The sequence below is a fragment of the Hippopotamus amphibius genome, chromosome 4, assembly GCF_030028045.1.
Source record: "Hippopotamus amphibius kiboko isolate mHipAmp2 chromosome 4, mHipAmp2.hap2, whole genome shotgun sequence".
Lineage (NCBI taxonomy): Eukaryota > Metazoa > Chordata > Mammalia > Artiodactyla > Hippopotamidae > Hippopotamus > Hippopotamus amphibius.
The window spans coordinates 14,123,651-14,330,953 of NC_080189.1; the positions used below are offsets into that span (position 1 = coordinate 14,123,651).

At 38.4% G+C, this 207,303-nt stretch overlaps 3 protein-coding genes and 1 pseudogene across 7 annotated transcripts; 2 read left to right on the forward strand and 2 right to left on the reverse strand.

Moving 5' to 3' along the window:
* Positions 1-3,218: 3,218 nt before the first annotated feature.
* BRAF (B-Raf proto-oncogene, serine/threonine kinase) lies at positions 3,219-161,669 on the forward strand. Of its 5 annotated transcripts, XM_057730849.1 has the most exons (19): positions 3,219-3,532; positions 66,800-66,901; positions 77,256-77,519; positions 94,141-94,244; positions 95,091-95,193; positions 99,727-99,875; positions 100,840-100,959; positions 103,439-103,598; positions 110,837-110,873; positions 114,564-114,700; positions 115,681-115,798; positions 117,935-118,019; positions 119,033-119,209; positions 134,144-134,190; positions 134,993-135,111; positions 138,774-138,905; positions 144,897-145,031; positions 148,948-149,101; positions 154,765-161,669. In XM_057730849.1, the coding sequence occupies exons 1-19, from the start codon at positions 3,407-3,409 to the stop codon at positions 154,785-154,787; spliced, it is 2,292 nt and encodes a 763-aa protein (XP_057586832.1). In that variant the 5' UTR covers positions 3,219-3,406; the 3' UTR covers positions 154,788-161,669. The 5 variants fall into 5 exon arrangements, with proteins under 5 accessions (XP_057586832.1, XP_057586831.1, XP_057586834.1 ...); XM_057730848.1 differs by having other exon boundaries at positions 148,948-161,669; XM_057730852.1 differs by lacking the exon at positions 3,219-3,532 and adding an exon at positions 66,471-66,495 and having other exon boundaries at positions 148,948-161,669.
* LOC130851056 (oligosaccharyltransferase complex subunit OSTC-like) lies at positions 79,829-80,278 on the forward strand (annotated as a pseudogene).
* Positions 161,670-166,541: 4,872 nt separating the features above from the next.
* Positions 166,542-175,904, reverse strand: NDUFB2 (NADH:ubiquinone oxidoreductase subunit B2). Its single transcript, XM_057733530.1, has 4 exons — positions 175,747-175,904; positions 170,510-170,654; positions 169,152-169,254; positions 166,542-166,618 (listed from the first exon to the last, which is right to left on the reverse strand). The coding sequence occupies exons 1-3, from the start codon at positions 175,842-175,844 to the stop codon at positions 169,180-169,182; spliced, it is 318 nt and encodes a 105-aa protein (XP_057589513.1). The 5' UTR covers positions 175,845-175,904; the 3' UTR covers positions 166,542-166,618; positions 169,152-169,179.
* A 3,024-nt stretch (positions 175,905-178,928) lies between these two features.
* ADCK2 (aarF domain containing kinase 2) lies at positions 178,929-197,065 on the reverse strand. The gene is made up of 8 exons (XM_057733143.1): positions 196,125-197,065; positions 194,433-194,579; positions 191,719-191,847; positions 190,505-190,600; positions 187,572-187,823; positions 186,102-186,230; positions 185,187-185,240; positions 178,929-180,992 (listed from the first exon to the last, which is right to left on the reverse strand). Exons 1-8 carry the CDS (start codon positions 197,055-197,057, stop codon positions 180,873-180,875), a joined length of 1,860 nt encoding a protein of 619 aa, XP_057589126.1. The 5' UTR covers positions 197,058-197,065; the 3' UTR covers positions 178,929-180,872.
* Between the last annotated feature and the right edge of the window lie 10,238 nt (positions 197,066-207,303).

The following is a 207,303-nucleotide window of genomic DNA, read 5'->3' on the forward strand; positions in this document are numbered from 1 at the left end:
AATGGGGGATGGTGAGCAAAAGCTAAAAGAACTGTGTTGACTAAAATGTCTGTAAGACTAAAACACAAGATAAGACTGCTTTGATGCCCATATGGCATGCTATAACACAAAAGGGAGGTGTTATTTCTGTTTCTGCTCAACACAAACTGGCTTGGCTCATTACAGCCTCCAAGAACACAGTGCCACTGTTTTACGTAGAGGGTTTCAGCACATCACTGCCAAATCCCATCAGCATTGGGATTTGGGGGGAAATGGCCAAGAGGAGAGAGTTCAGCTGTGTCCAACAATCAAGGACCTGCATTGAGTTTTGCAGGCAGTGGGGGCCTCAGAATCTCAAGAAAGAAGGTAAGGGCTTCTTCATTACCATACTGAGATATGTTTTGGTGATTCTCAGTAATAAAAGGGGGAGAGTTAAAGTGTAGAATCCCCTTGGGAGGAGGCGAGGGTAAGTAGCCATTTCTACAGAGTAGCTAGTTCATTATTTTAACATGATCTGTCTGTACACTAAATATGTCTGTAAATTCTTTGACACATCTTTCATTGAGAGTTGGGTTCTATAGTCTCCATGAATTTGGGCTGGACTTTGTGACTTCCCTGTATCCAATAACATGCAGCAGAAGTGATGCTGTGTGACTCTGGAAGCTTGCTTACAGGAACCCTAGTTTATGGAGCCCTCGGCCACCTTGTTAGAACTCTGACCTCCCTGAGGCAGCTATGCCAAGAAGCAGCTCCGGCCACGTGAAGAGAAGATGTTAGGTCTCAGCTTCAATCAACAGACAAATGAGCAAATCAGCCTCCAGATGATTCTAGGCTCCCATGACTGAGACACCTCCAGGCATTCAATCTTCTCAGCTGAGGTCACACACATCAGGAGCAGGAATAAGCCACGTCTTCTATGCCTTGTCTGAATTCTGACTGAGAGAGTAACTTTATGTTTTATAAAGGACAAACCTATCATGTTTGATCCTCACAATGATACAGATGGATAGGCTGGCATTATTTTGCACTACCCTCATTTTGCAGATTGAAACAACAATGAACAGGGTTTTGTGCTTACCAGCCTGGAGATTACATAGCCACGATGTGGCATGGTGACACTAAAATCCTGATCTTTGGACTCCAACGTTTATGCTTTCTCTGTATTTTCCCATGTGGATCCTGTGGGTCTTTAGAATGGCCTAGGGAAATCAATAAGATATATCACAAATTTGAAGATGAAGTCAGAAAATGTTGAATACATGAAAGCTAACAAGAATCATTATTAAATTGATGAGATCAGCCATCCTGTGGAGGAAAAAATCATGTAAGATATGATCTACAGATTGTGGCTGATGAAGAAGACCATACTTGCGTATACTGAAGAATCCTTGCATCCCTGGGATAAATCCTTTTAAATAGATAATAAGAACCTGCTGTATAACACAAGGAACTCTACTCAATACTCTGTAATGGCCTATATGAGAAAAGAATCTTAAAAAAAAGAAGAGTGGATATATGTATAACTGATTCACTTTTCTGTACACCTGAGGCTAACACAACATTGTAAATCAATTATACTCCAATAAAAAAAAAAAGGCTATACTTTAAAATGCAACCAATGGAATAAAAATCTTAGGAGTTTTAAATGTTATGAAGAAGTGTTATAATAATATAATATTTCTAGGGACTGATTTTTTGAAAATGAAATAGGACTGTTAGAGAATAAAAAAACTCTGCTAATTGTGTCTCTGATGGTATCAAGGGTAAAAGGTGCCATGACTGGCTGCTGGTTCTGTTTGTCTGCTTAGATTTTCCTATAGTAAAAAAGGGCGCTTCAGCCTAGTACAGCTTGATGACATTATCCCTTAGGATCATCTTCATTTACACTACTTTTGTCGAGCCACCTTTTGATTTAAATTTAGCACCTCAAGGAGACTTCTCTACTTGGAAGGGAAAGTACAAAGAAGCTAACAGCTTATTCGATAGGTGGTGGTTTGTATTTTTCAATGTAGGGGAACATGAATATTCTGATTAAACAAGCAGTCTCACACACAACTCCTTACCTTGGGGTGAGGATCAGCTCCTGGGTTCATGTTGACTCTATCCACACACATACATTCTGCTTCAGAAGTCAGTAGGACGGCCTTCTCTCTCTTGAATCATGGTGAGTACAAGAAGGTCAGTGATGGGTTTCCTCTCATGGGTAGGACACTTTTAAAGCTTCTCGTGACTTGATGTTTAGGTTACTTTGTGATTAACTGCATACCATTGGGAGCTCACAGTAACTTCCACTGTTTTTTTTCTCACTCCCATTTCTCCCTTCCTTAAAAATTTGTCCCCTGCATAGTCCCCTTTCCTTTCACATACATGTGTTTTTAATAATAAGCTGGGTTTCTTTAATTCCATTCTGTAATGGGGCCTCTCAAAGGTAATCTACCTCTCCTCTGTTGTTTTCATGTGTATTGTGCATAAAGAATTCCTTGGAATATTCTGTTTATGAGCAGCGCAAACTTATTTAAAATATTTTGAATGATTTTCTTAAAAATGATTCAAGTTTGGATGCTTCAAATGTCTAGAATGCTCCGTGGCTTGCGCAGGCCCTAGCACATGGAAAGTGATCCACTGACATTTGTTAAATGAATGAATCTGGAAAACGAAAAACAGACTAAACATCTTATTCCTAAACGATGAAGAAAAAGGGCTTTTAGACTTCCATTTAGACCCACTTAGGCCAAATCCTTTAATGAAAAGGATCCGAGCATCATTCTCGTAACTTGGCTTTTCCTAAATATATTTCTGCCAAATACTGCTTGACTGTTGCAACCTTGGGGTTTCAAGTCTTATTTTTATGACACGGAGACGTTCGTTGCAATGGAAATAACACAAGTAGTAATGGGCTTCCCGTCATTCTCCCTCTAGGTTTCCAACTTCTTCTCGAACACCATCCTCCTCTTCTAGTAAAGCCTACATTACAGAACAGGCTCAGGACGGAGGAGAGAGAATTAACCGGAGCCCATGGAAACGACCGAGCGGAGGAAACGGGCGAGCCGGAGGATGGGCAGGAGGGGAAGACACCCTCCCCTGACGACGGCGCGAGGGCGCTCCGAGGATCACGTCACGCACCTCGGGTGACGTCACGACCGTGACACGCGGGTGACGCCGTTGCCGCGGCGACTTCCAGTCGTCTCCGCCCCCTGCCCCCGCCCCCCGCCTAGCGTCCTTCCCCCAATCCCCTCAGACTCAGCCGCGCCGGGGGCTGCAGGCCGGTTCCCGAGGTGGCCCAGGCGCCCTCCCGCCGCCGCCGGCGCCGCCCCGGCCGTCCCTCCCCGCCGCCCCCCGCCCTCCGCCTCCGCCTCCCCCCGCCCTCCGCCTCCCTTCCCCCTCCCCGCCCAGCAGCGGTCGCTCGGGCCCGGCTCTCGGTTATAAGATGGCGGCGCTGAGCGGCGGCGGCGGCGGCGGCACGGAGCAGGGCCAGGCTCTGTTCAACGGGGACATGGAGCCCGAGGCCGGCGCCGCGGCCTCTTCGGCTGCGGACCCGGCCATTCCCGAGGAGGTGAGTGCCGGCGCCCCCTGCACCCCTCCCGTCTCGGGGCTCGCTCGGCTGGCTGGTGTTTATTCTGGGGAGAGAGGTGGCGGTGGGGGCTCCGGTGCCCTCAGCCGCCTTCTGCTCTGGGCTCTGCGGGCTGGGAGACGGGCATTCCCCTCCGGTCCCTCTCCGTCATGCAGCTCCTCGCTACGTAAACACACACAATGGCCCAGGGGGGTTTCCCTGGCCCGCACTTGGGGCTTGAGGGATTCGGGCAGCGGTGGTGGAGCAGGAGGCTATCAATAGGGGGCGAGACCTAGGGTTGGTCCGAGAAGGTCACGGCTGGCTGAAGGTAGCCAGCCTCGCATCTCCTGGATGTTTTCTTTATTTGGGGTGGGGGGCGGGGGAGGCGGGCCGCGGCATCCGGGTGGAAGATGTAGGTTAGTAGCCGGGGCCGGCACCCCAGCCCGAGTTAATGTTGTGTGTAATTATCACACGGTCACGGTGATGATGGGGCGCATCATTCCCTCTCTACTCTCCCCCTTTTCCGGCCGCTGCCCTCCCTTCCACTTCTCTACTTGTTAGGGGGGATTTCTCTTCACCTGTTTTAACCAGCGGATGGCCTTTACTTTTTCAGCCCTAAATGTCACTGTTTCCGTTCTTTCCTCCATCCCCGTCTCAGGCCCCCGGTTCCGACTGGTAACCCCCATCCCAGTCCCATCTGCCGCCCCGCTCCTTTGCGAGTGGTCGGACCTGCCAGCCTTCTAACCTCAGCGTTACTTACGACCATTTTTGCACCTCTCTTATCTTAGTCCTGTTGAGGCCCTCTGCTTGATTCCACCGCTCCCTAACACTGTTTTCGTCACAAATCCTTCTGGACGCTTTGGAACTACTTACTTTCTGGATCCTGACGCTGTCAAGATTCCGTCAGGTTTCACTTGCACTACTGGCACTTTTTAGTCAGCCTTCCGTTGTGCATCTACACCTCTTTGTTTATTCCTACCCATTTTTTTCTTGATAGGTGTGATTTATTTCTTTCTGTTGTCCTCCTTTTTTGCCCCAATTTTTTTCTTTGACTTTTTCCTCCTTAGTCCTCGCTGCTCTCAGCCATTATTTAGCCTCTTATCACCTTGTCAAATTACTTTGTTTACATTTTGGTTTTTATTACGTAAAATTTATTACATTTAGTGTTTGGTATTTTATTACATAAAATAATACACTTTATTGTCCTTTACAAATAATGAGATAATGTATGGTATAATAACTGTGCTTTACAATTATTGATTAGATAACGTGACTTAGTTGACTTTGCTCAAAGTTTCCTTCCTACTACAGTACTTACATTTTGTTTCCCAGTTCTCATAACGTCTCATTCTTTATTCTGTAAGTGCAATTCTCTTTTTCCTGCTTCATCATCTTTACTTTGGAAATTCATTCAGTTTGCTTGCTCTATTCAGTATGTTTGTTCGCAATAATATTTGTTTTTCATTCTCTTAAACCACTTTCATCTATGCCCAAGATGTGTTCTGTACCATCATTTGATCTCATCTAAATTTCTCATGTATGTATATATATACGTATATATCTTTTATGTATATATACATTATACTTTTCTGTTTGCATTTCTGCTCAGATCAGTTTCCTCTAATATCTGTTCATTTCTTCCAACTTCTTAGATTTTAAGGATAGAGCTCTTCCCTTCTTACATTTCCTGGTTTATTCCGTTTTCCTGGTCCTCAGTTGCCATTCATTCTGCCTTGTTTCCTGGCTTTTGGTACTTAACTTGCTGAAGCTTCCTCTTGTCTTCCCCACACCTCCACAGTCCTTCTTATTTATAAACAGCTTTGTTCCGTTGACATGGAAATTTATTTTTAGGATACATTGTTTTTAATGGATAAGTACTAGGGGGTCACATCTGCTTTCTATTTTTTCCGTGAATCGGATATGCCTCTTTGTCTTACTCCGCACAGGTGCCTCTAGGCTTGCTTTACTCTGTAGTGCTTGTGTGGTTTTGTTGAATTGTATCTAGAAGAATGGGTAAATTAATAGGCATGGGTTATGAAATTGTAATTCTCTGATTGTAACATTGTTTTCATTGAGAACTTTGTTTCAGAGCTATTAGAAGAGTTTGCAATGATAATAGAGAAGACTTATTAAGTACAGTGTCGGCTATCTTATTTGAAAGGGCCAGATTGAGCTCTGCTTTCTGAAGATTCAGATTCAGTAGGTGAGGGATAGGGCCTTGCGTTTCTGTATTGAGCACACTTCCTGGGCGGTTCTCATGTATCAATTATTTGAGAACCTCTAGGCTAGATGAATTTAAACCTCAAGTTTAAATTGGCGATAATTGGAAAACACATTAGTATCTCTTGAAACCATAAGGATACTCAACTAATTTTAGTTAGAAGTGTTTCTCACTGCCTCCTCCAGCCAGGTTTTAATGGTTAATGATGAATAGTAGTTTTTCCTCTCTGTTTTCTTATAGGAACTTATAATAAATGTATTTGACTGGGGGAGGGGGAAGTAAAGGGTTAAAATGAATCTCGTTTGAATATAGATAGCAGTGTTATGGATGGTAGAATAAATTCCTCCAAGAAATAATTTTAAATTTGAAGTTGGTATTTGTTAATTCAGTGGAAACTGAAATGTACTGTGGTCTTTTAATTGAACTGTCTTCCTTATGTGCACTTAAAGAAATATAATTGTCAAGTGCATGGAAAGAAATGAAAAAAAAGGTATCTAAAGAATTACCTTACTTGACAGTGAAATACAGGTTTTAAAAATGTTTCTCAGAGGAAAAGCACATTTATTATTGAAAAATTAGAAAAATTAGTACAAGAAGTTTTAGAAAATTATCTGTAATCTTGCCACTAAGATTATAATTACTATAAACATTTTAGTATATATCTGTATACTTCTTTTTATGCTAGTATAGTGTATGTGGTTTTGTCATTTTTTAAACTTAGCAATATAGTTAAAACATTTTACATATCAAATATACTGTGATTTTAACAATTTTTTATATTAGGTTATTTCTAATTTTTTTAATTCTTGGTATCAAATATCTTGACCATAGGATGTAGATTTAGTTTTTAAAATTATGTTGGGAAGTAAACAGATTTCATGTCCTATATTTGTATTACTTTGTAGACACTCAAAATAGAATATTCTGGTAAATGACAGGAGCTTATTAAATATTTATCAAGTAAATGTGCTTATACTTTTGGCATTAAACATTTACTTCTGACCATTTATATTTCCCTGATGTTACTTTCTTTCTATGGCCATATGGTATACTATGGGACAATGTAACCATATGGTATAAAAATACTTCTATTTTAAAAAAAGTGTTGTGCCAGGGTGTGATATTTGTTAATTGTTCTCCTTGTACTGTATTTTTGTAGAAGGGAGCCTGTTACAATTGCATTATAATTAAAATTTTATTTTTTTCAAGATCTCTTATCACCAATCTTAGTTAAGCTGTATGATGATAATAATGCATTGACTAAGTAGTATTCTGGGATGGAATATCCTTTATAATGAGGTCCACTGTATTAAAACACATCTTTATGAATTATGCCAAACCAGGCTGGATTACATCATACTTCTGCAGAGCTGTAGGCCTACTAAACTTTGTGTTTCTGTAGTTCTGGCTATTGCTTTTAATATTTGTTAAGGTACATTCACAGGTGGACCAAACATGCCTATTACGTAAAACTATATAATAACTGTGTGAATTTGGTATTTCTAGTGTTCCCTTTCTGTAGTCTTTCTTATCATTTAATGAACTCCCTACTTTAGGCATCCACTCACCTCTTCTTTCATTTAGAAAATTTTTCTGATATCAGTCACTTATATATGCTGACTATTAAAGGAATTGATTGTCCGTAAACAGTTAAGAAAGGAAAGTTGGAAGTGGGTACTTGAATCCTTGAATGTAGTAAAACCTGAAAGCAAACTTGATTTAATTGTATTTAGATAATAGGCCAGAAAAATTATATTAAGATAACAAGCTAGAGAAGTCTGATTTTTCTTGATTCCCTGTCGCTGGCTTTCCTGTTTAGGAAGCTGATCAGGTCGTAACAACTGGACACCTACGTTCTATGAGTGGTAGTGAAGAAAGGGAGGGAGCAGGCTACCTTCCTTTGTTAGCATTTTCTAAGACCTGATGCTTACCTTGTTGAAGAATGAGGCAGCTATTTAGTGTTCTTCCTTTTTCAACAACCATAAAAGCTGTTTTTCTCCTTTAGACATGCATGCAAAAGTGCATTTTTTTCCTTTGACATCTTGATATTAATTTAGTTGAGTATTAGTGAACATTTTGTGTCATAATCCTCTCCTTTTATAAAATTCAGTATGTTCCTGTGCTTCCTACATTTCTGCCTCAAGTTGTCATTGAAATAAGCCTTTATAGTCAGTGGCTCTTACTGGATTTTGTCTTCCTCAGAAGTTGAATTGTTTTAAGTCCTTTACTCATTCTCTTTTTCTAGTTCATCTACATTCATTATTCTGTAAAGTCAGGATCAGCAATAGTTATACAACTTCTGAATTCAAAATAGATGAGCCTGTTTAGGAGCTTTTCTGTTTTGTAAGCAGTGCTTTCATAGTCATAATGTTGTAGATACTTAATATAAGAACCAAAAATCTAGCCTCATTTGTTCCATTCCTTCCTTAAATATTTGGTGGAGACATTGACATGTTCTGGGAGGTAGTTTTCATTTTTCAATTTTCTTTTGTCTACCAACCTAATTTACGATCATTCATAATTAGCACGATAGTCAGAAGAAACTCTTTAATACAGCCTCCACCCTAACATTAAGCAATTATTTTTTTCTCCCCTCTACCCTCTGAGATTATTTTGGTATTCATGTTTTCTCTTGGGCTTAAAAAACTATTATTTTTGTTCCTTCCCATATCAGGACTGTGCTTATAGAGGGAAAGTGATGCTAAATAACATTACATTTCTTTCTGGGTCCTGGGAATACTCTTGATAAAGAATATAAAAATTGCTCTGAACCCAGTTTGTATCTTCTAGAAGCTCTGTAACATCAAATGAAACATCATTTTCATTCTTATAATGTAGCTGCAGTTATTGAGAGCACATTGGGGACAAATGTACCATAGGGTGGTGGTTTTCCAATTACTGTAGAGCTCTAGCACTGTTTTTAAAAAACACATTAGCACTGTTAGAAATACAGATTTTGAGTTGCCCTAATACCTATATACATGAAGCAGTTTTTGTCTGTTTTGTACATATTTTTATCCTCATCTGGCACATATGTACTCAGATATTTAGTGAAAGAGTTAATGTGCACAAAACAGGGAATATAGCTAATATTTTATAGTAACTTTATTATTTTTTTCTTTTTCTTTTTTTTTTAATTTATTTATTATTTTTGGGGGGGTACACCAAGTTCAATCATCTGTTTTTATACACATATCCCCATATTCCCTCCCTCCCTCAACTCCGCCCCCACCCTCCCTCGAGTCCCCCCACCCTCCCTGTCCCAGTCCTCTAAGGCATCTTCCATCTTCGAGTTGGACTCCCTTTGTTATACAACAAAGGGCTATCTATTTAACAGTTGGTACTATATATATGTCTGTGCTATAGTAACTTTAAATGGAGTGTAATGCATCACTATGTTGTACACCTGAAACTAAAGTAATATTGTAAATCAACCAAACCTCAGTTAAAAAATTTTTTTTCAAATAATTAGTGAAGGAAACCCTATTAGATATGGGGCACTCTGATTTTCTGTACCATTCAGTTCTCTTGTTTTAATGCTACTCATAAAATCAATTTATTAGATTGACAACCACCTGGTTGCAACAGACAGTTTGAAAAATACTGTTTTGAGGATATCTAGGACCTTCTTCAGAGGTTACCTCAAGTTCCATTTAGTCCCACTACACCTTAACTATTGAAGTTCTTCATTTATCTGCATTACATGTGGGTTCCTTGAAAAAAAGGAGGGGAGGGAGGGCTTAATGGCTGTATAAATTTTAGAGCTACTGTGTATGGAAGAGAGATTTGTGTTGATGTGAATCTTCCTAAGTGTAATCATCTGCATAGAAAATTTCAACAACTTCTGTTTAAGGCAGCAGTCAGCAGACTTATGTAAACGGTCAAATGGTAAATATTTTTAGGCATTGTGGATCTAACTGCTCTGTCTTTGTCATAAGGACTGAACAGATTCAACGATGGTATTGTAGCATAAAAGCAGCTAATAGACAATATGTAAATGAATGAGTGTGACTGTGTTCCAATAAAGTTTATGGACACTGAAATTTGAATGTCATGAAATATCCCTTTTTTTTTTTTCCATTTAAAAATGTAAAAACCATTCTTAGCTCGTGAGCTGTACAAAAAACAGGTGGTGGGCCAGATTTAGTTCATGGGCCAAAGTTTTCAGACTCCTGGTCTAGGGGAGACTAAGTATATCATACTTGAGGTTCTGAAATTAAGGTGTGGGTTAGAGTTCTATAGAAAATTTATAATTGGTTTTTAAAAATCAGGTTTATTGGAATATAATTTACACATACTATAATGTACCATTTTAAACACAGTTTGATGAGTTTTGACTAATGTAACTACTGCCACAATCAAGACATAGAACATTTCCATCAAAAGTTCCCCAGTTCCTCTTTGCATTCCTTTTCCTCCCCACCCCGCCTCTAGTCCCTGGCAAACACTGGTCTGATCTCTAGCTTTGCCTTTTCCGGAAAGTCATGTACAATGAAATCATACAGTATGTGGTCTTAATGTATTTGGCTTCTTTCATTTAGTTTGATATTTTTGAGATTCACCCATGTTGTTGCATATATCAGTAATTAGTTTCTGTTTATTGCTTAGTAGTATTGTATGGATGTAGCACGATTTATTTCTACATTTACCAGTTGATGGGTAATAGGATTCTTTCTAGTTTTCAGCAGCTATTAAGGTTGCTATAAACGTCTGTGTTCAGATTTTTGTGTGGACAGTGGCTTTTATTTCTCTTGAGTAAGGACCTAAAGCTTGGAATAATGGGTCATATTGTGAGTATATATTGATATTTAACTTTATTAGAAACTGCCAAACTTTTTTAAAGCAATAGTACCATTTTGCATTGCCATCCACAATGAATGAGAGTTCCATACTCTATCCTTGGCAACACTTGGATTGTCAGTCTTGTTAGTTTTAGCCATTCTAGTGTGTATGCAGTAGTAGTTCATCATGGTTTTAATTTGTATTTTCCTAATGACTAATGATGTTGGACATCTGTTTATATGCTTATTTACTACCCGTATATTTTCTTCAGTGAAGTATCCATTCACATCTTATTCTGTATTTACCTTCTTATTATGGTGTTGTAAGAGTGCTGTGTACAAATTCTGGATACAAGTTCTTTGTGTCATAATGTGTTTTGCACATGCCTCCCGCTCTGTGGCTTGTCTTCTCATTTTCCTAAGTGTCCTTTGAAGAGTAGAAGTTTTATTTTTGATGAAATTCAATTTAGTCAATTTTTTCTTTTATGTTTTATGCTTTTTGTGTCCTGTCCAGTTTATCTTTGTCTAACTTAAGGTCATAAAATTTTCTCCCATGTTTTCTTCTAGAAGTTTTACAATTTTAGCTTTTAGATTTAGGTCTGTAATCCATGTGGAATTATTTTTTGTATGTATTGTGAGGTAAGGGTTAAGATTTGTTCATTCTTTTTCATATGGACTGCCAGTTTTTTCACTTTTTTTGAAGAGACTAACCTTTTTCTGTTGTAGTTACTTTGGCACCTTTATTGAAATTGATTGGTTATGTTTGTGAGTTTTATACTCTGTCTTATTGACCTATATGTCTCTTCTTTGGCTGGTACAACACTATCTTGATTGCTTTATAGTTCAGTCTCAAAATTAGGTAGATCAGTTCATAGTGTTTTTAGAACTTTAAAATTTGATTTTTTAAATTTTTTTGTGCTATTGTATTTTTGAAACAACAGGATTCATAATTTTCTTCCAGTTCTCAAAGGTGTCTTCTACCCCAAAAAAAGCTTAAGACTCACTATCGTATATAGTTAACACACCCTTATCTTGAATTATTTGGTGGAGAGATTATGAAAAGTGGCAGGTAAAGAAAACATATTTCATCCAAAATTAATTTCTTTATAAGAAATGAAGATGATATCCTAACAGGTGGCACTAAAAAGTTAATAATGTTTTTTTAAATCATATTTCAAAAATATTAACTGTAATCAAGATATGTTTGAGTGAAAGTGAATATGTTAAGATGTATAGTCACCAAAAAAGTCATGGAAAATGCCAGTCAGATGGTGGGGGATACTAGTTTGTAATACTAGCTATGTCATTCTCTATCTTCATTGTAATTTTTTCCATTTGAAACTTATGTTCTGTGATATTGCAGAATTAGCACCTTTATTACTCTTAGAGGCATCATTAAACTGTTCTTACTAAGGATAAGCATATGATGGTTTTTGGTCATGTTTCTGCCTTTTTCATTGGGACCCATAGGACCCTTTACCTTGTTTTAAATTACAATGGTGGTAGCTTTTCACTGCTTAGCCTGGAGGGCTTCGCTACAATATAAAATGATATTTCTAGTCATGATTTTCACTTAAGAATTATGAACACGTTTCCTGATTTTTTTTTTTGCTTTTGACATTTCCTTATGAAGGAAGGAAGACTTAAGTCTTAATGAGCATGTCTTGAATACCTGACCAGTACAGGATCATGTGACAATTGGGAAGGTAGATACCATTCAGACTTTCATTCATGTTCTAAGTAGTATTATTCTAATTATATTTGGCTACCTTGCACATTTTGAAATGGCACTTACAGGGAGAGAAAACCATAACATTTTTGGAGACTGTTTTCAACAGTTGTTCCAAAATTAGTGTGTTTAAAAAAAAGTATGCATCTCCTTATTGTAAAAGATGCCTTGTGTTTAAATTGAGAAATACTCTACTCTTGCTTTATATTTTTTCTTTCACTAAATATATATAACCTTTAAATTAATAACATCAGAAAAAATTGAGTTTTTATTTCCAGAACAGCTTAAATTAAATAAAATTTTAGGATGCTTTGAATTAGTCACTTACTTACCTTTGAATATTTTGGAACAGTTTAAAATACTGCTTGGGTTGCTCCTCCATTGGCCTAGAATTTTTAAACTGTATTTGCTACTACATTACAGCACTTATTTTGCAAAGTAAATTTCTGTTTGAGCTTATAGATACACTTTAGTAAAGGGGATGCTAGATCCAGAAGTAACATTGTAAATAGTTAGCACCTCTGTTTTTTTTGGTTTGTTTTGTTTTGTCACCTTGAATCTGATCCCGTTTAGTCTGCTTTAAAGTTTATACTCTCTACTTAGAAATCTCTCTGTAGCATAGAGGAAAAAACTCAAACAGTTACTAACTTGAGAGTTTTATTTTTAAAGAGTTCTTATTAGTAAATTTCTGGTAATGTTGTATGAAGGTCATGTAATTCCCATTTATTATTAAAAAAAATCCTTTTCTATGAATCCCAAACAATTATTGCCTTTCTAACTTTTTTTTTACTATAAAAAGGTGAAGAACTATTGTTAATTATTCTTAAATAACTCAGAATTCATTTTTTACACATTATATTACTGCATTTCCATGGGAATGGTGTCAGAGAATTTCAGGTAGGAAAGACATGATTCATTATAGTCCTTACGTTCCTGTTCTGCAACCACTGAAAAGTGTTCATTTCATCTTAGTTTTTACATGCTTGCATCTAAGATTTGAAATATTCTACCCATATATTCTTCCTGCATGTCTTCTCATATTAACAGTAAGTTACACAATTTTAAGTTGTTTCATTATACATAAGAATTTAGTTTCGTGTAACTTTTTGGTAACTCTATTGCAGATGATTTTTCTACTACTGAGTTGGCACTTAATTTAAGTTTCTATATGTATTTTGTTATTTTTTAAAATATTTATTTTTTGTCTGCGTTGGGTCTTAGTTGCAGCACATGAAATCTTTCATTGTGATACGCAGGCTTCTTTCTAGTTGTGGTGTGTGGGCTTCAGAGCACACTGGCTCAGTAGCTGCGGTGCGAGGGCTCTATAGATGCAGTACACAGGCTCTCTAGTTGTGGTGCGTGGTCTCAGTAGTTGCCCCACAGCATGTGGGATCCTAGTTCCCTGACCAAGGATTGAACTGGCATCCCCTGTATTGCAAGACAGATTCTTAACCACTGGACCTCCAGGGAAGTCCCTCTATATGTATTTATGAATCAAACTTCTGGTTATTGGTTATCATGGATGGCTATTTGAGAGAAAAGGTTAGTCATGAAGTCATAACTATTCTGTGTCATAGCAATTCATATGCTGCCTGCTTTTTATTGGCAACTTTTTTTTTTAAATTTATTGGTTGTGTTGGGTCTTCATTGCTGCATGTGGGCTTTCTGTAGTTGCAGTGAGCGGAGGCTATTCTTCATTGTGGTGCACAGGCTCCTCATTGCCGTGGCTTCTCTTGTTGTGGAGCACGGGCTCTAGGCACATGGGCTTCAGTAGTTGCAGCACATGGGCTCAATAGTTGTGGCTCTCAGGCTCTAAAGCGCAAGCTCAGTAGTTGTGGCACATGGGCTTAGTTGCTCCGTGGCATGTGGAATCTTCCTGGAGCAGGGATTGAACCCATGTCCTCTGCATTGGCAGGCGGATTCTTAACCACTGCGCCACCTAGGAAGCCCTTACTGGCAACTCTTGATCCTCTCCTCCTGCCCTTCCTCATGCTTTGCACTGAAAAATAGGGGTGGCGTGAGAATATGTAAAAGCCCTCACAAAATTATAGTAGTGTTATTTTTCTGCCAATTTTCAAGACAAAGGTAAATATATTCAAAAATTTCCTTTCAGAAATCTTTATGGCATTTTTAAAGACTGTCCAATGACATACTTAGCACAGGGCTCTAGCTGTCAAAAACTTCGAATGGTTCTTAATGCAAGAGTGATGATTGACCTAGCAGAACTGTTTGAATGTTGCTGACATTCCATTAAGGTTACCTTTAAATCACTATTGAATTAAAGAAACTTAAAGTGGCAACATATTGATATTTTGGGTAAACATTTCATAGGAAAGAGGTACAACTTCTCCATATGATAGTAGAAAGACTGTGTCTGTATAGGAAAAATGGTAAGCATTAGGACTTGTGTTTTGGCATTTTTAAAGCTGTGGCCCACCATTTGCCTTGTCATCCTTCCAAAACACATTAATGAATTTGGTATTGAGTCATTTCATAGGACAATAGGTATTTATGTATTCAATAAATATTTGAGTGTCTGTTATGCCAGGTAGTAATCTAGCTGCTTAGGAGTACGTTTGAAAACAAAACAATACAAAGAGCTCTTTCCTTATCTAGCTTACATTCTGGTGGAGGGGTGTGTGTTTGTGTTTGTGTGTGTGTCTGTGTGAGAAATACAGAGACAGAAACAGAGAGACAGAGGGAGAGACAGAGAGCCACATAAAAAGAAAATTGTATAGTGTGATTGAAGAGAGTAAGTAGTATGGAAAAATGAAAGGAGAACAGGTAAGGTTTGGGGTTAGGTTGCAATTTAAGATAGGGAGATCAGGGTAGGGCCTTAGCTGAGAAGGGTGACAATTTGAGCAAAGATTTTAGGAGGTTAGAGAAATGCATTTTAGGCAGAAGAACCAAGATCAAAGGTTCTGAGTAAAGAATGTACCTTGCCTATTCAAAAAACAGCAAGGACGCCAAAGTTGCTGAGGTGTCTTGAAGAAGGGAGGTGAGTAGTAGGAGGTGAAATCTCAGAGGTGTTGGGGTAGGAATTGGGAGCGTGACCGAAGGTCATGTAAGGACTTTGACTTTAAGTGAAATGGGTAGCAGTACAGAGTTTGAGTAGCCAGAGCTGAGTGACATGATCCGAGTTACATTTTAATGGGAATGTCCTGGTTGTTATATAGAGAGTAGAGTGTAAAGGTGCAAGGGTAGAAGCAGGGGAGCCAGGGAGGAGCCTCTTTGCAGTCCTCTAAGGCAGTGGCTTAGACCAGATTGGTAGCAGTAAGGGTATTGAGAAGTGGTCAGATTTTCGATGTTTTGAAAATAGAGCCAACAGGATTTGTTGTTAGATTGAATGTGAGGTATGCAAGAAAGAGAGGTGTCAATGGGGAAGGGCCAGGCACAGATTAAGAGTTCAGTTTTGGGCATGTTAAGCTTGAAACATCTGTTAGATGTCCAAAATGTTAAGTAACCAGTTGGATATATGAGTCTGGACTTTGGGAGTGAGGTTCAGTGGCAGAGACCATTCACCATATCTATGCCTTATTTTCTTTGAGTATACAGCTAGACATTTCTCCCTTGTAGTTAGGTCTAGCCACGTGATTAAGTTCTGGCTAATGTAATATGAGCACAAGCAATGTGCACCAGTTCTAGGTCTAGTCCATACCATCATCTTCCATCCTGTTTTTCCTTTCTGGCCAGCTGTAACAGAGATGATCTTTAAGGTAAGTTGGATACCATGTGTTGTAAATGGTAGATTGTTCATCAGCCTGGTTTCCTAAGTATTGCATGGATAAAGACCACCTTGCCAACCCGTTTAGCCACTGTTTAGTCTAGGAGTGGAATTGCTGGGTCATGTGGTAGCTCTTTTTTTAGTTTTTTAAGGAGCCTCCATACTGTTCTTCATGCTGGCTGTACCAATTTACATTCCCATCGGTAGTTTAGGAGGGTTCCCTTTTCTCCACACCTTTTCCAGCATTTATTGTTTGCAGATTTTTTGATGATGGCCATTCTGACCGGTGTGAGGTGATACCTCATTTTAGTTTTGATTTGCATTTCCCTAATAATCAGTGATGTTGAGCATCTTTTCATGTGTTTGTTGGTCATCTGCATGTTGTCTTTGGAGAAATGTCTGTTTAGGTCTTCTGCCCATTTTTTAATTGGGTTGTTTGGTTTTTTTTTGATATTGAGCTCCGTGAGCTATTTGTACATTAGGTGGTTTTTAAAGCTGTGAGACTGATGTGAGCATCACGGGAATGAGTACAGATAGGAAAAAGAAGCAAGTCAAGGTTGGAAAAACGAGGAGGAACCTGAGAAGGAGCAACCAGTGAAGTAGGAAATCAAATGAAGAAAACTTATTAACAGAAAGAATGGTCATTTGTGTATGCTGCTAGGTTAAGTAAGATAAAGACTAAGAATTTATCATTGGGTTAAGGTATTGGTGGTATTGATGATTTACACAATAAGATGCCGAGGGAGATAATTCTGATTGAGTGATATTAAGGGAGAAGAGGAGGGAAAGTGAAGATAGTGAAGACTTTTCCTAAAAAGCAAAGTGAGAAATGGGGCCATAGCTAGTGAGGGAGATGCGGTCAAGGAATTTTTTTAATGATGCAAAAAAAAAAAGGGCATATAATGTAAGAATGAACCATTATGGAATAAAACATCTGTGATTTCAGAAGAGAGAGAGAATTACTGAAGGAATGTCTGAAGAGGAAAAAGGGAAAGGGATTTGCTGTACAAAGTGGAAGGATTGGCTCTCAGTAGGAGCATAAACACTTTATCTTTGATAATAGGTGGTAAGACAGAGTATTGGAATAGTGATGCTGATAGGTAGATAGATGTGATACTGGGAATCTGTACATATTCTTTTCCAGTTGCATCATTTTTTTTTTTTTTTCGGTGAAGTGAGACTCAAGATTATCAGTGAAGAGTAAGTCTTGGGGATGTGGTGTTTTAAGGAGAAAGGTAAAGGTGTTAAAAGTTGTTAGGGAGCATGTGAAAGTGAATGGACTAGGAACAAATAGTGAAATTCTTAGGCAGTATTAGGTTATTTTACTTAATATTTTACTTGCAGCTGTCCAAACGGCACTGTGGGCCTCCTAACTTGTCCTCAGATCAAAGTTCATTATAACTTCCCAAGGCAATTTAATAATTGATATGAGTCATTCTCATTTTGACTCACAAACACAGAAGCATTGGGAAATAGAACATGAATTTTTACTTCTTCATGAAGTATTGGCCATTATCCTGCTATGAATGTAAGCTAAATGTGGAGATGTCTGGTTGCTAATTTTCTTTTTAAAAATAATTCTTTCTTTATTGAAATATTTTCGAATATTTATTGTTTCATCTATGTAGCATAGCATCCCCACCATTGCAGTCTAATTTTTATACTGTATAGTGAAGCAATTGCTATCCTATTATTTTCTTTTAAAAACTCTCCAAATTTGACCTGTGTTTTTGCTCATGCTTTTCCTGCTGCTTGAAATATAGATTCCCTCCCCTGTACCCATCCCCCAAACGTTTCAAACTTAGTTCAGTAGGAAGCCTTCCTTAACCTCTTTCCAAGGCCTAGTTAGGTGCTTCCACTTTGTGCTTTTATAGCATCCTGAAGTATACCAATATCATTTTACTTACTAAATTGTATTTTGGGTTTTTTTGTTGGTATCTGTCTACTCCCTCTCTAGACTGTACTGCATTGTTCAGTCAAAATATCTGTCATGATGGAAATGTTCCCTGCTGCCCAATATGTCCACACGTGGCTACTATGTACTCAAAATGTGTATAGTGGGACTGAGGAACTAACTTTTAAATTTAATTTAATTTAAATTTAAATAGTCACACTTGGCTAGTGGCTACCTTGATCAGTACAGTTCTATGCCTTTAAAAAAAAAGTCAAGGCTCACTTATTTACAAAACAGAAATAGACTCACAGACACAGAAAACAAACTTATGGTTACCAAAGGGGAAAAGAGAGGGGGAGGGAGGGATAAAATAGGAGTTTGGGATTAACAGATACACACTACTGTATATAAAATAGATAAACAACAAGGACCAACTGTATAGCACAGGGAACTATATTCAATGTCTTGTGATAACCTATAGTGGAAAAGAATCTGGAAAAGAATACATATGTATATATACATAACTGTCACTTTGCTCTACACTTGAAACTAACACAACGTTGCAAATCAACTATACTTCAGTAAAATAAAGTCAAGGCTCTTGTGGGACTCACATTTATTTTCTCATTGCTTACCAATAGTACTTACTCCTGCTTAAATGACTGCGTTCTTTTTCAGTGCTCTTAGTCCAGATAGTTCTCACTCACCTGGAATATGGCAGTTTTCTTCTCTAGACTTTCATTCTTAATCACAGTGTACACAGAATTTGTTTGTTTTCAGAATTATATTGAAGCACTGAGTTCTTTGGTCCTGTAAAACTAGGGTTTGTTTTTGTTTTTGTTTTCCTCTTTAGAAATGGAAAACTGAGTGCTGTAAGGTAAACTCAGAGACTTTCTGAGGGGTGGGGAGTGGCAAGGAAGAAACAGTGGGTTTGTGGGGGGGTTAGGGAGGCAATTTCTGCTTCAGCCAAAGAAATTCCACTTTGTAAGTTAATGTGTTGAAATTGTGCTTAAGATTTCATTTGGAGGGAAAAAAAGATTTCTAAAAGATAATAACACTTTTAACTGAGGAGACAGGGCATGCACATGGCAGTATGTGATTAAGTGTCAGAGTGGATGATGGAGAATAAGAAATGCTGGCGGAGTTCAGGCATGGAAGGTTGTTACAGGCTAATAAGATCTTGATGGAAGTTAGTGTTTAACCTAGGCAGGTAGAAGGAAAGAAAAAGGATGTAATAGGCAGTGGGAATAGAATTTGAAAAGAATCAGAGTTGGAAGTACATAAGGTAATTTTGTTTAAGGAACAGAACAATCTGAGTGTAGCTGAGTAAATTGTACAAAATAAAATTTGGCTAAATTAGATGGCACTGGGTTGTGGAAAATAGTGATAGACTGAAAAAAAATTTAACTTTATGTTGTATGCAGTGTGATGAACGTGGAGATTTAAAATAAAAATGATGAAAGCAGTGTTTCAGGATGATTGAATTGGTGTTTGTAGGGTAGATTCAAGATGGGAAGAGGTCAACAACAAAAAAATGTTTAGAGAAAGACTTGATAGATGTTATACTAGGCCACTGTTGGAGTTGGAACAGTGAAAGTAGATACTGAGACATTTTTTGCAGTGCAAGATGTTTATTAGGAATCAATACCTTCGAGGAAGAGGCACGGTGCAGGACTGAGCAGAGAACAAATTTATATTGTGACACAGGCCTCACAAAACCTTTGCCTATCAGCGTGGCACTCTGGAGTGAGAGATTGCCTATCAGAGAGTCCCACATTGAGCCCAAATGGCTGGACGTCTATACTTCTCCTTGTTTGGTCACTGGATGTGGGCTGCAGTTGAGGTAGACCTTAAAGGAGGTGACATTTGGAGGCTGTCTGCTGACTGTACTCACAGCTGTGCAGCAGTTCTTCCATGAATGGGGAGCTTGGTGGTACATCTCTCTGTCTTCTATAGCCAGAGGGTCTGCGTGTGGGCAGTTCTTCCCCAGAAGAAAGGTTTTAAATACTTGGAGGTGTTTTGGTTTTTACAAAGGTGGGGGACCAGGGGAGTCAGCCATCCCACAGTGTTCTGGACAGTCTGCACATTTAAAAATTGTTCAAATAAGCACATGACTTAGAATGAGTTGCTGGACTTTGATGCAGGGAAAAAAAAGGGATCGTAATGATCTGAGCTTAGAAACTAACTTTTTTTTATGTATGAGGCATTCTTTTCATAGAGTACAGTAGAAGCTTTAGGAATTCAGGTATCACATAGATTGGAGGAATATTAAAGTTTTCAATCAGAACTTTATCAGGAATTCTTTACCACTTCAGAAAATCACACAGTTGATCACACTGCCACTCGTACAGTATTGATGACTCAAATACTCAGTTGTAACCACCACAGTCACAGTGGTTCTGTGTATAGATGCAAGCACCTGACTCCCTCATTATGTTGTTTATTATAGTAATTGCTTTCACATTTTGAAATAAATATTTATTATAAATTAATTTCTTTCATATCGAAAGTACAGTTAGGGTATTATATTGACTTTTTAAAGTTGTGCTTATTTAGATTATCACTGAATTTCAAGAAGTATTACAAAATAGTTGTCATAAAAGGGGGAAATTGATTTGCTTTCAGTAATGGTGGATTGGGTTATTCAGACAAACTCTTTTGATGAAAACAACTAAAAATCTTGGAAACATTATTTTTAAAAATCTTAAAGAATGAAGAACTGAAAAGATAGTGGAGAGTTGCCAGGCCAAATTATAGGAAAAATCAGAAACCCAAAGAAATAGGTAGATGATGAAGTAACTTTTGCCATAGGGGCAGTTGCCAGTCTGTTTGAATTTGACCTTTGGTTTTGGTGCACTTCATGGGGGTGAAGAGGAAAGAAGTCAAGGCCTAGAGTTCATCCAAACTGAGAGTCAGAAAGGGAAATCAATTTGGAGATAGTACCCCAAGAACTTCATCATTAGGTTAAGGGTTAAAGAGAACTGCCTACAAATTCCAATATCTAGGGGGTTGTAGGGTTGATTGGAGCAGGGCAAGAAAAAGGAAATTAATTAAAATAAACTCTTCAGGGACTTCCCTGGTGGTGCAGTGGTTAAGAATCCACCTACCAATGCAAGGGACACAGGTTCGAGCCCTGGTCCGGGAAGATCCCACATGCCGCGAAGCAGCTAAGCCTGTGCGCCACAACTATTGAGCCTGTGCTCTAGAGCCCTTGAGATGCAACTACTGAAGCTTGCGTACCTAGAGCCTGTGCTCCACAACAAGAGAAGCCACCACAATAAGAAGCCTGCACACAGCAACAAAGACTCAATACAGCCAATAAATAAGTAAATATATTAAAAAACAAACAAACAAAAAAACCTCTTCAAGTTGTGACCATAGTTTTAGCCCTCTAACTGATTAGCAGTTAGATTTGTCCTGCCTGGGTGATCCAGGGACCATTTTATCATGGTTCCTGTTTCTGGTTGGTAGTACTCTCAAGATCTGGTAGAAAGAAAGGCAAATTATCTGTAGAGAAAGTCTCCTTCATTCTGAGGGAATTGCCACCAGTAATTTTTCAAGGATAAAGAATAGTACATTTTCACAAGTAACCAAGCATAGTTAAAGAAAGAAAGAAATCAAGCAAAATTACATGATATATGTATGTAGAATTCAAGTAATACAGTTTTGTGTAGTTTTAAAAATTGAGATATAATTGACATATAACTATGGTTTTTCTTTATGTACACATACCTCGAAGTAAGTTCTTTTAAAAAATATAATAACATGCATGGAAATGGCACTGTAAATAAGAAATAGCGCAGAGCATAAATGGATCCACAAAATTCTCAGATATTGCAAATATCAGATGGAATTAAAACAGTTGCTTTTCGTTATGTTTAAAGAATTAAAGACATATTTGAAGACAAGCAGGAAACAAGAGATTATAAAAAGTGACTTAATATATTTGAAAAAACCAAATAGAAATTTCAGAAACAAAACTTTGCCAAGTATACCTAAGGGGGAAGTTTAACAAATTATACCTAGCTGAAGAAAGAGTTACCTGGAAGGTAAGGCAGAAGAAACTTTCCAGAATGCACCACCGAGAGTCAAAGATATGGAAAATATTGAAGAGAGGTTAAGTGACATGACAGACAGAGTGAGATGTAACATAATTAATCAGAGATCCAGAAAGTGAAGAAGGAGAGAGTGATACCGAGGTAGTATTTGAAAAGGTATTTCTGGCTGAACAATTTCTGGTTTTGGTGAGAAATCAGTTAATAGATTTAAGATGCTCAGTGAAGTTCTAACAGTATAAATAAAAAGCAATCTGTATCCAGACAAATCACATAGTGAAACAGCATAAACCCAAATACAAAGAGAAAACTCTTAAAAGCAGCCAGAGGAAGAATTTCTTTCAAAGGAGCAACCGTGGACTGGCAGCTGACTTCTCAACAGAGAATCATATATATTCTCAAAAAAACTGCCAACTGATACTTATAAATTCTATACCAAAAAAAAAAAAAAAATACCCCTCAAGATGAGGGTAAAATAAACATCTAGTTGAACAAAGTCCATCAGCCCTTTCTAAAGAAAACTGAAGGGTGAAATTTAGGCAGAAAGATTCCATATAAAGGTCTGAGGTGCAAGATGGAATGAAGAGTACAGAGAGTGACAGATATGTGAATGCGTTGAATTAAACATTGACTGTATAAAATATTAGTAAGACCTTAATTAAAATAGATGACAAATGAAGGCTGTTTTCTGAGATCTTGTATTTTCTGGGAGAAAGATAAAGTGTATTAATTGACTTGACTTTAATAGTTAAATTGCATGTTTTAATTTCTAGGCTAAATATGAGTCTAGAAACTAGATTTGTTACTTCTAGGAGAGGAGAAACATGGAATTAAAAAAAAAATTTATCCTAAAGAAAACAAGAAAGGAAAAAAAGTAACAAAGAACAGGTAGGACAAACAGCGCAAAGATAGGTGGATTTAAATATAAACGTAGCACCAATTACATTAAGTACTAAATGAATTAAATGCTTCACTTAAAAGCCGAAGATTGTTAGACCAAATTAAAAAAAAATTAGTTATGTGGGGTTTATCTGGGACCTAAGTAAAAGCTGTTGTAAGATAAATCATGCATATTTTAACAGTGAATATGGTATAGTTATATTAATGTCAGACAAAGTAGACGTTAAGGCAGAAAGCATTATTGGCAATCAAGAGAGTCCCTTCAAAATGTAAAGTGAGCAATTCACTAGGAAGATTTAATAACCTTAATCATATAGGATAGCCTGAAATATAGCTTCAGAATATATATAGGAAAAATTAACAAAACTATAAGAAGTAGACAGATTTACAGTCTTAATAGGATATTTTTAAACACTCTGTCATAAATTGGTATAAGAAGACAGGTTAGGTAAGATATAAAATATTTGAACAAACTTAACCTAGCTGATGTATAGACCCTCTTGCACCTAGTGCAAGGCACATATAGATATTTTGGGGTTAGGGTTAGGGTGTACAAGGTTATAAACAAATTTCAGAAGGTTGAAATTAAAAGAGCATCTTTTCTTTCCATAATGCATGTTTATTTAAAAAATCAGTTGGGTAATTTTTAAAGCTTCAAGTGTTTATAAGCTGTGCAACTACTTTGAATTAATCTATGCATGAAAGAAGAAATCACAATGGAAATTAAAAAGTACCTTGAACTGAATGAGTACAAAATTTTGATGTCAAGTTGTGGAAGTTTATCAATCTCAGATCATTAAAAGTAGGGTAATCAGATGTTATATCTCTCACATGTAAAGAATCTTGACCAAAAAAAAAAAAAAGTAGGAAATACCCACCACCAGGCTATGAAAGATTCTCGATTGGGGGGGGGGGGGATAAAAAGATTTGAGTCTCATCAGATCTCTAGATCAGAACTCTAGGTCTCACTGACTTATGGGAAATATAGGAACAAGGGAAGTGACCCATGAGAAAGCAATCAACCAAATCCAGAAAGTGGGACTTTCTACAGGATGCATGACTTTTGTTCCTGCCAAATCAGTGTCACAGTGAAGGAAAGAAGGACAGGGAAAAGGAAAGGACAGATAGGTGTACATTAGAGTAAAAGCTTTGATAAATATAACAGTCACTCCCCCAATGGAAACAAAATTAAAAAGTTATAGAATGCGGCTAAATAGTGCATGGAGAACAACTCAGCATCTTAAATGTGTGCACTACAAAACAAGAAATCTCATTAGTTGTCAACTTCAGTATCCATTTATCACAGCAATTTAATTTTGACAAACACCTGGAAAATAAAGAAGGAAATAATAAAGAGGAGAGTCATACAGTAGAGAACATTATCAAAGCCAAAGTTGATTTTTTTAAAAAGAAGAATGGATAAATCCTGAAGATAGTGATCAAGAAAACAATGTCACAAAAAAACCAAGAGCAAAAGGAGCAAAACAAAAGGTGGGGGCGGGGGGCATCATCATATACCCTGAAGGCATTTTAAAAGATCATAAAACAGGATTATGAGTGGCTTTAAGCCAATTAATTAGAAAACTTAACAGAAATGGACAAATTCCTAGAAAAATAACACCAAAGCTGACTCTAGAATATTCAGAAAACTTGAAAGTAGTATCACAGCTTAAAACCAGTAGTCGAGGGACTTCCCTGGTGGTCCAGTGGCTGGTACTTTGCCTTCCAATGCAGGGGGGTGCAGGTTCGATCTTTGGTGGGGGAGCTAAGATCCCACATGCCTTGCAATATTGTAACAAATTCAATGAAGACTTTAAAAATAGTTCACATTAAAAAAAAATCTTAAAAAAAACAAAACCCAGTAGTCAAAGCTTTCCCACAAAGTAAACTAGTAATTCTACCGTTCATTCAAGGAAGAAAATTTCTGTTTTGCATATGTTCTTCCAGAGAACGATGAGAGAGAAAATGTTCTGAAATTCTTCAGAGGTAGCTTAACTTTGATTCCAAAGCAAGACAAGAAGAAATGTTAAAAGAAAATTAACAGGTTACTTTCATTCAGGGACACAGATGTAAAATTTCACAGAATATTAGGATATCTATCTAAATAAAGTGAGAGTGCATTATGACCAAGTTGGAGTTATCCTAGGAAAGTAAGATTTAATACCAGAAAAATAAATTTTTGTTTGTACTACCATCTTAACAGGTTAGAGAAGAAACACATGGTCTGATGAATAGTTGCAAACAGTGCTTGATAAAATTGAGCACTCATTCATCATAAAACCTGAATATAAAGGGTATCAACTTTTTAAAAAGCCAAGTTTCATAATTAATGTTGAAATATTGAAAGCTTTCCCTCTGAGACTGGGAAAGATACAAGATTATCCATTATAACTACTTCTAGTCAAAGTTATACTAAAAGTTGTGACCTCAGGACTTCTCTGGTGGTGCAGTGGTTAAGAATCCGCTTGCCAGTGCAGGGGACACGGGTTCAATCCCTGGTCCAGGAATATCCCACATGCCATGGAGCAGCTAAGCCTGTGAGCCACAACTACTGAAGCCTGAGTGCCTAGAGCCCGTGCTCCACAACAAGAGACACCACTGTAATGAGAAGCCACACACCACAATGAAGAGTAGCCCCGCTCACTTAGAGAAAGCCCACATGCAGCAATGAAGATCCAGTGCAGTCAAGAAAAAAAAAAAAAAGTGACCTTCACTAAAGCAAGAAAAAGAAATTTTAAAAACCTGAGAACTGGAAAGGAAGAAATAAAACTATCATTATTCATAGATTTTCATGAGTATGTATTTAGAAAATCCAAAAATATCTACAAATTGTTAAAAACAATAAGAGTTTAACAAGATTGCTGATTAGGAAGATGAAAGATCACTTTTATTACTGTATTCTAGCAAATAGGAAAGGAAAATCTAAAATAGTATAATTTCACAATAGAATAAAAAATATGATGTACCCAGAAATGTCTAAAAAACAGTCTAAGACTTCTAGGAGCCTTGTTGAAATAAATTACAGAAGACCAAATAATTGGAGCAAAATACCATGTATTTACATGGATTGATAGACTTGATAGTGCCTAGATCTTATTCTCCCCACATGGATTTATATATTTAATACAGTTCCAATCAAAACAGTAGGGTTTTTGTTTATTTCGGTGGAACTTAAAAAACTGGTTTTAAGATTATATGGAAAATCCAAAAAGGGCCAGAATAGCCAAGACACTCTCAAAGAAGGCAATATGGGAGGACTAACTTTACCAGTTTTTGAGACTTATTACAGAGTATAGTAATTAAGACATTGTCATCAGTAGTCTAGTGATAGATGGAGGGCCAGTGGAACAAAACAGAAGAAAACCTATACTTATGGGTTACTTGATATATGACAGATAGTTGCTGGAAACTAATGAGAAAAAAATGCCTTTTTCAATAAATGGTGCTGGAAAAATTAACTGGGACTTTTACTTCACAGTGTTCACAAATTCTGGGTAGATTAAATGCGTGAATGTGAAATGCAAAAATATAAAGCTTTTAGAAGATAATATGAGAACGTGTTTTTATTTGGAGAGCTTTTAGAGCTTTTTTTTAAATTCGGAAGCTGAAATTATATTTTTCATTAAAGTTAAAATGTAATTGATTCTAAGGTTCACCATTATTTTTGTATTTCAGAAATAAAATGTTGCTAGTTAACCATGACATGCTATTGATTGTAAAATGTATCCCAATTTTCACTTTTTAAAAATACTTTAATATCAGGACTTCCCTGGTGGCGCAGTGGTTGAGAATTTGCCTTCCAGTGCAGGGGACACGGGTTCGATCCATGGTCCCAGAAGATCGCACATGCCTTGGAGCAACTAAGCCCATGTGCCACAACTACTGAGGCTGCACACCACAACTACTGAGCCCACGCACCACAACTACTGGAGCCTGAACGCCATGACTACTGAGCCCACAGCATGCTGCAACTACTGAAGCCCAGAGCCTGTGCTTCACAACAAGAGAAGCCATTGCAACGAGAAACCAGTGCACCACAACGAAGAGTAGCCCCTGCTTACCACAGCTAGAGAGAAGTCTGCACGCAGCAATCAAGACCCAATGCAGCCAAAAAATGAAATAAAATAAAATATCAAAAAAAAAATACTTTAACATCTTACAAATGATGAAATACAGTGCATTTCCCGAACTCCCATCAAATGTGGATTCAGTTCAGGTTCTTTCAGTTATATGAATTCCCACAATTTGGAAGCCAGATTGGACAGGGAAGCTTTCTTTTTGCTGCTGTCTTGCTGGTTAGCAAAGTTGTGAAATCTGAGTAAATAGAAACAGTTGAGGTGCCTGGGCTGAGCGTTCCAGTGTTTACAAGCTTCATGCATATGTAGAGGCAGTAGTAGCAAACAGTTTTTGGACCTCTGACTTGCAGTGTACCCTTTAACTCTTTAGTCCAGTGGCTGATTCTTATTCCCAGTCCTTCCATAGTTTGAATGATAGGCATCTTAGTCCTTGTATTTAATGCTTTACTGGTTGAAATATCTAAGTGATACGTAATCTTTTCTTTCCTGTATTGGGTCCTGATTAATGAATTTTTATTGGCTCAAGGAATCATTTAATGTTTAATTTTTTAAAAATTTGTGTTAGCATGTACATAACGTAGTATGTCATTTTAACCATTTGTAATTATATGATTCAGGGGCACTCAGAATACTGTATCACCATCATCATTATCTGTACCCTCAATTTTTCATCATCCCCAACAAAAACTACCCATTTAAAAAGTAGTTTCTTCTTTCTCTCTTTCCCAGTCCCTGGTAACCTCTATTCTACTTTATGTCTTTATAGATTTGCCTGTTCTAGGTACCTCATATAAGTGAAATCGTATATTATCATTCTGTGTCTGTCTTATTTCACTAAGCTTAATATTTTCGAGGTCCATCCTTGTGGTGACATATATATATATAAAAAAAAAGCAACCAAAAAACACCAGACTGTTTTCCCACCAACATTCCATTTAATTCTCACCAACAATGAGGATTCCAATTTCTCCACCTCCTGTAAGCATTGGTGGTTCAGTGGTAGAATTCTCGCCTGCCAATTTCTCCACATCCTTACCAACGTTTGCTGTTTTTCTTTTTTTAATTTTAGCTGTCTTAATGGACATTAATTGGTATCTCATTGTGAGGTTTGTTTTGTTTTTGTTTTGGTTGCTCTGCATGGCGTGTGGGATCTTAGTACCCTCGACCAGGGATCGAACCCGTGTGCCTTGCAGTGGAAGGAAGATTCTTAACCACTGCATCCAAAGGATGATTTACTTTTAGAATTAGATAATAGTGCATCTAAAGACTCAGCATATTATTGTGCCCAGTATATAGAAGGTACTCCGTAAATGTGGTTTTTTTCCTTATAAGACAGTTTATACTTTACATTCATTCTTTTGTTTAAAGTTTAAACATGTTGGGCTCCCTTGTGCTGGTTGCTAGGTGCTGTGATACAGAAATGAATGACAGTCTCTATCCTTAAGAGGCTTATAGTTTAGTGGTAGAAGCAAATAGATCAAGACTTAAGGACAGTATACTATGTTTAAAGTGTGCCCCAGGTGCAGAGGAATCACAGCAGAGGAGCATATAATCCAAAATGGATGTGGGGGATGGAGGACAGAAAGATTTCCTAGAAAAGGAGATACTTAAAATGAATTTTAACTATTTAAGATGTATAAGACCTTTATAAAGAAGAGTAATTAAACTTCATTTAGAGACATAAAGGAAGACCTAAATAAATGGAGTTACATACCATATACTGAGGATGGACTGGAATACTGAATGGTAAAAATGTCAGTTTTTCTCATATTGATCAGTAACTTTATTGAAATCAACACTTCTGTAGGTTTTTCTGTGGAACTTGACAACTTGATTAACAGTTTCTATTGAAGTAAAAAGAGGCAAGAATTGCCAAGATATTCTTAAAGAATAGTAAGATGAGATGACTTCTTTAATCCAGTTTTTCAGTCAACAAATTTGAATCCTTGCTGTATGTGAGGCACCTGCTGGGGCCCTGGTTATTACCTTGGTAAATATGACATGTGGCTCCCACCAAAGGTCACATTCAGATTCACTTCTGGTGATATCTGGGGATTTTAACAGACCACTTCCTAAAATATCAGATGAGTGCCAGGACTGCCAACAAACTTATCACTCTAATTTTGTCTGATTTTTATATTTAAAAATTTTCCTTGTTGTATATGTTTTTGCTTATATTTTCCTCTTTATTAATTTCTTTTAATGGTACGAAGCCTAGAAGTAGACAGGTTTTTCTTTAAATAGATCTTTAAGAATGTCAGCTGGATTACAGCCTTGTTAGAAAGGCAGGAGATGGTGAGGATCTGCTGCTGAGTGATGTCCAGAGCAGTTACCTGACCTTGGGGAGCGCAAGAGAGTGACTTTGAGGGTTCCACAGGCATGGGTTTGAGGCCCAGCCTGTGCGGTGTCTTAGGAACCTATAAGAAGAAAAAGGAAGATGAATAACAAAATGACAGGTGGTACTGTGTAAGTAGAGGTTGCTAATGAATTTTATATGCTTCTGTGGGAGTAGGTGGGTGGCTACATGCTTAGTGGCAAATTAGTTGCTTATTGTATTAAATGAAGCTGTACCCCCATCTCTTTCTTACTATGCATGAAAATTAATTACTAGTGGATTGAAGATTAAATACAAAAAGACAGACTCAGAAAGCCTTTGAAAAGAGGGGGCATACTTTTATGAGCTTAAGGCAGGGAAAGATTTCTTAAGACTGAAAAACACCATAAAAATTGATGACTTTTTGACTGTATTAAAAACAGAAACTTGCGACTTCCCTGGTGGCACAGTGGTTAAGAATCAGCCTGCCAGTGCAGGGGACATGGGTTCGAGCCCTGGTCTGGGAAGATTCCACATGCTGTGGAGCAACTAAGCCCATGAGCCACAACTGCTGAGTCCATACGCTGCAACCACTAAAGCCTGTGCGCTGAGAGCCCATGCTCTGTAACAAGAGAAGCCACCACAATAAGAAGCCCATGCACTGCAATGAGTAGGGGGCGAATAGCCCCTGCTCACCGCAACTAGAGAAAGCCCACGTGCAGCAACAAAGACACAAGGCAACCAAAAATAAATAAGAAAATAAATTTCTTTTTTTAAAAAGGAAAAAAAGAGGAGAAATTGAGATTTAAGAATTTCTAAAAAATAAAATAAAAAAATAAGCTCTGTTAAGATCTCCTTAAGAGGCTAAGAGACAAGGCATAGATAGATTTGCAACAGGTGCAATAGCCACCTATTGCTGTGTAATAAACAATCCCTAAACCTAGCAGCTGAAAACAATAAACATTTATCTCTCTGTTTCTGTGGGTCAGAATCTCAGATCAGCTTAGCTTGGCGGTTCTGGCTCCAGGTCTCTCGTGAGGCTGCAGTTAGTGTCTCAGCCGAACCTGCTATTATCTCAAGGCTGAACTGAGGGATGACCTAATTCTGTGATCCCTCATGTGCATGTGGCAAACCTCAGAAGATCTACTTCCAAATTCACTCACATGGGCCTCTTTATAGGGCCACCTCACAACATGACAGCTAGCTTTTCCCAGAATGAAAAGATCCAGAAGAGAGTGAAAGAGACTTTCTAAGGTGGAGGCCACAGATTTTTCTCTTTTTTTTTGGTCTTTTTTTTTTTTAAGCTGTATTCCCTTGGCTGATCAATATATCCTTGTAGCTTATTTATTTTATACGTAGTAGTTTGTACTTCTTAATCCCCTACCTCTATTTTGCCCCTCCCTCCTTCCCTCTCCCCACTGGTAATGGAGTCTGTTCTCCATTTTTTGTGACTCTGTATCTGTTTTGTTATATTTACTTGTTTTATTTTTTAGATCCCACATATAAGTGATAACATTGAGTATTTGTCTTTCTCTGTCTAACTTATTTCACTAGGCATGATACCCTCCAAGTACATCCGTGTTGTTGCAAATGGCAAAATTTCATTCTTTTTTATGGCTGAGCAGTATTCCATTGTATATCTATATCTGTAGATGTCTATAGATATAGATAAAGATATATACCACATCTTCTTTACCATTCATCTGTTGATGGACACTTAGGTTGACGGTCTTTTTCAAACTTAATCTTAAAAGCCATATCCCATCACTTGTGCCATATTCTATTCAATAGCAGGTCAGTAAACCCAGCCCACACTCAAGAAAAGGAGGTTGTACAAGGGCATGCATACCAAGAGGTGAGAAGCACTGGGGCCATTTTAGAAGTTACATACTGCAATGTATAGTGAATGGACAACTGTTATAAAAAGTATACATAAGGAACCATGAATCACTAAGACAAAGAACACCAAGTAGAAAAAGGGCAAAAAAAGTCTGAGAAGGCATTTGATGATAAAAGAAATTTAAATGACCAGTTAACATGTGAAAAGATCGTTATCCTCATTAGCAGTTAAGGGAATAGAAATTAAAACCACAAAAGACCATTTTATACAGGCTAAATTGACAGAAATAAAGATCTGACAGCATCAAGCATTGGTGAGGATATGGAGCTCTTCCAGTGCTGGTAGCAATGTGAATTGGAAGAACCACTTTGGAAAATAGTACTTTTCTACAACCTGCAATACTACTCCTAGGCAGTTACCCTAGACCAGTGGTTGTGAGACTTGAGTGTGTGTCAGGTTCACCTGGAGGGCTTGTGAAGCCAGATGGCTGGGCCTACCTCCAGAATTTCTGATTCAGTAGGAATGGGGTGGAGCCTGGTAATTTGTATTACTAGCAAGTTCCCAGGTGATGCTGGTACTGCTGGCCCAGGAATCATACTTTGAGAACCAACCATTGTCCTAGAGAAATGTGTCAATATGTGCACTTGGAAGCTTATGTATAGAGAAATGTTCATAGTAGAATTATTTCTATTAACTCCAAAATACACAGACACAGAATTCACATGTCCATCAGTAGTGGATTGGATAGATAAATCATGGTATATTCACTTATGGAATAAAAATATTATTCAAATAGATTAGGAAAAAACCACAGACAGCTCCTGCATCCGTCGGTATGAATCTTCCAAACATAATGTAGTTAAACATTAGAAAATCACAAAAGACTACATGCAACATGATTCTGTTCATAAAAAGTTCAAAAACAAACGGAATTAACTATATTGTTGAGGAATGCAAATTATATGTACTAGAATTATAAGGAAAATCAAGGGAATAATTATCACAAAAGTGAAGAGTGATAGTGATTATTTCAGGAATGACAAAGCGGAGTGATTGAGGAGGCTTCTAAGATACTAGCAATGCTCTGTTTCTTGGGTTGTGGTTATGTAAGGTTTGCTTTAATTTACAGTTGTCCTTTAAACTATAAATATGTTTTATAAGCTCTTCTCTACATAATTTTATAATAAAAGAAAAAATTTAATTTTAATTTCTATCTCTGATTGTTACTGAAGTTGAGTATGTTTTTTATACTTATTTGCCTTTGGGTTTTTTTCTTTTTGAATTATTTGTGGACATCTTATGCCCATGTATGTATTGTGCTTATTTTGTTTTTAAAATTTAAGTGTTTTGTATTGTGGATATTATTTTTAATCTATTACGTGTCAAAAATATTTTCTTCCAGTGTTTTGTTATAAAGAAGTTTGTTATTGTTTATGTGGTCAGTATTATCTCATTTTGTCTTCTGATAAATTGAAAGTTTTGTAAAGTTTTTAAATGTTTGCAGGTATTTAAGTGATCTGGTATTTATTATGTGACGATATGAAGATATTTGCAGGGATATAATTATCCCAGGACCATTTGCGTACATGCGCATGGTCTTTTTTCCTCTTTCTGTTTTGTGACACCATCTCTAATATATATCAGCTTTCCATGGGTCTGCTTCTGAGCTATCTCTTGATTTGCTTGCCTATAATAGCACTAGGTCTACCCTGCTGCTTTATACTGTATCTTTTTTTTTCTTTTTAAGAACTTTTATTGAGATACAGTTAACAGACAGTAAACAGCATATATTTAGAGTATACAATTTGGTATCCCAGTCTCCCAGTTCATTCCCCCCCAACCTTCCCCGCTTTCCCCACTTAGTGCCCATATGATTTTTCTCTACATCTGTCTCTATTTTTGCCTTGCAAAGCAGTTGATTTGTACCATTTTTCTATAGTCCACATATATGTGTTAATATACGATATTTGCTTTTCTCTTTCTGACTCATTTCACTCTGTATAACAGTCTCTAGGTCCATCCATGTCTCTACAAATGTCCCAGTTTGTCTACTAACTTTGGGTTTTGTTTGCTCTTCTTTCTCTAGTTTCTGTAGGTGTAAGGTTGGATTGTTTGGGATTTTTCTTGTTTCTTGAGGTAGGATTGTATTGCTATAAACTTCCCTCTTAGAACTGCCTTTGCTGCATCCCATAGGTTTTGGATTGTTGTGTTTTCATTGTCATTTGTCTCTAGGTATTTTTTGGTTTCTTCTTTGATTTCTTCAGTGATCTGTTGGTTATTTAGTAGCGTATTGTTTAGCCTCCATGTGTTTGTGTTTTTTACAGTTTTTTGCCTGTAATTGATTTCTAATCTCATAGCATTGTGGTCGGAAAAGATGCTTGATACAATTTCATTTTTCTTGAATTTACCAGTGCTTGATTTATGACCCAAACTGTGATCTATCCTGGAGAATGTTCCATGTGCACTTGAGAAGAATGTGTAATCTGCTGTTTTTGGATGTAATGTCCTGTAGATATCTATTAACTCAAGCTGATTTATTGTGTCATTTAAAGCTTGTGTTTCCTTATTAATTTTCTGTCTGGATGATCTGTTCATTGGTGTAAGTGGGGTGTTAAAGTCCCCTACTATTATTGTTACTGTTGATTTCCTCTTTCATAGTTGTTAGCATTTGCTGTATGTATTGAGGTGCTCGTATATTGGGTGCATATATGTTTATAATTGTTATCTCCTCTTCTTGGTTGGATCCCTTAATCTTTATGTAATGTCCTTTCTTGTCTCTTGTAACATTTTTTATTTTAAAGTCTTTTATCTGATATGAGTATTGCTACTCCAGCTTTCTTTTGATTTTCATTTTCATGGAATATCTTTTTCCATCCCCTCACTTTCAGTCTGTATGTGTCCCTAGGTCTGAAGTGGTTCTCTTGTAGACAGCATATATATGGGTCTTGCTTTTGTATCCATTCAGCCAGTCTGTGTCTTCTGGTTGGTGCATTTAGTCCGTTTACATTCAAGGTAATTGTCGATATGTATGTTCCTATTACCATTTTCTTAATTGTTTTTGTTTTTGTAGGTCCTTTTCTTTTTTTTTTTTTTTTTTTATTGCTATTTTATTTTATTTTTTGGGGGGGTACACCAGGTTCAATCAACTGTTTTTATACACATATCCCCATATTCCCTCCCTTCCTTGACGACCCCCCTCGATTCCCCCCCACCCTCCCTGCCCCAGTCCTCTAAGGCATCTTCCATCCTCGAGTTGGACTCCCTTTGTTATACAACAACTTCCCACTGACTATTTTACAGTTGGTAGTATATATATGTCTGTACTACTCTCCCGCTTCTTCTCAGTTTCCGCTTCACCCCCCGCCCCCTCCCATACCTCGAGTTCTCCAGTCCATTCCCTGTATCTGCTTCCCTGTTCTTGTCACTGAGTTCATCAGTACCATTTTTAGATTCCGTATATGTGAGTTAGCATACAATATTTGTCTTTCTCTTTCTGACTTACTTCACTCTGTATGACAGATTGTAGTTCTATCCACCTCATTACATATAGCTCCATCTCATGTAGGTCCTTTTCTTATGTTTCCTGCTTAGAGAAGTTCCTTTAGCATTTGTTGTAGGGCTGGTTTGGTGGTGCTGAATTCTCTTAGCTGTTGCTTGTCTATAAAGTTTTTGATTTCTCTGTCAAATCTGAATGAGATCCTTGCTGGGTAGAGTATTCTTGGTTGTAGGTTCTTCCCTTTCATCACTTTAAATATATCATGTCACTCCCTTCTGGCTTGCAGAGTTTCTGCTGAGAAATCAGCTGTTAACCTGATGGGAGTTCCCTTGTATGTTATTTGTCGTTTTTCCCTTGTTGCTTTTAATAACATTTCTCTGTCTTTAATTTTTGTCAATTTGACTACTATATGTCTTGGTGTGTTTCTCCTTGGGTTTTTCCTGCCTGGAACTCTCTGCACTTCCTGGACTTGGGTAGCTATTTCCTTTCCCATGTTAGGGAAGTTTTCAACTGTAATCTCTTCCAGTATTTTCTCTGGTCCTTTCTGGGACCCGAGCTCTCTTCTCCTTCTGGGACCCCTGTAATGTGAATGTTGGTGCGTTTCACGTTGTCCCAGAGGTCTCTTAGGCTGTCTTCAGTTCTTGTCATTCTTTTTTCCTTGTTCTTTTCCACATCAGTGATTTTCACCATTCTGTCTTCCAGGTCACTTATTCGCCCTTCCGCCTCAGTCAATCTGCTATTGGTTCCTTCTAGTGTATTTTTCATTTCCATTATTGTGTTGCATATCTCTGTTTGTTTGCTCTTTAATTCTTCTAGGTCTTTGGTAAACTTTTCAATCTTTGCATCCAGTCTTTTATTCAAAGTCCTGGATCATCTTCACCATCATTATTCTGAATTCTTTTTCTGGAAGCATGTCTGTCTCCTCTTCATTTAGTTGATTTTCTGGGGTTTTATCCTGTCCCTTCATCTGGTATAAAGTCCTCTGCTTTTTCATTTTCTCTATCTTTCTGTGGCTGTGGTTTTCAGTTCCACAAGATGAAATGCTGCTGATACTGCTTGATACTGCTGTCTGCCCTCTTGTGGAAGAAGCTATCTAGGAGGCTCTGTGGGTGCTTCCTGGTGGGAGGGACTGATGATGGGTAGGGCTGGGTGGGCGGAGCTCAGTAAGACAATGCGATTTGCTGGGCGGAGCTCAGTAAGACTTTAATCTGCTTGTCTGCTAATGGGTGGGGCTGTGTTCCCACCCTTTTGGTCGTTTGGCCTGAGGCCACCTAGCACTGGAGCCCACAGGCTCTTTGATGGGGCTTATGGGGGACTCTGGGAGGGCTCACACCAATGAGCACTTCCCAGAACCCCTGCCACCAGTGCCCCCATCTCCTCGGTGAGCCAAAGCCACCCCCCACCTCCGCAGGCAACCGCCCAACACCAGCAGGTAGGTCTGGTTCAGTCTCCTGTGGGGTCACTGCTCCTTCCCCCTGGGTCGTGGTGAGCACACTTTTTGTGTGCTCTCCAAGAGTGGAGTGTCTGTTTCCCCCAGTCCTGTGGAGGTCGTGCAATCAAATCCCGCGGGCTTTCAAAGTCTGATTCTCTGGGGATTCCTCCTCCCATTGCTGGACTCCCAGGTTGGGAAGCCTGACGTGGGGCTCAGAACCCTCACTTTAGTGGGTGGACTTCTGCAGTATAACTGTTCTCCAGCTTGTGAGTCACCCACCCAGCTTTTATGGGATTTGATTTTAACGCAGTTGTGCCCCTCCTGCCGTCTCATTGCGGCTTCTCCTTTGTCTCTGGATGTGGGGTGTCTTTTTTGGTGAGTTCCAGTGTCTTTCTGTTGATGATTGTTCAGCAGTTAGTTGTAATTCCAGTGCTCTTGCAAGAGGGAGTGAGCGCATGTCCTACTCCACCATCTTGATCCTTGCATTTTGGTAATGCCAGTCTCTTTGTTCTTTTTGTGCAAGCATGTGCTTGGTTTACTCTTCCATGTGACTTAGAAGCAGTTTGGCAAGTTCTATAAAAAGTCTTACTGGGATTTTGATAGTGATTGTATCAAATTTATATACTAATACAGGAACATAGATATTTACAAATTGAGTTTTCCAGTTCATGAACATGGTCTTTATCTTCACTTATTTAGGTCCGTTATTTCCTTAAATAAATGTTTATAGTTTTCTACATAATGTTCTCTCATACTTTGGGGAGTGGGATGTTGGTTTTATTCCTGAGAGTCTTTTATGCTTTTGCAAATGGGATTAAAAAAAAACTTATTGTTTGGTATGTAGGGAATCTATTGTTTCTTTTGTATGTTGATTTTTTTTGTATCTGGTTCTTATAGAACTCTGTTACTTCTCAAGTTCATTAGTGAATTGTCCTGGATTTTTAAGTAACACTCATATGTACAAATAATCTTTTTTTTTTTCCCTTTCCCATCCTTATGTTTTGTTTTGTTTTGTTTTTTCTTCTAACACTGCCTAGGGCTTTCCATACAGTATTTGATAGCTGTAGTGATCTGTAGCACTATATCCTTATTTTTCCTGTCTTTAATGGGATTACAGTTTCTCTCAGCACTCTACTTTTCTGGTCATCTAAACTCATAGCTGAATTATTAGACAAAAAGTTTTCAAGCTTCCTCTTTTGAAATGGCCATTTACTCTCTCAAAACCTTAACTTCTTCCTTGCTATTGTGCAGGACTGTGGTAGGCTATTAAATTGAACAACAGCAATTCAGACTCTCATTACTTCTTGCTGATAATTGTAGCATGCTTTTAATGGGACTCTGCCTCTAGTACCTCTCTGACTTGTTAGTTAACCTAAACCTTGTTGCCAAAGTAAACATCCTAAAATATGTGTCTAATCAGATCAAAAGCCACTTGTAACAATAAAAACTACATTTAAAAATATTATTCTATCTACTGGCTTAGATGTAGTCTCTGTGATCAGCTGTCTGTTAAAAAATTATTTAAAAAATACATATATACACAAATTCTGAATTGTGATTATCTGCTAGGAGAGTTTAATAAGTATCCATTATAGTTTGGGAGGAGGGTAATGAGGAAAGGCCTCTCAGAGGACATGAAATCTGAAGATCTCTTCTACCTGAATAAGCTGTGCTAGTTTGCAAAAGTGCTAAGCAAGGAATTTTCCAGGAAGAAGGAGTAGCATGTGAAAAGGTTTGCTGCTGGAACACCATTGTGGTTGAGTTTATTGAATAAGGGATGGAGAGAATAGTGCCTGATGAGGCAGGAGCAAAATCATTTAGGATTTTGTATTCTTTGCTAAGAACTTTAGGTTTTATTCTGAGTCATTTGGGAACCATTAAAGCTTTAAGCAAGGAGAATGATCAGATTTGTATTTGAGGGATTTCACTTTGACTGTGGAGAATGGATGTAAGAGGAATGGAAGTAGGGCAAAAAGAAGTGGGAGAACCAGTTAGGATGCCTTTGTAAGTAGTAGTTCAGGGAGAAGGGTTAATAGTTTAGAGTAATGATAGTAAACAGGGTAACATGAAATGATTGTCTCATAAAACCATGAAAATAACCTATGAAGTATGAGCAGCATTAGGTTTGGAAGAAATTTATCCAAGTCCATCTAGTAAATGATGGTATAGAATTGAAACCATGGGTGTTGACCATTTGGCCATGTCTTTAAAATAAAAACCAAACTGCATTGAAGATTTTTCAGCCTACCTTTATTACCTTTATCTCCTCCTAAACTCTTATTCACCTATGCTGTAGCCAAACCAAACTATCGCAGTAGTTATCATGAACATACCTTGTACCTTGATGCCACTGATGATTGTTTACTATGACTGGAATACTCTTACCCATATACTTAATAAAATTCTAACTGCCTTTTAGGATCCAGGTCTAATATGAAGGCTTCCAAAATGTGCCTCCTGACACATGTTGTCCTTTTACCTGCTTTTAACCAGAGTAGTTTCTTTGTATTGTAGTGTGTTAATTCAGTAGATATTTATGTGATGACTGTGTGCTGGGCACTGTGTGTATACATCGTGGGCATATTCATATACAGAAATAGATACAGTCACTGTCACTGTGGAACCTATAGTCTAGAGATAATACAGACTTTGAACAAAATCAACACACACATATATGTAATTACAAATTTTGAAAAGTGATATGAAGGAATAGTAAAGAGTGCCTTAGAGGGTCCTTAAGGTCAAAACTTTTCGTAATACGAAGCCATTATTTGCCTTTTCACTGTCATTCTCTTGTGAGTGTACAGTGATGTGATACATGATAATGCAGCAGATTGAATGCAGAAGATATGAGAATTCAGATGTCTTTTGTTAAGGTAGCTATTAATTAGTATTGTAAATATGCCACTTTCCGTTTTCACTGTTTTTTGTTGTTTTGGAAAATGTAGTTATTTTTTCACAAAAAGTAGATGTTTTGTGTTCATGGGTTTGTTGTAATTTTAAAATAAATTAAGTATAAAAAATTCTTGGATATAATTTTTAGTATGGTAAATATTGATAGCTATAACCTACATGAATAAAGGCTCTATGGGATCCTTAATAGTTTTTTTTAAGACTATAAAGGGATCCTGAAACTAGGAAGTTTAAGAATCTCTGTAATGGGGACATGACTTAAATTGGAAGCTTGTGGAGAAGTAAAAGATATGTCTCCTGCTAAATTCTTAGTTTTTCTATAAGTAGGATCTGGTTATCTCCATATCTCCAAAGCCTATAATTGGTTAGATTTCATCGTCAGGGTCTCCTGTAGATGGTCGATAGTCATTCTTTCTTGGATTTGTGACTTGTTTGAAGCCTTTATTGAAATAGTCATTTCTGATTACTAAAGGGGATGGATCTGGGTTCAGATCCCTCTTTTTATGAATATGGGCAAGTTACTTAGCCTTGCTGAACCTTACCACTCATCTGTAAAATTGAATACATATTTTCTTACTCTGTGGTAATGATTTAATGAGTTAATGTATGTAACCTGATTAGTAAGTGATAATTACCATTTTATTGTGTGCCTCTGTACCTATTTTTGTTGTATGTACACAGCACATACGTACAGGGCTTAGTTATGTTGGTCGGCAGAGAGGTCTGTGAATAACTCAGTATATAATTTTAAAAATCACTATTCAAGTACATATAACAGTTTATTAGGAAGGGGGAAAGCCAAAATAATCTGTTGTGTGGTTATTCATCTTTAGAAAAGGGAACTGAAACAAAATGTGGGCTTGGAATAGTTTGAGTAACTCCTTTACACTGTAAGGATAGGGACAGTGTCTCACATTTACTGAGTATTTGAACAGTATTAAATAGCTAGAGATACTTGAAAACACGTTGTAGAAGCCTTGAAGAATATGTGCTACAGATTAAAGGTTAAGCCCTGAAATATCTCACGTGGCTAACTGGAAAAGTAAATAAAGGCACCATGGAAGAAAAACAGAAGTGTCCTGTGGGAATAATATGAGATGTTACAGGGTGGATTAAATATGATCTAGTAAGATAAGAGAACATAGGACATCCTGTCTGTGGTGGATTCCAAATTCAGTGATTAAAATCCTAACTATATTAGAGGTAGACTCCTTAAGATAACAGTGCAGAATGTTTGTCAAGAGATGACCAGGAAATAGTTAGGAAGATCAAGTGACTGCTTTGCTTTGCTTTTCATAGCAGAAAACTATAGGAAAATTATCCTTTATAGTCTGTTTTGAAGCAGATAATTCAGTTGTGCTTAAAAATTAAAAAAAAAGAAATAATATTGTTATTTCTTATATGGGATAAACATTAAAGTTGGCTAAAGTTCTAGGTTTGGACCTAGAACTTGTTTACATTTTAAATAGAAAAGGTTGTAGACATTCTGTTCTTTGTACAACTGTGAAGCTTTCTAGGATGTGTGTGTGTGCATGTGTCTGTGTGTATCCTAGATATACACACACACAAATATATTCATAGTATTTCTTTCTTGTTTGAAGATTTTGTCAGTTTAAGGTTTACTTGATTTTTCATTGATATTACTGTGTATTATCTCCATAGCTGTGAACTTTGAACTTATAGTCCATTAGGTTGTGATGTCATTTGTATTAAAAGCAACTGAAAAGCTATCTTGTTACTTTTGCCATCTAAGTTGATCATGCAGTCAGTGCCAGTTAATTGAAAAAGTTTCTTAATGGAAAATGGTTAAAATGGAAAATTATTTAAGGAAAGAAGGAAATACATATTTCATTCTAATTTAAAGCATATAAATATATTCTCATATGACTATATTTTGATATAGGGCTTAAGTTTTTTGTTTGATTAATGGTGCTCTGAGTGGGGTTACATGTTGTTTTTAATGCCACAACCATACCCATAATGCATTATCCACAATTTCCTGTTTTCTTTTTATTTTAAGAATCCGTGAGTTCAGTGAACAAATTGGTGGAGATTCTGGGGGAGAGATGATGGTAGCTTGGACTAGAGTGAGAGCAGGGGAAGTGGTAAGAAGTCATCTGATATAGGATATATTTCAAACATGCTGTCGAGATAATTTTCTCTTGGACTACTTTCCAAATGTATAACTTCTGGAGACAAACTTAAAAAGAGAAACCACTGTTCAGAACCGAATTTGTGTTCTGGAAGATCAAGTAAGATCTTTTTTTTTTTTCTTCACATCTGAAATCCACTCTTCCAGTGAATGCCATTGGCTCTACCTTTGAAATACCTTTTGAACCAGATCAGTTCTCACTATTTTCTTTGCTACCATCTTAGTCCTAGCTACTGTCATGTCCCCAGTTATCGCAATAACTTTCTGACTGGTTTTGCTCCCTTATATTTTGTTCTCTACATACCAGTGGGAGTGATTATTTACAATGTAATTTATATCGTGTTACTCCTTTGCTTAGAAAAATACACTTAGAATAAAAGCTAAACTTTAAACTATGGTTTCAAGGTTCAATATGATCTGGCCCTTGCCAGCCTCTGTAATTTCACATTCTAAAACCAGTGATCCTCAAAATGTGGTCCAGGGGCAGCTGGAGGTCCTTAGGCCCCTTTCAGAAGATCCATAAGGCCAAAACTGTTTTTATAATAATACTGGGATGATGTTTACCTTTTTCTCTCTCATTTTTCTGAGTATACAATGGAGTTTCCAGATGCTACATGATGTATATTATTGCTATAGGTTAATGTAGAAACATGTGAGAATTCAGCTACCTTCTGTTAAACTAGTCATTAAAGAGAATTGCAAAAATGTAAAACAGTGCCATTCTTCTAAGTTCTTTCTGTGTTTTGGACAGTAGACTTATTTTTTCATTAAAAAAGTTATTTTTGTTGAACATAATAGATTTATTAAATTAATATTTTAACAATTTCTCAGTCATATTTATTAATATGGTAAATATCATTAGATACAGCCCATGTAAACAACCGTTTTTGGGATCCTCAGTAATTTTTAAGAGTGTAAAGGAACAAGCAAAAAGTTTGAGAGCTGTTGTCTTGCACTATCTACATTTTCTTACTTTACATCAGCTACGCTGGCTTTCTTATTCTTAGAATACTCCAAGCATACTTGTAACCTAGGGCTTTTTCATTCGTTGCTATTTTTTCTCTGCCTGAAGAATATTTTCCCCAGCTTTCTCACTTCATTCTCATATCTGTTTAAATGCTAGCTCTTCTTTGACAAGACCTTTCCTAACCACAAACTATTCTTTCTAAAAGAGCCTTCTTGGGACTTCCCTGGCAGTCCAGTAGTTAAGACTCCGTGCTTCTACTGCAGGGGGCACGGGTTCTATCCCTGGTCGGGGAACTAAGATCCTAAATGCTGCATGGTGTAGTGTGGCCTGAATAAATAAATAAATATATATAAAAATAAATAAAAGAGGCTTCTCCTTACTGTCTGTCTCTTACCTTGATTGAATTTTCTTCAAAGCATTGATCACTGCTGGAAATTATACATTTGTTTTCTTGTTTGTTCCTCAGTAGAATGTATACTCCATGAAGGCAAGGACTTTGTTACATGCCTAAAGCCTAGAATAGCGTTTGGTACATAAGCCATTAATCAGTAAAAAAAAGAGAAATACACAGAAATGGAATTCATTAGTAAAAATGTAAGTGACTTAGAAGATAGACTCAGGAAATCTAACATGAATTAACAGGTTTCTAGAAGGAAAAAGAAGTAATAATCAAATAATAGAAGACTGTATATATTCCTGAGCTGAAGAAAGACTTGAATCTGTATATTGAAAAGCAGAATAACAAGCAAAAGTTACATTTCCTGGTGAAATTAACTGAATATTAGGGATAAAGATGATCATAAGCTTCTATATAGAACAGAAAGGAAAGATAATCACGTCAACAGTGGCAACACTGAGAGAAAAATAAAGCTGTGATTAAGAGTCCCATACCTGGCCAAGGTATTTTTAGACACAAAAGGAACCAAAGTATATATATCACCCCTATACGCTATTTGTACTTTCAAGAGATATGGTTAATAAAACTGGAAATCAACAACATCTATGGAAAACTGATCCCATATCCTTTAACATAGCTTTTTAGAAATTGAGAAACATTCTTTTAAACAACTCATTCTCAGAGTATGGTGTCCGTACCAGCAGCAGCAGCATTACCTGGGAATCTGTCTAAAAATGCAGATTCTACTGCAGACCTACTGAATCAGAAATTCTGAGTATGAGGCTCTGCAGTCTGTATTTTAACAAGCTCTCTGGGTGATTCTGATGCGTATTTAAAGACACTGTGTATTTAGATACTTTTTCATCCCTTCTGACAATGTTTGTCTTTTAATTTGTATGTGTAGACCATTTACATTTAATATAATTATTGATATGTTTGGATTTAGGTTAACCAGTTTAGTAATTTGTTTTCTGTTAGTTTTCTGTTTTTCATCACTTTATTTCTCCTTTCTTGCCTTCTCTTAGGTTATTTGAGCATTTTTTAGTATTCCATTTTAACTTTACCTAGTGTGGTTATTTTCTTTAATTAGGTCTCTCTATAGTTTCTTTAGTGATTGCTCTGGAGATTACAATATACATACTAAAGTTTTCACTGTCTGCTTAGAATAAATTCTCTACTCCCTTAAGTGGATTATGGAAATGTTACCACTATATAGGTCTCTTTATCCTCCCCACCCCACCCCTGTCTGTTATTCTTGTCTTGCATGTTACGTTTCCCTTTATGGAAAGCCTCATTAGGAAATGTTATAAGTTTTACTTTCAACTATTAAACATATTTAAAGAATGTAAGAGGAGAGAATTAATGTATTATATTTACCCAGATATTCACCATTTCTGTTGCTCTTCATTCCTGCTCTTTCAGTTTTCCTTCTGATATCATTTCTCTTTGGTGTGAAGAATTTCTTTTAGTAATTCTTTTAGAGCAGATCTGTTGGCAGCAAATTTTCTTAGTTTTTATTTATCTGAAGATATCTTTTTTAATTTATTTAATTTTATTTATTTATTTATTATTTTGGGGGGGGGTACACCAAGTTCAATCATCTGTTCTTATGCACATATCCCAGTATTCCCTCCCTCCCTTGACTCCCCCCACCCTCCCTCGAGTCCCCCCCACCCTCCCCGTCCCAGTCCTCCAAGGCATCTTCCATCCTCGAGTTGAACTCCCTTTGTTATACAACTTCCCACTGGCTATTTTACAGTTGGTGTAGATATCTTTATTTTAATTCATTGCTGAGAGATATTTCACTAGATAAAATACTAGGTTGACAGTTCTTTCAGCACTTTAAAATGTTGTGCTACTTTCTGCCTTCATGGTTTCTTTTGAGAAGTCTGTAGTCGTCTGAAATGTTCCCTTATAGTTTATGGGTCATTTTTCTCTGTCTGCTTTCAAGGTAATGGCTTTGTTTGTAGTTTTCAACACTTAATGATATGTGTGGGTGTGTATTTATCCATTTTGGGATTTACTGACCTTTCTGAATCTGTAGTTTTATGTGTTTGGTCAAATTTGGGGAGATTTCAACCAGTATTTCTTAAGATATTTTTTATTGCTTTACTCTCCTCTCCTTGTGGAAGTTCAGTGACACAGATGTTAGACTATTGTTGTTGTCCCATACAGCCCTAGTTTTTTTATAACTTCAATCCTTTTTTTTTCTGCTGTTAAGATTGGATAATTTCTGTTGATCTGCCTTCATGTTCACTGATTTCTGTATCTTCATTCTGCTGTTGAACCCATCCATTGAGTTTTTAAATTTCTGTTATTGTAATTTTCTGTATTGTCTTCTGTTGCTTTGCTGAGACTCTAGTTTTCCATTGGCTTCAAGAGTGTTTTTGATTGCTTGTTGAAGCAATTTTATTAAAGTTGCTTTAAAGTTTTTGTCAGATAACTCCAACATCTGGGTCATCTTGGGGTTTGTAACTTTTGCTTGTCTTTTCCATGTGAGTTGGGAGTTTTCCTAGTTCTTTGTATTCTGACTAATTTTGAATTGTTTGCTGGACATTTTGAATGTTATGTTAAGAGAATTAATCTGATTAGGGAATGACAGTCATATAAGTTCACGAGGCATAGAAATGCTCTCTGTGGTTCTCTCTTCTCTCTCTCTATTTATTTATTTAATTTTTTTGCTTTAACTGTGTTCAGGAGAGCAAAAACTTACAGCAGCCTAGTGTGAAGATAGACTGAAGCCCTTTTCTCTAGTTACCTGAGTCAGGATGATCTCATTACAGACTTGGAAGTAAAGAGAGCTACCTGTAAGGACTTCTCATGCTAAGATTACTCGAACCTGGCAGTTGTGTATATTCTTCAGGTAGGGCCTTTTACTATTAGTTAAGAAAAGTTAAGAACTCTCATAAATAGACTTAAACTAATACCATTAATGAGAAAGTATTCAATTGGCTTTTTTTTCCCTTTAAAGTTTTAGCATATCCTTTTAAAATGTAGTTTTGCATCTGTGTGAAATCTGTTTCTATTTTAAATTTTCTTAAAAGTTAATATAAAGTAAGCATGTATATTTTCATATTGTAGCTCATAGAAAAGGGTATATTGTTACTTGATTATCACAGTGGATTCCTTAGGTATATAAAGGAAAGAATTAACTTCATTCCTTTGATCAAAGAAAGTCATCTTAAAAGGTTACTCTAAGTAAAATAAGACTTTTTTTTCAACAGATGTCAGAATACTTTAATTTAATTTAATTTAATTTTAAGCTCTTTATTGGAATTGTTTTACACTCTTGTACCAGTTTTTAAGGTACACCAAAGTCAATCAGCTGTATTTATACATATATCCCCATATCCCCTCCCTCCCGCGACTCCCTCCCACCCTCCCTGTCCTGGCCCTCTAAGGCATCACCTATCAGCAAGTTGATTTCCCTTTGTTATACAGCAGCTTCCCACTAGCTATCTGCAGTTGGTAGTGTATATATGTCTATGCTACTCTCTCACTTCGTCCCAGCTTCCCCTTCACCCCCTGCCCCCCCAACCCCGTGTCCTCCAGTCCATTCTCTGCATCTGCATCTTTATTCTTGCCCTGTCACTGGGTTCATTAGTAACATTTTTTTAGATTCCATATATATGAGTTAGCATACGGTATTTGTTTTTCTTTCTGGCTTGCTTTGCTCTGTACGACAGTCTTTAGGTCTGTCCACCTCATTACATATAGTTCAATTTCATTCTTTTTATGGCTGAGTAATTTTCCATTGTATATATGTGCCACATCTTCTTTATCCATTCATCTGTTGATGGGCAATTTAGGTTGCTTCCATGTCCTGGCTATTGTAAACAGTGCTGCAAATGAACCAACAAAGCAGCTGACAAAGGATTCATCTCCAAATATATAAGTAGCTCATGCAGCTTAATACCAAGAAAACAAATAACCCAATCCACAAATGGACAGAAGACCTAAATAGACATTTCTCCAAAGAAGACATGCAGATGGCTAACAAACACATGAAAAGATGCTCAACATCACTAATCATTAGAGAAATGCAAGTCAAAGCCACAGTGAGGTATCACTTCACACCCGTCAGAATGGCCATCATCAAAAAATCTAGAAACAATAAATGTTGGAGAGGGTGTGGAGAAAAGGGAACCCTCCTTCATTGTTGGTGGGAATGTAAGTTGGTACAGCCATTATGGAAAACAGTATGGAGGTTCCTTAAAAAACTACAAATAGAACTACCATATGATCCAGTAATCCCACTACTGGGCATATACCCAGAGAAAACCATAATCCAAAAAGAAACATGTACTGTAATGTCAGAATAGTTTTAAGTTCACTGTCACTATCCTAGCTTTGCTTTGTGGCAGGTTTGTAATGCATGTTAGGGAATGTTTTCCAAATGCTCTGCATCTGATATTTTCTCCTGCACCCTCATGACAAGAAAATGCCTTCAATTACCTGTCTTTTAATCTCTGTGCAGGTACTCATCACTGCCTTTCCATGCTCAGATATGAAGATTCACATACAATGGTGATTAGTCTTCTCTTCCCTTTACTCTTCACCTCTCTCTTCCTCTTCCTCTTTCTTCTTTATGGTTGAATCTATGCAAAGGAGATCTATTGAATATATCAAGTTTCAGTGAAAGTTACCTTCTTGTGTTAAAAGTTTTGTCTTTTTTTAATTTATATTTGGTAACTTGATTATGGCTACTTAAATTTATAAGGATTATTGCTTGTCAGATTTTTAAAAATCATTAGCACAGGTAATTTCTGTTCATAACATGTTGCATAGAACTAGTTATATAACCTTTCACATGATCAGAAAGGAAAATTGGATACCTCTAGCATATGGATATTTCTTTCATGTGTTTATGTTTCAGTGTTACTCAGTTTGAGTCTTTTATCTGGGCTATCCAGCCAATACCGGAATTCATTATGAAGCTTGGATTAGATGGGCATGTTTGTAGCCAGATACATTTCTTTGTAGTTTTCATGCCATCTACAGGGAACTTGTTCTTCTGGTGTTCTTCAGCCAGTGGATGCTGAAACCAAATAATTCTTTTAAATGTATTATTTGGCAAAAACAGTGTTGATCAAAACAGAAACTTAACTCAATCCAGCTTAATCAAAAAAAGGGAAATTTATGGGAAGTATACTAGAGTAACTAGTTGAGCTGCAGGAATCAGTCAAGGCAGGACCTTAGGTTGTCAAACACCAGTGGTATTTTATTTCCCATCTTTCTCTACTTGTTTCTAAATATTTGCTCCTTTTCTTCTGTCAGAGATAGGCTTTCGCCCATGGTGGGGAGCATGGCTGTAAGTAGCCCTAGATTGATCTGCTTCCATTTACATGACGATAATCAAATGTATATAGCTAAGAACACATAGTCACACATACATAGTTAGGACAGCTGCATTTCAGGAAAATTCCTGGGAAAGAATTTGTTTATGACTGGAATCATGTGCCTACAATACCCAATTGCCCAGTCTAGGGGGATGAAGTATGTGATTGGCTCATCTTGTATAACATGTCCTTCCTATGGCCAGGTGGCAGTGTCTATTATCAGAAGTCAGGTGTTATAGAATTATGATGGATCAAGGGACACCCTAATGTATATTTATAACTTCTTCTTTACAGATAGCTGTTTTACTTCCTAATTTTTCCTCTTTTATCATTGGGAGAGGAGAACAACATTAAATTTCAAGTCCTTCAGTTTCCTGGCCAAATACTGGAATTTAAAACTATATCCCCGCTTTCTTATGATTGTGTTGCTCATTTCTATATGAATCAGCTTAAGTATGTGTGTTTGGGGCTTACAGTTTTTTGTTCACATTAAAGACTTTAGGGGAAAAAACCCTAGTTCCCTATTTGGCTGTGTTGTGGGATGGTGTGGGTAATGGAAGAAAAGAATGGGGATTCTTAACAGAGTATATTGTAGCCTTCCTGGCTGGCACACCTTCCCTGGAAAACAGCCCGTTGATGGAACTTTTGTCATAAGCTTTTTTAAACATTTGATGATAACGTTATTAACTAATCATTGTATTTTCAATTATGTCTTAAATGATCTGCTCAGCGCTTTATAAAATATCTCACTAAATTCTTGCAATTTTCCTATGAGGAAAGAACTATGATTAGGTAGGAACTTGCCCTATCTCTTCTTTTCTCTACTTTTACTTCCCTGGTGATCTAATTCATTTTCGTGGTTTTAAATATCATCCAACATTTTTCACTGAATTTAAGATACTGTTGATTATAAGATGCACTGTTTTATGTACCACCCAAAATAGTCTATTTTAGTGCTTATTTTCACTTAACATTTTTATTTCATACTTACTGACATAGCCTGTTGATTGCTTGATTGAAGTATTGTTGATTTACAATGTTGTGTTAGTTTCAGGTGTACAGCAAAGTGGTATTCCTTTCCAGATTCTTTTCTGTTATAAGTTATTACAAGATATTGAATATAGTTCCCAGTGCTATACAGTAGGTCCTTGTTGTTTATCTTATCTATAGTTGTGTGTATATGTTAATCCCAGATTCCTAATTTATCTCTCCCCTCTGGTAACTCTAAATTTGTTTTCTATGTCTGTGAGTCTTTCTCTTTTGTAAATAAATTCATTTGTGTCATTTTTTTAAAGATTTATTTTAATTAATTATTTTTGGCTGCATTGAGTCTTCATTGCTGCGCATGGGCTTTTTCTAGTTGTGGTGAGCAGGGGCTACTCTTCGTTGTAGTGTCAGGGCTTCTCATTGTGGTGGCTTCTCTTGTTGTGGAGCATGGGCTCTAGGCGTGCAGGCTTCAGTAGTTGCAGCACGCTGGCTCAGTAGTTGTGTCTCACAGGCTGTAGAGCGCAGGCTCAGTAGTTGTGGTGCACAGGCTTGGTTGCTCCGCGGCATGTGGCATCTTCCCAGACTAGGGATTGAACCTGTGTCCTCTGCATTGGCGGGTGGATTCTTAACCACTGTGCCACCAGGGAAGCCCTGTATCATTTTTTAAGATTCCACATATAAGTGATATCATATGGTATTTGTCCTTCTCTGTCTGACTTCATTTGGTAATCTAAATAATCTCTAGGTCCATCTGTGTTTCTGCAAATGGCATTATTTCATTATTTTTTATGGCTGAGTAATATTCCATTGTATGCACGAGGGTGAGTCACAAATTATCCACAGTCTGGCTGTAGTTTTAACAGAAGTTTTAATATAACTGGAGTGTGGATAATCTTTTGACTCACCCTTGTATGTACCACATCTTCTCTATCCTATTATGTAGCAAGCCACCCCAAAGGTTAGTGCTTAAAACAACCACTCTGAGTATACATTCAGGCTAACTTTGGCTAGATTATGTTTTTATGACCAACTGGTGGTTCTAGGTAGGCTCGCTGGTCTAGGATGGCCTTGAATGGTACTTGGTTCTATTAGACTAGCCTACGCATGTTCTCATAGTAAGGCAGGAGTGTAAGAACAAGCAAGTTGTGCAGGAGGGCAAGAAGTGTATATTTGCATTTTAAGCCTCTGCTTGGATCATGTTTGCTAATATTCTGTTGCCCAAAGCAGGTCACTTGGAGAAGCCCAGGGTTAGAGTGGAAGGGGGACTACAAGGTTATGACGCAGAAGGTTTGTCTACAGGGAAGCCATTAATTAGGGTCATGAATGCAGTCAACCTGTCGCATACACACCAGTTTTGCTCCTACCTTAATACCTTTGCCTTTGTTTCCCCTCTGGTTTTCTTTTTATTTACCTGCATGCTGAGCTCACTTCCTCACTTTCTCAGGTCTCTGTTCATATATCATCTTGTCAACGAGACCTTCAGGTTTGACCACTCTCCAAATTTAGTAGCCACCCACCTCCCTCAGTTTCCCAGCTCTATTTTTCTTTATAATTTTTATCACCATCTAACATATTATGTATTCTGTTTGTTTAGTGCTTGTCTTCCCTCAACTAGTATGTATGCTCTGTGAGGTCAGGGACTTTGGTTTAATCGCACTGTATTCATTGCCTAGAACCCTGGCATATAGTAGGCAGTTATTAAATATTTGAATGAAGGAGTGAATCTACACTGAACCACTTTTACTTAAATTCTGATTTTCTCAAAAGTTCTCACCTGCCTTATGTTGGAGACTGTGTGAAGTGTCAGCTGTTCTTGGTTAGAATATCTAAGTTCTGCCACTTATTAGCTGTCTGTCCTGGGCCAGTTTTTTTTTTTTCATCTCTATTTTCTCATCTGTTAATTAAGGATAACAATAATTTCAACCTCAGTGAGGTGTTGGGAGGAGTTGAACAAGTTTAATATATATAAAGTGTGTAAACAGTGCCTTGTTCAACAATTATTGCGTAGTGTTCCTATCACCCACTTGTTATGTATGTGGCACAGGCAAAATGGAACTGGAAGCTGGAGAGATCTTATATCGATGGAAAATTTGTGCAGTCTTTGAAAACTGGCAGTGTATTTTTTTTTGAAAGTAGAATGCACAGCAGGAAAAATAGCCAGGTAATGTTTTCCCAGTGTGTGTATGGTAACATTGTATTCTTAAAACATTCACATACCATGACTTGTTCTTCACAAAATATTATGTTATTTCAGGGTTTATGAAAAAAATGCCTAAAACTAGTGAGTATTCATTTTAACTCTGTCTCCCTTGGGAATCTTCGAAATACCATTCTAGATATATCAGAGACAGGGTAGTTCATTACTTACACAGGATGCCTTGGGGCATTAGGACTTAATTCTCTCATGGAATCCCAGTTGAAAAGGAAAGACTAAGGTGGCTCCTACTTCTCTAACCTTATCTGCAACCTATTACTTTTCTGACCTCATTTGAACCCTCTTGAATGTGATTTCATCAGTCTGCTCTGAGCTTACCCAGAATATAGAGTTTTTATATTTTCATGGAGCCAGCACCTATAAAATAACCTGCTTCTTGCTAGTACAGTGAAGTGCTAGGAATAAAACAGCGATTGATGTGTTATAGATCTCAACTTCACTGAACTTAACAGTGCTAATAGGTCATTATGCCCCCGTTATTTACTTGTGACAGTATTTTCCCACAAATCTTTGACTTTAGAACTGTAGGATGTGGTGCTCAGGAGTGTTTCCCATGGTTTTGGAAAACAGAGTGACTTGGGGTAGGAGGTTACAATGGAAGAAAATTATGACTAGTGGGGGGGGGGACCAAAATTAATAGCAGGAAACATTTTTGTTTGTTTTAATAATTGTCTTGCTTTTTGCTTAGTTTTCTTTTTTATTTTATTTTTTAAAGATTTATTTATGATTTGTTTATTTTTGGCTGTATTGGGTCTTTGTTGCTGCATGCTGGCTTTCTCTAGTTGTGGTGAGCAGGGGCTACTCTTCGTTGTGGTGCATGGGCTTCTCAGTGTGGTGGATTCTCTTGTTGCAAGCTTGGGCTCTAGGTGTACGGGCTTCAGTAGTTGTAGCTCATGGGCTCAGTAGTTGTGGCTTGTGAGCTGTAGAGCACAGGCTCAGTAGCTGTCACGCACGGGCTTAGTAGCTCCTCAGCATGTGGGATCTTCCTCGACCAGAGCTCAAACCCATGCCCCCTTCACTGGCAGGTGGATTCTTAACCACTGTGCCACTAGGGAAGTCCCTGACGTTAAGATGTGTGAAAGTATTTGCAGTTGAAAGCCCTGAATCTGCTGCATCTGTTTCACATGATATGAATCTGCATTTTCATTCAATTTTATTGCTACTCCAAATACAGTTCTGTTTAATTCAGTCATGTGTATGTGACAAAAATTTGATCTGTTTACTGAAAATCCTTTTGAATAGTAGTGGTGAGTAGTCGTTCAATTTTTAAAAGTTAAGTAACTTTACAGTTTAATAGTTCGTTTGGGACTTCCCTGGTGGTGCAGTGGTTGAGAATCCACCTGTGATGCAGACTAAACTATGATCTCTTCTCACTGAAGTGATATTTAGAGACACTATAATTTATACTGCTTTGGAATTACATTGTCTCGAATTAAATCCTGCCTTTATTGTTTACCAGCTTGCAGCTTTGAGCAAAATACTCAACACTTCCGTGCCACAATATTCTCATCTATAAAATGGGTTGATGATTGGCAATAATAATAAAATATCAATCAGATTATGTCACACACACCCACGCACACACACCCTCATACACCCCTCTGCTTGTGAAATTCCGAATTTTCATATCTTAGCCATGGTAAGTAGCTTTGATTTTATTCTTTCAGGACCCTTCATAACCTGGCCCTTTACCTAATTGTTCTGACCACTTTTTGTTATCACTCTTGCTATCTTAAACTCTACTTTGAAACGTGACTTTTTATGGGATATCTTTTTCGTGGTGGTGGGGATATCTTTTGGTGGGATATCTTTTTGGTGTGTGTGTGGGGGGACAACTTAGGTTTTTGTTTTTGTATTTGTTTTGTTGTGTGGAAAGATAGTGCCAAATTTTAAAAATCAGTTTTTTCACCCAGTGAATCATTTATCTTTATAAATAGACCTACTAAGGTATTTTTTTTAAGATTTATTTTCTTTCTTTCTTTGTTTCTTTCTTTGTTTCTTTCTTTCTTTCTTTCTTTCTTTCTTTCTTTCTTTCTTTCTTTGTGGGTGTGTTGGGTCTTCGTTGCTGCGTGCAGGCTTTCTCTAGTTGTGGTGAGTGGGAGCTACTCTTCATTGCAATTTGCAGGCTTCTCTTGTGGAGCACAGGCTCTAGGCGCACGGGCTTCAGTACCTGTGGCACGTGGGCTCAGTAGTTGTAGCTCATGGGCTCTAGAGTGCAGGCACAATAGTTGTGGTGCACAGGCTTAGTTGCTCTGTGGCATGTGGGATCTTCCCGGATCAGAAGTTGAACCCATGTCCCCTGCATTGGCAGGCAGATTCTTAACCACTGTAACACCAGGGAAGTCCCTGACCTACTATGTTTTTCTAGTTTTGTGGGAGACTGGTAAAATTCCTAGTAGTGCAATTGCTAAGTCAAAAGACAGGAGTGTTTTCAGACCTATGAGTCCTATTGAGGTAAATTTTTGAGACCTTTCGTGACCCAAAAATTTCATTTACCCTCATGCTTGATTGGTAGTTTGCATGAGGGTAAAATTCTAGGTTCAAATCTTTTTTTTTTTTTTAATTTTTATTTTGTATTGGCATGTAGTTGATTTACAATGTTGTGTTAGTTTCAGGTGTACAGCAAAGTGATTCAGTTATACATATACATGTATCCGTTCTTTTTCAGATTCTTTTCGCATTTAGGTTATTTCAGGATATTGAGTAGAATTCTCTGTGCTATGTTGTAGATCCTTGTTGATTTTCTATTTTATGTATAGTAATGTGTATATGTTAATCCCAGCCTCCTCATTTATCCCTCCCCCCGCCCCATGCCCTACCAGATTTTTTTTTAATTATTTATTTTTATTTGTTTATTGGCTGCGTTGGGTCTTCGTTGCTGCACATGGGCTTTCTCTAGTTGCTGAGAGCAGGGGCTGCTCTTCATTGTGGTGCGCAGGCTTTTCATTGTAGTGGCTTCTCTTGTAGAGCACGGGCTCTAGGTGCATGGGCTTCAGTAGTTGCGGCACATGGGCTCAATAGTTGTGGCTCATGGGCTCTAGAGCACAGGCTCAGTTGTGGCACACGGGCTTAGTTGCTCTGTGGCATGTGGAATCTTCCCAGAGCGGGGCTCGAACCCGTGTCCTCTGCATTGGCAGGCGGATTCTTAACCACTGCGCCACCTAGGAAGTCCTAGTTCAAATCATTTTTGTTCAAGACAATGAATACATTACTCCTTTGTCTTTTCTGTTTAACAGTTTTATTTAGATATAATTCACATATCATAGAATGTACCCATTTAAGGGGTACACTTAAGTGGATTTTTTTTTTGGTTTGTTTTTTAATATTTATTTATTTATTTTGGCTGCACCAGGTCTTAGTTGTGGCACACGGGATCTTTGTTGTAGTATGCAGGATCTTTAGTTGTGGCATGTGGACTCTTAATTGCGGCATGCAGACTCTTAATTGCAGCATGCGGGCTTCTTGGTTGCAGCATGTGTGTGTGATCTAGTTCTCCCACCAGGGATCAAACCCGGGCCCGCTGCATTGGGAGTGTGGAGTCTTAACCACTGGACCACCAGGGAAGTCCCCAGTAGTTTTTAATATATTCCCGGAGTTGTGTAATCGCCACCACAATCCATTGTTAGAGTATTTTCATCACCCCAAAAAGAATCCCCCAGACAGCAATCATTCCCTGTTCTCACTAACCCCCCAGTCTTAGGTCATAAATAGGTAATCTATTTTCTGTCTCCATTCTCTTTTCATGCTCCTGATGAAAAGTCTGATGTCAGTCCTAGATATTTTGTCGGAAACATTTAGGGTTTTCTTTTCAGCTTTGGATATCTGAAATTTATTCATGGAAACTAGGATTTATTCAGATGTGAGTCTTTTTTACTCATCTGTCTTAGCCCTCACTGAGCCTTTTCAGTCAAAATACTGTTGTTTTTCCTTAGGTTAAATATTTTAAATATTTTATTTCTTCTATTTTCATCATTTAGAATTCTTATTAAATGAATTTTGAACTTCCCAGATTTGTTCTTAACATCTCAACTTTTTATTTATATATTTGTTTGTTTATTTATTTGGCTGTGTTGGGTCATAGTTGTGGCATGCAGGATCTTCATTGCAACACTTGGGCTCTTTGTTGTGGTGCATGGGCTTCTTTCTAGTTGTGGTGCCACAGGCTCCAGAGCACTTGGGCTCAGTAGCTGAGGTGCATAGGCTTAGTTGCACCGCAGCATGTGGGATCTTAGTTCCCCAATCAGGGACTGAATCCGTGTCCCCTGCGTTGGAAAGTGGATTCTTAACCACTGGACCACCAGGGAAATCCCAACATCTCAACTTTTTACTTGTGTTATGCACCTCTGTTTTTTACTTTGTTTTGCTTTGCTTTATTTTCTGGGGAATTTCTTTAACTTTATATTACAGATTACTACCATGGTCTTTATTTACCCCTTCTAAAATTTTTTCCCCAATAATAATATTTCCATTTTCTCCTTACCCACTCATTCTGTTTGTTCATCATAATCTTTCTTTTTCTTCCTGTTGGATTTTCAGTGTCTTCTTTTTTTAAAAAAATTGAGATATAATTGACATAACATTATATTAGTTTCAGGTATACAGCATAATGATTTGGTGTTTGTGTATATTGATAAATGATCGCCACAGTAAGTTAGTTAACATTCATTGCCACACATAGTTAGGATTTTTTTACCCCTTAGGATGAGAACTTTTATGATCTACTCTTTTAGCAACTTTCAAATACACAATACAGTACTATAGTCACCATGTTGTACGTGTCTTGTGAATCTTGACCGTCTATTCATATTTGTGAATGAAGGACTGAGTTAATTACAGTAGAAAGCTTTGCAGTTATACAGATCTAGACTTCTTTTCTAAATGGGAAGTCTGATGGTGGATTTTCTATAAGTCTTTTGTGTTCATCAGTTGCTTTCTTTCAGGGCACGGGGATTGGAATAGGCAGGTTTAGGGCTGCCCCAATTACAAAAGTAAGGACAAGTTTAGTGTGGAAGGAGCTAACCAACTCACCAGGTCAATTTCCTTCCTTCCTTCCTTCCTTCCTTCCTTCCTTCCTTCCTTCCTCCCTTCCTTCCCTCCCTTTCTTCCCTTTTCAAGCATATAGAAAATTGTAGAGAACAATATAATGACCATCCATGTATGCATTACCCAACTTTGTTGAATCATGTCTTTTATCATATTTGCTTCAGATTTTTTAAATAAGAAAGAGACAGATGATAATTAAAGAGATCTATAGACAATCCAGGATAATCAAAGTTTATCTTTGAATCTATTCCCTGCCCTCTTTCTCTCTTTTCAGAGGTAACCATTATCCTGAATTTAGTGTTTATCATACCCAAGTATGTTTCTATATTTTTGCCGTGGGTGTATATCCATAAACAATATCAATTGCATATTTAAAGTTGTATACACCCTGGAATTTGCTTTTTTCACTCAGTGTTGTGTTTTTGAGATGTGTTCACGTTGATATATTTAGCTTTAGTTCTTCATTTTGACTTATATCTGGTATTCCATTTTACAAATATATTAGAGTTTGCCCTTTTTTCTCTTAGGGAATATTTGGCTTGGTTCCAGTATTTTGCTATTATAAACATTACTGTGATGAATATGTCTTGTACATATATTAATATGTAATAGCTAGATGATAGGTTAATGCCCATCTTCAGCTTTACTAGATATTGCCAATTTACTCTCAGAATTTACATTGTACCTGCCTGTACAATAGAAGAGCACCTGTTGCTGTACATGGTTGATAAACTGAATTTTTTGCCAGTCCCATGGGTGTGAAATGGTTTCTCATTTTAATTTTCATTTCTTTGATTACTAATGAGATCATTTATTTTATCATGTGTTTATTGAATATTCTGAATTCTCTTTAGTGAACTCCTATTCATAAACCCTTTGCTCTGTTTTCTTTTGGATTGTTTGACCTTTTCCAAAGAGAAACCCAGTTACCCCAGCAGTATTTATTATACAGTTAGTTTTGTTCCCCACTAAATTATAATGCCAACACAAACCATATACCGTGTATATAAATACCTGTGCCTACTCAGCCATAAAAAAGAAATAATGCCATTTACAGCAACGTGGCTGGACCTAGAGATTTTCATAGTAAGTGAAATAAATAAGAGAAAGACAAATATCATATGATATCACTTATATGTGGAATCTAAAAAATATGATACAAATGAACTTATTTACAAAACAGAGATGGACTCACAGACATAGAAAATAAACTTGGAGTTACTGGAGAGGAGGGATAAATTACGAATTTGGGATTAACAGGTAAACACTACTGTGTATAAAATAGACAAACAACAAGGACCTACTGTATAGCACAGGGAACTATATTCAGTATCTTGTAATAACCTGTAATGGAAAAGAATCCGAAAAAAAATGTGTGTGTGTAAAACTGAATCACTTTGCTATATACCTGAAAGAGTGTAAATCAACTATACTTCAATTTAAAAAAAAAATCCATGTTAAAAAAACAAACAAGCCTGTGGTTCTGTTTCTGGGTCCTCTATTCAGTCCGTTTGCTCTGTTTTCCTATTCCTGCCATATTATTGCCTTATAAATTTTGCTGTCTGGTAATACCTTTCTTACTTTCCTTATTATTAAAAGGCTATCATTTTACAGTGATTCCATAAGAATTTCAGAGTTTGTCAAATACCATGCGGAAAAAAATCTGTCTTGGGAATTCCTTTTATTGCACTGCACTGAATTAATTTGGGGGAAATTGAGGTTGTTATGGTATTGAGTCCCCCCCCCCCACACCCCATTTGTGTATTTGTCAAATGAAGAGGGGGCACACACTCACACATGCACACACATCATATGGTGTAAATGTGAAGTAAAGTTTATTGGAGAAGAATAAGTACCAGGGTACACACAATCCCCTAAGCTCTTATATTTCCATATAGATGTATTCTTAGGGTAGACATAACTGGAATTAATTTACCACGGAAAGGGCTCCTAGGTAATAATTGGAGGTTTGATTTTGATGGAATGGCCTTATTAGGGAAAGGATCCTGAGCTCTGTGGCTGTCCTCAGCCTTTTCTTGCCTTGAGTAAACTCAGACCTCCTGAGTCAGCTTCTTGGTAGGCTATAGTAAGAGGGGAGGAAATTAGCCTCCACAGTCATCTGAGTTTCTCTCTTATCAGTCTTCTTTTATGCACTTGCATTTTATTTTGTTGTTTACTCCACAAAGATCTTGCAATCTTTTGTTAAATTTATTCTGGATTCTGTACAGTTTTTGTTGTTGTTGTGAAGGGCATCTTTTTTCAGTTGGCTCTGGCTGATGCATTGGAACACTATGTAATATTTGTATTGTTGATCTTATATCCGCCAGTCTTGTTGTACTCTTATATTAGCCTTTATAGTTAATAGTTATTAGCCCTAATGGTTTATAGATTCTCTTGGGTTTTTCTATAGATAGCATGTTTTCTGCAAATAAATTTTTATCTCTACTGTTCTAATTCTTAAGTCTAAGTATCTTATCTCCATGGCATTAACTATAACCTCTTGTATATCACAGCAGTGATAACAGTCACTCTTATCTTATTCCTCACTTTTCACTGTGGTATTTTGCTGCAGGTATCATATAGATATACTTTATTAAAAGATCCCTATTTCTAACATTCTAATGTTTTCTAAAATAAATGTTGACTTTTTCAAAAATATATTCACATTTTGTTACTGATTTCTAATTTAGTTGCATCATGATAAATGAATATGGTTTGTATTATAGCAATTTTTGTATTTATGAAACTTGCTTTGTGGCTGATATATAGAAGTAAAAGGAAGAGTAACAAAACTCGATCAATTTCGTAGAAGTCAGAAAGGCAAGAAAAAGCAGCATAAGTAGAAAGCACATAATAAGGTGACAGATAAATCAGCTACAAAAATATAAATGAACTAAATTCTCTGGTTAAAACACAGATGTGTTTAAAACAAAATAAGCTAACAATAACAAAAAAATCTATAATTTATAGGAGACACATGATGGTTGAAAGTCAAAGGATGAAAAAGGACAGTACCAGGCAAGTAGTGGTAAAATGCTGGTGTAGATAGGTTAATACCAGATAAATCAGACTTTAAGAGAAAAAGCATTGTTGGGACGAAAGAGGGCCATTACTTAACATTGAAGTAAAAGGAAATTAAAAGTTTGGTTTAGAACTCAAACCTACAGAAAAGTTGCTATCTACACTACCTAGGTTCAACAGTTGTTAACATTTTGCTCAATTTATAGCTCCTGAGGAAAAAAAAGAAATTATTTTACCTGATCAAAATATCATTACATCTAGGAAGATTGACAGTTTCATAATCTTATATCTAGTACATGTTCAAATTTGCAGTTACCCCAAGAATATTATTTGTAGCTGTTCTCCATCCCTGAACTAAGATCTTCTCTTTGTGCGTGCATTGAATCAGTTGTTGTCTTTTAGTAGTAGTTGTCTTTTAATCTGAACTGACCATCCACCATTTTGTTTCCCATGACATAATTTAGTTGACACCAGGACAGTTGTCATGGAATGCCCCACATTTTGGGTTTATCTGATTTCATAGCTTTGATATTCAAAGGAAGGTAAATATCTTATAGAATGTTGCACATTCCATATTTGTCTGATTATTTCATTGTGGTTCTTTTAGCATAGTTTTCTTTATTCCTTATATTTCTTCTAAACTAGAAGCTAAGTATAAAGGCTAAGATTTTATTTAAATGTTTTGCACGTATACTTCATGGGTGATAAATAATGTGTTGCTTATGTTGCATCACATTAAGAGGCACTTGTCAAGTTCTGCCACCGTTAATGATTCTCAGTCACATCTCTCCCTGTAAAGGTGTGCGTTTCCCTTTGTCTTTAATCTGGGGGGAAATCCTTTGGTACTGTGTTAGTATCGTGTTCATCAACTTTTCACCTAATGGTTTTAGCATCCTGTCCTTTCCTGAATCAATTCTTTTATATTAGCTGGCATTCTTTTGTAAAGAAGAGCTTCTTATATCAAATGAGAATAACTATGATTTTTCCAAAAAAGACAGGATAAATGCATAATTCTTTTCCATTAATATTTAATATTCTAAAGATGTCACAGTCACCTAGAGTCTCCCATCAAACACTATTTTTATGGGCTAGTGAATTTTTATTTTTTAAATGTATGCAGTCTATTATAGTTAATTGTAGTCTTTACTCTTTTTGCTGAAAACCTCCCAAATCTGACCAGTAGGAGTCCCTTCAGGCTAGCTCCTGTGTTGTTTTTACATCTATCCAATACAACAAGATGTTCCAGGACCCCCATTCTTGAATAATAGATGGGCCTTAAAATGCTTTAGTGCTGGCCATTTCTCCCATTAGTTGCAGTCATTGTCTTAGTGGTTAGTTTATATAGTCTATGCTTCTTTATTATATTTACTGTCATGTTTATAGTTTCTAGGTTCCCCATTTGTATTAATTTCCTATGGCTGCGCTAGCAAATTGCCACAGACTTGGTGGGTTACAACAGTACAAATTTATTCTTTTAGCAAGTCCGAAATAAGTTTCACCAGGCCATAACTAAGATGTCAGAAAGGCCTGTGCTCTCTCTAAAGCAATTTCCTTGCCTTTTCCAGCTTCTAGAGTTGCATTCCTTGCATTCCTTGACTCATGGCCCCTTCTTCCAACTTGAAGGCCAGCAGTGTAGCATCTTCAGTTCTCTCTTGTAGGTCTCACATTGCCTAATCTTCTTTAGTAAAATCTCCCTCCAGTTCTATTTTATAAGGACACGTGATTACACTTAGGGCGCATCCAGATAGTCCAGGATAATCTCCCTAACTCAAAATACTTAATTACATTTGTACAGTTCTTTTTGTCATATAAGGTAACATTGAAAAGTTCTGGGTTTCAGTATGTAGACATCTTGGGGGATGTTAATTAGCCTGCCATGCTGTTCTTTTATATTATTCTGGGTTCAGTTTCCTTTGTCTAGGTTGTTAGCTATTTTCTTTTAGCACCTTGAAGTCAATTCATTATCCTCTTGGCTTCTTTTACTGTTTTAGGAGTATGACAGCAGTCTAATTTTTCTCTATTCTTTTTGGTTGACTTTAAGAACGTCTATGCATTTTCACTTCAACCTGTCTGGCTATGGATTTAGTTTTATCTGTCCTGGCCAGGACTCATTTTGCTACTCTTGAGTATTTTTGATTTCCAGCTGTTGTGGAAAATTATAGCCATCTTCTTTTCAAATATCTCTTCCATTTTCTGTTTACCTTCTATGTTTACTCATTCTGTTTTTTATGTCTTTCATGTTTTCCATTCATTTTTCTTTGCCTTTTGGCTAATTTTCTCTGAATCATCTTCTAGTTCTTTAATTCTCTCTTTAACCCTAATCTATTTACTTGTACTGAGATTTTATTTTAATGACTGTATGATTCAAAATTCAGTCTTTATAGCTTCTTCACGCTTCCTTTTTATATATAGGTGTTGTATTTAAGCTTGGAGATCTTCGGAGTTATTTCAGTAGAAACTTCCTCATATATTGTCCACAGTTTTTTAGCTTTGATTTTTTGGTCAAGCTTGATTATATTTGTATTACTTTAGGGAAATTATTCAGAATTTTTTCCAGTGAATGACTGGTGTGCTAACTTTCTTGCTTTGAGTATCATGATTCTTTTAACAATTTTCTTGAAATTTTAGGACCAAGTCTCTTCTTTATTATTATTTATTATTTTTATCTTTGGTAATAATCATTTGTTTGGGGGCATCTATTAGACTACTCCTGTAATTTTCTCCTTTGACCTATTAATATTAAGTATTATGTTACTGGATTCCTAATGAATGACTATCCCCACATTAAAAAATACATATATAGTACTCAATTATATTTAAGAATTTGTCCTCACAGATTGGATTATTTTGTGACTTTATTTTTTTTGTCCTTTGTCAAGTTTTGACATCTAGATTTTGCTAGCTTCATAAAATGAATTTGGAAGATTTCCTTTTTATATATACTATCACTGTTAATAATTGATAGTATATTTCCTTAAAGGTTTGATAGAAACCAATAATTTGGACCTGATGACTTCTTATTGGGAGGATGGGAGTCAGTGGCTGTAGTTTTTTCTGCTGTTGCTACCCTTCAGTTCTTCCCATAGCAGTTTGTCTGCATTATATTTTAACATAGGCTTTAAAAAAAAATCAGTCTTTTTTTGGAGAGTGAATTTTGCCATTTGTAACGTTGTTAGAAATGATCAGTTGTTTGCTAGTATTGCCTGGTTTTAATTGCTTTGTTCTCCTGAAGAGATCAAAAAAGATAGGAAATCTTCTAGTACCTTCCTTGAAGTTTTTTGTTTTTAATTCTTTCATTTCCCTTTTAGGATTGTTGTAACAGTTTTTCTTGTTTTTCCAAGAAGACATTTTAAGGCCGAAACCCTGTATCTACTGTTAGCTTCATAATATCTTATTCTGCATTTTAACCTATCATCAAAGTATAAGTATCATCAAAGTTTTTTTTCTTACTCTTTGGGGGAAATCTGAAAGAATTTTCTCTGCCAGACTCATCTTTTCTAATTACAACTAGGATTCACAGTGATTTTTCTTCGTTCTTTGGATATAAAATTACTTTTGTTTGAAAGTTAAGAAACTTGCCTTTGAGGCATTTGTGGTCTGGCCCTGCTCTATGTAACTCTTAGCATTTTCTACCTCCAGCAAGAAAATTTAATTCTAATCAGTTCTAAATCAGCTCAGTCTCCTCATTTCCCCCCTGCTCTTTGCCCTCTCTAATTTTTTTTTCTTTCCCCTTTCTCCCCTTCTTTGGGGGAATGGTTCTTTACCCTAACCGCACATGAGTTTTATCTGTGGAGCTTTAAAAAAAAAAAAAAGACTGTACTTAATTTCCTAGAATGGAAAGAATCGCTGAACTAGGATTAATTTTTCTCTTATCCTATTCTGAACATAGCTTAAATCTTAGCTCCAGCACTCATTGAATACCTGTTTTGACTAAGACACACCAAGATAAGAGATGAGGGAATAAAAGATGACTAAAACATGTTTCTGATCTCAAAGTGGCTAATAGACATGAAAAACAATCAATTCTAAGATATCAAATTTTGACTATAAAGCAGTTCTGCCTGGATGGTCAGCGAACTCATCATAGAGGGAGTTTGTCATTTTCTGAGATGAAGAGACTGTAAGGAAAACAAATTTTGAAGGGGCCCTGAGGGACAGATCAGAAGTTACCTTTTGAACATGTTAAGTTTGAGATGCTTATTAGTTATCTTAGTAGAGATATTCAGTAGGCAGTTGGACAAAAAGAGTCTGGAGTTGAGAGGACAGAGCTGGGTTTAAAAATTGGGACTTCATCAATTCACATTTGGCATATAAAGCCACAAGATTAGGTAAAATCACTTGTGGAGTAAGTGTAGCTAGAGAAGAGAAGACATCTAATACTTGTTGGGGTTATGAGAAGTTAGCCAAGGAGTCAAAAAGGAAAATATTGTAGTATATGACTGTAGAAAAATTTAGAAACTTCTGTCATTTTTTCTCAAACTTTAGTAAGGATTATTTTGTTAAAGTTCAGTAGGTCTGAAATGGGGCCTGAGATTCTGCTACTCTAACAGACTTCCAGAAGAGTATGCTGTTGGTAGTCTATGGACCATGCTTTGAGTAGCAAGACCTTCTGTGACTAAAGAGACATAAAGTATTGAGGTGGCCAAAAAGTTCCTTCGGTTTTTTAAGTAAAAATAAAAGACACATTTTTCACTTTCATCAAGGACTTTATTGAACAACGTGTTCACTGTTTTGTTCCACTACCTTCTGCCATTTTCAGGCAACTTTGTAATTCTTTTTTCCCATAACTTTTTATCTTTTTGAGCAAAGAACTGTTCCAGGTGCCTTTTACAGTCTTTCAGGGAATTGAAATTTTTTCCATTAAGAGAATTTTGTAAAAACTGAAATAAATGGAAATCCAAAGGTGTAATGTCTGGTGAATACAGCAGAAGAATCAGAACTTCCCAGCCAAGCTGTAACAGTTTTTGCCTGGTCATCAAAGAAACGTGCAGTCTTGTGTTATCCTGATGGAAGATTATTCATTTTCTGTTGACTAATTCTGGACGCTTTTTGTCGAGTGCTGCTTTCACTTGGTCTAATTGGGAGCAGTACTTGCTGGAATTAATCATTTGATTTTCCGGAAGGAGCTCATAGTAGAGGATTCTTTTCCAGTCCCACCATATACACAACATCACCTTCTTTGGATGAAGACTGGCCTTTGGTGTGCTTGGTGGTGGTTAATTTAGCTTGCCTCACGATCTCTTTCAGTCCACATTATTGTACAGTATCCACTTTCCATCACTCATCACAATTTGTTTTTAAAATGGAACGTTTTTGTTATGTTTAAGTAGAGAATTGCATGTGGAAATACAGTCAAGAAGGGTTTTTTTTGCTTAACTTACGTGGAACCCAAATATCAAAGCGATTAACATAACCAAGCTGGTGCAAATGATTTTCAGTGCTTGATTTGGATATTTTAAGTATGTCAGCTGTCTCCCATGTGTTATAACATTGATGGTTCTCAGTTAATGCTCAATTTGATCACTATCAACTTCAACCTGTCTGCCTGACCGTGGAGCATCATCTAGCGAGAAATCTCCAGCATGAAACTTTGCAAACCACTTTTGACACATTCGCTCAGTCACAGCACATTCTCCAAACACTGAACAAATCTTCTTTTGCATTTCAGTTATGTTTTTTACTTTTCTTGAAATAAAGCATAATATGCTAAAAATGCTGCTTTTTTGCCATCTTCAGTATTAAAATGGCTACACAAAAATTCACCAATTTTGATATATATATTTTTAAATGCACACTGATATGACAGCTGTCACATACAATCTAACAAAATTGTTTCAAATGACGTTAAAGACAACTAAGCGCTACTAGGCCCATCTTACTAAAAAAACATGAATGAACCTTTTGGCCAACCCAATAAAAAGAAGGAAAGACTGCAACGTTTTTAGGAGAATAAGGATTAATATCCAGAATATCCAGAATAAATGGTATCTATCAACAAGAAGAAAATAGGAAGGAGAAAGAATATGGATAGGGAATTTTCTGTAAAGAAATTTAAATGGTCAGTAAATATGAAAAACGCTCAACTTTCTGGAAAATACAAATTTAAACAGCAAGATCACCTTTCCCCTTAAGATCAGTAAAAGTTTAAAAGTTTGAAAATGTCCAGTGTTGGTGGGATTGTGGGGAAAAGGGTAGACCGATACCCTAATAGGAGGGTATCTTGGTACCTTTTTCCTCTTGGAAGACCATTTGGCATACTAACTTCTTAAATGTGCATATCCTTCAATCCAGGAATCCCACGCCTCAGTGTCTGAAAGGAAAACTTGTACCTTTGCCCAGAAAGGCATTTCAGAGCTATTCACTGAATTGTTTGAAGTTGAGAAACATGAAATAATCTATATGCCTGCTAGTAAGGAATTATTAAATAAACCAAGAGTCCTGAAACCCTTGCTCATTTATTCTCCCTTGTACATTTAAAAGTTATCTCATATGTTTTCATTATAACTTTAAATGGTTTAAAAGGCCATGATTTCTGGTGTATATTTATGTTAAATACATTTTCGGTCACCTTAAAATTGCAGATTTAAATCTTTTAGTTTATAGAGAGTATCCACCATATACTGTAGTGTAATTTGCACAGCAGATTCTCTTACCACTTAGATAACTTGAACTCATTTTTCATTAAGAAAAAAAAACTGACTTATTTATCGTAAAATAAATATGTAATATGTGCCTGTATTATGACCACTAGACTTCTGAATTCTCAGCTGGCTGGTTGGATAAATGGATGAGGCTTGGAACCTTCCCCAAAATTTGTTTACTTAATAAAATAAGGTCTTGCTCTTAATTTGCTCCCCTTTTTTGTCAAGGGATTTTCCTTCTTCTCTTGTTTGTTAGGTACTTTGAAGTTTATACAGCTCAGAACAGTGCACCTTAGTAATTTGAGATGGGTAAGAACTTTGCCTTCCTTTACAAAGTGGAGAATTATGAAGTGATTTTAAAAGGACAGGAAGAAAGGAGAACTAGTTCTAAAGCAGATCAACTAGGAAGAGTACAGATAGACACTGAGGATCTGGAAATTGATTCTCCTAAAATCATCCATGTCGACCTAACCTTAGGTTACCACTGAAGTTTGAAGACCATTGAAATAAGCACTGTCATATAACAATATTATGAAATGAATGTTATCTGTCTATAGTTAATACAACCATTTAAAAGGATGCTTATACAACCATTTAAAAGGAGTAAAATACATGTGTACTGACATGGAAAGAATTCTGAGGCATGTTGTTTGGTGAAAAAAGCAAGTGTTAAAAATATTTTGATATGTAATATTTATATGTATTTGTATGTTTTATATATGTATGTATTTATGTTTTTTACTTGAGTAGAAAGGAGATATGGAAGAATGTTTACCAAACTGTAGATGGCACTTACCTTTTTGACAGGGGCCCCAGGAATGTGGGGAAGGTGAAAAGAGATTTTCATTACTTGTTCCTGAATACTCATATATTACTTAAATCTTCTATAATTGAGAATATATTGTATTACTAGTGTAGGAAAAAATTTAAAGAAGTTTATTAATAAAAGGGAAAAACCATTATACTAAATGATCTTTAAGGTCTAAGCTCTAAATTTCAAGGATCACTGGTAGTTACTGCAATATTTTAATAGAAATATTAAAATATTTCTAATTCATATTCTAAATGATTTGTATTTTTCTAATTCATATTCTAAATGATTTGTATTTAAATTCTTTTAAAATATTTTTTAGGTGTGGAACATCAAACAAATGATTAAGTTGACACAGGAGCATATAGAGGCCCTATTGGACAAATTTGGTGGGGAGCATAATCCACCATCAATATATCTGGAGGTAAGTTTTTGAGTATCATATCTGTAGTGATTTTGAAAAGAAGAAAATGAACTTATAAAAAGCATTTGTACTGGTAATATCGGTTATTTTAGGGGGTGAGAGTAGAAATAGATATGGGAAGAGAGAATTAGCTTCGTCATTATTGTACTTTTTAATCTTGTTTCACTTGTTAAAATAAATATATAGTGTTTTCTAGTTTGGAAAATATCAAAACTAAAGGAGAAGGTGTATATAAACTTCAAAATATTACCCTGGGTGGCGGGGGGAGGGAATATTACCCTGGTTTAAAAAAAAAATCTTATTGAAAAGAGAGAAAACAGTCTTTTCTGGAGGTCAGCAAACTTTTACCATATTAGAAAACGGGGAGAATTTTGTGAAATATTGTTTTTTCCAGAACAAATCCCCCAAAACAGGTTTTTGCTTCTTTATGGGTAAAATCTACAATATTTAAATAGCTCAAAATTCCTGAGCCTTACTGTTTAATAGTGCCTTCAGGCTTTTGTATCAAGTCTTGAAAATTATTATAAATTTATAGATTAGTCATTGTTCTTAATCCTATAAGGTGTAGTAGTTACTATTATAATCACAGATACACTTTCTTGGCATGAATTCCCTTATGTAAGTCACTCAGATTTCACAGCGAGGAAGCTGTTATGGAATCTAGGCAGTCAGGCTCCACAGCCAACACTGCTTACCACTACACTATACTGCCTGTCTCTATAAAAGCTGGCTCCAACTATAATCACTAGTCATACCAGGAGATAACCCTAAATTACAAATGATCAGGTTACCACTTGCCTTCAAGTGTCAGAGATTTTTAGGCATGGATTGACAGACTCCTAAATGAAAATTCTAATTTCATAATTTAACTACTTTTAAAGGGTAAGTTAAATCTTCCGTATTTCTAGAGAAAGTAAGCTCTCATTTCTAAAATAAACTTGAAAGTTTGGAAATAACTGCTTAAGAAACTGTTCTCTTCATATGGCTTATCGCAGAGCACACTGCCAATTAGTGTCAGTACTAGGGCTAGAATTCATACCTCTGAATATAGTTCGTGTACTTTCTGATATCCCATGCTCTCTGTTTTACTTGTATGTGTGAGGAGAACAAGCAAAGGAGTCATTAGGAAGCAAATAGTCCTGGTGAAAATAGTAATTCTGCGTTAATCAGAATTAGACAACTTAACCAGCAGTTTTTCTGCAAACCATTTTTGTGTCAGGAAACTTTCCCCATCCTAAGATGTGATACATTTGCATCAGTAACCATGTCTCACTATTGCAGGCATTCACTACCTCCTCCACACACATACTCTTCGGGCTTTTTATTATTTGAATTCATCTAACTAGGACAGTATACAGCAGGCTATATTTCATAGATTATATCATTAGCACATAGATTCTTACCCTCAAGGACTAACATTACACAGTTACTCTGTAGAAGGCAGTGTGGTACAGTGGTTAAAATGAACCATAGAGTTACACACACCCTGTGTTTAAATTCTGGCTCTGCCTTAATTTATGCAGACAGCTTACCTAACCTCCTTATACCTTACCTCATTGGTAAAATGGGACTATATCACACGTGGTATTTTTTTAAGCTTTTTATTGGAATATAATTGCTTTACACTGTTGTGTCAGTTTTTGCTGTACAACAAAGTGTGGTAATTTAAAGATTAAATTCAGTTTATAATTATGAAGTAGCATAGTTCCTGACACATATTAAGTGCTCTATAAATCTTTGGTTCATTTGTTCAACAGATAATTATTGAGCACCTGCTAATTAACATTTGTACTTGTCTAGGCTCTGGGGGTATAACAAAAAACAAACAAAACACACCCCTCCCCCGAAAATCTCTGCCTTCAGATAGCTTGTATTTTAATCAGGGGAGTGGGTTACAGAAAATAAGCGTGTAAATAAGTTAAAACATTAAACTTACCACCATTTGATATACTATGAAGAGGCGTCTGACTGGAGATGACAGTATTCTTCCCTGAGGAAAGTTGACCAGGCTCAGGGAAAAAGATTCGTGGGTACTGATATTTGAAGGCCCTTAAGTGAGTAATCTACTGATTACCCACTCAGACCCACCATTCTCCTTTCTGTCTCTATGAATTTTACTACTCTAAGAATGTCATAAAGTGGAATTCTAACATATAAATCCTGTAACAGGCTGATTTCACTTAGCATAGTGTCTTCAAGCTTCATCCATGTTGAAGCACATGTCAAAATTTTCTTCCTATTTAAGGTTGAATAATATTCCATTGTGTGTATATACCACATTTTATTTATCCATTTATCCATCCATGGCTACCCTCAATGGTTGGTTGTTTCCACCTTTCGGTTATTGTGAATAATGCTGATTTTACTTCTTTTGGGGGGTATATACCCAGAAGTGGAATTACTGAATCATAAGATAATTCTGTATTTAATTTTTTAAGGAATTGCCGTTCTGTTTTCCATAAGCAGCTACATTTTGTATTCCCACTAACAATCCTTTATATCCTTGTGGAGACTTACTTTCTGTGTTTGTGTGTGTGTGTGTGTATGTGTGTGTGTGTGTGTGTGTGTGTAGTAATGGCCATCCTAAGGAGTATGAAGTGGTATCTCATTGTGGAAATGCAAATCTCCAACTTTGTTCTTTTTCAAGATTGTTTTGGCTCTTTGGGATCCTTTGAATTTCCTCATGATTTCAGCATGGATTTTTCTATATCTGCAAACACATTGGGATTTTAGTAGGGATTGCATTGAATTTGTAGATTGCTTTGGGTGGTATTGACATCTTAAGAGTCCTTAACTCTTAAATATGAATGGACAGTTAGGAATAACCAGATATTTAAAGAAAACATTTAACAGGAACGATAACGACAAAAAAGGTCAAAGGGAGCTCAGAAACAGTGTGGAGAGCAGAAGAAAATTTGAAAATAGCTATAATTAACATCAAAGATAAGAGAAGATATAGTAATCTGTTCTTGTTTCATGGTTGTACTAAAGAAGCAAAAGTAATAGAGAATAAAAAAGAGCTCTTGGAAGCTAAAATAGTAAATTAAAATAGTATAGCAGAAAATTAAAATATATTTGTGTGTATCTCTGCATGTGCATATAAACAGACAAACAAATGCTATAAAGTTAAGGACATCTTCCAGAAAGTAGAATAAAACTAAGATGGAAAATATTAAAGGCAAATGGGAAAAATTAGAGAATAAATCTAGGAGATCTATAAAAATTACAAATGTTTTTTATCTGCAAAAACCAAATAAGTTGTCCAGACAAATAGGGGTTTTAATTTCTCCTCCCATAGCAAGAAACATGGAGGTAAATTATTCAAAGATTGGTTTTACAGCTCTGGGTTGTCACACTTTGAGGTAGATTGTATTTTAATCAGTCCTTTTGGTTTTTCTGTCATGACTGCAACAGATCTGAGAATCGTACTCTTAACACAACACCTCAGATCAGGAAGACTGGATCACAGATGTTCTCTGGTGTACTGAACTCTTTCAAGAAGGAAAACTTTCCCCCAAATCTCCTGCAAGTCTTTACATCTCACCAACCAGAATGGCGTTGCACACACCCCTACACTAGTGACTATGCTTACATTTCCTGAAATAAGAGGCTAAAAAGTAATATTTTTCCATTGTTCATAATTTGGCTTCAGATTAGTTTGTGCACTGGCAGGTAGAAGTTGTGCTATAGTTATTTTATTACAAAACGTTTTGAAAGAAACCCCTTTGATATTTTCATAAAAAGATAAATCTTTACCTATCCCTGCATTTCTTCCTTGTAGCAAAACAGAATGAAATCAGTTATATTAGCATCAGAAATCCTCGTGACTTTCTTTTTTCTATGTAGTAATTTATTTAAAAACAAGCTTTTAAGGTGTTCTAGATTTTCTCCAACTGGCATATAAGTAATAATTAACATCTTGTTGATTCCCTTGATGATAACTGCAGTGAAATGAACTATCATAATCTAAAGAATTTCAGATTTGTCTTTTCAGCCTTTGGTTCCAGTCTTTTCTTTTCACCATCATACAAAGAAAGAAAAGATGAGTTTCCCCTAAAAGTCATTTCCCAGAACTTCTTATTTTTCTCCCCATTCTTCTGCATTTGCCCATTTAACAAGTTATTTGAATGCTTTCTATGTGTAAGATGTAATGCTAGATGCTTTTCTAGTAGTAGATTCTTCTTTCAGGATCTGATATGTTGAATCCAGGGGTTAAGGGATAAAGTTTCTGGAATAACCCGACGTATCTAGTGTTAACACACTGACTCCAAGCTACCACTGAATTTGTATGTATGCTAGAGTCCCCTGCAGACAGACAGATGATGACAGTAAAGCTCCTAACATTTATTGAGTGCTTGCTATGCCAGGAACTGTTCCAAGCATATAGTAGATCATTTAATCCTCAACGTGCCCTATGAGTTTTAATTAATATTCTCATTTCCATTTTATAGATGAAACTCAGACACAGAGGGATTTAATAATAACATGACCAGGGTTACACCCCACTTGTTTCTTTTTTCTTCTTTTTTTTGTATCAGAGTCTGTGCTCTTAATTGCTATATCATTATTATGATGCTGACAGCCTTTCTGATCTTTAGTCTGTGTGGAACCCAGGATAATGCAGAGACATCTATCAAAACAAATACTGCAATGAAAATAATCCTGGGACTTCCCTGGTGGTCCATTGGTTAAGACTGTGGCCTTCCAATTCAGGGAGCACAGGTTCAATCCCTGGTCAGGGAAATTCTGCATACTGCCTGGTGCCCCCACTCCCCCAAAATCTGCAAAGAAAATAATACCTGAAGCTAGGCGCTTCCTATGGAATGCAGAACAATTCATTAATTATCAATTGTGGGCAGTTTGAAAGATTTCATTGTATCTTGTGAGATTAAGTTCAGAAAGAATAAATATAATGAACTCTAATGATAAAAAAATTTTTATTCCACTGCTTTTTCCCATTATGTTTTAATTAAGTAGGTCCTTAATTTTCTTCCCAGTTTTAATTGAGAACTAATTCATTACTATAAGATACACTTTTTTAAAGTGTACAATTGAGTAGTTTATAGCATATGCACAGAACTATACAGTTATCACCACCATCTAATTCCAAAACATTTTCACCACCTCAAAAAGAAACCCTTTACCCATTGCAGTTGTTCTTTCCAGCCCCTGGCAACCACTGATCTACTTTCCAATCTATGGATTTACCTATCTGGACATTTCATATAAATGGAATCATACACAGTGTGGCCTTTTGTGACAGGCTGCTTTCACTTAGCAGAATGTTTTCAAAATTCAGCCATGTTGTAGCATGTAGCATTCATTGTAGCATTTATCCCTTTTTATGGCTAATATTCTATCGTGGATGTATCACATTTTATTTATCCGTTAATCGATGGACATTTAAGTTGTTTCCATTTTTTGGCTGTCATAAATAAAGCTACTATGAACATTCATGTACAAGTTTTTATGGTAGGCATATGTTTTCAGTTTTTTTAGTTATGTTACTAGGATGGACTTGCTGTGTCCTTTGGTAACTCTGTGTTTTAACTTTTTGAGGAACTACCGAACTGTTTTCCAAAGTGGCTGCACCATTTTACATTCCCACAGGCAATGTGTGAGGGTTCCATTTCCTATACATCATCACCAATACTTGTTATTTTCCATTTATTATTATTATTATTGCCATCTTAGTAGGTGTGAATTGGCATCTCATTGTAGTTTTGATTTGTACTTCCTTGGCGGCTAATGATGTAAAGCATCTTTTTCATGTGCTTATTAGCCATTTGTATATCTTCTTGGGAAAAATGGCTATTCAGAGCCTTTGCCCCTTTAAAAAACTGGGTTGTCTTTTTATTACTGAGTTGTAAGTTCTTTATATATTCTGGATAGAAAATCCTTATCAGATATGATTTGCAAATATTTTCTCCCATTCGGTAGGATGTCTTCTTCTTCACTCTTTTGATAGTGTCTTTTGAAACACAAATGCTTTAATTTTGATGAAGTTGAGTTTATCTGCTTTCTCTTTGGTTGCTGTGTTTTGATGTGTCATCTGAGAAACCATTGCCTAATCTAGGGTCATGATGATTTGCTTCTGTATTTTCCTCTAACAGTTTTTTAGTTTGAGCTCTTACTTTTAAGTGTATGATCCAGTTTGAGTTAATTTTTGAATATGATGTTAGATAGTAATCCAGCTTCATTCTTCTGCATGCAGATATTCACTTGTACCAGTAATGTTGTCAAAAATCAATTAACCATAAATATAAGGCTTTTTTCCTGGGCTCTCAGTCTGTTGTGTTGTTTTATGTGTGTATCAATACCACGTCTTGATTACTGTAGCTTTATAGTAACTTTTGAAATCAGGAAATGTAAATCTTCCAACTCTGTTCTTTTTCAAGATTCTTTGGTTATTCCAGGTACTTTGCACTTATATGTGAATTTTAAGATCAGCTTGTCCATTTCTGCAAAAAAGCCAAGTGGGATTTTGATAAGGATTGCATTAAATCTGTAGATCAATTTGAGGAATATTTTCATCTTAATAATATTGTGTTCTTACATTCTTTTTTTTTTTTAGTTCAAAAATAAATGAACTACACTTCAGTTTAAAATAAAGATCCATTAAGCGAATGAATGAATGAATGAATAAATAACATGAGCTGTGCCCTCAATTACCTTACAGTTTAGTAGAGTCATTTTGAGAACTCAGCTAAGCAATATAATGACCATAATAACGATAAGAACTAATTCTACTTATCACTACTGATAAAAGTATTTATTGGGTTTTTGCCATGTGGTAGTCTCTGTAATAACTTCCTTTACTAGCATTATCTCACTTAAATTTTTTCACAAATGATTTTTTCACAAATGATTTTTTTAAAAGCCATATTAAGAAGAATGTGTTAATACTCTAAAGGAGGTGAAAAGAAAATACTGATTTTGGATTTTATCAAGCAGAGCTTTGAAGTAGACTGAAAAATAGGTAGGATTTTGATAAAAAAGAAAGGGGTTTTGGAAAAGCTGCCTCCTGAAGAAATACCTGGTTTCTGCAACTTCTTGAAGCACCAGAGGAATTTCATTGATGGTGGTAGTGGTGCTTGAGGTGTGTGTCTGTGTGGGAAGACTTGCTAACATTTACAGGGGGGAGAAAACAGAGGAAAAGGGAAAGTTGGAAGATGTAAGAGAAAATGGAGTTGAGGATGAACCAAGGCCTCCACAGAAGAGACCCTAAACACCCAGTGTCAGCACTAAATTGAGAGCAAAAGAAGGATGGGGAAGGATGGGAAGAAATGCTTGGACAAAGAAAGAAGAGGAAGCTTTTATTTGATGGCTTTGATCGTCAGAGTAAATTTGAAGATAATGGTATTTTCTGAGTGAATTAAGGGTTGGGGGATGAAGTTAGGAGCCAGAGAAGCATAGAAAAGGTTGGAGTAAGTATTGTGAGAAATGTGATATGAATTAAAAATAAGTACAAAATTTTAGTAGTGTGAAGAACTAATTTCCATGAATTGATAATGGAGCAGTTGGCCTCGTTTTATTATTTTCTTCAGTAATGTGTGGTAACCTGAGAGAAAGAATGGAATAATTGAATGATAGAATTTACCCAAAGTTGGCATTTGACAAGCAAGCTGGTAAAAGAATAAGAATTAACCAGACAATCTAAGATATTACCAGTGGCATTGTTGAAATGGAGAGCTACAAAGTATGGGAAGTAAAACAGTAAAAAATCTGAAAAACGCCAAGGGATTAATGTAGACCATGAACAGATTATTGTGGTAGTGAGGTTGAAATTTAAGACAGTGGGATAAATGTGGGTGCACAGAGGTGTGGGAGGTTCCCAACTGAGATCTTGTCATCATTTGGAACTCTCTTGTACAGAACTATTTGTATCTCTGAATCTTAAATATAGAATAGAAATAAATGCCTTTATAGGTAAGAGGTTTAGAAAACGGTAAGGCAGGAATGTTGTAAGAGTAATCAGCTTCCACACTGAATGCAGCAGGGGTAACGGGGTGAAATGAGCAAGCCAGGTCCAAAACAAGGTGGGCAAGTACCTTGGCAGATTGCAGCTATCATAGTAGAGGCAGGTAGAATAAGTAAATGTTTTGTACTTAAGGAAGAGTTATTGATAAATGCAGTGAAATAATAGATTGTAATTCACAGTGGAGGGAACAATATATTTTCAAAAATTAAAGCTAACATTTTGATAAAGAAATAACATCCAGAAAATTTGTTTACATTTATTACTTTTCCTAAGACTAACTTTGTATAGTAAATGTACTTGCTTATTTACTTGACAGTAAATGAGAATATTTGATCTCCACAAGGAGGAATTTTTGTCTTCCAGGCTGCATGTATATAGTCTTCAAAGGTTAGGAGTTGTGTTGGTCTTTATTTTTGTGGTTTGAGCCCCAAACAGTACCAGGCACATGAATGCTCAATATGTATTTATTGAATGATTGAAGTCTCAATAAGTGGATCATATTGAAAAAGATGTCCTTAAGTAATTAGCCCATGGAACTGAAAGCTAAATAGAAATGCAGCTTAGAAAATTTTGGACTGATTTGGTTATAATGCCTGAAATGCTGTGAAATGTTTCGGGGTAAGTGTTGGACAACTATTAGATTGTAAAGGAGAGCGCATGTTGATGTATTTTAGGCCCTTTACTTCATTAGCTCATTTTAGTATTTTCCCTCCCCCACCGCCCAAAAACTGTATCGTAAGATCAAGCATATCAGGTGTGGTGGCCTATATTGAAATGAAATTTCTCCTTTATTCTCCTCTACTTTTGATAATTCTCCCTTGCTTATAGAATGAAGTTCAGCATTCATAGCATAGTATATACATTCTCTACAAGCTGGTCCTTTACCCGCTTTCCAGTCTTATTATTTGTGTTTTATTATTTATTATTCACTTAAATTTTACAAACATCTGTTGATCCCTTGGTATGTCCCGGCTATTGTAGTTCAGCTATGCTAGTGGATAGTTTTCCTCTGTCTTAAAATTTCTTACCTCCTTACTCTGCTACAGAATTTCTTCTGTGCTACAGAGTACTCTCTTCTCCCACACTTAACTCCATCTATCTAAATGGTAACATTTTAAGGCCCCCCTCTTTCCTTACTCTTACCTTGTATCAAAAACATTCTTTGTTTATTTCTCAGGTACAACACTTAAACAAATAAAAAGAGTACTCTTCTCCCACACTTAACTCCATCTACCTAAATGCTAACATTTTAAGGCCACCCTCTTTCTTTACTCTTACGTTTTATCAAAAACATTCTTTATTTCTCATGTACAACACTTAAACGAATAAAAATGTATCCATCTACTTCTCTGCAGCCCAATAATAAACTTCTTAGGTGATGGGAAATGCAGTTTTTTAAATCTTTGATTCTCCTTTGTAGACTTTCATAAATGTTTGTCGTGTTGCATCTATTTAGGGTGGTAGGGAGACATGATGGATTATAGTGTGGGGAAGGTGATTACTACAACCTTAAAGAACCGTGGACACATACATTCCAGTTCATTCCATGTCTTTATTTTCAGTATCATTCTGTTTTCAAGATTCTTCCTACTTTTAGAATATATCTTATGGGATCATTTGACCTTATAGCTTTAGTAAAATGAAACTCCTAGAAAGATACCATGATAAATAATGGCCTCAGAATTTCTTGACTGCAGGGTTGTAACTACCTTTTCAAACAAAATTTTATTCTCTAAGCAGTATTTGATGGGAAAAAGGAGGTCATAGGATATCTGTAGTGAGAAAAAGAAAGTATTTTAACTAATAGCTGTTTCAGAAAAAAGGTGGCAGTTATACATCCTCTAATCCCTATTGAGAATTTGGTGGTAATTGTAAGATCCGGCACTGTGTACCTTAGTCTTGTTTTTTGACAAATCTCTCTAACACCTCATCTCTTTTTCAGCCTGTCTCTCACAGAGAGAGACAGAGAGGTATGAAACCTTATATGCCTACAACTTTTCTGGAAAAAAAATTATTGGAGAGCATATTTATGTGTATTAGCTTTTTTATCTCATGTTAGAGATGTAATTTGGAAGATAAATTGTGATTTGGCCAAAAAATTGCAAATAGTGATTTTTTAAAATTAATATTCATGGCTATTATAGACGTGTATGTATGTGTGAGTTTCTAGATGTAGTGTCTTATAACACAAAATTTACCAATTTAAAGGTAAAAGTACTAATTTACAATATTTCCGGCACTTATTTTGTAATTTGTAACACAAAATCATGTTAGGTTATAAACAGATTATAATCAAAGACTTGAATTTCATATTTGCTTTTGTAATTGTCAGGAAAAAGTCCAGATTCAGTGTTAATCTACTTTATTTTATAGGCCTATGAAGAATACACCAGCAAGCTAGATGCCCTCCAACAAAGAGAACAACAGTTATTGGAATCCCTGGGGAATGGAACTGATTTTTCTGTTTCTAGCTCTGCATCAACGGACACCGTTACATCTTCTTCCTCTTCAAGCCTTTCAGTGCTGCCTTCGTCTCTTTCAGTTTTTCAAAATCCCACAGATGTGTCAAGGAGCAACCCCAAGTCACCACAAAAACCTATTGTTAGAGTCTTCCTGCCCAATAAACAGAGGACAGTGGTGAGTCAACTTTTAATATCATTACTGCTTTTTCTTTGTATTTTTCAGAGAGACTAGTTGTTGAAAATGAAATGTGATACCCAGTGGTCATGCAAATGGCAGCATCCATTTCAAACAGGAATGGAAAAGACATAATTATTTGGTGCCAAAGTCTGTGTTCTTTAACTGGAACAAATTGCATTATCTTCAGTGTCAGATTTGACATTTATACGTCTACCAAACTTGAACTACACTCAAGTCTGAGTACTAGTTTAGAATCAATCAGAATTTCGAGACTTGAGCTTGTTCGTTGTCTCACATATGTCAGGTAAGATTCGTTCTTTGCCCTAGAGAAATCCCTATTTGGGTTTATTATCAAATGTTGGATTCTTAGTGTGCTTGACATTTTTCCTCGTTATGTAACTTTTGATTGTTGATCGTTAGTATCATCATTGGAGCACAGTGCTCTGTAAATAACCTTTAAAGCAGGGAACTATGCAGGATTATTATACATGGTCTATAATCTTCAAGTGCAACAGATACTGCCAGTGGACATAATAGAATAATGCACTCATATACATCACTAATTTTTTATGATGTATATGGTTTTTTTTGATATTAATTAAAAAAACCATTTCATTTCCAAATACAACTGCAGCCAAAGTAATTTTTTAATTCGACCACTCAGATAGCATTAGTAGTATTGCTGCTTCTTCATGGGGAAAGTTTGCTGACCTATGCTTTATTGGCCTCCTGTGGGGTCAGTTTGTCATCCTGTGAAGCAAAAGGGTGTGAATGTCATTGTGTGGAGATACAAGATTAGGCCTTTGGCCAGTGTTACAGAGGTAGTTGGAACGCATATCCTCACATAAATCTGAACCTTTGAAGAGCTTTACCTTCAGAGAAAGAGTGAATTAGAAGAAAGTCTATTCATCAGCGTATATAAATAACAGTGAAACTTGTCTGTCTTTGCTAGGGCTCCAAATAAAGGTTAAAGTTTCCCTCATGAATTCTTAACTATAGACCTGTTCTTATCATAGCGTGGAGTTCATAATTATATTACCTGCATTATTTAGGAATTCTCAACCCAAGAAATCAGTGTAACAACTGGTCCTGGAGTGGTAATAGCACTCAGGCACTGGGCAGAAACAAATGCAAACCCTCGCCTAGCCCATATGGGTCTCATGGAATTCACATACAGAATGCCTCAATGATAAGGTCAAAATCCCAAGTTATAATAAACAAGAAAACAGTCTACCATCAGTGCATTAGAGAAATTAAAAATAGCAGGATTAGATTCCAAGAAGGAACCAAATAGAATTTCTAGGTGGCCTTAAAATTTTAAACTCAGTAGATGACAGTTATCATCTCTGAAGTATTATTGCTAAAAATGATTGTGTTGAATGTTAAGCTTCTGGACCTCTTATAAGCTTCCATTTTATAAGAAACAGGGTTAAAGGAAAAGGTTAAGCACCGTGAGGAAGAAATTAGACAAATTCAGAAGGTGGACATTCTGTAAGGCACACAGCCTGGACTCAGTGCTATGGAGGATAAAAGGTTGGGGATTATTCTACACTGAATAAGACTGAAGTGACAAAACAACTAAATGCATTGTGTGATCCTGGTTTGGGACGAGGGTGAGGAAGAGCTATAGAAGTCCTTCTTGAGGTGGGAAATGTTGAATGTAGATTGAATATGATGTGTTCTTATGGAATTATTAGTTTTTTTAAGTGTGATAATAGGGCTATTATTATGTAGGAGAATGTCTTTATTCTTAGGAAATACATGCTTAAATATTTAGGGGTAGGGACTTCCCTGGTGATGCAGTGGTTGACAATCTGCCTGCCAATGCAGGGGACACAGGTTCGATCCCTGGTCTGCAAAGATCCACATGCCTCGGAGCAGCTGGACCTGTGTGCCATAACTACTGAGCGTGCACTCTAGGGCCTGCGTGCCACAACTACTGAGCCCATGTGCCGCAGCTACTGAAGCCTGAGAGCCTAGAGCCCGTGCTCTGAAACAAGAGAACCCACTGCAATGAGAAGCCCGTGCGACGAGCAAAGAGTAGCCCCCGCCTGCCACAACTAGAGAAAGCCCATGTGCAGCAGTGAAGACGCAGTGCAGCCAAAAATAAATAAATCTTAAAAAAAAAAAATTTAGGGGTAAATTGTCATGATGCCTGCAACCCCCCTCCCATCCCATTTTTTAAATAAAACTTACATATAGTAAAGTGTACAAATCTTAAGCGTACAGTTTAGTGACTTTCTATATGTGTAACTGATGTGCTGATCAAGATAAAGAATGTTTTGGTTTCCTCTGCCACCACCAACATGGAGAGTTTGTACCAAGTCCTGTTCTTGGTGCTCGAATGCCCCAACCTGAAGCTGAAGAAGCCCCCCTGGGTGCACATGCCGTCGGCCGTGACGGTGTACGCCCTGGTGGTTGTGTCTTACTTTCTCATTACTAGAGGAATCATTTACGATGTTACTGTCGAACCTCCAAGTGTTGTCTCCACGACTGATGAAGATGAGCATCAGAGGCCAGTGGTTTTCTGGGCCTGTGTGGTAAATGCACAATGTATTATGGAAGGACTCATATCCAGCTTCCTGTTTATACTGGAAGGTTTAGGTTTCATAATCCTAGACTGATCCAATGCACCAAACATTCCCAAACTCAGTAGATTTCTCCTTCTAGTCACTGGATTCGTCTGTGTCCTGTTGAGTTTTTTCATGGCTAGAGTATTCATGAGAATGAAACTGCTGGGCTATCTGATGGGTTAGTGTGCCTTTTGAGAAGAAATCGGTGGATACTGAATTTGCTCCTGTTAATGAAGTTTTAAAGGCTGTACCAGTCCTCTGATATGAAATACGGAAAAAGATGAAAATCAGCAGAAGGAAACATCTGGTGAAAACATAGAAAGCATATTATAGCTTGGACTAAGATGTCATCTTGGTATCAAAGAGACAAGCTTATCAGTATTTTTTCCTGCTGGCCTATACTGATGTACCAATGATGTTAAGTGGCATTTTCTTCTTTGTTTTTTCATTTCTTAAAGAAAATATACTTCATTTCTACAACTATAGTATTGAATAAAATGATTTTTTTTACAAACCCCTTAATATTTTTTGGAGGTGTTATTTCTGACCTTCAGAAATTAGTGTAAAATCAGGAAACGAGATCCCATAAGCTGAGAACTCTGGACAGCTGATCAGCTTTACCTGTGATGCTTTGCCTTGAAGTAGAGTGTGTGACAGTACATCATTTCAGATATGTGTGTAAGACTATTTCCTGAACAATAAGTTGTATGAAAGGCACAGAAATAAATAATTTTTCTAATTAAAAAAAAAGACACAGAATATTTCTAATATGTGTTCTTCTGTGCTCCTTTAATTCAGTACCCACCTTCAAGAGTAACCACTATTCTGAATTCTATCTCAGTCAGTCACTTTAGAACTTAGTTTCAAATGGTATGATGGAAAACAAAATGTTAAAGAGAGAAAACAAATATGAAAGAATAATTTCAGAATCTGAGAGAATTTGGATGTTAATTGTACTATTCCTTCTAATTTTCTGTTTTAAAGTTTTCATAATAGAGTTGGAAAAATTCAAAGAACATAGAACAAAAGAAAAATAGAAAGCTAAAAAGAAACAGTTACCACTAAGGAAAAAAACTAAGGAACATATTGATGCTGATTTGAAGAATTAGCAAAGTAACACTTTAAATAAAATCTCAAAATATCAAGCTAGTTACAGCGTATTACAGACCAAGTGTTAAAATGCTGTATAAAAATTAAAATATTTATTTTAAAAAACTTAGTGGATGAATTAAAAAGTAATTGAATTCAGCTGAAGGAGGAGAATTAGTGAACTTTGGAAAGCAGGGAAAGAGAGTTATAGAAAATATAAAAGAGAGGTTAAGAGGTATGAAGGATGGGATGAATAGTTTCGTTATATGCCTCAAAGCAGTTTCAGAAAGTGAGAAGAGAAATAAAACAGTGAAGCAAAATTCAAAGAAATGATGGCTGACTTTTATGAAAGAGATGAATCTAAGGATTTGGGAAACATAAGCTCTAAGTTATTTAAGTAAATTTGAACCCATTACTAGATATAACAAAATGAAAGAATATTGTTTTAAAAGCACTTAGGAAAAATTACCTATACAGGAATTCCAGTTATATATCAAAAAATTTCTTCATAGCAGCTGTAGAAGCTGGAAGACAATAGAATAATGTACTCAAAGTACTGAATGATGCCTGTAAGTTGCTTAGCTAAATTATGAGTTTAACTAACCAGGTACACTGTGAGTCAAGGCACAATAAAGCCCTTTCCAGACAAGTTTACTTTTCCCAGGCTCTGGGAAAAAATTACTTTAGGAAGAAAACTGAACACAGAGGAAGGAACAGAAAATAAGAACTAAATGTAAAACTATAAAATTTGTACAAGAAAACACAGGAAAAAAGTTTTGTGACCTGGAATTTGGCAACAGTTTCTAAAATGTGACACCAGAAGCACAGTCCCTAATGAACTTATTGATAAGTTGTACTTTATCAAAATTAAAAACTTTTGCTCTTCAAAAGACAATATTAAGAGAATAAAAAGACAAACCACAGATAATCTTTGCAAAATATATATCTGGTCAAGGACATGTATCCAGAATATATAAAGAGCTCTTAGAAGTCAATAATAAGAAAACAACTCAAGAAATGGACAAAAGATTTGAATAGATACTTCAAAGAAGATATGTGGGTGGCACATAAACAGATGAGAAGATGCTTGACATAATGCATCATTAGGAAAATGCAAATTAAAGGCACAAGATACCACTACACACCTACTAGAATGGCTAAAATGAAAGAGTGGCCATACCAACTATTGGTGAGGATGTGGAACAACCAGAATTTTCATACACTGCTGGTGGGAATGTATAATGGTACAACCACTTTTGAAAGCAATTTGAAGGTCAACTTAATGCAGTCCCCTTTAAAATCCCAACAGCTTTTTTTTTTTTTTTTTTTTTTTTTTTTTTTTTTTTTTTTTGCAAAAATAGAAAAATCCATCTGGAAATTCATGTGGAATCTCAAGGAATCCTGAATACTCAAACAGCTTTGAAAAAGAACAAAATTGGAGGTCTCACACTTCCTGGTTTTAGAACTTATTACAAAGCTACAGTAATTAAATCATTTTGGTACTGATCTAGACAGATATATAGACCAGTAAAATTAAATACTTTTAAAATATATTTCTCTTTTTGATTATTGAGTATGAAGTGGTACCTCATTGTGATTTTATATGCATTTCTCTGTTGGCTAATGACATCAAGCATCTTTTCATATGCTTATTGGCTTTTCTACACCTTTTCTAGAGAAAGTATTTATAAATAGTTTTGCATGGCATGCATAAAGCCGGGCATTACCTAAATGGTTAAATAGGTTTGGTATATCCATCAAATGGAATACTACTTGGTAGCAAGGAATGTATTACTATCAGTAATACACACAACAGCATAGCTGACTCGGAAAGTAGCTATGTTGAGTGAAAGTAGCCAGACAAAAATGAATATATACTTTATAATTCCATTTATATAAAAGTCTAGAGGGAATTCCCTGGCCATTCTGTGGTTACAACTTGGAGCTTTCACTGCTGAGGCCCTGGGTTTGATCCCTGGTCAGGGAACTAAGATCCCGTGTACTCTGTGGCAATCAATCAATCAATCAATCAATAGTAAGTATATAAACTAACTAACTAACTAGGGTTTTATCCCTGGTCAGGGAAGTAAGATCCCATGTACTCTGTGGCAATAAATACATACATACATACATACATAAATACATAAATAAAGTATAAATAAGTAAGTATATAAACTAACTAACTAACTGGGGTTTTATCCCAGGTCAGGGAAGTAAGATCTGCAAGCAGCATGGCATGGCAATAAACAGAAAAACCAGAAAACGCAAACTCTTCTATAGTGACAGAAAGCAGATCAGTATTTGACTTGGCTTGGAGCTAGGACAGAAGGGGGATTACACAGGAATGCAAGGAAAATTTCAGAAGCTAATAGGGCACATTTATTATCTTGAATGTGGTGATGGTTGCATGGATAACATATGTATAAAATCAATGTATCAAGGGATTCCCTGGCAGTCCAGTGGGTAGGACTCTGTGCTTCCACTGCAGGGGGGTGTGGGTTTGATTCCTGTTCGGGGAACTAAGATCCTGTATGTCACATGATATGGCCAGAAAGATTTTCTTTTAATTAAAAGAAAATCAGTGTATCAAATTATGTACTTAAATCATTGCAGTTTATTGTATGTTAATTATGCCTCAGTAAATCTTTTTTTTTTTAAACAGAACATTTGGTTAAGGGAAACTAAAGGTTAGTCTAAGTTATGAACATATTTGCAAAAATCTTTAATAAAATGCTGGCCAACTGAATCCAGCAGTGTATAGATTTTTAAAAAATAATAATTATTCTAGGAATGCAACACTGATTTTTAAAAATCAGTGCAGTACAGGGACTTCCCTGGCTGTCCAGTAGTTAGGACTCCATGCTTCCACTACAGGGGGCATGGGTTCAATCCCTGGTCAGGGAGCTTAGATCTTACATGCTGCATGGCTCAGCCCCCCCCCCCCCCCCCACCAAAAAAAAAAAAATCAGTGCAGTTCTCATTAGCAGATTAAAGTAGTAACACTGTATGAATATCTCTAGGAGTAATAAACAAGACATTCGATATTATTCAAAATCTTTTAATAATTAGAAATAAAAAACTCTGTAAACTTGAAATAAGAGAACTTCCTTGATAAAGGATATCTACCAAATGTGTCTAAAGAAGCATTCTGCTTCATGGTACATTCTTGTTAAAATTGGAAACAAGCAAGACAAAAATTCCTGCTGCTCATGGTGTTGAATATCCTAACCAATCCAGAACACAACAAAGAAATTTAAAACATAGGGATTAAAAAGGAAGAAACAAAACTGTTATTAGCAAATAATTTGTCTACTTAGAAAATCTACTAAATTATTATAATAAATAAGAAACTCAGCACTTAATAGAACATGTAATTTTGTTTGAAAAGGATATTGACAGTAGTAAAAATAATTTTTAAATATTTAAGATTTTTATGAAGAAATTTGTGCAACTTTATTGAAAGACATTTGAAGAGAGTAAAGAAATTAAGTTGCTTTGTTCTTGATAATCTTCCTAAATATATTTCTCCTCAAATTAATCTAAATTCTGTGCAGTTCCTGTGAGAATTTAGGAGTTTTGTCCCATCAGAATTGTCCCACCCTCACCACCCCATCTGAAAAGCTGATTCTAAAATTTATATGGAAGATCAAAGAGCTACCCTAGAGGCCTCTTCTAGGGATTTTAGTGTGAAGAAGCATTTGCTTGAAGTTTAGTTCCTTTTTCTTACTTGGCTTTTATTGTGTTAAAATTCATATCAAATACATACAAAACTTTTTAAAATGTTGCAGCAATTATTTCATGGTGGTCGTATTAGAGGTATTTATTCTTTTTCAAAATTTCTAACAAATATGTTTAATTTATAATTTCAAAATAATTTCTTAACAAGTAATTTAAAGATTTTATGAGATACTCTATATCAAAATGAATGTGTACTCATTATTTCTAAAAATAAAAAAGTATAAGCAAGGTAAGTGTCCCTTGGTACAGAAGTACTTAAGACTGTGCAGGTCATGGATTAGATACAGTGACTAAAAAGAATAAATGTGTGTGTCTTCTGAGGTATTTTTTAATCATATATAAGAACCTGTTAATTGTGGTTATCTGAGGGGTGGGGACATTGCTGGGGGTAGGAGAAAGGGACTAACCTTTTAACTTATACTTACCCCCTCCTTTTACATAATGCCGAGCTACCTGTTTCTTTTTTATGGCTTTAAAATTATTGTTCAGAGTGATTATATTTGATTTATTAACTGTTTATTTCATGACGGATAGTTAGGTAATGCTGCAGAATACATTTAAATACATATATCCTGAAACATTGTGGGAATATTTTCATGTTAGATACCTAGAAATAAGTATTGGATGTATGTATACTTAAAACATTTTTTGTACCCTTTAAGCAGAAAAATGTTTACTGATATACATTCTCTATAGTGTATGAGACTTCCTTTTCCCACAAGACCATGGTCAACGTTGAGTGTTAATGAAATTTAGAAGATGTTACCAACCTAATAGAATTTAAAGTATGTTAGACATGAGATACTCTCATCCATGTATATTTTTCAGCCTGTGTGTTATGACAACAAGAAGTAATCCAAAAAATATCTCACCCAGTTTCCCTGAAACATGGCTAGTCCTAAGCTGGCCTTCTTGAACTTGTAGTTTAAAAGACAGAATTTGCTTATTTTATTTTATTATTTTATTTTTACAGGTTTACTAAAATGTAGTTTACAAACATACAGTTTACTCATTTAAAGTATACAATCCAAAAAAAAAAGTATACAATCCAGTGATTTTTTTTTAGTCTACTCACAGAGTTATGTGACTGTCAACACAGTTAATTTTAGAACATTTTCACCACTCCAGAAAAAAAAATTGTGTACTTGTTAAGAATCACCATTTCTCCCCAATCTTCCCAGCCCTAGCCCACCACTTACCGCCTTTCTATCTCTCTAGATTTGCCTATTCTGGACATCCCATTCTATATAAATGGAATCATACAGTATGTGGTCTTCTGTGACTGGCTTCTTTTGCTTAGCATAATGTTTCTAAAGTTCATCCATATTGTAGCATATATCAGTCCTTCATGCCTTTTTATGGTTGAATAGTATCCTATTGTGTGTGTCATACCACATTTTATTTATCCTTTATCAGTGCTGTTTTCACTTTTTTGGCTATTATGAATAACACTGCAGTGAACATTCATGTACAAATTTTTATGTGGACATAGGTCTTCATTTTTCTAAGGCATATGCCTGCAGTAATCTTTTTTTTCTTTTCTTTTAAAAAGAGTGCAGTAATCTTTTTAAGAACTACCAGAATGTTTTTGAAGTGGCTGCATCATTTTACTTTCTCACTAGTACTGTATGAAAATGTTAGTATCTTCTCCTTGCCAGTGTTTTGTTTGTCTTTTTGACTATAGCCATACTAATGGGTGTGAAGTGGTACCTCATTGTGGTTTTGCTTTGCATTTCCTGATGGCTGCTGATGTCAAGCATCTTTTCATTTGCTTATTTTTTTTGGGGGGGGGGGTACACCAAGTTCAATCATCTGTTTTTATACACATATCCCCATATTCATTTGCTTATTGGCTTTTGTTTATCTTTCTGGAGAATTTGCTTACAAATAGTTTTACATGGCATGGAACAAAATACCAGTGGTCTGAGATAAGAAAGATCCTGAGTTGATGGCCAGTGCTCTAATAATAGAAATTGAACAAAAAAAGAGAAAGTAGCCAGGGTTATTTCATCTAGAGATAGGAAAAAGTACAATTTCTATGAGTACCTATGTTACAAAAGTAGAAAGAGAAGTGGAGATTACAGGAATAAAGCCGAATGCTCTAGAACTCAAAAAAAAAAAAAAAAAAAGAACTATAGAAGATAGGTGAGCCTGAGGTTAGAAATAAAAGTAAGGTAAACTAAGTGCAGGTATTGTAATATTAAGAATGTGATAGTAGCTAGCCCCTAGAAGTGTTTTGTTTTGATGACTTCAAACTATTACTTTACACAAACCCAGCATGCTTTTAAGTTGTATATAATTTAAAGCAAAGGTTTTTCAAAATTGGTGCTTGGGTTTAGTGTTTAGAAAAGAACATTAATAAGGTTTTTAACTTTTTTATTTAGAAAACTTATTTATATGGAAAAGTATAAGGGACAATATATTAAACACCTGTGTTTAGTCACCTACAATGAACAAGTATTGTTTGTTATATTTTCTTTATATTACACACACGTATACATACATACATTTAGATTCCTCTTACCAATCCCATTCTTTTCCCAAACATCCTTCATCCCACCCCGTCCCCCAAGAAGTAGCCACTATGATAAATTTGGGGTACATTCAATCAGTATTTTTGTATTTTACTACATAGATATGTACCTATAAGCATTATTTCAGATTTATAAAATAGTATGATTATATAATGTTCAGCATCTTGTCCTTTTTATTCAAAATTATAATTTCAGGGTATACATATGTATGTGTTGATACATATAGGTCTGATTCTTTTCAGTTTAACATGGTTTATCCTGATGGACATCTAGGTTATGTTCAGTTTCTTTGTTGTTACTAACAGTGCTAAATATGAACATCTTTATACAGGACTCTTTGTATACAGGTAACGGGGTATTTCCAAGTTGCAAACCTGGAAGTGGATCCCTCAATGGGGAATGCAGATTTGGTTCAAAAGCTATAAAAAAAACAGGTGTCTGAAAAAAATATCTAAAACTACTAAATTAATTTTAGCATCTGAGGGGAGGAAGCTCTCAGAGCAGCTTATCTTTTTTGGTTTCCTCCGTGTCTAACAGTTAGTAGGTGTTCTATCAGTATTTTTGAAAGAATGAGGCTTTGGATTTACCGTAGCCTGAGATGTGTAAATAAGTATCTGCTGATTGATGTTAATGCTGATTGTATCTAACATAAATGAAAGGAAGGACAGTGGGAACAGGTAGGGCAATGTTGGATGCTTCAGAATCATGCATTGGTTGTGCTATAATTAAACCAAGAAATGTTTATGGAATGGAAGAGGTAAGGAGAAGCTATGTTCTTTTAGCCAGTTCGAGGAGAAATATGTAAAGAACACAAAAACACGTAGGAAACTTTAACTCTCTTACTAGCACAAATAAGTAGTTTTAATGTAACAGATTGAGTAGAGGGACATCATCAGAGTAAATGCTAGAACCCCAGGGAATACCTCTCCCTCTCCCTTTATTTTTAGCATAAGCAAAGCAGAAACCTCTAAGATCTGCAAGTGATGAAAGAGAGTTATCCAGTCCATTCTTTTATAGACAAGAAGAATACCTGTTGCATAGTGGTTTACAGTTTGTAAAAATGCTCTCCCAGTAGCATAGAGATATGTATACTACCAACTGTAAAATAGATAGCCAGTGGGAAGTTGCTGTATAACAAAGGGAGATCAACTCGATGATGGATGATGCCATAGAGGGCTGGGATGGGGAGGGTGGGGGGGAGTCGCGGGAGGGAGGGAATAAGGGGATATGTGTTTAAATACAGCTGATTGACTTTGGTGTACCTCAAAAACTGGTACAAGAGTGTAAAGCAGTTATATTCCAATAAAGAGCTTTTAAAAACAACAACAACAATAACAACTATCCAGCCATTTCCATGTATTCTCAACAAGCTGCTTCTAGAATTTGACAGAAAACTTGAGCAGAACCAGATGATGCAGGGTACATCAAGAAAGTACACAGGATTATACTTTTTACTTCCTATGTGATTAATATGAAAGTCTTTATAGATTCATTTTCTTTGTACCCATGCCATTTTATGTAATTTCTTAAAAGCTATACAATGTATATATACAAGGCACATACATCTTCATTTAGTTTGTTTTGTCTAGTACCTAATAAAAACTCAAAATATTAAAAAAAAAATGCTCTCCCATATATTCATTTGTTCCTCATAGTAACTTTGTGGGGTAGAGTACTATAGAGCAATATTAACTCATGTTGATATTTAAAATACTGTGTTTAATTTTAATAAAATAGCTGTGAAGTCTGGGACCTTCTTGACTCCTCTTAAGTGTAGACTAGATCTTCACTTTTGCCACAGTGAGAGACTTATCTGTTGCTAGATACGTTTTCTCCCTTGGAGTACTAATGAGGTAGTTGATTAACTTTAGTTTTGATTTTTTTTTTTATTTAATTAGGGCCAGCAGTTTAGCAGTAAAAGACATACCACCTTTATAAAATCTTGTGATCACTTGTTCTTTGTCAGTTAAATACAACTTGACCAGGAGGCATACTTAATTCTAAAATTGCTTTTACCTTAGGAAGTTTTGATAGTGTATATATAGTCAGCCTCTTTTTACTTTAAAAAGATCATGTTATAAGCAGATCATATTAAATTTTTCCTTTTATTATATTGTGAATTGGTTTAACAGTCTATAATAAACTATATTATGGTTGGTTTAACTGTTCTAAAAAGGACTTGACATCAAGATAGATTATGATAAGATCAGGAAGCTATAAATTTAGGTTTATGTTAAAAACTCATATACTTTCATGTATAATCTGTGCCAGTTTATACAAGGAGATCTCAGTGTATCATGAAGTTTACTTAAAGCAGGTAATAATATCTGCATTGTAAAGAATTTAAACTACAAAATTAATCTACTGGCTCAAATAAACATGTAATTGTGATGGCCAGTCCTTTAAGAAGGCGTCCTTAAGGTTTTAAGAGAACCTTTTATTGGGAAAATTTTAAACATACACAAAAGTAGAGTAATGTGGTGGACCATCATGAATCCATTTGATAAAAGATAATTTATATTCACTTTAAAAACTGATATGTTAAAGTTTAGACTGATACATTTTGTTCTGGTTTGAATTTTCCTTTGGCAAATATTCAGATGATTACATTGACTATAGATCTTTGTTAAGGTAGGATGCTTGTTTTTAAACTGTTTAGAGAAACGTTACTGCTGCTTTGACAGCCATTAGGACATTTAATTTTGGAATTTGGAGAAGAGGCATTAACCTGGTTCTTTTGAAAATATCTTTTTAGTCTTTTAAGCCTTAAAATTTGAGAGAGTGCTCCCCTACCCCTTTCCCTTTTTGAATAAGTAATTCTTTCATGTGGTATTTACATCAGGAAATCTTGTTTCCACCCCTACCCCTGTACATCCAGTTTCCCCTGCACCTTTTAGGGAACTGTTTTTATTTGGGGCGTGTGTGTATGTCTTTTCTGGGTTTCTTTACGTAGCAAGAAGAAAATACAAAGATATATTCTTATTTTCCCACTCCTCTTCATACACACAAGGCATCATACTCTTTATATCATTCTGTGTTTTTGCTTTTAATGTTTATGTAGGCCATCCTGGGAATTTTCCATTTTCATGATAGCATGCTTAAATATTCTTTTTTTATAGCTGTAGATTCCATTGTATAGATGTACTATGGTTTACCAGTTATGCACACCAAAAGTAGGCTTCCTTAATCAAAGAGAAATTCACATTTGTAATTTTGATAAGATACTTTCAAATTTTGCTTCATAGGTTTTGCTTAGTTTTGCACTGCTACCAGCAGTGTATGAGATGCCTGTTTACCGTAGCCTCATCAATGGACTATATTGTCAAACTTTTGTATTTTTGCCAGTCTGATAAATGAAAGATATTTTGTCAAGTTTGAGTTTGCTTTTCTCTGAGGTTGAACACCTTTTCATAAGTTTGAAGACCATTTATATATCTGTTTTCCTGAACTTTCATGTCCTTTGCCCATTTTTCTATTGGGTTGTTGATCTTGATCTCAATTTTTCAGAAACTTTTTATATATCTTGAAGATTATATGCCTGTTATATAAGTTGCAAACATCTTTTCCCCAGTTTGTATTTGTCTGTTGACTTTGCTTATATAGTCATCCCTCAGTATCTGCAGGGGATTGGTTCCAGAACCCCCTGAGGATAACAAAATCCTTGGATGCTCAAGTCCCTTATATAAAATGGCATGGTATTTGCATATAACTGATGCACATCCTCTTGTATACTTTAAATCATCTCTAGAGTAACTTACAGGAGGCAAATATAAGTTTTGCTTTTCTGGAACTTTCTGGAATTTTTTTCTGAATATTTTTGATCCTCGTTTGGTTGAATCCACGGATGTGGCACCCACAGGTGATGGAGGGCTGACTGTAGTATGTTGTGTGTGTTTTGCCATCTAAAAAGTTCTTAGTTATATGTAGTTGAATTTAGTGTTTTTCTTTTGTGGCTTCCAGACTTTGCATCATAGATTTATAGACCTTCTTCACTTGAGGTTATAAAGGAGCTTGCTGTGTGCTTCTTCCATTTCTTTTATGGTTTGTCCCCTTCTTCCTTCAACATTAAAATTTTTGATCCATTTGGAGTTTACCCTAGTATACAATATGAGGTATGGATGAACATTTTTTTCCTAGATTGGTTCCAGTTGGTCCCAACATCAATTAGTTAAAAGTTCATCTTTACCCTATTTCAGATGCTGCCTTTATTTTATTTTGACTTTCTTTATGTGTTGGAGTCCGCTTTGGTCTCTCTGTTTTATTCCATTGGTCTGTCAGTCTGTTGAACAGGTAGTATCATGAAGGAACAAATAAAAATCAGCCCACAGAAGTGAATGAAGGACTGATTGATGACTTTCCCTTGGTGATAAAAGTGGAAAACCAAATTTTTGCCTACTTGTGAAACATATACACCTTGGGATTAACCAGTTCAGAGAAGCATAAGGGAGCAAAGCTATATTAGAAGATGGCATCACAGGAGTGCATGAGGGAAATTATCAAAGGAACTAAGGGATTGATAGCCCCTGTCCATTGATGACCTTGTATGCCATTTTAAGGAATTTGAATTTTGCCCTGTAAATAACTGGAAAATGTTGAGAAGACTAATGAAATGTAAGGTTGTATCTTAGAATGGGATTCTAAATCTGAGTTCAGTGGACTCCTCAGCAGTCCTTATGTTTCAGAGAGAGTATCTAAGGCTTTCCTCAGGTTCTCAGAAGTATCTGACACACACACACACACACGTTAAGAATACCTTCTTCAGAAAGATTTCACTGATAACATGGGGTTTAAACTAAAGATAGGGTTGCCAATCAAGAAGTTTTTGCTTTAGAGTAGGCAAAATATGAGTAGCAGAGGGAAAAAGTGAGCTTTCCCTTCTGTTCATTATTTCTGGAAGATATGGCCAATTCTCACTGTTTGCAACAGTTATGTTCTATAAATTCCCTGCAAACCCTGAGTTAGTGGCTGCTGAACCGTTGCTCCTAGGAGGAATGCAGGATTACTGTTACAAGTGAGCCAAAGATGGCCTCTGTATATTGGCCCTTAGATCGTTTATTTCTTCACAGCCGGCTGGGGTCCATTAGCTTAAAAGTCATCTGACATAGGGCACTTGTTTACAGTATGAGAGCTAGGAAAAGAAGGCAGTGTCACCTTGATTAACCTCAGCTGGGAAGGTATGCCTTGAGCAACTCAAATTTTTCAGTTCTCTGCGCATGTCTGCAAAGGCACTACACATATTGATTTTGGGGTTACAAATAAATTTTAGCAAACAGACAAATTTGCAAATATGGAATGTATGAATAAAGAGGATCAACTGTACTAATCCAGTCTCTTGAATTCTTCCAATGATGAACCTACTCCCTCATGATAAACTTTTCCCTTGCTGGATAGTTCTAACGATTATATTGAGGTAAAATCTGCCTCCTGTTTTTTTCTAATGTTAAGTCTTAATTTGGCTTTCTGGATTGTTCCCCTTCCATATACCATTTAAAATTCAGCTGTCTTATATTCATTTTCGCTCCACTTTTCCCTCTCTAGCATAAGATTCCCAATTTCTTTGGAAGCTTTTGGTTTCTAAGTACTTTAGTGATTTTAAAGAATGAAGCCTTTAATTTTGTTATTAACTAACATATCTCCTCTGTCTCCACTCTCCTCTCCCCATAAAACTTGAACTCTGATTGCTTCACTTTCATCTACACTGTATTTATCAGTTCTTTTTCAGTTTTAAATTATTCAGGTTAATAATTGGGAAGATGAGTCACTGGCAGAAAAAGGCCAGGACAGAGATAACTTCAAATATACAGAAAGATTCTTTTTGTCTCTATTTTCAGTGCCTCTTTTCTCCCCACTTCTAATGTCATCTCTACTTTTCCTTAGGTTAGCTTCATTCTGTAGCCAGGTTTTCTCAATGTACTAGGGAGGATGGCCATTAGGGTCTTCAGATTTCTATCCTCTTGGAGCACTTTACAGTAGAAACAGAAACTTCTCTCAACCAGTGTCCATCTATGAGTTAAGGGAGGAACTCTGGTACTATTTGAGTCATATATCTAACCCTGGATTAGAGATATGGGGACCTGATTAACCAGCTTATGTGAAAAAGACATAAGACATTTGACATAAGCCAGCTTATGTCAAAAAGAAAAGTAGTGACCCTTGATTGATAGCCTCTCCAGTACCATGTGGTTTCCTATTTCCAGAGGAAATGAGTGGTAAACAACTAAACAGCAAATATCAAGTATACACGTTAAGACAAGTATTTTCTTCTGCTGTGTTTAGGGTCAGTAAAACAGCTCTTAAGGACCATCATTATGATTGGAGGATTAGAGTTTTCAGCTTTGAGCAAAGTTGGATCAAAATTGATTTTGCTTTAAATGTTGACATCTATTATTTCTCAGTGGTGAGCAGATAGGGATCTGTTGTATTTTCTGTTCTTTTATATGTTTAAGATATTTCATAATTTTAATAAAAAATTAAAAATTAATTTTGCTTTGATTTAAGTTGGTGAGTAATAATAGATATTGTCATTTCCCATTAATGTTGTTAGCGCTAGAAATAATTTTCTTACATAGTAATCCATACGACACTTCAAAGGGTATTATAAAGGTAAATTATTTTTTTTCAATGATGTGAAAAAATATATAATTTATTTCTTTTACCTCATATCATGTCTTTATGATATCATAGGTACCTGCAAGGTGTGGAGTTACAGTCCGGGACAGCCTAAAGAAAGCACTGATGATGAGAGGCCTAATCCCAGAGTGCTGTGCTGTTTACAGAATTCAGGATGGGTATGGTTTGTATGTGATGTGAAACTTTGTTTAAAAAAGGAAAAAAACCCTCAGACATTAAATTTTGGGGTTTTCTGTAAGATCTTTACCCAAACCTAGGGTATTGAAAATCAACTTCAGAAAAAAAATATTAATACTAAGTTGATTAGCCTAAAGAAATCTTGTAGGCCCTTTGAGGAGTTAACAGTAGATAATTTTGTGTGATGATAGTATTTGTTACTCTGATGAAATGACTTTCTTTGGAGTTGGAGGTTCTTAAATTTTTGAGCTGTTCTCTGTGTGTCTTATTTGAGTAGTGGACTCTTTCCCACTCCTTAATTTTTAACATAAACTCGTAGTTTCACACAAGATTTACTGAAATTAACATTTTACATTTAACTGTTTTTCAGAAAGCATCTCAAATTGTGCCATGAGCCCCTCCCCCCACCCCCAATTTTTAATCCCCTTTAAAAAAAATCTTTTTGGGGCATATTGTCCCTTGAATACTCTTTTTTCTTTGAATGGGTAGGTAAATCCATACCTGTGATTTTTTTTTTTCTTTTTCTTTTTTTTGGACCCCAGGAACAATCCATTTTCTGCTGTTGTAGGTCTTTTCTGGAGCTGTCTTGGAAGAAAAGAGTACATCTCTTTACCCTGCTGTTTGTCCAAGAGTGATACATTTATTTGGGGTAAACTTAAAAATTAATTTATTGCCATTTAAATTTCTAACGATGGAAGACCAGGGAGCCAAAACTCCCTTCACCATTACTAGCCCCTCAATAACCAATTTTCATATCTTCAGCATGAGGTATGTGAAGATCTTTAGGTATGGTAACGAAGAAAGGCTGTTGTATCTACACTTTTCAGAGAGAAGAAACCAATTGGCTGGGACACTGATATTTCCTGGCTTACTGGAGAGGAATTGCATGTAGAAGTGTTGGAGAATGTTCCACTTACAACGCACAACTTTGTATGTACCTTTATGTATATTTTTTTAATGTCAAAAATCTTCAAGTTCTCGTGAATAAATTTTTATGTAGAGAATATGAAGTATGGATGAATAATTTTGGCATTGATATTTTACCTGAGTTGAAAATCAGTTCTGTTCTTTAAAAAGAAGACAAAAATTTAAAGAGTTTTGTTTTAATCATTATACTCATTTTTAATTTTAAAAAGTAATAAATATTCATTATTGAAAGAAAATTCTTAAAAATTTGAGTGGTATGAAAGTATATCAACTAAAAACGTGAAAGTACCCTACCAGAGGTAAACAGTTGTTAATTGATTATTGTGTAGTCTTCCAAAGTCTTTCATATATAAAACAGGAGCTGTGAGCCCAAAGTTTTCTCCTTTCCTTTATTTCTCCCTTCCCTTTCCTTCACTGTTTTCCATTTCTTTCCTTTTTATTTAAATTAAAAATGGAATCATGTTTTGTATGATATTCTTCTTTTAAGTTAAACAAAGCATCATGGGATCTTTCCATGTCAGTATACTTAGCTTCATCATGATTGCATAATAGTCCATAAGAATATAAATTTGGTACATTTAACCATCCCTCTTAATAGACATTTAAGTTTTTAAAAAATCTGTTATATACATGGTAAATAGACTCTTCCTGCATACATCTTGGCACACTTGTGTAAATGTTTCTGAAAGATAGATTAATGGAAGTGGAATAGCTCTCCTTGAGGATGAAGAAAGGTGTTAAAGCTCTCCTTCAGTACTTCTCCCTTTATCTGGTTTTTGCATTTGCCAGAACCTAGCCTAAGCTAAGTGTCACCAGCATGAGGCCTGAAACAGTGGAACCTCACTACCTCAGAGATAGGAGTACACTAATCAGGGCTTGAAAATCTAAGAGTAGGCAGTCCACCAAGATTAGAGTGGTCTATAAGGCAGGAATGCATTTCTTACTTTTCTATATATGGAATTTGGACCATAGTTTATTTCTCTAGGTGGGTAGGATTTGCTACCCTTTTGGCATCAAGTGTTTTTTTTTGTGGCTTAATGATTAATACAGCAGTGCTCTTTTGATTTCCTGAGGGGGTTAGTGTTTTGGGGGCTCCATTAGTGGTGAATAATGAAAACAGGTTTGTGCTCCAATAGATAAGGGATCTTTTGGATGAGTGTAAGATACACCTGATGTCAATCAGATTTACTGTGTAGCAGATAGTTTTATAATGATGAGATAAGTTTACTGCTATTGATTTTTTTTTAACCTGTAGAATTTTGAGAGGATAAATCTTAAGCTTTTTAAAAAGTTTTTAGGAATTAAAACAAACAAAAAAAATTGAGCTTACCTTTCACAGTGGTCACTACTCTTTTTCTTAGTTATTCTTAATTAGAAATTGGATATAAGGAGGTAAGAGAAGACCTAAGTTACTAACCTTAGTAGTGCCTCAGGAAGATCTTTGCCACAAGAAGATAATGAAAGCAAATTGCAGGTTAGTTACAGAGTATGCAAATCTTCACAACACAGTTGGAGACCTGCCAGTGAATATTGTTGAGATCTTTTTATTTGCCAGTATTTTGTCTGGTCTGGGAATATAACAATGAATAAGAAAACAGTACTGCCTTCGAGTAGAGAGACAGATGATTTAATTAAAAATTTTCATAAGCACTCTTAATTACTGTGTATGTTTAAAGTGCTGTAGATACACAGAGTAGAGATTCCTAACCTGGCCCTTGAAGAGTCAGGAAGTTTTCCCAAAGGAAGAAGTATCAAAGCTAAGGCCTGATGGATGAGGGAAGAGCAGATGAAGAGTGAAGGGAAGAGTACCCTAGACAGAGGGAACAGCAAGAAAACATGTTACCTTTTCAGTTTTGAAAGAAAGAATGGATGCTACAAAGTTGGAGAAGGGGGTGTTACAGTGTAGCGTGTATATGGGTGTAGTAAGCTCATCAGAGTCCTTGTAAGCTGTGATAAAGATTTGGACTTTTCCCTAAAATCATTGGAAATTTAATGATTATAATAGGCAGGGGAGCAGTTTGATTAGATTTGTGTTTTTGAACAATTGCTCTGTGTCATATGGAGGCAAGAGTAAGCCTGTGTTCTGCTTAGAAAGGGAAAGAATTCCTCTCTCTGCTTCTCTGTGCTGGATTTTGTTGGCTATGGGAGGAAGGCTGCTTATGCCTCCTGGTTTCATATTCTGTTATAAAAGCGATTCCTTCAGTATTTACCTACATCCCAGGAATCCTTGGGAGCTGGCATGGTGGAGGGAGCAGGGAAGGTAGAGAAACAAGATTAGAAAGAGATGCCATTTGTCCCAGACCTTCCCATTTTCTGTAGGCAGTATAGTTAATGTCTTCCTTCAGACAGCCCCAGACCTAACGAATTAATGCATGCAAATCACCTGTTGTATGGCCCCCATGAGTTGACCATCCATGTCTCGAATTCCAGAGTAAGTGTAAGTTGTGGCCCCGAAAAGAGATATGCCTTCCCTTGCCCACCTTTATTGACAAAGGTATATTCACAGTTAGAGGTATATGTCACTTACTCAATTTATGCTCAGATACATACCCACATTTTCTCCTGCTCAGATGTTTTTCTCTCCTTTCTGCTTCCTTCCCTCTTCCCCTCCTTCCTTCTCTCTCTCTTTTTCTCCCCTTCCTTTACATACAGAAAAAACCAGTTACAACTAGTTTTCAAGTACTAGTCAGTGACAGGAAGAAAGACTGCTGTTGAATAGATTCAAGAAGGAAGAGAAATTAGGGCTTCATGAAACTCAACAGATTATTAGGCAATTGAGAGTATGAGTAGTTAGCAAAAAGGATAAGGTGACTATGTTTGTATTTTTCTGTGCTCTAATTTCCAGAGATTATGCTAGCAATATAAAAAGATGCTTGCTTTACTAAATAGTAGCCACATAAATATTAAAGAAGATTTTCTAATTGCTTGTCAATCCAGAGACAAATGGAAAAGGAACAAAGCTAAAAACAATCAGTTGCCTTTTTATATCCCCTAGAAAGTGATACATAGACAAAAAGGTGAAGAAAACAAGACCTACTCTTAAAACTATCTAAATGTTCTCTAAAAGCCAGAGTGGATGATGTGCCAAGATGTCATTTTCTTGATGAAACATTTTTAATAACATTTTATCCTGTTAAATGTGTGTTTATTGAAAAGAGTTTGATAAAGTGGGTGTTGAAATCAATTTAATGGATCATGAAAAGTGTTTACATGCACTAGAACGGATTAGAAAATTCTGATGTGCATTTTATATGGTTAGGGTAAGTAGTAGTATGTGGATACAGGTGCGTCCTGGATCATGATGTGTTTTTCTTACTATTGTGTGTGATTAATGCTGTCTGAAAAACTGAGATGAATTGAGAATATGCAGCAAAGAACAAAGGACAGAATAGAGCCATCCATGCTCTTACCACTCTCAAATAGCCATTGTTAACATTTTGTTGTTTGTTTATCCTTCTTATGTTTTCTGCTTATTATGCATACAAACCAATCAGTTTTAACCAATTTCTGGTTTTGTTTGTTATCAGGATAGAGCCTCCCTAGCACAGTTCTGTTTATGTGACTCATGTTCGCCTTCTGACATGGAGTTCTTACATGTTGCCTTTTAAGTTTCACAAACTGATAATTTGTTAAAAGTAGTTCTTACTGTCTTTTAGGTGATTTTCCTGTCCTTTGTCCTAAGTTAGCAAGTTTAGGAAGGGTTGATCTCATTTTTACGTAATTATAAACTAGTTTTTTTCTTTCATAAATTTTTTTACATTTTAATCAAAGTATATTACATTTTAATCATATGTATATAGTTTTTAAAATAGTGCAGAGGAGTTTACGATAAAAAATAATCTGTTGGCACATGCCTTCTTAGCCTCTGATGTCACTGTCCAGAGGAAATCATTCTTAACTTTTAGCAGTTTCTGCTTTAAGCTCTTCTGGTGATTAATTTCATATTACTAAATAATAACTTTAAGCCACAATTTCTTACTTTATAAGTTTTAGACATCATTTAATGATTGCCAGTTCCATAGGGAAGTAGATCATTTGTAACATTATCTTTCCTCCTCTTTTCTCTCCTCTGAAGCATTTTGGTGTTTTGGTTCCTCTGTTGCATACCTTTGTAACTTTTAAGTATACCATTGTTTCTGTCAACACCACTAAGCACCTCTTAACTCCTTTCTTTGTAGAATTATTGAAGTCTACCCTTATTCTTCCTTTCACCTCTATTTCTTCCTTTTACTGTCATCTCTGCTTTTACTTTTATGTAGTAAAGTTTGATATTAGTTTCTAGTCTTTTATTCATTTCCCATCTTCTTGACTTCTGAGTTTAATTGGATAGTGGGTAGGAGATAAATACATGTAGTCCGTCTGTTATCTTGAATCCACTGGTTTTCATTTTAGTATCTTAGTGTTTAAGTCAGTTCTCATGTAATATGTTTAATATGTAAACATATTAAAGATTTGTTATTTTAATTGAGTAAATAAGTTGATTTCTAAATAGAGTCTTACAAGTCTGAAATCCTCTATGATGTTTTTACTTTGCAGGTACGAAAAACGTTTTTCACCTTAGCATTTTGTGACTTCTGTCGAAAGCTGCTTTTCCAGGGGTTCCGCTGTCAAACATGTGGTTATAAATTTCACCAGCGTTGTAGTACAGAGGTTCCACTGATGTGTGTTAATTATGACCAACTTGAGTAAGTAATCAAAAAATTTTACTTTTCTGTCTTCCACTTTACATTGAACTTTTCTTAATGTGAAACTAGTATTAGTATGTGTTAGAGTCTGTGGAAGTTTTCTGTATAGAAGAGTTATTACAGGGAATTTTTTGAAGTATGGCTAGAGACTAATATGTAGTGTAGCCAGTACTTCTCTCTCATATTATAATTCTGGTTTGCTGTACATTTCATTTATGTTTTATATTCTCTTTTTAATAATAAAGGTCCCTTGCCTGTAGAAATCACTTTTAGATGGGTTTTGGGTGTTTCAATTAAATTAACCATTATATTTTTGGACCACAGATAGGGAATGTGGTTCTGTCAGCTCTTTTGTAAATTAAGTTCTTGCTCTCTCTCTCTCTCTCTCTCTCTCTCTCTCTCTCTCTCTCTCTCTCGCACGCGTTCTCTCTCTCATGCATGCGCGCTCTCTCTCACTCTGTTAGTGTCTGTCTCTCTCTCTCCCTCCTTCTCTTCCTCCCTCTGTTACCGCCACTCCATCACTCAAATTGAGTCTATTTTAATCTTTTTTTGTGTTGTTACTGCTGCTAATAAAGTCTTATTACTTTTTTTGATCACTTGAGCAGAGGGAATTCAACTCCATACTTTAAAGTCTGTCATAATGATGTAACCTAACTTTTAGCAATAGATACATTTTCTTCTAATTCCTTAACCATAAAGTATGATTTTCCCCCTCTACTATGTAGAAATTTGCTGTATAGAAAAATTAGTTTTAGATTCTGAACTTGCCTTTGAAAGTACAGTATAATTTTTTACAATAAGCCTTTAGACAAAAATACAGCTAATTGAATTTCACAGTCCTTCCTGAAAATGGAATTTGATCGCAGATATTTTTGTTAATTCTTTAATGTATTCTGGTATATGAAGCTTCTGGGTTTTGCACAAGTTAGGTTTGTTTTGTTCTGTTTTTGTTTTTGCCTCACAGTTTGCTGTTTGTCTCCAAGTTCTTTGAACACCACCCAATACCACAGGAGGAGGCCTCCTTAGCAGAGACTACTCTTACGTCTGGATCATCCCCTTCTGCACCCCCCTCCGATCCTATTGGGTATGATTTGATTCCTGCTGTTCAGTGACATGCTGTTTGAGCTGATTTCTTTTGGAACTTTTGGTTAATTATAAACCTTTCCAACATTTGGATCGTTAAATTAAGTAATTTTTTTTCAGGTATAACTTATCACACCAGTCAGATAATTTACATACATTTGGTACAGATACACAGGCTTAAAGCTAACATAGACTGTTTCAGGACCGTCCTTGAAAAAAAATCAAGCAACACATAATTTAGAGTCCTTGCCTTGCGCTCATCACTTTATGTTTAATATCAGATATAGAAGTATGTGGTTTCTATTTAGAAAAGTAGCATTAACGTATGAGATAATGCCCAACAATTTAAAAATAGTGTATAATCATAATCTACAATTTATGATATATTATTTTAAACTATGTGATAAATATTATCATGTTTACGGGAGAAGAGAGAATAGTGAGAGAGAGTAGTCAACATTTAATCAAGAAAGTGGGATTTCAACTGGACTGTAAAGAATTCTAGAATCTGAGCCCAGGAAATAAAAGCATTGTGATGGTGGGGGTGCAGGGGGCAAGGACAAAAGGGAAGGTTAGAAGCAGCCTATCTTCATTTTGTAGTATATCCATTTTCTTTAGATTTGATAAAATTTATTAGATTTAATCCAGTTTGTTTTTTTTAACTTCAAGACCAGTGTCCTTTGCATACATATTTCTGACTTGTTGTGTACTACCTGTTGCTGTCATAGTGTTAATTCAGTAAGTTTCAAGAATGACTTGCTGTTACTACTCCAGATCAATTATATTAATTAGGCTGCCCTATACAGTTGTAGTTAATTCAGGCTTTTTGCACTTTTAAGTTCTAACTTAAAGTATGTTGTTGCTTTGAGACTTTAAATCAGCCTCTAACTAGTGTTTAAGAAGTCAGTGTAAGTTCCAAAACTTATTAAAAGCTGGTATTGTCATTTTTACATTCTTTTTGCCTGCTCCCAAAATCCCTTGCCAAAGACTTTTATTGGCTGTCTAAAGCAAAAATAAAGACAGCTTTGTTACAAACTAAAAATTTCTCAATTATCAGAATAAAAAGGACCAGTGAAACACACTCATTTTCTTAAAGGCCACTACCATTAGTCTTACCTATAATTCTCATTGGGCTCATAGCAGTTTTTCAAAGTACATAATATTTTATTATTTTTATTTCACTTCCAAGTGGATTCATTTAGTTAATATGAACAGTGTGTTTCAAAGAAGTAAAGCTTATAAGCTGGAGTGGTTCAGATTCTATTCACGTGTTCTATTTAGGAGTGTTTTGTCTGGCTTGTTTGGCTCTTTCAACCTTTATCTAGTCCTTTTCTACTATGTTTTCTTCTCATTTCTCTCTAAACCCTCTCCTCTCTTAAAAATGTCTTTTTATTCCCTCAACATTGTCTTTCTGGCTGTCTTATTAACCACTAGATAATGCTGATTAGTTACTGAGTTTGCATAAGATGGAGTGCAATGATAACCAGTCTCTGAAGAGTGGTTGTTAGCACTGAGTCATTCATTGGTCCTGATGGAGCTCACTAAGAAAGTCACACCTCATCAGTCAAGTGATACTCATTTCTTAGCTCCCTTGGATATTCTTTCTGAGGGGCATAGACTTCTCACAAGTGTTTACAGTCTATTCTCAAACTTTAATGTGCTCTGTGAATGCCAGGTTCATTTTGGGGGCAGTGAGAGATCATAGACTTTGTTATTTATCTGCAGTACCAAAATAAGTCATTTTGTCACCTGTTTTGCTGATTTCATCAAAAAGCAATTTTTACAAAATATTTGCTTTAATGCTTAATATATTATTCTCCTGTGTGTCTTGTATCAATTGTTGGGCATGGTAAACATTTCAAAATATGAGAGATTGATGCTCTGAGAATCAACTTTTGAATCTGGAGATGATCTTTTGCTATTACTGTTCAGGATTTTAATTCAACTCTTGTAGAAAGTAATAGGTACATCTTTTAGGTCCTGAAATATACATGCATGTTTTTAAAAGATTTGTAATTTCCTAATATTGATACTTGCCATAAAAATTTCATTTTAGTAACTTCAACTATCAAGAAATGTCAAAGGTAGAAAAAATTGGCAGACATTATTCAGTCAGTGTCTACCTAGAGCATTTTTGTATAACTTTAAAGGACAAGAATTTCTTCAGCTGATTAACCACACGTAATTTCTAGCCATCTGTAGATTTCTCTGGAGTTTTCTGGATAAGAATCAGTGTTCTTATCATTAATACCCCCTGGAGGGTCTGTTTGAGCAAAGCAGCTTTGTCAGCATTAGTTGTAAGCACATATTAGTTTTTTAAACTAACACTTTTAAAAGCCATTACTGCTGGATTTTTAATGCTTTAAAGGTTTTATTTGAGAATATGAAAAGAAGAAAATCTTTATATCATCCATTTTTCTATGTTATTATCTCTTTAAAGTTGCTCTGAATCTTATCTTCCAATCACTTGATTTTTCCAGGCCCCTAATTCTCACCAGTCCGTCTCCTTCAAAATCCATTCCAATCCCACAGCCTTTCCGACCAGCAGATGAAGATCATCGAAATCAGTTTGGGCAACGAGACCGGTCCTCATCAGCTCCCAATGTGCATATAAACACAATAGAACCCGTCAATATCGATGTAAGTATTCAGCAGTGCTTGAACTTGAAAAATTCAAGTGTGTTTGTTGATTTTTCTGCTACATTTATACTATAGATCAGAAATAAATGCCATCTTTCATTTATCAGAGTTATTGCAAGTGATAGACTTTTCATGAATTACTGATCAGAAAAACCTTGTCATCTTCTCTGATGGCATAAAATATTTAACTGATACCAAATTATGGTACTACTCATTTTTTTCCTTATGACACCATCTCTGTAAAAGTCTTATCTTCACTTATTTAACAGATAATCCACTTGACCATTTTGGGGTAAAGAAAAAATAAGAATACACTTGTGTATTTCCTATTTAGATCAATTTGAAATCTTTACCTAAATTTCTAAAAGTTCAACTTTGACTGAGTTAAATAATCCTTAAGGACTAATCATTACTTTATGTACTTCTCATACAAAGCTGCCTTTTACCTTCTTTACTTTCTTGAGTATACCATTGGATTCCATCTCTACACAAATCAATTATTTTGTCCTCCTTCTGGCTGGTCACTCTTGAATTTTTTTTACTTTCCTGGTTTATCTTACACACTATAAGTTAACTGTTTATATTAATGTCACTTATTCGATTTGACCTTAACTTCTGGACAGCAGAAACCATTCCTAGTATAGTTCCCTAACATAGGAACTATTTGGTGTTAGTTGGTACCTAACATAAGAGGTCATCAAAAAATATTTGTATTAGTAAAAAAGGGTTAGAAGACAAAGCAGAAGTCTGTTTCCCATAATATAGACCAGGGGTCAACAGACTCATAAAGGGCCACACAGTAAATATTTTAGGCTTGTGGGTCATATGATCTCTAATGACAGCTGTTGAACTCTGCCACTGTAGTGTGAAAATAGCCGTAGATAATACATTTTAAACAAATAGGTGAGGCTTCATTCCAATAAAACTTTAGTAAAGCAGGTGACCAGCCTATTGTGTTTTGCCAGTCCCTGATACAGACAAAAGAGAAGGGAGAGATGAGAAAAAAGATGACATACTCAGGATCAATCCAAAAGGACTGGTTCATTCAACTATCAGTACATCATCTCAATAACTGAGTTACTGAAGAGAATAAAGAGCCCTTGCTATCTGAGCTGTGGTGGTGTTGAGATCACTTCTCCCAGAATTTTTATTTTAGAATAAAAAATGTGGTTTATCCTTAATCTCTGTAATAAGCAACAAAACAAAAAAGCCACCATTTTTTTTTTGCCTTGGAAAGTAATTATATTTAAAAAGGAATTTGAAACTGTTTCCCCATGTAAGCAGGACAGTGAAGTTACTGAGGGGTCATGTGTATGTTAGAGGACAGAGGTTCTCATTATATAGGCATTCCTTATGTGAGTCCTCGTAAGGTTGAGTAAAGAAGCAAAAATTATCCTAACAAGGGAAATATTCACTAATTAACAGACTCCTTTAATATTTGTCTCCACTCACATATCCCTCCCCATTTAATACCAGCTTGCATTCCAGCCCTTTTCCATCACTGTCCAACATTTCAATGAAAATATAAAGCAGATTGATTATGAATCTGACAACAAAAAAAAGATGTTAAGAATTTTATGAAGACAGTGAAAAGTCACTTGGTAAAGCTACTCAAATCTTATAAAGTCATTGAGAAATAAAATAAAATTAAAATAGTTTTAATTTATTAGTCCAGAATTAGTCCAGTTAACAGTAAAAGAGGGACTTCCCTGGTGGCGCACTGGTTAAGAATCTGCCTGCCAATGCAGGGGACACGGGTTCCATCCCTGGTCCAGGAAGATCACACATGCTGCAGAGCAGCTAAGCCTGTGTGCCACAACTACTGAGCCTGTGCTCTAGAGTCTGCAAGCCACAAGTGTTGAGCCTGCCTGCCACACTACTGCAGCCCATGCATCTAGAGCCAGTGCTCTGTAACAAGAGAAGCCACAGCAATGAGAAGCCTGTGCACCGCAACACAGAGTAGCCCCTGCTCACTGCAGCTAGAGAAAGCCTGGATGCAGCAATGAAGACCCAATAAATAAATAAATAAATTTCCAGCTTTGAAAAACAGACAAATAGAGCTTAAAAACAGAACAGAACAAAACAAAACAAAAAACAGTAAATAGAAAGTCTGTAAGGATGATGAGAGAATAGGCTTTTCGAATGAAAACGATTTACATATCAAAGGGTTCAGGGAGACCTTTGAGGGAATTGATGAAGTCTTTTAACATTTTTATAAAAATGATTATGTGGGGGGGGGGCGGGGGGTGAAGGGGAAGCTGAGGCGAAGCGAGAGAGTAGCACAGACATATATATAGTACCAACTGTTAAATAGATAGCCAGTGGGAAGTTGTTGTATAACAAAGGGAGTCCAGCTCGAGGATGGAAGATGCCTTAGAGGTCTGGGACGGGGAGGGTGGGGGGGACTCGAGGGAGGGTGGGGGGGGAGTTGAGGGAGGGAGGGAATATGGGGATATGTGTATAAAAACAGATGATTGAACTTGGTGTACCCCCAAAAAAAATAAAAAAAATAAAAAATAATGTTATGATTGTGATGTAAAAGATGAATATGAAATTAAGATTTTCAATTTGTGCTATCGTAAGTTTGATATTATGACCAACAAAAACTTGATTCTTTCTGTATTAATTCTAAGAATTACCATATTGTTGAAATTATAACTTATTGTTATAATTTTGTTGAATGTAAAAGAAAGTAAACTTTTTATAAATCTTAATTTCATTTTTCAGGATACATTCACAGATCAGACTGTCCTACTTTTTTTTACTATGAAATTTTTTCTCTATTTTTATTGGATTCATTTAAAGTAGCTTTTTCATAATATCAATTTTTCTCAGCTAATAAGGTCTTCTATCTGGCTAGACCTGAATACAAAGGGATGAAAAGTAGGAGAGGGAAATATGGGAATAAGGAGATTGTGTGAAATAAGAAATAATCAAATCTTACTTCTAGGTTAGATCTATTGTCAGTATATTCAAACTTGTAACCTTTGTGTTTACTTTCAAAACTATCATTCTTTTAGACTATTTCTCTTTATCTCTTAGAGTTACTAAGTCTCTCCTATTCTCTTAGGCTTGAATATTTGGAGTGTCATCTTTATATCTTGTTTTTTCATATTCCCCTAGAAGCAAATAATCATAAGGTTTCACCTTTCCTTTTGATATGCATCTCAAATTTGTTATTACTACCACCATTTGGGCCCATATTTCTTCACTTGAGTTACTTATTACATTAATCTCCTAAATAGATTTCCTGCCATTGATTTCTCTCTATCCATTTCCATTCTTTATTGCTACTGTCATAATAATTTTTTAAAAGACCTCTGTAATCATCTGTTCTTTTGTTCCAAAACTTTCATTTACTTCCTATTGAAAAATATAAAGCTTTTTAGCATTTCATTCAGTTTCAGTCATTTCATTCAGCTTCAGTCATTATTTATTATTCCAGTAAACCAGATTTAATATTTACTCTGGGATAGGCAGTGTGTCAGAATAGGGAATTAAGATGCATGAGCAACACAGTCTTTGCCCTCAAGGAGGTCATAGTCTAATGGATGAATCAGACATATAAATAAATAAGCAAAAATATACAGTGATAGTTTATAGAAGGGGATGATAAACCCTACCTGGTTGAACCTAGTAATGTTTAACAGAGAAGGGACAACATTGAAGCCAGATTATAGAAGATGATATGAAGGGATAGGAGTTTATTAGGTACACTAGGTGGAGGTTTTAAGAAGGAAGGATGTTTGTTAAGGAAATGGTATGTGCAGAAGTATGGAAGTACCTTTACGTGGGATGTAATTAATAGTTGATGTTATAGGAGTTTAGGATTTAGGAGAAGGGTGGGGAATGGTAGAGGATGAAACTAAGTAGGTAGGGTCTACTCTGAAAGACATTATGTATCACTCTGAGGTCACTATAGTAGTTGGTAGTTGGGGGTTCGATAAACTGAGTGGGAAAGAAAGTGATTAGCTCTTTACTTTAGAAAAATCTTTTGAATTAGTGAGAGATTTGATAGGCACAACTGTTAGGATTGATATTGTAAATGGCTACTGTTAATGCTTACTATGTGCTAGGTTCTTTACTAATAAACACTTTACATAAATTTTCTTACTCCATCCTCACAAACACTCGTGAGTTAAGTACTATTATTATCCTTATTTTACTGTTAAGAAAATTACATTTAGAGGTACAGATCAACCGGTTTGCAAGGCAGAAATAGAGACACAGATGTAGAGAACAAACATGGAAACCAAGTTGGGGGTGGGGTGGCATTGCCGTATATACATTACTAATAAGAAAGAAAATATCAAATTGTACACTTTAAATACATGCAGTTTATTGTATGTCAATTATATCTCAATAAAAGTTCTTTAAAAATAAAAAAAAAGAAAATTACATTTAGAGATATCAAGAAACTTACCCCAGATCACACAAGTGATAAATGATTGAAATAAGATAAAACCTGGCCTTTCTTTCTTATACTCAATCAGTGCTCTGTATAGTAGTAGAGGAGAGAAGTGAAAGAGATGAGAGATAATAAAAGATAATACCTAGAGTTCTCTGGCTTAGGTGAATAGATAGTATTTATTTGCTCTATTAAGATAGGACATGCCAAAGGAAGAAGAACAGGGTTTGTAGAAATGAAAACGTTAACTTTATTTTGGACATATTGACTTTAAAATTTCTGTGGAACTTTACTGGTTTAGAAGTCCAGTAGCAGTTGAAATAAGGACCTTGAGTAGAGATACAGATTTAGAAATAATTAGCCTGTTTGTGTCTGTTAAAGTCATGAATGTAAGTGATATTACTCAAAGACTATATGTAAATTGAAAAGAGGGTAGAAATGCAACCTCAGGAAGCATTAACATTTGACATACAGACAGAGACTGTCATTCTCTGTCTCCATTAAAGGCTCCTCTTCCTAAGTTTAGCTTCAGATAAGTAAGAGAGAGTAGTGTTACAGAAGCCAAAGGGAAAAAAGGGGACTTCAGGAATGCTGAAGTAGTTGATGTCAGTTGCCACTGAGACTCAAATGAGATAAGGACTGGAAATAACTATTGAATTAGGCAATTACAATGTCGTTTTGACTTCATTGAGAGCTGTTTTAGAGGACTAGTGGAGGAGAGCGAAAGCAGGTAAAGGTGTGGGATTAAGTGCCAATTTTGAGAAGCTTGGCTATAAAGGAATAATGAAAGGGCCATAGATTGAAGCAGAGTAATGTGAGAGGCTTGAACATATTTGTAACTTGAGGGGAAGAAGCAAGTGAAGAGAGAGGTTAAAAATAACAAGAGAAGGTATAATAAGGTATAGTAATTGAGGTAGTAAAGTTCCTTGAACGTAGAAGTGATGTTCCTCAGAGACTATGAGGACTTAAAGATGAGTATGGCTAGCTCTGCAGCTCTTTACAGGCAGGGTGACTGTGGGCAGATGACTTAACCTTGAGGCTAATAGTGTATACCCCTTGTAGTGATTTGAAAATGCTTATTATTCTTGGCACAAAATAAGAATTCAGAAATTATAGCTTATATTGTACAAATGTTTGTAGATATAGATACAGAACAGAATGTTCTTTGATAGCGTCTGTTTTCTCTGGCATGCTAAAAAAAGGGAAGAGATATAAGTAAGAAAGGAACCATAGGAGGTTGGGGAAAAGTTTGAAATAGCCAGTATTGGAATACTAGAAGATCCTGTTTAATCTAAATCACATAGAAAAAGATTGCCCGGGAGGTTTAAGAAATATTTGAGGTTGGAAAACATAAGTTTACGGTGGTTATTAGCAGTAGGTTGTCTAGAAGGCTTTTTTTGGGGGGGGGAGGGGGGGGTTGCTCAGCTGGGCTTGTGGGATCTTAGTTCCCCAGCCAGGAATTGAACCCAGGCCACAGCAGTGAAAGCTCAGAGTCCTAGCCAGTAAACCATGAGGGAATTCCCCCTCTGTTTTTCTTTTCTGCATTCCTATCTACCCCTCAAACCCCAGCTCTTAGATTGTCTTCTTCAAATCTTTCACCAATGACCAAGTTCTGTGGTTATTTATCCTTTGAACTTATGTAGCATGAAGAATCTTTTTCACCCATACTATTTATTTGGCAATTTACTAAGCAACTTTGGCAGCTTTTTTATTGTTTTCTTAAGCTCTTATTCTTATATAATTTCTGTGTGTGTATATCTTTCTTACATTTAGATTATAAGCTCTCAAGAACACGAAGTTAGTGAGACCACTATGATTTTATATTTATTGATAGTCACACAACCCCTAACACTTAGCACCTTATTTGCAGATATGAGTATTTGTTGATTATTCTGTAGAAAATGTTAAAGGCTTTATATAATACATCGAATATGACAGAAATACATCTGTAAAGAATGTACTCTTTGTTTTAGCCTATAGACAAAAAGCTGCCTATTTGCAAAGAGCCTTTGAGCTTATTTAGAGACATTTAGGGTCATTCAATCCCTCACATTTAAATTATACTGGGTAAACCCAAGTTCTGTCTGTCAAGGTCCAAATTGCATTGCATTGCCAGTAGGCTCCTCCCCTGCTGCCCCACCCTGCATTGTCCGTTGTAAAAAGCTGTATTTTAATAATAAAGACAAATTTTTTTTCCCTTCCAGTGTGTCCTTACACATTTATTTTTTATGATTGTATCAGTGCACATTTAATTTTGTATTCTTTTATTATAAACAGGTTTCATGATTCAAGCTTCATAATTGTTTTACTAGCTGCGTAATACTTAACTAAATTGGTACACTATAATTTACTTAACCAATATGTCAATATGCCTAAAATAGGGAAATAATTATTTCTAGTTTTTTAGTATAATGTTGCACTAAACATCTTTGTGCATATCATTTTTTCTTCTGAATTATTTCCTTAGGAAAAATTCCCAGAAGTGGAATTACAGGATCAAAGGGTATGAACATTTTATGGCTCTTAATATGTGCCAGTAGAATTTTTTTTTAAGAATTAATGCAGCCATTGGTTTTGAATGGCCTGAAATGGATTTCAACATTTGATCAGGACTAATAATCCCTTCAATCTAGGGTTAGGTTGGCGAGTGCTTCAAATTTTTTATTTTATCATGTTCACTAGCTAATTCCATATTATTTCTGTTTTGTGAAGTAATTTATAAGACAGATTATTTTGAATTAACCTTTCTGTTAATGCTTAGTGGGAAATAAAATGTTATTACTTTCTTACCATATGCTTTGATTAAATATCCATTACTATTTATTTGTAGGACTTGATTAGAGACCAAGGGTTTCGTAGTGATGGAGGTAAGTGGTGATTTCAATTTAAAAAAAACAGCTCGGGGGAAAATGCAATCGCTTTGCTGCTTGTCTCCTTTATATTTGCTTCTTCGTGAAACACAGACACAGAGAAAAATGTGTAGAGAAAAGCCAAAAATTTTTTGCTTTTCTTTAGTATTTATCATTTAATAACATTTTAGCTGATTCATAACCAGAGAAAAAGAGAGGACATGAAAGGGAGTCTTAAATGTACTATCTACAATTTTTTAAATGTTATCGAGGAGAGATCCTTAATTATTTTACCCACTTATTCCTAACCACTTCCACAAATATTTAAAGATTGAGCTTATAATCAGTTAAAACTTGACTTCCCTAAATCATTCTTGGGAAGACTCCCTGGAGTTGCCTGCTAAAACTTGTCAGTTTGTCAGACATTGTCAGCTACTTCCCTTCAGCTTTCTAGAAGGCTTTGGAGTATACATTTTATAGCATGGACCCTAATAGAAAAGCCTAGTTCCCCTCTTACTAGTCCAGTAAATAAAATAAGCAAATGAGAAATTGAATTGAGATTGCTTACAGAATTTTCATCAGATGTTCACTCTAGCACACAGTGAAAATTGGGAGCATAGCAAAACATTACTTTAGAAAATACTTTTAAAGTAAGATTTTACCCCCATGAGATTTTTCTAAGAGATGGTATTTGAAACTATCTTGACGTTTTCTTCCAGGTGGTCCTTTATGCTTACCTCTCTAAGCTGTCTTCTCTTTAATAAGGAAGCGCTGCAGTACCTGCATATCTTGTTTAGAGTTGGTCTCTTCACTGTGACCTGCCTTATATTCAAAATGTCTAAGCCCAGAATCAAAGATACTTTATGTTGAATAAACATTGAGTAAACCATCTTTTGTTATAATATTTCTGTATACCTGTGGACCTACCAAAATAATAAGCTTGCATTATGTACACTGGACTTAGTATTTAGTATAGCACATAGTTATAAAAGTGGTTTTTTTTTTTCCTGTTTGTTATTCCATGAACCCACCAATTAATGTTGCTGCCAGTTTGACTTTCATACGTCTTAATAGCTGTGGCTTTTGATAATTTTGCCCAATACATCCAGCATTTAAATGTTGCCATCATGTTAGCATCACAGAGTTAACTTAGTCATAAAAATTGCCTGCTTAGTACCAAAAATCAAACGGCATTTCTTATCCTTTTTGTGAATCACTTTAAAAAGAATCATTGGAATTTTATGAAAATAAGCAGATTTTTTAAACATCCAGAATTATTTTGTGAAGCAGGCTTCAACTCATCTTATTTATTCCCCGTGACTTCTTTCATATCTTCTGTGTGTCTGTCTTCCTATGTTTGCCTGCCCCTCTCTTTCTCTTCTAACAGCCCCTTTGAACCAGCTGATGCGCTGTCTTCGGAAATACCAATCCCGGACTCCCAGTCCCCTCCTACATTCTGTCCCCAGTGAAATAGTGTTTGATTTTGAGCCTGGCCCAGTGTTCAGAGGTAGTTGGGCTCTTCTTTCTTGTTTTCACCCAAAGCAAATTAAATATAAACAGCAGATACTGTTTGTGCCTCACCCTCACAGTGTGTGTTTGTAAGTGTGAGAGTTTTCAGTACTAAATTTCTGCTTGGCCTGGCTGGAATGCTCTGAATGTGCTTCTCACACATATTCACTACCACAAGCTTTCTGTATGCTGTCTGTCATAAATTTTTAAAAGCAAGAAAATTCTGAGCTGAAATTTCCATCTTGTTTTTTGTTATATTACTTACTTTTGGTCTTGTTAATTTCTTAAACTCAGTGGGTGTCAGTAAACTGTGGGGGAGGGGCTTCTTCAAGCTGATTTTCTTTTACTTTAATCCGTTTAGGTGATAACTTTGGTGACTGCTAATATTGGTTATCAGTTTTTTTGGTTTTTAAAAAAGTGGAAATCCCTGTTATGAGTTCTTACTAGACTTTTGGCTTTATTTTTCTGTAATATGTGTTCTTTTTTTAAAAACATAGGACACATACCTTTTATATCAAAGGTAGAGAACTTGAAAATTTGTAATATATTCAAGGTGTTTTAGCATACTTCAGAAAATTAGGATCAGTACTTTGAGTTATGCCCTCATATGAGGAAAACATTAGCAGTATAATTTCACTCACCCATTTTATCTTGCTATCCTTTAATTAGTGGTTAAACTGACTTTTAAAAATTTAAGTCAAAATTTAGATGGGTGTCTTGCTGTAAATATTTTCAAGGAATTATATTTACTGGTTTTTGCTAGTTAGTGTCTTTTACTTATTCTGAATGTAATGGTGGTATTTCGGATTTTTGCTCTCTCAGCCCAGCTTTCAGAAAATCCACGGAATGGGCTGGAAGTTATAGAGTACTGAGTAGTGTAATTAAAGTAAGTGATACAATACAGTACTGAGTGGATCAGAATTGTGACGCCTGGGTAAGCAGTTAAGACTTTATGATGTTGAAAATTATCAGTGGAAGGCAGAATTGGATTGTGCTCCAGTTAATAGACATTCCAGATACCATTTTCTTTTAGAAAATTGCATGTGAGATGATGAAAATTCCACATGGTGACGTATGTGGTGTAGTAATGATAAAACTGCTACACAGTTTTAACATTTAAATCTTACCATTAGTATTCTGATCCTTGTTCTATGAAAGACAGTGACTTTTTAACTAGAGAATAATTATCTACTTTTTTAAAAAATTGAAGTCTTTTTGTTCTGTACGTACAAATATTACCTGACATCCCAGTCTTACTTAGCTATACTCAGGCCCCACTAAGAGTCATTGCCCTGAACCCCTCTAAACCAGGTGCTTTCTGTACATGAACTGGGATTTTCGCTCAACCAGCATTTGGAAAAGTATCCCTCAGAAAGGTATGCAACCCTGACAACTGAGTCCGTTTTCAAAGAGTGTACCCCTTGGACTCATTTGGCTGATAGGATATTTTCATTTGTAGTAACTGGGCTGAGAGGCCATAGCATGCACTTTGCTTTCACTTTGTAAGCAGAGATTTTTCAGAAAGTCTTGAGAAACCTGCTTGTTTGCATCAACTTTGTTATGCAGGTAAAATTAATCTTTGCTTAGCAAAATAAGCCTCCAGGAACCAATGAAAGTGACCAGTATCTCTTACTCTTAAATAGTATAGTACGTAGTGTAGGATTTTTAAAATTTTAGTGGCTAATATGAAAGAGCCATATAATGTCAACATTAAGGCTGTTGTTAGAATATGTTTCCATTTGGGGAATTTCTGTCTTTTTTCTTAATTGATTGGTTGTTAAGGTAACATAATTAAAAGTTTGTTTTTTACATTTGCTTTTAGGTCGATTTTGCTTTTTGTGTTTTTGATCAAAGAAAAAACTTGGGAGTATTTTTTACTATTTATCTCTTATTTTAAAAAGATTGTTTTTCTCCTAGACTCTGCAGCAATAAGCATAGTATATATCTGTAATCAAATGTTTTAAAGGTAATTAAATAGACCAGAAAGCTAAAATTATAAAACTAAAAGAAATTGTAGTTTTTTAATTTGAAGCTAGTCACCAAATGAGGCCCCTTTTTCTCCTGTTCTTTCCAAATGGTCTATATTAAAACATATATTGCATTTTTAAAATGTCAAAATCTCCCTCCACCCTCTGCCCCCAATAAACTAATGTACTTGATCCTCCTTTAATAGATGTATTTTTCCTTTCACTAACTTAGGATCAACCACAGGTTTATCTGCTACGCCCCCTGCCTCATTACCTGGCTCACTCACTAATGTGAAAGCATTACAGAAATCTCCAGGACCTCAGCGAGAAAGGAAGTCATCTTCATCCTCAGAAGACAGGAATCGAATGGTGAGAGTATATGATATCTTTTTTCTTCGAAGTTCTTTATTCTTAGAAGTCACAGCCAAATGTAATGTCACCTTTACATATACGATATATGGTGGCATATGATATAGCCATATTTGACACAGAATTCCCATAATCAAATAAATTTGAGTTGATAGTTTTTTGCTTAAAGTATTCCCACAACACTGATTTTCGCTCTCAACTCTAATATAATTGAGTAAAAGGCAGTTTTGGAAGAGTAAGAATAGTGTTCTGTTTCTAAACTATGGAAACAGAGTAAGCTAGTATTTTAGGAAGCATAGTTAGGCATGTGTGTTCTGAAGAGTCAGTCTGAAATTCAAATATCTACCAAAGGACATTCTTCTCTAATGAAAAATTAACTTCCTGCTGTAAGTTAAATCTATATTAAAAACTAATCATTTTAGCAATAGTATATGTTGGATAAGTGGATCCTGTATCATACCAAAATGATTGTATATGTTGATAATTTTTTTAAGAGAGAGATTGGATCAAATAAGATATATGAGGAAATTTAGCACTGCCTGGGAGAAAGTAATCAGATTACCAACAGTTGCCATAGTACATTAAATTTTTGGCCTTTGGAGCCCAAACTAGTCAGAAATATGTAGTACTTATCTTGCCCCTAGTAGTCTTCCAAATGATTAAAAAAAAAGAAGCAGCTTTATTTTATTGATTTTAATCATAAAATTTAATAACATTTCTGCTTATATCCAATAAATAATTTTTATTTTTTAATGAATTATTTCCATCCTAATACTGACTTAGGTCTTAAACTTAAGTTCTGTATTGTAAGAATCATCCTTCTGTTATTCCTCTAGAGTCTGTTTTTTTTTTTCTCCAAAGTTCTTATTCTCTTCCTAACTTATGTCCCTTTCAGTAATGGGGGGGAATGTGCTTAGTGTGAAACATAAGGTTTTCCTTTTTTGTTTGTCTTGCTTGACTTCTGCACTATTTTTATCAAGAAAACACTTGGTAGGCGGGATTCAAGTGATGATTGGGAGATTCCTGATGGGCAGATCACGGTGGGACAAAGAATTGGATCCGGGTCATTTGGGACAGTCTACAAGGGAAAGTGGCATGGTATGTATGTAGTGACCTTGTCACAAATTATAATAATAGAATATAACAACTTTTATAAAAAACAAAATCAAAGAGAGTATTCACTGTTTGCATCATTAAGCTATTTTGATCAGATGCAAGAGTCCTCCAATGGTTTATAACAAAAATTATGGGAAATAAAAACTGGATTCACAGCAACCAGAAGTTTAATCATTTTACTACAGTAATAATTTTAAAAAGATGATGATCCTTCAAATGAGCTAGTCCCCAAGATTTTTTTTTTCTTTTATAAGTCTTTCTTCTGGTAATTTTATTTGTATTATAAAACACAAGTAAACATATAAAAAGAGTACTTACCAAAGGAAAGAATGGCCCGTAAACAGATGAAAAATGTTCAGTCTCACTAGTTGTGAAAGAATTGCAGATTCAAAAAATAGAAGTCATTATTGACTCTCAAATGACTTACCTTTCTTTGAAAACATAATCAAATGGACAAAGTTTTTTGTTTTTTTTAATTGATTATATTTAGAGTTGTGATTGTAATGCTGCTCGTGGGAAAATAAACTGCTATGAATTTTCTGGAGTGCAATTTGGCAATATGTATATAGAGCCAACAATTCCGTTTGTAGAACAGGAAAAAACAGAGGTGTGTGCAAGTATATTCATTAGAGATTTGATATTAATGAAAAATAGAAATAATTTAAGTGCCCATTTATAGAGGATTGGATAAATAAATTGATAACCTCCATATATGATTATATAGAAATGAAAATGGTATGGTAGATCTATATTTATTGATATGGAAAGGTGTATGTGGTATATTTTAAAAGCAGCATGTATAATATCCCATATTATGGTGCTACATATAAATAAATATAACAATTTTTAGTATATATTTTAGTATATATCTTTTTAGGTTGTCTTTTTCACGTGTACTTATAAATATTCATACTGCATACATATATAAGTCTAGTAGGGTATACATCATAGGTTAACAGTGGTCATTTCTTAGTGACATGATTATGGGAAATTTTCATTTTATTTCTTATGCTTTCAAAATGTTTAATTTTTAATTTTAAGTTTGATTTTACTATAAGCACTTTATTTGATAATCAGGAAAAATCAGTAAGTTAGTTTAATTATATTGAAGTATACATGCAAAAAAGTGCACATAAGTGTACAAGTACCTAAAAATTTCACAAAGTCAACACATCTGTTCAATAAATAGAACACTATCGGCACTCTAAAAGTCCTCCTCGTGCCCCCTACCCACAAGGATAACCACTGTCCCTGACCTAAACAGACATAATACAGGAGGTACTCCTTTGTGTCTGGCCCTTTTTACTCAATAGTGTTTGTAAGATTCATCTATATTATTGTATGTAGCTGTAGGTTATTCATTTTCTATGTAGTGTTCATTGTGTGACTATAGCATGACTATCTACTGTGTGATGAGCATTCGAACAGTTTCCAGTTTAGGGCTATTATGGATGCTGCTGCTATGAATATTCTTAGTATCTGTCGTTTGGTGAACATATATGTCCATGTTGGTTGGTATATACCTAGCAAAGAGTTGTGGGGCCAGTAGTAGATACTGCCAACAGTTTTTCAAGTGGTTGTACCAATTTATACACCCTTTGGCAATGTGTAAGAATTCTGCCTGTTTCACATAAAGTTTTTTTTTTTTTTTTAATAATTTTCAAGTAAAAAAGCAACAAGTGATCTTTAGATTTGAAAAAAAAAGTGTTAAATACTCTGATAAAGAAGTTTGCAGTTTTCTATTTCAGCCAAGTTCCAATGGGCCTGTAATCTGCAGTTTTAACATTCAGTTAGTGAATGCATCTAATTTAGTTTTGTTAAATAACTAAGAAAATATCATGGGTATTTAATTGGTTAAACTAAATTTCCAGGGGAAAAATGAGACTGGCTATTTTTTTTGGATTGGTATTTTGAAATGCTAGTATTGGAATATTGTTGTCAGTTTAGTTTTTATCCTTAGAAAATTGTTGCAGTTTAGGAAGTTAAGGTATAATTTATTTGCAGTTTTATAATGGTATAGTTTTAAGGCTGTGGTAATTAGTGAAAATACCCTCGAGTCTTTTATATTTTTAAATTTTAAAAATTGGAATGACATTTGGAATGGCAATTACCTTTTAGGTGATGTGGCAGTGAAAATGTTGAATGTGACAGCACCCACACCTCAGCAGTTACAGGCCTTCAAAAATGAAGTAGGAGTACTCAGGTGAGCTTGTATGAATCACGTTTTCCAGAGAAGTTATCTTGATCAACTTGTGTTTTCCAGTGATAGCCACTGTTAGCTTTACAGGTTTACTCAAAATCAATAAAACAAAGTTTCTCTGAGTATATTTTGTCTTTAACTGTATTCTTTTAAGTGGTATGCAATATTATATGATATAGCTGATAGAAATATTAATCCTAGAGTGAATTAATGGAAATATAGTGTTCTGATCACAAGAAGTAATGCTTATGGAAGTAATGCTCTCAAAATTCTAAGCTTATCAGAACACATTTAGAGATTGTATCAAGCCCTGGAACTTGAGGAAAATTAACAAACTAGAGTATGTCCAGGCAAGGACAACTTAGGTGGGAAGAATTCCGAAACTGTAACTTAGGGAGAAGATAGTCAACAGAACTGAGAATAATTGGGTCCATAGAAAGCTGTTACGTTCAGGAGGGTATAAACTTACTCTGTTTTATTCCAGAAAGCAGGGAAGCCAGTGGCGGAAGTTATAGGAAAATGATTTTTTATCAACCTAAAATTTTACTAACACCAAAACCACTTTAAAAGTAAAAAAGAGGGGACTTTCCTGGTGGTCCAGTGGTTAAGACTCCACGCTTCCACTGCAGGGGGCACAGGTTTGATCCCTGATTGAGGAGCTAAGATCCCACATGGTGCGCAGTACAGTCAAAAAAAAAAAAAGAAAGAAAGAAAGAAAGAAAAATAATAGTGGGAACAGGCTAACAGTCTTAGTGATGAACTTCCCATAATTGAAGGTATTTAAGCAATCTCTAGTTGCCTATTTATGAGGAATACAAAAAAAATTCATGAAAAGGGCAGGATGTTAGACTAGACAATTCGTAAAGTCTCATCATCTAAATTTATCCTTCTGTTACCGTTTTTAAAATAACTTTCTGACAACATCTTATTGATAAGTAGACTGCTTTGGCCCTCTTTTTTAACATTTGCTAAAGTTTATCAACATTTACTACTTACTGTCACATTTCTTTTTACAGGAAAACTCGACATGTGAATATCCTACTCTTCATGGGTTATTCAACAAAGCCACAACTGGCTATTGTTACCCAGTGGTGTGAGGGCTCCAGCTTATATCATCATCTCCACATCATTGAGACCAAATTCGAGATGATCAAACTTATAGATATTGCACGGCAGACTGCACAGGGCATGGAGTAAGTTCCATTCTGTTAAATCTCTTATAAATTACTTTTGAAGACCATTGAGGATGTTTTAAAGGTTTTAGCTATTATTCTTTTGACTTACATTTCAGTTACTGGCAAGAAACAGGTAGACACTTGTAACTAATGGCTAGCAATATGATATTAAGAAATAAAATAGTTTCTCTCTAGTATAGTCTTCAAAATATATATCAAATATTTCATAATAAATATGTGACTACAAAGTTATGTTTAGCATGCAATTTATAATTTATAAATAATTATAAATTATAATATATTTAGCTAAGCAATAAGGGCTCAAAAGACAAAAATAGGCCATAAAAATCCCGCTAAAAAGTCACTAACAGTTATTGAAGTATATAAAATGATTGTTATTCTTTCAAATTATTTTCTCCATGTGCCCATATTTTCTATTGCAAAATGATCATCTGCGTGAAATAAAGTAAAAGTAAAATGAAAGTCTGCATTTTGATCCTTTTTGAGGATTTCAGGTTGACTTGTTCATTGAATTTTGCTATGTCATTTAAAAGATTAAAAGTTACTTTATAAAATTTATCATGGGCCAAAATAGGAAACTGACTATGAAGGATAAATTTTGCATGCAAGCACAAATAAAAAGGTAAATCAAAAGGTAAAATTAAATAAATTTTGAAAGCACTTAGATGAAAAAATTTAAGTGAATAAAATATGTTTGAAAGTTCCATAGGTAGTTTAAAAATATGCATGTGTCTTAAGTTAATTTAACATTTTATAGTATACAAATGGCTTTCACATGCATAGGTTGTTACGTCATTTAATCTTTATAATGCTATGAAGTAGATATTTTTATTTTATGTTCACGGATAAGGAAACTGAGGCTTCTAAATGACTTGTCTAGATTACACGTTTAATAAGCAGCAGCAAAAGTGTTTAACTCAGAATTTTTGACTCCCAAGCCATTATTCTTTCCTCATAACCACTACTACTTTTACATTATAAAATTACAATAAAAAGGTAAAAGAGTATACATGTACTGATACCTAAAACTCTGTCTCAGGATCATTTATAGCAAATAAGCATAGAACCAATACTCAACATCAGATCTAACTCTTAAATCTTCCCACTGTCCTGCCCTCTCTGTCTCAAAATGAGGCAATGTATCTGTAATTTACATTGTTTATAAGCCTGTATTCAGCCAGAATCCTTACTGCAGGAAATTACCTTATTCAATAACATTACCACTTATCCAGTAGACTTAATCCCACCTCTGAGTCTGAATCTGTTCAGATCTTAAAGGTTATATTAAAATCTTGCAAAGAGAAAACCATGGCCAGAATGGTAAACATTGAGAGAGAAACAAAGCTTTTTCTGCTCCCACCCCACCAGTCTCTTTGCTGTTTCTTCAGCAGGCCAGGCATGCTCTTTCCTCAGGGCCCTTGTACTTGTTATTTTCTTTTTGGAATAAGTACTCATGCTACAAATATTCATAGAGCTTCTCCCTTATGTCTCTGTTCAAATGTTGCCTTTTAAAGGAAGCCTGCTGCGATCACCTTATATAACTAACATTTTCCTACCCCACTCTGTCACTGTATATCCTGTTCTTGTTTTTGTTTTTAACACCCAACTCCATATGACATATTTGTTTATGTCTGTCGTCCCCACTGGAATACAAGCTATATGAGAGCAGGCATCTTGTTTTGTTCGTTGTTTTATCTCTAATGCCTAGAACAAGGCCTGGCCTGTGATAAATACATATTGCAAAAATTTTTTAATGAAACCATGATCGCACACAACTGCATATTATTGATAGGTTTACCTTCCAGAAGACTGAGCAGCCACATCCTTGTCATATCAAAACTGAGAAATGTCAGGGAAAGGGAAAATAGTCAAAGAAGTAGTAAAAGAATAACAGAGGGGAAAAGGCTTTTGCTATACACAGAGGCAGCAGAGAATAGTATTAAAAATTGTTTTAGAAACAGTGATGGGACAGTGAAGTACCAATGTTGATTACGGTAAGAAGTGACAGTAGAGAGGAACACTATCAAATTGGAATTGTTCTGTGGTCTGGGGAGTAGTTCGTTAAGAGGCAATATTTTCCCATTGCTTTACAGTTTGGGATCTGTAAGTATAAACCTTTATAGTCTATTTATTTAAAATACTTTGCTTACATTTTGAAGTAACTCTTACTATATGATGAGTATATCTGGCTATTAATGTAGATCATCCCATCAGTTTATCCTATATTTTAATAGCTGAAAAATATTAATTATAAAATGTAAGCCTTCTAACAGCGTACGTATTTTTTTATTGCCAGCTTAAATTTAACCGAAGAAGATACAATTCCTTTAGTTCTTTATAAGACAATATATGCAACTGTTTGAATGTACCAACACGTCTTTAGTTTCTGAAGGCTTTGGCAGATTGAAAATCCTCTTATTAAGGTGGCTGTGTGGTTTTCAGGTTAAGGTAACAGATTTTTGCTCTCTTGAAATGCCACCAAAACTATAATAATGAAAAAAATTTAAAAACGTGGAAATATAAATGGAGATAATAGAGAGGAAGAAAAGAATAGCAGTAACATTTTAGAAGCTAGAAAGCAGATGGAGAAGTGATAATGGACATAGTACACCCCCAAAAGCTAAGTTATTAACTGGCTGTGGAGCACTGGGAACCAACTTGATTCATACCACAGAATCCTCAAATCTCGAAAATTGGTGGTGTGAGTTGTCTCTGGAGGATGAAGAGTGCAGAAATGAAAAGGCCTGTCCGAAATGTTTCTCTAAATCCCGTCTCCTGCTCTGTGCCACTGGGTGGATACCCCATCCCTACCCTGGTGGCACACTGGAAACATATTCTCTGGAGAGGGGAGAAACGCTGTGGACCCAGGACACAAGGGGAAATGGGGGGAGGGGGTTGAGTGACTGCTTACTGAGTGATGAATGGAGAGTTCCCTGGTACTCTCTTTTCATTTCCTTCCCAGAGTGCTGGCAGCCAAACCGTCCCCTTCAGGCAGGAGATTGGAAGAGTCTCCTCTGACGAATCTTACCAGCCAAGAGTAAAGACCCAAAGGTAGTGGTATCAGGGATTCCACCTAGGTCGGAGTGCATAGGAATTCAAAAACAAGAAACCTGTTCATATGCTCAAAGCTTTCAGACAGTCTTTTAGTCTCACTTCATCTCAGTAAAGACAAATTATCTATTACCAGACATCAGAGGGAAAGTCTCTGATGCCAGTGAGAGACCAAATGGGGGAAAAGGCAACTAGAAGTAAACAAACACAATGCAAGGAGAAGAGGTACCCCCCCCCCAAAAAAAAACCCTATCAGTTTTCTCAGGGATAAAAGATTTTCTATCTATGAAACAAGAATAGATGCTTTATAAGGAACATTCAGATAACAAATAAAAATGTTAAAATGCTGGGATGATATTTACAGCACACTGGAAATTACTTTCCTTGAAGTTATTTAAACTTTAAATGTCAGGTTCCTCTTCCCTTGGCCTCCACCATCAGTTCACAAAGGACAGAACAAGCTAGATATAGCTGACCAGTAAATCCAGAGGCTATTTAAATAGCTGCTTAATAATGTACTTTTGCACAGCCCTCATTTCAAAATAGTCTGCCTCCTGAATGATATCCAGATGCTATTGAAAGTGATCTTTTCTGACTACTTTCCAAAATTTATTCTAAAGTCACAGGATATAAGCAGAATAAGAGCATACTATCTCACTGTATAAAGTACTGGAGTCACAGTCATTCATAAGATAAAACCTGTAGTAATTAGGAAGGTTGAATCATTGGGACTTTTAAATGTGTCACCTTTATTGGATTACAGAATATAAGCAGACGGTGGATGAGTGACATTTTTCCTGTCTTCTCCCTAAAAGATCATTTCTGATTCCTAGGTTTACTTTAAGAGAGCAGAGCTATTCTAGTGGTAGATAATTAAAGACTCACTCTTAGGAATCAGGGTTCATATAGTATGTTTATCATCTTCTCACCTGACAGTCATTGATTGTGCCTAAGGGGCAGGGTATTTTAAAGAATGATGTTACTAAAGAAATTTCAGAAATTGTCAGTCTTATCATGCTGTTTTTTTGCAGAACTTTTAATTTCAGTCTAATATTTATTGTATAATTTTAAATTTAGCTTTATTAGAAAAGTTACTAAATGTTAAATCAAGGAGGCATGTAGAAAAAGTTGCGGTCTGTTCTGTTCACAGGAATGTTATATTCTGTATATAAGGTGACTAAAAATAATTTGGGGATAAATCCTCACAATTTACTTAAAAAAAAATGAAGCTTATGCCTCCTTTTACTCATAGGTAAAGCTAGTTACAAGAAAGAAGGATGAATTGAAGCTGAGAAGATGGTGAACATGTATTAATAATTGAGAATAATTCTAATTGAGCAAAGAATAATTATAGTAAACATCATTTTCTGGTAGATAAAAACAGTAATTGAGAGGAGGATGCTGATAACCACAAAGAAAATGCAAATTAAAATACGTATACTATTTTTTACCCACTAGAACTGGCAAAATTCCTAAATTCTGGCAAGGTTAAGTATTGATAAAGATTAGGGGAATTGCTTACTGGGACACTCCTGATGCAGCCAGCCACCCTGGGGACATTTTGGAAGTATCTGTTAAAATGGAAAGTGTCTGGTCTACCCCCAAGAAACACCAGCTTTTGTTCTGAGATATTTATAGGAAGAGAGATGTATTACAGGAAAATATATAATAGTGAAAAATTGGAAACATAAATGTCCATCAGTAGAGGACTGCATAAATAAAGTATTGACACATGTGAGGGAAAGAATAAATAGCAGAAATGCATAATATTTGTATCAACGTCACTTTTAAAATATATCAAGTGAGAAAAGCAAGCTGCAACATGAGACCACTTAAAATTATTAAAATGAAACATTACCTATATATTGTTTAAGTCACACATATATATGGAGAAGTGTTAAAGATTAGAAGGTACATGCCAAGCTCAGTAGCTGTTGTCTCCAGGAATGGCCAAAGAGGGTAAAGACAGGGATAGCTGTCAAGGAGAGGGGGTTTTAGCTTTACCTCTATAAAATTCTTATGGTTTCTGTCTTATAATTTAAAAGATTCTACAGTTCTGTTTTACTTTCACAACTTTTTTACAAGTATAAATTTTTTAAAAAGACAAGGCAAATGTGTAAAAATTTTAACAGGGTTAAGTATGGTGAGGATAAGTGGTTTCTACATTAGCCTTTGTTGCAGTTTTTCTTAATTACAAAATATAAGGTATTATAAGGAAATATGTAATCTTTATAAAAAATTAGACAATATAAACATAAATAAGTACCAGTACTCCACTGAGAGAGAATTACCATTAATGTTTTGATGTGTAGTATTGCATATCTTTTTAGAATTCTGTATTTGAATACTGTATACAGTGGTTTGTTGTTTTAAATATGGAATCACACTGGTTTTACCTTTTCTTACTTGCTCTTATTTTAGACATCTTTCCTGATCAATAGATACTGTGTTGTGACTCCAGCTCTGCTACTACTAGTAACTCACTCTTTTTTTTATACCAACTATGTTTTGTGGTTTTTTATATACAGTGATATAATTATCAATTACATAGTACTTTGTGCCAGACACTATTCTGTGTACTTTGTATATACTGTCTCATTTAAGCCTCAACAACCCTGTGAGGTAGATTTTATTATTATCCCCTGTGTGCTGATGGAGAAACTCTAGTTTAAAAGGCCAGGTGACTTGCTGCAAGTACTTTGGCTCCAGAGTGTATTTCCTTAACCTCTACACTGTTCTGCTTCTTCAATTTAGTCAATCCTGTCAACACCTCAGGTGGGCCCTTAATGCCATGCAGCGATCATACTTTCACTTCCCTGGGTTTTTTGCTCTTCCTCTCTCATAGAAACTGTCATACTTCCTTTATCCTCAATCCTCCAACACCTCTTCTCCAAGAACTCTCAGCTGATAACCTTGTTTGCCATTTCGTTAAGAGAATTAGACACACCCACCATAATATCTACCTACCTACCTACATTCATGCTCAGTTTTTCTGTTTTATCACTAAGAGTAAAAGCCAGTCCTTCCATTTTGTGCACTAGATTCCATCCCCTTTCTCCTACTCACTGACATCTTTTGAGTGGCTCTCTCCTGTACATCATCAGATTTTCCTCTTCTACTGGATTTTCTCCCGTTTTAAAACATCTTTCTTTTCATGCATATTTGGAAGAATGTTGACACTTGTTGAACCTAGGTGGAGGGCATCAGGGTATTTGTTGTACTATTCTTTTAAGTTTTCTCTATGCTTAAAAATTTTCCTAGTAAAAAGTTGCGGAGGTCCCCTCCTCAATCCCATTTCCCTCTCATGCTATCACCTCATTCCTCTTCTTTTTTTTATAGTAGAACTTCTCAACAGAGTTGTTGATACTCAGTCTCTTAATTTCTTCCCTCTTTTGTCTTGGACCCCCCTCCAATCAGGCTTTTGCCCCTGGCACTTCACTAAGATATCTCTTAATAAGATTGTTACTAATGTTGCTAGATCCAGTGGTTAAATACTCAGTCCTCAATCTGTTTGACTCATCAGAAATATGTGATGCAATTGATCACTCTCTTTTTCATGAAACCACTTCTTAATCCCTTAAACTCTACCACCTGGGAGCCTTTTAGAAGTGCTCAATTTTAGGCACCACCCCAGATCTACTGAATTGAAGACTACACTTTAACAAGTACTACTTTAAGGCATAGTCTCCTGATTTTCCTTCTCATTACTATCTGTTCCTTCTCAGCTAGTGCTTCTTCAACTCCTTAACCTATATTGGAAAAGTCCAGGGATTACGTTCCTTTGGTAATCTCATCCAGTTTCATGACTTACGATACCGTTTAATTACTATTTCTATGCCAGTCTCCAGCCAGTTCATTTCCGCTGAACTCCAGACTGTCATACCTAACTGTGTGCTCCACATCACATGATTGTCTAATGGACATCTCAAATTTAATATGTCTAATTCTGAGGTCCTGATCTTTTTCCTCAAGCCTGCCCTTCCTACAGTCTTTTCATCCAGTAACTGACAACTCTGTTCTTAGGCTGCTTGTGTCTGACATTTTGTACTTAATTTTTGACTCCTTTCTTTTTCTTGTACCATACAACCAATCTATTAATCAACTCCTGTTAGCTCTATCTTTAAAATATATCTAGAATCTTACAGCTGCTCATCACCTATTCTGCTCTCATCCTGATTCAAGCCACAGTTATCTCTTGCCTGGATGAGTGCCTTGCTTCCACCCTTACCCACCTTCAGTTTATTCTCATCACAGCAGCCAGAGTGGACCTTTGAGGACTTCAGTCAGATTATGTTGCTCCTCTGCTCCTCTGCTCCTCCAGTGTCTTCACATTTCATGCAGAAAGGAAACCAAACCCTCCCTCCCCCACTGCCTGTTTTACTGCCTCTCTCAACTCATTTACTACTCTTCTCCCTCTTGCTCTTTCTGTTGCAAGCCAGTTTGCCTTCTTTGCCATTCTTAGAACATGGGAAGCACATGCCTGCTGTAGGACTTTGCCCTTGTTAGTCCCTCTGCCTGCTGTGTTCTTTTTTTTTTTTTTTTTTAATTTATTTATTTTATTGGCTGTGTTGGGTCTTTTTTGCTGTGTGCGGGCTTTCTTTTAGTTGCGGTGAGTGGGAGCTAGTGAGTGGGGGCTACTCTTCGTTGTGGTGCGTGGGTTCCTCATTGCCGTGGCTTCTCTTGTTGCAGAGCACGGGGAGCCCGTGGGCCTCAGTAGTTGTAGCACATGGGCTCAATAGTTGTGGCTCACGGGCTCTAAAGCACAGGCCCAATAGTTGTGGCGCACAGGCTTAGTTGCTCTGCGGCATGTGAGGTCTTCCTGGAGCAGGGATCGAACCCATGTCCCCTGCATTGGCAGGCGGATTCTCAACCACTGCGCCACCTAGGAAGCCCTGCCTGCTGTGTTCTTATCCCGTGTCTGCATGACTCTCTCCCTCCCCTCCTTTGAATCTTTACTCAAAATGTCCTTTGAAAAGAGGCCCTCCCTGGCCTAAAATTACAACCCCCTGCAACTCAGCATTTTCTGTCTCCCACCTATAGAATACAGTATATTCTACTTGTGCATCTTTTTTATTTTCTACCTTCTATACTAAAATGCAAGCCCCAGGGTAGAGATTTTCTGCTTTATCTCCAAGACTTAGAACAGTTGTTGCTTAGCACATAGTGGGCTTTCAATAAACATGTGTTAAATAAATGAAACAAAGAACCTATGAAGGTAAACATTATTATTTCCACTTTACAGGTTAGGAATCCAAAGCTTAGAGAAATTATGTCATGTACCCAAGGTCATATGGCTAGTAAGTGATATAGTTGGAATTCAGAGCTGAATCTGTACACTCAAAACCCATGCTCTTTCTGCTTTGCCTCTCTGGTCATGTCACTCAGGTCCTCTGGGCTCTGGTTTTCCCATCAGCATAAGTGGAATTATTGCCTTTTTGCTTGCCTCACAAGAAACACGAAGATTATAAAACCAAATGGTGTAAAAATATCCTGAGAACTTGAAAATGCTTTATGTGTACAAGAGGGTGATAGTAATTCTTTGTTTTCTTGTAGAAGTTTTACAGTTTTTGCTTTTAGTTTTAGTTCTTCAGCCCACTTCAAACTGGTATGAGGTAAAGTTTGAAGACTTTTTTTTCCTCATATGGATATCCAGTTGTTCAGCAACATTTGTTGAAATATTTATCCTTTCCCACATTGAGCTGTCTTGCTCTTATAAATAAACAAATATCATGCTTCTGATTTTATGAATTTGGGCTTATGAATGTTTGAGATGAACTTAAAAAGAGATGATTGCATAGTTTTTGGTATTCCATCACTATCATGATACTCCATGTTTACAATACATTCTCATTTATTCTCTTCAGGCCGGTGTTGTACTTAAGAAACTATGACGAGAGTATTTTCCAAAGAGGGATTATACCCTCTCTAATGCAGGTCCCAGCTAGGAAGCAAAAAAGACATACAAATATTATATTCATGGACTAGAAAACTCAATATTGTTAGGATGTCTGTTCTTTCCAAATTGATCTATAGAATCTATAGGTTCAGTGCAGTCCCAAAGTCTCAGCAGGATTTTTTGCAGAAATTCACAAGTTGATCCTAAAATATTTATATGGAAATGCAGTGGCTAGAATAAAGACAGTTCTGAGAAAGAATGGAGTTGGAGGACATTTAGTGTGAGGTTTCAAAACTTTCTATAAAGCCACAGTAATCAAGACAGTGTGATATTGGTGTAAGGATAGATGTGTGAATCAACAGAACAGGACAGAAAGCCTAGAAATATATCTGTTATATCTGTGGTCAGTTGATTTTGTTTTTTGTTTTTTGTGTTTGTTTTTTTGACCAAGATGCCAAGACAATTCATGGAGAAAGGATAGTCGTTTCAACAAATATTGCTGGAACAACTGTATATCCATATGGGATAAATCAATAGCCCTTTCCTGACATAAGACATAAATATTCATTCAAAATGGGTCACAGACCTAAGACTAAAAGCTGAACATCTAAAACTTCTAGAAGAGACATAGGAGAAAATCATTGTAGCCTAAAGATAGGCAAAGATTTCTTAGGACACAGAAATTAAGAACCATAAAAGAAAAAATTCATAAATTGGACTTCATCAAAATTCAAAACTTTTGCTTTTCAAAAGACATTGTTAAGAAAATGAAAAGACAAGCCACAGTCTTAAAGAAAGTGTTTGCAAGATACATTATCTGGTAAAAGAATTGTATCCAAAGCACGTAAAGAACTCTTACAACTCAGTAAGTATTGTAATAAGACAAACTACCCCATGAAAAAATGGGCAAAAGGTTGGAGTACTTTATTAAAGAAGATGAAAGAATGGCAAATAAGCACATGCAAAGATGTTCAACATGTTAGACATTAAAGTTAGACAAGGTGCCGCTACATACCCACTAGAATGCTTATAATCAAAGCCAACGGTACCAGGTATTAGCAAGGATGCAGAGTAACCAGAACTCTTATACATTGCTGGTAAGGATCTTAAATGGTACAACCACTTTGGCAGTTTCTTTTAAAATTAAAATTACCAAATGAGCAATTCTAATCCTACTGATTTCCCCGAAAGAAATGAAAACAAGTGAACATCAAAGATGTTTACATGAATGTTTATAGTATCTTACTCATAATTGCCAAAAAATACAACAACCCAAATGTCCGACAGGTAACTGTATAAGTGGTGGTATATCTATACACTCTAATACTGCAGGCACCCAGTGTGTGAATCTCAGACTCCTGCTGAGCAAAAGAAGCCATATGATTTTGTTTTTAAGAAATTCTAGAAAAGGCAAAATTAATCACTAGTGACAGAAATCATTATCAGTGGTTGCCTGAGCCTAGTGGGGGGTGTTATTAATTGCAGAAATGTGTGAAGAAACTTTTAGGGGTGATGGATACCCTTCATCTTGATTGTGGTTGGTCTTTTGACAAGTGTATATATGTATTTGTCAAAAACTCTTTAAAACTGTACATAAAAATTGGGTGCATTTTGTATTGTATACTAGTTATATCTCTCAAATTTGATTTTTTAAAAGTCAGAGAAACTGAAAAATCTGAGTAAAAATAGAATTAGGCCACTATAGAGCACAACTGAAAAATGTGTGAACTGCAGTTATTAGGATTTTAATTATTGTGAAGTGGTAACTAGTTACTAATTACACAGGGGTAGCAGAATGGCATTCTCTTCAGTCTTGCTCACTTTCCACATTGTGATTATGAAGGGCGTAGAGGGCATCAAAGTAGAAGGGAGGCTGGAATTTGAAACTGTATTTGAATAAAATAACACCTTGTCACCACCGTCACACATACCAGTCCAATCAACTGCTAAATACTCTATTGGTGTCAGAGGAGAGATTCAGCTTGCTGCATGAAAACTGATGAACTGTTTTGAAATTGTGTAGCATTAGATGAAAGAGGACTGAAATGCTAATGTCTGTGTAGGCCAGTTGTTTGATTTTAGAAATAGTTCAAAACACAAGAAAATAGCAGCAAACTTGAGTGAGAGACACTTGAGGCTTTTATAAATAGACTAGACTCGTAAATGCCTACACCTACAGATGGTGTAGTCATAGTATTTGAATTTCAGCAAGACATTTGAATAATATCTCTCATGATAGTCTTGAGGATGAGGTGGAGATACGTAACATACATGAAGAATTTAACGAGGTTCATAACTGTATAATTATCATACCTGAAGCTCTTAAGCTAGGAGATTTTTGTCCTCATTCTTCTCTTGCATATGACTAGCGTATTTACCAGTAACTTGGATGAGAGCATCATTAGCATGCTGATCTTTTATAACTTGTCTACAAAATATGAAATATTATCCAAGTCCAAAAAAGAGAAGTATACAAATATAGGATGAGGGAAATGGTTTTCTAGGAGCAATGCAAGAACAACAACTCTCTAGGGCTGAATTATTGAATGTAATTTTAATAGGAGTAGAGTGTGGCTGCCATAATGGCTGATGTAATAAACATTTTTTCCCACTGTAAGGAAGATGAAGATGAATTTGGGTTTTGTTTTTTCTGTTTTTTGAGATTCCAAATGTAAGTGAGATCATACACTATTTGTCTTTCTCTGACTTATTTCACTTGGCATAATGCCCTTGAGATCCATTCATGTTGTCATAAATAGCAGGATTTTTCTTTTTTTATGGCTTATTCCTGTATGTAAGTATGTGTGTGTTACATTTCCTTTACCCATTCATGGGCACTTAGGTTGTTTCCATGTCTTGGTTGTTATGAATAATGCTATAGTGAACATGAGGGTGCGGATAACTCTTTGAGATCCTGATTAAAAATTTTTGGGATATATATGTATACCCAAAAGTGGGATTGGTAGATCATATGGTAATTCTGTTTCTAATTTTTTGAGGAGCTTGCAGTCTGTTTTCCATAGCAGCTGCACCAATTTATATTCCCACCAACAGTGTGTAAAGATTCCCTTTTCTCTACTGGTCACCAGCACTTGGTATTTCTTGTCTTTTTGATAATAGCCATTCTAAGAGATATGAGATGATATCTCATTGTGGTTTTGATTTGGATTTCCCTGGTGATTAGTGATGTTGAACACCTTTTCATGTATGTACCTGTTGACCATCTGTATATCTTCTTTGGGAAAATGTCTGTTTTTAAAACTAAATTGGGTTGGGTTTTTTTTAATAAAATTTATTTATTAATTTATTTTATTTATTGGCTGCGTTGGGCCTTCGTTGATGTGCGTGGGCTTTCTGTAGTTGCGGAGAGCGGGGGCTACTCTTCACTGTGGTGCACGGGCTTCTCATTGCAGTGGATTCTCTTGTTGCAGAGCACAGGCTCTAGGCGCGCAGGCTTTAGTAGTTGTGGCACACTGGCTAAGTTGCTCCACAACATGTGGAATCTTCCCGGACCAGGGGTCGAACCCATGTTCCCTGCATTGGCAGGCAGATTCGTAACCACTGTGCTACCAGGGAAGCCCTAGATTGGGTTTTTTGCTACTGAGTTGTATGAGTTCTTTATATTTTTTGGATATCCCCTTATCAGATATATGATTTACAAATATTTTCTCCCATTTGGTAGGTTGCCTTTCCATCTTGGTAGTTTCCTGTGCTGTGCAGAGGCTTTTTAGTTTAATGTAGTCCCACTTGTTTGTTTTTGCTTTTGTTGCCTTTGCTTTTGGTGTCAAACCCAAATAACTTACCACTCAACCAGTTATGTGGTTTTGGGCATCTTCCATTGTAACTGGTTGGTGCTTAGGAAATTATGGTTTCATGGTTGGCCTATGTAGATTTAATTTAGGATAGTAATTACTCTGGAATATTATGTAGGAATTGAGGTATGATACCCATCCCATTTTTCCAGCTGAGGAATTTGAGTCTTTTCTTTCCAACCTTGCATTACATAGGTAGACCTGGATTTCTACTCTTTTGCTGCTTTTGTTATAAAAGTGTTACAAAAAGAGAGTTTATTAAATGAGATATGTTAGTAAACCGATTTCTAAACAATAAAGGATTACACAAGAATAAAATTGTGTTATTTCAAGTTACAGCTATGTGCAACTTTAGCCTATGATAGATTTATGCTATTTATGGTTATATCACTAGCTCAGTCATCATATTTATATCTTGTTAATTATCTAGTACTTTCCTGGTCAGAAATTTTCTCTCTTCAACCCTCTAGTTACATTTGTATGTAGCTTATTCTTGCTGTATTTCTTTGATTAAATTTGTTGAAAAGATTGACACTATCCATCAAGAATACCTTTATCTTCCCATCTTGTAACTTCGTCATGCCTCTATTTTTTCATATATACCGTGCATTTGTTGTTGTTATGTTGTTTTTAATTTCAAAGGAGACAGAACCTCTTTTCAAAGACCAGCATCTTTTCTGTGCACTAAATACCAGACTGAAGCACCAAGCTCCACTACCAGCACCGTCACCTGTCCCCCTTTCTTTCTAATGAGGATAAGGTCTCCCCATCTTGGAAAGGCTTTTGATTGAGATTCATTTTTCTCCATCTGTTTGTACCTTCTGCAGAACTTTTTAAGCAAATGAGGCCTATAACTGACAAACCCCCTTTTTTTTTTTCAATGAGAGAGTGACAGTGTGGTGTAGTATATCAAATGCTAGGCCTCAAAAATCATGACAACAAGATAATTTCAGATTGTGATAAATGCTGTGAAGGAAATAAACAGTATCATGTAAGAGTAATTGGAGGAGAAGGAGTTACTTTGTATAAACAAGTAAATTTAAATGAAATTTTGTCTGAGAAAAAATTTCAAAATCTTGATCTCTGGATGAGCAGATTTAATTGAAAATGAGAAAGCATAAATAATAAACTTAATTATTTGCAAATCTTCCATTTTTAACAGTGTTTATTACATAATTTTGATTATATCATTTGAGTTTTAAGATTTTACTTTAAGGCAAAGTTTATTTTTTAATGGTCATTGTTAGATTTCAAAATTCTCATGTGTCTGTTATTTCCAGTATCAAATGAAGAAAAATAACCTTGACTAGGACAATATATGCATCTCATTGTAGTTGATTCAGCAGATATATATTGAATACTTACCACATGCCAGGCACTGTACTAGGCACTGAGGGTAATCAGAGGTAAACTAGACACAGCTCTTTCCCTCAATAAACTCAACTAAGGCATTTTTTAGGGGTGACAGATGATTGAAACTTATCATTGACTTTGAAATAGATTCACTGTGTCCATTACATTAGAAAGTTAGCTCCTGACTAATTATAAGAAGATATTTTAAGAGTATGTAATACTACTTTAAAAAATGGTTGGTTTTTTTTTTTTATCAGATGGAGCTTGCATTCCAAATAGAAAGTGAGCATAGGCAGGTGAAAAAGAATACATGAATCAAGCTGTTAGAGTAATTACTATGTAACTGAACAGGGGAAAGATCACTTGTAGTTGAGTCTTGGGAAAGCTTCACTTGGGAGTCAGAATGTGTATTTAGTCTTAAAGAATAATTATGATTTGGTGGAGAATAGAATGAAAGCTGATTTGGTGTGGGAGGGGAGCATTGATCACAGAGGTGAGATTAAATACCACCGTATACTTAAAGGACCTGGATAAATAGGCTTGACTGGAATGAAAGGTTTGTATTGGTCAATAGTAAAAGATAAAACAAAGTCTTTCAATAGAAAAGATTTTGGTTGTACCATAATAGTAATATGGTCCTAAAATCGTCAGTTCACTTGCAGTCTGTTTTACTGTTTCCTATATAAAGGGGTTATGTACAGTTTACAGTTGTATCATGATTCTAAATAAATCTTTATTTACACCCCTAAATGTGTTCTATAGATACTGAGGCCAGAGTCTTTAGCCCTACTCAGGTTAAAATGATGTTTTGTTTTTCAGTTACTTACACGCCAAGTCAATCATCCACAGAGACCTCAAGAGTAATAGTATCCTTCCTGAATTTGTCTGCGAAGTTTGAAAACATCCTGACCTTTTCTCCTGCATTTTATCTTCACATTATGTAAAAACAGTTTTCATGCTAAGTTCAATAATACACTGTAAAAGGAATTAATAAATGAGTTTGCACAAGAGTGTAGTAGTACAAGGTACTACAACCTGCTTTGGGTTTTTTGAACGATTGACCATTGCAAAAAAACCTGTCAAGTCATTATGATAGTAGGACTCTTTGATTGCTTGTTTATGTTCTATAAGCGCTATAAAATGCATAGTTTTGTGGCTATTTACTAGTTTCTTTCAGTGCTCTGACCTTGCTCAGTGGTAGTTGAGATATAACTGAAGGATCTACATTATATAACAATGAGGTGAGAAAAACATAACTTTTCTTCACTTCCGTAAGCCCAGATTAAGATCCTGCCTGCCAGTTGCCTTCCTTCATTCCAGTGAAGAGCCTTTACAGCTTTCCCAGCAGTGCCAGAAGGCTATTTGGGCCTATGTTACTAAAATCTAATGGGAAAGTTTCAGGATCCTCCATAACTTAGGAAAACGTCTCACCTCATCCTACCACATTTCAAATACCAAAAATCTTAAAAGCAGGTCATATAGTCCAAATAACACTAATTTTTTAAAAACATATTTATTAACTTTAAAAGGAAATATGAAGTATTATACTTTTTAAAGTATATCATAATACAGAATTATAGAAATTAGATCTCTTATCTAAAATTTTCATAATGCTTGCTTTGATAGGAAAATGAGATCTGTTGTTTTCCTTTACTTACTACACCTCAGATATTTTTCTCCATGAAGACCTCACAGTAAAAATAGGTGATTTTGGTCTAGCCACAGTGAAATCCCGATGGAGTGGGTCCCATCAATTTGAACAGTTGTCTGGATCCATTTTGTGGATGGTAAGAATTGAGGCTCTTTCTCCATTAATTAAATTTTTGGACCCTGAGATGCTGTTGAGTTATTAGAAAGTCACTGAAGATTTCAACTCTAGTATTTTCATAGTTCTCAGTATTCACAAAAATCAATGTTGATTTTGTATATAAATTTTAATTTTTTTTCTGTATCTGAAAAGAATATTATGAAATGAGTTTCAGTATATTTCAAACAAAAAGTATGTATTTTATAAACACTGTTTAAATTTTACTCAGAGTTGTCTCTTTAAAATGTTTTGTGTTCAGTATGTTCTGTGTATCCTGTTTCAAAAAAAAAAAAGTATGCAATTTAAGCAGGTGTGATCTGCAGCCATTATTAAGGTTTCAGTAAAAGAATTACACCCTTTAAGAGAGAGGCTGTTTCACAATCTTATTTAAGTCTAAATTGGAAAGTTACTTTCTTTAGACTAGAAAGAACCCTATAATTATGGGCAGCTGGAAAAGGAAAGACAAAAAGAAAAATGAAAGGTGGATTTTTAACACTGTCAGCTTTGTATGCCCTGCGTAACTCTTTCTTTATTCCTATTTCTGCTTTGTGGAAAAGAAGAAAGAGAAGTTATTAGAGAATGGAACTAAAACTTCTGTGCAGTTACTTTCAGCAGGCTGTGAAAAGGGCAGCAAGGGATCATTTTCTTAAGCCAGCTCTTCTCTGGAGGGTCCTTAAGACCCTTTGGGAGGTCCCCAAGGTCGTCCTGTGTAAGACTAGATTTTTCTTCATGTTCTTCAACACATCACAGCAGATTGAATGCATGAGCAAATACGTGACTCTAGCTGGCTGCTGTTAAACCAGTCAAAAAGAGTTGCAGGGACTTCCCTGATGGTCCAGTGGTTAAGACTCCACACTTCCACCACAGGGGGCACGGGTTCAATCCCTGTCAAGGAACTAAGATCTGGCATGCCACGTGGCCATGGCAGGAAAAAAAAAATGCAGTAGTATTCTTCTCACTAAACTTTGTTTTTGAAAATAGTTACTTTTCATTAACATCTAATGACTGTTTTTTTATTTAAATTAATAAATATTTTAAGTTTCTCGGTTAAGTTTTAATATGATGAATATCCACAGGTATAATCCACATGAACAGAAGCCTCTTGGGGTCCTCCCTACTTTTTAAGGCTGAAAGAGTACTGAGACCAAAAAGTTTTGAGAACCTCTGCTGCAACGTGTCCCGAAACTGTTAGTGTAGTTTTCAGCTTTAAATAGCTGAATCTCCAGTAAGGCTTTGGGACACCCTGCTGGAAATAGAAAAGGTGCAAGGGCTTTCAAAGCCACATTTGCCTAAATTGCCTGAACTTATGTGTAGCAGTTCCAAGAAGGGAATTCCAAAGTAGGATTCTAAATTAGTCAAGATAAGCCTTGGGTTAAATTTGGCAATGATTTCTTGTAATAATAACTGGCATTAGAGTGAGTGGCAAGGTGGAAAGGGGGTGACATTGGACCTGGAGTCAGGAGGTCTGTACTCTCGTGCTCTGTTTGAGTCTTAACCTGTGCATTTCTTGACCTCCTCCAAGTCTCTCCATCTTTAACATTGGGTTGGACTAGTGGATTTTGAATGGATTTTCCAAGATTTAGTAATTAGAGCCAGCTATATTTTTTCTTCAATAGATGTTTGTTTTAATAAATAATTATAAACAAGAAGCTAATTAATGTAACCTGAATCTCAGACACCTTTAAGACATATACCTTGTAACAAAGATGGGGTTGGTGGTGGGGAGAAATTGCAAAACCTACAATTGTTACTAAAGGTGTGTTTCTTTTAACTAGTGTGGGAAAGTTAGGCTCAGTCAAGTCTCCAGGTTTTCCTTTTCCAAAAAACTTAGTTTATACAGTTTATAGACTATTATACATGAAGGTTTAGATTTTCTTTTAATTTCTTTTTTATTGATACGTGGGTAGGTGGGTTCATCCTTTATTCCACCAAGCTGAGTTTTAAGACAAGAGATTAGTCAGTAGTACACTTAATTGTTGAGTAAAATCCTTTGGGGTTGATATTGCCTTCAGAAACAAATATGAAACATCCATAGACTAGGAGAGAAGAGTTTGGTCAGAACCAAAGGTTATGCAATTCTCTGAATTACTTACAGTAGTATTCTCAGCCTTGCTTCATTTATATCTTAAGAAACTTTTGTGAAAATTTTTACAAATTACTAAGTTAATTGAAGATAAATCATGTATTTCTTATAAATAGATCCCATACAACTTTTCATCAAACCACCTACCAACAACAGTGTGGTAAAACTAAATTTTAAAAGGGCAGTTCTTCAACTTTCCTCATAGAAATTGTATTCTGACTTTGAAAACTATGTCTGTGTCATAACCAGCTTCTTAATATTCTGACCTGTTCATTACATCACAATTGTATGTGGTTTATTATACACTATACTGCCAAGAACAGTTATCAATAAAATACATGACAAAAGCAAATAGATACATTCTTCTGCTTCACTGTACCCCTCCCCCCCCCATCCTTTACTTTCACCTGGATGTCCCATACACCTTTCATCAGTGGTTCTCAACTTTGGTTGGAAGTTAAAGTCATCTGGGGAGCTATAAAAACTAGCAGTTAAAGCTGTTTCCATCCCCAGACTCTGATGGTATATTATTGGGCTAGGATGTAGTTTGAATGTTGAGAGGTTAAAGGCTGCCCAGGCAATTCTGTTTTGCAGGTGAGGCTGAGTGCTGTTACTGCCTGCCTTGTGAGATAGTCTGACCAGCCTTACCCTGACCAATAACCAGGAATCTTGTCCCAGGTCTTTCATTTTTGCAGTTAGTCCTGGGTTTGGTATCCAATTAATGTTTTCACAAAGTTTTATTAATACCCTGCAATTTCTCTCATTTCTTCCAAATGAAACAACACAGAAGATACAAGGTGAAAGAACTCCTTTAAGCTAACATTTAATCAACTGTTTATTGTATTTCCTTTAAACAGCAAATAAGAAGTCTAGTTGTAGAATACAATGACTGAAGTGTGTAAAAATGTAGCAAATATGATTAGGTCTGTGTCTATGCCCAGGAAGCAGCAGCCCAAAGATTCTTTATACCATCTTCTACTAAATCTACCTACTGTCTGTTGCTTTTGTTAATAAAGCATCCATAGCATATTTATACTGCTTTTGGAGGCAAGAAAGGAGTTTGAGTTTTTCAGTCTTGAAATTTTACAATTATTGTTTAAAGTGCCCTGAGATAAGGAGAATCATTTGTATCAATGGGAAAACTTAAATTCTAAGGTGATTACCATAGTGGTGCTACTTGCAGACATTTCATAGCAATAGGTCTAGTATTTCTTTCCTGAATCAGGAATGGAAGGTAGGAACTCACTCTTGATAGGGTAAGTCATGGGAGTAATTCAAATGGCAGTGACGGCAGAGGGAGGGCAGCTGATAAAATTATAAAATCTTAATGTATATGGACTCTCAGCTAGTACTGCCTCTCTCAGAGTTTACAGAGCATTTTTTTGTTTATCTTTATAAGTTTTATATCTTTGGCCATAAATAAGAAAATTGATTACATATTAGATGAGTTATTTAATGATAAAAGCATTATTCTGGGAATTATAATAATTTGTTTTTCAGTCTTTATTCAGTTTATGTGAAGAATAAACAAGAATATTTTTCTTTTTATGTTCTACCAGGCACCAGAAGTAATCAGAATGCAAGATAAAAACCCATATAGCTTTCAGTCAGATGTATATGCATTTGGGATTGTTCTGTATGAATTGATGACCGGACAGTTACCTTATTCAAACATCAACAACAGGGATCAGGTAACTATTTACCATCTCTTGAGGTTCATTTTACTATTTGTAGAAAGGTTCCGATTCATTATAGAAAAGAAGTATTGGATCCTGGTAAGCATGAAGGATAGATCTCTTGAACTCTCTTACCAATTTTAGAACCTTTTGTATACTTTTGGCAGTAATAGCAGCTTGTAAGGCCTTTCTTGAAGTATCATGCTTAAGTGTTGTAGTGGAGTGAAACTCCTGATTTTTGGAGTAGAAACTAGAGATAATAGATATATAGAGATATGCCTGTTGACCATGGCACAGTTAGAAGGATGAGCTCTGCCACTGCAGCATCTGGGCTTATCCCTTTTACTCTATCACAGATTGTGCTATCTGAGCAGGTACTCAGCTATGAACTTCTTTATATCAAATCCTTTTAAAATTATTAAGATTTCTCCATACGTTTTAAATTTTTAGAAACTAGGTAAATGAAAGGACTGTTACATCATGCTTTCATTTTTCTATGATGAGAATCAAGTAGAAGGGAATTTTATACTTTTCTCTTCCTAAAAGTTCCTGTTCTCTGTTCCTTACCTTCCAAAGTATCAACATAGCCTCATACAGCTCTTTGCCTTTTTGATCCCACCTATATTAAATTCACCTAGGCTTTTAACACTGGCCAGGAAAAATGAATTGTCTTTACTGAAATTACCTTGTATACCTCAATATTTTAAAAGTATGTGTGTGTGCGTATGTATAGAGAGAGAAATTGCAGCAATTACACTGTTAATATATTAGAAAACAATAATTGACCATATAAACCATGATTAAATAATATTAGAACATTATACTGTGATTTGCATGTGAATCACCTGGATAATTTGTTAAAAAATGGAGATGCTGGAGTGAGCAGATTCTGATTCAGTGGGGTAGGTCCAAGCATCTGCATTTTGAATCACTTTGCCAGGTGTTTCTGATACATACCGAAGCTGAAAATCACCAGTGGAAAGAATCTTTAAAAAGTGTGAATGTTTTATGTGTTTGATCATAACCTCCCAACCTAATGAAATGATAGTTTTTAATGTATAAATATATTACTTCATTTTTGTAGTGTTTTGGTCAACTCTCAATCTTTTTGGTGGTACTAAGTTTTCTAAAGATACTGAGTAGCTTTCTCACTAAGAACTTATAACTATCATGTGATATCAGAGAGGTAATCTAAGTTGTCATATACTTTGCATATACTTTGAATCACCATATGGCCCTTACCCAACAGTGGTCTTGATTCTCTATTTTGAGAATTTTGAAAATGACTACATTTCCTCCTAAATCAGCATAAAACTAATTTTTTAAATTGCAGTTTGGTCTTTCTAACTACTTCATAACTTTATAATGTTGAATTATAGCTTTAAGTGTTACAAAGAAATCTATGACCTGGCTTCTGATGATCTGATCTTTTAAACCTCCATGAAATTTTGATTCAGGATAGACCAAAATAGTAGCTAAAGAACGTAATTGAAACATTGCACTTACTGTACTTGTGACAGATCCGAGATCACTGAGATGATTGATTTGATGATGGCAGTCTGAGGAGCAAGACTGTCTTTAATTTAACCAGCTTCATGTGCTCTGCCTTCTGTAGTCTTGTTAACTCAGTCATACAGCATAATACCCTGTGCCGTGTTCAGTTTTCCTGTGCCTGCTGTTCTAGAGGAATTACGAGGAAATTTTAGTTTAGTTTTCATGGATTTATCATAGAGACTACAAATAAAAATTTATGAACCTAAGAACCTAAGATCTGGATGAAATCCATTTGTCAGTGAATACATGTATTTTAATAAAATAATAGTTATATTATGGAGAAATAAGTAGTGGTATCTCCAAAATAGAGAAAAAGCATCCCAGAGTTCTGCACTCACCCACTTCTTGGCATTTTAGGTGCTTTGTCCTCCATGGGAATATAATAAATGATGTGGCAAGGGCTTACTCTCCATGAGAGAAGTAAGTGAGTGACCAACAGAAGGGTAAGGCCTTTACTTAGTTAATTCTTTCTGGTAGTATAGTTAGAGCCTCCTGGAATTTGCCAGTCTGAAACCGAGTATTTGATGAAGAAAAAGAATATAAGAGAATTATATACTCTTCCCATCATCCCCATTCTACTTCATTACCTTCTAGTCTGCTTTCTTCAAGTGGCACTTTCCACGGAACTCCCTCTTTTAATCAGTAACTCTAGTCATCCCCAGTGAAGTAACCCTCAGGTATTGTTTTATCCATCTCCTTGATTTGATTTTTCTTTCTCTCATACTTTGACATTCATACTCCATGGCTCTCAAATTGGACTTCTGTTTGAAAATCTAGGGATATTCTTTTTTTTTCCATGGGAGATGGGACAGCTGCTTCATTACTGTATAATAGAGGCCCATTCCCCTACATTCTCACTGCCCCCATGGTCTGAGGTGGCAAGTTTTGCCTGTAAATTCAAGCAGGACTCTGATAAAGCAGTGTAATCTAGTGGCAGGCCTTGGACTCATGACCTGCATGACCTGGCCATTGTACCTCTCTAGGGATCTTTTTTTTTTCAGTTATTAAAAATAAGAGATTGGACTGAAAGAATTCCTTACAGTTACAAAGATCGGATTTTTTCCTGCAACAGGTCTCTTAACTTCTTGAGAGGTGACCATCCCTATGTTACTTTGCAGAGTAGCATGCCTTTTTACTATACTTACCCTCTTTATCATTCTGTTTTGCTCTCTAGTCACCCTATTCGTCCCTCTTTCAGTGCAACTTCTTTACTAAGTTGGAATTAATAATGTGCTCAGTTAAACTAGGTATATTGGCTTTTTTTTTTCTTGGAGCTGAGGTGCTATGTCATATTAGAAGAAAATAACAGATAACGTTTATTAGTCCACATGAATTCCAGTTATTATTGCTGTATAACAAACCACCTAAAATATAGTGGCTTAAACAAATTATAAATCTGCAATTTGAGCTTCTCTCAGTGTGAAAGGTTTATCTCGATTTCACATGGTATTGGCTGTGGTATATTCACTAGGTGTTAAAGGATCTACTTCCAAAATGGCTCAGTCACATACCTGAGAAGGTATATGACCAGTTAGCCATCAGCCAGAAGCTTAGTCATGACTGAGGGCCAGTGGCCTCAATTCTTCTCAACGTGGGTCTTTCTGTGAGGACTTTTTCACAGGAACCTTGGACTTCCTCACAGTATGGTGGCTGGGTTCTAAGCACAAGATCTTAAGGAGAGAGAAAATGATAATAAGTACCAGTGTCTTATCAACATGCAAATCATTTTATTTTAATAAAAAAAGTTTTTGATACCTACTGTATGCAAAACACTATGGGATATAGAGGGATACAAAGATAAATGAAACACAGACTGTGCTCTCAGTGGAGTTTACAGCTCTGTGCAGGCAGCACAGGGCGTGATGTTGAGGATGTGCAGACGTGTGCTCCAGTAATGCAGGGGGTGAGTGAAGGGGCAGGGCTACCAGGAGTGCAAGTGTAGACGGAGAATGAAAGTAACCAGTCCCAGAATTTCAGACTGAGCTATTGATCTTGTAGTATAAGTGCCAGTTGAATTTTCTATCCATGAGTTACATCCAGGAAAGACCTTCCCTTTAAGTTTAAATAGTTGCAAAGAATGTAATTTCCTGTGTATTATACTGACATTTCAAAAAAAAAAAAAAGCCATTTAAATGTAACAAGTAAAATCTAAAAGTCATACTGATTTGATACCATCATCATTTGTTTAAAAAATATAAAACTTCATTAATTTTTGGAAGTTTTACATGGCTCTTTTTTTTTGTCTTTAAACTATTTGTATTCTACTGCTTCCACAAGATTTTTTTCCTAATGTAACATTTTTATGCTTTAAATCCTTTTATTGATCACTCAAATTATATCTCTGCAACAAAAAAATAAGTATTTAAATTTAGAATTTAAAAAATTTTTTCCCAGTGACTTTAGGCTCTGTTAACTTTTTAATTCCAAGTTATGCTATTAATAATTATTAATATATAACTGATGAAAATAACATGAGTTTTGATATATAAAAACAGGTAAAATTTATTACAAATGTGTATCTTAATGAACAACATGGGGCTTTTGTTTTCAGTTCATTCATATATTTGACTTTTGCTAGAATAAGCTGGGACTTAGCATCAGTCCTTTTCCTAGTTTTATTTTTAAAGAAGTAAGTGCTGAGGAATATTGTTCAAATAAATAAGAACATGCGAAAGTCTGGAGTTTTGTTATAACCACATGCAGAGTTCAGCAGACCACCCTCAGGTTCAGTAATTCATTAAGTCTTACAGAACTCACTGAAAGTTGTTGATACTCACGTTATGGTTTATTAAAACAAAAGGATACAGATTAAAATCAGCGAAGGGAAGAGGCACATAGGGAGAATCCAGGAAAGTTTCACATATGGCACTTGCAGTTGTCCTCTTCCAGTGGAACTGTGTCCAGCACTAAAGTTTCCTGTTAGTCACGTGTGGCAGCATGCACGAAGCATTGCCAACCCGGGAAGCTCACTGGAGCCTTGGAGTCCAGAGTTATTATTGGGCCTCAGTCACATAGATACAGTTGACCACCTCTGTTGTTGACCTTAGTTTTTTTAGCCCCTAAGAGGTCTAGCTGATACCATATAACTTAAAGCCCCCTTTGTAAATCACATTGATAGCATAGACTATCTGACATGACCTTAGATTCCCAGGTAGACAAGGCACTCTTATCAGGCAAAGGGTTTAGAGATTACCTCGCAGGAGCCAAAGGCAAAGGGCAGCCCTCTCTTTGGGCAAGATTAATTCTTTACCATAACCATATCACTGGTTGTTTGAACTCATTTTTATAGCATACCAAAAATGATATAATAACTTGTCATTTAAAATTATTTTAATAATCAGCTGACAATTCAGTTAATTTTGCTGAAAGCAGAGAATTGGAAACCAACTGTCTTGCGAAGGGATTTTCTACCCATTCGTTAGAGTCCAGTTAGACACCAGTATTTGGAAGTGTCCCTTTGGTACCCTCAGCAGTTTTACACCCTGTCACAGTGTGCACTATATAGTTCAATTTCATATGGATAAGAGGTATGCCTTTTGCAAAGCGGGAGGAGGGCAGTTATGACAGAGGAGATGGGAAAGGAGGTTAAACTTTACACCTTCACTTTAGTGGTGCTCAGGCAAATCAGCTTATAGTTAACTAAGGGCTATTACAGAACCAAACAGGAAATAACATAAAGTATGATATCAAACTCGACCGTTCCTAAAATTCATCAGTTCTGCCCTGTAACTGGGGATCTCTGACTGGCTCTGTCCACCTTAGCCTCTAGTCTGTCCCTATTGAACCTATTCCCTCTAAAATCAAAACCCCTCTCTCCTCCCTGAGTCTTCTGTCTCTGCCCACTTTCAAAAGAACCATATGTCAGAAAACTAGAAAAGTAAGAAGTTAGAAAAATGATAAATCTTTGCACCCAGGGAAGACAAGCCTTTTTACTTTATTAAACATAAGATTTTAGTTCCCAGTAGCTTTACCTTCTTCCCTTTGGAGGAGGCTCTGATTCTGAGACTTGCATAACTAAATGCCCCATTAGCGTTTCCTCAACAAGAGTTTAAAATTTAGATGCCAAAACAACTGCTGAAAAGGTTAACTTCTTTGGTTGAGTAGAAGAGGCACGATCTGATCCGTGTTGCAGAACTGTTATCCTGTCAGCGGGGAAATGGATTAGGTAAGGGGAGACTGGAAGCGTGGGGAGCAGTTAGGAGACCTTTGCTGTAGTCTAGGGGTCATGAAGATTTTTAGCTTGCAGCACATCAAGTATTGATTCCCCACAGTCTATGGTATATGGGAATCAGAATACTAGTAGCATTGTGTTTTTTAACTTTTTATTGAAGTGTAATGTACATACGGAAAAGTACATGTCATAAGTGCACAGCTTGTTGAATTTTCAGTGTTTATGTATTTTTCAACTTATCTACAAAGTTATATGATGTGCTTTTTTTTTTCCCTCCCCAGATAATTTTTATGGTGGGACGAGGATATCTATCTCCAGATCTCAGTAAGGTACGGAGTAACTGTCCAAAAGCCATGAAGAGATTAATGGCAGAGTGCCTAAAAAAGAAGAGAGATGAGAGACCACTCTTTCCCCAAGTAAGAAAAAGCTTTATGTTACCTAAAAGGACAGACTGATATTTTGATGCAGATGTTTAAGCACTTTTTAGGGCACACAGTTTGTATTTCACAGATTTGGATTCCATGTGATTATGTGCAGACTCCAGATAAGTAAACACATAAAGGTGATTTTATAAAGGTTGAAGAGTGATACACCTAGAAACTTAGGATCTCTATACAAAATATTCAGAAAGATTTTGCTTTTGTCTAGCAGTTCTCAGACTTTTTGGTCTCAGAACCATTTTCTACACTTAAAAATTATTGAAGACCCCCGAAGACCTTTTGTTTATATAAGTACTAGTAGTAATTCCCATTTTAGAAATTAAAACTAAGTTTTTTTAGTATTTGTTTATAAATTTATTTAAACATAATAAAACCACTACATGTTAAATAATGTTTTTATGAAAAATAATTATATTTTCCCAAACCAAAAAAAACTGGAGAAGAGTGGCATTGTTTTCCACTTTTCACAAATCTCTGCAAAAAGAAGGTAGCTGGATTCTCTGCTTTGCATTCATTATGTTGCAATATCTTACGTTATATAGCCTCTGAAAACTCCACTTACACTTGTAAAATAATGACAGTAACAAAGGCAAATAATATCTTAGTATTAGTATAAAAATAGTTTTTCTACAGACTACACTTTGTGCACTGCTACTTCTATTCTTCTTGATGGTAAAATAAACAGGTTGCAAGCATCCCTTTAATATTTGGGTTTTTTAGGAACGAAATTGGGACATTTGTAGAGACATGGATGGACCTAGAGACTGTCATACAGAGTGAAGTGAGTCAGAAAGAGGAAAACAAATATCGTATATTAACATATATATGTGGAATATAGAAAAATGATACAAATCACCTGGTTTGCAAGGCAGAAATAGAGACATAGGTGTAGAGAACAAACATACGGCCACCAAGTAGGGAAAACGGGGGATGGGGGGGTGGGGGGGGAATGAATTTGGAGACTGGGATTGCCATATATACATTACTAATAAGAAAAAAAAATCAAATTGTACACTTTAAATATATGCAGTTTGTATGTCAATTGTATCTCAATAAAAGTTCTTGAAAAAAAATATTTGGGTTTTTTGAGGGGCATTTTTATCTGAGGCAAAAAGAAAAGGCAGCTATTGGTGCTGTCTGCCTTTCTCTGATTCTTGGAAACTTTCGGTTGTTTTTTATCTTTTCAAGTTGGGAGGCTAAAGCCCTTAAGTTAATAATCTTTCATAAGCCTTATGAACTGGAACTAAGTACCTGAACAAGCTTAGAAAGTTTAGCTGTAGTGTAGATATTGTAATATAAATTCACTGTTTTATAATACCTAGGAAGTTCATGATAGCACTGTATAAATCTGTTTTAAATCCGATGAGTCAGTACAGTTTTCAGGTTGGAAATGCTGACTCCCATAACTCAGCTACCATAATTATAAAATACTGACTTGGTCCTTTGTGAACCTATGCCTTTGAGTACCCAGTGCTATCTCAGTTTCTTACAGTCAGGAATGTGTAAATCTTTTATTCCTATCTAAACAATTAAAGATAAAATTTATGCTTTTAACAAGTCTCTCAGGGGCTTTTCCCAGAGCAGGAGGGGAGGCTGAATGGTTGGGTGGGTAGATAAATGTTTTACATATTGGAATTCTGTGTTACTGTTCCTTTGAGGAAGAGTTGTTTTTGTTTTTAAAACCTGGAAAACCACTGGTTTAAGACTATCAAAGTAAACGACCAGTATTGTGGGCCAGTGTCAGCAGGACTCTATACCATGTTCTCTTTTCACATCCCAGGTGCTAGGGTTTCCTACTTAACATGGTTGATGTACATTAATAATGCAGATTATATCCTTAGACTTACTTTTCAAATGGTATTAAAAGGGACAAAATGGTCATATTTCTAAATATAAGTAATGTTTTATTCTTTTCCTGGTATCAGAAAATGAAATACATATATGAATATTCCAGATTATTAAAGGCTGCCACTTTTAAGTATTATTTTTAAATTTTCATTACAGGTTGTCTCTTCACACCATACCCAAATATAAATTTCAAATGGCTAAAGGATTATATGTGAAAAACAGAACTATAAAATAACAAATCGTTTTTATAACCTTAAGGTAGGAAAGGTTAGGCAAGAGACAGAATCCAAAAGTTATAAAGGAAAAGGTTAGCAGATATGACTACATTAAACATTTTTAAACTTCTATATAGTAAAAATAATATTGAGAGGTAAACACTGAGAAAAATAATTGTAGCATGTGTAATAAAGAGTGTTTGTGTTATACAGCGGACTTCTGCAAATCCATAAGTAAATTAGGTAATCAATAGAAAATGAAAAAGAATATGCACTGGTGATTCACAAAAGAAATACAAATGGTGAATGAACTTTAGCACGAGATGTTAAGAATTCAGTGATAATCAGTAAAATGCAAAATCACAACTGTGAAATACACAGTTTTTTGATTTTGTCTCTGACATGGACCATATCCAGCATTGGGAACAATATTGGAAAGTAAGGAAGAGCCTTTCTTTTAATTCTTTTTTAACAGTGTTGATAGGAATGTAAATTGGTTCGGCCTTTTGAAAGGACTTGGTACACTCCATAAACTTAAAATATACCTTTTGCTCTGGTAATTCCACTCTTGAAAATCTGTGCTATATGCTACAGAATCAGCTATATGCTACAGAGTCTGCTTCTACAAGTATCCAGATATAGACTGTTAACTGTAACAGGAAAAATTAAAGACATAAAGATCAAGATATCTCTCTGTAGATGACTTAGATATCAGTAAGGGAAAAAGAAAGCAATGCAGAAAATGTGTAGTGTGATACCACTTTAAATGGTGCTGAGGGTGGGGATGGGCTCTGTTTTCATATGTGCATGTTTATGCATAGGAAAGGTCCAGAAGAAAGTATAGACTCTTTAACAGTGGTTACCCCTGGAAGGTAGGATTTATACTTTTCTGTATTATTTGAATTTTTATTTGTGTGTTATGCTTATAATTTTAAAAATTTTGTAACATTGCTTACTTTGCCTTCTTATACTAATCATTATACAGATTACAGTTTAACTTTAAAAAATTTTTGGTAGCTCAGAAAAATAATAATAGTAGTATATAACGTATATAATACTACTGTATAGTATAATCATAGTAGTAATAATAATGGCTGCTGAAGTTTTATTGAGTGCTTGCTGTATGCTAGGCATTGTGCCAAGCCCTCTATACGCATGTTTCATGCGTTATCATACTGTATGCCTTCAAGAGTCATAACCTGTTTCTTTGTACCTTAAAAATGTGCTGTATTTCTACATTTTGTGTATTGGTGTCTATTTGTAGAGTCTTCCTGTCCTTCCTTGCACTCATGGGTCATCATCTGTCACTTCTCACTCCTGTGGCGCTAGCATTCTGGGTCATTAGGACCCTATTTTTAATTATGTGTGTGTAAGACATTTCCCGTTACTAAATTTCTTTAAAGAATGAGTTGCTTTAGTGGTTCTGTTTATGAAGTCATACAGTACTTTAGTTATTTATGCTCCATCTTCTTCCCAAAACGGACCTGTGGTCTGTGAGAAATGTTTTAAATTTTATTTAAATATGATTGGTTTTAAAATTTTTATTATTCACTGGTTCAAGGCTGGCAAGTGATATAAAATTATAAAATGTAAATAAAAGCTAACTATGGGTTACTTTTCCCATTCAGTTTATAGAGATTAAAGCTGTAATAGTTTGGGGATTTTCTCTTCTTTTTAAGGAAAAGTATCAGTTTCTTTAGTATTTTCCAGACATTTGGGATGATAGTGAAAACAATGTATTATAAGATTTCATATGCTTTCTTGTAAAGTATCATGGGACCACCTAGATTTTCATTCTTCTTTCTTTTTTCTTTTTTTTCTTTTTTTAGATTCTCGCCTCTATTGAGCTGCTGGCCCGCTCATTGCCAAAAATTCACCGCAGTGCATCAGAACCCTCTTTGAATCGGGCTGGCTTCCAAACAGAGGATTTTAGTCTATATGCTTGTGCTTCTCCAAAAACACCCATCCAGGCAGGGGGATATGGTGCGTTTCCTGTCCACTTAACAAACTAAATGAGTGACAGAGTATAGGTTGGTAGGGACAAAGGAAAGTGAACATATGTTTGCTTATGTATCTGTGATGTTGATACGATGTTTTTTTTTAAGGTGAACAGAAGAACATGTATGTTTTTAAAGACTGGATATAATTGTTTTGCCAATCTAAAATTCATACTTAGCATTAGATTTTCAACATCAAAGGGTTTTTTAAATTCACAGACGCCGAAAATTTTCCAGAGGTTTTACTTCCCTTTGTAAGTTTGTTTTGTTTACTTGGTTATTCTAATTATTAAACTTTAGTTAAATTTTTCTCACAAACCTTTTGCTGTTAGCTGTCCTGTGTCCATTAGGGGCTCTGAGAACAGCGCTGCACCTGTGTGTGTGTCGGCAGGTAAAGCTGCCGGTAGGTTATTAGGTGTATTAGCGAAGGTAAACTGAACAGGTCTAATTAAGAGTCACTAAAATTGAAGAAGCTTATTTTTTCTTATAACAATTTCTTTTTGTTAATACAATTTGGAAAATATAGTTGTCCTTTATTCCCTTACAGCAGTATAAATTATGGGTGCAGATAACCAAAGAGATTGCTGAGGAGTGGCATGTTTGACACGAGTAACATGGTTTAACTTTGGATTTTTAGTTAATATTTCTTTGTATATTAAGGATGTCTTACACAATATAAAAAGTCAAATTTCCTTACAAATACATTACCTCCTCTTCCTTCCAAAAAGTTCCACAGAATTCTGTGAGAACTTTTAGGTCTGTTTGTTTTTCTTTTAGATAACTCTTGTTGCCAAACAACCAGGTAATGGATTTTTTAAAAAATTATTATTATTTTAGGTTATACTCACCTCTCATGATGCCTGGTAGCAGTCACCTTATCCATGTGTCTCATAAAATATCTGTCCTCCTTATATTCTTTGCCCAGCAAGAGTCTGCTTATTGTGAGTGAATGGATGCTATTTTCTCTTTTGCTTACACTTTCTTATGTAGAAAATAACTGTAATGTGGCAGTCAGTATACTCTTACTGTGAATCAGAATCTTATTGGGAATCAAAAGTGAAAGAAGCATTGCTGTCATCAAATAAATCTCTGTCTCTACTTCAGAGTCAGCCTAGGGACCAAAGCCAGCCTCTTAAATACATCTTCATTTACTCAGTTTGGATTTGTGATGATTTTAAATGTAGCTGACAGTTCAAGGTTATTCAGAGGCACACAGATAGCATCTGCATAAATGCCATCCTTCTTGGAGGCCAATAAAGAAGAAAATCAGAAAGACTTTAAACTAATGATAATTTAGTCTTTAATACCACAAATAAATTTTTGAAATATTTTCTTTATTTGAATAAGTTAGATTTCATCCGGGGAACTACTCAGTGATAAGTTTGGCATACCTTTTGCCCCTTATTTGGGTAGCTTAAGATAAATAGTGCCATTCATGTTTTTAGAAATCAGTTCATGACTTTCAGTGTAAGAGTAGTGAAAAAGAACATTTCTTGTATTTTAAAAAATGAGAATGAGAAAGTCATAAAAGAATGTGACTTATTAAAAAACATCAAAGTTGGGCTTCCTAGGTGGCGCAGTGGTTAAGAATCCGCCTGCCAATGCAGGGGACACAGGTTCGATCCCTGCTCCAGGAAGATCCCACATGCCACGGAGCAACTAAGCCCGTGTGCCCAAAAAAAAAAAAAAAACAAAACATCAAAGTGCATGATTTCTAAGATGCGATTATTAGTAACTATTAGATTGGGTTTTATTTATTCACAAAGTGAATAGCAAGCATGTAGCTAGCAAAGTTTTTACAAATTGACTTGCTCTATGGAATGCTCAAAGGTTTGGGCATTTTGAGACACAAGAATTGAAGGATCTTTTTATTGACAAAGCTCTTTCGTAATTCCTCAGCATGTTTTCTTCACTTTTATCTTCCTTTCTCTGTTCACTCTTTTTTTCCCAGCATTACGGACACTAAATACCACCCAGCTCCCCACGTCTGCATTTGACTCTTTTCCCTTCCTTTCTTTACCAGTCTCCTATGCCAGAGGGGATTTGCTAAATTCAGAACTGCTCAGAAAACTCATTATACCATCCCATTGACATTTGAACATGCCTTCAAAGAATTGCATAGTAATTCTCTTCTTTCCAAATTGGGCCCACTGGAAATGTTATCGGGAGAACATTAAAAATATAGCAGATAAAATATTTAAATAACATGGATCCAGAGAGGTAGGAAGCATTAGAATGATACATGGTAGTTTCCTTTCTGTTGTTGCTTTTGTTTGTTTGTTTGATACTGAGTTTTACATGTATTCTCCAAATAAGAAAAACATTATTTTCCTAACCATATGTAGAATTCATCTTTTTGACTCAGGAATTGAAACGGAAGGACATTCATTCTCTTGCGACTGATAGCTTCTTTCCTAAAACCTGAACCCTCAGATATTTTGATTAAAGTTGATATCCTTCTTCAGAAGGCAACCTTTTTATAAAATTTGCTTTACATTTTAAGTTTTATTAGTAATGAGGAATGAGGTTTGTCTTCTTGGTTCTTAAGTAGTTTAGGAATCACAGCATTTAAATCAAATACTTCAGGTTTATTTATTTTCAGATATTATGGTATTATACCAGCCATTTAAATACTAAACCAGCAGTTAAAAGTCATTCTCTCTAAAATAGTGACTGTTTAACACATTTGCTTAAATGGCCTTTCCTTCAAGTGGTTCACTCTCAATTTAAGGAAATGATCTGCCTTTTTTTTTTTAACATTATGAGAAGTATTTCATGACTAAAACATTTTGTCATTTATAGTCTTATTTGAGAATTATTGAGCATTTCTATAGTACTTTTTCTTTTACTAAATATTTCATCTCTTCTGTGATCATTTCTCTAAGGATTTTAAGAAGTCCAGTGTGTGTATGCCAGAATGTTCTGCATCCTTTAGAAACTGCCTGAAAGGTCACCACCAAGAAAGAATGGGACTTACTCTGGTTTCGAATGACTCTCCCCCTACATCTAAAACTGGGATTTATTTTTGTACAAAATAACATATTAGATTTTTCATAGTGTATTTTATCTTTAAGAAATTTTTATCAAATTATATGTATAACAGCCACTGAAATACATGTAATTCTAGAATTAGGTGATTATTTAGTAATGTCTTAAAACTACTTAACCAAGTCCTTAGCTTTCAATAAACCAAACATGATATTTGAGGTGCCTGAAATCTTGGGGTCTCCCCAAGTGTTCTCTGTCCCCTTCCTAAAGAAAGTCAGATGGAAAATAGAGCTTAGGTTATTCTCTACCAGAAAGGAGGCTTTTTAAAAAGTTTCATTTTTGCCCTCTGATTGATTTTTTTTGGTTAATTAAATTAATATACTGAGGGTTTTTTTTTTTAAGTCAGAGTATCTGGATGTTTCACTTCAAGTAACTTCACACAAGCTAGGTTGGCTCTTACCTCAAATAAAATAGGTTAGGAGTTGGGATAATAGAGATTTCCTGATATACAAGAAGGGAATAAGCAAGAAGAAAATTTTCTTTTTACAAAAGCAAATCCACCGCCTGTTACCCCTGTCTTTTCCTTAAATTTTCTATGATTTCAGGGACATATATAGAAAGAGTTTTATTTTATTGATCTCTAAACTATGAGTTCTTTTTGCCTTTTTTTTTACCCACTGGACCTGAAGTCTGATTATGAAAAGAACCACATTCCATTAGAAGCAATAGACTCTGGTAGTGGAATCTTTAGTGTTTGCTTTATTGGTATTTGATTTGGAGTTTGTTGGTAAGATTTTGTGCTTTGGGGGGTTGTTTTGTGTGTTTGTATTTTTAAGGCTAATATTTAAGTTTGTAGAGTAGAACACTGTTCTGTGAAATGGAGTATCTAATTGTAATAAGGAATAGGAAACATCTGAAGATTTTTTTAAGTTTTTTTAACATAGATATACAATTGGGCTTAAAGTTTAGTATTTTCTGATATTTTCTCACTTAATAGATGAATTCTAGCCATTTTTATAAAGATTTCTGTTAAGCAAATGCTGTTTTCACATTGGCTTCCTTTAAGGAGTTTTAGGTTCTGCTAGATACAGTGACTACTCATAAGACTGTTGAAAATTGTCTTAAGCTTCTAAAAGAAGCTTACTTCTAAAAGAAATAGGAACCATGAAACCACAAGCAAAGGTAGTAAGGATGTTTATGTATTTCTAGAGTCTCTGTTAACATAATAGCCTTCTATAATTATGCTCTAAATGTTTTACTCTCCAAGGTCTTAGTAATTTGGCTTTTTTTTCCCCCACAATCACTGCCAAATTCCCCAGTTCTTTTAACTTTAAATATGAGGTGATAAATCTTTTACCTTCCTTGATCTTTTGACTTAAAATACTTTGGTTAATTGCTTGTTGAAAGGAATCCTCAGATGGAAAGAGGTAATATCACTATCTGCAGTCCAATTAGTAGCTGTATTCAGAATGGGAAAGCAAATTATTAATTACTGAAAATCTTTTAGGGGGTTGGTTGGACTTTGGAGTCAGCACTCTGCCGTTTTCTGGCTGTGAGATCTTGGGCAAGTTACTTAACCACTTTAAATCCCAGCTTGCTCCTCTATAAATTAAAGAGAAGTAATAGCACCTGCTTCCTAGAGTTATTATGAGGATCAGATGGAAAAGTGTATAAAGTGCTCAGCGAGGCATCTGGTGTACTATAATAGATATTCGAATAATTGCTAATATTATCAGCATACAATCTGAGGGTTCAGTCAGCCAGTCATTAGCAATCTGTTGTTTGTTGAGACAAGCCAGTGCTCTCCAGTAACCAGCTGAAATCTAATAGCAGTCAGAAAATGAGTAGGTTATTCCTCAATTAAATAGTGTTTTCATATAAGTGATTGCTTGGATCCTCATCAGAAGCTGCTGTTACTGAAAAATGATGTTAAGGCTGACTAAATTCTGATAGTTGTCAGTCTATCAACCAACCCCTCGAAATTAACTATGGTATATGAGATAAGAGGAACCAATCTCTGCTTGCAAGTAGAAGCTGTGGACAAAATAATAGGTGAAAAATAATGGCGTGAAGCCCCCAAACTCAGTAAGCTAGAAGAGTGTAGAAATTCAAAGGGTCTTTGTGGTTAAGAAAATTTTTATGCTGAGAATAATGTTCATTGACATGTGCCTCTAAGTAATTTTTTTGGTAGTGGAAAAGGTGAAATGAACTACAAATGGAAGAGGTCTGGATTTCCTTTCCTTCATTTAAATGTGTGATGTGAACGATCATTTGACCTGTGAATTTTATATTTTACAAAATGAGAATAATTCCTGCTTTTTCCTTCCTAATAGTGGCATTATAATAATGAAAATGAGTTGATAATTCAGGGGGAAAGTATTCTACAAATCAGCTTTACTATTTTGCCATCAGTTTCTGTTTTCAGCTTGATTAGAATCTAGCATGTAAAACCCAACTGGGAAATTATCTGCAGACTTAATATACTATGTAAGTTGTCTTCTTTCATGGTTTCAGCCATTTTTGCTTTTAAATTAGTGATGTTGTTGCTAGATTTGTAATATCTAGCTAGTCACCTTTCAGTGAAGTTTCAGTGAGGCTTTTCTGTGTCTCTAGGTTATCTGAGATAACTTTTTTAAAATTAGCTCTTGTCCTCCCTTACAGGAGAATTTGCAGCCTTCAAGTAGCCACACCATCATGACAGCATCTACTCTTATTTCTTAAGTCTTGTGTTCGTACAATTTGTTAACATCAAAACACAGTTCTGTTCCTCAACTCTTTTTAAAGATAAAAATTTTCAGTGCATAAGCTGGTGTGGAACAGAATGGAATTTCCCATCCTACAAAAGAGGGAAGAATGTTTTAGGAACTAGAATTCTCTGCTGCCAGTGTTTCTTCTTCAACACAAACACCACGTGCATACAAGTCTGCCCACTCCCAGGAAGAAAGAGGAGAGACCCTGAGTTCTGACCTTTTGATGGTCAGGCATGATGGAAAGAAACTGCTGCTACAGCTTGGGAGATTTGCTCTGGAAAGTCTGCCAGTCAACTTTGCCCTTCTAACCGCCAGATCAATATGTGGCTGATCATCTGCTGGGGCAGTTGCAATCACCAGGCCTCGTTCTCTTTCCTGTCCTGGGATTTTGTTGTGGCGCTCTTTCCCCTAGCCACCACCGGTTCATTTCTGAGGGATGGAACAAAAATGCAGCATGCCCTTCCCGTGTGGTGTGTGTTCGGTCCTTGACAAATCTTTACCAAAATGAAGCTATTTTATTTAAATGGAGGGTGAGAAAGGAGGAGGTAGGTTTTGGTGTAGAGGAAAAGGGAATGCTGCATCTTTTTCCTGACCTGCTGGGTCTCTGGCCTTTGTTTCCTTGCTCACACAGGCTCTGCCTGGCGGGCAGGCTGGAAGCGCTGGCGCACATTGCCTTCTTTTCCCATTGGGTCCAGCAATGAAGACAAGTGTTTGGGGATTTTCTTTTTCTCCACGATGTAGCACGTTCTCAGGAAAATACAATTGATATCTTCCTCCTAAGCTCTTCCAGTCACCAAGTACTTATGTGGCGACTTTGTCCAGGGCACAAAATGCCTGTATCTAATTAAAAGCCTACAAAACTGCTTGATAACAGTTTTGAATGTGAGACATTTATGTAATTTAAATGTAAGGTACAAGTTTTAATTTCTGAATGTCTTCTATTATATTTTTTATTAAAAAGAAAATAATTTTCAGATTTAATTGAATTGGAATAAAATAATACTTCCCACTAGAATTATATATCCTGGAAAATTGTATTTTTGTTATATAAACAACTTTTAAAGAAAGATCATTATCCTTTTCTCTAAATATATGGGGAGTCTTAGCATAATGACAAATACTTATAACTTTGAAATTAATGGTACTTGCTGGATCCACACTAACATCTTTACTAATATCTCATTGTTTCTTCCAACTTACTCCTACACTACATCCTACATCTTCTTTCTAGTCTTTTATCTAGAATATGCAACCTCAAATAAAAATGGTGGTGTCTCCATTCATTCTCCTTCTTCCTTTTTTCCCCAAGCCTGGTCTTCAAAAGGTTGGGTGATTTGGCAGCTGAGTTCCCCAGGCAGAGAATAGAGCAATTTTAGGTGTATTGGGATTGAGGGAGGATGTGTGAAGCCTAACCTCAATTGTTTTTATAGAAAGAACTGCTGTGGTGTTAAGAACCTCATTCTTTATCTTTATAAATGGAGAATATAACCTAGTCATAACTTCCCTTGACCTTCACTAAAGCAAAGAAAGTGACTCTGGATATATTAATGGCAGATACCTCCCTTATCATGAATCTAGAATCTCTTATCAAGATTTAGGAATGTAAATCAAATTAAATGTACCTAGCCCAACCAAGCTATGTAGTGAAGGACCTAAAAGAAATTAGACAGGACCTGTAAAATAAATCAGGGAATTAGTAATTACTTAAAGTTTTCAAATTGTAAATTGCCCCGCTATTTGTCTTTCGGCCTACTAAAGCTTACTGCTATTAGATGATTTTTTGCTGCAATCCCTGTATTCAGAGGAAGGCCTATTGAAAATCCCATGGACTTGTAAAAGGTTGTCCCAGTAAAATGGAAAATAATCCTCAGGTTATTAATGAGTTTGAAAAGCAGTGTGTTCTTAAGTCTTTCATGAACAGAGCAGTATCTTACAAAATTCAGAAATTGCAAGAATTAAAATGATTGACGCTGATGTGAAGAGCGTGTAGTGTGCGTAATGCTGCCTCCCTCATAAAAGCCTTGGTTATTTTTCTTTTTACATATGTCCCGGTAGATGCTTTTGAACATGCTTGTGTTACCTTTCCCAAGGTTGGAGAGAGCTGGGCTTGAACAACAGGGTGTCCTGCCAGAGGCTCCAGTGCAGGACTCCCTCTCTCAGCACGGCAGAAGCCCGCACAGGAGCCCGCACAGGAGCTAGTTATGCAGGGAGCTTAGCATTGGCGTTTTCAAAACAATATTCAAGGTGATACATTTTTTTCCTTCCCTTTCTTTTTAGAATGGATCGCTGTCTGATTTGAAAAATCTCACTTCTCAAATGAAACTGTGCCCAGAAGCCAGGCTCAGGGTATTCTTGAGAGATTTGTATAAAGCCCTTAAAAAATAAAAATAAAATTTTAGCATTTCCTTTTTCTTCCTTTTCTCCATTAAATACTTTTTCTCTAGTTTACAAATGACATGGAAAAGGAATTTCCCAGGTTTTACATGCTTTTTTTTTTTTTTTGATGCTTAGACTACAGATAGACTTGTTGAGCTCCTAAGAAAATACAAGGAAGAACTCCTTGTTTGTTGTGCAGAGCACTTTATGAGTAGTTTGTATCGATATTACGTGGCTGCTTTACTGACGAGCTTGTAAGGCTGTACTTATCTGTCTTTCCTGTAAGGCGGCTGCAGTGCCTTCTGTAGTGTATTTTATTTTGGATAAGGAGAGGTGACGCCCTCTGAAAAATTTCAGAGCAACCATAAAAGATTGTTTTAAAATAAATAGTATTACTGATGGACTTTTTCATCATTAAACTAGTCTAGGGTCTAAACTTTCACCACTGAAATACTATTGACCAAAAAATAATTTATAAAAGGGATTTGTGAATAGAAAATTCAGTGTAACCATTTGTACTTACGTGCACCTTAAACGAAAATTCTGTCTAGCTGTCAAATTCTGGTTCCTTCACATCCATTCCCTGGTTGTGCTTGAGATCTGGTAGGACATGCTGGAGCAAGCTACAAGATAAAATCCCATATACTTAGTATACATGTTATATTTATGTCAGTGTTGGAGAAAAAAGAGCATTATGCAGTAATGAAGAAAGAATTCAGGACTTCAGCACCGTCATTGTGAAAGTTTGTAAACATTTCCTAAATTCTCCTGTGGTGCAGTCACAGCTCCTTATCACAGGATGTATCTTTTACTCACCAGGCAATTCTGGAAGTGCTGCCCGCCCACCCCTCCTCAGCTCACCTGCCCCTCCTGTACATTCACCTCTCCAGCCTTGTGCACACCTCATTTAGCTTTAGTTTGAAACACATTGCAGGGTTCAGGTGACCTCCTCAAAAACTACCTCCTCAGAATGAGGTAATGAATAGTTATTTATTTTAAAATATGAAAAGTCAGGAGCTCTAGAACATGAAGATGATTTAAGATTTTAACTTTTATGTGTACTTGTATTTGAGCACTCTCATTTTGTTCTAAAGGGCATTATACGTTTAAGCAGTAATACTGAAAAATATAGCTCAGAGTATCTGAATTTTGTTGAAAGTGGTGCCAGAATCTTAGGGGTACGTTTCAGAATCTTAACCTTATATCGGTTGCATGAAATTAAATAGTTAATGGTAACACTTCGCTAACAGTGATATAATGTTAATTTTCAGTAGGCTTAGCAAGACAGTACATCTTCATAATGAGTTAGCCACAGCTTCGTCACATGCACAGATGCTCCTGTAGAGAGACTGGCCAGTTAAGAGGGTAGAATGATGACCCATTGTGCAAGGTTCTCTTCTTTGTCAAAATTAGCATTGTTTGTGCTAGAATATCAGCACTTTGAGACTAGTGATTTCAACCATTAGGCTATTAAAAAGCAAAACAAACAAAACCATAGCCAGACATGGAAAGTTTACTGTGAGTATAAACAGCAAATAGCTTACAGGTCATACATTGAAATGGTGTAGGTAAGGCTCTAGAAAAATACCTTGACGATTTGCCAAATGATCTTACTGTGCCTTCATGATGCAATAAAACTAAAATTTTAGCAGAAATTAGTGATTTGTGAAGAGAGCAGCCACCCAGGTCTAACACAGCTGTGTTAATATTTTTTAGCGTGCAATTTAGACTGCAAAGATAAATGCACTAAAGAGTTTATAGCCAAAATCACATTTAAAAAATGAGAAAACACACAGGTAAATTTTCAGTGAACAAAATTATTTTTTTAAAGCACATAATCCCTAGTATAGTCAGATATATTTATCACATAGAACAAATAGGTTGAAATCATAATTCAGTGACATTTCTAGAGAAACTTTTTTCTACTCCCATAGGTTCTTCAAAGCATGGAACTTTTATATAAAAGGAATGTTTGACAGACATTTTAAGAAATTGCTGTAGTTTAGGGTTGAAGTACTGTATGCTGGGCAGCAGTCATATGTATTAACTAGTGAGAAGGGTGAAATGAACATACAGGACGGAATTTTGATTTTCTCACTGATTTACCACCGTTTGAAATGTAAACTTGCCTCTCAGGATTTGTTTGCAGATGAAGTGGGACTGCCCTGCCAATGTGGTTTAAGGTGCTCTCGGGGCCAGGTGGAGTCTCCAGGGGCTCCTCTGTGAGGGGACGTGTGTGGCTGACAGGGGTGAACTGGACACTCTCCATGATGTGCTTTTTGCATCGATTCCTCGCCACCCCCAAGAAAGGCTTCAGCAAGTTCTCTAGACGTTTCACTAAGGTGCGTTACTAATGCCCATAGGTTGTTGAGCACCTGAGGAGTGCAGTTGGGCGTCTCTGCCTGATTGTATATTGGCCAGAGGAGAGTGAAGTGGCCAGTGTACTCATGTTCCATGTTGCTAGCTCTGGTAAATTGAAAATACTGGTAAGATTTTTGTTTTATCAGTACACTAGAGAGTAAGCTTTGTTTTGTTGCTTTTAGATAACCAATTTTCACGTCTGCTTGGGAAGACATTTAAATTGAGTTTCAGTCCTAAATTTTGCCAGTTGTGGTAATTAACGGTTTCTGTCAGGTGTTTTTAAGGTAGAAGAGGACAAACACAAGTCCTAAAATCTTAAATTAAGGTAATAGTGATTTATTTTAAAATGCTTAGGGGTGGTTAGTCTCTACCTCAAAAAATTGAGTGTATCTTTTATTTCAGCATCCACAACTTCAGCTGTTGTTTTGGTAATACTCTTTTTTTTAACCTTTTGACCCCTTTTTACCCAACTGTTAATTTTGTTTTATTAATTACTAAATCAGTTTCATAAAAATGTTTAATTTTATTTAGCAGTTTTGACTGATTACAGTGATGTAACCAGTTGTGCATGAGGACACAGCCAGTGAGTGTTTCTGGTTTTTTTGTGTGTGATGCTTTTTTTTTCTCTTGAGAATTCTGTAGATTGAAGTACTCTTTGAAAACAAAGAACTAAAATATGTTTATTCATGTTAGTGTAAAAAAAAAAAAAAGATTTGTGCAAACCTGCTTCTCCTGGCAGGCTGAGCACATCCAGCACCCACGAGTGGCTGGTTCTCACCACAGGATCTATGTAGGGAATTGGGCATGAAATTCACTGGAGAGAGAGAGCAGAGGAAGTGTTCTGTTTACAGGAGTGGAGATAGGTGTTATGAGTAAGTTGCTTAGTAAATTGGTTTTGTTTTGAAAATTGTTACATTTGTGTGTTAAGCCTTTTTTAACCCACTTGTGTTTTGGTGGAATATGTTACATAGGAGGAAATTTCAGACTAGCATAAGCAACAGAGCTCACAGAATAGGCACAAATGTAGACAAAATGGACCAAAATGGGAGGGGGGAGGGTATGGGAGTAAGTCTAGGGGTAGGGAAGAATTGATGTGAGGGTGGGAAATAAACTATAATTACCTGAAATAAAATGTAAGTGCAATAAGTGTGCTTTTTATTCTAAGCTGTGAATGGGTTTTTAAAGAAATCATTCCTTCCTAATACATTTGCCTGTGTTCCGTAGCTGATTAAAACCAGCTATATAAACATATAATGCCTTTTTATTCATGTTAATTACCAACATAAATGGCTAACCTTTATGTCTTATTTATCTTCATGTTATGTTAGTTTACATACGGGGGGACATGTATGCTGTAAATTTTCCCTCCTTCATTTGAAAGTGCATCTGTTGGGTCCTCTGTGTCTCCTCTGGCCACGCCACAGGTTACAGTCTCGGCTTGACCTTCATAGCGCCTGATTTGAAGGGCTCTATCACAGTGACATAGCTCTTTCGTTGGTTTTACACTCTGACCCTTTCCTCACTTGGCAATTGCTGTTTCTTCTAAAATAGGAGCATACAACTAAGAGGAGATTGAAATTAACTTTCATATGTTTGACATATGTCCCTTTTTATTCTATTTAGTGGTTATTGCTCTTTGGTTTGGACCAAGAAAAAGGAAATTATCGCGCGCCCCCCCCCCAACTTATTTCTCCGTTTGGGGGAAATTCTTCTGTAAGAGAGAGGAAAGGGAAATCCTTCATGTTTTAACTGCAGTGAGTTAATGGCCCCTCCCTGGTTTACTCCAAACCTCATGGCAATTCACATTCACATTCCTCTCCTCTTGCTGCCAAAGGTTTGGGTTTAGTTCACTTCAGTTCCGCTCAAGCATTGAAAATGTTCTCATGGAGTCTGGGGTATGCCCAGTGAAAAGATGGGGACTTTTTAATTGCCTGCAGACCTCTCTATACCTACTTTGCAAAAATTACAAAGGAGTAACTATTTTTAAAGCTTATTTTTCAATTCATAAAAAAAGACATTTATTTTCAGTCAAATGGATGATGTCTCCCTCTTGTCCCTTAATCCTAATGTTTGCTTGAATTTTTTTTCTTCAATTCTTCCCCATCCCCACTTCTTGATACTTTGGGTTCTCTTTCCTGCTCAGGTCCTTTCTTTCATTTGTACTTTGGAGTTTTTCTCATGTAAATTTGTACAATGGAAAATATTGTTCAGTTTGGATAGAAAGCATGGAGAATTAAATAAAAAAAAAGATAGCTGAAATTCAGATTGAAGAAATTTATTTCTGTGTAAAGTTATTTAAAAACTCTGTACTATATAAAAGGCAAAAAAGTTCTATGTACTTGATGTGAATATGCGAATACTGCTATAATAAAGATTGACTGCATGGATAAGTCTTTATCAAGATCATTTTTCTAGCATTGTCCCATTCAATAATGGAAGTAGGGTTTCTGACAGTTCTTTCAGGCAGTGGAGGGACTGAGAAGTGTACTTTGTTTCATACATAATGTCAATTACTGCTTGGTGGGCAGAGGTACTTACTTGAGAAATATTTTTCAAGTAAGTTGTCAAGATGAATACCTAGGACACTGCACTGGCTACACTCTTGTAGTAGAGACAGCTTTTTGTCTGGTGTTGGTGATGATCCTCAAGTATTTTGTGATGCTGTGACCTGACTGTTCCCCCCCAGGGGCTCAGCTGAAGTGTGTGCTGTAACTGAGTCGTTTAAGTAGTGGCCTGTCCAGAGAAGTTCCCTGTTCTGAACTTTGGTATCTTTCAAACTTTTTAAACACAACTTCCAATAATACATTTTCTATAGGAACACAGACTGTACACACAAATATATGTATTTGAAAGTATGCACTCAGATTTTATACTTTTTTTTCTTTTTTTGGCCACACCACATGGCATGTGGGATCTTAGTTCCCAGATCTTAACCACTGGACTGCCAGGGAAGTCCTATACACTTCATTTTTTTAAATGCTGGCTATGAGTTGATTTTATGCTTTTGGTTTCATAAAGCTTGAAAGACACCCAGAATATCATCAAGGCTATGTCATATTACCAGGCAAAGTTTCCAGAAGAGAGGTAAACAATTTTAAAACTTCACCTGGAAACCCTATGTCTGAGAAAAATATGAACAGAAAAGTCTTCAAGATGGCACATGTTTGAGGAATCTGATTTCTGGTCTTCATGCCTCTCCAACAAATCATAAAATGCTGTCGAGACAAGTATTTTCTCTGAACTGCAGTCTTCTTATCTGAAAACTGTAATTCTGTAATAAAGACATTACAGAAACTCATTTTTAAATAAACTTCATACATGATTACAGTAGGGTAATTGTGGATTCATAATACATTATTCTGTAAGTAGTTTTCCTTAAAATTTAGTCAATTATGAATCCTTTAATTATTGTGATGAAATTCTATTATAAAAACCCTACCATTCTAGCTCTACTGAAATTTTATCAGGGGCTGTGATAATTGGGCTATAGTTCTCCTAGACTTGTAAAATGTTAGAGCCAAAGGAGTTCTTGAAGATTATTTGATTTAGGGAATCAGTGGTTAGGACTCTGTGCTTCCACTGCAGGGGGCCCAGGTTCGATCCCTGGTCAAGGAACTAAGATCCCACAGGCCACGCAGCACAGCCAAAAAGAGTTTATATGGTTCAGTCACAAAGACTACATGGTCCCCTCATCAGCTACTGAATATGAATCCCCAGGAATGACTTCCCTAGGCTCATGTAGCCAGGACTCAGTCAGGACTTTTTGTTTGCAAGATCACTACCATGCATTTTATGTATACTGTATATATAAAATTTTGTTGTGGTCATGATGGCTATAGTGAAATTTGGATAGAAATTAGTGTTGACTCCATGACATTGATCCATGACATTGAGTTTGCAGCTAGAAATGGATATTGCGCCAGGCATATTCCACTTGCTCCTTCTGTCTTCTCCAGTCAAGCAAGCCCACTGTTCACGTAGGTGATGAACGTTAAAGGCCCGGTTGCGGAGGCAGGCCAGTACCAGCTCAGGCAGCTCCCTTCTCCTCCACTGTACGTTGATGTCCTGCTGAAACTCCTGATGAGATGGTGGCAACAGGCACCCCAGTCAACCTCTTCTACAGAATAGTTCTAGAGGTGAGTGGAACCAAGATGACTGCTGTGCCTTCCCATAACATGCCCAACAGGTGTTCCTTACATAGTACCTCCCTCATCTCCTAACTTTATTAGGTGATCAACTGTGTTATTTACACTCAAGTTTCCATAGGAAACCGTAAACTTACAATTTTGTGTGTGAAAATTTAGCATTTGATGTTCTCTGCTGCCATCAGTAATGCTGTCATTGCCTACCTTTCCATTTATGAAGGCAAGTCTCTCCATCTACCAGGCATGTACTTTCAGCTACTCAACAGGAAGGAAAAAGCCATCCTAAATGCCTGTCCTGTTTTAGGCAGAAGAGAGGGGTGACACTGTATCTGTTAAAATATCTGTTTACAATTTACCTCCATATGGAGGCTTTTCTATAAAAATCAAACTAGCATTCAAGGGTCACTATAAACTTAGCTTAGACCCGACCCAATGGTCTAGAAATAATAGTTGCTTCCATTTAGAGTATTTCCTTCATGCCAGATGCAGTTCTGAGGGCTTTATGTGCTAACTCATTTACTCTTATTTAATCCATTTTACAAATGAGGATACTGACACACAGTTCAAACAAGTAATCTGCCCAAACTCCCAGCGAGTAAATAAATGGTAGAGCTATGAGTCAGACCCAGCAAGTTTGGCTCCAGAGCCTGAGTTCTTAAGCACTACGCATGTTTTTCAAACTGCAGCTTGAAACCCATTAGTAAAATCAGTCTCAATCAACCATTTTTTAAAAATGTAGACTAAAAAAGAAAATATAGCAGTGAAGTTTTCATAAAACTTTATATATGTACATTGGCATACATACACACACATTGTAGGTCACAACGTAAAATTATTTCTTAGAGTAGGCAGGTCATGATCAAAAAGCTTTACACCATCTACCTCACTCAGACCTACAGCCAGCCAGCCAGGATTTGAACCTCAGTTCTCTAAGTGTTGGAGTTTGGGCGAGTTACCTAACCTATCTACAGTGCAGCTTACTAATCTATAAAGTGGGAAGAACGTGAGCAGGGCCAGGGCCTGTTCCTTTGAGGGAAGATGGGGGCGATTTATGCACCAACGCAAACCGACTTCACAGCCAGGCATGCAAAAGAGGACCCGTTTGTGGAGGCCACACTGGCTGATTTTAGAAGACTGCTAGTTTTAAAGTTATCTTTTAGTTCAAGTCAAGCAACTCTGATTTCTTAAGGAGAAAAGCCAATGGGATGATCCTACTGGAGTTCACTATAGATTGTATTCTTTCCCAAACAACTTTACTGATGGCGGGGGGGGGGGGGGGGGTGACGGCCATAGAGAACAACAAAAAATGAGACCTAGAAAGTAAGAAGAGATCTAACGGTCTTTTAAAGACCATAAATATTTATCAGGTGAGACAGCACACTCTTACACAGGTGAGTAAACACAAAACCAAGGAGCGCCTTCAGCACCGTGTGCAACAGGCTCAGGACTGCTGGAGCTGGCAGTGCGGGTGGTGGGGGCGGGGGTGAAACTGCCATTTGCTTCAGCTTTTGCTGCCATGATGCCCACTCTGGCAACAGCAGAGAACAAAGCCAGGTGAGAGCCTAAGAACTAGGAATCCGAATTGCACCACCCCTTGCTTAGAGCCTGTCAGGAGCTTTCTCACTGCACTTACCATAAAATCTAAACCTGCAACCATGACCTATTAATCTCAGCTGGTCCCACCTTCTCCTCCCCTGCTGGGACCCCACTAGACTTTCTGTCCCTTAAACATGGTGACCTTGGTCCCACCCTAGCCCTTGGTTCTTGCTATTCCTTGTCCCTGGAGCACTTTTCCTTCAGACCCCACACAACAGGTTCCAGCTCAAATGCCTTCCCCACCCACCAAAAAGACCAGCATCAGCTCTCTAGCACCCAATGTTATTTCCTTTACAGCAATTAGTCAATCTCACTTATCTACTTGTCTGTCTCCCCTTCCTAAAATCTAAGTTCTCACCTGTCTTGTTTAGCGTAGTATTCCCAACCCCTAGGTAGTCAAAACCTAAATTAAAACTATGAATAGTTATGCTTCTGGGCAAGTCATTAAGTCACCCCACTGCATATTTATATCTGTAGACAGAAGAATATTTTGTCCTGTATCCTCTCAGAATTGTAATGCTACAGAAAGTTGATAAGTACTTTGAAACAAATTGTTGAAAAGATGCATTATCCTTTGTCACCCTTATCTCACATTCCTCTGGCCTTAAGAATTCCTAGTTAGAATCTGAGTGTCTTAAGAGTTCCACAGGGTGGGAGGGAGGGGATGTGGGAATATATATATAAATACAGCTGATTCACTTTGTCGTACAGCAGAAACTGGCACAACAGTGTAAAGCAATTATACTCCAAAAAAGATCTGAAGGGGGAAAAAAAAGAAAGAGTTCCACAAATGGCAGCTCAACACAATGCCCAGCCCACAAGAGATACGTAAACACAATAGATGGACTGCACCCGCCTCTGACCTCTGTATACTTGGGCAAGAATACACTAGCAGTAGAGAAATGGCAAGAGTTTCACATAAACTCTCAATGTACGTATGACAGAGGAGGCAGGCAGTATGGCACTGTAGTTAAACGTGGGGTCAGACCTAACGTCATCACTCATCCGTGTGTGACCCTGAGCAAGTTACTTCATTTCCTTGAACCTCGATGTCCTCACTGATAAATGGCACTAAGGCTTATCTATCTACACCACGGGGTACCCAAGAAGATCCATAGACAGGGCTATAACCAGTTAGCACAGCAGTAGGGATCACAGGAAATAATCCGTAAAGGGTGGCTGTCATCAGAAATACCCATAACTCAGTTCCTCATGGACCAAAACTTTAATTTACAACTTCAATATACAATATGACGTCCGTAATTTCTTGAAATTCTCACCTGGCTCCTGCAGGGAAACAAAAGTGGAAAGTTTTAGAACTTTTATTTTCAATACTTCAAATCTATCATTCTTGTTCATTCAATTATTCAAGCATTCACTGAGCATCAGTCATGTGAGTAGCCTTGCTTTCTCAAAGGGTTTACAGTCCAGTCATGAGAACGTTAAATGACTGTGTGCGGGACTACTGTAAAGTGCGTAAGAAGACAGGAAGAGGCTGCTGGCAGGCCCACTAACACTGGGGAAACCAGGGGCCTGGTAAGGACCAGGACCACTGACTTCCCACAGCAAAGCCAGAGATGCAAAACGAGCTGTAAAACAGCTTAACTGTTTGCGCCCCGCCCCTCCCCATATACTCAAACCTGCTGTAATTTCCATGTCAATAAAGCTATTTCTAATTAAAATAGCAATACTAGTAGTATGATTTAATGGAAATACTTAACTATCACTTAATGCTGCGTATCCTTTAAAACAATTTCCAGGGTATTTTGAATGATGGCAATTATTAATGTGCAATGGTTACTCTTTTTGGTTTTTACACTTTTATTGAGGGGTAATTAAAATAAAAATGCGCAGATATTTTTGGTTCAATGCATTTTGACAATTGTATACACCCACATAACCTCCAAACCCCCACCCTACTTCTATAGATTAGTTTCACCAGTTAGTAGACCTCATATAAATGGAATCATTCATTATGTACTTTTAAGTGACTCACTCCTTTTGCTTAATATATGATAATTTTGAGATTTAGCTAAATGATTGTGTGTCTTGTAACTTGTTATTTTTAATTGCTGACTTATTATTCAACTGAATGAATATACTGTAATAGGTTTATCCATTCTCTCACTGATATACAATTAGGTCTAGTTTGAAGATATTAAGAAATAAATTGTTATGAAAAATTTTGTACATGTCTTTTATGGCCATATATGTTTTTTTCTCTTGAGTAAATGCCTAGGAATAAAGTCGCTGAATCCCAGGATATACGTATATTTAACTTCATTAGAAACTGCCAAATAATTCTACAAAATTGTTGTACCTTTTTACATTCTTACTGGCAAGTATTCCAGCTGCTCCACGTTGTCACCAACATTTAAAGTTGTCAGTCTTTCTTATTTTAGCCATTCTAGTGAGTACAAATGATATCTTACTATAGTTTTAATTTGCATTTCTCTGGTGATTAATTAATCACCAGGGAAATGATAATGATATTAAGGGCCTTTTTTCATGTGATTATTGCCCATTCATGTATCTTCTTTTGTGAAATATCTGCTCAAGGCTTTTCCTATTTTTCAATTGGGTTGTTCATCTAATTTTTATTGATTATAGAGGTTCATTACATATACTAGATACAAGCCCTTTGTTGGATATATTTGCTGCATTTTTTCCCAATTAGTGGCTTGTATATTTATTTCCTTAATGGTGTCCCTTTTTTTTGGGGGGAGGGGCTGCATTGGGTGTTCATTGCTGCATGCAGGCTTTCTCTAGTTGTGGTGAGCAGGGGCTACTCTTCATTGTGGTGCACAGGCTTCTCATTGTGGTGGCTTCTCTTGTTGCAGAGCACAGGCTCTAGGTGTGTGGGTTTCAGCAATTGCATCACGTGGGCTCAGAAGTCATGGTGCACAGGCTTAGTTGCTCCGCAGCATGTGGGATCTTCCTGGACCAGGGATCGACCCATGTCCCCTGCACTGGCAGGCAGATTCTTAACCACTGCGCCACTAGGGAAGTCCCCTTAATGGTGTCTTTTGATAGCAGAAATTTTTGATTAAGCTGAATCAAATTTATCAGATTTTTTTAATATCAGTGCTTTTGTGTTTTTTCCCAAAGTTTTTTGTCTACCTTAAGATTATAAAGATATTCTCTTGTGCTTTCTTTTAGAAGCTTCAAGAGTTTGGGTTTTATTTTTAGGTCTATTAGCCATGCAATGATTTAAAAACATGTTAATTTAAAAACATGTTAAATGAGAATGTCTTAATCCCTCAGGGATTTGTGAGGAAAGGAACTCCTCCTAGTATCTTCCTTTAGAAAGAAAAACTCTGACTTCCTGATCTGGAAAATGAAAGCACCACGACCTTTTACTGTTTAAAGAGTTAATTTCCATGCAATTTCATATTGTAACATTCCTATATGCTCGTATTTTCCATTAAATCACTGGGGGTAGAACACTGTATTTTTGCAACTACAAATGCTCCATATCTATCTTGTCCATCACTTTAAGCCCTGTGCAGAGCTGGTGCTTAAAAAATCTTTGATCAGTAGACGGACAAATGGGACCCTAAACTGTAACACAGTTTAGGAAAGAAGAATTTTTTAAAACATAAAAGGAAAAGGAAGATGAGACTAAACGTGTGCATCAGGAAGAGGGGGCAGAGTGACAGCAAACTGAAAATACCAAAGGCAGAAATTAGACATGATGTGTTAATTGTTCCTCATACTGTTATAAAATGCAGTGCTTCTTCGAGACCATCATAGATGCAAAGTCAAAACATGTTTATTGACAAAAGTTAAATATAACTTTAAAAAGAAACTTGGGGCGTACCCATTTGGAAAGAGCTGAGTCTGCATTTTCAGTCCTCATCTTCGGGAAGGATACCTAATTCTTCATCTGTCCATTGGGAGGGATCTGGATATGGAAAGTGACCCTAATGACAACCAATTAAAAAAAAAAGTTCAAGAATCTATACTTCACACAACTAAAAGAATCTACACGCCATACAACTGATTAAATTTCAAAAGAAATCTTGAAAAAACTATGATTAAAAAAAACACCATCCTTGACATACCACAGGAACAAATTCTACTTCAACTATCTGAGGGTCCAGCTATTCTTCAATCTGTGCAAAATGAGCTGTGGCCTGAATTTTGAAAGCCTGCCCATTTTGGAGCTACTGGCCTGAGTCAGCATTTGAGTATATGTTTGTGATGGAGGGTGGGGGGGGACAAGGATTTCAAAGAGAACCCATGTCACAATAATGTCTTGAATCCCTGAAAAAACACAACGTCTTAAACTGTGCTGTCACTCCTGCTGGGAGATTTGGGAGCTTCAGGTGGACTCATTCCTCTTTGATCCTGATCAAGGGCTTGTCTGGCCGCATCATCGTCTCAGGCCAGACAGCCACACACGCTCCTGACAGCTGACCTACAGTGAGATAAAGGTGTCTATGTGCTGCCAGTTCACAGGCACCATGCAGCTCCTTACTGGGTGACAAGGGCACAGAGAAATTCTGAGAGATATTAATCAACCTGATGCTTCTAGAACTCACTGTATAACTTTAAGGTTTTTCCCTATCCTTAAAAAAAAAAAAAAAAAAAAAAAAACAAATTTACTAAAATTCAAAGTATTCTGGATCAATAAGCACGGACTTCAATAGGTTAAAGGTGTAATTTCCTAGAGAAAAGTATCTGTGCAAACGTGATTAAAAGTTCATTTGAGTCCAATGACATGTTAGAAACTCATCAGTAACTAATTTCCCTCCTTAGGACAAATTAGCCCACATAAATCCCACTTCAACCTGGCTGCCCTGGGCCTCTGGGCAGACTAAATGACATTTATCATTTAAAGGCATTTAACTGTGAAACTTAACCTGCCGATGAAACCCTAACCTAGCTTGGAAGGTAAGAAAATTAGCTTCCATGGACTCCCTTCCAAATATGGCCACCAAAAAGAAACCGTAAGACATGGGCCACCTACATGTAGCAACACATCCCTGAGTGGAAAAGGTCAGAGATAATATGTTTCATAAGATAAAAGGAGTCCTGCATATACATAAGGACAAGGAGGTGATGAGATACATCAGACAGAAAAAGTCTACAAACAAAAAAGAAACAACCTAAGCTATTAATAGATCTTCCCTCCCCACACCCAAAGAAGGACAAGAATTATTCTCCTGCACTTACCAGGACGGCATCTGAGTCATGCCAAAAGCGCCAGAGAATCCAGAACCACATGGTCCCACTGAAGAACTCGGCCTGGATCACCTGGGATCTGGTCAGCTGGGGAAACTGTCTGTACCGGGGCTCGACATGCACACCTCCACCAGCACTACACGACAAAACGGAAAACGTTACGCAGCTTGCTATGTCTTCAAAGTATGTTCATCTCCTCCACAGAAAACAGAATGGTAATGCTCCACAATCCCTCGAATGACTCTTTTTTCATAAGCCTGCTTTAAATTTGTACAACAACAAAAACTGGCCTGAATTGGCGAGAGGCTAATTACAATTTTCATTTAGTGAATATTCACGTATTTTACACCAGAAATATGAATGTGCTGATTATGAGGTACTGGCCCCAAGGGTTCTGGTTAAGGGATCATGAACCTGTAGTAGTAGGTCACTAGCTTACCCAGAAAAACAAATCAGCAAATTAATTTTGTTCTGGTTAGCCATCTCTTTCCAAGGCAAATTACGTCCTCTGCTCTATTACAATCTTTATTAAAAGACCACTTTATGGGAAAGAGGACTCAGCAGATCCTTTTTAATAAGCCAATAGCACTGAACAAAGCAAAGAGCCTTAAACAGTAAGTCTGAACTGTTTTCTGGTTTTTGTTTTCTCATTTAGATACTGTTGACAAGGTGTGGAGTATAATCCACAAGGGCTGTGCTCACTTCATTCACTAACTGTAAATTATAGGTTGAATCTGATTCAAATAACATAATGTACTTAATTGGACTATTTTCAAGTCTATTCAGCAGCTATGCATATGCTATTACATACAAATGGATATAGAAATTTAAAGAGTTCCTATATAAAATGTGTTCACAAATTTCATTCCGGGTAAGAATCAGCTTATAAAACAATGTTCTCTTTTGTGCAACACAGAAAATGAATAGCTGTTTTAACTATGAATACATGTTTTAATTATGACTTGAAATAAGTGGGTCATTCACTGCAAGGTGGACATCTTTTTGAACAAAGATTTGAAACACTGATTAGAGAAAAGGAACAGATGACATAACAATTGCCATGATTAAGGAATATAAAGATTCCACAAACATCTGATGTTATGTTCCAAGACAAGTTGTTAACTGCACTATGGCAAACCAGACAAGTTGAACAACCCTCCAAACTGAAACAGCTACAATAGTAGATGAATTTTTTAAAAAAAATTTTCAATAAATCGTTGACCAGACACAAAAGGAATCTACCAAGGTCAAAACCCAAGTTAAAACAAGACCTGGAAACCATGTGAATGCTGAAGCTGGCCTTCACCCTGAGGGTTTCTGCTGTTCCCCGGAGTCTGTGCCCCTCTACCTGGATGGTTGTGGGAGACAGGAGAAGCCTGGGATCCACCCAAGATGAGGGAGGAGTCTAATTATCAGAGCCCTGAGTAAAGCTGCAGCCCCAGGATATAGGAGTGAATGCGACATAAACCTGCCATGAAGAGGGAACAGAATTTGTTACCAGTAGCCAGTCCTCAGCAGGGTTTGCACCCAAATTCACACTACCTGGGTTTTGGACCTGACAGTCCAAGAGAACCTCAAGCCAAGAATTTAATTTAAAATGGTCTTGGATTGTTTGAACCCTTGAGAAGCAAGACCTCAAAGAATTCTAACAGATAAAAGTTCCAGGAAAAGTTCACAGTCAAAAATTACAAGGAGGACTTCCCCAGTGGTGCAGTGGTTAAGAATCTGCCTGCCAAAGCAGGGGACACGGGTTCGATCCCTGGTCCAGTAAGATCCCACATGCTGCAGAGAAACTAAGCTCCCTAGCCACAACTACCGAGCCCACGTGCCGCAACTACCAAAGCCCACACGCCTAGAGCCCGTGCTCCGCAACAAGAAGCCACTGCAATGAGAAGCCTGTGTGTCGCAACAAAGGGTAGCCTCTGCTCCCCACAACTAGAGAAAGCCCCGTGCGCAGCAACGAGGACCCAACACAGCCATAAAATTAAATAATTTTTTTTTAATTTACAAGGAAATAAGACACTATGAGCGAGAATTAGCAAAGCAACAGACAGCAGTATCAAATATACAAGACTTAAAAAATGGATAATTACAATTTATGAGTATAATACAGAAAACAAAACAAGATACTTTCAAATAAAAGTTTGAAATTAAGAGCAAGTAACAAGAAACTACAAAGATCAATCAAGTTTAAAAAAACAGAATTTCTAGAAATAAAATGTAATCATTTGAAATAAAAAAGGATTAAAGCCAGGATTAGACACAGCTAAAACGTATGAAAAGAGGTAAGAAGGATAAGAAAACCCAACAAATGTCTAACTTGTGTCCTATAAGGAGAAAACAGAATGGGGAAGAAATAATATCCAAGGAAATAATGGCTGTTGCAACCCAGGATTTTTAAGTGTTAAGTTTAAAAAAAAAAAAAAGTACCATAACTCTCCATGAAAGTTACATTTTTAAAACATAAACCAGATCATATTACTTTCCTGCTTAAAAGCCTCCAACAGCTTGTCATCATCTTTAGAATAAAATCCCTCTTCCTACAGTGCCCACCCTAATCCGCTGGTCTTTCTGACCTTACCTCTACCATGCTTCCCTCACCAGCCTGCTCACCTGTCATCAGCACTCGGAACCTTTTCACTTGCAGTCTCCTTTGTCTGAGAGGCTCTTCCTGGCAGTTCTGCATGGCTGACTTCTAATCACTCAGGTCTTAGTTGAAATCAAACTCTCAGGCCTGCATTCCCACATCAGCCTATGTATAATTACCCACCCACCACCCCCAGACACTCTAAATTAATCCCCTGCTTTACTTGCTTCATGCCACGTTATAATACCTAAACACGTTCTTTTCTACTTGTTTGTGTCCTCTTTCTCTCCAGGATGTAAGCTCCATTATCTTTCTTGTATTCTGCTCTATCCCCAGCACCTGGAAAAGATGTCAACGTCTAGAAGACACTCCAGAAATACTTAACTGACTTCAGTATTCACACACTGTGAAATAAGGTGTGTTATGGAAATACCAAGCCCTCAGTGAAGAGGAACACCCCCTATAAAGTCTTCCTATGCAGGGTCAAGGGCTGTTGGTTGCTCTTCACCTCTGTCCTTGCTCAGGTCACCCATTTCTTTTCCTTCTCCCCATCCCACACCTGTCCCAGCTCCATATCCTTATGGCTTTAGGCAAATCATTCCTTTAATCTTCTTGGGTCTCAGTTCCCTAATAACAATAGTTAAACAATACTCATACGGTCCTTACTAGGCACCAGCAACTCTCTTAAAACACTTCAGAGATTTGTTATTCATTTACTTCCCTGGAAGTCAACATTATTATCCCCATTATACAGGTGAGAAAACTGAGTTAGAGAGATCATGAGGGGAACTTCCCTGGTGGCACAGTGGTTAAGAATCCGCCTGCCAATTCAGGGTTCGAACCCTGGTCCAGGAAGATCTCACATGCGGCAGAGCAACTAAGCCCATGCACCACAACTACTGAGCCTGCTCTCTAGGGCCTGCGAGCCACAACTAATGAGCCCACGCACCACAACTACTGAAGCCTGTGCTCTAGAGCCCATGCTCCACAACAAGAGAAGCCATGGCACTGAGAAGCCTGGGCACCACCACGAAAAGGAGCCCCTGCTTGCCACAACTAAAGAAGGCCTGCGCACAGCAACGAAGATCCAACACAGCCAATAAATAAATAAATAAAAAGATCATGAGGGTCTTCCCTGGTGGCACAGTGGTTAAGAATCCACCTGCCAATGCAGGGGACATGGGTTCGATCCCTGGTCCAGGAAGATCCCACATGCTATGGTGCAACTAAGCCCGTGCGCCACAGCTACTGAGCCCATGTGCCACAACTACTGAAGCCTACACTCCTAGAGCCTGTGCTCCACAAGAAGAAAAGCCACCGCAATGAGAAGCCCGTGCACCGCGACAAAGAGCATCCCCTGCTCGACGCGACTATTGAAGGCCTGCGTGCAGCAATGAAGACCCAACACGGCCAAAAATAAATAAATAAAAATAAATTTTAAATGCTAAAAAAAGAGAGAGAGATCATGAAACTTTTCCAAGATTATGCAGCAAGAGCATGGCAGAGTTGAGGTTTGAACAGAGGCAGTCTGGGGGCTGAATCCTTTTAACCACTATCCTGCACTGCCTCTTGGTAAAGTGCAGATCATGGTCTCGAGGCCTGGAACATTACCTGGAGAAATCCAATGTACTATCTTCAGTCCTGCTCTTCCTGAATCTCGCTGCACTACCAACTCTTTTGTGGTTGCCGTGCCCTCCCTTGGCATCCCAGCACTATGCTCACCAGTTGGCTTCCTGAGCCACCATCATGTGTGACTCTGCTTTCGCTCACTCTCTTAAATTCTGGTGTTGCAAAGGTGAACTCTGAAGTATCCTATGGGGCTCTGCGCGATAATAAGGTGACAATGTAAGCTCATCAACTTTAACAAATGTACGGCTCAAGTGGGGGATGCTGACAAGGGAGAAAGCTATGCATGTGTGAATCAACAGGTTTATGGGAAATCTCTGCACCTTGCACTCAATTTCTCTGCTAATTTAAAACTGCTCTAAGAAATATTTTTAAAAAGAAAAATTCCAATATTGCCCAAGCATCCACTTTTGGCTCGCTTCTCTTCCAGCCCTTCGGTACTCTCTACGGGCGATAGCCTCCACTCCCGTGCCTTAGAGAACTCATTCTCCACTCTGCAACCAGAGTAATGGTTCAGAATTAAAATCCGGCCACGTGACATCTGATGAAACCCTCTCAACGACCAATTATCGCCTCTGTCCGAAACCCCTCAGCCAGGCATGAGGACCCTCTACCATTCCTTCCCTACGTCCCAAGGTCTCCAGCCTCACCTCGGCCTCACCTCGCCTTGAGCTTGACGCTTCAAACTATACAGTACAGGTGATTTCCTCTGCTCGCAACGCCCTCGCCTCCCCAACTCCTGCTCTCGCTTCCAGATTAGCTCCAGCCGTCTCTACGCTCAACTGTCAACTCCCCCTGGGGCAAGGCCGGCCGGATACACACTTCCAACTGACCAGCGAGCCAAGCTTCCCCGCCCCCACGTCCCCCGTCAGACTACAAATCCCAGCATGCCTCGGGGTGCCGGTCGCTGAAGACCCGGATCTGCCCCTGCTGCTCGGCGTCAAGGTGAGGGCGTCCGGAAGAGGGGCGCTTTTCGTTAGATGCAGAAGAAGCCCCCACCCCAGGCAATACTCACTGACGGACTCCACAGCCTCCAGCCGCCCGCGCGCGGCGGCCTCTAAACAAGTGGCCTCCTACGCGCGCAAAAGGCGCCAGCCGCACCAGAGCCGACATGCCAGCCCGCGTTCTGACAGCAGCGCCCAGGCCCCGCCGCCGCCACACGTCACTTCCCCCTCGCGCCCCGCCCAGTGACGTCAGCGGCGTGTGCCCGCCCACCTCCCGGAGGGTGTCGTACGGAGGGGGCGGGGACGCAGTAGTTCCCGCCTCAAATTAGCATCCGTGTCTTTACTACGGTGGGGGCGGCCGGGGCCGCAAGCAGAGCACCATCTCCGCACGGAGGGACCCGACTCGCCATGGCTTTGATGGCCAGGAGGTGCCTCTGAAAGGCGAATGGTGTCGACGGCCCTGGCGAGCTCGGCTCGGGGGAGCCCCCGGATGGGCGTGCCGCGCCTCGGCGCTCCGCTTCAGGAGCCCCTCTTCGCTACGCGGGCGCTAAGAGACTCTGGACGCTGAAACGGAGCTCGCTCTTCCTTAACGGCGCGTCTCTAAGACGCTGTACCCCACCGGGACCCGCCCCTGCCTGCTCTCCTGAATTAACTACCCTTCCAGACCCTCTTAGGCTGCCAAATCCTTTCTGAAACAGTATGTCCTTCCCAAAGCTAGTCCACTGTACTCTTCTCTCCTGCAAAGGCTCAACGGTTTCTTTAAAGCCTTCGTTGTTGTATTGTTCTGCAGACTTGAACTTCGTTACCAACACGCAGCCTGTAGTTCCAGAATGTCAGTACCTGGACTGGTGGAATCAGAATCCCCTGAGGAGCCCGACCCCAGATTCTATGTCTGGAATAGGGCCAAGGAATCTGCATTTTAGCGGGCCTCCAATTTATGCCTCATTGATCCTGAGCCAGCCTGGATTCTTGGCTTTTGTCTCTTAACATTGCCTTCTATTGACTCCTGGACAAGCTCCAGCTTCTCTAGACACCCCTCCCCCCAGTCCACAGATTCTTAGGGTCCGCATTTATGGGTTATAGTTTTCCTAAGAACTTCCGGATTTGATTAAATTGTAAACTTAACCTGCCAGCCTCACACCTTGAAGATTTCGATGTGAAGTGGATCACCTGACAAACACTGAAGACTTCACACCGAGTCATAAGCATGAAAAATAGGAAACTTATGGAGAGAAATGTAGACCTGAACTTAGGGATTACAGTGCATTGAATGTAACTGACACTCCTGGGCAAGATATGGGACTCCATGTGCCCTGTAACTGGAAACCTCTCTCGCCGGAGACAGGCTTACATAAAGCTATGATTACTTTTCTGAAGAACTTATTGATTGACCCTCTGGCCCCATAGGACTCACGCCCCCTGCCTTCTCCTGCCCTCCTGACTTCTAAGTATATGAATTATAGGAAAGAATTTACTATTTTCTGGGTGCAAGTTGACTTTCCAGCTGATATGCAATAGTGTGGCTTTCTCTGAGTTACCATTCACCACTTACCCTTCCTAGTGACATATACAAACCACTAAGATATGAAGTTCAAGAATTGGAAGGACAGGGCTTTCCATCCTTCCTAAGGGAGTTCTCTGCCCGTATTATACAGCTGCCTACCTTGCTCCCAGGAAAGAACAGTGCTGTGATTCCTAAGCTACCAAACAGACAAATAACACAGCTTAAACAAACAAACAGCATAGAATTGAGAGTCTGAAGATTGGGAGTTCAAGCCTCAGCTCTGCCAACGATTAGCTCTATGAATTTGGACAAGTCACTCCTCCAAGCCTCAGTGTCCTTCATCAGCTATTTAAGAGAGTATGTGGCTCACAGCATGTACTCAGCAACTTTTTATTACTTCGTCAGTACTTTCTTTTCCTTGTAGCAAAAGCTTTTCAAGTAAAATAGAATTCCTTTACTCCCCGCCCCCCATCTTTCTTGCTGATTTACAAAATAAAAAATATTAACTTTAATGCTGGCTTGTATTTAAAGCAATATTGCGCTACAGACCATTTGTGGGGTCCTCAGCTCTAATGTTCTGCATCACAAATTCTGATTTTTTTACTACAAAAAGGTTAGGGTCTCAATCAGTAAACTATTTTGACTATGTAACCGTGACGCATATTTGTTCGGCAGACATGCTCTAAAAATTCTAAGGGCAAATATCCCTGACTGCCTTTTGCAGGATGCATGATGGCCCTCTTTATGGCTCTCAGGTAAGTGCACTATTTGAATGAATGGTGAGGGAAAGGATGCCAAGCCCTGACTGTGAGCTCTCAGTTTCAACATGCACATCAAACTCCTAGTCAAATTTTAACAAACTGTGAAGACAGATTCTAAATGGCCTAACATATAGCATCTAACCCCAAATCAAGAATCTATCCCATAGCTGGAAACAGAGAACACAGCAGGGGGATAAGGAAGAAAAAAAACTTGTTCACACAACTTCATGTTTATTTAATTTCCTACTTCTTTTGTTCTTTTTTTTTTTTGGCTGCGCTGCAGTTTGTGGGATCTCAGTTCCCCGACTAGGGATTGAACCCAGGCCACAGCAGTGAAAGCGCCAAGTCGTAACCACTGACCACCAGGGAATCCCCTAATTTTCTTTTAAAGGCTTGCTTGATCTCTCTTTCAAGTCTCAAAAAGAAGAAAAGAATTTTGCTTTTCAGTGGTTTTAGTAACATGGACATGAACCTTGTTCTTTCTACTTTAGAGGGATTGAGCTGTGACCTCCCTTCGGGGAGACGCCCTGCTGCCACTTCATCTACTTATACCTATGTAGTAGCCTTTTCTCCTTACAAAGATGAATTTATAAATCAAGTTTAGCATTTTTAAGGTACTTATTTTAGAAATCAACAAATTACCTGTGTTAAAAGCACAGCTGTTAACCATTGTTCTCCTCTTCAGTCCAGCCTGTGTTTGTTCTGTTGCTGCTATAGAGTCTCCTGAGGAACTGAGGCCCTTGGCCCAACAGCCCACAAGGAACTACATGAGTGAGCCTGGCATCAGCCCCACCTCCGCAGAGCCCCAAGATGCCTGCAGCCGTGCAAGACTGAGCAGAGGACCTAGCTGAGCTGCACCCACATTTCTGACCTGCAGAGACCATGAGGTAACAAGTATAGTTGTATTAAACCACTACATTTGGGAGTAGTTTGTATGCAGTGATAACTAATACATGTCACAGTGAGTTGATGGAATCCATGGGCTTTATTTTTTTTTTTAATATTTATTTTATTTATTTTTATTTTTGGCTGCGACAGGTCTTAGTTGCAGCATGTGGGCTTTCTAGTTGCAGCATGCAGGCTCAGTAGTTGTGGCACATAGGGCTTAGTTGCCCCACAGCATGTGGGACCTTAGTTCCCCAACCGGGGTTCAAACCCGAGTCCCCTACATTGCAGGACAGATTCTTTACCACTGGACCACCAGGGAAGTCCCTCCATTGGCTTTAAAGAAAGGCTCAGTGGGGCTGGTGTTGGCTCAAGGAGACACCTGCTCTGTGCTGGTGCCCCCTCCCTCGCCCCACAGCATAAGCATATGTGCCAAGGGGCCAAATGTCTGACTGGCTTGCCCATGAGAAGGGGGCTGAACAGGGCTACCTGAAGCCCCCAACACCTCACTGCCTGACTCGAATGCCCTCCCTCAAGACTTGGAAAGTACAAATAACATCTCAACCCTCTGGAAAAAACTGCACCAAAGGAATCTCGTCCAACTAAACCTTAGTTGTTCCCTAAAAGACAGAAACTTTATCCTTAAGAAGGAAAGAATGGAAGAATCTAGTCCTGTGGTCAGAGCAGGACTGTCGGCAGGAAGCCTTGACTTTCCACTCACTGTCTAGAGCAGTGGTCTCCGAAACAAGCAGGAGAATCCACTGGGATGTGGGAGAAAATATTATTTTTTATCAAAAACCAGAAATTAAGCTTTACTGATATCCACTCTACGAGCTGACCCTGGGACCCTGTAAGTCCACGTGGGCCAGCCACATGTCAGACCAGCTTCGAGAAGAGTCCGTGGATGAATCCAGTGCAGAGGGCCAGGCAGTGGCTGCCACCCCTTCTTTCACTGCTGGAGTGTCACCGGGTGCTACCGCGCATTTCAAGTCCTGGTTAACAGGATGTACTGATTGTATTATCTATAGATTAATATTAACCAAAATTAACCCTGGGCAAATGGACAAGGGCCCGAACACTGCTTAGAAAAACCAGAATCTAAATGCTAATGTGTGAGCGCAGGGGAACTTTAAGAAAAATGGCGGAGCTGATTTTGTTCCTGTCTCTAGAATGTCACATTAACCATTAATCGTTGGTTTTTTTTTTTTCCTTTTACCTTATAATAAAATTTAGCAAGAGGTTGGCAAAAAATATTTTAAATTATAAAGAGGCTAATTTGAGATACAGTGAAACTTGCCCTAAGTGTAGGCTGTGCCTCCAGAGTTTTGCTAGCGATGGTAGCACCTGTATAAAACTTACAAATAAGTTACATATGTGTATGTATATATAAATATATGTAACTTTTTACCAATAGGGCACATAATCAAAACATTTGGGGAAAAAAACAAAACAAACAAACAAACAAAAACCACAAAATACTTTGGGGAGTTCCCTGGCAATCTAGTGGTTAGGACTCCATGCTTTCACTGCCGAGGGCCTGAGTTCAGTCCCTGATTGGGAAACTAAGATCCCGCAAGCTGTGCACCAAAAAAACAAACAAAAAAAAAAACAAAGAACATCAGGAAACCATGGGTCTACAGGATTCTATGACATTTTCTAACCTAAATATCAGAGTCTGGAAACAATCAGCAGGACCCACCTGACCTGGGAGTATACAGGGTTAAGATGAGAAGAGAGGAAAACCAGAAAACAAAATAAGTTTATTTGTCCTCCTCCAGGGAACGCTTTCCCTGAAACAGAGTCTCCCTGACACCAGGCCCAGCTTCCACGACCGAATTGATAGGACCCTTCCTTCCCTTTACTTCCCCAACTAACCCAAAGCTTTTAAGACAGATTCCTAAAACCAAATCAGAGTGAAAAGCAGTGGCAGGTCTTCCACAATCCCAGTTTTAGACGGTTCAAGCTGCCACAGAAGAGGCTGTTGAGAGGGGCCTCCAGTTCTGAGATGAAGCACCCCCTGCTGCAGTCAGCGGGAGGCTGCTAGTCCTTACAGAAGGAAGGGTTTTGCTGCCTCCAGGATGTCCAGTTTAGGGTCCAGTGAGCGGCCAAGCCCCTCCAATACCATGATGGCAAACACAATTGAGGCAAAGTTGCTCTCAAGCTTTACCTGAAACAGAAAAACAGTGGTTCTTCCTGAAGCCCATTGATATACAGAGAGTATCCTGGGTAACATGTCACCGTCTACTCCCGGCCTTGTGTACCTGCCCATGTGATTTTTATCAACTACTTAACATTCTTTTTCCCTACCCAGTCATTTTCCCCACCATCTCATCTACTCACCCCACCCCCCCACCTACTGGAAATATTAAGGAAAATCTGGGGGATGCAGCTCTTCTCTAGGGGAAGTGTGTGAGTATGTGAACGACTTAAAAATACTAAAGTGAATAGTTCACAGCTACACCAGAAACTATAAATCTAAATAAGGGTCATTTTTCAAAATCCACAGTAGTCTTTTTGAGACCAAGCACAGCTGGCTTTGCTCAAATGCAGCAGAGTGTCTTCCCCTTTGGAGCCAAGTTAATAGTAAAAGCAATTTACATGGATTACCCAATTAATCCTCAAAAGTATTCTCATTATCCTCGTTTGATAAATAAGGAAGCTAAGGCTCAGGGTGGTTGAGTGACTTGCTCAAGGCCTCTGGGTGAGGAAGAGTACAGCCAGGATTTAAACCTAGAACAAGAATCTGTTTTCAGCTGGACAGGAGGTCAGGAAATGGAAGGTTGACTCACGGGGAAATAATCTTTGTTAAAAGTAAAGGGTATTCAAAGCAATCTACAGATTCAATGCAATCCCGATCAAATTACCAATGGCATTTTTTACAGAACTAGAACAAAAAATCCTAAAATTTGTATGGAGACACAAAAGACCCCGAATAGCCAAAGCAATCTTGGGGGGAAAAATGGAGCTGGAGGAACCAGACTCCCTGACTTCAGACTATACTACAAAGCAACAGTAATCAAGACAGTGTGGTACTGGCACAAACACAGAAATATAGATCAATGGAACAGGACAGAAAGCCCAGAGATAAACTATAGTCAACTAATCTATGACAAAGGAGGCAAGGATATACAGTGGAGAAAAGACAGCCTCTTCATAAGTGCTGCTGGGAAAACTGGACAACTACATGCAAAAGAATGAAATTAGAACACTCTCTAACACCATACACAAAAATAAACTCAAAATGGATTAAAGACCTAAATGTAAAGCCAGACACTATAAAACTCTTAGAGGAAAACACAGGAAGAACACTCTTCAACATAAATCACAGCAAGATCTTTTTTGACCCACCTCCTAGAGTAATGGAAATAAAAACAAAAATAAATAAGTGGGACCTAATGAAACTTCAAAGCTTCTGCACAGCAAAGGAAACTATAAGCAAGACCAAAAGACAACCCTCAGAATGGGAGAAAATATTTGCAAATGAATCAACAGGCAAAGGATTAATCTCCAGAATATATAAACAGTTCATGCAGCTCAATACCAAAAAAACAAACAACCCAATCAAAAAATGGGCAGAAGACCTAAATAGGCATTTCTCCAAAGAAGATATATGGATGGCCAAGAGGCACATGAAAAGCTGCTCAACATCACTAAGTATCAGAGAAATGCAAATCAAAACTACAATGAGGTATTACCTCACACCGGTTAGAATGGGCATCATCAGAAAATCTACAAACAGTAAATGCTGGAGAGGGTGTGGAGAAAATGGAACTCTCTTGCTCTGTTGGTGGGAATGTAAATTGATACAGCCACTATGGAGAACAGTATGGAGGTTCCTTGAAAAACTAGAAATAGAGTTACCATATGACCCAGCAATCCCACTGCTGGCCATATACCCAGGGAACACCATAATTCAAAAAGACACATGCACTCCAATGTTCACTGCAGCACAATTTACAATAGCCAGGACATGGAAGCAACCTAAATGTCCATCAATAGATGAATGGATAAAGAAGATGTGGTACATATACACAATGGAATATTACTCAGCTGTAAAAAGGAACGAAACTGGGACATTTGTAGAGACATGAGTGGACCTAGAGACTGTCGTACAGAGTGAAGTGAGTCAGAAAGAGAAAAACAAATATCGTATATTAATACATATATGCAGAATATAGAAAAATGGTACAAATCAACCGGTTTGCAAGGCAGAAATAGAGACACAGATGTAGAGAACAAACATATGGACACCAAGTGGGGAAAGCGGGGCAGGGGTTGGGGGGGAATGAATTGGGAGATTGGGATTGCCATATATACGTTACTAACAAGAAAAAAAATATCAAATTCTACACTTTAAATATATGCAGTTTATTGTATGTCAATTGTATCTCAATAAAAGTTCTTAAAGAAAAAAAAAAGTAAAGGGTATTTGTCTCAGTTAAGCCCCAAAAAGTTGTCCGGGGGGTCAGATGGGCTAATTAGGAGAAAGCAGCATGTTACAAATGTATGATTGTGGGAAGGTAAAATTGTGCAAACTATGGAAGACAGTATGGAGCTTCCTCAAAAACCAAAAAAAAAAAAAGAGAAACAAATACCATATGTATGAGACTTCCCTAGTTGCACAGTGGTTAAGAATCCACCTGCCAGTGCAGAGGACACAGGCTCAAGCCCTGGTCCAGGAAGATCCCACATGAGTGGAGCAACTAAGCCTGTGCACCACAACTACTGAGCCTGTGCTCTAGAGCCCTCGAGCCACAACTACTGAGCCCAAATGCCAAAACTACTGAGCCCAAATACCGAAACTACTGAAGCCCACGTGTCTAGAGCCTGTGTTCCACAAGAGAAGCCCCTGCTCGCCGCAACTACAGAAAGCCCACGTGCAGCAACAAAGACCCAACGCAGCCAATAAATAAATTTATATTTCAAAAAATACCATGTGTAAATCAACTTTACTTCAATTTTAAAAAAACTATATGATCTAGCGATCCTGCTTCTGTGTAAATATCCAAAAGAACTGAAAGCAGGATCTCAAAGAGATACGTGCACACCTGTGTTCACTGCAGCATTGCTCTAAGTAGCCAAGAGGTAGAAGTGGCCCAAATGGCCATCAAAGCATGAACGAATAAAGAAAATACGGTATATACATACAATGGAATATTATTTCGTCTTTAAAAAGAAGGCAATCCTGTCACCTACTACAACATGCATGAACCTCAAGAACATGACATTAAGTGAAATAAGCCAGTCACAGAAGGCCAAATACCACATGATTCTGCTTATATGAGAAGTCTAGAGTCATCAAAATCATGGACACAGAAAGTGGAACAGTGGTTGCCAGGGGCTAAGGGGAGAGACATGGGGAGCTTTTGTTCGGTAGGTACAGAGTTTTAGTTTTGCAAGATGAGAAGTTTTAGAGCTCTAGAGACCTGTTACACAACTATGTGAATGTGGTTGACACTGATGAGCTGTGCACTTGGAGACAGGTAGGGGGTAAATTTTATATTACTTTTTTAACCACAATTTAAAATTTTTTAATTTGTTTTAAATTAAGTGCCTAGTGATTACTTGAATAGAGTGGCTGTACTCGGCCCTCGCTCTGCTCTCCCGTCCTGGGAATCCCAATGTCAACAGCAAACATCTAAAGCGCTGGGGACCCTTGTGTCCTGAGCAGTGTGTGAGGAAGACTGTGTGCTGATGGGAGCACCAGATGCCAGAGAACAAAGCAGCTGGGAGCCGGGCACGGGGTGGGGCACTGCCAAGGGGGCCGCGTGCCCAGGGGTGAGCTGCTCAGTGCAGGCCTCGAGGAATGTTGTGGGGATTAAATCGGGTACTAATAGGTGTTACGCAACTAAATTAGGTGCATAGAGGGAGGTCACAGCACACCACTACCATTGTCATGGCCTCATCAGGCCCTCCTGGCGGCCCCGGGGGACTTGGAGAGGCGCCAACAGGTCAGAGCTGGTGGGTGGGGAGCTGGCTGTGAGCCTCACCCTCCCGCTCCCCGTCCGGTGCAACTGAACTCCCAGGAGTGTATGTTCACCGCCCCCAGCAATGATTAAAGCTTTCCCCAATCCTAGGGTGATATTTAAGTCATTTTTAAAGTCGAACTTGTCCAAAGTTTTGGAAAGCATAAAGTTTTTCACCAAAAACCCAACCAACGTGGGATCACAATGTGACCAAGGAAAGATCTTGCTGGATGTCAGGAAACAGAAGCGACACTCTTTACCACAGGGATGGGTGCACGCAACGTCTTCAAAAAACAAGGTCTCACAGAAGAGAAGGACCTGTCACCAGCCTGAGGCCACCCACCTTCCCCAGAGACCTCCCCTCCTGCCTGACGAGCTCTCCACCCAGGCCTCACCTTGTGAGTCATCAGCAACTTAAAGACATTCGAGAGGAGGCTGGAAACTTGCAGCTGGAAAACAGAATAAAGAGCCTGCAGAGCCTGCAGGGGCCCCGGGAGCCACTTCTTTCCCTTGCCAGCCCCATCCCACGTCCACATGTGCATGCATGCGTGAACACACACACGCACACACACGCACACACACACCCCAGTGAGCAGAAACGGACTGCCTGACAAATCTCAGAAGGGACTACATGCACACAAGCCCAACCTCCATCTCACAACTGAATTCAGAGACCCCTCGGGAGGACCAGCCTGGAGACCTCTACCCCAGCACTCCCGGCACACACAGAAATCACATCTAATAAATAAGACGGGAGGTGCCCGGCGGCCAGCTGCCACTCCTCACTGCCAGTGGGCCACCTTTTGTTCTGACTCGCTCCGGCTAGTGTGAACTTGGGAATGAACTTGGGAAGAAAAGTCAGGTTTGTTAGAACTGTGTGCAGAATACAGAGTGGGCTCTGCTTCAGGTCTAAATAAAGGACGTGAACATTCGGTATGTCCTTTGTCTGCCCGGGGGACCTCAGCCCTCCCTCCCCCCACCCCCACGCTCAGCGGAGCTCCACGCAGATGAAGCAGCAGGACAGCTACACTCTGGACAGGGCGGAGGTGCGGCACTACATACGTCACCCCCCAGCAGCCACCCGGGAGAGCCTGGTCCAGGAGCCACTCCTGAGAACCAGGGATTTCAGGGGGCCCCCTCACACCTCGAAGATATGGGCAGAGGAAAAGGTTTGTTCTTTATCTGCCTGAGCACCTAAGCCCCTCGAGACCTCTCCCCATGCAGAGGTCTCCCTTAGACCTGCGGTTTGCTCTGTCCAAGGGCAAGGTCAGTGAACATCCCAAGGCCCTGCCCCTGGAGTGGCTGCTCACCTTTTCCAGGGTGACAGTGTTCTTCCTGGCCTCGGTCACCAGCCTGGCCATCTCAGCCTTAAATCCCTCCACATCCTTGCACTCATTGGCCAAGGCATGATGCAGGATGAGCTCAGCCACTCTTTGGCCCTGGAAGATGCAAAAGAAAACAACTTGGTAGAGTCAAGAGGGCACAAAACTACATGCTCTGCCCAAACGTCTTCGTATCGTAGTTGTGTCCACCCCAAAGTTTCTACCATCCTGCTTTTGGCCATCCATCTTTTTTTAACTTTACCTCCCCCCGCCCAATCCCTGGTGATTGATCAAGGTCTCTTAAAGCGTCTCGATCAGTGGGGCCCCACCTGTGCTCAGCACAGTCAGGGAAAAGAGCTGCACTGTCTCCTTTGCCTCCAAGGCCACACAGGCCCAGCGGCAAAGCCAGTGTCCTGCTACTCACGCTCCACACAGCACTGCTCACCAACTCCAAACAGCCTGGCGCAGAGCCACCGGGACCTGCTGCCAGGCTGGACGAGCCACACTCTCCTCAAGGGTGATCTTCCTGCCGGAGCAGAATTCCCTGCTCACAGCTGACCCGGCCTCTGTGCTCCAGACGTCTCGCGCTTCCTCCAGGACAGCCCTGATCAAAGCCTCCAGTCTCCCCAACACCCACGTGGCCCCAGCGGGCACAGCCCAGGAGCCAAGCTCTTCCTCCTCAGCTGTGACCTTCTTCCTTTGCCCGAACCTGTGCAGGTTAGTGCCTCCCACCCTCGCAACCACCACTGCAACCCTGGTGTTTAACCTCGGCCTGGGGGATACTTTCAAACTGGCTCAGGATCAAGCTTCTGGTTTGTCCCCTCGGAAACCTCCTAAGCAGGGGCTCCTCTGAATTTTGCCTTTTTCTTTCCAGCTCTTTCTTTCCCAGGATCTTTCTTGCTGGAGAATTCACTGATGTGGCACTTTAGGTTAACTCAGTAGAGGCTTTGCTGAGTCCCTTTTGCTAAATAATAATTCTTAACCACTGGAACCCCTCAGAGGCACGGGGTGAGGGGTTAAAACCACATGCCCCCCCGGCCCCTACCAGGTGTCTTCCACACCTGGAGAATAAGTTCCCTGAGCCAGTGCTTCTCATCAGCCCCACCTTCTCACAGCAAACGGCGCAGACTGGGGACTCTGTCATTCAGTCAAGAAGCTAGCATTCTCAGGGCCCAACTGTATACTCACTGAGGAAGGAAGAGAAATCCCCATAACAACAGCATTTGGGAAGGTGACACTTCTTCCCATCATCCCAAACCATGAGCGACTCGAACAGGCCTGTTCTGACTACAGGCCCTTAGGCGGCTTCATTGCCTCTGCTCCTCTTCCTTCTCCCTCCTTCCTCTCTCTGCCCCACCCATTTCCATCAGGAGCACCCTCACAAGAATGACAAACGCCAAGGAGCCCCGTGGTTCAAAAGACTTCAGGCCAAACTCTCGAGGGCCAGACGGGTCTCACCTGCCCCATCGCCACGGCCATGAAGACTGCCCGGAAGTTCCTCAGGTCAGCGGCCTGCAGCTCAGCCACGATGCCGGCATCCAGCAGCACCAGGCGCAGGGGGCACCGGGCAGGCGTCACGGCCACCACCAGCGCGTCACAGACATCCACCTGCTGCAGCCGCGCCTCTTGGCTCTTGGGAAGACCGTCGGCGCCCTGGACCAGGATGTTCCCAGGGTGAAGGTCTGCGTGGACAAAGTTGTCCACAAATATCTGGGAAGAGATCAGAGCTATTCCAGGCTAGGTCAACCTCACCATCCCATCACCACGAGGCCACGCTCGGAAAAGCTTCCAGGGTGACAGCAAGTTCCTGGTGATCAATTACAGGGCAGAGAGGTGTGTTTTATAAAGGCTCCGTGCTTGATACCGTGGATTCAGAATTTGTACAGGTCAGGTCGATGTTTTCAAGAGAAAGGTTATTTTCAAAATAAAGAGCATTTAAAATGATGATAGAGGAACATGAAAATCAAAGACCAAACTGCATTTCAAAAGATTTATTTTTACTCTATGAATTAAGCAGTTAATATTCAAATTAAAAATAATTATCAAGTTATTGTTTAAAGATTTTCCCCAAACCTCTCAGTTCTTAAAATTGGAACTTCCTTTCTTTCTTTTTTTTTTTCTAATAAATTTAGTTATTTTATTTATTTATTGGCTGCGTTGGGTCTTTGTTGCTGCACATGGGCTTTCTCTAGTTGCTGCAAGCGGGGGCTACTCTTCATTGTGGTGCGCAGGCTCCTGATTGTAGTGGCTTCTCTTGTTGTGGAGCACAGGCCCTAGGCGTGTGGGCTTCAATAGTTGCGGCACATGGGCTCAATAGTTGTGGCTCATGGGCTCTAGAGCACAAGCTCAATAGTTGTTGCACACGGGCTTAGCTGCTCCGTGGCATGTGGAATCTTCCCAGAGCAGGGTTCAAACCCTTGGCAGGCAGATTCTTAACCACTGCACCACCTAGGAAGTCCCTGGAACTTCCTTTCTTTAAAAATATTTCATCAATCAGACTTCACATCCATTACCTCCATCCGTCCACATAATGAAGTCTAATGTTGGTCCTGACAACCACACTGGCACATGGAATCGGGGAGGCTGGGAGAAATGGCTTTGAACCTGCTAAGCAGGAAAGAAAGCCCCAGGGACTTTGATGGAGGGAAAGTCAGGCATGACTTTGTGGAACAGGAATCTGCCTGCTGTAAAAGGTCAGAGAAACTGCCAGGAATCCTTCTATGAGGGAAAGGAGAGACCAGGGCAGAGGTGCAGAAAAGCTGCTGCTGGAGGGGCTCTTGGGGGACTCCTTCCGGCTGACACAGAGCCCTTCCTCCTACTGGATGTGGGCCGAAGACCCCATCCTTCATGGTGGTCATGGCAGCAGGTCACAGAGGGACCCTCCTAGTCCAGATGCTGGTTCTGCTGGAGATAAGGAAGGCTGCTACCCTGGTGAAAATCCCGGGAACTGAGGAAGCCAGGGACTGCACACTTGCAGGTTATGGTCACCAAAGGCTAGCTGACCCCTGACCCTGGGACAGAACCTCCTGGCACTTTGCTGTTAGCTGAGCCCTCAGGGCCCTTGATCCCACAAGCTGGAAGCCCCCCTTGACCTCCCCACTCCTGGGCGCCGCTCACTGCTGCTTCTCCCCGGCTATTCCCCACTGCACCCTGCCCTCTGGCCCACAGTGCCCCTCAGAGCCCTGTTACTGGGGACAGAGTCCTCTCCCCGCTGAGCTTCCACTGCACTGACACTGGAAACCCAGCTCTCCCATGACAACCCCACTTCTCCAGGAGCCTTTGGGTGAGGGCTACCTGTTCTCGATACCCATGCACCCCAGGGCTGCAGGTGAAGTCAGAGCTGCTCAACCACTACCCGCCTCACCCCGAGCCCTCTCCACGAGCGTCTGCTTACAGCCTCCTGTGCCGTCTGCCTGCACCACACCACCGTCCTGCTCCGAGTGCCCGTTCTCACCTCCGTCCCACTTCTGCCACCTGTCTGGCCCTCACGGCTCCACTCCGGTTACCTGGTTTCTTTCCTCTTACTCTCTGACCACACACCTGGATCCTTCCTACCCCGATTCTGCACCCCTAGACCCAGGCACTCGTCCTCCCTATCCATCCTAGACCAGCCGTCTATGCCTCAGCCACTCTCTTCTGTGCCAAACAGCAGGAAGACCTCAGACGCTCAAGTCTCAGTATGTTCTTTCTTTGCTGCCACACGTGAGCTGCTAACGATGCTGGGTTCCTGCTGTTACTACCAGGATGAAATAACTGACATTGCTTTGGGCTCATTGTAGCCTTTTATGAGTGTCAACTCATTTATAATTATTGTCAGGCCATCCTCTCAAAGGTGACAACTAGACTTCCTTCACATCCCAGAGGAGATGGCGCCACTTCCTGAATAAATCCTGGGGCTGGGACGGCCCCTCCTAAATGACCCTCGGATACCTGTAGTTAACACTCTGTACCACTTACTTAGCATCATCTATCTTCCCACTGGATGGGAATGTTCCCTGAACATACTCATCATGTCTGTTTTGCTTAGGACTATAAATCCAGCACTTAATGCAGTGCCTGGCACGTATCAGGTGCTCAACAAATACTTGCTGAATGAATGAATGAAATAGCATTTCACACCCAATGTTGTCTTTGGCTGTTTGTCTAAACTGTAGGCAACTTGGGCAGGGCCTGGGTCTCCCTCCCACTCCTGCATGGTGACAGAGCGCATGTCACGGAGAAAGTGCTCAACGGAAAGCTGTAAAAGACGGGGCCTTTGGGTCAGCTCAACAGTCTTTGGAGCCGACCCTCTCAAGCCAGCGGCCGGCTGCCTGGCCGAGCAGGGTCCCCGCCCTCCCGCACACACAGCTGCACCGGGTGCCGGCTGAGTGCCTGCCCCGCCGCGAGCTCACCATCTTCAGAAGCATGTTGATCCCCAGCCGAGCAATCTTCTTCTTCACGTCCACGGGAATCCCTGCTTGCTGGTAACTGGACACAGGCACACTCTCCTGGGAGGAAGATCGAGGAGAGGACAGCTTCAGCCCGCACAGCCCGCAACTGCCCAGGGAAACACCGGCGCTGCCATCCCACTGATTGGAAAGTGACCCAGAGAGGTCTTCCTTTCTTAGAACCTCTGTGCATCTGTCATCCACAAGTTAATTTTAACCTATTTACACTTCCCTTCTACAATACGTTATCAACAAGTCCCATAGGTTTAGTAGGGGGGAAACCCAATGACTGCCACCCACAGGTAAGAGAGGCTGTTATGTCAGGGTGAGCTTGTTTCTAGTCAAGAATCAGCCCATAGGGACTTCCCTGGTGGTCCAGTGGTTAAGACTCCGCACTCCCAATGCAGGGGGCCCGGGTTTGATCCATGGTCAGGGAACTAGATCCCGCATGCCACAACTAAGACCCAGGACAGCCAAATAAATAAATTAACTAATTATATTTAAACAAAAGAATCAGCCAATAGGGACATGAATGAGCTCTGTGACCTCACTGGAGGAAAAAGAAAAGGAACAGAAGCAATGGGAGGTAGTCAATACACATTTCATACAGGTTAGTTACTTAATTGTCAGAGCAGCCTTTTGAGATAGATCTTGTTATCTCTAATGAACAAATAAAAGAAGTAAAGCCCAGAGAGTTTCAGTAACTTGCTCAAAGTTACACAGCTAATAACAGTGGGTCATTCAGGTCACTCCTCTGGATCTCATCACCATCTTTACAAAGGAGACTGGACCAGGAGACAGCTAAGGCCACGACAGGAATACTTGTTGAGCACTTTCTCTGCGCAGAGGGCATCCTGCATTCAGTGTCAGTGACTCCTGGGACAACCACACGAGGCAGGGATGGCTGCCCGCTGCTATACAGGAGGGAACTGACACCACCCAGCCAACACAGTGGCAGAGCAGACTTCCAAGTCCAGAAAGGCTGAGGCCAGGGCCAGGCTCTCAGCCACCTAGCTCTACAACCTTCCACGCTTAGGCATATCCAAAGCCCTCTCAGGTTTACAAGCAGTAATCACATGCTCTCTTAGCTTTCGTCTTTTCCGACTCAGGCCTTCCTGTGACACGAGATGGTCTGACTGGGAGTAAAAGGCAAGGCCAGGGGACGTTCTCACTCTTACTTCATATGTTTCCACCAAGACATCCCTGGTGACAAAGGGACGCAGAGGCGTGGGGAATTTGACAGAGTTCACATTCAGGAAGTTGCACTGGAAATGTTCTAGATTGCGAGCTTCATAACGCAGGTCGATCTACAGGGAAACGGAGAGAAGAGGTGAGGGAGTGGGTGGTCTGGACCCAGGGACAGCAACATCGGAACCATCCCCCTCCCCTGCAAAAGCTAGCAAGTCCCGAGATTCACCTGCCTTCCCCACCTACTCTTCTGCACAACTCCCAGGAAACTCGGGTGGGGGAGGGCTGCCCTGGAAGTCCCGACCCCCACCCCCACCCCACGACATGAACTCCAAGCTGCAGACAGCAGACACGCCGGAGAGCTCGTCTAAACAGAATTTACATTCACCCCGCTCCCAGTCACCTGCGAGTCACTGCAGATCACACCTTCTCTCTCACCCTCCGCACCCACTGGAGACTCAGTGCCATCAACTCGGCAGCCCTCACCACCCTCAGAGCTTTTCCCCCTTCCCACCCCACTGTTCCTCCCAAGGTGACTGGAAACCAGTCACCTGAACCCTAACAGAGGTATCCCAGTGGGGCTCCCTGTCCCCCATCTTGCCTCTCTCCAGTCCACGTGCTGCAGCCCCCCTACCACCTGCAGGAAGGGGTCTACATTCGTTAGGATGACGTCCAAGGTGGGTGGTGGTCTGGCACCTGCTTCTCCCTCCAGGTCCACGTCTCATGGCACACCCTCCATCCTCTGCTGTCCAAGACCCCAGCTGCACCCAATCTGTAGAGGGCTGAACGTCCCAGCCTGCCTGACGCCTCCCCCTCTCTGTGCCTCCTTTACTCCCCGACTGGAATGTTCTTCCCCAATTTGGTCCAACTGCAAACATTCCCCTTTCGAGACTCAGCTCAAGCCTAGGGAGCCTGGACTGTCAGGGTGGAAGGACCGCTGCCTCTCTTAAGTCTCAGCTGAACCCAACTGAACCTGTAGAGACTCCTACTGTAACTCACGCTTTTTCTGCAAATATTTCACATCAGCCCTCCTCCTTCTACTATTGGGTTGGCCAAAAAGCTCGTTCAGTTTCCGATCGAACTTTTTGGCCAACCCAATATATATTCCTTGAGGACAGGAAAACCTCACTTGTTTTCTTAGTTCACCAGCTCCTAATAGAGTTCTTAATACATGTTACATGAATTTATAAGTGAATATACACCCCCTACACACACCCAGACTCTAAGGTTTCAAGCCTGGGAACGTGATGGGACCACTGAGAGCTACAGCTGGTAGGAAGAGTTGATTTTTGAGGCAAGTGGGGTGAGCTACAGAGGTCTGAGCTTGAAGTGACAGGCTCCCATGATGCCTACAGGACTTCTCAAAGGGGAAATGAAGCTCAAGTAGGTGGTATAACTGAGAGTGATTAATACCAAGATGGGTGTCGGAATAGAAGCTATTTTTTTCTGTTTTAGTTTTATTATCAAAACTACACAACACCATAGAATAAAGCAAAGCTTTCTAAACATTAAAATACATCCCTGGGGCTTAACACCCTAAATCAGAGGACATAAATGAAGACTTGACACACAGCTTCTGAAAGCCTGCCGATTTCTGTGCCAACCACCAGCAAGCCAGCACAGATGCCTCCTTGGAGACCTGAGCGCCTCCAGCATGTTTACCAAGTCTGGCTACCTAAACAGGGGTCCCAAGGGCCCTGGACATGGAGGAGGTCCTTGTCTACTCATTAAGCCCCAGAAACAAAGCAAAACAAAGGCACGGTGTGTGACTTTCCTAATTCTTCTTCTCCTCCTGGAGTTTGGCCATTGATTGTGGCACAGATAATGCTATACGTTCCACCAGGCTCATTTCATTTTCGTCCCAGGCACTAAGGAAGACCGTCTTCCCCAAGCTCCCTCGTAGTTACATTGGGCCCGTATGATTAAAGCTCTGGCCTGTAGACGAGCAAGAAGTGATATTCATCACCTCCAGGCCTGGCCACAAAATCCTTTACATGACCCTCCATGGTCTCTCTCCCCATTTCACACTGACCCCAGATGACAAATTTGGGAGGAAACTGGGTCCCTGAATAACTATGGAGTGGAGCTCCCACTCGCTCCCTCAGTTCACCTGTGTGGAACATTCATAAAAGCAAGAAATAACCAGACTTCCCTGGTGGCGCAGTGGTTAAGAATCCACCTGCCAATGCAGGGAACACAGGTTTGAGCCCTGGTCCAGGAAGATTCCACATGCCGGGAAGCTACTAAGCCCGTGCACCACAACTACTGAGCCTGCGCTTTGGAGCCCGTGAGACACAACTATTGAGTCCATGTGCCACAAGTACTGAAGCCTGCGCACCTAGAGCCTGTGCTCCGCAACAAGAGAAGCCACCACAATGAGAAGCCCGCACATTGCATTGAAGAGTAGGCCCTGCTCGCTACAACTAGAGAAAGCCCGCGTGCAGCAACGAAGACCCAGCGCAGCCAATAAATAAGATAAATAAAAATAAATTTATTAAAAAAAAAGAAAGAAATAATCTTGTTGCATTAAGTCACTGAGATTTGGATATTCTTTGTTATATCAGCTAGCATCACCTATCCTGCCTGATACACTACATTAGCCAAGACGCACTGGGAAAGCACTCATCCATTCAGCATTTACTAAGCAGCTGCTAGCGGCATAAACTGTTGTGTACTATTTACAACTGAGGGAAGGAGAATTCACCTGTTGCACCATGAGCTTCTCAAATTCCTCCACAATCTCAGGCAAGCTGAGCCACTTGATTCCTGGCAAAAGTGCAAGGACTCGGCTGCCCATCTTCATCAGCAGCAGGTCCATCTGCACCTGAGCAAGCAGGCCAGGGTGCAACACCTGCCAAAGAGAGGAACAGTGAGACAGAGGAGGGCTCAACCGGGAGGGAACATTCACCCAACCAGCGCTGGGTCCCAGCATCAAATGAGAGTCAGCCGGCCTCTCAGCAGAGCCAAGGGGAAGCAGTCCCAAGACCCAGGATGCTCCTGCCTCCCTCGCTTTGTGCCTTCCCTGAGGAGGCGCAGAGGGCAGCTCTCCTGCATGGCACTCAGCTCTGCTGGGAAGAATAGGTGGGCTTCTCCTTCCAAATACATTGAGTTTAGATCAGTGGCTCCCAAACAGTGAGCATAAAAGTCACTGTGGGTTGCTTAGTGAAAATGTGGACTCCCAGGTCTCCTCTAAGACCTACTGAATCAGACTGGCTGGGAAGGGGGTTGGGAATCTGTATTTTACTGAGCATACAGGGAGCTGAGTCAGGGAGTCCAAAGCCTGCAAGTACTGCTCCAGAGTCACAGAACTCCAGAGGTGGGATGGAAAGGGCTCCAACACCAGTTCTGCAACTCATTTCCTACATGAAACTGGACAATCTGCATAACCTCTCTCAGCCTCTTGTTCCATCATCTAAAACATGCACATAGGGGACGTCCCTGGTGGTCCAGTAGTTAAGACTCCATGCTTCCAATGCAGGGGGTGTGGGTTCAATCCCTAGTTGGCGAACCAAGATGCCACATGCCACGGACATGGCCAAACAAACAAACCCCTATGCCAATAGCCCCGACCTCCACCTCAAATCCTTTTAGGAATAAAGGAGTATAAATAAAGATGTAAGAAACATAAATGCCTATCTCAGGCATCTAATACAGATTAAATAATGCACCTGACATGACTGGCACATTTCCTGGTATACAGCAGGCATCCACTCCTTTTGTCTCCCACAGAGCAGAGGGAACCTTTGAGATATTCTGGACCAGTGTTTCCTAAATGTGCCGTGAGAAATCAGTTGCAGCATTTATAAAAAGCCAGGCTCAGGCTCTCTCCTTGGAAAGTATGATTCAGTAGGTCTGAATGAGATGCCCTTGGGAGGGTTTTTTCTAAGGGGGTAAAAGAGAGCACTGGGGTATTTGCTACGAGTGTCTGCCATTTCTCCTGGGAATGTGCTGAACAGGGGTGGAAAAGTGTGGAGAAAAGAGATGATGGAGCCCACACAGGGGTGATTGGAAATGCAGAGAGAAGGAAGCCACTTCTGTAAAATGAACGCTGCCCTCTTGGGCTCGCCACAGCACACCTAACGTAGTCTGTCTCCCATTTATCCTGACCCCAGAGCAGGAGGTCAGCTGGATGGTGGGTCCTCCACCTGCAGAGGCAGCCAACTCCAAACCCTCTTCATTCTCCTCCTTTAGACCATTCGCATCACCACTCCTTCAAGCCAAGAAATCAAACAGCTTGCACGTCATAGGCACTCAGATAATGGTCAAGCTAAAAGAAATCAATGGAAGGCAACGTGGGGTGACTTGCAAAGGGCAGCTTCCTGATCTGGGCGGCTCTGTGGAGTCGGTGAGATGTTAGGCACGGGAAGAGCCTGGCTGCAAATATCAGAGCACTTACTTTCACTGCCACGGGGATGAGGTGACCTGGCTGCGATGCATGGGCGGGTCCCCAAGCCTGAGACAGGACTGCATTTGATCCAACCAGGTCAGCTTTAGGAAAGAGCAGCCTTTCTAGAAATGACTGGTCGGCAAGACTTCCTTGAGGCCTCCACACCTTCCCCAGGTGTCCAAGGAGCTCTCCCAGCCCCCGGACTGCCCCAGCTTCCGAAGAAAGCTGCAGTCTGGAGGCCGTGGCCAGTCTCCGGATGCTGTCGCTCTCCAGGAAGGCAGGATTGGCACGTGCTTTGTACACTTGAGCCACGCAGCCGGAACCCACAGGCTCCTTCTTCTCAAAGCTGAGGACCCTCCCCCAGTCCTCTCCGAATGACTGCCGTAAGAAGTGTTCAGTGTGAGTCCAAGGATGGGGCGTCACCTGGACGTGCAGCTTGGAGAACTGGGCACAGAAAGCCTCTGAGAAGAGATCGTGCCGGGTGCTGGCCCACTGGCCCAGTTTGATATACGTTGGGCCTGAGGTCTCAGTGGCTTTCAGAAGCAGGTAGAGCCAGAGCCTGGAGACGCTGGGAGCCAGGTAGGTGAGAGGGTAAAGGAGAAGGAGGGGGAAGAATTTCACCAAGAGAGTCCCTGCCCTGAGCCAGATCCGCAAGGGCAGAAGGAGGCAGTCCAGCCGCCCCTCCTGGGGGGCTCTCTCCAGTGGCCCATTGTCAGCCAGGTCACTCCAACTGGTCCTTTGCCGACACAAGCTCTCAGGGACCCCCTCGCCAATGTCCTCATAGGCTGAGATGAGTTTGGGCAAAGTGCCAAGCAGAAGCCAACAGAGTCTAGCCTTGCGACAGCACCCAAAGGGTCTTAGAAGCCCGAGTTCCTTTCTGAGCTCAAAACCCCTCAGGTGCGACAAGCAGACCCTGACAGAGAAGCGCCAAGGGGTCACCATCCTCTCCCAGAGGTCGCGGCCTAGGCTGCCCGCCCTCCACTTAAGGACCACCCATCTATCTTCCCTCTTTCCGCAAGGCTGACATGAGTCCGGGGACCCAGCTGAGTATTCCACTTAACAGCTGGGTAGCAGTGAGATGGGCGCTCAGACCTCGCCTCCCGCGTGCAGGCTCGGCCCGGTCCCGCTGCAGGTCCCGGCGGCGCACGGCCGCACCACGCCCCGGGCCCGCAGGCCTGCCGCGCCTCCGCCACAGGAGGGCTGGCCCATCCGTGCCCGTCCCCTCCCGGGTACCTCGCCTGGGCTTGAGGCCCGAGGGCTTTCAGAACTGAGCGCAGGAGGGGCCGAGCCAGGCCCGGGTCGGGGACGTGACCTGCGCGAGGTGGCCGCGCGGGCGGAGACAGGGCCGGGCGGCCGCAGGGTCACGGTGCACGCCGCGCGGCGCGAGATGGCTCCCGCCGAGGGCCCGGGCGCTGACGGGCTGCGCGGGGTGGGGGGACCGTGCGGAAGGCCGCGGCGCCGAGAGCCTGGGTGCAGACGAGGAAGGGACGGACACCGCGAGGGCCGGAGGGCCGGGGCGGGCGGCGGGCGAGGACCCGGGCGCCGAGTACGGGGTGGGGAGGAGTCGGGAGGGGTGGAGGTTTGCAGAGAGCCGAGGCCCCGAGGGCGGTGGGGCTCTGGGCGCCAAGGGCGGGGAAGGGGAGCGGCGGGTCGGGGCGCGGAGGACGAGGGATCGGGGCGCGGAGGGCCGGGGATCCGGGCGCCGAGGGCCGGGCGTGGGGCGCAGGGGTCGGGGGCGCCGCGCGCGGAGGAGCCGGGATCGGTGAGCGCAGGGCCGTGGATCCGGGCGCGGAGGCCACGCGACCCGCGTCTTCCGGGACCGCCCGCCCGCCGGCTCGGGGCCCGCCCCTTAAAGCGGACGCGACCCGGACTACGGAAGGGGCTCACCCGGCCCTCGGGTCTTGGGGTCCCAGAAAGAGAATTAACCCCAAACGCCAGCGCGGCCTCCACGCCCCCTCTGCCCGCTGTGCGTCTGCCTCTCTTTAGCTTTCCTTACGAAGAGCGCGGAAACGCGGGAACGCTGGGTGAATTGAAAGCCGGTTCCTGAGCACAGGTCTGGTTTTCAGCTGAGCGGGAAGGGGAGGGTGCTGGGAAGGGTGGGGTGGGGAGTGTTGTCCTTGGGCAGCCGAAGTCCCAGGCTGCCCTGATTTGCGGAACGTGTTTGGACCTCTGGGGAGTGGCTCCGGAAAGAATGTTCATTCATTCAACCAATACTTATTAAGCCCCTGTAATTATTTCTTAAAGTCAATCTAATATTTATCGAGCTCAATAATATCTATCGCGCTGGGTCCTGAGGACATGGAGACAGGCATCCTGACCTTCAGACTCATCACTTCTGAGGAAGACCTCACGGTGAAAGAAGTGAAGAATGGAGAGGACCCGCAGGATGGCGGCTACTTGCAAAAGGAAGGGAGAGCCGTTGGGGTGGGAGCGTGTTCAGTCGCATAAAGAACAAAGCCCCGAAATAGGAAGGTGTTTGGTGTGAGGTTTAGGGGGAGTTTGGTTGTTTAACCTTGAAGAACCAAAGGAAGGTCAGATAGCTCTAGAGAGCAAGGGGAGCAGAACAGAGCTTGGAAATCAGCCAACACAGCCAGGGACGGCCGGGTGGTCTTATGCTCTGCTCTTTGGGGCTTAGGAGGCTGCCTGGCTGGGGTACCGCAGTCACCTCTACGTGCATGACCTTTTATCTCCGTGTGGGTGACAGGCTTCCATAGAAGTCAGCCAGGGGTGGGTCTGAGGGCCTCACAAGTGGAAGGGCCCCCAGGGACATGGCCCATGCCTGCTCCTGGAAGTGTGACTGCCACTCACAGCCTAAGGAGTTCTGGAAAGTGTGGGGACCCCTGCCCTGCTAACTAATAATCTATCTCCAGTTTCCACAAGATGCTGCAGCCCCTTTTGAAGTTCCCAAGATAGAAATCATACCTACCACCGCTGGTTTCAAATATGGCCCGCCACTAATTATGTCCTCCCAGCGTCCTCTAATTTATTTATCTGCTCTGTCCCAAAGGTGTAGAAAATTATATGCCTCTGATTCACCAAAGGGCTCACTGGGGACTTCATCTGAAACCAGAGGCCCTGGGTTCTAGCCCCCTAATTAAGAGGTAACTACATGAGTGCGTGCCTATGTGTGTGCGGGAAGATGGCCTGAGAGGTGACCAAGTCGGTGCCGTTCGCATATCTGGGTTACCAAAGAAGGCTTTGCCGCTTTTGATTATGTACTATGTATGGATGAAAGCAATCTGAGAGATTTGAATGGAAGAAGAAATCAAGTTAAAAACAGCAGAGTGGACTTCCCTGGTGGCACAGTGGTTAAGAATCTGCCTGCCAATGCAGGGGACACAGGTTCGATCTCTGGGCAGGGAAGAGCCCACATGGCACAAAGCAACTAAGCCCGTGCACCACAACTACTGAGCCCACGTGCCGCAACTACTGAAGCCCACACACCTAGAGCCTATGCTCTGCAGCAAGAGAAGCCACCACAATAAAAGCCTTCGCACTGCAATGAAGAGTAGCTCCTGCTCGCCACAACTAGAGAAACCCCACGCACAGCAATGAAGACCCAATGCAGCCAATAAATAAATAAATTTGTTAAAAAAAAATTGTAGATGCAAATCAGTTGTTGTGTTTGGTGGAATTATAAATAAAATTTTTTGATTCCAAAAAAAAAAGAGGTAACCACATGACCTCAGGTGGTTTCTCTGGGCCTCTGTTTCTCCTTAAGCGAACTGGGGAGGAGAGTCTGAAGCTATACAAATTCTCTAGACTTACATCTATGATTCTGGCAATTAGTATCTTTAACAGTAGTTACGAACAAAATTCTGGAGCTAAGTAAGCCTGGCTTCCGTTCTTGGTTCTGTGTAACCTGTATAACCTTAGGACAAGTTATCTCACCTTTTGGAGCCTCTATTCCTCGCTCGTCAGATGGAGGTAAGAACAGAACCTGCCTCTCAGGCTGTTGAAAGCAGGAAGCCAAACTGTACATGACATGCATAACACCAGGGGTCACTAAATGTTAGCAAATATCATTTATATTATCTAGATAAATAGAAGTTGTTCTGTTTCACACATTTGGAGGCAACATCATGGAAGGTCTGACCTCAAATAAGCCCTTTGTGGCATCCTAGAAATTCACCTAACGCGGTGGCTCCCCAACCTTAGCATCCATCAGAATCACCTGAGGGCTCGCCCCATCCCTGGTGTCTGATTCCGTAGGTCTGAAGTGGAGCCTAAGAATTTGCACTTCTAACAGGTTCCCGTATGCTGCTGCTGGTCCTGGGAGCACAGCTTGAGAACTATCGACCTTGTGGTGGTGATGCTGGTGGTGGGGATGGTGATGGTAGTGGTTGTGGAAGCAGTGGTGGTGGTGATGGTAATAAAGGTGCAGCATCTCAAGGAGTTATAGTCACCCAAACAGGTGCAGTTAAGGGATTCCTGTGGCCCATGTGGATTTCAATTAGGAGAACAAAGTTATACATATTGAGACACCATGGGACTTCCCTGGTGGCGCAGTGATTAAGAATCCGCCTGACAATGCAGGCGACACGGGTTCGAGCCCTGGTCTAGGAAGATCCCACATGCCACAGAGCAACTAAGCCTGTCTGCCACAACTACTGAGCCTGTGCTCTAGAGCCAGCTAGCCACAACTACTGAAGCCAGAGCACCTAGAGCCCGTGCTCCACAACAAGAGAAGCCACCGCACTGAGAAGCCCATGCACCGCAAGGAAGAGTAGCCCTGCTTGCCGCAACTAGAGAAAGCCCGTGCACAGCAACGAAGACCCAACACAGCCAAAAAAGAAATAAATAGATAAATAAATTTACTTAAAAAAAAGACACCATGGACAGCAAAATCAGTTGTATCATATGAACCCTAAATCAAAATTGTAAGGGCAATCTTTAAAAATCACAGATGTTGATTTGCAGTCAAGCTGGTTCTCACATGGGTAACTATGTAATGTTTCATGATTGGTAACGGCAGGGATGTATTTAGAATGATTAATGAATTAAGAGGCTGAATATACAAACAGACACTAGCCAGACCGTATGTGACAATAGAACTCTGACCTACAGCCTCTGGGGCAATAAGTCCAGCTTGTCAGGACTTGGTCAATGACAACAGCTTCTCTAATTTTCACCCTCCAACCCAGGGCCAATCAGAAAAAGCCAAATATCCTCTCCAAACCAATCACACGAGATGCCCCAGCCTCCGACCTCCCAGTGTCAACAACCTCCAACTCAGGACACCTGAAGACTTTTCCTTTTTTTCTGTAACCCTTTCCCACTAGCATTTGATTCTTCCCCTTGTACTTGAGTCTTAGCCAAATGTGAGCAAGGGTAGCTGACTCCCTTACTGTAGAAAGCTCTGAATAAATAGCCTCTGCTGTTTTGGGTGGTCTTCATTTATTTCTCTAGAATCTTCACAGTGGTAAGTAAGCCTCCTAATAATAGACAGTTTCTAGCTCTTGGAAATGTTCCTACTGGTATTAACTCTAGTACCTCTAGGTGGCACCAATCGCTTGTAAAGTGCATCCAAGCTTCCTTTGGGTTCCCGCACAGGCCAGGAAAGAATGGGAGGGGGAAAGAGATGCCAAGACCCACCTGGCTGTGCTTATTTTTTCACTTGAGCCACATGACTGTGATTTTAGCATCTCCCACGTGATATTGTTACATAGCAGATGTGATGCAGAGCAAGTATTTGATCAAGATCCTGGAGAAGGGGTTGGGGATGGGGACTTGGCTGGCTCTGGGGTTTTGAACCTCAGCACTTTTGACCTTTGGGGCAGGATAATTCTTCGTTGTGTGTTGGGGGAGAGGCAGGATAAGCTGTCCCAGGGTGTTTAGCAGCATCTCTGGCCTCTACCCACTCAATGCCAGAAACACCCCCCTTTCCCAACTGTGACAATAAAATGTCTTCAACCATTGCCAGATGTCCCCAGGGGAGCAACGTTGTTCCTAGGAGAGGACCACTTCTTGCGGAGGTCAGTTCTCCGCTGAAACCCTTTCAGGATCCTGCTCCCCTCCCCCATCACACACGCTCACTTTCTTCAGAACACATGCCAGGAAGGGACGCCCCTGCACACACCTGCTGCAGCCTCCTCTTTGTCCTCCGCTTGGGCAGGCGCTACACCAGTGTGTCTCCAGTGGGGACGTGAGCCACCTCCACCAAAAACACCTGGGGCGCCTGGCAAACTGCAGATTCTCAGGCTCCCTCCCAGCCTCCCTGCATTAGGAACCCTTTGGGGAAGAGTAGGGTCTGCTTTTCCCCCCCACAAGCCCAAGGGGATTATCAGGGAAAGAAAAAGTTTGAGAGGCACTGACCCCACCCCCTAGGTCCTGCTTGGTACACCTGACCTGCAATTAGCTCCTCAGGGAGCTGGACCCTGGCATGAAAATGCTCTGGGCCACCCACATACACCTACTCCCTAAGCTGGAAGAGTAGAAATATCAGAAATCATCCTGGAAAAGGACACTGGGGGAGGAGGCTCCTGCCCGTGCCCTGCCTGCAGCAGTGATTTTTCCATCCCTTCCTCATGTCGGCCCCTCCCAGCCTCCCTCCCCCTTTCTCTTTTCTTCTCTTTAGCTGAATTGTCTCCATTACTTCTCATGAGATTTCTCCTCCTCTGGTTCCCACCTTCTAGTTTCCTGGATGGCTTCTGCAGCTCTATCCTGGTGCAGGTGCTGCCCCTAAGCTGACATCACATGTCCCAGGCAGGTCCTCTCCTTCCTTGTATGGGGGGAGGGGGGGGCTGGACCGTGTCCTCTGTGAGGCCCCTTCCAGCTCAGCCCGCCATGCTCCACCACGCTGCGTGCAGCTCTGCTGCTGCCAGTCCTGCAACGGGGTCGTGCAATGGGGTCCCGCAATGGGGTCCCGCAAGCTGAGCAGATGACGAGCAGTAGCTCCTGACCGGCAGTCTCGACAGCAAAGCCAGGAGGGGGTTGTCTGGGGTCACACTGCTGGGCTCACCCGGGCTCTGGCACTCATTTGCCGTGGCCTTGGGCGAGGCACCTAGCTCTTCTTGGCAGTTGCATCATTGGTAAAAGAGGCCACTATTAGAACCTACCTCCTGGGTGATCTCTGGGAAGCCTTGACACTCCCTGGCACCCGCCCAGTCACACAGGAAAGAGCAGAATGAGAATGAACACAGGCAGCTGCTTTGTGCTTTTTCAGCCCACCCGAGAGAGTGGGGGCTGGGAGGGACCTGAGGGCCATCTGGCCCCATCTCCCTGGGAACCTGAGACCCACAAACGGGAGTTGCCTTGCCCAAGGTGGCACTACTATCTGGCGCAGTCAGAAGTCACCTGGCTTGCCTTTGGTTAAAATATATATATATATATATTAAAGTTGACATATAGTTGATTTTCAATGCTGTAGCTTTGACCAATATTTTGATTTTGATTTTGATTTGATTTGGTCTGAGAGATATAGGAAGTGGATCAGATATTAGGGCCTTCTAGATATGTGTTCCCCCCAGCAAGGTGTGGCCTCTGAGAGGCAGCACAATGACATACAGCCCTTTGGAGGTCTGAAGGCTGAAATCAGGGTCTTGGGTGGGTGCTAGCAGTGGGGACCAGCGGGTAGGCTTTAAGCCCAGAGATGTGGTGCCCAGATCCTAATGTTGTGTGATGAAAATGTTTGAAGGGGATTCTTGCCTCCCCCTCATGTCTGAGGAGACCGCCTAGTTGGTCAGGAAATAGAGGGGAAGGCTCGTGTCCCCAACACAGTCCAGAGCCCGTCCAGCTGCCCTACTGTGTCCTGGAATCACAGTGCACGGGAAGAGCGAGACCTGCTTAAACACAGAAATTTGTGCCTCTAAAAGAGTATCTCAATTACCATCCTCTAGTTCCTTTCCCTGCAGTTCAACTGGATCTTCCAAAAGGAAGGAACAGAGAAGAGTATAAGTGTAGAGGGTAAGGGCATTGTAGGTGTGAAACTTCAGACTTTGTCTAGAGGTGAAAGATGCAGGCCTTCTGTGACTTGGTTCTCTGCTTTTTGTCACAGACACACTAATCCTTGTAAAGTTGTGAACGCTTTAATTCTTTATGGAAAAAAACATGAGCATAGGAGTGAAACAGATGGCACTTGTGCAAAAATTACAGATTATTGTGATATTTGCCAATTCAGTGATTCTTTGAGATTTCCAGGGGCACCCTGACAAATGTCAGTGGTCTGTGGTGATAAAAAAAATGTCACTTACTCCACAGCACCCCCTAAAGGGCTCCCATAACTTCTACTCTCCCAGCACCAATACTGGAGGTAGAAGGCAGGAGAGCAGGAATGGGGGGGGGTGGGGAGGGCAGGGGGAGGAGAGCAAAGCGCTCGATTGCAGCGAAGACAGGCCCTTCAAAGCCAGGGGAGGATGTAGGAGCCCCAGGACCTGCAGTCTGGGCTCTGCTCACCCGTTGCCCCTGGGTGGCCTCCACTTCCCCTGCCCCATTCTTCCCCTCCCATCCCACACGTCCTGGATGACATTTGATTGGGACCAGGAACAAACCCAGCCTGGGTTTGAGGTTTGGGTGGGATGGTCGGCTTGGTTTTATTTCTTCAGAGGGAGGCAGCCAGGGGTTGTGGTAGGACAGGCAGGAGCTTGCATCCAGCTGTCTCTAGGCTGGAGAGAATGGGCCATGGATGTGATGCGAATAGCATAGAACAAGAACGGCAGGAGGGAGATGGCTTCCTGGGGAGGAAAGGAGTAGGATTCCTGCAAAAGACTGAGGGAACCCTGCCACCAGCCCAGATGGCTTCGCGGGCTTAGGTCCACGCGTGAGGGGTGAGGAGAATCTTCGCCATGGGCATGTCAAGGTGAGGTTGTGGACGTTCCCTGCCCCTAAAATAGGCTCCTTCCTTGCTCTACCTCATCCAAATGTCATGTCCCCAAACATAGATGATTCCTCTCCCAATGCCAGCTTCTAGATAAAATAATAATTAAAAAAAATAACCAAACTTCTCATCTATCATCTACTGTGTGTATAACTTTCGACTATCCTCTGGCAGGCCAGTGGTATTGAGATAGGAGTTCCTGCCGGGCAAGGAGTTGAAAAGGGACGGGTCACAGTGACCCAAGCAGGGCGTACGCAGTCTCTAGGGAGGGGTGTCAGAGATGCCTGTGGCTTCCAGAGGGGGAAGCATAACCAGGACAAGGGACTTGCAGTGGGCAGAGCCCCTGCTCGCAGGCAACCTGGTGTGACTAAAAGGCCTAGACCCGTGTGACCTCAAATAAGTCCCATAACCTCTTAGAACTTGGCTTTCCCGCCCATACATTGGTAGGGATGATGTGTAATTGCCCAGGAGTGTGGAGCAGATCAGGCATAGGTGAAGTGCCTACGCTTATATTCTGTACCCTCTATGCTTATATTCTGAAACGTGAAAAGACACTCAGGATGTGTTTAGCATCCCAAAGGAACTTAAATTTGGGGCAATTTGGGGGAGAGTAGATGTTCAAAGACTCCTCCTCAGGCTCTCTCCTTGTCTTATTGAGACTAGCCTCCCTTTCCTGGTCCTGCAGTTCTCCTTCATTTGGCTTATAGCTGAGAGGATGCCGGCTCTGTGCTGCTAGCCATGCTCTGGCAGAAGGCCCTGGTCCTAAAAGGGGTGGGGAGAGAGGGAAGCTCAACTCAGAGGGGAGAAGAAACACTGCCTGCTGCCCTCGTCCCTCCTTGAACCCTGAGCACCGCTGTGCTCCTGCAAAGAAAAGTGATTAGGAAAAGAATAACAAACAGGCGCTGAGGGAGAGTGCCCCCCATGGACCAGACCCGGTACTACACCCTTCACTTGAAGATCCGCTTTAATTCCGCGAACACCATAATAAGGTGGGTTATAACCGCTCTTTCCACCATACAGATGAAACGATGAGAGTCAGAGGCCACGCAACCTGCTCCAGAGCAGGATTTGGCTCTTTGTCCCAGAGCCTGTGCTCCTCAACAGGATGCTGAAGGAAGAGGAGGGCGGGGATAGAGATGGTCTGCCGTGCCTCGTGGCCATTCTAGGTGGAAAAAGCAGGATTCAAGATCAAGAAAAATCAAATCAACTCTGTCCCCGCTCCTCCCACCCGCACCTTTCCCGACTGAGGCCAGGCCTCATTTTCCAACGTGGGGAAAAGCTGAGGACAGTCCAGGAGGCCAGGGAGAAGAGAGGGCCACTGAGAGGGTCTTCCAGGCTCTAAGGCACAGCTCTCCACCCCCCCACCCCCTTGGAGGGCTACCCTGCCCTCTGGAGCTGAAGAACCAGGGCTGGGAGGGACCAGGGGGAGCATCAGCTGGGAAAGCTCCAGGGAGCCAGCAGGGACTCGACCACACAGGAAAGGAGGGAAGGGAGCCAGGTATGGGAGGGACCCCTGACTGGGTGACAGAATCATCAATGACCCAAGGATGGGAACAGCCAGCCCCAAGGAGCAGGAGGGTTGGGGGCTGTGACAGGCAGGCAGGGGTGGAAACTCGCAAAGTACAGGCTCCAGCATTGCTCATCAGCGTGTGACCCGATGAGCTGAGGCAGGGATATTTTTCTACAAGTTAGTGTCCAGAACTCAAAGATGAAGGAGCAGAGCAAGGAGTGGCTGCCTGCCACCTAGAAGATGCCATAAGAGGCTCCCAGGCCTCCTCTCTGATTGCCCAAGTGAGATGTGACTGGCAGTTTGAAAGCCACAACATTGAAGGTGGTCCGCCTGTCCTGTGCATTGGGTTGGGGGAGGCAGCCAGGGGGCCTCTCAGCTCAATTGTTCTCCAATTGCCCTTTTTTCCACTTTGCAGTTTGCCTCATGATAACCCAGGACCTGGGGAGTAATTAATCCTCAAGAAGCCAAGTCTCCGATCTTTTTTTAGGAAGTGAAAACTTATTGGATGATGCTTTAGCAAACAATAATTTAAATGCTTACACACAAAAAAAACAAAAACCTGCCTATGCCTTGCAAATTTGTATTCCAAAAGTTTACCATGTTTAGTTGAAACAGGTATGGTATGAAGGAGTTTAGGGAGGCTTGAGGAGGTCTACAAAAGCTTCAAAGATCTTATAGAATGAGCAAACCCCTCCTTGAAGAAGGAGACAGAGCTTTTCCGTCTTTGTGACTTTGATATCTGAATAAGCCCCTCAGACCTCAGGCCTCCAGTCTGTATGAACTACCTAGGCAGTATTTAATGTTCCCCCACATTTTGCAACCCTTTATTTTCTCTTTCCCCTCTCTCCTGCACACCCCTTTTC

Bases quoted from the DNA above. Each gene is read 5' to 3' on its own strand.
- BRAF (XM_057730848.1), top strand. From the start codon at position 3,407: ATGGCGGCGCTGAGCGGCGGCGGCGGCGGCGGCACGGAGCAGGGCCAG. The intron at 3,533-66,799 runs GTGAGTGCCGGC...AATATTTTTTAG, and splicing joins ACCCGGCCATTCCCGAGGAG to GTGTGGAACATCAAACAAAT. The intron at 110,874-114,563 runs GTAAGTGGTGAT...TCACTAACTTAG, and splicing joins AGGGTTTCGTAGTGATGGAG to GATCAACCACAGGTTTATCT.
- NDUFB2 (XM_057733530.1), bottom strand. From the start codon at position 175,844: ATGTCGGCTCTGGTGCGGCTGGCGCCTTTTGCGCGCGTAGGAGGCCAC. The intron at 170,655-175,746 runs GTGAGTATTGCC...TTTGTCGTGTAG, and splicing joins GGAGGCTGTGGAGTCCGTCA to TGCTGGTGGAGGTGTGCATG. The intron at 169,255-170,509 runs GTAAGTGCAGGA...GGTTGTCATTAG, and splicing joins ATGACTCAGATGCCGTCCTG to GGTCACTTTCCATATCCAGA.
- ADCK2 (XM_057733143.1), bottom strand. From the start codon at position 197,057: ATGGTGACCCCTTGGCGCTTCTCTGTCAGGGTCTGCTTGTCGCACCTG. The intron at 194,580-196,124 runs GTAAGTGCTCTG...TCTCTTTGGCAG, and splicing joins TCATCCCCGTGGCAGTGAAA to GTGTTGCACCCTGGCCTGCT. The intron at 186,231-187,571 runs GTGAGACCCGTC...TGCATCTTCCAG, and splicing joins TGGCCGTGGCGATGGGGCAG to GGCCAAAGAGTGGCTGAGCT.